Genomic DNA, 239,659 nt, shown 5'->3' on the forward strand with positions numbered 1-239,659 from the left:
GCTCAGAGCCTGGAGCCTGCTTCTGATACAGTGTGTCCCTCTCTCTCTGCCCCTCCCAGGCTCACGCTCTCTGTCTCACTCTTTCGAAAATAAACATTAAAAAATTTTTTTTCAAGGAATTTCATAAAGGAAAAATAATGATGCAGAGAGATTTAGGACGTAGATTAGATGCAACGGTAATCAGGCTTTTTTTGCAAAGGCAAAGGTGTAGGTGAATTTATAGTAAAGGTAGGTGAAAAGGGAATACTGAGAGCATTAGAAACCAGGGCCAAGCTCAAAGCCTGCTAATCCAGCCTGCCTGATGACTTCCACCCACTCCAAACCAGTTGAGATGACCACCCATCACCTTGTCAAGCTACCCTGATCAAATGGATAGGGCTTACTGGAACTGACTACTCCTAACCTTTAAACCAAGAGGATTTGTACAAGTCACCCTTGCCACCAATGCAGGGCTTGAACTGTGCGATCGTGACCTGAGCCAAAGTCTGACACTTAACGAAACGAACACACCCCAATAAATGAAAATCTTAATGATAATCATTTCTAATAATTATTGTGTTCAAATAATAGCAAGATAAATATTACAAAATAAATACATAATGGTATATGAATTACATATGTTTTAATTTTACCCGTCATCCAAATATCATTAGATCATCAGTCAAAAATATTTAAATTGTCATGTTTAATGTTTATTTATTCTTGAGAGAGAGTGTGTGTGTGAGCAGGGGAAGGGCAGAGAGAGAGAGAGAGAGAGAGACCGTCTCTCTCTCTCTCTCTCTCTCACACACACACACACACACACACACACACTCCAAAGCAGGCTCCAAGCTCTGAGCTGTCAGCACAGAGACTGACGTGGGCTCAAACTCAAGAACTGCAAGATCATGACCCGAGCAGAAGTCAGACGCTTAACCAACTGAGCCACCCAGGCACCTCTTAAATTGTCATTTTTAACCTTTCATTTCATTATAAAAACAATAGTATTGCAGGTATTTTCCCGTTTGATTCTTATAAATGTTTATTTATTGAAATTGGAGGATATATTTTATTTGATAGTCTGTGTAAACTTGATTTATAACTTTTATTTTATTTTTCTTTAAGATTTTATTTTTAACTAATCTCTATACCCATCATGGAGCTCTAACTCACAACCTCCAGATCAAGAGTCACATGCTTTACGGACTAAGCCAGTCAAGTGCCCCTGATTTATAACTTTTAAAGGATTAAACTGAAGGCATGTGGCTTCAATTTGCTCTTTGGTCCTCAATCCCATAAATGCTACCAGTGGTCCTATATACAGCATATGTCTTCTGCCTTGTTTACAGTTATCTGTATACTTCTTAGCTACCTTCTCCAGCTTCCCACATATACTGCACACACACACACACACACACACACACACACACACATGCTTCTGAAGAACAGAGATGGTTTTACTGATTCTTGATTCCCCTATATAGAGTCCATCACAGTGATTGTAAGCACGAATAAATAGGTTTTGAATTTAATTGAGTCACATGTATAGGAAGCAGGAGATATACTTCAAGCGGTTTCTCTAGATACAGTGGATTTAAGAAATCCAAAAGCAGGCAGCAGTGATAGTCATGAAGAGTCAAGTCTTGTCCCCACGACATGCAAAGCATAAGCAATAGAGAACAAGTTTACCCAATCTGCATCACTAATATGCATCCTTTGTCACAATGAATAACTTCTATAGGTGAAAGTTTCATTGACTCAGAGTTGGGCTGGCCAGTGAGTGGTAATGAGACATATGTCTTCTTGGTATGTTACTTAGAAAGAGGGGCAGGAAAACGTTAAGCCTCGTGCTCAGGGATAAAACAACTCTCTAAAACTATTTAAGATCCTCTACATAATATTCTAACTGTCCAGCTTTTATTTTCCTGGGGAATCTAACTCTATAGAAATTACCAGTAAAAATTCAAGTAGTCATTGTGGTGGTTTTAGCCATCTACTAGGAGTTTGACTATGATTTCCTAATAGGTTCTTAGGGCTGAATTAATTTAAAAAATTATGACACAACAATAAACTTCATTTTTCAGCTATCTGTTCATGCTGTTACAGGATCAATAGGAAACAATGGGCACAGGTCTTTAAATTTCAGGTCAGAAGGCAGACTTGCACAAACAGAGGATTATTTCCCTCCTATGGGAACAGAGAATGTAAATTAACATTGTGCTGGGTCTGGGCAAGAACAAATTGGCTTGTCACCTCCTCTATCTTACCAAGTCAATTTTTTGACTTGAAAGGTTTATATTGGAGCTAATGGTAAGAGCAAAAGCACAGAATTCCAAAAACACAGTATGTGTTGAAATAATGGGTAACCAAGTAGTGAGTAATCAAGATTCAGGGCTTCTCAAATTTTTCTGCCAAAAAATCATTTTACAGAGAAGGAATAAACTTACATGTCCCACTCGCCAAGAAATCTAGGCGTTTGTCCCCATATCCTCACCCAATGTCTTTGATGTTTCAAGTGTTATCTTTAAAATTAATGTAAATTTTGCGTACCAGTCTATCATACCGGTGGTATTCTATAAAATAATGTTTTAAAGATCTACTGTCAGAGGAGAAAACAGGTTTCCTATTTCTGTCTTTGGCTAATAGAGTTTCTTGGAAAAACAGGTTCCAACTGGTTTTACTCTGTCTTACATAATGACAAAACCTTTTATATAAATGCATATTTTCCTATTTTTGTGAGAATTATAATTATTAAAATATATTCAATATATACATGTGTTTTAAAGTTTAATAATAAACCACGGCACAAAAACAGACACTCAGATTGATGGAACAGAATAGAGAACATAGAAATGGACCCACAAATGTATGGTCAACTAATCTTTGACAAAGCAGGAAAGAGTATCCAATAGAATAATGACAGTCTCTTCAGCAAGTGGTGCTGGGAAAACTGGACAGCGACATGCAGAAAAATGAACCTGGACCATTTTCTTACACCATACACAAAGATAAACTCATAGTGATTAAAGACCTAAATGTAAGGCAGGAAGTCATCAAAATCCTCAAGGAGAAAGTGGGCAAACACCTCTTTGGCCTTTCCTACAGCAACTTCTTACTCAGCACGTCTCCAGAGGCAAGGGAAACAAAAGCCAAAATGAACTATTGGTACTTCATCAAAATAAAAAGCTTCTGCACAGTAAAGGAAACAATCAGCAAAACTAAAAGGCAACCAAAGGAATGGGAGAAGATATTTGCAAACAGCATATCAGATAAAGGGTTAGTATCCAAAATCTATAAAGTACTTATCAAACTCAATACCCAAAAAACAAATAATCCAATTAAAAATGGGCAGAAGACATGAACAGACATTGCTCCAAAGAAGATGTGTAGATGGCCAGCAGACACAAGAAATGATGCTCAATATCACTCATCATCAGAGAAATGCAAATCAAAACCACAATGAGGTATCACCTCAAACCTGTCAGAATGACCAAAATCAAAAATACAAGCAATGACAAATATTGGTGAGGATGTGGAGAAAAAGGAACCCTTGTGCACTGTTGGTGGCAATGCAAATTAGTGCAATCGCTACGTAACAGTGTGGGAGTTCCTCAAAAAGTTAGAAATAAAACTACCCTAACATCCAGTAATTGCACTACTGGGTATTTACTCCCAAAATACAAAACACTAATTCAAAGGGATACATGCACCCCTATGTTTACTGCAGCAATATTTACAATTACCAAATATAGAAGCAGCCCAAGTATCCATCAACTGAAGAAAGGATAAAGATGTTGTGTGTGTACACACACACACACACACACACACACACACACACACACTGGAATATTATTCAGCCATAAAAAAGAATCAAATCTTGCCATTTGCAATGAAATGGATGGAGCTGGAGATTATAATGCTAAGTGAAATAACTCAGAGATTTCACTCACGGATGGAATTTAAGAAACAAAACATTCAAACAAAGGAAAAAAAAGAGAGAGAGAGAGATTGGCAAACCAAGGAAAAGACTCTTAACTATAGAGAACAAACTGGTGGTTACCAGAGAGGAAGTAGGTGGAGCGATGGGTGAAATAGGTGAGCACTGAGTAATGTATAGATTTGCTGAATCACTAAATTATACATTTGAAACTAATGTGACACTGTATGTTAACTATATTAGAATTAAAATAAAAAACTTAATAAAAAAATATTATGAGGGGTGCCTGGCTCAGTCGGTTGACCATTTGACAATGGCTCAGGTCATGATCTCATGGTTCATCGGTTTGAGCCCGGCGTCGGTCTCACTGCTGTCAGGGCAGAGCCCACTTTGAATCCTCTGTCATTCTCTCCCTCTGCCCCTTCCCTGCTTATGTTCTCTCTGTCTCAAACATAAATAAACATTTAAAAAATATATTAATTACGAGTACTAATACTTTGTCAGTTACATACATCACAAATATCACTTCCAGTTGTTTCTTGCCTTTTGCACTCCTCTTATAGTGTATTTTGATGGACAGAAGCGAGTAACGTTTTCCTTAATGGTTTGAGCATTTTGTCTTAAATTCTTCCCTCACGACATCACAGAGAAGTTCTCACAAGTACCCTCCATTATGTTTGTCTCGCATTTTGTCCATCCCCCTACAAACCTCTCCTCCAGCAAACCTAAGTTTGTCCTCTGTATTTAAGAGACTCTTATGGTTTGCCTCCCTCTCTGTTTTTATCATATTTTTCCTTCCCTTCCCTTTCCTTCCCCTATGTTCCTCTGTTGTGTTTCTTAAATTTCACATATGAGTGAAATCATATGATATTTGTCTTTCTCTGACTGACTTATTTTGCTTAGCATAATACATTCTAGTTCCATCCACCTTGTTGCAAATGGCAACAATTCATTCTTTTTGATTGCTGAGTAATAGTCCATTATATACATATACCACATCTTCTTTATCCATTCATCCATCGATGGACATTTGGGCTCTTTCCATACTTTGGCTATTATTGATAGCACTGCTATAAACTTTGTGGTGCATGTGTCCTTTCAAAACACCATTTTTATATTGTTTGGCTAAATATCTAGTAATACAGTTGCTGAGTTTTAGGGTAGTTCTATTTTTAATTTTTTAAGGAACCTCCATACTGTTTTCCAGAGTGACTACACCAGTTTGCATTCCCACCAGCAGTGCAAATGTGTTCCTCACCAACATCTGAATCCTCACCAACATCTGAATCCTCACCAATAATTGTTGTTTCCTGAGATATTAATTTTAGACATTCTGACAAGTGTGAGGTAGCATCTCATTGTAGTTTCGATTTGTATTTCTGTGATGATGAGTGATGTTGAACATCTTTTCATGTGTCTGTTGGCCATCTGGATGTCTTCTTTGGAAAAGTGTCTGTTCACATCTTGCCCAATTTTTCACTGGATTGTTTGTTTTTCTAGGTGTTGAGTGTGAAATTCTTGATAGAGTTAGGATATTTACCCTTTATCTGATGTGTCATTTGCAAATATCTTCTCCCGTTCAGTCCGTTGCTTTTTACTTTTGTTGATGTTTCCTTTGCTGTGCATAAGCCTTTTATCTTGATGAGGTCCCAATAGTTCATTTTTGCTTTGGATTCCCTTGCCTCTAGAGACATGCTTGGTAAGAAGCTGCTGTGGCCGAGGTCAAAGAGGTTGCCTGTTTTTGCTTGTAGGATGTTGATGGTTTCATGTCTCACATTTAGGTCTTTCAACCATTTTGAATTTATTATTATGTATGGTGTGAGAAAGTGGTCCAGTTTCATTCTCGTGCATGTTGCAGTTCTTCCAGCACTATTGTTAAAGAGACTGTCTCTTTTCCATTGGATACTTTTCCTCCTCCTTTGTCAAAGATCAGTTGGTCATACATTGGTGGGTCCATTGCTGGGTTCTCTATTCTGTTCCATTGATCTATGTGTTTGTTTTTGTGCCAATACCATACTGTCTTGATGATTACAGCTTCGTAATGTAGGTTGAAGTCTGGGATTGTGATGCCTCCAGCTTTGATTTTCTTGTTGAACATTATGTTGGCTATTCGGAGTCTTTTCTGGTTCCATACAAATTTTAAAATTCTTTGTTCTAGCTCTTTGAAGAATGCTGGTGTTATTCGGATAGGCATTGCATCGGAATGTATAGATTACTTTAGTCATATGCACATTTTAACAATATTTGTTCTCCCAATCCATGAGAATGAAATGTTTTTCTCTTTCATTGTGTCTTCTTCAATTACTTTCATAAGCTTTCTATATTTTTAAGATTTTACAGATCTTTTACCTCTTTGGTTAGGCTTATTCCTAGGTATCTTATGGGTTTTGGTGCAATTATAAATGGATCAATTCCTTGACTTCTCTTTATGCTGCTTCATTATTGGTGTATAGAAATGCAATAGATTTCTGTACATTGATTTTATTTTTTTTAATTTTTTAAATTTATTTCTGAGAGAGAGAGAGAGACAGCGTGAGTAGGGGAGGGTCAGAGAGAAAGGGAGGTACAGAATCCGAAACAGGCTCCAGGCTCTGAGCTGGCAGTCAGCACAGAGCCTGATGCGGGGCTCAAACCCACGAACTGTGAGATCATGACCTGAGCCGAAGTCAGACGCTTAACCGACTGGGCCACCCAGGTGCCCCTGTACATTGATTTTATATCCTGTGTCTTTGCTGAATTCATGTACTAGTTCTAGAAGTTTTTTGGTGGAGTCTTTCAGGTTTTCCACATAGAGTATCATGTTGTCTGTGAAGAGTGAAAGTTTTACTTCCTCCACACCAATTTGTATGTTCTCTCTCTCTCTCTCTCTCTCTCTGCCTTTTGTCTCTTTTTGTTGCCTAATTGCTTAAGCTAGGAGTCCAGTACTCTGTTGAACAACTGTGGTGAGAGTGGACATCTCTGTCAGTTCCTGAACTTAGGGGGGAAGCTCTCAGTTTTTCCCCACTGAGGATATTATTAGCGGTGGATCTTTTTTATATGGCCTTTATGATGTTGAGGTATGTTCCTTCTATCCCCACTGTCATGAGGATTTGTATCAAGTAAGGATGCTGTATTTTGCCAAATGCTTTTCCTGCATCTACGGAGAGGATCATAGGGTTCTTGTTCTTCTATTAATGTGGTGTATCACACTGATTGATTTGAGAATATTGAACTAGTCTTGCAGCCCAGGAATAAATTCCACTTGATTGTGGTGAATATTTTTTTTATTAAGGTTATTTATTTATTTTCAGAGAGAGAGAGCATGAGTAGGGGAAGAGCAGAAAGAGAGGGTGAGAGGGGCGCCTGGGTGGCTTAGTCGGTTAAGCGTCCGACTTTCGCTTAGGTCATAATCTCGCGGTTCGTGGGTTCGAGCCCCGCGTCGGGCTCTGTGCTGACTGCCAGCTCAGAGCCTGGAGCTGTTTTAGTCTGTGACTCCCTCTCTCTCTGACCCTCCCCTGCTCACGCTGTCTCTCTCTCTCTCCTAGATATAAATAAAACATTTAAAAGAAAGAAAGAAAGAAAGAAAGAAAGAAAGAAAGAAAGAAAGAAAGAAAGAAAGAAAGAAAGGGTGAGAGAGAGGGGACTCACGAACTGTGAGATCATGACTGAGCTGAAAGCTAGAGTTGAATGCTTAACCAACTGAGCCACCTAGGCGATGCGTGACTAATTCTTTTAATATACTGTTGAGTTCGATTTGCTAGTATCTTGTTGAGAATTTTTGCATCCGGTTTCATCAGGGACGTTGGCCTGTAATTCTCCTTTTTAGTGGAGTCTCTGTCTGGTTTTGAAATCAAAGTAATGCTGGACTCATAGCATGAGTTTGGAAGCTTTCCTTCCATTTCTATTTTTTGGAACAGTTTGAGAAGAATAGGTATTAACTCTTCTTTAAATGTCTAGTTTAATGGCTTCTTCCCCTGGGAAGCCATCTGGGCTAGGACTCTTGTTTGTTGGGAGATTTTTGATAAGTAATTCAATTCCTTTGCTGGTTATGGGCCTGCTCAAACTTTCTATTTCTTCCTGTTTCAGTTTTGGTAGTGTGTGAGTTTGTAGGAATTTGTCCATTTCTTCCAGATTGCCTAGTGTGCTGGTGTATAATTTTTCACAGGATTCTCTTATAATTGTCTGTACTTTTGTCCTGTTGGTTGTGACTTTCCTCTTTCATTTGTGATTTCATCTATTTGGGTCCTTTCTCTTTTCTTTTTGATAAGTCTGGCTCAGGGTTTATCAATTTTGTTTATTCTTTCAAAGAACCAGCATTTAATTTCGTTGATCTGTTCTTTTTGTTTGTTTCTATATAATTTATTTCTGCTCTAACATTCATTATTTCCCTTCTTCTGCTGGCTTTAGTCTATTTGCTGTCTGCTTTTCTAGTTCCTTTAGGTGTAAGGTTAGGTTGTGTATTTGTGACCTTTATTGCTTCTTGAGATGGGCCTGAATTGCCATTTTCCTCTTAGGACTGCCTTTGCTGCAACCCAAAGGGTTTGGACTGTCATATTTTCATTTTCATTTGCTTCCATGTATTTTTTTAATTTCTTCTGTAATTTCCTGGTTACTCCATTCAATTTTAAGTAGGATGTTCTTTAACTGCCATGTATTTGAGGGCTTTCCAAATTTTTTCTTGTAGTTGACTTCAAGTTTCATTGCATTGTGGTCTGAAAATATGCATGGTATGACCTCAATCTTTTTGTATCTGTAGAGGGCTGATTTGCAATGTAGTGTGTGATCTATTCTGGAGAATGTTCCATGTGCACTTGAAAAGAACGTATATTCTGCTGCTTTAGGATGAAATGTTCTGAATATATCTGTTAAGTCCATCCAGTCCAGTGTGTCTTTCAGAGCATTGTTTCCTTGTTGATTTTCTATTTCTAAAATGTCTGTCCATAGCTCTAAGTGGGGTATTAAAGTCCACCTGCTATTATGATATTATTATCAATGAGTTTACTTATATTTGTTATTAATTGATTTATATATTTGGGTGTCACATTGGGGGGCATAAATATTTACAACTGTTAGAGTTTCTTAACGGAGACACCCCTTAATTATAATATAATGCCCCTCTTCATCTCTTGTTACAGACTATGTTTTAAAATCTAGTTCATCTGAGGCGCCTGGGTGGCTCAATCAGTTAAGCATCCAACTCTTGATTTTGGCTCAAGTCATAATCTTGCTGTCGGTGGGTTTGAGCCCTGCATCAGGCTCTCGCTGATGGTGCAGAGTATTCTTGGGATCTTCTCGCTTCCTCTGTCTCTGTCCCTCCCCCTGCTCACTCGGGCTATCCCTCTCTCTCTTTCTCTTTCTCTCTCAAAAATAAATAAACTTTAAAAACATAAATATTTTTTTAGTGTTTTATTTATTTCTAGGAGAGAGAGAGAGAGACAGTGCGAGCAGGGGAGGGCCAGAGAGAGAGGGAGTCACAGACTGAAACAGGCTCCAGGCTCTGAGCTGGCAGTCAGCACAGAGCCCGACGCAGGGCTAGAACCCACGAACTGCGAGATCATGACCTGAGCGAAAGTTGGACGCTTAACCGACTAAGCCACCCAGGCGCACCAAAACATAAATTTTTTTTAATAAAAAAATAAAATCTAGTTGGTTGGACATAAGTACAGCTATTCTAGTTTTCTTTTGACCTCCATCAGCATGAGAAATAAGTCTCCACCCCTTCATTTGCAATCAATCCACAGGTGCCTTTAGGTCTAAAATGAGTCTCTTGTAGGCAACATATAGATGAATCTGGTCTTTTTTATGCATCCAGATAACCTGTCTTTCAATTGGAGCATTTAGTTCATTTACATTCAGAGTGATTATTGAAAAATATGAATTTAGTGCCATTGTGCGTAGACTTGGTGATGTTTTTGGTCCGTTGTAGTCTTTGTTGCTTCAGTCTTTTTTGTTTGTTTGTTTCCTCCAATTAGAGAATCCCCCTTAAAATTTCTTGCTGGGCTGGTTTAGTGGTCATGAACTCCTTTAGTTTTCATTTGTCCAGGTAATGCTTTATCTCTCCTTCTATTCTGAATGACAGCCTTGCTGGAAAAGGAATTCTTGGCCGTGTATTTTTCCCATTCAGCACATTGAATATTTTCTGCCACTCTCTTCTGGCCTGCCAAGTTTCAGTAGACAGGTCTGCTGCTAACCTTATGTGTCTACCCTTAAGGTTAAGGGCATTTTGTCCCTAGCTGCCTTCAGAATTCTCTCTTTATCTTTGTATTTTGCCAGTTTCACTATAGTATGTCGTGGTCTTGACCTGTTTTTGTTGATTTTGATGGGAGTTCTCTGTGCCTCTTGGACTTAGACGCCAGTTTCCTTTCCCATATTAGGGAAGTTCTTCACTATCATTTGTTCTAATAAACCTTCTCCTCCTTTTTTCTGCTCTTCTTCTTCTTGGACTCCTATGATATGGATATTATTTCATTTTATGGAATTACTAAGCTAAGTCTCCCCTCATGATCTAATACTTTCCTTTCCTTCTTCTTTTCAGCTTCATTATTTTCCATAATTTTATCTTCTATATCATCTATTATCTCTTATGCTTCTTTGATCCTCATTGTGACTGTATCCAGTCAGTTTTGCATTTCAATTGTAGCATTTTTTATTTAAGCCTGATTCATCTTTAGGTCTTTGATTTCTGCATCAAAGGTGTCTCTGGTGTCTTCTAGGCTTTTTTTTCAAGCCCAGCTAGTAGTCTTATGACTGTTGTTTTAAATTCTTGTTCAGAAATATTGCTTATATCTGCTTTGAGCAAGCCCCTGGTTGTGATTTCTTCTTGACTCTTCTTTTGGGGAAAATTCCTCTGTCTTGTCATTTTGGTTAAGTTTCTGTCTTTTGCATGTTTGAAAAGCTTGTTACATTTCTTGCACCTGAGAGTAATGCTATATTAAAAAGGGGTTATACACTGTCCAGGGCCTGGCACTTGAGGAAGTGTTTGTTCCGTATGCTGTGTACACTCTGCTGTTGCCTTTTGGTTGCTCTTTCCCACTGGTAAGCCCTCTGCAGAGCCCCTCCTTGCCTGCAGAGGGAGAATGTTTGGACCTTTAACTAGATGTGCTTTGATTTGTGATTGAAGTTAACTTCATACCTTACACACAATCTCTCTCCAACTGTGGAGACCCTTCTCCCACTCTGCAGATGGACTTTTGGGTGTTCCAAGTGACCTGACCTCAGTAAGGCTGTGTAGGAACAAGGAAATCCCAGGGTCCCCCTACTTCTCTGTTATCTTAACTCCTCCCCTCTGAGAGTGAGAGAATCCTAAGCAGGCTCCACACTCGGTAGAGAGCGCAACACAGGCTTGATCCCACAACCCCGGGATCAGGACCTGAGCCCAAATCAAGAGTTGGATGCTCAACCGACAGAGCCACCCAAGTGGCCCAGCCATGCATTATAAAGATACACACACACACACACGTGTGTGTGTAAATATCCATACATTTATGCACATATGTCTCTGTGTATGTATGTGTACATGTGTGTATTTTAGCGTTTTAAGGTATTCTATACCAAGAGGATTTCTCTAGACACTTAATCAGCCATAACACACAACATGAAAAATCTGACAAAACCTATTTGGGCACAAGTTCACACTCCCCATTCCACCCCCATTAACAAAAAGAAAAAAAAAAAACCCTTTAAATAAACACTAGTCTCTGAGAAAATGTACCATAGTCATTCTGTGATTTCATTTACTCCTGGACATTCTTGCATCAGTCATGAATGAAAGAACATGGAGATGTGAAAGATAAGATTAAAAAAATAAGCTGAAGTCACATTTAAAGCAGTTGCAAGGATATTTGTCTTCCTAGACTGTCACTTTTGTGATTCCATAGATTGAAATTCAATGGTAACTATACTTCCAAGTGACAATAGTTGTTGATATTATTGTTGTTTCAAATAGTTTCTTTCACTCAAAATGCTAAGCAGTACCTGTGTATCTGACACCAGATTCATGCTGTGAGTAGAGTGAAAGAAATGATAAAAGACAAGTTTTGCCCTTAGGTAATTTATGAGGAGCTCTGGGAAACATTTCTTGTACACAGAAAATTAACCATGCAAAGCAAACCGTGGCAAGGGCCAAATAAATGGTGAGAGTTGAGCAAGCTAAAGAAGTTCAAAGCAGGGAACAAAGGAGCTAGCTTGGAGTGAGGGTGGGGTGAGCAACGGTCCTGGTGTGCTGGAAACAGAGGGGCTTCCTGGGTTGCAGAACCCTCAGAGAGAAAACAGAATAGTGCTGGGCAAACAGGATGCTTGGTCACCTTAACAAAGGCAATGTTGTAGGAAGAGTCAGAGAAGGCCTTGTAGAGAACAGGAGATGAAAGTTGGAAAGGACCCTGTGAAGTTAGTACTCATAAATGAATACCTATAACACAAATAAGAGCTAACCCGCTTCTCCACTCGAGCCTATAGTAGTTCCAGCAATTGTGTAGTGATTGTTTTCTTGTGAGTGTTTTGCTTTGATTGTCGCAGGGATCAAAACCTTTCAGTCAACCATCGGCCTCCATATTTGCTACTCCAACTTAAGTATCCTGCATGGTTTCCTAATTTCTGATTGCTATACTTCCCTCCAACACTGTATTAAATGAAAGCTTTCTGTAATGCCTATTCCTCTCCACATGTATTAAATCACGGTGGAAACTTTATTTGTGGCAGGAATGTCCTTGGGTCAACAATCAGAAGGAAGGCTGCTTAGAAGCATAAAATGGATTCTCCACTGGAATACAGATTCTCATAAACAACACTTGGCTGACTTTAAGGGGAGAAGGTATTCACCTATGTGGAATACTGTAAACGAGTGTCTCTCAAACTATACTATGCATATGAACTACTACCGCCTCCCTTCTCTTGTTAAAAATGCAGATTCTGACTAGTAGGGCTGAGAGGGTCTGAGATTCTGCAAACCCTCTAACAAACTCCCAGCGGACTCTATTACTACTGGTACTAGGACCATACTTCAAGTAAGAAGGTCCTTTCTGCCATTTGTACTTTCCGAAATTTCCCTCCAGTCCCTAAAATTCCTTTACTTTGCTGCTGAATCTGAAATTCCGCCAACTATTTTTTTCTGAAACAGGTTGCAGATTTATTTATTACTTAATATTGACCTTTCAATCCGATGGTTTTCCTCGATGAATCCGTGTTAGGCACTTTAAGAAGAGACATTGGTTTTTGTGGGGAAGTATGACAGAATTTTAATAACGAGGTACCATGTTAAAGGATGAACACGGGGTGGGGGGCATGAGGAGGTGAGGAAGAGGAGATGATGTAGGCGCTGGGCAGCTGTGGGGCATTGAGAAAGCAGGGACAGCTGGGATCAGGCCAAAGGCAACCTTAGATGTAGGAGGAGGTGAAGAAACAAAGGTGAGAGGCTACCTGTAACAAACCTCAAGGTTTTAAAAGCCCCACCCGCCTCAGGCCAAGCTGAGGAAAACTTGATCCCAATAGAGTCTGTAAACCTAACCCTTACTCTTCATAGAAAGACAATGTGGCACCCATATAGGTCAGTGTGATTCACGGTTACTTCTTAATTTGTGTATGCGGTGACATGCGAGGAGTCATTTTGGCCAATGCCCATGCTGGCTGAGGCTGTAGGAAATGCCTTTAATCAATATCAAAGATTCAGAGATAGAATTTAGAGTGAAAGGTATGACCCATGGCTGACAACCCCGGAGAATAGTGCTTACATGAGTTAAAGATCACTCCGTCCTCTTATTCTATCAGGAAACTGAGAACAAGCAGGTTTAATTCGATTGCTCAGTTTCATTCAGGTTGTGAATGAAAGAGCCTGGTTTTGAATACCAGGACTCTTGCTTCTCAATCAAATGCTTTCTATAATACTCTATATACTAGATGAAAACACAGGCGAACATTTCCCTGAAGGCTTCACATGTTTTTTTTAATGGTTATCTATTTTTGAGAGAGAAAGAGACAGAGCACAAGCAGGGGAGGGGCAGAGAGAGAGGGAGACAGAGGATCCGAAGCAGGCTCCAGGCTCTGAGCTGTCGGCACAGAGCCCAGTGAGGGGCCCGAACCCGTGAAGCACAAGATTCAGAAGCCGAATTCAGCCAATTAACTGAGCCACCTGGATGCCCCTAACGCCTTCACATTTTAATTTCAGTAAGTTCTTTTCTTTAAATGTCAAGATGCAATTTTGTGCTTAATGACCCTGTATTTAACACTTCAACTAATTCTGACTAACTTCCTCCTTTATTTTTTCATTTGTCCTTTATTTTTTCTCTTCCTTTCTTTCTTGTGTCTTGACACAAATCCTTGTATCAAGGGCTCCATTTTTTTTTAATGGGGTCTGTTTTCATTTCTGGGAGACACACACAATTTATTCTTTATAAAGTTCTCCAACTGAGATAAACCTGTTTATTTTCTGAACATATTCCAAGTGGTGCCAAGAGCCCTCCTTCTGATAAAACAATAAAACCTACTTTCCTATCCTGAACATAAACCTGGTTTTCTGCTGAAGTTTCCCTACCTGCTGTACGCATACTCCGTATCTGGATTTGGATAGCCAAAGGTAGACGTGAAACTGAAGTCAGGGCCAATTGAGATAACTCATGAGTCCTGACCTCTGACACTACTCCGCCTACCAGTTTGGCTTACCCAGCCAGCAACATTCACACCTTAAAATATTTGAAAGGTAAACATTAAACAAATGAAAGTAATACCACTTTACCATGAAGGTTGTAAAACAGTGAAATTTGCTACCAGAAATGACACAGACTAATGTTATCTTCCATATTCCCTCTTAACAAAAAGACATTATGACAATCAGACTCTTACATTCCCATGTGAATTTTAACTCAAATGACTGCATTTTCTAAAACAATTTGGATCTCATTCCTCAGTGCTGCTCTAAGTAAGAGTGACAAAAAGGTGAGGTCTCCAGTCTTTTTTTTTATATACTTATTTATTTTTGGGGAGAGCACAAGTGGGGGAGAGATAGACAGAGAAGGGGACAGAGGATCTGAAGCAGGCTCTTGTGCTGACAGGCTGAAGCAGTGAGCCCGATGTGGGGCTCGAATTCACAAACCGTGAGATCATGCCCTGAGCCAAAATCTGTCGCTCAACTGACTGAGCTACCCAGGTGCCCTTCCAGGCTTATCTGTTGCTGTCGTTGGTCAAGGGCAAGAAAGCATTGGTTTAATAAAAAAAAAAACTTTCCAGAACCTCTGAAATCACATTGAGTAGAGAACAGAATACTTAGGTATTACAATTCTAGGGTCATAGGAAGATTTGTCATTTAATAGATTTGTCACTTTCTGTCACTTTAGGAAAATTTCCTATCTGTCACAAATAGAAAATTTGTCACTTCTTTTCTCTCTTTGATTAGCTTTCTCCTTTTAATTAGCTTTCAACTAGTGCTTATAGTCCAGAAAGTCTAATCCCCAGGAATCCTCTACTTCAGACACAGAGTTCAAATGGAAAAGGAAAATGCAGAATTCTTGCCAATTTCTAGGTATACTTTCAGTTTTGTGTTCTAGGTTCAAGGGAAAGAGTTCAAGTTGGCTCAGGGATATGTTTTATGTTGGTTAAAGAAGTTGGATTTATTATAAAGAATTTTCTGGAATAATTTAAAAGAAAATTTACTTCGTGACACTTTAAAGATTTGTTGAGAGAAGTAGAATCTCATAATTAGAATCTCATCACCTTCTTGTGGTTGAAGTTAGGAAAGAAATCTGCTCATAAAACGTCCTTTGGTGTCAATATTAGAATCAAAGCCAGCTTAAATGAGTCACAAATATTTCCCATGATGGCAAAGAAAATCATAGACTCATGGAGATTGCCTAGTATAAACTTCTATTTCGTAGATGATAAAATTAATCCTTATGTTCTTGTGTACTTAATGTCCTACTATTAATGAAATAAAGGGGGGAAAAATTAAATCTACGCAAACCATGAGAGAGAAAAAGAAGAACCCAGAGAAATACTCATTATTATATTCCACATTTATTATATCTCTATAATCCTTTTCACCCTATAAATTTCCAGATAATTTTATAACCATTTAATTGCAAAGACCATTTGCAGTCTTTTTTGGAATTTAGCTTTGAGTTCATATACCTTAAAACTGAATTTGCTACACAGGACTCAATAGTGTCTTACTGTAGCTTAAGGAGAATATAAATAAAGAAAATAATTGGGGTACCTAGGTGGCTCAGTCAGTTAAGCATCTGACTTTGGCCCAGGTCATGATCTCACACTTCATGGTTCGAGCCCCACACAGGGCTCTGTGCTGACAGTGCAGAGCCTGGAGTCTGCTTTGGATTCTGTGTCTTCCTCTCTCTGCCCCTCCCCCACTTGCACTCTGTCTCTGCCTCTCAAATATGAAGAAACATTAAAAAAATAAATAAAAAGAAGAAAATCATATTCATCTGCAGATGCTGGGACAAGTAAGGAGAAGCAATAAATATTATTTACAATGAAATCCATCAGCACCTCAATACAGTCACATATATTGTTTCCTGAGAAATCACAAAGCCAAAGTGTTCGATAAGAAGTGAAGAAGAACAGATCTGAGGAAAACCCACCATGTTTAAAAATCCACACTCTTTTTTGCCCCAGATAGGATAAAAATCACTTCTTCCCTCTCATTGATAAGTGCTCCCTTTAATTAGTGTGTAAACAGTGCTTATAGTTCAGAGAGTTCGATCCCCAGGAATCCTAGACTTCAGGTGGAGTTCAAATGGATTAAAAAAATGCTGGATTTTGGGCAATTTCTAGGTGAACTTTCAGTTTTGCTTTCTAGGTACAATGAAAAATAGTTCAGGTTGGCTCAGGGATATATTTTATGTAGATTGAAGAAAAGGGATTTTTTATAAAATTTTCCTGAATAATTCAAAAGGAGAAAAAAAGAGTTGCTGATTTCTGAAGATTATTTTCTCTTTATTTCATCAAATCTCTACATAGCAAAATAATTTGCACTCCTCAACCATCTAGATAGAGCATTATAATCATGACTACCAGAGTATCAGGAGTCCCTGTTTTCATATTTGTAATGTGTTGTGGGCTCTCCTTCCATCAAAACACTAAGTCCATCATTCTACTCTTTGAATCAGAATAGGCCTTGTGACTTGCTCTGACCAAGAGAATACGCTGGAAGTGACATGTGAGTTCTGAAGCTTCTGCCCTTATTATTATTATTTTAATGTTTATTTTTGAGAGAGAGAAAGAGAGCAGGGGAGGGTCAGAGAGAGAGGGAGACACGGGATCCAAAGCAGGCTCCAGGCTCTGAGCTGTCAGCACAGCCCCCCAGGCGCCCCTGATGCCTCTGCCTTTAGATGCTTGCTGCTTCTGCCTTCATTCTTCTGGATCAAGGCTGCGATGGCAAGAAACTTAAGCTGGCTGCTGAATGATGAGAAACGATGGGAAGAGAAATGTTCCCGCCTTCCTGCTACCCCATCAAGGTCAAGGAACAAATCCTATAATGAGCCGTGATCATGCATGATCTTTATGTTACATTTCTTGCTAACTGTGAAGTATATTATGGGATACATATATAAATAGGGAATAGATTTTTTTTTCCATTCTCTTCTAAAGAATATCCACAGAACGTTAATAAGCCTGAGGATTTTACCAGAAAATGGACTAAGAGTAAAGGTCAATATTGTAACACCATCACTTAAAACTGGCTAATTTAGGGGCGCCTGGGTGCCTCAGTCAGTTAGGTGTCTGACTTCGGCTCAGGTTTTGATCTCATGGTTCTTGGCATTGAGCCCCGCATCAAGCTCGGTGCTGACAGCTCAGAGTCTGGAGCCTGCTTCAGATTCTGTGTCTCCCTCTCTCTCTCTGCCCCTTCCTCTGCTTGTGCTCCGTCTGTCTCTCTCTCTCTCAAAAATAAATAACCATGAAAAAATAACTGGTTAATGTAATACAGATATGGTATAGCCATGCATTAAAGAACTACTGACCTTTGACAACTCCAAAAAGAGACCAGAAAAGCCAGTTAGTGAGCAGGGGTTATAATCGTGCATGTAAGTGATGTAAGAAGCTAGTTTGGAAATAACATCTAAACTGAAGAGTCCCAGTGAAGAGACTGGTATTTGTTTTCTGGCTAGATTAAAGTATTTTGTTTATGACATCAATGTTTATGAGAATAAAATACTGGGAAATCAGGTCATATGGATATAGCCATGCCAAAGTGAAAATTAAAAAATACAGCCACTTGATGTTGGTGACATTCTCATGTACCTATTTCTTGCAAGGTTTGGATATAAACCAAGTACCTGTACCCGAAGGTTAGTTCTTGGGTAATAATCATGCACAGAGTTCACTACAGTTTACCTATAAGGTGAATGCGAAATATTCAGTGTTATTTTCTAAAGACAAGAACATATCTTTTTACAGGAATTCCTCAAATATAATAGCGAGGTTTATGCTATACCAAGAGGACCTTCTTTTCAGTATCTTATTCAATGGAATTTTATTTGGAAAATTTCTGGATGGTAATTTATAGTGCCTTTACATTTGAACTGCATATTTTTTAATAGATTACCTTGGAGGCTGATGTGTCAGAATAATAGAAATGCGTGTACATTCTTTTTTTTTTTCAGAGGAAAGGCATTCCTCTGAAAAACCCAGAGTAATGCTCTTGTTGTTTTATTAAGCTTGCTTTTTCTTTTCCTAGCCTAAGAATATATATTTTGGGGCACCTGGGTGGCTCAGTCCAACTTCGGCTCAGGTCATGATCTCAGGGTTCATGGGTTCAAGCCCCACGTCAAGCTCTGTGCTGACAGCCATCTCAGAGCCTGGAGCCTGTTTCGGATTGTGTCTCCCTCTCTCTCTGACCATCCCCCTGCCCCCCGCTCACGCTCGCTCTCTCCCTCTCAGAAATAAATAAAACATTTTTTTAAAAATTTAAAGAAAATATATTTTATATATTTTCTGAATTTCTCTATATTGAAATTTTAAGTCACTTTTATTGAGATGCAATCTATGTACAGCAAAACTTACCCTTTTGGGGTGTAGAGCTTGGTGAGCTGTAATAAATACAAAGGATAATCGCCACCACAATAGAAATATAAAACAGAGCACGTGGGTGGCTCAATCTGTTAAGTTCCAACTCTTGATTTCAACTCAGGTCATGATCTCATTGTTCGTGAGATCGACCCCACATCAGGCTCTGTGTTGGCAGTGCAGAGCCTACTTGGGATTCTCTCTCTCCTTAGTTTTCTGCCCCTTCCCTGCTTGTGCTCTCTCTTTCTCTCAAAAATAAAATAAAACTTAAAAAAAATTTTGAAAACAGCTCTACAACTTCAAAAAGTCCCTCATTCCCTTTTGCAGTCAATCTCCTACCCCAAGCCCTTGCAACTGCTAGTCTGATGTCTTTATCTACAGTTTCCCTTTTTCTTAGAATGCCTTCTAAATGACGTGGCTTTTTTTTTAATGTTGTAAAACACTCTTGAGATTAATTTATAGTGTTCCATACATCATTTCCTTCCATTTTATTGCCCAGTATATATTTTTTGTACAAATATGTCCCACTTTGTTTAATCATTCACAAGGTGACAGATGCCTCTTTTTTTTTTATTATTGTGGCAAATATACGTAACACAAAATTTTGACCATTTTTTTTTTTAATGTTTTTAAAATTTATTGTGAGAGAAAGAGAGAGTGTGCACGAGCAAGAACGTGAGCAGGGGAGGAGGAGAGAGAGAATCTCAAGCAGATTCTGCGATGTTAGCACTGAGCCCAATACATGGGCTCAAACCCACAAACTGTGAGATCATGACCTGAGCCAAAATTAGGAGTTGAATGCTTAATTGACTGAGCCACCCAGGCACCCCTTAAACATTTTTATTTATTTATATTTTTAATTTTTTTAATGTTTATTTATTTTTGAGAGACACAGAATGAGAGCAGGGGAGGGGCAGAGAGAGAAGGAGACACAGAATCTGAAGCAGGCTCCAGGTTCCGAACTATCAGCACAGAGTCCTACATGGGGCTTGAACTCAAGAATCGTGAGCTCATGACCTGAGCCAAAGTCAAACAAGTGACCGACTGAGCCACCCAGGTGCCCCTTAACCATTTTAAAGTGTACAATTCAAGAGCCCTGGGTGGCTCAGTTGGTTATATGTCTGACTTTGGCTCAGGTCATGATCTAGCTGTGATTTGTGAGTTTAACCCCCACATCAGGCTCTCTGGGGTCAGCACAGAACCTACTTTGGATCCTCTGTTTCCCCTTTCTCTCAGCTTCTCCCTTGCATATACTCTCTCTCTCTGTCTCTCAAAAATAAACATTTTCTAAAAACAAAGTAAAGTGTGCAATTTAGTGCCATTTAATGCATTTACAATGCTGTGCAACAGTCTCTACTCTCTAATTCCAGAATATTTTCATCACTACAGAAAGAAACCCCCTACCATTAAGCAATCACTCCCCATTCCTTGCTCTCCTCAGCCCCTCATAATCACTAATCTGCCTTGTGTTTCCATGAATTTGCCTGTTTTTGGTATTTTACTCAAGTGAAATCAATCTGTGGCTTTTTGTGTGTGGCTTATTTCACTTAGTATAATGTCTTCAAGGTCTGTCTATGCTGTAGCATGTGTCAGTACTTCATTCCTTTTTTATGGCTAAATAATATTCCATTACATGGAGATATCATGTGTAGTTTATCTATTCATCAGTGGGTGGACACTTGATTACTTCCACCTTTTGACTGCTGTGAATGGTACTACCATGAACGTTCTTATGTAAGCTTTTGTTTGAACACCTGTTTTCAATTCTTTTGGGTAAATTACTGGGATGGAATTGGCATGTCATGTGTAATTCATTGTTAACTCATCAAGGAATTGCCAAACTGTTTTCCACAGAAGTTGCATCATTTTATTTTTTATTATTTTTTTAAATGTTTTATTTATTTCTAGGAGAGAGAGAGAAGACAGCATGAGCAGGGGAGGGTCAGAGAGAGAGGGAGTCACAGACTGAAACAGACTCCAGGCTCCGAGCTGGCCATCAGCACAGAGCCCGATGCGGGGTTCGAACCCACTAACCGCGAGATCATGACCTAAGCGAAAGTCGGACGCTTAACCGACTAAGCCACCCAGGCGCCCCAAGTTGCATCATTTTATATTCCTACCAGGAATGTATGAAGATTTCTCCACAACCTCACCAACACTTCTTGTTTTCCCTTGTTTTCTTGTTGTCGTTATTGTTACCTTTAAGCAATCCTAGTGGTCTGAAGTAATCTGTCAATGTGGTTGTTTGTATTTTCCTAATGACATTGAGAATCTTTCCACGTGCTTATTAGCCATTTGTATATTTCTTTAGAGAAATGTGTATTCAAGTCCTTTGTTCAGTTTTAAGTTGCGTTGTTTCTCTTTGTTTTGGAGTTGTAAGTGTTCTTCATGTATTCTGAATACAAATTCTTTATAAGGTATATGATTTGAGACTGTTACTTTGGGGCACTGGGCTGGCTCAGTGGGTAGAGCATTCAACTCTTGATCCCAGGGTTGTGAGTTTGAGCCCCATGTTGGGTGCAGAGATTACTTAAAAATAAAATCTTTAAGGGTGCCTGGGTGGCTCAGTCAGTTAAGTGTTCAACTTTGGCTCAGATCATGATCCCAGAGTTCGTAGGTTCAAGCCCTATGTCGGGCTCTGCGCTGATAGCTTAGAGCCTGGAGCCTACTTCAGATTCTGTGTCTCTCTCTTTCTCTCCCCATCCCTTACTCATGCTCTGTCTCTTGCCTTCAAAAATAAACATTAAGAAATTGTTTTAATTTAAAAAATAAATAAAATCTTAAAAAAAAAAAAAAAGAGAGGGCACCAGGGTGGCTCAGTTGGTTAAACATCTAACTCCTGATTCCAGCTCAGGTCATGACCTTATGTTTGGGCTCTGTGCTGACAGCACAGAGCCTACTTGGCATTCTCTCTCACCTCTTTCTCTGCCCCTACCCCTGCTTGCTCTTGTCCTCTCTCTTTCTCTCTCTCTCTCAAAAATAAATAAATAAACATTAAAGAAAATATTTTCTCCCTTTTTCTGGATTGTCTTTTCGCTCCTTTTGATAATATCCTCTGATACACAAAAGTTTCTAATTTTGATGAAATCCAATTTATCTATTTCTTTTCTTTTGCTGCATGTGTTTTTGGTGTCAGATCTAGGAAGCCATTGCCAAATGCATGGTCATGAAGGTATACTTCCATGTTTTTTCTAAGAGTTTTATAGTTTTAGCTGGTATATTTAGGACTTTGATCCATTTTGAGTTCATTTTTTTCTACGGTGTGAGGTAAAGGGTCCAACTTCATGTCTTTGCTTCTGTCCATTCAGTTGTCCCAGCAAACACAGAGCAATGTTTTGTTTGTGTACATATTTATTCTTATTCATTCATTCGTGTTAAGTGAAGCATTTATAGTAACTTTATATCAAAAACATATTAACAGTAATAATACCTACAAACGGAAGTAGAAAGTCAAGACCAAAAAAAATGAATACATATACATTGTAGTAGCCAGCATAGTTATTATCCCTGAAAATGATATTTGTCTTCAAAGTCTTGGACAGTCAAGTAGACAAGAAAAAGTAGCTTTTTAATGTCATTAACTCACTTAAACTACATTTTAACCCATCTGTTCATTCAGAGCTTAAAATGTCTTTTGGCTATAGTTATTTAGAAAAAAGAATTAAGAGAGAAAGATATATTTTTTTCATTCACTCAAATTCCTTACAGACCAGAAAAAAAATCAACCCAAGTTTAAAATACTCCTTCATTGCAAGAAAGAGCACTTAAGGAACCAACTTTGTATAAGGAACTAACTTTTTATAAGGTTTACATAGTATATTTGCTTCCTCAGTAATGGAACATTCCCAAACCAAACCATGAAGTAGATGTGATTTGTCTTTAGAATCTCCTCTCCCCTGTCTGGGTTCCTCCTCCTAAGAAGCAAAAGCTTCCCCAAGAGTCCCTCATTTCCCTAACCCAGCATTTCAGAGATATTTAATTGTCTTGCAAATTGACCTGATAAGCCAATCATTGCTAATGTTTTAACAAGTCTGGATTTATCAATATGTTCTCTAGTAGAATTTTGCTCTGGGAACTTTTTTTTTTTTTTAATGTTTTATTTATTTCTGAGAGAAAAAGAGAGACAGTGTGAGCAGGGGAGGGTCAGAGAGAGAGGGAGACACAGATCTGAAGCAGGCTCCAGGCTCTGAGCTAACCGTCAGCACAGAGCCCGACACGGGGCTCGAACCCACAAACCATGTGATCATGACCTGAGCTGAAGTCAGATGCTCAACCGACTGAGCCACCCAGGTGCCCCACTCTGGGAACTTTTTGAAACACCAACTCATCCAAAGTGAAGATTCTACTAGAAATGACTCCAAGGACGTTGGCAGATCTGTGACCAGGCTATTTTGGAACAGACAGTTCTCAAAGAACTCTTACCACACAGACACTTAATTGCCCCTATAAAAATTGCCCCCATCATTACAGAGGTAAGTGAGAATTTCCCGTGCTGATAACAGATGACCTTTTTACAGGTCAAGAATGAAATGGCATAAAATAAATCCCTTCAGTGTGAGAGCCGGACCATAGCAAGTTGAAATCTGCGGGGTTTTCCTTTTACAAAATAACCTGCATATGTTTTTATCAGACTATCTTCAAATACAATCATTTGGTAAATGCATGAATATTTACTGAGTACTTACTCTGTCAAACACTGTGCTATGTGCATGAGCATATTTCCTTATTCTTGCTATACTCATTTCTCTTTCTTATAAAGCCAATCCAGTGTTTCCAAGATTCATAATCAAAACTCTAAATTTCATATATGTAAATATAGATAAAATGGTTGTATGGTATATATCCATTAGATTGTATTCCTTGAGGTAAAAGACTACTTGTTCATTAAATGCCTAGCATTTAGTACTTAGGATCTTGTTAAATCTTTTTGAATAATTTTTTAAAGTTTTATTTAGTTAAATAATCTCTACACTCAACATGAGGCTTGAACTCATGACCCCGAGATTAAGAGCCACATGCTCTTCTGACTGAGCCAGCCAGGTGTCCCATCTTTCTTGAATGATTCTTAAATTATGGAATGGTTATTTGGACAGATCATTGTGATTAGGACTCAATAAGTGTCTCTACTAATAGCATCAGTGTTCTGAGTTACTAGGGCAAAGGGAGTTCATATGTGAACTTGACCTCCCCCGACAGTGCTTTATACATAGCAGGCATTCAGTAAAGATTTAATTAAATGAAAAAATTTAAAAAGCATTGTGAGGGAGACAGAGCTATATATGACAAACTTTTATGAAAGTATATGTAACCAGAGGCTTCACTCACCTAGTCTCTAAAATTGTGGTTTACTCATGCCTTAGTTTTCCCTTAGATTGTACACACTGGATCCCTGGAGTCTAGGACTCTTGGAGAATCCAGGGAAGTCAATACACAGAATTTATTGCTGCTGTCATGAAGTAGAATACCGACAACCAAAAGGCAGCTGGCCAGGGCACCTGGATGGCTCAGTCGGTTAAGCATCTGACTCTTGATTTCAGCTCGGGTCATGATCTTGTGGTTCACGAGATGGAGCCCCGCATCAGACTCTACACTGACAGTGTGAATCCTGCTTGGGGTTCTCTCTCTCTCTCTCTCTCTCTGTCTCTCTCAAAATATGTAACCTTTAAACACACACACACACACACACACACACACACACACACACACACACAGAGGCAGCTGGCCTGTACAGAGCGCTGGGCTTTGTTCCAGCTTCCACCAAGGCGCTGGTAGGATGCTTGTTTATAAAAATCTCCTCCCACCATATGCACTGCTGCCTTAGGGACCATAACCTGGCGCTGGACCCAGAATCAGGATGTGTTTGGGTATTTGCCACCTCATGGACCCAAGGCTCTGGCTAATTTCTCTCTTTTCCTCCTTGGGGGCCTAGCACCTTACTTTCAAGTTCAGCTCTAAACAGAAAGACATGTTGATTTTCTAGCCTGAATATCCAGCCAAGCCTTCTTCATCCCCGGTTATGATGATCCCTAAGTCTCTGAGTTCCACGGAAGAGAAGGAACAGCTCCTTATTTATATTTATGGGCCCTCCAGCCATAATTTCCTTCGTTCCTGTCATGGAATTCAAAGAATGGACAAGAACTACCATTCTGGTAGCCAGATGGGAGGGGGTCTAGCTTGAATGTGGACACTCCCTATATTTTCTGTTATTTTGTAAACATTCCAGCTTCTGTCTTCCCTCAGTCTTAGAGCCTTTGCTACCCCTGAAGGGAGAGAGAGCTGGTATCAGCCTTGGGATCCTCTTTTCTCTGGGTTCAGCCTTGTTTTCTGAAAACTCCATAAGGTACCTTAGCTTCCATGTTTCTCCTTCGCATAGCCCTCTGTAAAGACCTGTCTTACCACAGGGAATAAACACATGCACATAGCTGGAAAGTCCCTTCTAGCCTTGAGAGTCTTTGATGATTACTCCCAAACTTCTGAGCTATACTTAACTGTTCCTAATTGGTTGCTAACACCCGCAGTGGGCCTTGAAGTCTCTTCCAAAAGGATTAGCTCTTTTTTCCTCTTTTATTATTATTTTAAAAAAATTTTAATGTTTATTTATTGTTGAGAGAGAGAGAGAGACAGCATGAGTGAGGAAGGAGCAGAGAGGGAGAGAGAGAGAGAGAGAGAGAGAGAGAGAGAACATGAAGCAGGCTCCAGCCTCTGAGCTGTCAGCACCTCGATGCAGGGCTCAAACTCATGGATCATGAGATCATGACCTGAGCTGAAGTCGGATGCTCAACCGACTGAGCCACCCAGGCACCCCTTCTTTTCCTATTTTATTTTATTTTTATAATTTTTAAAATGTCTTTATTTTATTTTTGAGAGACAGAGACAGAGAGCAAGCAGGGGAGGGGCAGAGAGAGAGGGAGACACAGAATCCATAGTAGGCTCCAGGCTCTGAGTTGTCAGCATAGAGCCCGATGCGGGGCTCGAACTCAGGGACCGTGAGATCATGACCTGAGCCTAAGTCAGATGCTTAACCGACTGAGCCACGCAGGCGCCCCATCCTGTTTTAGAATTAGACTACTTAATTCCAGAAATCTTAGAGGCAGTTTTTATAGCTTTAGGCTTCATGTCTGTCCTTCATTGACAGCAGTGTCTGTAATGATTTTTCCATGACATCCATTGAGGATAAGTTTTTGCAGCAAAGCCTCTTAATTTGTATAATGTCTTAACATGTTTTCATTTGGGAATTCTCCTTTCTCTGGAGTATAGTCTTAAATTTTTTTATTGTTTATTTATTTTGAGAGAGAGAGACAGAACACAAGCAGGGGAGAGGCAGAGAGAGAGAGGGAGACACAGAATCTGAAGCAGGCTCCAGGCTCTGAGCTGCTAGCGCAGAGCCTGACATAGGACTCAAACTCATGAACGGTGAAATCATGACCTGAGCCGAAGTCAGATGTTTAATCAACTGAGCCACCCAGGCGCCCCTTAAAATTTTTGACTAGAGGCTTGATGATTCTCTACACTCTCAAAAATAAATAAGTTTTAAGGACCCACATCCTAATACATGCAACAACGTAAAAAAATCTCAAAAGCATTCTCCTAAGTGAAACAAGTCACCCTCAGAACATTACATACTATATGATTCCATCGATGTGACATTTTGAAAAAGGCAAAGCCAGAGGGACTGAAAACAGATCAGTGGATACCAGAGACTGGGTTTGGAGGGAAGGGATGATTACAAAGGGACAGGGTAGTTTTGGGGGGAGATGGAATTGTTTCATATCTTGATTTTGATTTTTAAATGACTCAAAACTCAAAGAACTGTATTTAATGTACAATTTTAGTAAAGGAGGAGTTTTACTATACATAATCATAGTTTTTAAAAATGGAAAAAATGGGGCACCTGGGTGGCTCAGTCAGTTAAACATCTGACTCTTGATCTCAGCTCAGGTCTTGATCTCAAGGTCATGAGTTCAAGCGCCGCCTTGGGCTCCATACTGGGTGTGAAGCCTACTTAAAAAAAAAAAAGGAAAAAGACTATTTTGCCCCAATACTTTTAAGGACATACAAACACCTCATAAAGGTATTTTCTTTCAAAGAGTCGTTGATAACCTTTAGGGCATCACCATTAGAGCACCATGTTTGTATCTGCCTCTTGCAGGACTTCCGTGATTTGTCCAAACTTCTATTATCTTCTACTCTCTGCCTCTTTTATAGGACTTCAACAATATATCCTAGTTAAAATGCTATTTGTTTCCTTCCTAGGGATGGGAAGGTCATTCTGGATAACACCCTCAGGTTCTGGAAAACATTATTTCTGTCAGAGGCTGAATGGCCTTTCCCACAGACTCTTGCAATATTACATGTTGGGCATATCTCTGATGGGCTTGTCCAGGCTTGAGGTAATTGGGATTTTCTCATATACCAAGACTTGCCACAGTTCATGCTTTAAGAGTTGCTAGTGTTTTTAGAAACTTCTGGAGTCTGAGTTAGGAATTTTGGAAACTATCTTTTCTATATCTACCTTACACAAAATTCTCCCAGAATAGGGATTACAAAAAAGAAGTTAATATTGTCATGTCTTCTCTCCTGCATATTCTTTCAACCAATCTCTATCTATCTGGTTTTAAAGCATATGGAGAATCCTTCAAACTCAAGCTCACCAGAGACCACTAGTGTCTATCCCCTGCATTAGCTGACTTTTGAGTATCTACAACCACCCAGGTGTTCTAGCCTGTCTACAGCATCATAGCCATTGTCTAAAAAAATATCAAATACTTTCCATCTGGGGAGTTTCATTAGACCATAAGACAAGTATGTGCTGGATGGAAATTTATGCACATCCCAGCATAAGACCCCATGAATACATGATATAGATATTGTCCTCTTTATCTTCCCGAATAAATTGTTCTAGTCCCAATCCCACTTATCAGGAAGTCTAGAATATCCTCCTACAGGCTTCCTTCTCTCCCTAAATTTGCAATTAATTCAAAGCCTTAAGCAGCTCAAAAGGGTCAGTCTGTAACAAAGGCTTTTAGCTGATCAACAAAGTAGGATTTCTAGATTTAGTATATAAAAACACAGGGTGCCCAAATGTTATACGGGACATACTTATACTACAGGATTCATTGTTGTTTATCTGAAATTTAAATTTCACTGGAGTCTTATATTTTATCCGGCAGCTCCTACATCAAACTCCTTTCTTCTCTCTGGGCATACAGCTGGTCCTATATTTCCCAGCTCCTCTTACTATTGGGTGGGATCACGTGATTGAATTCCAGCCAGAAAACTCTCTCCAGCACATTCTTCCTTGCTCCTTTTCTTTCTAGCTGGCTAGGGAATCCATGTGCTAAGGATGATAGAGTCACAAGATGGAAGGAACCTGGATACCTCGATCACCACCTGAGGGGGAACTGCTCAGGAGATAACCCATGACAGCCATGTACCGCAGACCCTGCATGAATTGTTATTTGACTAAGAAATGAGATTTCTTTCAGGTTAGGGGTTTATTTATTCTGGCAGGTAGCTTTACCTTAACCAATATAGAACATTAATATCTTGAAGTAGAGTGCTACTACTGCCTTAGTCCGTTTGGGCTGCTATAACACAGTTATAGCCTGGGTGGATTATAAACAGCAAAGACTTATTTCTCACAATTCTAGAGGCTGGGAAGTTCAAGATCAAGTCTCTGGAAGATACAATGTCTGGTGAGGGCATGCTTCCAGGTCTAGAGATGGCCATCTTTTTTCTGTGTTTTCAAATAGCAGAAGGGATACCCTTGTCCCTTCCATGAGGGCTCCGCTCTTATGACTTAATCACTTTTCAAGGGCCTGATTTCCAAATACCATCACACTGGAGATTAGATTTCAACATGTGATTTGTGAGAGGGACACATATATTCAGTGGCTAGCAGCTGCCTAACAAAAACCTAAAATTTGTGATATCAGCTTAGTGGATCAGCAAAGAGAGGTAAGGAAACAGATCTCCAAACTTGGAGAAACGGAGACACATGTTATGCACTGAGAAAACAGTTGATAAGATGTCACTTGAAGTAACTTAAAACGATGATGATGTGCCAAATGAATTTATATTTCTAAAGCAGACAGGTTAAAACTTTTCTTCCTTCCTTCCTTTCTTTTTTTCTTTTTGGTGCCATGTACTCCTTTGGCTATTTTGATGAGGTGTATGGACTCCATTTCAGAGTAATGTGCTTAAATGTATAAAACAAAATATATAAGACGGCAAGGGAAATCACTGTATCGACAAACACTTAGCAATATACTTTTAAAAAGCAAATGTATGATACAGGAATATATTTGCATCTTTAATTCATTAAAGAATCTAGGAGTGTGTGTTAGTTAATTTTATGTGTTAACTTGATCAGGTAACGAGTTGCCCAGATGTTTGGTTAAACCATATTCTTGGTGTGTCTGCTAGGGTGTTTCTGGATGAGAATAGCATTTGAATTGGTAGACTAAGTGACACAGATTGCCTTCCCCAGTGTGGATGGGCCTTATCCAATCTATTGAAGCCCGAACAGAACGAAACTGATGAGAATTTATAGGGTGCCTGGGTGGATCAGTGGGTTAAGAATTCGACTCATGATTTCAGCTCAGGTGCGTCGGGCTCTGTGTTGACAGACTGGAGCCTGCTTAAGACTCTGTGTCTCTCTCTGCCCCTCCCCTGCTCATGCTCTCTCTCTCTCTTTCTGTCTCTCTCTTAAAAATAAATAAACATTTAAAAATTTTTTAATGATGAGAATTTCTACCTGTCTTCAAGCTGGAATGTTGGATCTTCTGATCTGGGACTCAGATCAAGGCTGGAACTTTAGGTCATTGCCTCTCTTGAGTCTCAGGCCATCAGACTGAGACTAGAACTATACCATCAGCTCTCCCTGGTCTTCAGTTTGCTGACTACAGTCCTTGGGACTATCATAATTTCAAAGCAGTGATGGGGGTATGAGGGTAAATAATATCTTGAGGTAAGTTGCAATATATATGCAACTATAATATCATATGAAAATATCTGTGACTTATAATTCACAAGAGCTGCTCATACTACTGTGGTTTGCTGCCTACATTCAAAACTAAATGAAGTAAATGCTAAATTTCAGCTGGGGGTTAGTAAAAATAAAGATGTAATGTATCCCCCATATTGGTGAACGCAGTTGGTAGTCTGCCTGATACCCCCAGATCCTTTCTAGGGGTTCATGTGCCAATCCTATGGCTTCTATTACCTTTTATTTACCAGCTCTCACCTGAGACTTACTTCAGAGGCCTACCCTTGGGCTATTGTAGCTCTTTGTCTATGATAAGAAAGCTGGAAAAGCATGGGTGTTTATGCCCTCAGAGGGCAGCCCATAGCCAATGACTGACTGGTGAGCATATGTGAAAACCCAGCTTCTTTGCCCTGGGATGAGGCTGAGCTTAGGAATTTGCCTAAAATCGCCTCCTGTCATTATTCTGCTTTTCTGTCATTCTTGGTTACTCCTCAATAAATCACTTGCACATGAATCTTCATTTCAGGGTCTTCTTCCAGAAAACTTGACTTAATCCACCCTCCAAGTCATAGAACCTTTCATCAAAAATCCCTGTGCTAAGGGTGCCCTGGTGGCTTAGTTGGTTGAGTATCTCACTCTTGATTTCCACTCAGGCCATGGGATTGAGCTGACCTCTATGCTAAGTGTGGAACATGCTTAGCATTCTGTTTCTCTCTAAAATAAAAAAATAAAAACTAGAAAGAACTCCTGTTTTAGGGGAAGTAGTTGGAAAGAGTTTGAGTGCTAGTGTGCTTGAGGTTTAACTTTCTGCTTTCAGCAAGTTATTATTAAGAGAAAGAGAAAGGTAGACTACAATTGAGCTGGATTCAGTTTAAGCAGAGATTAGAGGGGCTGAAGAAAACCCAGAGATCATGAGCTTTATAGGGCTGGAAAGTCCTACTCCTTCTAGACTCCAAAATTAAGCAATTAGACAGAAAAAGCTGTGAGTGACAAAGGCTCATTAAGACTACTAAGTAAACAAAATCACAGCTGTGTGGCAATTAGATTAAGGATATTCTCTTCTCTGCCAAGACTTTAGGTAACCGTCTTCCAGGTGAAAGAGTAAATCTTGGGGTCAAGAAGCAAATAACTAAGACAGTCTTGAGAACCAGAACTAGATATGATTGTCAAATTTAGCAAATAAAAATATGGAACACCCAATATTTTATCTGGTAATCCTAGGTCTAGAAAATTTTGGGCAGCGCAGGGGGTGGGGGAACGCTTAGGTGACTCAAGCTGGTTAAGCATCTTGACTCTTGATTTCAGCTCAAGTCCTGATCTCATGGTTCATAAGTTCGAGCCCCTGCATATGACTCTGAGCTAACGATGCAGAGCTTGCTTGGGATTCTCTCCCTCCCTCTCTCTGTGCCCCTCCCATGATTGCATTATTGCTCTCTCTCTCTCTCTCTCTTTCTCTCTCTCAAAATAAATTTAAAAATACATACATTTTTGGCAGTAGTAACCGGCATTTGAATCTTTCAGAAAAAACAAATAGGTGAGAGGCATCCAAGTTTTTCTGAGGGAATGGCATTGACAAAGAAACCACAAGCCTAGTCTACGCAAACTTTTGCATATCCAGGAAACTTCAAGAACCCACCGTCAAGCTGTGAAGCTGTGATGAGCACTGGGTGTTTTATAGAAGGGTTGAGTCACTATATTATGTACCTAAAACTAATATTACACTATATGTTAACTAACTGGAATTTAAATAAAACTGTAGTTGATTTTATTTTCTAGTGTTAATTTGTGAGAGAGAGAGAGTGCAAGTGACGGAGGGCCACAGAGAGAGAGGGACAGAGGATCTGAAGCAGGCTCTGTGCTGGCAGCAGAAAGCCGGATGTGAGGCTCAAACCCACTAACCATGAGATCATGACTTAAGCCAAAGTCAGATGCTTAACCCACTGAGCCACGCAGGTGCCCCTTAAATGAAAATTAAAAAACAAAACAAAACCCTCAATTCTCCAAATTTGCATGGGCAGGAAGCACCCTAGGGAAGGCGCCAAAGGAGACACGCTCTACAATGCCGACTTCAGAGGTGGACATGAACGATAATGAAAAAGGAAGAGCCTCTGAGAAGTCGGAGCCAGGGTCCCCAGAGAAAAATGGTAACAGGAATTCTTCCCCAAGGACGGGACAGAATCTAATGAAAGAGGTTCTCCCATCCAAAGACAGAGGTCTTCACAATGCCTGCACAGCTGTTTTCTTTTTTTTTTTTAATTTTTTTTTAATGTTTTATTTATTTCTAGGAGAGAGAGAGAGAGAGCAGGGGAGGGTCAGAGAGAGAGGGAGTCACAGACTGAAACAGGCTCCAGGCTCCGAGCCGGCAGTCAGCACAGAGCCCGACGCGGGGCTCGAACCCACGAACCGCGAGATCATGACCCAAGCGAAAGCCGGACGCTCAACCGACTAAGCCACCCAGGCGTCCCTGCACAGCTGTTTTCCACAGTCGCCAAGAACTAGCAACTGCGTATACCTCCTGTTCTTCCTTTTGCTAACAGGGAGTTTTGTTTCATTGTCGATCATATGTCCTAGCTCTACATTGTATGTGTAAGAGGGCAGATGGACCATTTACAGGAAACATTTTTTCCTAATTCAAAAATGAACAGAACATGAGGAGCTATATCCAGCCCCAGTGGAGAAGACTATGTCTCCCAGAGATCCTAGATCTTGAGCTTGGTGTGACGACTAAAAAAGACTTCAGGTTGTTTCTTTTGGTAGAGAAAGAATACTGTGTTCTATGTATGGTAAAAAGGATGAAATGAGTATCTGATGACCAGAAGAGTGGACTCCGGCAGAGACCAAACCCATGTTCTCTTCTTCCCGGGCACATGGCTGAACAGCATTTCCTAGCCTCCTTTGTCTAAGTAATATAGTGACTTCTAGAGCTGGTCCATAAAAACTTCCCAGGAGTGAGCCTTTATGCTTCTCCCCCTTTTGAATGACTAGCCGATGACGATCCCCATAGCCACCTTGGGGACACACATTGAAGATGGCAGAATCATCGTGATGGAAGCTGGGTGCTTGAACCACCATTCAGAGAAGAGCTGCCGAAGAGAAGCACTAGCCACACACACACACACTTTGGACAACTGAGTGAATGACAATTATGTCAAACCTTGGAGGTACTGAGGACTCATATAAGATAGTGGTTCTCAAAGTGTGGCCCCAGAGCGGCAGCCTCACCCAGCAACTTCTTAGAAATCCAAATATGGGGGGCACCTGGGTGGCTCAGTCTGTTGAGTGAACCACTTTGGCTCAGGTCATGATCTTAAGGTTCGTGGGTTCGAGCCTGGCGTCGGGCTCTGTGCTGCCAGCTCGGAGCCTGGAGCCTGCTTCAGATTCTGTGTTTCTCTCTTTCTCTGCCCCTCCCCTGCTCATGCTCTGTCTCTCTCTGTCTCTCAAACATAAATAAACATTAAAATTAAAAAAAAAAATCCAGGGGCGCCTGGGTGGCTTAGTCGGTTGAGCGTCCGACTTTCACTTAGGTCATGATTTCACAGTTAGTGGGTTCGAGCCCCGCGTCGGGCTCTGTGCTGACTGCCAGCTCGGAGCCTGGAGCCTATTTCAGAGTCTGTGTCTCCCTCTCTCTCTGACCCTCCCCTGCTCATGCTGTCTCTCTCTCTCTCTCTCTCTCTCCTAGAAATGAATACAAATATTTAAAAAAAAATTAAAAAAAAAAATCCAAACTTTCAGTCTCCATCCCAGATCGGAACTCTGGAGGTGGGGGCCCGGCAAGCCCTCCGGTTGATCCTGATACCCAGTGAAGTTTGAGAACCACTGATCTAAGGAAACAGCTAGAGTTAACTAAACTAATAAAACAGGTGAGTGGAGAGCCCCTAAAGTGGACTAGTTTACTGTTCCTATTGTTTTCTCACTGATACAAGGTGATGCTGTTGACCTCTGGTCTAACTCCACCAACAGAAGATGCCAGTAGATTCCCGACCCTGATCTCCACACAAGCCATGGTAGAACCTTGAGGGTGGATGATCCTTCCACTTAGAGATAAGCTCACATGAGGTTGCTTTTCGAAGGGGGTTCTATTGGTGCCTGGTTTTATCAGATCCATGATCTCAGAGGTCAGACACCCCAGAAGCACTGTGTTAGTTGAGATCATCAGCTTGTCTCGGTCTGTCTGGGACTTTCCTACCTTTAGCACTAAAAGTCCCTCTTTCTAGCCCCAAGCCAGTCAGAGATGTTTGGTCAACTTAGTCAGTGTGGGTTGAAATGTTCATCACTTGTGACCTTTTCTCTCACAAGGGTAAGCCACAGCTCAACAGGTCAGGCAACTTTGTATTTTCAACTCCCAACCACCCAAGTCCTGATTACACTATCTTTCCCAGATAATTGACCTACTCGCCTTTGAAGCCAGATGCCCCAATTGCCTTCTGGTGTCTTCTCCTTTATGGACGTATGACAGAGGGTCACTTTCCGGATCAGTGGATAAAAGTGACCAAGGTAATTTTCTAGCACTTTCTTCAGTAAAGGAAGGAAAAAGGGTCAGAGGCCCACATTTTCTGGTTAAACATCTACATATTTAAGGCCAGGTAAACTATTACAAACAGTTCAGGAAAAGGAAAGAGAAGGATTTCTTCTTTCCTTAATTTCCTTAGGACCCATTCAGAGCACTGATTTTCAAAGGTGGGCCTGGGGTGCCTGTCTAAAGTGGGCAAAAGTTTTGTTTTCTGAAGTAGAAATCTCCCATTGATATATCCTGGGTGGAAGAGGGGTGGTGATGTATATTTTGGAAAAACCTCTCAGGTGATACTGAGCCTTTTCTTTGGGAAACCATCATTTTAGAGCAGGGTTTCTCAACCTTAGCACTGTTGACATTTTGGACCCAATAATTCTGTTGTGGGGGCTCATCTGTGTGTTGTAGGATGTTTAGCAGCATCCCTGATCTCTTCCCATGGATGCCAATAGCACCACACCCCCGGTGATGACAGCCAAAAATGCCTCCGGGCATTGTAAAATGTGGAGGTAGGGTTGCCAGGAAAACTACAACATGCAGGATGTAAGCAATATGTAGGACATATTTCCACTAAAAAAAAAAATCATTGTTTATCTGAAATCAAATTGAGCTGGACATCCTGTATTTTTGTTTGCTAAATCTGGCAACCCTACCTGGAAAGCCATATTGGTCCTAGCAAAGGACTACTGCATTAGAACAGAGGCTGGAAATGGATATGAAAGCCACAAGTAAAAATAAAACCAAGTACAATGTCATATCACCTCACTAAAGATACATTTTTAGACACACGCTTTAAGAAAGACACATTTTCCTTGGGGCACCTGGATGGCATAGTCGGTTAAGCATAGGATTCTTGATTTGGGCTCAGGTCATGATCTTATAGTTCGTGGGGTTGAGCCCCATCTTGGGCTCTGTCCTGACTGCCTGAGCCTGTTTGGGATTCTCTCTCTCCCTCTCTCTCTGCCTCTCCCTTTTTTGTGCATGCACTCTTTCTCTCTCTCTCTCAAAATAAATACACTTTATTTTTTTATGTTTGTTTACTTTTGAGAGAGAGAGAGATAAATAGAGCAACACACACACATAAGCAGAGAAGGGGCAGAGAGAAAGGGAGACAGAGGATCTGAAGCAGGTTCTATGTTGACAGCCGTGAGGCCGATGCAGAGTCAAACTCAAAAATGGCAAGTTCATGACGTGAGCCAAAGACAGACACTTAACTGACTAACCGACCCAGGTGCCCCAATAAATACACTTAAAAAAGAAAGAAAGAAACAAACAAAGACACATTTTCCATATGCCTTCTAAATAAGCAACCAGAGAAAAATTGAATGTTAGAGACTCAGGAATGTAACGAGAACCCGTGAAACAACATATACGTTCTGTGAAGGCGGAGTCTTTGTTATCTTTACTGTTACATCCCAGTTACCTTGAACAGTGCCTGGCATGTAGTAATCAAACAATAAATATTTTTTGAATGAATGAAAGCATTGGTAGTGTTAGGTGTGTGATGAAAATGTCCATATGACTTTAGACTTCCTTGTAAATAATGGATAGAGGGATCCTTTCCCTCAAGAAGATGATTTTGTGTCATGTTCAGATGTTCTAGAAACAAACCAAAAGGACCATCATCTATTAGAACTGATCGCCCTGGAGAGCACCAATCCTCTTTTTCTCTAAAACACAAACAGAGATCAAAGTAATTTATTTTTCTGTGATTTTAAGGAAAATAAATGTAACTTTTACTTTGGGACTTTAGAATATTTTCATCAGCAAGGGAAAGAATTCAGGCAGGTAATTGACAGTTCAACCAACCCTGCCTCATTGCAAGCCCCTTCCTTCCTTCTTCTCTGGAGTCCTTCCCCTTACTGAGCTGGTAGAGAGACCTGGCTAGGCCTTAGATTCCGTCTGCTTCAAACTTGTTAAAAAGCTAGGGCTGCTTCTCAAATGAGCTTCAGATGTGGGGATCAGCTATACTTCAAATAAGAATCTTAATGTTCAGGTTTATATACAGGGACATGACATTTTACCAATTTAAGAAAGGAAATTCTAAAAGGCTCTCAAGGGGCACATGGGTGGTTCAGTTGGTTAAGTGTCTGACTCTTGATGTTAGCTCAGGTCTTGAGCTCAGGGTTGTGAGTCAAGCCCCATGTTGGGCTATGTGCTGGACATGAAACCTACTTAAACAAAAAAAGGCGCTCAAATGGATTGGATTTATCCAGCACTTGAAGACTTAGTGACCTCCCACACCATTTTATTCCTATATTATGACTTTGTTATTCTAAGCATCCCTTTGCAGGAAAAAAAAAATGATGCCATTTGAAGATGAGCTCCTCACTTTGTAATGGCCTGGTAAACATCATTACAAACTGGTCAAGTCCATGGACTCTAAAGCCAAAGTAGCCACGTTCAAATCTCAGCTCTGCTACTTACTAGGTATATGACCTTTGAGCAAGTAATTTAATCTCTCTGTTCCTCCATTTCCTTATCTGTAAAATAGGGATTAATAATAGTACTGCCCTGCAGGTTTATTACAAAGATTAAATAAACTGATGTTTGTAAAAGACTTTCAACACTGCCTGGATGCTAGGAAGCCCTATATAAGTGCTCATTAAATTACAAAGCTAAAAATTAAATTCACCAAAGTGGATTAAATACTATTTTGCAAGTATTTTTAGAAGCAGGATAGAAAACTCTAAGTTCCTAATAATTTAGATGAGAGAGAGCATGGAGGAGGGGATTGGTACAGGAAGATCAGAAGTCACTCTATTACCTCAGGAGTTCTCTTACGACTTGTAATTCTGTTCCATGACCATTCCACACTCGTAAAGGCATTTATAGCTAAAGAACTCAAAACATTGTTGGGGGTGCCTGGGTGGATCAGTCAGTTGAGCATCCATCTCTTGATTTGGCTCAGGTCATGATCTCACAGGTTGAGAGTATGAACTCCACATCATGCTTTGCACTTCCAGTGTAGGGCCTGCTTGGGATTCTCTCTCCCTCTCTCTCTGCTCCTCTGCTCATTCTCTCTCTCTCTTTCTCTCTCTCTCTCTCTCTCAATAAATCAAAATAAATAAGTAAAATCTTAAAAGAAAAAGAAATCAAAATATTTTTTATGTATAACCATTAAGTAGAGGGAGATTGTCAATAAAAATCATTCTTAAAAATGTATAATACTTTTGGGACATGTGAGTGGCTCAGTCAGTTAAGTGTGTGACTCTAGATTTCAGCTCAGGTCATGATCTCATGGTTCCTGAGATCAAGCCCTGCATCGAGCTCCATGCTCCCAGCGTGGAGTCTGCTTGGGGTTCTCTCTCTCCCTCTCTCTCTGCCCCTTCCTACTCACTCTCTATCTCTCTAAAATAAATACAACTTAAAAAAATCATAATACTTCCAATTACTGACTACTGGCATACAATTAACATAAAAGAAAAACGTGTGCTTCTTCAGACAATAGAAATGAGGTAAACAAGTAGTGACACTATGTGCCGTGTGGACCTCTCCTTGTCCAAAGTCTCCTCCTTTCCCCAAGGACTAGGGAGCCTTGAATAGAAGTAACAGAGCAGATAGAATTCAAGGATGCTGAGAGCAACCCAAAAAGAAAAAGTGATGCTTAAGGATGCTTTTTCAAGAGAGATGGGGTAGCACAAAACAGTCATTTCTAAGGTGTCCAGAGCCAGACCTCAGCTCACACCTCAGCGCCGCCACTGCCCAGTGATCTCATCTTGGCCCTAGTTACCTGCTGTGTCTCTGTAGTAAGTGGTAGCCGGCATGTAATTCATTCTTTCACGTCTCCTCACCATTTCACCTTCTCTTCTTCTCTCCTTGGCTGCCCTCGTTTTCCTTCTCCCAGGGAGAGCACGGGCCCTTGACCCTTCTCTGTGACTACTTTCCAGGGATCCTAGGGTAAAATTAGTGCAATGGAGAGAAATAAAGCAGGTGTGCGGGGATACAGAGAGCTTGATCTCTCTGTGCTTCAATATTCTCAACTGTTGTGGGAATTACATGATGTAACGGGCACAACCTCTTAAAATGGTGTCCGGCACGGGGTAGGAGCAGGATGCATTTTTATCGGGGCGCCTGGGTGGCTTAGTCGGTGAAGCGTCTGACTTTCGCTTGGGTCATGATCTCACGGTTCGTGGGTTCGGGCCCCACGTCGGGCTCTGTGCTGACTGCCAGCTCAGAGCCTGGAGCCTGTTTCGGTCTGTGACTCCCTCTCTCTCTGGCCCTCCCCTACTCACGCTGTCTCTCTCTCTCTCTCTCCCCTAGAAATAAATAAAACATTAAAAAAAAAAAGGATGCATTTTTATCCTCATTAAACATCTGGGAGGCTCTTACTGTGTTTGTAGACAAGCTGGTCTACTTGAGTGAGGACTCTGCCCTCAGTCAGGCGGGGCTTGACCTAGGTTTGCAACAGCAAGGAGTCAGCTTTGCTCTAGATTTGTCCATGGGTCTGTCTGGAGGATTTCATGCGACCCTACACTAAGCCTATTAGTTTCCTGTTGCTGCCAAAACAGATTTTAGAGGCTCTGGGGGGCGAATCCGTTCTACCCTTTTCCATCTTCTAGAGGCTTCCTGAATTCTTTGGCTTACATCTCTGCATTTTTCCAACCTCTGTTTCCATCACCACATCTCTGACTCTCCTGCCGCTCCCTTATAAGACCTTTGTGATTATTTTGGCCCCTTTTGGATAATCTAGGAAAATTGCCCCATCTCAGTACCCTTAATTTAATCACATCTGCAAAATCCTTTTTGCCACGTGAGGTAACATATTCACAGGTTTGAGACTATGACACAGCCATCTTTGGGGAGGGGTGAGGATTATTTGCTTACCATGCTGAGCAAGGAGTTTATTCCATTTGTGGTGAACACATTTCTCTGAATCATACAAGGAAATGTAGGCCATTTTCTCACTGATGCTTTTTTTTTCCAAAGAAACAATGATGGGCAATCTAAAGTGCATTGCTTTTGAGAGACAGAGGGTGGGGAGGAGAGGGAGGGAGGAAGGTGAAGGAGGGAGAGAGACTGCTGGGGGTAGAATACGGTCTGTATTATATGAATGAAGAAGCAGTGATAGGAATGGCCACCTTCCAAGAACATGTAAGGACTTCCTAAAATCCCACAAATGCTAAGGACTTGATGGCATGGAAGTCAAAGTGGCAACTCCTGAGATAAATGGAACTCTGGCAAGTGGGAACCCAGATCCTAGAAGCAGGCTTCATTGCTACTTTACACTTTTCTACGTGCATATGCACACAGCAGTGACAAATGACCCATGTTGCAGCAGAACACAGAAGAACACGGGTTCTAGAGTTAGAAAATCCCAGAATCCTGGCTCTGCTGGCTCTGCCATTAACTAACTACATGAACTTGGATGACTTGCTTAACTTCCTTAAGCGTCAGTGTTCTTACCTGTAAATTGAGAGAATAATAGTTCACAAGTTTGTTAGTAGGATTATGAGGTAATGTGTCACAAATGGTTAGCCCATGCCTGACACACATTAGTTTTCATTAAGTAACTCTTATTATTTATTTTCATTAAGTAACTGCAGTATATCTGAGGCAAGATGTTGAAGTAGAATCGCACCACCCGGCACTTAACAAAGCACCTTACAATACCATACAAATTTCTCCCCAAAGCCTTACTCATCATAGTGGCCACCACTCAAGTTACCCTTTTCCACCTCTTTAGAAACTCCCACTTTTTCTTGGTCCTTTCTCCTCTCCTTCATCACTCCTGACTGTCATCTCCCCTGAGGCTCTTTTTTTTTAATATTTTATTTTTTTATTTTTATTTTTTTCCATTTGGTTATAATTTTCTTCTTCTTCTTTTTTTAACAAATAGTTTATTGTCAAGTTGGTTTCCATATAACACCCAGTTAAGATTTTAGTTTTAAGTAATCTCTACACCCAACGTGAGACTTGAACTCATGACCCACAGACCAAGAGTTGCAAGCTTTTCTGACTGAGCCAGCCGGGAGTCCCTCTCCGGTGGGCTTCTTATTTAGGCTCATTCTATTCTATTTCTCTACCCATGTAACTGAGGAGTATAGCAAAGGCACAATACTGAGCAATAAAAAGGTCCTTTTAAAAAGGCGTGGGGGCACCTGGGTGGCTCAGTCGGATAGACATCCGACTTCAGCTCAGGTCATGATTTGTCAGCTTGTAGGTTCAGGCCCTGTCAGGGTCTATGCTGACAGCTCAGAACCCAGAGCCTGCTTTGGATTCTGTGTCTCCTCTCTCTCTGCCCTTCCCCTGCTCACACAGAGTGTGTGTGTCTCTCTCTTTCTCTCAAAAAAAAACACTAAAAAAAAAATTAAGAGGTCATGGAAGTAGGGAAAACCTCTCTGTCACTACTTCACCCGGTTTAGTTTTGCTCTGTCACGTTAATAGCCTCCGTCTCCCAGTTTGCTGCCCAGTTCAAGTGGGCCAAACGTTCGGAGAACCAGATGAAGTGAGTTCATGTACGTGCTGTTTAGAATTCTGAGACATTTTTTTTTTTTTATGTTTTTGTTTTTTTTAATTTCTAGGAGAGAGAGAGACAGCGTGAGCAGGGGAGGGTCAGAGAGAGAGGGAGTCACAGACTGAAACAGGCTCCAGGCTCTGAGCTGGCAGCCAGCACAGAGCCCAACGCGGGGCTCGAACCCACGAACCGCGAGATCATGACCTAAGCGAAAGTCGGACCCTTAACCGACTAAGCCACCCAGGCGCCCCTAGAATTCTGAGACATTTATGAGACTCGTTGATCTACGTTGACTAGAGACCGAGAGGTCTCTTCAAAGAGCGGCTGCTCCAGGAAAGCCATCTGTAGCGACCAGCTACAGGTTTCCTCTGTCCAACGCGGACACCTAGAGGCTACTTGTGATATGACAGCCTACCCTCACCTGCCTTGCAAACTGTTTTCTTCACAGGCCCTATGGTAAATTTCAGACCCCTCAGTGCAGGTAGAATAAAGGTTAATGTAGAGCTAATTGCTAAGGACTGGAAGCAGACCTACAGAATCTGTTATATTCATTTTCTAGGCACAGGAGTACATCATCAGTACAGGAGAACTTAAAACAATTTTTTTTTTAATGTTTATTCATTGTTGAGAGACAGAGAGCATCAGCAGGGGAGGGACAGAGAGAGGGAGACACAGAATCCGAAGCAGGCTCCAGGCTCCAAGCCGTCAGCACAGAGGCCGATTAGGGGCTCGAACCCACGCACCGTGAGATAGTGACCTGAGCCGAAGTCGGACACCCAACCAACTGAGCCCCCCAGGTGCCCCGGGAACAGAACTTTTAAATGTGATAGGTGGGTGGAACACTTAGGAAGGACATTTTGGGGACATTTGGGGACTTCTGAGTGTTGACCAAATGTTGTTTGCTGTGATTGAGTTCATGTTGATTTTCTTAGGTGTTAAGACATCGTGCTGGTGTCAGAGACTACTTCTGTTTCTAGGAGGTTCAGGCTAACACATCTCAGGGGGGCATGCACCGGAGGGGGTTTTGGCAAAAGGAAAGGGTGTGTACACAGGGAGGGAGACAAAGCAGATGTAGTAAGAAGTCTAGGTGGGGAGGCATTTTTTTTTTTCCAAATAAACAAATCAGAATGTGAGAACATTAAACTAAGTCATGTATAACGTTAACTGAATTCGCGTCTCCACCGCTGTGACGTCTCTTGTGCTGTAACGTTGTTACGCGGACCTGTGACTTTTTATAACTTACGTTTCCGCCACATTGTAGTCACTCCCACGGGTACTTGCTGCTCTTTGTACTTCTCATAGGGCACACAGCGAACACAAATATTGGCTGATGCTGGGTTTTAAAAAAAAAATGACAGAAAGCTTCGTAGCTCCCCGCTACGTGCCATGATCTCACTGGCCTTACTCAGGGCCTGAAGGAAGTTTCCTTGTGCCCTTTCCCCAACCCCCGGCTTCCCCTGACTGATTCATATTCATCCTCCAGCTTCCCATCCTAGGAGAGGCCTTCCTTGACCTGCCTCTGGGCTCTGAGATCATTTCCCCTGCCTTAACGCTTACCGTACAGCATATTATGTCTGTTATCTCGACTCAGTACCCCATGGGCCCATATAGTTTTCTTGAGAAGGGATTTTTCTTTGCCTTTTTATAGCTCTAAACTTAGTCCTTGATACAGGTTCTGGCACAGATAAGAACTTAACAAATATTTAGTGAAGGAATGCCCAGTACTAGGGTGACCAGCTTTTTTTTTTTTTTAACGTTTATTTATTTTTGAGAGAGAAAAAGAGCACAAGCAGGGGAGGAGCAGAGAGAGAGGCAAACACAATATGAAGCAGAGTCCAGGCTCTGAACTGTCAGCACAGAGCCTGATGCAGGGCTCAAACTCACGAACCATGAAATCATGACCTGAGGCAAAGTCAGTTGCTTAACAAACTGGGTCACCCAAGTACCCCAAAGGTGACCAAATTTTTAGAAAGCCAAATTGGAATGTACCCATACCAGACTTGCCCTGTCCCCAGATATATGTATATAAATAACACATACTTAAAATTATACCTACACATGCTATTTGTTAGACATAAAATATGAAAAACAGGTGTTTATTTTCTATCAAAGGATTTTTGTTAGAATTGTGGTAAACCGATTTCTTAGAAAGAAGTTATAATTTTGTAATACTCTTTTTCCCCAGGAAGAATTCTCTACATATTAATCTTTTTTTATAATTAATCTTTTTATATAATTAATCTTTTTATATTAATGTATTATAAAGAATCTTTTATTCTTTATAATCTGTATATTCTTTTCATTTTTTTAAATTAAAGAAAAAAATTTAAGTAATTCTATGCCCAATGTGGGGCTTGAACTCATGACCCCAAGATCAAGAGTCACATGCTCTACCAACTGAAACACCAGACACCCCTTTATATCCTTAATTATAGTTTTCCACTTATTTCCCACTTCACACATTTTTAATCAACTTATTTCATATGCATGTATGTGTGTGTGTCTGTATATATTTTTCTACTTATCTGCAGTTCTATTTTGAACATGTTATTACTCCTGTAAAGGCAAGTTGCTAAGTTTGCACACCCTTAATTATATGTAGCCATTTTAACTTGCTGCATCAGTTCTAAAACTCTTTCATGGAACACCTTAGATTTTCTAAGTTTATAATCATAGGTACAAATAATCAGTTTCCCAATATTTATGCCTTTCCGTTTTCCTATTACATTATCAGATGAATGGTCTTCAAATTGGCATACACAAACCTCAAGCATACATGAAGACTTTGCCAGTGGTATACAGGCTGGGCGCTTTATCAGTCTCTAAATCCCCGGCTTTTGTCGTACTTTTTCCTAAAGTTGATGATCCTGTATTTCCTTTTCTCATACTTGGAAAGGTACTTCTTGGTATTGATGGTCAGGATTGTAGTTAAACTTTCCAATCGTATGCACATTCTAACTCTCTGACTCATCTCTTTATAGTTCAAGAAACTGAGTCCCAGTGAGGCTGAAATCTAAAGGGTCATACAATTCCACATCATCTTCCTTTTATTTGATGGAAGAATTTATGTATAATTTTTCCAGCTTTACTGAGCTATATAATTAACAAATAAAAATTATATATATTTAAGGTGTACAATATAATGTTTTGACATATGTATGCATTACAAAATAGTTCCCACAGTCAAGTTAATTAACATGTCAGAAAACCTTTAAATCACTCTAGTTTTAAATCTGTAATTGTATCAAGGAAATAAAATGAATTCTTAGCATTCAGTAATCCCTTTTCCTTTGCTGTCTAATTTACCTAACTTTCTAGGATTATGGCACTTATTTTCTTATCACTGTCTTCATTCTAGCTTATATTTCAATCTGAGATTTCCATATATTAACCGAGGTTATTATGCTAATTGTAGTAAGTACTCAGGGAAATAATTGTGAAACGGATGACCAATTTTCCCTTCCTAAGTTTTGCAGTTGACATTTTCCGGCTTGAACATCTTGCAGCTGCATTCCAGGAGGGATCACTCCAGGTGTTGAGGGCACACGAATGAGGTCCCTGATGCAAGATGACTGATGGCCTCGCCTCAGAAAATCAGAGTCCACATTCATTGGTCAAAGTGAACCACAGAATGAGATTCAAGGAGAAGGGAAGTGGACTGCACACTCTGAGTACACTGGATATCATCATAAGCTACACCTCTCTTTCTTAGGGAAAATGGTTTTAAAGTACAGAGATAATTATTTTTAATGCTTATTTATTTATTGTTGAGCAAGAGTGCATGCAGGGGAGGGGCAGAGAGAGAGGGAGACAGAGAATCTGAAGCAGGCTCTGAACTGTCAGCACAGAGCCTGTTGTGGAGCTTAAACTCACAAACCGTGAGATCATGACCTGAGCCCAAGTCAAACGCATAACCAGCTGAGCCACCCAGGCGCCCCAAGTACAGAGGTAATTTGAACTTGTGAAATCAAAGTTGGATTCCAAATGGGCTACAGTTTTAGTAGTGAAGCTGACAGTCTTGTTTAACTTGGCTATCTTTTTCTGACTTTCATCCTTGTTGTTCTGAAGCAATCTTATTTCCAAAAATGAGTTTTTTGGTTATTGTTGTTGCCACTTACACATTAACAGTGAACAACTCAGGGTAGTCCGTTTATTATCTTTTTTTCTTAAGGCTCCTTATGGCTTCTTTCAAAATCATCAAAGAGGGGCGCCTGGATGGCTTAGTTGGTTAAGCGTCCGACTTTCGCTTAGGTCATGATCTCGCAGTTCGTGGGTTCGAGCCCCGCGTCGGGCTCTGTGCTGACTGCCAGCTCAGAGCCTGGAGCCTGTTTCAGTCTGTGACTCCCTCTCTCTCTGACCCTCCCCTGCTCACGCTGTCTCTCTCTCTCTCTCCTAGAAATAAATAAAGCATTAAAAAAATTTTTTTTAAATCATCAAAGAGGGTTGCTTGGGTGGCTCAGTCAGTCGAGCGACTGACTCTTGACTTCAGCTCAGGTCATGATCTCGCAGTTTGTGGGATCAAGCCCCACACTGAGCTCCCACAGTGACATCATGGAGCCTGCTTGGGATTCTCTCTCCCTCTCTTTCTCTGCCCCTCCCCTGCTCCAGCTGTCTGTCTCTCTCAAAACAAATAAACATTAAAAAAAATCATCAGAGAGAGGTGCCTGGGTGGTTTAGTTGGTTAAGCTCCACTCTTGGCTTTGGTTCAGGTCATGACTTCATGGTTGTGAGACTGACCACTGTGTTGGGGTCCATGCTGAGCATAGAACCTGCTTAAGATTCTCCCTTTCTCTCTTGATGTTTCTCTCTCTCTCTCTCTCAAAACAAATCCTCAAACAGTTATGGTGAAACAGCATAGAAACTCCATTTTACTGTAATCCCTTTCTCCATTCTCATCCTTAATGTATTTGCAAATTACAAGAGGACATTCCTCTTGTCCCACATTTTGAAAATATGTTATAACAAGTCAACATCTTTTCTATGGCAGGCTACAATGAGAGTCATCTTTTTTGTTTTGTTTTGTTTTGGAGAGAGAACAGGTGCAAGTGAGGGAGGGGCAGAGAGTGAGAAAGAGAGAAGCGGGGCTCACCCAAAGCAGGGCTCAAGCTTATGAACCACAAGGTCATGACCCGAGTCTGAAGCGTAACCAACTGAGCCACTCAGGTGCCCCGTAATGATAGTCATCTTGAAGACATTTGTTCAAGGACACTATCTCTTTACATTTCTATAAAGCAAATATCTCATTAAGTGCTTCTGCATGTTGTAAAGAAATTTAAAAGTCACCAAACATTTTTACAATAAAAGCCTCAATAACTCAGATAAACAAATCACTTTTTTGTGTGTGTTGGGTACAAGGTATGCAGTGAGGACATTTAAGCAGGTGAACTTCTCTTCATTTTCTTTGGTAACTTTCTTTTGGTACGTTTATAAATAAGTTATGCAGTGAGGATATTTAGCAGGTGAACTTCTCTCTTCATTTTCTTTGGTAAGACGTTTATAAGCTGGGGCGCCTGGATGGCTCAGTCTTTGAGTATCTGACTTCAACTCTGGTCAGGATCTCAGTTTGTGAGTTTGAGTCCCACATCTGGTGAGCACAAGCCACGCTTCAGGTGAGCATGAGCCCCATAACTGGGTAAAAAATGAGTCCTGGGTGAGCCCTGCTCCTCTTTCTCTGCCCCTGACTCATTTATGTCTTCTCTCTCTCTCTCTGTCTGTCTCTGTCTCTCAAAAAAATTATAAACTAAATAGAATTTGCCAACATTTACATTTAGAGTGTCTGCTGAATATGCAGATACATGACCAAAGTGTAGTTTGAATCTAGACGAGTTATAACAATCTTCTATTTTCTGTCTTATGCTGCTTCATTAAAATCTTAATCCAAATCCGGATAATCTTTTTAAACTTCTTTTTTTTTAAATTTATTTCTAGGAGAGAGAGAGAGACAGATAGCATGAGCAGGGGAGGGTCAGAGAGAGAGGGAGATACAGACTCTGAAATAGGCTCCAGGCTCTGAGCTGGCAGTCAGCACAGAGCCCGACGCGGGGCCCGAACCCACGAACCGCGAGATCATGACCTAAGCGAAAGTCGGACGCTTAACCGACTAAGCCACCCAGGCGCCCCTTTAAACTCCTTTTTTAAAAATCAAAATGCCTAGGGGCACCTGGCTGGCTCAGTCGGAAGAGCATGGGACTCTTGATCTCCGGGTCATCAGTTCAAGCCCCACATGGGGGTAGCGATGACTTACGTAAATAAATATTTTTAAAAATCGAAATGCCTAACCGCTAGGGAGAACATTTTTGTTGTTGCTGTGATTCGAGGCATCACTTGATACAGGGAGAAAGCATGACTTTTGGGAGGACCTGTCAGAGTCAGCTCTACACTGAAAGACGCCAACGTATCTGTCATCAAAATCTCCCCTTTGGTTTGCCAACAAGACATTTTAGTTTCAGCCTCTGAATAGGAAACGTAACTTTCTTCAGTTTCATAAAACAATCAAAGAAAGATACAATAATGCATGCTAACCCAAGTTTGTTCGGTGCACGGAAGGTAATTAAACAGCAACTATTTTATACTGAATAATGGTGTCTTTTGAGGGCATGAAAAACTTTTATTGATTTAGAGATATTTGCCTCCTGGATTTGTGAGATTCTCAGAGTCAGAACTTTCACTTGCTCTTTGCCAGATTCAATCGCAAATTCTTTTCTGCAAATTGTGCGGTACGCCCTGATTTGGTTCTTGACCTCCTTAATCCTATTATATGGGTCCTCCTATCTGCTTCTCCTTAAAATAGCACAGGTGGTGAGTTTTCTTTTTCGGTGATGTGTCGGTCTAGGTGTAGGTACTACAACTGTTCTTTTTCACTATCTGAATTCTTAGAAAATACGGTCACAATGTTCACAATGTTAAGAATCGAACTAGTGCTATATTGATACAAAGCACACTCGTTAGTCCATAGGCGAAACCAAAACCAGATTGTTATAGACTTTTAAATTTCCTATTTAAGTTGAATCATTAGGAGTAAGGCAACAATGGATGATCTGTCACTGTGAACAGCTACTCAACGTTGCCAACACCAACCTCAGGGTAAAAACGCTCCAGAAAGCGGATAACTTGTGTCCGAGCCCTTAGACGCTAAAAACACTGTTGCTTTTAGCCTCTGTGTCTGTGGGCTGCCTCATGGCTTTTTGCACGTTTCCCCAAACCCCCTGCAAGAGTGGGGAACAACTGGACTTTTCATGTCCCTGTGAGGGGGTTCTCATGAAGTGGAATTTTCAGTGCTAGAATCAGGACATTCCCCAGCAAACTGGGAAGGTTGATCACTGTAGCATGGGCACCAATCCCTGAAATATCAGAGACATGACTAGAGACTGGCAATGATACATTTTTAGAAATATGTCCCCTGGAGACTGTCATCTCAATGCCTGACCAAAAGCTAATTAATAAATTGTTAATATACATATGTGTGTTTATATATACGGTATATATATAGTCTTTAGTAACCACTAAAGTCATGATGAGAGATAGAAGCTGAAAAATGTTCACCTTTAGCCCAAAAGGCTGAACTATAGCCTGAGCAGTTTTGATAAGGATCAAATACATGCTGGTTGCTACATTCTTAAAGGGTCTCATGACTGGCTGTATGTCTCACATGTAGTTAATATAAAGCTGAATGATAAGCACCAGAGAAATCTTGCAAAAGTAGTATTTTTGTTTGTATATTTATACAGGTTTTTTTGTTTGTTTGTTTGTTTAGAGAGAGAAAGAGAGAGAGCACCAGCAGAGGAGAGGGGCAGGAGGGAGAGAGAATGCTAAGAGGCTCCACACTTAGCATGGAGCCCTATGCATGGCTCAATGGGGGAGAGGGGTTCGAACCTACTGAGCCACCCAGTCACCCCTCCCAGCAGACATAGTTTTATTTTTGTTAATTTATTTATTTTAAGGGGTCTCTGCCCCCCACGTGGGACTAGAACTCATGACCCCAAGACCAAGAGTCACATGGTCTACTACTGAGCCCGTTGGGCCCACTGCAGAAGTAGTTTTATGAGTAGAAATTTGAAGGGACATTTATGACCACGTCATAAATGCACATCCTCCCCCCGGGAGCGCTAAGCATATAACCACCAGCTTCATGCAGCAAAAGTGCAGTCCTTTCTACCCATGGGCCCTGTCTCTGTGCTACTTAAGTAAACTTACTAAGTTGCACCATACGTCTCAAGAATTCTTTCTTGACCATTGCATTCAACAACCCCAAAACATTTTTGGTGACGCCAAGGGGGATTACAGAATGAATCCAAGAGCCTTGGTGTGACTTGGTAAGTCTCTTTTATTTCCTCAGCCTCTATTTCGTACCTGTTCTTCTCTGGAGATGTCCTGAATAGTATGATCCTTCAGGTGTGTCTTGCCTGAGTGCTCAGGAGAGAACTTCTTGCCCATAGCTACACTATGGGGAGGAAAGGGTTTCTGCTGCCTGGTTAGACCTCTAGTACCTTGGCCTTAATGGCACTGGGCTCAGAAATCAGATTCTCCTTAGTTTTCCTGTTCTTTTAACATGTATATTCTTGTCAGGCACAGGATGGCCACATACGTCATTAGGACAGCCACCAATCTTAAGGCTCCAGTGTAAGGTTTTCTTCTAAAGAACCCACTGTGATCCCTCGATGAACATAGAATCTAAGATAGGTCTGACCACGTGCTTCCTGAAAGGGATTGGCGGCGGCGGTGAGGGGAGGGGGCTATTCTCTGTGTGAGCACTCACCCAATGGGGGACTAATCCCTTGGGACAGGATCATGGATAAAGCTCGGAGAAAGTTGCCTGGATTAGATAGGAGCTCCATATTTCATTTTTCACGTCTCTCATCTGTCCTTACCCATGTGGGCTATTTGGCATTCCTGGTCCTGCTCTCAGATAGAAAGCACTTCTAGTTTAGCTATATGACATGTAATATGATATAAAATAGCTGCCCCATCTTAATGAAGGCCAGGACCTCTGCCCCACCCATTAATATTAGGTACGAAGGCTTACAAAGGGTTTTATTGTCGGTCGTCAAATATGTACTCCTCAAGATGTAAAGAGGCAGCTCCAATCTCTGCGGCGATTCAGTCCATTCACCAGCGCCTATGGTAGTCTGGAATGCACGAGGGAAGCCAAGGGAGGTCGATGTCCCTGCCCAGGTAGTAGCAAGGTGTCAGAGCAGTTGAGAAGAGGGATGCCTCCCGCTACTCTGAGCCCCAGGAAGCTTTGGCAATATTCCTGATGGGGCGCCATTCAGAAGCTGAAGGGGATTTGCGTAATGGGCTCCCAGTTAGTTAATGGACTCTCCTCATTTTGTGGGAATTAACTATAGAGTCAGCTTCCTCAATCCCAGAGGATTCCTTCTTGGGCTATCTCCTAATACACCGGATTAAATTTGGATTTAAAGAAAAAGCACCAAACCCCACATCCCAACCCAAATAATAAATATTCTGCCCCCTAGTTAACAACTGTCAATAGAAGGATGTGCAGCTCTTTCCCTCTTACTTGAGCTCACCCACTCTCAGATCTTGAGGGTATCGTTTTTGCTTTAATCAACTTTCTCGCTTGTTACTCTTCTACTGTGCTCCCTATCTTTCCCTGAATTTCCTCTTGGGACAAAAACAAGAACCTTTGGTGACTCCCTGGGGTCTGGCTGGGTTGAGGCCCCAGGGCCCAGGATCTTCCTGGTTCACTTAGCAACATCTTTTTGGCAATCACGAAGGAACAAGGTAAATAGGTTGAGCAACCCTCTTCATCGGTGAGTCTCCAACTCTTGCTTTCCAAGAGTTGGATGCTCAACCAACTGGACCACGCAGGCGCCCCACCCCTAAACTTTTTAAATTGATTGCATTGCATTAGTTTCAGATGTACAACATACTGATTCAACAACTCTACATTATGCTGTGCTCACCACAAGTGTGGCTGCCATCTGTCACCATACAAACGTTATTACAATAGCACTGACTTAGTCCCTGTACCTTTCATCCCTGTGACTCATTCGTTCCATAACTGGAAGCCTGTGCCTCCCACTCCCCTTCATCCATTGTGTCCATTCCTTTATTCCCTTCCCCTCTGGCAACCGTAAGTTTGTTCTCGGTATATAAGGGTCTGTTTCTGCTTTTTCTGCTTGTTTGTTTGCTCAGTTGTTTTGTTTTTTAGAGTCCACAGATAAGTGAAATCATAAGGTATTTGTCTTTGTCTGACTTATTTCATTTAGCATTGTACCCTCCATATTGTGTGTGTGTGTGTGTGTGTGTGTGTGTATACACATATATACTGCCACTTTTTTATCCATTCATCTATCAGTGGACACTTAGGTGGCTTCCATATCTTGGTTATTATAAATAATGCTAAAATAAACACAGGGGTGCCTATGTCTCTTTGAATTAGTGTTTTCACTTTCTGTGAGTAAATACCCAGCAGTAGAATTACTGCATTGTCTGGTATTTCTTTTTTTTTTTTTTTTAAAGAGAGAGAGCGCACAAGCAGAGAAGAGGGGCAGAGGGAGAGAGAGAGAATCCCAAGCAGTCTTCATACTCAGCACGGAGCCTGACCTGAGGCTTGATCCCACGACACTGGGATCACGACCTAAGCTGAAAACAACAGTCAGATGCTTAATCGACTGAGCCACCCAGGTGCCCCTCTATTTTTAATCTTTTGAGGAAACTCCATACATACTGTTTTTCACAGTGGCTGCACCAATTTACATTCCCACCAATGGGCATGAAGGCTCCCTTTTCTCCACATCCTCACCAACGTTTGTCATTTCTTATCCTTTTGATTCTGACAGGTGTGAAGTGACACCTCATTGGGTGGTTTTGATTTGCATTTCACCGATGATTAGTAATGATGAGCATCTTTTCATGTGTCTGTTGGCCATCTGTATGCCTTCTTTGGAAAAATGTTTATGCAGGTTCTCTGCCCATTTTAAACCAGAGGATGATGATGATGATTCTTATTTTGGGGTTGAGTTGTATAAGTTCCTTATACATTTTGGATATTAACCCCATATCAGATATACTATTTGCAATATACTCTGCCATTCAGTAAGTTACCTTTTAGTTTCGTGGGTGATTTCTTTCACCTAGCAAAAACTTCTTATTTTGGTATAGTTGATGTAGTCTCAATACTTTAGGCTTGCTTTTGTTTCCTTTGCCTGGGGAGGCATATCCACACCTATCTTGCTAAGGATGACCATCTTGAAATTCTTTATTTTTTAAACATTTTTATTCATTTTTGAGAGACAGAGTGCTAGTGGGGGAGGGGCAGAAAGTGGGGGAGACACACAGAATCTGAAGCAGGTTCCAGGCTCTGAACTGTGAGCACAGAGCCCGAACGGGCTCAAACCCATGAACTGTGAGATCATTCATGACCTGAGCCAAAGTTGAGCGCTTAACCGACTGAGCCACCCAGACACCCCAACCGTCTTGAAATTCTTTTTTTTTATTTTTAAAATTATTATTAATATTTTTAACTTTGAGAGAGAGAGACAGAGTGTGAGCAGGGAAGGGGCGGAGAGAGAGAGGGAGGGGGGAGACACAGAATATGAAGCAGGCTCCAGGCTCTGAGCTGTCAGCACAGAGCCTGACACAGGGCCTGGACCCACAAGAGCCATGAGATCATGACCTGAGCTGAAGTCGGATGCTTAACCGACTGAGCCATCCAGGTATCCCATTGAAATTCTTAATTTTTTTGGAAATTCTTAATTTTTAACAAGGGACCCCACATTTCCATTTTGTACAGGGCCTTATAAATGAAGTAGTCAGTTCTGAATATACTAAAACCTTCAGTTACAATGCAATACCATAGGATTCCTTTTAGTTTCTTCTTCTTCTGTATCTGTAAAACCTGGCTGAGATTCAGAGTAGATGTACTTATGTGATCATGCCCCTTGTCCATAATACCTCCCTCATGAGAGCTGCTGCTCCCTCCCTTATGCGGATACTCTCCTCATGACATTTAGGCTCTGTTACCTCCAACCAGGCCACCCTTCCACATGGCTGCTCTTCTCATGCTATTTGGTTCTGACAGGTCTTGCAAGACTATTGCTTGACAGAGGGGCGCCTGGGGGGCTCAGTTGGTTAAGCGTCCAACTTCCATTCAGGTCATGATCTCACAGTTCATGGGTTTGAGCCCCAGGTGCTGTGAGCACAGAGCCTGGAGCCTGTTTCGGATTATGTGTCTCCCTCTCTCGCTGCCCTTCCCCCGCTCATGCTGTCTCTCTCTCTCTCTCTCTCTCTCAAAAATAAATAAACCTTAAAAAAAAAAAAAGACTGTTGCTTGACAGAGATGCTGTCTTCACTCTGCTTGAGCTCTGACACTCCCCCTCCCCACTGGCTGGCCGCCCTTCCAACATGGCTTCTCCTTTGCCCCGCCTGGGCTCTGACAACCAATTCTGAACTGGCCCTCTACAGGTGTAGTGCTTAAACAAACAAACAAATGGATGTAAACTAGGCTAGAATAGAAAATATAAGTATGTTACAAGAGTAAGAATTGTTTCCTGAAATTTTTAAAAATTTTAGTCGTATGTCAATGTACGTGTATAGCACATGTGTGCATGTACGTGTGTATGTAACTGGATTGTAATATATAATATATACTTTTTACTGTGGAGCAAAGTAAAGCAAAATTCAAAAACTATGTATACACAGTATGACCTCAATGTTGCTTTTAGTTTTTTTTATTTTTTTTAATTTTATTTATTTATTTATTTTTAATGTTTTTTATTTCTTTCTAGGAGAGAGAGAGAGAGAGACAGCGTGAGCAGGGGAGGGTCAGAGAGAGAGGGACTCACAGACTCTGAAACAGGCTCCAGGCTCTGAGCTGGCAGTCAGCACAGAGCCCGACACGGGGCCTGAACCCACGAACCGCGAGATCATGACCTAAGCGAAAGTCGGACGCTTAACCGACTAAACCACCCAGGCGCCCCAGTTTTTTTAAATTTTTTTAAGTGTTTTATTTGGGGGGGGGTGGCAGAGAGAGAGGGAGACACAGAATCCAAAGCAGATTCCAGGCTCTGAGCTGTCAGCACAGAGCCCGATGCAGGGCTCGAACCCACGAACCACAAAATCATGACCTGAGCCAAAGTTGGATGCTTAACTGACTGGGCCACCCATGTGCCCTTCAATGTTGCTTTTAAAAAAGGAACACACACACATACACACACACACAAAAGGACCTATGTGAGGTGATGGATGTGTTAACTAACCTTATTGTGACAATCATTTCACAATATATACATACATCAAATCATCATCTCTAATAATTGGGAGGAGAGTGAAAGAACAACTTTCACTTTCTAATCTATGTCCTATATTACTTAAATTCTTAGGACAGAGTAAGTTGTATATTATGTTTTTTTAGATAACAAAAACTTACATACTTGTATATATACACACAAAAGAAAAAAACAGAAAGGCAAACCACCAAAAATATTTATGGCTGCATGGTGAGATTATAGACAACATTGTCATTTTCTGGGTAATTTTCTTCATTTTCTAAAGCTCCTACAATGAGAACTTATTACTGTGATCGCTTTCCACTTAAATTTTCAAAGGAAATATATTTGAAAAAGTATTTGAAGAAAAGATAGAAAACAGAGATTCCTAACGTTCTCTTTCATTTAATAAACGTTTCATGAGCTCTTCGCACACGCCAGGCACCGTACTAGGTGCTGGTGACACGCCAGTGAATGAGACAGACCCTCACCCTGCTCTCATTGAGCTTAGAATCTCGTGAGGAAGACAGATATTCAACAAGTAATTACAATAATTTGGGATAGTGGCAAGGGATAACGAGTTGCTATGGAAGCACACAGCACCGCGAAGATGAGGTGATCTAACCTAGACTAGTGGTCAGCAAGTCCTCCCAGGAAAGGACTATGAGCTAAGGAGGAATTAGCCAGGCAATCTGAAAAGGGAAATAGGTTTTAAGCAGGGGGAACGCTGAGCAATAAATACAGCCTTCTTCTTCTGCAGAGAGCAGAGTCTGGAGAGAAAGAGATAAAGCTAGAGAGGAAGCAAGGCAGTTGAGGAAGGTCTGGCAAACCGTCTTAAGGAAAACATGTGAAAATGCCTTTGCTGCCCCTTCATCAGCTCTTGCAGCTTTTCTAGAGAGCTCGGTGGAAAATGTAGCAGTTCCTGAAGCCTCTAGTCACTTGCTCACTAAAGGAAAGCATTTACAAAGGAAGGTACTTATATTTACAGTAAAAGACTGGGAAATTTTCAGCTTTTTTTTTTTTTAAGTCATCATTTATTGGTAAAGCTTTCTCTTTAACTGTGAGGAAGGCTATCAGTCATCACTTCAAAACATTAACATGCTGGGAAAGGTCCGAATGAAGTTGCACAACTTATTTGCTATAGCGATAACCTTCTCCAATTTACCAGTTGTGTATGAGTAATTTGCATTAAGTAAACGTGGTCATAGCAGAGCATTTACATTGACTGTATTGATCATATCAATTAGGATTATGAAAATCAGCTCAAGCTAGCTGAGGTAAAAATTAGATCATAAAAATAAATGCTTGGTCTTCTCTCTGCATACCAGTTCCCTCTTTTTGTCTACTCCAAATGAGGGGAAACACGGCTGCCAAAAGATTTTGTTCTTTACATCTCATGGCCCAGGTTCTTGAAAAGGGACTGGCCTGTCTCGACTTCAATGCCCAAATTTTTAGGGAGGAAAGGAGACAGTAATTTGCCAAGCTTGGGTCATCTGACCATTCCTAGACCAATCTCTTGTGGCTTCACATATATTAACTCTTCATACAACCCTTAATTATTATTAATTATTAATAATTATTATTATTAACCCTTGGTTATTATTAACCTCATATCATCAATAAAGAAACTGAGAGAGAAGTTTTCAGAAGGAGCCATAAACACAGCGGCAAATGCTGAAGTTTGTCCAAACAAGATGGTAGTGTGACTGGTAGCCCAGAGGGGAGCGCTACCCTCCTTCTTCTGGGAAGTCTTCCCAATTTCCCAATATTGTCCGGTGACTTGTTGGTTTCTTTCAGTATACTTTGGGTCTTCCTAAGCCCATACACATATACCTATTTCAATCTCTTTTTTAAACACCAGTGCTTAGCTTAAATTATTTCTACATTGGTGTGAAGTTAGTTTGTTTTCAGTTTTTCACTATTAAAAATACTGTGACCATACTTGAACATGTATCTTTGTGTACATATAAAAGCAATTTGTAGGAATTACTAGGCAAAAGAATGTATGAATCGATATACCATGTATATCTATTGAATATATGTAATAATAGATTCTGCTCAATTGCCCAGCCAAGATGTGTCCCAGTTTACACATAGAGCCAGTTGTTTTTCACACTAACCTCAACAACTCTAAACAGAAAGCTTCTAAAAACGGGTACAGGGGCACCTAGGTGGTTCAGTTGGTTAAGCATCCAACCCTTGATTTCGACTCAGGTTGTGATCTCACGGTTTGTGGGTTCAAGCCCCGTGTCAGGTTCTGTGCTGGCAGCATGGAGGCTGCTTTGGATTCTCTCTCTTCCTCTCTCTGCCCTTCCCTTACTCAGTCATTCTCTCTCTGAAAATAAATAAGTAAATAAACATTAAAAATAAGTATAGTTACCTATTTAAAAACAACAACAACAAAAACCACCCTGGGGTACAGATAAGGGTGCTTTCCAGCCCAGAGAAGGACACCTAATCCAGTACAACAGGCTTATTGGAGGAGGTGACTCCTAAGCTGAGTCTTAAAAAAACAAATAGGAGTTAGGCGGCAAAAGAAGTGTGAAATGGATTAAAATTTTAAAGGATGGAGGTTAGTGATGATCTGGAGCAACTAAAACTGTTCCACACTACTTGTGGGAGTATAAACTGGTAAAGCACTTTAGAATATTAGATAGTATCTAGTAAAGCCAAATGTCACATACTCTAAATTCTAGATAATTATTTAACAAAATGCTTATCTATGGTCACCAGAAGATACATACTAGGATATTAATAACAGCAGTATTTGTAATAGCCCCAAATAAAAACTACTCTAATGTTCATCAGCAGTAGAATGGATAAATAAAGTATAACATATTCTCATACAATGGACTACCATATGACAATGAAAAATAATCTACAAGTTGGGCCGCCTAGTTGGCTCAGTTGGAAAAGCGTGTGACTCTTAATCTTGGGGTCATAAGTTCAAGCACTATGTTAGGCCTAGAGCTTACTTAAGAAAAAGAACTTACAAGTATAAACAAAAATGTAAATGAATCACACACACATTATTTTGAGTGAAAGATATAAGACACAAAAGATTACATGTTGTATGATTCCATTATGTAAAGGACAAAAACATGCAAATACTATCTAACATATGCTGTTAAAAGTTGGAATAGTTGTTTCCTTTGTGGAGGGGGGAGGTCACAGGTAGAGACTGGGAGAGAGCATGCAAGTGCTTCTGGGGTGCTGTTAATATTATACTTTTGGACTTGGATGCTGATGACATGGATGTGTTTTGTTTGTGAAATTCATCAAGCAGTACACACACACACACACACACACACACACACACACACACGCTTTGCTATGTGAAGATTATTCTTCAATAAAAAGATGGGAATAAAAGAAGGGGTAACTGGCTTTCAAGGCAGAGGTAAGAGCATAAGCACAGACACAGAGGCTTGATGAGTTCATGCAGGAACAAACCATAGAGTGGACAGAGAAGGGGAGCCTGGGAATAATATAGGGGCAGGGGGAACATATGCAGTAGTGGGAATAAGACTGGCTTCAGTGCCTTCTGAATTCTAAGAATCTATGCTTTTATGATTAGCCCAAGGCCATGTAGTTAATTGTAAAACAGGATAAGACCCTGTGAAAGATTGAAAACATTGGCTATAATATTTTTTAAGTTCTATTTTTTCAAAAGAGAGAGAGAGTGGGGGGAACAGGGGAGAGGCAGAGAGATTGGGAGAGAAAGAATCCCACACAGGCTCCACTCTCAGTGTAGAGTTCAACATGGGGCTTGAACCCATGAACCATGAGATCATGACCTGATGTCTATAATATCTTGCTAATCTTCTTATTAAGGCATGGGATCTCTTTCCCCATTCTTTAAGCCTGGGCTGGCTTTGTGACTTTGATTAATGGGATGTGGTGGAAATGATGCTGTGAGTCTTGGAGCCTAGGCCTCAAGAGATCTTGCCCCTTCTATTCTTGCTGTCTTAAAATCTTGAGACCACTGTGCTGTGAGGAAGTGCAACATTACAGGTTGAATTTGCTTCCCACGGTCCTTATGCTGAAGTCTTAACTCCCAGTACCTCAGAATATGAATTTATTTGGAAAGAGGGTCTTTAGGGAGGTAATCAGCTTAAAATCAGGTCACTAGGATAGGCACTAACCTAATATGACTCACCTCCTTAAAAGGGGGGGAAATGTAGATGTAGACACACAGAAAGATCACCACGTGAAGATGCAGGCAGAACTGGGATGATGCTTCTATGTACCAAGAAACAGCAAACCACCAGAAGCTAGGAGAGAGACAGAGAACAGAGTCTTCCTCATAGCCTTCAGAAAGATTCAACCCTGCTGACACTGTGACCTTGCAGTTCTATCCTCAAGAATTGTGAGCAAATGAATTTCTGTTGTGTAAGTCACCTGGCTGTGTATGTTGTTATGGTAGATCTAGCAAAGGAATACACCTCTTATTCTCCAATAGGTTAGATTGTTTGTATTAGTTTGCTAGTGTTGCCATCACAAAGTATGGAAGATTGGGTGAATTAAACAACAGATGTTAATTTCCATAAAGTTTGGGAGGCTGGAAATATGAGATCAAGGTATCAGCAAGTTTGGTTCCTTCCAAGACCTCTCCTTGGTTTGTAGATGGCTGTCTTCTCCCTATGTCTTCACATGATCTTCCCCTGTGTGGTTTGGGTCCAAACTTTCTCTTCTTATAAGGACACTGGTCACCCTAATAACCTCATTTTAACCTAATCACTTCATTGAAGATCATACCTTTGAATACAGTCATGAGCTTCAACATATGAAGTTGGGGAAGGACATAGTTCAGCCTACAAGAGGTCATACCAAGGAGAACAGAGACCCTGACAGACGACAGCACCAACTGCCAGATGCGTGAATGAGGCCATTGTGAACCTTCCAGTTCAGCTGCCCCTCCGTCACATGAGTGAGCCTAGGTGTCATCAGCAGCAGAACCATCTAGCAATGCATAGACTTGCAAGACATAGTAAATGACTGTTGTTTTAAGTAGTAGGTTTGGAGGTGATATGTCATGCAATTGAAACAACCCCACTACACATGAATTCTAAACCAGGCTCAATTCCTCTACACTATAGTTACTGACAGGCTACACCTTAAGTGGATTGTTTAGTCAGTGATTTCATTATTACCATAGAAAAGGAGTAAGTATTAATATGTTAATTTACAATGAATAGGTGTTATTATTGCTTCTCATAACATTTATATAGCACTTTGCTAATTGTTTGAAATAGTCTCTTAATAATTTATAGAGTTTTTTAATCAAAGAAATACTGAATCATAGACCCTTGGGGCTAAAAAAACTAAGAGGTCATTTAATCCAACTCTTTATCTTCAAAGAGAATGACTTACTCTATCCCATCTAGATAAGAATCCTCCTCCTCTTCACTGTCATCCAAAAAAAACTTGTTTAAAGTGTGGATCTATAAATGGAACTGTATTTGGCACTCTATAGGCCTTTAAAAATTTAATACAAGAATGAGGCAGAGACAAACCACACATAAACAAATCCAAAGGACTGCATGCACATACAGCTTAAAAAGAATGGGTAAAAAAAGATGTCTCTCTCTCTCTCTCTCACACACACACACACACACACACACACACGACTATTATTCAACCGTGTGAAAGAATAAAATCCTGCCATTTGCAACAACATAAATTGACCTTGAGGCATTATTATTTTTTTTCTTGAGGGCATTGTTAAAGTGAAATGAATCAGCCAGCGAAAGACAAATACCGTATGCCACTTAAATGTGAAATCTAAAAAAGCCAAACTCCTAGAAATAGAGATGAGAGGGGCGCCTGGGTGGCTCAGTCAGTTAAGTGCCCCACACTTGGTTTTGGCTCAGATCATGATCTCATGGATTGTGAGCTTGAGTCTTACATCAGGCCCTCTGCTGACAGCATAGAACCTGCTTGGGATTGTCTCTTCTCTTCCCTTCTCTCTCTGTCCCTTCCCTGCTTGCTCTCTGTTTCTCTCAAAATAAATAAATAAACTTAAAAAAAAAAAAGAGAGAAACAGTCTAGAATGATGGTTAGCAGGTGCTGGGGTGGGGGAAATGGAGAGATGTTGGCCCAAGGGTAGAAATATCTAGTTTGGGGATAAGCTCTGGTAATCTAAAGCACAGCATGGTGATTATACAAATAATACTGTGCTATATACTTGAAAGTTGCTAAAAGAGTAGATCTTAAATGTTCTCACCACAAAAAAGAAATGGTTATTGTGTGACTTGATGGAAGTGTTAACTAAATCTATGTTGGTAATCATTTTGCAATATATATGTGCAATATATGTGTATATCAACACCTTGTACAACTTAAATATGTTGTATGTTAAGCGTATCTTATTAAAGCTGGGGGAGAAAAGGAAAAATTGCTACATATAAAATGACATTTTTTTCCTTCCAATTTATCTGTGTAAACATTTTCAGCCCAGGTAGATAATATCAACAGAAATAAACATAACTATACAAGCATACACATGTATACAGGTAGTAAAAGAAAAGATTTGAGGAAACGTGACAGGTCTTAAATATTTGAAGGGCGGTTGTGTAGAAGAAAGATTTATTCTGTTCACCTACTGTGTAGAACTAGGACTGGGGTGAAGCAGGTAGAAGTTCAAGGAGGCATGGGTCAGTTTAACTTTCAGATGAACTTTTCAACAATTAGAACTCCTCAAAATAAATGAGTTCCCTCACTGGAGGGAACTGTAGAGGGAATTTCAGATTAGCCTAGGTGACTTCTAAGGTTCTTTCCAAACCTTTGTGATGTTGAACCACATGTCAAAATTAAACACACTTATCAGCCTGGAAACACACTCTGGTAAAGACAGGGATCAGTGGAGCATTGCAACCCCCTACCCCGTCTGATTACCTTAGAGGAAGGTAATTGAAAGTCATAGGCAAATAATTGTTACCAGCTGTGGTAGTTTTAGGTAGGGAGAGAGGAGAGTTCCGGGAAACTGTTAAGTCTCTGTGGATGAGTGTGAGATTCTCTTATGAAGGAGGATCTGAGTAGACTCCTGAGTACTGTAAGAGAAGTCACTTGGGAGCCATATTGGGGGGAATATGATTACTGCAAAAGTCATAGCTAAGAAAGAAGACATTGTGACAAGACTAATTGGATAAAACATATATGCTTGCCATAGGAGAGGTGGGGGTTTGAGGGATAACAGATGATACACATTAAGCAATTATAATCCAGGGTGTCCTGGAAAAAGAATGTTGAAACATTAAGCGAAAATTTTTAACATTGTACATAATGAAGGGGGGTGGTGGTGAGAAGCACAGTCGGCAAAGTGATTAGAGGAAGAAATGTTTTTGTTTTAGTGAGTTGCTTGGTGCTGATGTTGAGGAAGCTAGGGAGGATAGGCTAATAGCAGGAGTATCCAGCAGAGATGACCTGAGTCTAAATGAACACTGTGTTCATACAGTTGTAGAGAAAGAAGTACATAGGAAAGACAATGTGAGAATATGACAGTAGTCTGGCAATGCAGACTGGTAAAGACAGGGTTCAGTGAAACCTTGCTCACGTGTCCCTTGCTTCTGGAAATAGTGGCATCGCTCCTATTACAGGGAAGGTAAAGATGATAAGCATCTGTCCTGTGTGCCTTGGTGATATGTCTGTCTGATCTTTCATGCCAGCCCCTGGCTATTGGCTGGTTGAGGTTCTCCTTGTGTTACTATGTACCATCCCTGCTGCTTTTTTACCTGGTTTTGCCCCTCCCCCCAGCCCCCCTCCCCCAGCCCCCCTCCCCCAGCCCCTCCCTCCCCCCAGCTCCCCCCAGCCCCCCCCTCCCCAGCTCCCAGCTGCCCTTGGTTCAGTTTGAGATGGTAGGTACTACAGTACTACTTGGGATTGTTTTAAATGTTTAAAAAAGTTTTTTAAAAATGTTTATTTATTTTTGAGAAAGAGCGTGAGTGGGGGAGGCACAGAGAGAGAGGGACACACAAAATCCAAAGCAGGCTCCAGGCTCTGAGCTGTCAGCACAGAGCCCGATGCAGGGCTTGAACCCACAAACAGTGAGATCATGACCTGAGCCGAAGTCAGACGCTCAACCGGTTTAATCACCCAGGTGCCCCATAAATGTTTTAAATGTTTAAATGTAATTGTCAGGCAAGTCACTTTGCTTTTGCTATATTGAGATGAAATAATTTCCCACACCTAATGAACTATGTTTCTCCGTAGTCCATCACCATCCCGCATTCTTAAAGTTCTCATTTCACTTTGAAAATGAAAGAAAGGCAAATATGTACAAAATAAATACACATATCCTAAGTCTCCACTTACAGGATATTTGCCTTAGTTTAGGTAGGATCTTAAGAATCAACAGTAGAGGAATCTTCATATGCAAAACAAAGGTGTTATATAACAGTGTACATGTGCAAGACCATGTAGGAATGACTAATACAGTGATATAGGATTCCACAAGCTTTAATTGGTTGATTTGTGTTTTTGTTTTTAGCTGGCAGCAAGTGTGGGGGTCATCTGAATAAATACTGTAGAATGTGTTTCATAACCTAAGTTATACCACTTAAAAAAGTTCGGTTGGAAAATCTGATGGACTTCTGAAAACATTCATTTTTTTGGTACTAACAGTAATGCTTATATGACACTTAATAAATGCCAAATGCTGTTTTAAGTGCTTTATGTCAACCAATTTAGTTCTACTGACATCCCTAAAAGATAGGTATTATTATCACTTCACCGATGAAGAACTGGTGCACAAAAGGTTAAGTATTTGCCGAAGATCCAATAACTAATAAGTATTGGAGCCCAGTTTTGAACTCAGTCTGGCTTCAGAGACCCTGCCTTTAACCACTGTACTACACTATACTCATCTATAACGTACCGTGCACGAATTAGCAGAGAAGCCAGACCTTTATCCTCAAATTAAAATCCTCTGAGGTAGCAGAAACCAAACAAACCAAATTCTGGCTCTCTCTATGATAACCTTTATCCCGTGTCAATGATTTCCCCCCCAGTAGTTGCAAACAAAAGGGGAAAATAAAGTATTTTAAACCAAGGAAAACTTTGATCCAAATGGAAAATTCATATTTTATCCAGTGCTAGAGCATAGTGTTTCCATTCCCATTTTGGGGAGCAGTTTCAGTTATTTCTGGTTACACCCTGGATGGCGATGGAATTATCCATAGTGCTCTTACAGTAGTGTCAGTGTCAGTGGATGGTTCATCTAAGGTCCTCCTGGTTCTCCAAAAGAACCTCCTGGTTCCTCCAATAAGGAAAGCTGCACCCACCTTTCCCTCCAAACCTATCTTCCCAGTGGTTGTTTTATCGCTTCTTTGCAATGCCTCCCACCTGGTCTGCTTTAATTTTATGCAAATTTTCAGGATGGTACCTGCCATAACAGATACTTTTTATCAAGGAAATAAGGAAGTAAAGTAAAAGGAATGGTAAGAGGATAGTTATCAAGTTCTTTGAGAATTTAAGGAACTGGATCAATATTAAGATGCAAGAATGTGCAGTGGGGGAATGATTAGGGGATATTTTATACATACGTATGTGTGTGCATGTATAAAAAAACACTGCTGTTTTGCGTCACCTTCTTTAGTTAATGGTGGGTAAGTTCTGATTCAGATACAGGGTCAAAGAGAAACATTTTTCCTCCCTTTGTCATCAAAAGAAGACCTGACCACGTGCACGGTATATAAAGCATGCCAGTGGGTAGATTAGCCTTACTGTCAAGCATTGTAAGGGTAACAGAAACACACATGTGGTTAGACGGTAAAGGAGTTCAAGAGGAATTCACGGTAATATGAGGAGCGGGGCCACACTGCCTCTCTAGTGAGACTGCAAAGTGCAGACAACGGAGGCAAGTAAAATTTAACATCATGAAATAATCAAAAATCTACTACAAAATAATGTTCGTTTTTAGTACCTTCATGTAAATTTTGTATAACCTTAGACTCCAGGCCTGCTACTGGCAATGGTGTTAAAAAGGAGTCTCCTGGGCGTTTTAGGGATTTTTCACCCGGATAGCAAGCAGCAAATGCCTGTGTTTTCTGTCCCAGCTGTGCCTGCTCAAGAGCCATGCACCTGGGGCGCTCAGGGCCACTGATCGATTTGACAGGTGGAGGTGAGACAGGGATGGCTTTAGACCAGACCGTCCATCCCCAAAAGGCGGTAGTTTGTGGAGCCGAACCTGGGAGGGTTCGGCTAAGGCGGATTCAGACCTGGGAGGCCCAGGTGGCGCGAAGGCACGTACGGCCCAAAAGACCTGAGGGAACTGTGGACGTGCCAACGAGGTGGGCTCTGGGGCGACCCACCCCGCGAGGAGGCGGGGGCGGCGGGGGCGGGGGCGGGGCCGGGGCGGGGCCGCCGGGAAGCCCTCCCTCCGAGTAGCGGAGGTGACTGGTCGGGTGGGGGGCGGGAGACGCTCTGTCCCACGCTCTCCCAGTGCTCGGTGGTTTAAAGATGGCGGCGGCGGCAGCGGCGGCGTTGGGGGCGCGGAGCCGCGGGAGGAGGAGGGAGAAGGAGAGTCTGTGAGTCGCCGAGAGGCAGCGCAGCGGCTGCTGTGAGGAGTCCGCGTGCGGAGCCGCCGGCGGCCCGACAGCTCGGGGCCGGGGCCTGGACTGGGACCCGGAGAGGCCGGAGCAGCGCCGGGAGCCTGAGGCCGGAGCCGAGGAGGAATGTGACCTGGGGTCGGCGGGGGCGCGGGAGTACGCGAGCGCAGGGATGGGGCAGCAGGTGGGCCGCGTCGGGGAGGCTCCGGGGCTCCAGCAGCCGCAACCTCGCGGGATCCGGGGCAGCAGTGCAGCCAGGCCCTCCGGCCGCAGGCGGGACCTGGCGGGGCGCACCACAGAGGCCGGCTTCAATATCTTCACCCAGCATGGTGAGTGTGTCTGGGAGCCGGCGTTGGGGAGCCCGGGGGTGGGGTTGGGGCGGGGTGGGAGGCAGACAGGCAGCTCTAGGGGGTCGAGGGGTGGCCGGGTGCCCGAGAGTGGGGGCGGAATCCGCTGCCATCTGGGCCAGTCACGGGAGGCGAGTCACACCCCTCCCCCCCGCCGTCTCCAGCCTGGCTGGCAGCTCCTGGGGGCGGAGAAGGAAAGAGAAGTGGTCTTAGGGACCGTGGATGGACTGTCCTCTATCTTGGGACACTGTGTGGCTCGGTGAAGACGGTGGATAGTGTCCCCAGGGGAGGGAACGATGCTGGGAGGTGTGAGCTCAACCCAGTAGGTGTTAGTGTAAATCGGTCGTTAGCGAAGGGAACGGGTTGTGCCTCAAGGGATTTGGAAATAGGAACTGAATCTCAGGAGACAGTGGCGTATAAAGTATATGTACGTGTAAGTCACACCAAGAGCAGTGTCAGAATAGTGAGCAGTGACCTGAAATACTCTACCGTGGCAAAGATAAGGGTAGTATCTCAGGACTTTTGAATTCCCCACCTTCCCCACCCTCCCCACCCCCCGCCGCAAACTGGAAACGAAGGGCTTTGCTAGACCGTCCTATGTTCTTTCTGCTCTCTTGAGTAGGATACATTTCTGAAAAGCTGGCAGGGATTAGAGGTTGGTGGTCATGGTTAGGACTTTGGATGGGAACAAGAATTTTCTTCTTTGTTCATATGTACATGCATACATATATCCCGTGCCTAGTCTAGAACCTATTACTTTGGCCTCTTTATCCAGGTATTTTTAGAATGGTTGTCTCCCAACTTTTGATCATACCCTCACGTCAGTAAAAGAGCATATCCTCCAGGAACTTATGTATCTATTAATTCTATACGGACTTGTTCTGCTGTACCAGTGTGTTACGTAACTCACAAATGCACGCAGAAATAGAATTTAAGAAAGGATGAGGTGAAAAAGCAAGTATAATGAGAATTATAATATTTTTTTTCCCCTGCAGCCCAGTGGATCCTTTTGCACTTCCTCTGAGCTGCACCCACACCAGTTTGAGACCACTTTTCTAGAGGAAGGAAGAGTAGCGAAGGGGGGAAAGCAAAATTGAGCTTCGTGGGGTTACCATGAGCTACCACAAGGCCTTAGACTGAAGAGATAGATGTGAACTGGATAGATGTGACAAGGAATGCATAGTTGAGGTTGGATGAGAGGTTGGAGTTTCACTAAGGAAGCATATAGAAAAGAATAAAGGGTAAAAGAGGGAAGAGGAGGAAGAAAAAGAAATGTGACTGTTGGTTAGAAATGGAGTTTTGGAGGAAATAATGATCGCATGCATAGCAATATGCAAAGAAGGGATGAACCCGGGGAGCTGTGGCTGCTAGCTGAGCTGTATCACAGAGCTCGGGGCTTGGACTTTCTGAGTACGCTGAGTTGTTTCTCAGCGGAGGAGATAGAAATGATTTGGGGCCATTCAGATGTTACATATCTACTATTAAAAAGGTGAGTCAGCTTCTCTTCCAGGTATATGAACATTTTTATGAAGGCGCTGTATATGAGTTAGTCTTTATTCAAATCACTTTCTGAAACAGGAGGAAAAAATGAATAGTTTTCAGGGAAGATCATCCAAGCAGCCTCGCTTTGTGGGAAGTGTTAGTAGGCATTACTACTCACATTAAACCTGGCCCAGTAGGCAGCAGTGATTCTCTTCCTCCAGCACCTTACTGAGGACAGACTTTTCAGAGAAGGAGGAATGTCATGAAGAGTGGAACGGAAAGAGATTTTGAAGGATGGATAGGACTTGCATCTGTGGATCAAGAAAAAGAGGACAAGCTGGGAGGAGAAAAGACTTGAGCATGAACAATGGGAATTAACATGATTTGTTGATGGGATAGTGAGCAGACATCCATTTGGAGTGAAGCAAGTCCTCCAGGAGTGACTCTTGTAGCAAAAATTGCAAGAATCAGGTTCTGGTCCTGGCTCCACCTGGCTGTGTGACTTAGTCACTTACCCTCTTTGGGTTTCTTTATCTGCAAAATGTTGGACTGGATGATTGCTAAGCTATCTTCTGACTCTTTTAAGATTTTATGATTCTCATTGAAGCAATGTGAAGAAAGCTTTGAGTAGGTTTGATTGGGCCTGGGTAATGGAAAATGTGGCAGAGGAGTTGATACCAGTTTACCTGATTGGCTAATTCATAGAATGTATCAACAAGCCCGAATGTGAAATGTTGAATGACTGGCCTTAAGTGGAGGCAGTGGAAATGGGGTGAGGGTGTAAGTTTGAGGGATATTCATTCAATAAACAAACGTTTTTTGAGTACCTATTATGTGACTGGGTTCTGGGGATGTTTCTGTGAGCATAACAAGAGTCCCTGTCCTTGTAGAACTTAAAGGATTTCATGATTCAATATGGAGGATGAAAGATCACTTTGGAATATTTATTTATTTATTTATTTTTAAATATTTTTATTTATTTCTAGGAGAGAGAGAGACAGCATGAGCAGGGGAGGGTCAGAGAGAGAGGGAGACACAGACTCAGAAACAGCCTCCAGGCTCTGAGCTGGCAGTCAGCACAGAGCCCGACGCGGGACTTGAACCCACGATCCGCGAGATCATGACCTAAGCAAAAGTCGGACGCTTAACCGACTAAGCCACCCAGGCGCCCCCACTTTGGAATGTTTATAAAGGGCATGAACTCTGGTACCATTCTGCCTGGATTTGAAATCTGGCTCAGCTGCTGCTTATGTGTGACCCTGGGGAGGCTATTTAATGTTTTTGTGCCTTGGATTCTCCATTTGTAAAATGGGGATAAGAGCACCTAATAATAATAGTATCTAGATTAAATTGGTTAATATAAGTACTGCATGATACGTGGTAAGAACTACATATGTGTTAGCTGCTGCCATTACTGCTGTTATTGTAAAAATAGGGGTGAGTCATAGACTATAAGGTTTTGAAATTGGCTGAGATGATGATAATTGACAAGTTTGGAAGTTAGAAGCTAATTGAAAGGATGGGAATTGGATAGGTTTGTTGCCAAAATCTAGTAGGAAAAGAATGTCATTAGCAAATAATATAGGAAACAAGGGTGAAGTGAGTACTGTTTCTAGACAGATCAGTGTTTATAAACTTTTCTGTAGATCAGAGTTTCTCAGCCTTGGCAGTGTCTACATTTTGGGATAGATGGTTCTTTGTCCTGGGGGGCTCTCATGTGCTTTGTTAAGACATTTGACAGCATCCTGGCCACTACTCACTAGATACCAGTAGCAACCTTGACCCCCAGTTGGGACAACCAGAAATGTTTCCAGACATTCCTAAATGCCCCCTGGGGCAGGGCAGAATTGCTCTTAGTTGAGAACTGCTCAGAAACACATGACACATTCTGAACTGAATGAATAAGTGAATCAGATTCAAAAGCTCCTCAATCTATCATTTGACATTTACACAAAAAATTTGGATCCTGAAACTAGTGTACAAATAGCTATCTTGAGTTTCAGCATTGAGATATTAGCACATAATTTCATATATGAAGTTTAGGTCTGGCAGGCTATTGAGTTTACATGTTGGTTTAAAGGTAGATCAAATATTGTTTGTAGTTAATCAGTAAAAATATACAGACATTATAGAAATGGCTTATCAGAGCCCATGATTTTTCTTTTTTGGAAAGAAATGATATTTTTTCGTTTAAAATGAAAATGGTATTTTTATTGTTTTTTCATATGTTAATGTATGCGTAAGTTGTTACAATAATTTACCTTGCCAAAAGTGATTTTTATGAAAATAATTGAGAAGGAATAAAAATAATAGGGCCATTTTTGATGTGAAAAGGGTGAGTGATATATGACTTTTCTGAACTCTGCTCTTGGACCTTTTTGGTGAGCTGATGTTTTGTGACTAGTAATGTGGAGTTGGATACTTATCTTTTTAATATTTGACACACTTTGCAACAGTTTAGTGATTTCACTTCAGCTTTACTTTTCTCGTTTGCTGAAAATACTATTAAAAATTATCTGTAAATTGTGAAGTTTTGAATAATACAATTTTTTTCTTAAATCAAACATTATTTTAAGTGAATTGTTTATTTATTTTGGATCTGTACTTTATGTTTTAATCTTTGCAGAATGAAAGATGTAGGCACCCCAGGTTGAAAATGATACTGTAGAAAGAATAGGAAAGCTGTTGCAAAGGAATTGTAATTACGGTGGCCTAGTCATTGATTTCTTGTGAGTGTGTGTGTGTGTGTGTGTGTGTGTATGTGTGTGTATGTGGTGGGGGGCACTGGTGCTTTTTTTTCTTTTTTAAAGTAAGCTCTATACCCTTCTTGGGGTTCAAAGTCATGACCCTCAGATAAAAAGAGTTACATGCTCTAGGTGCCTGGTTGGCTGTTGGTTAAGCATCGGACACTTGATTTTCGCTCTGGTCATGATTTCACGGTTCCTGAGATTGAACCTAGTCTTGGGCTCTCCACTTGGGGATTCTTTTTCTGCCTCACCCTGACTTGTACTCTCTCAAAATAAGTAAATAAATTAAAAAACAAACAAACAAACAAAAAGTTACATGCTCTTCTGACCGAGCCAGCCAGGTGCCCACTATGGTCACTGATTCTTAAGGGAACTAAACTTTTCAAAAGAAATAAACTGTTAAATTTTTATTAACCTCCAAATCTACAGAAGTTACAGATCCATAACTGTGACTGTGCTTATAACAAAGTGACAAAACAAGTTGTGGTACAGATTTTGTTCTCACAGCCCAATTGACAGTAAGGTCCCAGATAAATTATGAAGTCTGAAGTTTCTTCTTATTTTAAGTTTATTTTTGAAAGAGAGAGGACACAAGCAGAGCTGGTGTAGAGAGACACACACACAGAATCTGAAGCAGGCTCCAGGCTCTGAGCTGTCAGCACAGCTCTAACTCAAAAACTGCGAGATCATGACTGAGCCTAAGTCAGACACTTAACTGAGTGAGCCAGCTACCAGGCACCCCAGTCTGAAGTTCTTTCTTAAACGTCTTCAGCATGCTTAAAAGGAAAGCAAAAGCCAAACAACTTGTCCCCTCCAGCCTCCTTTCAATGTTTTTTTTCCCCTTCTGTTCATTCTTTATCTAATCGGGAATGATGATAATGATCTTTGCGTAGTTTTAGACTTTATGAAGACATCTTTATCTCATTTGATCTTTACAGCTACTCTGAAATAGGTGGGAGCAGGTATTGATCTTCCCATTTTACAGATGATGGGATACAAGAATTAAATGACTTCCTAAGGTCACGTAGCTGTGAAGTTATGGGACTGAAACTCAAGCCTTTGCCTCCAAATCTTCGTTCTAGTGTACAGACTTAGAGAACGTGGGTTTTAGAATTTGAGTTGGATTCAAGTCTTCTCTTATGTCTGACATTGTTAGTGAAGTGTTTACGGCTCCTAATCTTATAAAATTATGTGCTAAGTACTCAGTAAGTAATGGTGTTGTTATTTACCTCCGGATGGTTGTGGAGAATATATGAGTTGTAGGTGAAAATGTTTTGTAAACTATGGAAAACACTGCTCTTGTCATCTTGTCATCTTGAGTAAAGTGTAGAATTGTCTTACCATTTACATTTTAAGTCTCTGTTTTCTCAGTGTAAGTTCTTTTTTATTTTTTCTCTCTCAGGTGACTCTTGATTATTAAAGAACTTTAAAAAAGCATCAGAAAGATAGAGAAATTTTGGGAACCGGAAATCACATTAGGCCTTCATTTCTCTGAAAGTAAATGTTATTCTCTTCCCTTCCACCCCCTCTCATTTGAATATAGTTCACACACAACTTTGCTAATTTTGAAAACTAATTTTCAGGTGTACAACATAGTGATTCAACAATTTCAAACATTATGCTATGCTCACCACAAGTGAAGCTACCATCTGTCACCATACAGTACTATTAGAATACCAGCGAATATATTCCCTATGCTATGGTGTTTATTCCTGTGACTTACACCATAACTGGAAGCCTGGATCTCCCACCGTCCTTCACCAGGATGTCCCTCCCCCTGATTCCCTCTATCTGGCAACCATCAGTTCTCTGTTCATACTTGTGATTCTACTTTTTGTTTGTTCATTGGTTTTTTAGATTCCACATATAAGTGAAATCATATGGTATTTGTTTTTCTTTGACTTCTTTCATTTAATGTAATACCCACTAGGTCTGTCCATGTTGTCACAAATGACAAGATCTCATCTTTTTTATATGGGTGAATCTGTTGCGTGTGTATGTGTGTAATGTATATATGTGTATAGATGTATATACAGCCCTCACATATTTATCTGTTCATCTATTGATGGACACTTAAGTTGCTTCTGTTTCTTGGCTATTATAAGTAGTGCTGCAATAAACATCGGGGTGCACATATATTTTTGAATTAGTGTTTTAAATGTTATCCTCTTAGAATGATTTGTCTTAGGGGCTTGTTCTCCATCCGAGGAGGCACAGTCCATGGTTCTTTTTCACTCACTATTTTCATAGGGATGTTTTTTCTTCAGAGAAATTGAACCAGAGACTCTGGCCAATGCAAATGTAATGTTTAGGTAGACATCTCCTAAGCTGGCACATTTGTTTGCTGGTTAATATTTAATGACTTATCATAATGTAATCTCCTTCACCTGATATCCTTTGAGACTTTTTTGTGCCTCCCTGTATTATTTTTACCTCTGGTTATAAAGTTTCTTATTAAAAGCATGTTTCAGTAGGACTTTTATATTGATTCTGTGAGTCAGATTGGCTTTTTGTCATATACTATACATGAAGTTTCAAAATAGTTAAGAATGTAAACCTTATTAACAGATTTCTTCTGGAATAGGTAAATTTGGAGTTGCATTGTAGATTCTCCACCAAATTATATAGAACAGGTGTTCGCAAACTTTAGTTTGTGGAGTTTGTTAAGACACAGGTTGCTGGGTCCCATCCCCAGTGGTTCTGATTCAGGTCTGAGGTGGGGTTTAAGAATTTGCATTTCTGACAAATTTCTAGGTGTTGCTGATGTCGCTGGTTGAGGGCCACACTTAAAGAACTGTGAGAACACTGGGTCATGTGAGATTAAGAATAGTAATGGATCAAAGTTATTCAAGGATTGTCGGTTGAGTCAGAAAACATCGTGTATTGACTCTGTTTTACTTAAAACTGTTTCAAAAGTCCATTTGTTCCAAGTCGAGTGTCCACATGCAAGTGTCCATTGTCTTTTGCCGTCTTTTGGTGACAGGAAGAGAGGTCTTTCTGCTTTGGCCTCAACTTCTTTAAATCTGAGAGCTCATAGGTTAGAGGTCTGTTAAGAGATGCACATTTGAAAGAACCTTCAGTATGAGGGAACAGAGAGGTAGGGCACAGGGTTCTGCTGACAGATTTAGGGCAGGCCTCACTGGAAGAAGTGGTAAAGAGACTGCCACCTGTTGAGTGTGGTGTGCCAGGCAGGTTCTAAGTACTTAATATCTGTTTTTTCATTTAAACCCATAAAACCCCACTTGCCCAATTGAAAAAGATTAGAGACCAAAGAAATTGTGTGTGTGTGTGTGTGTGTGTGTGTATGCATGCAGAGATTTTTAGGCTTTTTAAATCTGTCTCTCTTGAGACCAGTGACAAGGTTTTCAGAATGGTAGGCCAGAGTTAGCTCTGTATACTCTGGCTATGGATTGAGACTTGGATATTGTGGTCTAACAAAGGGAGCAGTAGGCACTCATGCTCTTTAGAATCTCATGGTAATGTTAAACTATGGTCCTAACTTCTAGACTTAGTGTTATTAATATTAAATTATATAAAATATAAAAATTAATAAATACATGTCATATATATTTGTATAATTTTACACTTTCCCCCTCTGATAGATTACAGCTCTCTTCTCCTGGCTTTTTAGAACTTAAGAAGATTTAACAGGTATCAGTGATAGCATATTAGAGGAAAAATGCACTAAGCCATGTTTCTTTATGAATGTGGAAAAGAGTATAAAATATTAGTCATATATAACCTCTAATATTTATAGTGGATTTATTAAACCATACTAGTAGAAGTTCTTTAAAAAACTACTGTCTGACAATATTGTGTACCAGTTGCATAAATATTTGTGTAAATGACTCTTAAGTTCTAAGATACTAGGTTGTGAGAATTAATTCTTTGTATACTGTACACACAGTACCTGCCACATAGTAGATGTTCTTAAGTAATTGTGGAACAATTTTTCTTTACTTATTCTGCATTCTTTTATAGTAGTCATTGTCAATGAAAAAAACATTTTAAATGACAGTATGTCTAATTAGTAATGATTTTACTGATAATATTATATAGGTAACTATTTTTTCTCTGTATCCACATATCCCTAGATATATGGAATATCCATATGTAAGAGCTAATATGCTAGGGTGTTTGAGTCTGAACAAATAATTTTAGGGGTGTATTATCTTACAGAATGTTACTGTTATAAATGAAGTACTCCAGTGTTCTGGTATTGGACTCTCTCTAGCCATTTAAAGTCATATATTTAAAAAAAATTTTTTAATGTTTGTTTATTTTTGAGAGAGAGAGAGATGGAGCATGAGCAGGGAAGGGGCAAAGAGAGAGGGAGATGCAGAATCTGAAGCAGCTCCAGCTCCGAACTTGTCAGCACAGAGCCTGACGCAGGGCTCAAACTCCTGGACTACGAGACCATGGCCTGAGCCTAAGTTGGATGCTCAACCGACTGAGCCACTCAGGCACCCCTAAAGTCGTATATTTAGTTTATAGTTGGAATATGCAATTTATAAGGATACCTTTTTTTTTTTTTAACCTTTGTAGGTATTATGGCAGAATTAAGAAAATAGTTTAATCCTCCAGAGTAGTTTCTGTGTTTCTTTATTCAGTTCATGGTTATTACACTAATAAGAACAATTTCTCAGTATTGTTTGTGCTTGAATTTCCATTCACATACATAGGTTGATATACATTAAATGTAATACTATGCCAACTTTAATATTGGTTGCTAAAAACCGAGGAATCTATATTAAGCGCTCCTCCACCCCTTTGCTTCATGTTGTCATTGTGCTGAGTCTGTGGTGGGGGGACTATTGGCTTCTCCACAGTGAACTCTGCCAGGATTGGTTTTTGATCCAGCAGAACACAAAGCTCAGCAGACCCAGGCGATTTATATTCCCTGCTTTGCTTTCCAAAGAGAGGGAGGGTTTAGAAACCTTTCGCTTGAGGTGGTCAAGGTCAAAGAAAATAATCTGTGGCTTAATATATTATACAGTATGTATGCATACAATTTGTTAACATGTTCCTCTCCCCTTGCTAATTCCAGCAAATTAAAATAACAATATTGAGTTAGGACTAAAGATTGCTACTTAGCATTTTGTGGTTCTAGATAATTACTAAGGAAACATTTTGCTAAAACTAGCAATACTAACAGGCACAGTTAGTATCACCCATCTGTTTCTTACAGGAAAGAAAGGATACATGAAGGCTTTTGTTACAGTAGCTTTCTTTTATTAATTTTGAAATTTGTATTTTTTTAATAAAAATTTATGAAGAGATAGCTCCATTAAAAAAAAAAAAAAAAAAAAACCCCAAGGGCCGCCTGGGTGGCTTAGTCGGTTAAGCTTCCGACTTTTGCTTAGGTCATGATCTTGCGGTTCGTGGGTTCGAGCCCCGCGTCGGGCTCTGTGCTGACTGCCAGCTCAGAGCCTGGAGCCTGTTTCAGTCTGTGACTCCCTCTCTCTGACCCTCTCCTGCTCACGCGCTCTCTCTCTCTCTCTCTCTCCTAGAAATAAATAAAAAACATTAAAAAAATTAAAAAAAAAAAACCCAAAATCAAATCAGTATAGAAGCACATAGACAAGACATAAAAGTCCCCTTTGATATTCCTGCCCATGATCCTATATCCCCTTGTTGGATGTCACTAATGTGTATGGTTTGATGTGTATTTTCCCAGAACTTTCTATATATTTACATATATATGGGTATATGTATTAATCGTTCACTTGCCATTTCATAATAGCATTATACTGGGTGAATATTTTTCTCCCAAATTTGTTTTTTGTATTTAGTGTATCTGGAAGACTCTTCTATACCAAATATGTAGATTTTTTTCATGCTTTCCTGTTTTGTAAATGCTTTTTGAAAAAAATTTTTAAAGTTTATTTATTTTTAGAGAGTGAGCAGAGGAGGGGCAGAGAGAGAGGGATAGAGAATCCCAAGCAGGCTCCGTGCTGTTGGCACAGAATCTGATGTGGAGCTCGAACTCATGAACTTTGAGATCATGGCCTGAGCTGAAATCAAGAGTTGGGCACTTAACCTACTGAACCACCCAGGCACCACTTCCTCATTCTTTTCAACAGCTCTGTAGTGTTCCATGCTTTAGATACATCTATTAAGCATTTCATTTGGATATTAACCATTTTTGTTAATTGGAGAATATTTGTTGACAAGATTATTAAAAATTCCCTTTTTTTTTTTTTGGTAATTTTTTTCCCTTCTATTACCAACTTGAAATATCCATTCATTCATTGATGGTTGATTGGAACCAACTTAATATTTTTTCATTGTGCTCATACTAAAAAGTGAATAGTTCATCTATACCCACTTATTTGAAGAGCCATATTTCTCATATTTTAAATTCACAAATGTACACAGATCTTTGAAAAATTCTCTCCATGGTTCCATTCATCTTCCTGCCCCTTATTTTATATATTATTTTAATTATAATTTGATTTTAAACTTAAAGTATATATGTTTATCTGGGCAGCTCCGCATTATTGTCTTCTTTTTCACAACCTATTTGGATGTTATTGCATATTATATGTCCTTCAAAGATCATTAGGATTGGATTGCTAAGATTTAGAGATCTCAGTGGGATTTTGATAAGGATTGTATTTGCAGGCAAACTGACATTGTTACATACTTAATTCCAAGAACATGGTGTCCCTTTGCCTTTAAGTAAAAAAGTCTTTAAAAATTTTTTTATTTTCTTACTGTTTTTGGACATTCCTTGTTAGGCTTATTTGTGGGCATTTTATAATTTTTGTTGTAAGTGTAATTTTTCTGCATCACATTTTTAAATTGTTTATTACTAGTCACTAGGAAGACTAGTGATTTTTGTATGTTTATCTTGGGTCTGGTTGCCTTACTATACTTATAGTACATTTAATAACTTTTCCTTTTTTAAGTCTTGTTTTAGAGAGCATGGGAGGTGGACTGGGGGTCTGTGGGGGGAGAGAGAGGGAGAGAGAGAGAGAGAATGAGAATGAATGTCTTAAGCAGGCTCCACACACAGTGTGGAACCCAACATGGGGCTAGTTCTCACCACCCTGGGATTATGACTTGAGCCAAAATTAAGAGTTAGATGCTCAACCGACTTAGCCACCCAGGCACCCCAGTAATCTATCCTGTAATTCTCTTCTAGGTAGGCAGTTATAATTTCTGCATTAGTATCTTTCTACCAACATTTTAATTCTCTTTAAAATTTTTTTTAAAGTTTGTTTTGTTTATTATTTAGAGACCGTGTGAGCAGGGGAAGGGCAGAGAGAGAGAAGGGGAGAGGGAGAGAGAGAATCCCAAGCAGGCTCTGCGCTGTTGTGCAGAGCCTGAAGCACAGGCACCCCTTAAAGTTTATTTATTTAAAGTTTAATGTATATTTATTTTTGAGAGAGAGACAGAGGGAAAGAATGAGCAGGGGAGGGGCAGGAGAGAGAGAGGGAGACACAGAATCTGAAGCAGGCTCCAGGCTCTGAGCTATCAGCACAGGGCCCGACCTGGGGCTCAAACTCATGGACTGTGAGATCATGACCTGAGCTGAAGTCGGATGCTTAACCGACTGAGCCACCCAGGTGCCCCAGAGTTTATTTTGAGTGTGGGTTACAGAGAAAGGGAGAGACAGAATCCCAAGCAGGCTTCATGCTGTCAGTGCAGAGCCCAACATGGGACTCAACTCCACAACCATGAGATCATGACCCATCTAATCAGGAGTCAGATGCTTAACTGTCCCAGCCACGCAGGTGTCCCCTGCCCATTTTTTAATAGAATTTTTTGTGCCTTTGGGTTGTATAAAATTGTTCCTCTTAAAGCTAAAGAGCTTGATAGGCAGATCTTTGAGAAGTCTGTCTTAAAGCGTTATTTCTGAATTTTTACATAATTTCTGAATTTTATATCTTTGGATTTTGGTTTTCTTGTTGGTTTAGGAAGTTTTGACTGTTTTTCTGGTTTTCACATTATATGTCTTCTCTGTTTCCTCTGAGGTCCTAATATTTATATATTAGTATTCATTAATCTTTTTTCTGTATTGGTTTTTATTATTATAGCATTTCACTGAATTTCTAATTTACTTATTTACTGATTTATTTCTGGTTTAATAGTGTTGAACTATTACATACTGTCGTGTAGTTGAGTCATTTACATTAGTAGTTTTCTGTGAGTGATACGTGTGAGTAGGACTCTGGGTTAAAAGTAATTAGAGCCTCCAGATTATGTAATCTATAGAAAATTTATATGGGGATAGTGGAGGCTCAAGGACAGGAATGCAGCTAGGCTGGCCTAGACAAAGGACATGGAAGGTTGCTAGAAACTCAGGAAATATTTATTTTTTGTCTTTTGCTTTGGCTACTTGCTCACTTGATTCTTTCTCTCTTAGACATTCATTTCATATCACACTTGCCATTATTTTTTAATGTCTTTTCTGATCAAGAGGATGGTTTATAGTGAACTTTCATTTTTTAGTGTCAGTTCCAAATTCTCAGGTCAGTCATTGTGATTGGTGCTCAGATCGCCTCTAACAGGAGTTCTCAGACTCCATAATACTGACATTTCAGGCTGGCTGTTTTTTGTTGTGGGGCTGGCTTATGCTTTGTAGAATGTTTAACAGCATCTCTGGCTCCTGCTAACTAAATGTCAGGAGCACTCCCCTTCTAATTTTGAAGACCAAAAAATGTCTATAGATATTGCCAGTATCCTCTTGGGGGTAGAATTACCCCTGGTTGAGAACCACTGACCTAGAATGTGTTTGGCTATTGTGGGCATACCATTGTGTGAGGACGTTTCAGGAGAGGCATTGTGAGCTGGATAGGTACTCAAGACGCCTGATAAATACTTTCAGTTTTTTTTTTTGTAGCAACTATAAATTTAGTGCTGTTTTCCATTATTGTTAGGCATTCCTTTTTAAAATATTTTAAAAGTATTTAGCATTAACATGTTTCTTATTAAAATCTTCAACTGGGGAACACCTGGATGGCTCAGTGGGTTAAGTGTCTGACTCTTGGTTTTGGCTCAGGTCATGATTTCACAGTTTGTGAGTTCCACCCTTGAGACAGTCTCTGTGCTGACAATGCAGAGCCTGTTTCGGATTCTGTCTCTGCCGCTCTCTTTGTGCCCCTGCCTTGCTCATGATCTTTCTCTTTCTCTCCCTGTCTCTTGGAAAATAAATGAAAAAGTAAATCTTCAACTGGAGTTGTAGAGCTTGCCATTTTTGGCTATTTCTCTGACTCTCAATTTCTCAATCTCCTGCTGATTTTTTCTTTTCTCTGAGAGTGTGTGTATATGTATGAGAGTATTGGTTGTTCTATGATAAAATTTATGATTTTGGTAGCCAGACAGTCCTAGGTATGAACATTTAGAACTGGAAGAGACCTTAGAAATCCTGTATTCCAGGGGCGCCTGAGTGGCTCATTCGGTTGAGCGTCCGACTTCGGCTCAGGTCACAATCTCACAGTTCGTGGGTTTGAGCCCCGCGTCGGGCTCTGTGCTGACTGCCAGTTCAGAGCCTGGAGCCTGCTTTCGATTCTGTGTCTCCCTCTCTCTCTGACCCTCCCCTGCTCACACTGTCTCTCTCTCACTCAGAAATAAATAAAACATTTAAAAAAATTTAAAAAATCCTGTATTCTAATACACTTGATTTACAGATGGGTAAACTGTGCTTTGAGAGATGAAGCAAATTGATTGTGGACAGATAGCTTAGCAGTAGAGCACAGAAAGATTTAAGTCTAACTTATTTTTCTAGGTTTAGTTTCTAGTTATTTTTTGTTGGCACTTATCTTTTGCTTTTGGTATTATTATTTGTATAATATTTAGCATTGATTTTTGTTTTTTCTTTTAGATTTATTTTTAGAGAGAGATAGAGACAGCATGAGCAGGGGAGGGTCAGAGAGAGAGAGGGAGACACAGAATCTGAAGACAGGCTCCAGGCTCTGAGCCAGCTGTCAGTACAGAGCCCGACGTGGGACTCGAACCCACGAACCGTGAGATCATGACCTGAGCCGAAGTCAGACGCTTAACCGACTGAGCCACCCAGGTGCCCCAATATTTAGCACTTGTATGCCAAACTCTGCTGCAAGAATCTCATTTAATCTTAATCCAGTAAATGATGAAAATAGGTCTCAAAATAAATGGCATGTCTAACCTAAAAATTATGCTCTTAACCATTTTGCTTTAATAGCAGCATAATAGCATTGGGAGACAATTGGGTGCTTGTGTGCCAGGTACTTGATTCTCTTATCTCACTCAGTCCTTAAAACAACCCTGAGAAAAAATAAATAAGCCAGTTAAAAATGGGCAGAAGACATGAACAGAAATTTCTCTAAAGAGGACAGACACGTGAAAAGATGCTCAGCATCACTTATCACCAGGGAAATGCAAATCAAGACCACAATGTGGTATCACCTCACACCTGTCAGAATGGCTAAAATCAAAAACACAAGAAACAAGTGTTGGTGCAGATTTGGAGAAAAAAATCCTCCTGCACTATTGGTGGGAATACAAACTGGTGCAGCTACTGTGGAAAACCGTATGGAAGTTCCTCTGAAAGGTAAAAACAGAACTACCCAATGATCCAGTAATTGCACTGCTGGGTATTTACCCAAAGAATACAAAAACACTAATTCAAAGGAATGCATACATCCCTATACTTATTGAAGCATTATTTACACTAGCCAAATTATGGAAGCCACCCAAGTGTCCATTGATAGATGAATGGATAAAGAAGGTTTGGGGTGCGTTTACGCACGCGCGCACACACACACACACACACACACACACACACAGAATGGAATATTATTCAGCCATAAAAAAGAATGAAGTCTTGCCATTTGCAACCACATGGATAGAGCTAGGGAGTATTATGCTAAGTGAAATAAGTCAGAGAAAGATGAATAACATATGATTTCACATATAAGTGGACTTTAAAAAACAACAAATGAACTGAGGGGAGAAAAAAGACAAATTAAGAAACAGACTCTTTAACTATAGACAACAAACTGATTGTTACGGGGGGTGGGGGGGGGATGGTTACCGGAGGGGGGGATGGTGAAATGAGTGATGGGATTAAAGAGTACACTTACGTGATGGGCCCTGAGTAATGTTTAGAATTGTGGAATCACTATAGTGTACATCTGAAGCTAATATAACCAACACTGTATGTTAGCTGTAATTATGTATACTGGAATTGAAAAACAAAGAATAAGTATATAATGCATGAAGAAAAAAACCCTGAGAGCTATACATACTTAATAGTTTTAGCTATGATGAAGATGATAATTAGTTGAGTTAAAGAGATTAAGTCACCTTTAAGTTCACAGAACTCGTAGGAAGCTGAGCTTGGGTTAAGTTTTGTGGTTTTCCCAATTCTCTGTTGCACCTCTCAGGAGATATCCTGTACTCGTGTTCCACTGTTTTCCTAAAGCCCTCATGATAATGTAATAAAAGGAAAAAAAATATAATATGTATAATTCACTTTAATAAAGATTAATATTACCATTTTGTTCATTTTGAGACTAACCTTTATGTACTGTTTTTATTTCTCAGGTATTTTTTAGAATTGAATTTGAAAGAAATATTAACAAAAGGAAGCTAGATAATTACTATTAGCAGGAAAATATTTCCTTAAAAAATTTATATTTAGTCCTTTCCGTGCCAATAGCCTTCTCGCAGTCATGGTGAACATTCCTAAAACCTGCTGGACTTTCTGCAAGAAGTGTGGCAAGCACCAACCCCACAAAGTGACACAGTACAAGAAAGGCAAAGATTGTCTTTATACTCAGGGAAAGCGGCGTTATGACAGGAAGAGTGGCTATGGTGGGCAGACTAAGCCAATTTTTTGGAAAAAGGCTAAAACTACAAAGAAGATTGTGCTGAGGCTTGAATATGTTGAGCCCAACTGCAGATCTGAGAGAATGCTGGCTATTAAGAGATGCAAACATTTTGAACTGGGAGGAGATAAGAAAAGAAAGGGCCAAGTGATTCAGTTCTGAGCTTCATATTTTGTTACATTATGAAGACAATAAAATCTTGAGGTTGTGTTCACTTCATTTGGTTACAGTTGGTCTTTTGAGTGTGAAATAAACTGGTGCCCTCAGTGAAAGTCCCTTTTTGGGGAAATTTATGCTTAAAAAAAATAAAAAATTTGTATCAGTTGGAAGAGCAGGTGACTCTTGGTCTCAGGGTAATGAATTCAAGCCCCACATTGGGTGTAGAGATTACTTAAAATGAATAAAGTTTAATATATACTTTATGAGATTACTGATATATATAGATACATATACTTGTATATAGCATATCTATATATACATATACTCTGATCTCTTGCTCTCTGATCTTGATTTAAACAGCTTTTTTTTTACACTTGGCGTTCGGTTTTTTTTGAATATAATTTACTATCAAATTGGTTTCCATATAACACCCAGTGCTCATCCCAACATGTGCCCTCCTCAATGCCCATCACTCACTATCCCCTCTCCCCCACCCCCATCAACCGTCAGTTCTCATTAGAGGGTCTCTTATGGTTTGCCTCCCTCCCTTTCTAACTTTTTCCCCCTTTGCCTCCCCCATGGTCTTCTGTTAAGTTTCTCAAGATCCACATATAAGTGAAAACATGGTATCTGTCTTTCTCTGACTTATTTCACTTAGCTTAATTCCCTCCAGTTCCATCCACGTTGCTGCAGATGGCCAGATGTCATTCTTTCTCATTGTCATGTAGTATTCCCTTGTATATATAAACCACATCTTCTTGACCCATTCGTCCGTTGATGGATATTTAGGCTCTTTTCTGATTTGGCTATTGTTGAAAGTGCTATTATGAACATTGGGGTACATGTGCCCCTATGCATCAGCACTCCTGTATCCCTTGGCTAAATTCCTAGCAGTGCTATTGCTGGGTCATAGGGGAGTTCTATTTTAAATTTTTTGAGGAACCTCCACATTGTTTTCCAGAACGGCTACACCAGTTTGCATTTCCACCAACATACACTTGGAATGCTTGATGCATTTGGGTTTTCTAGTTGAGTGCTTTCATTTTTAAACATCTGTCAGAGCTGCAACCATTTATAAGTATGCAGTTAATAGCATAGGATTCTGGTGTTAAACTATGTGGGTTTAGAGCCTAGATTAAATTTGTGATTTTGGTATCTTGACATAGATATGAAAAATTTAGAACTGTAAGAGACCTTAGAAATTAAGTATTTCTGGGCAAGTTACTTCTTTTGTGTGTGTTTCTTCATCTGTGAGATAGTCATGCTAATAACAGTACATACCTTACAGAGTTGTTGTGAAAATGATTACATGTAAAATTTCCAGAGAGTGCATAGTGGATGATAAAAGTGCTCAAAGAGTGATTGAAAAGCAACAAAGTGATAGAAAAGCAACTTAAAAATGGATAATTTTTATTTGTTAATAGATTTGAGTTTCAAACATTCTAAATATATTTAGTGTTTAAACACATTGTATTTAGGCTTGTTCTGTGCCTGGCTTTAATTACCAGATTTCAGTGCTTCTGGATATATAGATAAGCATAATGTGTAGTTTTAGTCTGTTTTGATTCAATTATTACACTCTAATTGAGCATTTTTTTTTCTGATTGGATATTTCTAGCACTTAGGTAAATCATAATCTTTCCTCTTTCACAAAGGGCACTTGGAAATCACCCTAAAGTACTTTTTTTATATAATATAGATAGAAAAGCTAGCCAAAGGTGCCATAAGAAAACAGGAATGGTGAACCGATGGCGCTAACTCCATAAGGTGGTGGAAGGGAATGGTGTGTGTGCACGCTGGCGACCATGACACTCCATGGACAGGATTCATAGTACAGCTGGGCCTTATGGAAACTGGAGCTGGTAAGCAATTAGAAATTAAGACTGCCTGCTTCATCTTTCTCCTTCAGAAGCTGCACGGTTTGGGCATCTTTTTTTTGCTGTGTACATCTGTTCGGGTTTCCTTTCTTCCAGCTGGCGTTCTCAGGTTTAGCTTGTATATGGAGTGTAATGGCTGTTCAGCTTCTCTTTATTGTGAAAAGTCTCAATATATTCTTCTGGCATATATCCCTGCTGCTAAATGACTCAGTCTTTGTCTTTTAAAATTTAAATCATTTGTCTGTTTATTGAATGGTCAATACCTTTACATCGTTTAAAATTCATATGGTACAGAAGTGTTTCTGCCACTTCCTTTCCCATAACCACCCAGATTTTGGCAGTCATTTCACCAGTTTCTTGCGTATACTTCCAAGTATACGCACACCCACTCACCCACCCACCCACACACACAAGCCTGTATGTCTCCCCAGTCCTTTTTTTTTTTTTTTTTATAAGACCTGTCGAAGCATATTAAATGCACTGTTTTGCACCTTTCCTTTTTCACTTAATGTATCTTGGAAATTTCTCATGTTAGTAAATAAAGAATTTGCTTTTTTTTTTTTAAGCGCATAGCATTTCATTGTAGGAATGAATTCTATAATTAGGTTGTTTTCAAATAGTGAAAAACCTTATATGTTTCATTTTAAACATTAGTATAGGATAAATGGCTTGAATTGGACTCGCTGACAAAGGATATGGGGATTTCAAAATATTTATTGCATAAACTATCTTTTATGCACCTTTTTGTATGCTAAAATCCTGTGTATGTTTGATTCTATTTCTGAATTTTCTGTTCTGCTGATTTGCCTAAGTATGTCCCTCTATCACATTGTTTTAATTTCGGTACTTTTTATAATGTGCAGGATAACATGGTGGTTAAGAATATGGACTTGTGCTAAACTGCCTTGCTTTGAAATCTTGTCTTTACCACTTCCTCAGCTGTATGACCTTTGCCAAGTTACTTAAAATCTCTGTAATTTAGTGTCCTTATCTGTAAATTGGAGATGATGATAATACCTATCAAATAAGTTTATGAAGATTAAGAGTGTTTATTTATATAAAGTGCTTAGAACAGTGTTTGACATGTAATTAGCGTTATAGTTGTTGTATTGGTTTATTGTTGCGCCTATCCAGTAGGGCTAGTTCTTCATTGTTCTTTATTTTCAGAATATTCCTGGGTATTCTTGCTTGCCTGTTTTTTCACATTAGCTTTACAGTCAGACTAGGTTATGGGTTGGTAACAATGGGTTGGTAACAATAGCCCCCTCCTCATGTCAGTGGAATAACATATTAAAGGTCTGTCACTCACACTACATGCTCAGAGTGGATCATTTGTGTGTGTTGGATGGGCTTGGCAGGAGGTGTGAGAGGGGCTATGCCCATCTTTTGTCATCATGAACCCAGACTGATAGGCTTCCACTATCATTCTGGAATGCTGGCAGATGCCATTTCAGGGGGAAAGGAATGAGAAATCAAGTACTAGTGGAAACTTTAAAAGTTAGAAGAGACCTACATCACTTACGCTTGTGTTTTATTAGCCAAAGCAACTTGTATGGCCTTAAGTCATGTTAAGGGGATGGGAACAGTGCAGTTTTGCCATGCGCCTAGAAAGGCAGCTAGAAATACTTGATGGAGAGCAGTAATGACTACCATAATTTGCTCTATGGTTTGATATACGTGTATATATATTTTTTTAACTCTGTGAAATACACTAATACCCCCGTGCCCGCCCTTAGCCCAAATTCCTATATAGTAACTGTGTTGAGTTCAAATTCTAGAATCTCTGAGTGATGTTCAGAGTCTGTTAGATTCAGAGGAGATTCATCTTAGTCCAGACAGCTGTGAGTGAAACAGGTCAATTAACTGGACTATGAAAAAAGCATTCTATTAGTATTTTCTCAGGCTCCTTGGTGGTTGGTAGGAGTGAAAATGTAAAGGGAACTTCTACTTTTAACTCCACCTACTGTCTACATTATTTAAATTCCTTTTTCACAATGAGCATGTATTTTGTAAAGAGAGATGTTAACACAACCTACCATAAAAGGATCCTCTTGTTTCCTATTCATAATAAGTAAATCATGTATAATAAGTAGTGTGACCAGAGCTGGAATGTAACATAAGACTCTAACCCACTGTGCTTTCTAGTATACCAAGATGCTGCTGTTGCTGCTTTTTCTTTCTTTCTTTCTTTTCTTTTCTTTTTTTTTAGTATTTTTTTTAATATAATTTATTGTCAAATTGGTTCCCATACAACAACCACTGCTCATTCCAACCAAGATGCTTCTTTTAATGCATGGGTTTCTGTGTATAGCTTTCTAAAAACAGTGTAAGTATATTTTTTTGTTATTTGCAATGAACATTGAAAAAAAGCTGTTTACTTTGAAGAGTATGATTTTTGGAAAAATAACCGAAGTGAAGAATGATCTAAGAAACTTACCTTGAGGACCTCAGAGAGTGTGCAGTCTCTACTAATAGGATAATAGTGGGAGAAAACTGGTTTCTCACTTGAAGATCGGAGTATTTAGCTTTATTTATTTTTGACTGAGTTTTATGGAACAGCTTACAAAGCCACCAGAAGACTGATCAAGTGTAATATGTTTGTATCTTATTATTTGTCCAAATATAGCATGTTTATTAAATATAAATTCCTTCTTTCATCTTTTAAACTAGAAAAAAAGCCATTTATTTACTACTCATTCCTTTATTTCTTTAAAGGGGAAGGAAAAATAATTTTTTGTTGTTACAAAAGCATGTATTTCATTACAGGGAAAAAAAAAAACATAAAAAAGTAAAAACAAAACAAACCCCAAAAGCCATCTTCCTGTTTAGAGATAACAGTCATTAAAGTTTTGGTATGTATCCTTTTAAACCCTCTTTTATGCATATAATTTGTATTCTTAAAATTTTCTTAATGTTTACTTATTCTTGAGAGAGAGAGAGAATGAGAGAATGAGCAGGGGAGGGGCAGAGAGAGATAGGGAGACAGAATCAGAAGCAGGCTCCAGGCAGTCAGCACAGAGCCTGATACAGGGCTTGAACTCACGAACCATGAGATCATGACCCAAGCTGAAGTCAGACGCTTAACTGAGCCACCCAGGTTCCCCATATAATTTGTATTCTTAACCAAAATGTATACAAAGCATACATGCAATTTTTGTTACTTTTTTCACTTTATACTTGACCTTTGAACAATGTGGGGGTTAGGGGTACTAATTGTCCTGCAGTTGAAAATCCATGTGTAACTTTGACTTCCCCAAAACTTAATTACTAATAGCTTACTGTTGATCAGAAGCCTTACTGATTTGAGATAACATTGATGGACCTAGAGGGTGTTATACTAAGTGAAATAAGTCAGACTGAGAAAGATAAGTCATATTTCACTCAATGTGGAATCTAAAAACCAAAAGAAATGAACAAACAAGAAGGAGAATCAGACTTATAAATACAGAGAACAATCTGATGGTTGCCAGAGCAGAGGGGAGATGGGCGGATGGTCACAATGGGTGAAGGGGAGCGGAAAGTACTGCTCCCAGCTATGGAATGAATAATTACTGGAATAAAAGACATAGCATAGAGAATATAGTCAATGATATTGTAATAGCGTTACATGGTGACAAGTAGTAGCTACTTTGTGAGCACAGCATAATGTATAGACTTGTAAAATCACTGTGTTGTGCACCTGAGACTAACATTGTGTTCCAACTATACTAAAAAAATTAAAATAATAAGGACCATATATTTATAGTACTGTGCTGTATTTATTGAAAAGAATCCACATATAAGTGGATCTATCCAGTTCAGGGCCATCTGGCTTAAGGGTCAACAGTATATATTTTGAAACTTATAAATCTTAAAGGAGAAAGGGTTTTTGGGGGGCCTCTTTAGTACTTTTGTATTTACTTCTCACACTATTTAACATCCACACTTTTGTCTTACAATTTTTATTGTTGTTCCTATTTCCTCAGTTAAGTTCCTTGGAGACTTCTGTATCCCTTATTCTGCTGAGCTCATATTTTTATTTAAGGACAGGACGTATATTAATGGAAGAGATTGTAGGGAAACCAGGAGACATTTCAGCAATTATTGCAGGGTACAGATCAATCACTAATTCACTTATAGTCTAGCATTGTTCAGTTTGCTGACATTACCAAATAAGTACAGATTTGTCTACATATATTTAAAATCCTTTCCTTTTTTAAAGCCAGAGTAGAATGTTCCTGTGATTATAATTTTTTACATGACCCTTTGAACCGAACATACTTAGTCTGAGACATTAACTCTTTTGAAAATGAAATGTGGAGGAGGACAGCAAGGTTATATTCCATTCCTTTTAAATGTCATGAGTTGTTTAATTTCTTTTAAGAAGAAGGAAGAGTGGGTTTACTGTCTAGTTTTTAGGTGGTGATTTATAAGAGAATATCACTCCCACAATGTTAACAGCTAATTTGTAAATGTGCATATTAACTGGTAATATGTAGAAATCTTAAGGGACTAAGGTCTACTTAAAAAGTTTTTAAAGGTATTAACAGTTATTGATTTGTTACAGTATAGATGATCAATAATATGTATTAAATTGCACCAAATGATGTATATCCCAGTGTGCTTAAAAGGATTCACCCCCCCCACCCTCCACAGGTATTCTCCTTAAGGATAGATACGGAATTTAAGCATACCATAGTGTGTGGCTTTTAAAACTTGGGCATAAGTAGCTGATAAGTTAGAAAAAAACATAGTGTCTCAGAAAAGGAAATCTTGGTTAAAATGATGAGAAATGGGGACCCTATTTGTATAGCAAATACAGATTGCCAAGAGCAAAACAAACCCCAAATTGTTCTGTCTCTAAAGGGAGCATCTCAGTTGTGCAATAGAGAGTTACCTAGCGGACTTGAGACTGCTACCCTTAGAAAACTGCCTGCTTACAAGGTTAACTCTCGGCTGATGTTTGGGAAGTTGGATTTTAGGAGGGTTCCCACCATTCCCAGAACAGTGGCTCACTGTGCCTAAACTGATTGCATAACGTGGTTTATGTCAAACACCTGCTTTCCATCTAGGCATCTGGAATTTTGGTACATGGTAGGCAAAGGGTGCCTACCTGACCAGCCCCCAAGAAGAACCTTGCCAACTCTCGAATGAGCTTAGCTTGTACACAACATTTTACACATGTTGTTTTAATTCATTGCTTGAGGAGTTAATGTGTCTTGTGTGACTACCTTGGGATAAGACTTTCGGAAGCTTGTGTCTGATTTCCTCCAGACTTTACCCCATCTGCCTTTTCTTTAGCTGCTTTTGCTTTGTATCATTTTGCTTTAATAATGAATATGACTATGTAGCGAGTCCTCTGAATCTGCCTAGTGAATCATCGAAGCTGGGGGTGGAATGGGACCATCCCTCTTCCACATAACCGTGGATTGGGTAAATTTATACCTGGAGTCACTGTGCTTGTATAAAGCCGGTAGACACAGAAGTGTTTTGGTTTAAGGTGTGTTTAAAATGGATAGTAGATTGAACAGGTGAAACTAAAAGTAAGTTTGGGGTCTGTAGGAAAGGGAAAAAATGTCTTAATTTGTGACTGAGAAACTTCTCTCTAAGGTTCTGTTTTTGTGAAACTGGATCTTGGTATCGGGCTGTCTCCTAAGGTTTTGTTCTGTATGGAACTACGTTACTCCGAATGGAGAACTGAAAATGGCAGAGATGGGACTCCAGAACGCACTGTGATGGAGAAGGACACGGTTTTGGAATGAGTCAGATTTGGGTTAGAATTCCAGTTTAGGGGCGCTTGGGTGACTCAGTCGGTTAAGCGTCCGACTTCAGCTCAGGTCATGATCTCGCGGTTTGTGGATTCGAGTCCTGCGTCGGGGTCTGTGACAGCCAGCTCAGAGCCTGGAGCCTGTTTCAGATTCTGTGTCTCCCTCTCTCTCTAACCCTCCCCTGCTCACTCTGTCTGTCTGTCTGTTTCTCTCTCTGAAATAAATAAAACAGTTTTAAAAAATTAGAAGTTTAAAGCTTAGAGCATTAAGTTTTAGAAAATGGAACTTTAAGTTTATTTCTAAAAGTGTCCAGTGGAACTTTTCCTGATTTATTTTAAGAGCTATGAATATTTTAAGAACTAAGAATATTGGGTGATGAGCGCCAGGTGGTGTATCGAACTTTTAAATTACTGTATTAGAGGGGTGCCTGGGTGGCACAGTCTGTTAAGCATCCGATTTCGGCTTAGGTCATGATCTCACAGTTTGTGGGTTCGAGCCCCGCATTGGGCTCTGTGCTGACAGCTAGCTCAGAGCCTGGGGACTGTTTCAGATTCTGTGTCACACTCTCTCTCTGACCCTCCCCTGCTCATGCTGTCTCTCTCTCAGAAATAAAACCTTAAACAAAAATAAATTACTGTATTATACACATGAAACTATAATACAACACTGTATGTTAACTAAGCAGAATTAAAATAAAAACTTAAAAAACCCTAAGAATATTGTAAGAACAAAATCAAGAAGGGGATGGGAGGCATAAAAAGTTTATGAATGTTTTCCATACCTTCTGGTGAGGTTGTCATGAATTAGCTGACGGTTTTGTGTTAGTATGTTTTAGTAACTGACTGAACACATCTAACATCTATTCTCTTATGAATACTTCCAGGTAATGGACAACTTGAATTAATTTATGGGCATATTATCTTAGAATTTTTAGAATCAGTGTTTAGAAAGATAGTGGATTTTATTTTTATTTTTTTATTTTATTTTATTTTTTTTAATGTTTTTTTAATGTTTTATTTATTTCTAGGAGAGAGAGAGAGAGACAGCGCGAGCAGGGGAGGGTCAGAGAGAGAGGGATTCACAGACTGAAACAGGCTCCAGGCTCTGAGCTGGCAGACAGCACAGAGCCCGACGCGGGGCTCGAACCCACGAACCGCGAGATCATGACCTAAGCGAAAGTCAGACGCTCAACCGACTAAGCCACCCAGGCGCCCCTGGATTTTATTTTTAATGTGTACTTATTTTGAGAGAGAATATCTCTCACATTCTGTCTCACATTCTCTCTCTCATTCTCTCTCACATTCTCTCTCTCTCTCTCTCTCTCTCTCTCTCTCTCACACACACACACACACACACACACACACACACACACACACACGAGGGAGGGGCAGAGAGAGAATCTCAAGCAAGAATCTGATAGCGCAGAACCCAACACAGGGCTTAATCCCATGAACCTTGAGATCATGACCTGAGTCGAAATCAGGTGCTTAACTGAGCCATCCAGGCACCTCAAGGTAATGGCATTTTAAAACAGAATTGTGTGATTCTGTTGTGTGTATGTGTTTTTTTTTTTTTTTTAAATAACTTTTAGAGGTGTCTGGCTGGCTCAGTTGGTATAACATGTGACTCTTGATATTAGGGTCATGAGTTCAAGTTCCACATTGGTGGATGTAGAGTTTACTATAAAAGTAATTAAAAAATAGAGGCACCTGGGTGGCTTAGTCAGTTAAGTGTCTGGCTCTTTGTTTGGCTCTTTGTTTTGGCTCAGGTCTTGATCTCACGGTTTCGTGAGTTGAGTCCCATGTTGGGCTCTGTTATGACATCGCAGTGTGGACTTGGGATGCACCTCCCTTGCTTACACTGTCTCTGTTTCTCTCAAAATAAATAAATAAACTTAAAAATATCTTTTATTTTGAAAGTTTCAAGATTATAGAAGAGTTGTAAGAAAACATTTAGAATTCTCATTTACTCTTTTCCCAAGTTCCCCATTGTTAATATTTTGCCTCATTTGTGTTCTTATATTTCCTTCCTCTCTTTTTCTTCCTCCACCTCTCCTTAACCAGGAGTGTGTGTCAAGATCGTCTCTAGAACATTAAGAAAAAAAAAAAAAAAAGTTTCTACTGAACCAAGCAGGTGTATTCTGAAGAAAAAACACTTCCCTTGTGATTTGGATATATACATCAGGTGAAGAATTACAGATGGTCCCTGACTTAATGATGGTTGACTTACAATATTTCAACTTCACCATGGTGCAAAAGTGACACCATTCAATAGAAACCATACTGTGAATTTTGAATTCGCAACATAACACTCTTGTCATAGTGGGCAGTGGCGGTGAGCCACAGAGACCTATCAGCGACGTGCTCACAAGGGTAAGCAGTTGATACACAACCATTCTGTACCCATAAAGTCAGTCTGTTTTTCACTTTCAGTATGTTATTCAATGAATTACATGAGTTATTCAACACTTTATTATAAAATAGGCTTTGTGTTTGATGAGTTTTTCTAACTGTAAGCTAAAGTAAATGTTCTGAGTATGTTTAAGGTAGGCTAGGCTAAGCTATGATGGTCAGTAGGTTAAGTGCATTAAGTGCATTTTCATTTGACAATATTTCTACTTAATGATGGATTTATTGGGACTTAGCCCAATTGAAATTGAGGAAGAGCTGTAGTTCATTAGAATATGATGAGAGTTTATTCTCTCTTTGTGGGAGCATAGGGGCCCTCAGAGTCATCGTAGGCTAAATTGCACAGCTGTGAAGTCTGTCTGATTTAGTGTTCAGCCTTTTCAATACATTTATTATCCTCTGGGTTCCATTATCCCTATTGAGAAGTTAGTTGTCAGTATAATTATCCTTCCTGGAGACTGTCTGTCATTTCTATGTAGTGATTTTACCAATCTTTTTGTCTTTAGTATTCTGCATTCTCAGTACAAAGTAACTAGGTATAGATTTCTTACTATTTATCCAGTAGTGATTATTTGTGCTTCCTGAAACTTCAGTTGTGGAAAAGTCTCAGCAGTTACATCTTCAATTATTGCCTCTTTCCCATTTTCTCTACTCTTTTCTTGAATATTTAGACATATGTTGGACCTTTTGTTCTGTCCTCATGTTGCTTAGCTGCTGTCCCGTGTTTTCATTTGTTGTAGGACTGTGCTACATTTTGTGTGTTTCTTTAGTGTGGTCTTTAGCTGGTCTAATCTGCTATTTAGTCTATCAGTTTAACTTCTAATTTCAGTTACTGTATTTTTCATTTCTACAAGTTCTTTTTTTTTTTTTTTAAATGTTTTTATTTATTTCTAGGAGAGAGAGACAGTGTGAGCAGGGGAAGGTCAGAGAGAGAGGGAGTCACAGCCTGAAACAGGCTTCAGGCTCTGAGCTGGCAGTCAGCACAGAGCCTGACGCAGGGCTCGAACCTACGAACCGCGAGATCATGACCTAAGCGAAAGTTGGACGCTTAACCGACTAAGCCACCCAGGCGCCCCTCATTTCTACAAGTTCTGTTTGATTCTCTTTAAAAGATCTGGTCTTTTTAAAAAAAATTGTGGTCAAATACACAGAATATAAAATTTACCATTTTAACCATTTAAAAATATACAGTTGAGGGGCCTCTGATGGCTCAGTCAGCTAAGTGTCTGATTTTGGCTCAGGTCATGATCTCTTGGTTTATGAGTTCAAGCCCTGCATCAGGCTCTGTGATGAAAGCTCAGAGCATGAAGCCTGTTTTGGATTCTGTGTGTCTCTCTTTCTCTCTATCCCTACCCCGCTTGTACTCTGTCTCTCTCTTTTTCTCAAAAATAAATAAACATTAAAAAAATAAAAGTATATAGTTGAGTGGCATTAGCGTATTCACATTGTATAACCATCACCACCATCCTTCCCCAGAACTCTGCTCATCTTGTAAAACTGAAACCTTGTACCTATTAAACAAAATAGCTTCCCATTTCCCCTTCCCCTGGCAACCACTGTTCTACTTTCTGTGTCTATGAATGTGACTGCGCTAAGTACCTCATATAAGTGGAATTGTACAATATTTGTCCATTTGTGATTGGCTTATTTAACATGATGGCCTCAGGGTTCATCCATGTTGTAGCGTATGACAGAAGTTCCTTCCTTTTTAAGACTGAATGATAATTCATTGTATGTGTGTACCACAGTTTATTTACTCCTCTGTCAGTGGACATTTGGGTTACTTCCACATTTTGACTATTATGAATAATGTTGCTATGAATTTAAGGTATACAGATATCTCTTTGAGCCCTGCTTTAATTTCTTTGGGGTATATATCCAGAAGTGGAATTGTTGGGTCATAAGGTAATTCTATTTTAATTTTTCAAGGAACTGCCAATTTTTTTTCTATAGTGGCTGCACCATTTTACATTCCTACCGGTCGTGCACAAGGATTCCGATTTTACCACATCCTCATTATCACTTATTTTTTGTTTATTTGATGGTAGCCTGGTGGGTGGGATCTGGTGTCTCGTTGTGGCATTGATGTGCATTTCCCTGATGACTGGTGATGTTGAGCATCTCTGCATGTGCTTGTTGGCCTGGCTGTTTGTACCTCCAGTTTGAAGAAATTTCTATTCAAATCCCTTGCCCATTCTTGAATTGGATTTATTTTTTTGTTGGTGGTGGTCTCTGTTAGTAGTGTCTGTTTCATTTACTATCATTATTCCCCTTTTTTCTTTTTTTTAGAGTTTATTTATTTTGAGAAAGAGAGTGAGAGAGAAAGAGCAGGGGAGGGGCAGAGAGAGGGAATCCCAGACAGACTCTGCACTGTCAGTGGGGTTCAATCCCACAGACTATGAGACTATAACCTGAGCCAAAATTCAGAGTCAGGTGCTAACCCACTGAGCCACCCAAGTGCTGCCCCTCTCTTTTTTCTTTGAACATATTAAACACAATACATTTATTACTGAGTAACCAGTTACCTGGAAGTTTAACAGCTTAAAACAACTGGTATTCACAGTCTCACATGATTTCTAGAAAGTTTCGGGGTGCCTGGGTGGCTCAGTAGGTTAAGCGTTTGACTGATTTCAGCTAGGTCATGATCTCATGGTCTGTGAGTTCGAGCTCTGCATTGGGCAGAGTATGTCAGTATGGAGTCTGCTTGAGATTTGTGCTCGCTCCCTCGCTCGCGCTCTCTCTCTCTCTCTCTCCCTTTCTCTCTCTCAAATAAACATTTAAAAAAATGAAATCCAGAAGTTTCTTATCTCCATGATTGTGGCTCAGGGTGTCTTGGGAGGTCCCATTAAACCTGCCAGCTGGAGCTGTGGTCATCTGAAGGCTTGTCTGGGGATGGAAGATCTGTTTTCAGGATGGCTTCACTCCCATGGTTGCCAGTGGGAGGCCTCAGTTCCTTGTCACATGGACCCCTCTGATAGGACTGTTTGAGTACTCTCACAATATGGCAACTGGCTTTCCCTCAAAGCAAGTAATTCTAGAGAGTGAACCAGTACCTTTTAGGACCTAATCCCTAAGGCACACAAGCTTTCTTCCATCTTTTTTTTGTTGGAAGCAAGTCCCTAATTCTACTCAAAGGGTAGGGAATCAAGCTCTGCTTCATGAAGGGAGGGATATCAAACAATTTGACAAGGAATAGACTAGAGCTACTCTAGTACTGTGTTAATGCTCATAATAAAGTGATTTTTAACAAACAAAACTCTAAAGAAAAGTCTTAGATGACAGAAGCACATTTTATCTTGGACCAGTTTAATGGGGCCAGTACTAATAGTATTTACATAGTGGATGGCATTGTTAAAAGGCAGTTTATACAGATATCACTTATTTGCCACAACAACCCTGTAAGATAATAGAACTCTCTAAATAACCCGGTAATAAAATGAGCAGACATTTCTTAAATAAATCAGTAAAAGTTGAGGTACATAATGCCATTAGAAGCACTAAGAATAGAATTGTAGCTAGTCAAGGAATTTAGTGTTGATTTAGTTGAAATTTGAAGGATGGGTAGGAGTTAAATGGTCAGTGGATAGGAGTGGGAAGATTGTTTTAGGTAAGGGGTAACAGAAGGTGTTCTGTTCATATGGGGTGGATGGAAGAAACAGGGTAACATTGCTTTCAGTTTGTTCAAGTATGACTGAAAAGATCTTTATACTTTGTATTCTTCAATAGATTTTGCCTGATTGCTTGCAAAACATGAAATAGTCATTATTTTGTTTTTATTTGTGTATAGGATGTTGATGCCTTAAAAATAGTTTTTTAGTCCTTCTTCATATTCCAAATGTTATCAGAAATTATATGGTATGTTGGGGCACCTGAGTGGCTCAGTTCAGTGTCCAACTCCTAGTTTCGGCTCAGATCATGATCTCACAGTTCATAATTTTCAGGCCCTTTTCATAGTTTTTAAAATTCTTTTTTGGTAACTGTTGGCTCTTCAGGAGCACACTACTTAATATTCCTAATTTATTGTTGACATTTAGATCAGTGAGGTAGTTTGAGTAATTTCCATAATAACTTCCTTTATTTTAAATTATATTATCAGGATATTATTAAAGAAGATTGGAAAAATACATACTTTTCTGGTTAGTATTGTTAGTGAATCTGTTAAGATCAGAGACTTACAAAGTTCAGCTTAATAAGCCAAAAAACCTGTTCCTTACCAGTCCACTAGGGGATACTCCAGTACTTAGAAAATCCACGTGCCACTGTACATAGTTTTAAAATTATCTCCTACTTAATAAAATCATTACTTCTACTTGCTTACATGAAGAAAAGACTTTTAGGTGTGGTTTGGTCTATTAATCTGACAATAATAGTCACGTGTGGAAGAATTGACAGCATATTTTTTAGCTTTTTAAAGGTATAGTTGGCAAATTGGAATTGTATCCATTTGATTAGAACATCAGGTTGTATATTTTGAGGTATGCTGATGGATACCTGATGGTTTGATATATATGTGTATATATATATATATGTGCAAACTAATGTTTTGATATATGTACACATTGTGAAGTGAATACACTCAGACTAATCAGCATTTTCCTTCTTTTTGGTATGGAAAGAACTCTTAAGATCTACTCTCAGCAGATTTCAAGTACACAACACATTTATTATTAACTGTAGTTACCATGCTGTTCATTAGATCTCCAGAATTAATTCATCTTGCATAACTGAAACTGTACTATTTGTCCTGCATCTCTTCGTTCCCTCTCCCTCCCCAGCACAACCATCATTCTACTTTCTCTGAATTTGACTATTTTAGACTCCACAAATAAAGGAGGTCATGGGATTTGGTGCATTTTTAAAGTGTGGAAATTCACAGTATGATTAGTTTTTCTGATGGTAATGCCTTAAGCTTATTTCTTTGAGCATGTTAGAAAAACTGGTTACTTTTGTTTCTTAGTACGGGAAAGTAAGGATTCTCACTTATTTTCTCAGTTGTGTTTTTGCTCAGGAAGTCAGAGAAGCTGGTACTTGGTTTGAGTTGGTTAAAATTTTCTCCATTGTATCATGTGCATTCTTTTAAACGTTTAATTTAGAAATATGAACTGCGACCTTAGGTACACATAACAGGATCATCCATGGTGCTACTAAAGGTAGTTTAGTTTAATATTATCTTGACTTCTTCCTGGTAATTTAAATAGACAAAGTGCCATTAAATAATGCTTTAAAGAAAAATGTATAAAAAAATTGAGTTCTATTTTTAAAATAGCCAAGTTTCAAGAAACTTCATGTCAAGAAAAAATTAGTCTCTTATATTAGGAAAAGGTTATCAGACTTAATGTCTCAGAAAATACTTTGGTTGACCAAGAATTTATTCTAGAGAAATTTATTCCTCATTAAAAAGTTTTTGTATGAATGTATGTGTTCTGCATAGCATATATTTAATTTTTCTCTGTATATAGGTACTTATAGATTAAGTGATTTATCAGATTTAACTCCTCAGTTCATCTGATCTCTGCTATTTATACGTAAAACAAATGGCTGAAATCATGTGCCATTGTGACAACATAATTTGGAAAATGGAAAGTCAGGCAGTCTGGGATAAGAATGTTTTTATTGTCCACTGAAAATAAAGGTGACATGGGAGTTATTCAGAATTGGTTTTACTTAGCGTTTAGGTGATAATTTTACAGGATATTATAGAGATAACTGTGTTGGGTAGAGGGATTCCATTGACATTCTGATACTACATTTTTTTGTTTTATCTCTGTCTCCCTAGCAAAATGGGGAAAGCATAGAGAGTGTGTTGTGATAATTAGCTTTTTGGTTGTGCATCTGGATTGATCGACTGGCATGACCAGGATGCTAGCTGTACGTACCTGTGCTATAGTGAGAGCCAGAAGAGTCCTCTCAGCCGTTTTCCATAACTAGTTCTATAACTACTGAGTCTGGGTAAGTTCCCTTCTGTATACAATACAATGACTAAATCAATAAATGAATGATGACTGGTTTGTGTTTTGTTGTTATATTTTGACTATAGAGGAAAGGCAGAATGTCCACAAAGCTATCACAGTTGCTCTTTTTACACTTTTTTGTTTGTAATTATTTTTTCTTTTAAAGAAAGGAAACGACCATTTATGGTGCTTTTGTTTAGGCCCAAACTTAATTAAATTTACTTATTTAAAGTATATAGTTGAGCTTAGTTTTTATACGACGGAATTCAGTTGATTGTCAATTTTTTTCTTCTAATTTCAGTTTAGGGAGTAATTAATTGTAATTTCAGGGGAGAAGGGGTGTGTGTGTGTGTGTGTGTTTGTGTGTGTGTTTTCATGTGTTTTCAGTAGGCTCCGCACCTGGTATGGGGCTCTAACTCATGACCCTGAGATTAAGAGTTGCATGCTCAACTGACAGAGCCAGGCAGGTGCCCCGTGTTTTTTTAATCTCAGTAGTAGTAGAGATGATTTAAATGATGGGGGATTATGTGTATATGGTTAGAGTGATTTCATACAGAAAGATTAAGCTTGTCTAATATTAATATATATGAGTTGGAAAAATATGCAGCGTTACCTGAATTTGAAAAGAAGTACAGTAGTCTATTACCTTATAGCTGGCAGAAATCAGTTCTTAGTCTTTCAAGTTGGTTTTATAATTGTCATCCTTTGTGATATAATACTAGTATAAAATACTAGGAAGGCTTTTAAGTCTAGTATTGGTTCATGAAGGAGTTCATTACTATCATGCTGGTTCCCCTTCCCCCCTTTTTAAGTAGGCTCTATGCCCAGTGTGGGGCTTGAACCCTGACCCTGACATTTATAGGAATCACATGCTATACAGACTGAGCCAGCCAGGCGCCCCTGGGTTTCCTCTTTTGAAAAGTGACCTTTTTCATGCGTCCTTCATACCCTGTTGAGAGGACCCTGTTTTCCAGAGAACTGGGAGTGACTTCCTGGCCAAATAAGGGATCACCTGTGATGATAAGGGATAATGGGAAGTGACTGAATAGCTACTTCCAGTCTTCCTTTTCCAGTGCTCTTCCCACCCATTCCCATTACCAGGGCTAGGACCGTAAGTTCTGAATGTACTGGAGCCTGTCCTGGAATATTCTTTGTTAGTGCTGTAATCTTTAGTGACAAAGATTCTGATAACTGTGTCTTTGGCACACAACTCTGTAATTAGTTAAAGGCATTATCATACTTACTGTTTGGCTCTTTTATATGAATGGACTAATGAATATAGCTAACAACTTCCTAGTGACAAGATGATTTCTATTTAATATAAGACTAAGGGAGCATTAAAGAAGGAACATATAACTTCTGCTCTGAGAAATTCCTGAAGAATCTTACTGAAACATCCCAGAACAACATAAAGAATATCATATTTTTGCTATTAGTGTTCTGTGTCTTGAAAATGCAGAATTGAACTGGAACATTTATGTAAGTCCAGCAACAATATTCCTATTAAAATTCCTATTCCTATTAAAATTTTATTAAAATTAAAAAGACCACATTAGTACAGTTTTAAGATTTAAGTTAGCACATTAACACAATTAATGAAGTTAGCACATTAATATAGTGTTAACACATTAATATCAGTCAAGATTTAAGAGGTATGTATTTAAGTGCCCTATACCTCTCCCCCTTCAGCCACCCACTTCTCTTCCTTAGAGGCAAGCAATATTCCCAGTTTAAAGGAGACTTTTAACATGAATTATTTAAAGGATTTCTTTAGTATGCATGAATAGCTAAAGTTGACAGTGTGGCTTCTAGAGTCGTACATTTTGAATTTTCATTTACTTGACCTTTAATGAGCACCTACCAGACACTTTCTTGGCACTGGGAATATGTTGGTGAACAAATGAAACTCCCTGCCTTCGTGGAGATTATATTGTAGTGGGTGGAGACAGGCGCTCAATATTTATTTACTACATCATGTGGTGAGGACTTTTTTTAATTAATAAATTTAATTATTTTTGCTTTCCTTCCCTTATGTTCATCTGTTTTGTATCTTAAATTCCTCATATGAGTGAAGTCATATGATTTTGTCTTTTTCTGACTAATTTGCTTAGCATAATACCCTCTAGTTTTATCCACTTAGTTGCAAATGGTGATGACTCCTAGGAGAAAAATAAAGCTGGGTAAAAGTACAGACCAATATGGGAAGTGCTGTTCTAGATAGAATGGTCAAAGAAATCCTCTGTAGGGTGGCATTTCAGCAGAGAGTTAAATGATCTGAAGTAATGAAACTTAGGGCTTTCAGAACAGCATTCTAGGGGCAGGATCATCAAGGACAAAGTTTCAGAGAACATTTTCAAGGCAGAGGTATCCTTCTGGAGTGGCAGAGGCGGTTAGACTGGCTAGAGGACTGACCTGGTGGGAGGATGTTGGGGGATAATATATAGAAGTCCAAAGAAGGTAAAAGTTGCATGGAAGACGAGGGAGACTGCTGAGGGCTTTTTTGTGGAAGACTTGCATACCATCATAAGGAATTAGGACTTTATTCTGAGGAGGATAGGAATCTTGGACTGGGGGGGGTATATTTAAAAGGTCCAATCTGACTGCTTTGTGGAGAATAAACTCTTGAGGACAAGGATGAAAGCAGAGAGACAAGTTATGAGTCTAAAATAGCCATAGAATATGTAGTACTGTACTAGATACAGTGAGCTTTTATCAAGTCTAGTTAGGAATCATTTCTTTCTGGGATTTGACTCCTACCATTGAAGAGAGGAGTAAAATTAAAAGTGAATTAGTAGAGGATATTTATATTTACGATTTTTTTAAGATCTTATTTTTTTAATTAATCTCTGTACTCAACATGGGGCTCAAATTCATGACCCTGAGAGAAAGAATCCCACATGCTCTTCCTACTTAGCCAGGCACCCCAAGTATTTATATTTTTAAGTGGTAACTTTAGGGGAACACTTGGATGGCTCATTCAAGTTAAGTGTCCCACTCCTGACTTTAGTTCAGGTCATGATCTCATGGTTTGTGGGTTCAAGCCCTGCATCAGGCTTTGTGCTAACAGCACAGAAGTCTGCTTGGGGTTAATATTCATTCTCTGTCTCTGTCTCTTTCTACCCCTCATTTGCCCCACCCCTGCATGCGTGTGAGCGTGCACGCTCTCTCAAAATAAATAAACTTTAAAAACTAAAAACTAAAAAAAGTGGTAACTTTAAGAATTATAGTTAAACTCTGTAATCATTTAAATTTGTATAGATCCCATGTCACTTGCATCTTAAAGAAATCTTAAAGAAAAAAAATTCTTAAAAAAACTTCAATACCTTTTGTAGTTATAGCATGCAATAATTTTTTTTTTCCTTAGGCCTACCAAAAAAGACTGAGTGGCAGAGTTTTGACAAATTAAATATTGGGTGCTATTTTCTCCTTTCCACTTTTATTTTGAATTTGAAACTGCTTTGGTTTCTCCAGCATGTATCAGTATGCTAAAAAGTATTTGAAAGTAAAAATTCTTAGACTTTAAGCAAGCAAGGTGGTTGAAAACACATGGAATGTAAAAATGTCAACATGTAAAATTTAAACTTTTGAACGATTGAATAATATGTCTGAATTTGCTAGTAAACCTCTTATGTCTCTGATAGTGTGGAAACGAGTTGCATCAGAGGAAATCTGAAATTTGAGGATCCTAGAGCTTTTAATATCTAGGTGAATAGAGGCACTTTTTAATTTTTTTTGATTAAAGGCACTTTGAATCAAAAATGAAATCATGGATAGGGAAGGCATAAAAACCAGGCATAGTAAAGGTGTAGGAAATAGATAAGCAAAGTGATCACTGTGAAAGCATACTAAAATATAAATAGTGTTGGAAGGAGAAGAGGAATAGAAAATGAAAGATAAAAGGAAAGCCTAGCACATTGCTGGATCCAGTCAAGTTTAGGGAGTGCGTTAAAATGACTAACATACACCCTTGAAAAGAACTCTGAAAATTAGTTCCTAAAACTACATTAGTTAGTTATATAGTAGAAGGGCAGAGATAATTTACTCTTAATTTTGATTAATTTGATCTGCTTGTCTGGAGTTCCTAAAATATGAAAACAAAGTATGATATACCTCAGTTATGATTCATGGAGTCATAAGATTTTTGAGCTGAAAATAACCTTAGAGCAATCTCTTCCCCTGCCCATTAATTTTACAGGTTGGACAAATGGGAGCACAGTTGTAAATTCTCATATCCAATTATGATGGAAGAAAGATGAGAATTTAGGTCTTCTGACTTCCAGTTCACTGCTCTTTCACAGTGTTTTTGCCTTGTTTGTTTTGTGTTGTAGTTTTTTGACTATTTCAGTTGTATGTTAACAAAGACAGAAGTTTTTTGTTGAATTGCCGTTTTGTGATTAAGCAACTTGAGTGAGTGCTTTACACATTCCTATAAAGGTGCTCTTCTCTTTATATTGAGAAGGTAACAGCCTTGTGATTATCTTCTAATTGAAAGTTGACCTGTAAAGGAATGCATTATCTAAACTTTTCAAACTTAATTACCAGCCTTATGGTTGTGTTTATTGCTTATTTATTTTGTTTTGAACTAATATTTTGCATAGTTAAATTTATTTAGAAGTGAAGTATGCAAGTGTAGGTGGAAATTTTTCTGTTAAAAGTTTATAGAACCCGGGCGCCTGGATGGCAGTGTCAGTTAAGCTTCTAGGCTCTAGATTTCACCTCAGGTCATGTTCTCACCGTAGATAAGATTGTTATTGGGCTGTGCACTGACAGTGAGGAGTTTGCTTGGGATTCTCTCTCTCCTCTCTCTGCTCCAAACCTGCGTGCATGTGCTCTCACTCTCTCTCGCTCGCTCAAAAACAAAACACAAAAAAAGTATAAATGTAATATATGTCCTGTGTATCTTTTTGTTTTGTTAAGTTTTACCTCAATTCTGGACTTAGTGTAGTTGTTTAAAAAATACATTTTTGGGGACACCTGGTTGGCTTAGTCGGTTGAGTGTCCCACTCATAATTTTTACTCCGGTCATGATCTCACAGTTCGTGAGATCGAGCTCTCAGTTGGGCTCTGTGCTGACAATGAGGAGCCTGCTTGGGATTCTCACCCTCTCTCTCTGTCACCCCCCCCCAATATATATTTTTGTGTGTGGATGTGTTTTAAATCACTGAATCTATCAGTTTCCTCATTTGTAAGTTGGCAATAATAGTAGCACTTAAGTCACAGCATTGTAAAGATATAACAAGATAAAATGTGTAAAGTGCTTGGCACATGGTAGATACTGGTTAAGAATGTAGATTTTCTCTTCTAGAAAACACCACATGGTGGATGACACTGGTGCTGCAGGAGGGCCCTGAGGCCCAGGTCCCTGCAGTGGGAGGCCAGGACAGGGCATCTGGGGCAGAGGCGGGGGCACGGAGCTCATACAGGCAAGACCAATGACAAGGAGTCAAGGATAAGAAGATAAAGTCCCTGGAAGAAATCTCTTCTCTCTGCCCATCAGGGAATCTGAGACCATTGACTTTTTCCTGGAGACACCCGAGGTTTGAAGATCGTGCCTATGCAGAAGCAGACCCTGCTGGCTTTAGGGCATTTGTTGCCATCGGAGATTATGTTGAATGTGTTGGTCCGGGTGTTAAGTGCTCCAAGGAGGTAGCCACTGCCATCCATGAGGCCATCATCCTGGCTAAGCATTCCATCATACCAGTACAGCTAGGCTACCAGAAGAGCAAAATTGGCAGGGCCCACACTGTCCCGTGTGAGGCGACCAGCTGCTGTGGCTCTGTGCTGGTGTGCCTCATTCCTGCCCCCAGAGGTACTGGCATTGTCTCAGCCTCTGTGCTCAAGAAGCTATTGCTGATGGCCAGTATGGATGACTGCTATACCTCAGGCAGGGGTGACAGCCACCCTGGGCAACTTTGCCAAGGCCTGCTTTTTTTTTTTTTTTTTTTTTTTCTCTTTTTGCCAAGGCCACTTTTGATGCCATTTCCAAGACCTACAGCTATCTCACCCTGGACCTCTGGAAAGAAGCTGTGTTCACCAAGTCTCCCTGTTGGGGATTTACTGTCTTGTAGAGACCCACCCACACCAGCGTCTCTGTGCAGATGACTCAGGCTGCAGCTGTGGCCAATAAGAAAAGTGAATTGTGAATTAAAGCCTGGGGGGGGGGGGACAAAACAAAACGAGAATGTAGACTTTCTGAGTTAATATCTGAATTCTGCCACTTATTTAATTGTATGTCCTTGTAAAAGTTATGTAACCTTTGTTAGCTTCCTTTGTTTGGTCTTCTTGAGTCTTCCATAAAGGAAGCCTGTGTGTAGTGGAATCATTTTTTTTTTTTTTTTTTAGCCTGTTTCCAGCTCAGAGATGTGGGGATCCAAAGGGCAGTTTTCATTTTGTTTGTATCTGTCTTTTTAGTTCAGCCTGGCAGTATTTCTGCTAGTACAGTTTTTGTGATAGGGGTCACAGCATTTTCATATGTATTCCATATGCTCAGGAAGTGATGTAACAGAGATGGGGAGAAGGGAAGGAAAGACGCTGATGATGTGGTGGAGAGGAGAACTGCTGGGGCTCATGTCATTGAGTTGGTGGTAGGGCCTGGAGCTTGTGCACGAGGGAAGGGATTGGGTAGAGAGAAGGAAAGATAGTTCATTTATTATAACAAAAAGGAAGGCAGAGGACATAGGTGCAGATAGATTCTGATACTGTTGGTGGATGTGATGATAGTTCCTGGAAATCCTCTTCTGATGGCTTTAAGTTCCTAAGCAAGTCATCAGCTGAGAGTGAGAAAGGGCATGGAAGAAGGCATTAGAAGTTTGAGAGGAGAGGAGAGAATTGGCATTTTTAAGAGAATTGGGAGAGTGAATGGGCTTGGGAAATAGAATATGATTACCCTGCCAAATTCAGGGCTCATTTGAGGTTAGGGGTTGTGAGTTAAAAGTGAGGCCAGTCAGCTTGGTTGTGTGCTTTTTTACTCGGCCTTCTCCTTTAGTTGTAGGAGAATAGACAAAGAATTAAGCAGGATTGTGATTTTGCAAAGTGAGTATATCCCAAGTGAGAGAGAAGAGCAAGGGATCATAATGATGGATCATGGAACTTAAACTGGGTAAGGAGAGAAGAGAGGACTTCCAGGGGTGAGGGAGAGTGAAAAGAGTGTTAGGTTAGTAGATTTAAGGTTCTGGTGCGATCAACTGTGATGGCGGGAGTTCACGTATGAGAAGGAATGAGCTTGTAGGATAGAACATGAATTCAAAAGTGGTTGCATAAAATTGAGATTATTGAGAATGGTGCATTGTAGTGTGTGGCTGAAGTAGGGTTACATTTAGTTTTTTGATCTTCACAGCAGCTGAATGATGTAAATAGCGTAAGCATCATTATTCATGTTTTATGGGTGGAAAAACTGAGCTCAGAGAGGTTGGACAGTTGTCCCAAGGTCACAGAGCTAGGACTCTATTATTCTAATTCTCAATATTCACTCCTATACCATACTATATCAATTTTCTGAAAGTTGGTGACTTGTTACCCTCTCTATGAAACTAAAGAGCAGCCTCAAATCAAGGCTTTTTAAGAAATGTACATGAACAAAACTGTTTTGCTCTTCAGTAATCTACAGAGACTTTGGCATAAGGGTGATGATGAGGAGTTCATTGCTTCTATTATTATCTAACTGAGCTTAGTAAACACACACGAGTGTGCGCGTGCACACACACACACACACACACACGAGGCTTAAATATGACCATTTTGTTTAAAATCTCTTTTGTAAGGACACTTAAGGTGGGTGGGGGACAGGACAAGCAGAAATGTACTGTTCTTTCAGCAGCGCGCCTGGACAGACAGCTGTGCTGTCCAGTGTATCTGCTCAAACCCATGTACATTCTTTAAGGGGGCAGTTTGCACCATTGCAGGTCCTAGGAGAGCATAGTTGCCTATTGGATAATGTCCGTTTGGGATATGATTTGTCTTTTCTCCCCCCAGTAAGTAGTAATTATGGCTTTTCTTTGTGTTCTTACACATTTGGGTTTGTATTTGGGGGTAGACTTTGAAGAGTTCTTCAAATGTGAGGGAAGAATGAAAGATATATATCAAATATAATATATATCAAATATAATATGAACTTATATTTACCATTTTAAATGTTTGCCAGAGTAAAAAAATAGGATGTCTAAATTTCAGATTTTCTTCTCTTTTTTTATTTTTATTTAAGTTTACATCCAATTTAGTTAGCATACAGTGCAACAATGATGTCAGGAGTAGATTCCAGTGATTCATCCCCTATGTATAATACCCAGTTCTCATCCCAACAAGTGTTCTCCTTAATGTCCCTCACCCATTTAGCCCATCTCCCCTCCCACAACCTCTCCAGCAACCCTCTGTTTGTTCTCTGTATTTATGAGTCCCCCTCCCTGTTTTTATATTATTTTTGCTTCCGTTTCCTTATGTTCATCTGTTTTGTATCTTGAAGTCCTCATATGAGTGAAGCCATATGATATTTGTCTTTCTCTGACTAATTTTGCTTGGCATAATGCCCTCTAGTTCCGTCCACGTAGTTGCAAATGGCAAGATTTTTTTTTTTATTGCTGAGTAATATTCCATTGTAAATATATACCACATTTTCTTTATCCATTCATCTGTTGATGGACATTTGGGCTCTCTCCACACTTTTGCTTTTGTCGATAGTGCTGTTATAAACATTGGGGTGCATGTGCCTCTTTGAATCAGCACTTTTGTATCCCTTGGATAAATAACCAATAGAACAATTTCTGGGTTGTAGGGTAATTCTGTTTTTTAATTTTTTGAGGAACCTCCATACTGTTTCCCAGAGTGGCTGCCCCAGTTTGATTCCTAGATTAATGTTGCTTTCATGCTCTTTCTGTTCCTAATTTTTCTTTCTTTTTCTTTTTTAAAAGTTGTTTTTAACTGTGGTAAAATATACACCGCATTAAACTCCTCGTCTTCTCAGGTAATGTTTTAATACACTCAGATATATTTTGTTCATATGATATTCTGTTTAAAGTAGAGCAGTGCCCTGTAGATGACCCTTAGGCGCTCTGACTGGTGGAGCTTCCCTTTCCTGTCACTACTCTTCGGTCTCCTACCTGTTACTGGTACTGAAATCTTTTACCCCAGTAGAATGGAGTTTCATGACCGAACAGGAGGGTAGAGACGTGGTAGACCTGGCAGCTGATGCTCCCTCCTACAGCATCTGTGACATGTGGGTCGTATCTGCTCCAGAGCGTTCATGCCAGCTCCTCAGATGTGTAGGGAAGCCTCAGCCTGAGTGCTACAGCTCTGACTTTGTCACTTCCTTTGTTTCTTACCATCTTCAGGGTGAGGTCTAAACTCATTAGAGCGTCATCCAAGGCTTTCATGATCTGGTGCCTGCCTAGCTTCATACATGTTCTCTAGGTTCCAGCCATACTAAATAAAACATGCAGTTCCCTAAGTATGCGTTGTCCCTGGCACATAGTATATTGTCCAGAAATATTTCTGGAGAGAGAGAGACAGACAGAGAGACAGAGAGAGAGAGAGAGAGAGAGTGTGTGTGTGTGTGTGTGTGTGTGTGTGTGTATCAAATTGTACTCTTTTACAGTATGCTAACTTTATTCCACAGCTACCTCTTTAAGACTCAGGCCAAGAATCCTATATCAAGAGCCCTCTGCTTTTGTCTATACTAAGCACTCTTGCTCTCTGATATCAAAACATTCAGGCCACATCTCTGTATATGAAAGCCGATTCACTTCTTGGGTGTCTCTTGTTGGCATGTGAAATGCTTGAGGGCCAGGGACCATGTGTTATTTACCTTAGTACCCTGTAACTCTTCTATTTTTCATAGAATTTTATATTCATATTCTTCATCTTCTATCACTAAAAGCCTTTTAGGTCAGCTGTTGCTCTTGTTTTCTGATGTTTACATTATATAATGTTATATATTCAATATTCCTGCCTTTTTAATTTCATTTCTTTGCCTTCCCCAGTGAAAATTACATGGACACTTGTGAAATAATCAGTATTTTACTTTTTTTAATAATCAATATTTTAATGAGTATATATCATACATCATAATTAGCATAATATTGCTTATTATGAGATTGGGATGTTGGGTAGGAAAATTAGAATTGCACACTTCATTTCCTGCAGAGGAATTATCTGAGCCCTCTAAATAGTTGGATAAGATTATATAAGCCTTACCCTTCTAGATCAGTACATTTGAATTTGCACATTTTAAATTGGTGACTTATTAATTTGTTGTTACTTAAAATGTAACTTAAAATTGTTAATACATTCGTGTTTCCTAATTTCCACTCTTATATCAGTGTTGCTTTTCTTAATCTTGACGTCAGAAGTTGTGTCATTTCGGTGTTCCTTAGATTTAATGACTTAGTGGGTGACACATTATTTGTTTATAGGAGAAGGCTTTATTTTAGATGGTCTTCCTTTTTAGAGTCCAGAATCTTAATCATTTTACCAGAAGGTTTATTCTCTCTGTTCCTAATTTTAGTGTGAAATCATTTGGGTGAAATAGTAGTTAAGGAGACTATAAGCATACAAAACATGGGTTGGATTTTTTTTGTTTTTTTTCTTTTTGGCGTGAACCTAACTACAATAAAGATTTATCACATAGGGGCACCTGGGTGGCTCAGTCAGTTAAGCATCTGAGTCTTGATTTTGGTTCAGGTCATGTTCTCACAGTTTGTGAGATCGAGCCCCATCTCAGGTTCTTTGCTGACATCATGGAGCCTGCTTGGGATTCTCTTCTCTCGCTCGCTCTCTCTCAAAATAATTAAATAAACTTTAAAAATTATTATATAAACACTGATTGTGTGAAACCCCAAATTTATTAAAAATATTTTTTTAAGTAGGCCCCATGCCCATTGTGGGGCTTGAACTTACAGCCCTGAAATCAAGACCTGAGCTGAGATCAAGAGTTGGACATTTAACCAACTGAGTCACCCAGGGCCCCCATTTTATTTAGTTGTATTTAAATAATTTCTTAAATGAGTTTTTTTAAAGTTTACTTTTGAGAGATTGAGCGTGTGCATGCGTGTGCAAGGGAGAGGCAGAGAGCGAGGCAGACATGGAATCTGAAGTAGGCTCCAGGCTTGAAACTGTCAGTGCAGAGCCCCTGTGCAGAGCTAGAACTCATCATGGGATCATGACCTGAGCTAAAGTCAGATGCTCAGCTGACTGAGCCCCCCAGGTACCTCTTAAATAATTTTTTTAAATTAAAATTAGGGGGGGTACCTGGGGGGCTCAGTCGGTTAGGTGTCTGACTTCAACCTAGGTCATGGTCTCACGGTTTGTAGGTTTGAGCCCTGTGTGGGGTTCGGTACTGACAGTGTCAAGCCTGCTTGGAATCTTCTGTCTCCCACACTCTCTTCCCCTCCCCCACTTGCACTGTCTCTGTCTCTCTCAAAAATAAATAACTAAACTTAAAAAATAAAATAAAATTAGTATGTGGTATTGAAGACCTTTTTTTTTTTTTTTTTTTTTTTTTTTATGTTTATTTTTGAGTGAGTGACACGCAGAGCAAGAGTGAGGAACGGGCAGAGAGAGGGAGACACAGAATCTGAAGCAAGGTCCAGGCTCTGAGCTATCAGCACAGAGCCCAACACGGGACTCGAACTCACAAACTATGAGATAATGACCTGAGCTGAAGGCAGACGCTTAACCACCTTAGCCACCCAGGCACCCCAAGACCTTTCTAATAATTTTTTTTCCTGTTGTAGGCTGACTTTTCCATGGCAGATCTACCAACCTGCCTACCGCAGATAAGCTTTTATGGGATCACGTTTTTAAAACATTTTGTATTGTTTTAACATATATGTAACATAAAATTTGCCATTTTAATCATTCTTGAGTGTACAATTCAATGGAGTTAAGTACATTTACAATATAATGCTACTATCACCACTATCTGTTTGCAAACCTTTTTTAACAACCCAAACAGAAAATGTGTCCCCATTCCTCTCTCCTCACAGTTGCTGGTTACCTCTTATCTACTTTCCTTCTCTAAGAATTTGCCTCTTTAGATATTTCACATAAGTGTACTTAGTTTATTCCACTAACAGAATGTTTTCATATATATCAGACCTTCATTCCTTTGTTTTAATTTAAAGTTTTATTTATTTAAGTAATCTCTGCATTCAACAAGGGGCTTAAACTCATGACCCCAAGATGAAGTCAGCATGCTCTCCTGACTGGGCCAGGCAGGCGCCCCAGAACTTTATTCTTTTTTAAGGCTGAATAGTATTGTGTGTATATACAACCATTTGTTTATTCATTTCTTGGTGGAATATACACACACACACATATATATACACACACATATATATATGGTTGTTTCCACCTTTTATCTATTGGGAATAGTGCTGCAGTGAACATTAGCATGCAAGTTTCTGTTTGAATTCTTGTTCTCTGTTCTTTTGAGTATATACCTGGGAGTGGAATTGCTGGGTCAAATGATAACTCTTTGTTTAGTGTTTTGAGAAACTACCCAATAGTTTTCCATAGGGGCTGTACTATTTTACATACCCACCTTCAGTGTCCTGGGATTCATTCTTAGGAGATAATTCTACCTACATTGTCTTCAGCTAGTTATGTATTACCTTGTGGAAGTTTCTTAACCTCTCTTTGTATTTCAGTTACTTCATTTTTAAAACTGGAGCTTGAATTAGGTAATCAAAAATCGTCTCCTGGGCACCTGGGTGGGTGAGCCAGTTAAACATCCGACTCTTGATTTTGGCTCTGGTCATGACTGCAGGATTTATGGGTTTGAGCCTTGCGTCGGGCTCTGTGCTGCCAGCACAGAGCCTGCTTAGGATTCTCTGTCTCCCTCTCTCTCAAAAATAAGTATAGTTTTTTAAAAAAGTGTCTTCCATCTCTAAAATTGTATGACTAACATTACAGTGCATTGCCATGATTTGCAGTTCTTTAGCCTTCCCTCTCTCTCTTTTTTTTTTTTCTTAATGAACAATTTGACTGCATAAAGGGAGGCAGAACCATTATATGCCTGGTGATAGGAGTGCACTCAAGTCTCCAAATACTTTCTAATTTTTATTAATTGCTTTAAATATGAGCTACTTTACAAAAGTTAGGTTGTTGAAGACTTTTTCAGGTACATCTGCATTGAAATATAATAAACTTTTATTTGTACTCCATGGATCTAAAAACCATGACTTAGGCAAAGATTTATTTTTTCCGCAATTTATGTCACAAAAAGTTTTGCCATACACTGTTCTACATTAGGATATATAAAAAATGTGTATTGTATTTATAATTATATATGATATAATTTATTTTTATGTGTAATTATATATAGTTTGTATATGCAAATACATATACTATTGATGTTATGTTTAGAATAGTATAATAAAATAATAAAAAAGGTTATTTTATTTATTTTTTAAATATTTTTATTTATTTCTAGGAGAGAGACAGCATGAGCAGGGGAGGGTCAGAGAGAGAGGGAGACACAGACTCTGAAATAGGCTCCAGGCTCTGAGCTGGCAGTCAGCACAGAACCTGACGCGGGGCTCGAACCCACGAACCGCGAGATCATGACCCAAGCAAGTCGGACGCTTAACCGACTAAGCCACCCAGGCGCCCCAAGAAAGGTTAAAGAGTGTATCATTTGCATAAAGATAATTATCTCTAGATGCTTAATGAAAGTTTGAAGTAAATGGGAGAGAGGAATCAAGGATAACTGCAAATTTAAAACTGAAAGAAAAGTAGTTCTCATTTAAAAAAAATGGAAATTTTGAAATAGAAGTATATATTTAGTTGACATATGAGCAAAAACTTAAGTCTGTATAAGCTTGTTAATACAGTTGTTGCTTTCAGTACAATTTTGGCATGTTGGAACTTGAAACTTTTATTGCTAAAATTTTATTCCATTCTGTGTAATTCTATGATGATGATGTACACACACAAGTAAGTACATTGGCATAGCACCTGAATTACATAACAATATATTATAGGTACAATGAGTAGGGAGGCCAGAAGTGTAGGATCTTGTGTTATAGGCATCCACTTTGAAGGCTGTGATATGCCAGTAGGTCTTAATGGGTTATGGAAAAGAAGCTTTAGTAGAAATTTTTCCCTTGAACAGGGAGAACACTACGAGTAGTCCTTCTTCCCTGACTAAAAGCCACTTTTAAACTGGTTGTGTAAACCTGTTAATTTATAACCATCTGCCCCAACTTTGCAGTGACGGGGCCACCTTTAAATATAAGTATTTTAAAAGTTGATTTTAAACTTTTTTTTTTTTTTTTAAACAGTCCAGATAGCCCCTGAAAATAAGATTTGTCAAAGAGGTAACAGTTTTAGTTTATTCTCACCATCGCCATGAGTTACATGAAGTAATTGCTATTAAATAAAATGAATTAGGGGCGCCTGGGTGGCTTAGTCGGTTAAGCGTCCGACTTTCGCTCAGGCCATGATCTCGCGGTTCGTGGGTTCGAGCCCCGCGTCGGGCTCTGTGCTGACTGCCAGCTCAGAGCCTGGAGCCTGTTTCAGAGTCTGTGTCTCCCTCTCTCTCTGACCCTCCCCTGCTCACACTGTCTCTCTCTCTCTCTCTCCTAGAAATAAATAAAAATATATAAAAAAAATATTTAAAAAAAATAAAAATAAAAAAAATAAATAAAATGAATTAATTGCTATTAAATTTAAGCTTCCTTTATTCTGTTTATTTGGGTTTCAGTGGATTGTGCTTTTAGTCCCAAGACGATATACCTCCCAAGACCGACAGTCTCCCTGAGGATAACTGTAGTTGGAAGGGGATGGTATGTCCTGACTATTCTTGGAACTTGACTTGGCTGTTAACTGTGCTTTTCTGGCAGAAGCCAGAAGGGTTGGGTTGGATCTCAGGGCATCTTTGGAATAATCAAGATGCTTAGTGTAGCAGCCCGGCTTACAGCCAGGGTTCAGTCCTCTTACAGTGGTTTTGTTTGATTGATTTTTAATCTCTTCCAGTGTTTTTAATCCTTTTCTTGTTGTCAGGAATAGAAATCTCATGCTAGTCTCTCTCTTCTCCTGGGCTAGGCTAGGGTGTGAAATTAAAGCTTATTTTTTCTGTTGGCATACTGACTCCTAAGATGGGCTTATCAGAATCAAAGTTTTACTTCTAAAAAATGCTCATCTGCTTGTATTTTTCTTAGGACAGGAAAATGTAACAACACTAAAAATTAAAATGGGCTGATGTTAATAACAGCCTTGTTACTTTTGTTTTCTCAAATAGTGAATAGCACTTGACTCTCCCAGATACTTTCCCTGAACTCCTAAGTGGAATACCCTCAGAACTTTAAAAACTCTTTTATGCACATAATTTAAAAAGAGTGATAATTGACCTTGATTAATTTGTTATAACTTCTTTTGATTGTCGAGACTGTGGTAGGAATTCATGTAGCCTGGGATCTCCTTTATTAATTTGCTTCATCATTCCCTTTCATCAGTATGTATGTGTTACTACTGCCTGGGGCATGAGCTCACATTCCCATTTACTGGACTTACAAGACGGTGGCATGCCAGACAGTAGTAAAACTTCCTAGGATATCTGTCTGCTAAGAGACTAAAATTAAGAGCTAGATGTTTATTCCTTTAGGACATCCATTTAAGGAGAATAGTTCCTCCCCTTCTAGCCCACTCCTCAAATAGCTAATTCATTTCTTTTAGGTAGCTTCACACTTGTCTGTTCTAATATTCTAAATACGCCACCAAATATTTATTAAGCTTCTCCTGTTATGAAGCAGTCTTAGCAGTGGAGGTCTGGTTTCTACCAGCTTCAAGTGACTGGTGATGGCTTTTCTTTTTCTGAGTTGGACAGGGGACAGAAGACCAATTCAGGGGGTCCAGGGAATAGGGTCAAGGAGCTAGCTGAACATCTTAACAGACGGACTAACATTGAGTCCCCCTTTATTTTCTCTCTCTGGCTTTGACATCCTTCCCTTTCTTGCTGCTGTGGCCACATAGGTTTTTGACTTTGCCAATCTGTGCCAAATACAAACAAACCAACACAAATCCATCTCCTATCTTTTTTCCTACTCCTGAGATAAAAAGTCTCTAAGAAATTTCACAGGAAATAACAAAAGGTACAGGCACTAAGATGACAGGGGATCATCTAAGAAGGTTCTAAGCCTTCTTTCTCCTTTTTGCTTAGATAACCAGTAGAAGAGTTGAGGGGTATGAAGTTGTAGAGGGTTTTAAGACTACATTGTGGACTGAAATGAAATGGTATTCATATATGAAAGTATTTCAGACTAATTTTCAAGTGAACATGTCAATGTGGAAATTTTAGTAGACAGTATCGAAGAGGAACTATAGTATTAGAAAGGCTTTGCATTCCATCTGTCTGTAAATACAGTGGTAGGGCCAACTGTGTCCTGATCCAAGGGGAGGTGGGGGGAGGAGGGGGGGGTCCTGTGTTGCCAGGGCATGCAGGGGATGGAGAGGGAGAGTCGGAGGGAAACAGAGGAAGAGAAACCGTTAGGGGTGAAGGGAGGCTCTGCGGCTGCTTTTACGGCGTATACATAGGTCAGCCTAGAAAATATGTGAATTTTTTTCTTCACATAAAATTTGAACACACACAATACACACAGTAAGGGAAACTGTAATAAAAATGCTTGTTTGCCAGTATGTTTTTTTCTCACAGGTAACAATATCATGCTTCATGGGGTTTTTTGGTCATTGTAATTTATACTTCAAAAAACCCATTTCTTTGTTTTGCTTTTATGTAGTCACATATTCACTTAGTGTTCAAAGGTCATTCTTTTTCAGTTGATTTGGATTAATATCCAAATACGACCTATTTGTCACAGTGATATATTTAATAATTACTTAATGATAAACTATCTAATAGAACTTATATGTATCTCAAATCTCTGATCTGTAGGTTCTCTGCCTTCATTCTTTGTTTTGCACAAATGACAGGGTTATTATTTCTAAAAATCCATTAAAGCCTTTTATAGCTTTAAAATGTGTTACTCTAATTAATTATATCAGCTATTTCCTAGAACATCCTTTCAAAGTGTTTCCTAATGGTTTTGGAAGAATGCACATGGAAATTTTTCTTACATTCAAACTTTTTGTTATAATTTATGATTTTTAACATTTTCTAAATGTCCAGATGGGGCTTGTTATATCCATATTTTACATTACAAATTTCCTCATAATATTCTGGGTAGACATTTGTCTTTAGTATCTTCAGTGGAGATTTGCTTGCTATATGCCAGAGCTAAAACAGAGCTAGCGTGGTGCCTGGATGACTCAGTCGGTGAAATGTCGGCTTTAGCTCAGGTCATGATCTCCATGGTTTGTGAGTTTGAGGCCCACGTTGGACTCTTTGCTGACAGCTGAGTCTGGAGCCTGCTTTGAATTCTGTGTTTCCCTCTCTCTCTCCCTCCCTCCCTCCCTCCCCCATTTGTTTTGTCTCTCTCCGGCTCCCTCCCTCTCTCTCTTTCTCAAAGATAAAGAAACATGAAATAAATAAAGCAGAGGTAGCCTATATGTCTGATAGGAATAGAATAAGCTCTATGGCATGATTAGAAGAAAACCAGCAATTCCTCCTAATCCTCCATACGTGCACGTATAGGAGGATTAGGAGGAACTTGATGGAGGAACAAGGGGGAGAAGAACGGCGGAAATGGTGGGGGAAAGGGAGAGAGGCAAGCCATGAGAGACTCTTGAATGCTGACAAAAACTGAGGACTGATGGATGGGGGGGGGGGATGGGCATGGAGGAGGACACTTGTGGGCCATGAGCACTGAGTGTTATGTGGAAACTAATTTAAAAAAAACTATTTGTAAAAAAAAAAAAAAAAAAAAACCTGCAGTGTCTCTTTGCCTACTTGTTAACAGTCAAAATCTGTTCATTGGGGAAATTTATTTTATTTTTAACTCTGTAACCTATTAAAACGTAAATATTACTATAGTGGCTTTGCAGGGTGGGATTCGGTGCCATTATTCTTTGTAAATGTTATTTATCAGGTTATCTTTAAATTTCATAGATTGTCTTTAAATTTTAAGGCTCTAGAGCACAATTGTTCAGCATACCTAGCTTAGGGGAGTAAACACCTGTAGCTTTTTATTTATTAAAATAAGTGGAATCTAGTCTCTTCCTCCTATTACTGCCTTCCAATCAAAGATAAACTAACTTCAGCTCTTTAGAGAGAAAAAGACTGACTTGGGACAGTCTGTATGTACAGTCATGTATATGTGGATACAGAGTAGTTACATCATGAGGGGTTAAAGTCCTTGGCAGATGGGAAGAGAGGTCAGGAAAGGAGGGTACCTGCCTTTCAAGGCCTACTTCACCATCTTCTCTAGAATAAGAACTTTAAGGAGTTCACCTTATTTTGAAGTCTAGCATGTACCAGCTTTTAATTCTAATCTGCTCTTTGAAAATGCTGATTACTTATGAATTATTTTTTAAGTTGAATTAGTTTTTTGCTTTGCCATGAAATACTTTTTTTTTTAATGTTTATTTATTTCTGAGAGAGAGAGAGAGACAGACGGGCAGACAGCATGAACAGAGGAGGGTCAGAGAGAGAAGGAGATACAGAATCTGAAACAGGCTCCAGGCTCTGAGCTAGCTGTCAGCACAGAGCCCTACGTGGGGCTCGAACCCACGAACCGTGAGATCATGACCTGAGCTGAAGTCGGATGCTTAACCAACTGAGCCACCCCGGAGCCCCTGCCATGACATACTTTTAAAACAGTTTGAACTGTGTGATCAGTTTTAGTGAGGAGAAAAGTATCTCTGGTCTCTGTTGGGATTTTTTTCTTGGGGAGATAACATAGCAATCAATAAGGGGCCTTGTGACAATGGTACTTAACGTTTGATGATTTTATTGTTCCTTTTTTAGAAATGAGAAAATAAAGTATGCAGGTTTTCTGGGCACATGAAAACATGAACATGAAAACTCATTCTTTGAAGTTTCACAGAGTTCCTTCCAGAATTTTATTTGTGTTTCACTGTAGTCAGGTGTAGCATAATTAAGTACATGTACTTTAGTTCATAACAGTGAAATGAACTTAGTCTGTATCATCCTCTGTGAGTGTTGTGGAGAAACTTTAGTCTTGATTGCAGTGGACTCTGAGTCAGTGAGTTTATTAACCAACTCAAGACTGATGGACTTGAATAGTAAATTTTACTATTGCTTGTTGGGTATTTTGGGCATTATTAGTATTACTAAATGAATGTGAATTTGGCTAAAAATTTGAAGCCTCCACAACTGGGGCAGTAAGTCATCCTAGTTGTGTCATAGTGGTTTTCTTCAAACTTTTTTGTCACATATTTCCTAAAGGACTTATGAAAGATCTAGGTGACAAGAGGATGTGACCATGAAGGGATAGCATGAGGGGGCTCACTGTTCTGTATCGTGTGTGTGTGTGTGTGTGTGTGTGTGTGTGTTCTGTATGTTATACAAACAGGTGTTGATTACATGAATTTGTACATGTATTAAGATTCACAGGGCTATAGACCGAGAGAAAGAAAGTAGCTGTCTGCTCTCTTGCACATTTTGGGTCATATCAGAAACCATTTTCAGGGTGCCTGGGTGGCTCAGTCGGTTATGTGGCTGACTTCAGCTCAGGTCATGATCTCGTGGTTTGTAAGTTTGAGCCCTGCGTCGGGATCTGGGCTGACAGCTTGGAGCCTGGAGCCTGCTTCAGATTCTGTGTCTCCCTCTCTCTCTGCCCCTGCCCTGCTCCTGCTCTGTCTCTCAAAAATAAATAAGTGTTAAAAAAAAAAAAAACAAACCATTTTCATCATCAGTTTAAGTAATTGCAAATTATATAATTTTGGGTATTTTACAAATAGTGACATTTTAAAATAAAACATCATTCTTATTTACTTACGCTTCAGAGAGAGAGAGAGAGATTGAGCACGTGCATGGGAGAGGGGTAGAGGGAGGGAGAGAGAGAATCCCAAACAGGTTCCATGCTCAGAGCAGAGTTTGATGGGGAGCTTGATCTCACAACCCTGGGATTATGATCTGAGCCAAAACTAAGAGTCACATCAACCAGCTGAGCCACCTAGGTGCCCCTAAAGTAAAACATCATTAAAAAAAAGTGTATCTAGGAATCTAAATACTGTAGTGATTTATCATTACCATTATCCATTGTCACCATTATTTTACAAAGGACATAGCCTCTTTTTTAACAGCTGAAAGTTGTAAATTATTCCTGTTTTTTTCCGATTCGTGTTTCTATTCTGCTTCCCTCATAGAAGTTTATCCTAATGTATTTCGACTACCCAAATACCATGTCATAGTTCTCTGTACCTAAGCCATTCAATACATAAATTGAAATTATTTTCTTTTTAGTTTCTCTGTTTAAAACTTTATGCTTGATTTAGGATTTTAACCTACTAATATATGACCAAAACACAATGTAAGTATATATTTTGATAATTAAAAGTAAAATTTTGTTGGAAACACATTATATCAGCTATTGCTGCAAAAATGTTAAATAATAAATAATATGAATCTCAGTAGCTTAAAATGTCATTTCCCCCCCCTTCTTATCAATCTCTGGGCAAGCTGGGGTTTGGCTGATCCCAGCTGAGCTTGCCTAGGTTCAGCTAGATTTGGCTCCATGCCCGCAGGTATGCTCTGCATGTCTCACAGTCATCTAGTTCAGATAGCAGAAACCCAAGAGGGGTGAGAAATAAACACACATGAAGGCTATTAAAGTCCCAGCTCAAAATTGGCATACTGCCTACACTGTTGGTCACATGAACAAGCCCAACCTCAGCGAGGAAGGGAAGTCTACTTTGCCTATTCCAGTGGTAGGGAACCACAAAGTCTTTTGGCCAAGGATATGCATTATAATTCCATAATAGTGAGGAACTGAAAAAAATTTGGAACAATAATCCAACTTCTTTTCTTTTAATGGGATCTTTTTTCTTGTATCTGTGGATATTATTTACTGGAATGAGACACTTGATTGAGATCTGAAGCAGTTGGAGGTAGCCAGGCAAAGTGGGAGTGGGGACAATGGGTAGAAAATACTTGGGGCCAAGGGAATAGTATTTGCCAAAGTAAGAGAGAATTTGTGAAACTGGAGTTGAGTATGTCCAAAGCATAGTGTGAGAGGCCAGGTATTTATCAAAAAGAGAATGGGCCAGCCACTGTGAAAGATGCCTTTTATGCCATGTGAGAGAAATGAGGCTTTAACTTGAATGCAGTGGAGAAATCATTGGAATGTTTTAAACAAAGTATGTTGTGATCAGATTTTCTTGTGTTCAAGAAAAAAAAATCATCCTGGCTGTTTATGCATATTAAAATAATGTTAAAGAAGTCCAAAGGCTGGGAGACCCGTGAGGAAACCATTGTAGAAACCTAGGTGAAAAATGAAAATGGCCTAAATGAAAGGAGTGGAGTTAGTGCTGGAAAGATGTTAAGTCATAGAAAACTAATTTGAAGTATTTTCAGCCAGTGAGTACATTGGTCACATTCTCTCATTTATGTATTTATAAATTTATGTATAATTTGTATTTATATATAATTTATATATTTACATATAACTTGAACATTCTAACATATATGTTAGAACAAGAGCAGTTTTTCAATTAACATGTCATCAGTCTTTATTTTATGAAACAGTGAATGTTGGCAATTTATGTTTAAAATAATGTGTAGGGGCGCCTGGTAGCTCAGTCACTGAAGTGTCTGATTCTTGATTTCTGTTCAGATAATGATCTCACAGTTGTGAGATCGAGTCTCATATCAGTCTTCAAGTTGAGCATAGAGCTCCAGATTGGGTGTCAGGCTTAGCCTGGGCATGGAGCCTACTTAAGATACTCTCTCCTTTTTCCTCTGCCCCTCCCCTGCTCTCTCTCTCTCTCTCAAAAGAATAATAAAATTTTAAATGATTTGTAAATAGTAAAGTTACAGATCCCAATTATTAATATTATTCAGGATGTTCTTTGAATTCCTTGGGAAGAGAGTTAATAAGTCAGTATGTTGGGTTTTTTTTTAGGTCTGTTTGTTTTGGTGGGGGGAGGGGTAGAGAGAAGGAGAGAAGGAGAATCCCAAGCAGGCTCCGCATGGACAGCATGGAGCCCCACGGGGGCTTGAACCCATGAACCATGAGATCATGACCTGAGCTGAAACCAAGAGTTGAATGCTTAACCAACAGAGCCACTTAGGTGCCCCGATAAATTGTTTTACTGAGGCTAGAGAACACTATTTATTATCTCTGATCTAGTGTATATTGTGTTTTTTAAATTTCCTTGGTTTAATTATTTTCCCTCTCCTCCCCATAGTACAGAAAACTCAAACCACCTATTTGTCCTGAAAGAAAAACTCTGGAAATTGTTACTGTTCTTCACCGGCTTCTAATTGCTGGCAAGATAAATCTGAATTTTTTGGTGTGGCATTCAAGCCTCTCCAAGATCTTGTCCTTGCTTACCTCTCCCACGTTAATTTTCTTAGTACTTCATTTCTTGCACATGCCCCCTCTATCTAAAAAAACAAACCCTTGTGCCATACTCCTTTTTTTTCAGTTTGTAGAATATACTTGCAGCTTATTATCATTAATCACACTTTACTTGGAATGTCTTCACCGTATTCACTTTATCTGCTTCAGATAGATGGTTGATATAAAAATGGCTTGCCTTTAAGCTAGAGGTGATCGGGAGCACCACATTTCATCTTTCCACTTTATTGATCTGTTCCTGGTACTTGTTACTAGTACTTGGTACAAAGTGGATGTTCAATAAATATTTTAATAGTTATTCATTAGTGTATTAACTATTCAGAGTTAGGCATTTCAGAATTTCCTGTGGATTGTGTTATTTTGTTCCTTTCTGGGTACACAGACACATTCACAAACATTCCATGCACAGAAAAGTGTGTGTGTGTGTAAGCAGTTGTTGCATACTTCCATAGTCTCAAACAGCTGACTGCTTGGATTACAGAGGATTGTATTGTAGATCTTTAGGAATGATCTGGGTTTATTTGTGAGTCCCTCCCTAGGAATGTCAGCTCCGAGCTTGCATTGAAGTCATTGTACCAGGTGCCAGCTACATTGACTTTGGGAATTCCACCAGGGAAAGAGGATTGGCACATTCCTTTCATCCCTTAGATATTTCATTATATTTTGCCTTAAACATAGGCAATGATGTGTTTCTGTTAAGATGCAAAGATCTTGAAATTCTAAATTCCACAAATTTTATGTGTTTAGGAAGGCTCTTTCCTCTAAACTTCTGTCACAATTCTCAACAAAGGGGTCTTTATATCTAAAAATAAGTGTGGAAATTTTATTTTATTTTATTTTTTTAATATTTTTATTTATTTCTAGGAGAGAGATAGAGAGACAGCGTGAGCAGGGGAGGGTCAGAGAGAGAGGGAGACGCAGACTCTGAAATAGGCTCCAGGCTCTGAGCTGGCAGTCAGCACAGAGCCCGACGCGGGGCTTGAACCCATGAACCGCGAGATCATGACCTAAGCGAAAGTCGGACGCTTAACCGACTAAGCCACCCAGGCGCCCCAGGTGTGGAAATTTTAAATTCTCAAGTTAAGCTGCAAATTCTCATCTGTAGGTATTGCTAAATTTTAGTGTTCTGTGCATGTGATATATATGGCATGGTTTTGATTATTTTTGTTTAACTGGTGAGAAATGTGCATCAACCTATGTTTTGCCTTTTTTCTTTTTCTTTTTAAAATTACCATACAGTAAAATTGGCTTTGTTTGTACAGTTCTATGGATTTTAACTCCTGTGGATTTGTGTAACAAATCAGCAGAGCAATTACATTATCCCAACAAACTTTGTTGTCCATTCCCTCTGTATTCTCATCTTCTCCTCACCTTTTTAAAACTAATTTATTTAGGGGCACCTGGGTGGCTCAGTCAGGTAAGCGTCTGACTTCAGCTCAGGTCATGATTTCATGGTTCGTGAGTTCAGGTCCCGCGTTGGGCACTGACAGCTCAGAGCCTGGAGCCTGCTTCAGATTCTGTGTCTCCCTCTCTCTCTGTCCCCACCCACTCACACTCTGTGTGTGTGTGTGTGTGTGCGCGTGTGTGTGTGTGTGTCTAAAAAATAAAACATTAAAAAAATTTTTAATTATTTATTTTGAGAGAGAATGTGTGCGTGCACCTGCATAAGCGGTGGGGTAGGGAGGCAGTGGGGGACAGAGAGAGAGGAAGAGAATCCCAAGCAGGCTCCATGCTCAGCACAGAGCCTGACGCGAGGCTCAATCCCATGATCCTGGGGTCATGACTTGAGCCAAAACTGGCTCCCTCAACCAACTGAACTACTCAGGTGCCCCTGAGGTATGTAACTTCTTGAGACTGGCTACTATTGGAAATGAAGCATATAATATCTTTGAGACTTATCCAAATTGTTGTGTATATTAATAGTTCATTCCTTTTTTTTTTTTTGCTACTTGTGTTCCATTGTGTAGATGTACTATAGTTTGTTTAGCCACTCATCTATTGAAGGACATTTAGGTTGTTTGCAGTTTGGGTCAGTTATAAATAGACCTGCCATAAACATTTCTGTGCAGGTTTTTGTGACTATAAGTTTTCGTTTCTCCAGGATAAATACCCACTATTGCTGGGTCACATGATAAGTGTATGTTTTATTTTATAAGAAACTGCCAAACTGTTTTCTGGAGTGGCTGTATCATTTTGTGGTCTGCCTAGCAAAGTATGGGAATTCCAGTTGGTCATCTTCCTTGTCAGCATTTTTTATACTAGCCATTCTAATAGGCATGTAGTGGTATCTCATGGTTTTAATTTGTATTCCTTAATGGTTGCTGTCATTGAGCTTCTTCTCATGTGCCTGGGCTAGAACCTGCGAATCGCAAGATCATGGCCTGAGCTAAAGTTGGATGTTCAACCAACTAAGCCACCCTGGCGCTCTTCCTTATCCCCATTTCTAAGAAAATTCTGGGAAATAGTTTGAAAGTTTGATTCATAGACCATTAGCATCAATATCACTTCTGGGTGATATTGGAAATGCATATTCTTGGGTCCCACCCTAGGCCAACTGAATCAAACACTCAAGAGTTATGCCCTATAATCTGTATTTTCCAGGGGCACCTGGGTGGCTCAGTCGGTTAAGCGTCTGACTTCAGCTCAGGTCATGGTCTCACGTTTGTGAGTTCAAGTCCCGCACTGGGCTTTGGGCTGACAACTCAGAGCCTGAAGCCTGCTTCAGATTCTGTGCCTCATTCTCTCTCTGCCCCTCCCCCACTTGTGTTCTGTCTCTCTCTGTCTCTCAAAAATAAATAAATGTAAAAAAAATTTATAATCTGTGTTTTCCAGCAGGTCTTTCAGGTGATTCTTGTGTATGCTTCAGTTGTAGCACCCATTCTAGGGAATCATTCAGGTTTGGTTTTTGTTGGCAGAGGAACAAAATCTGAGAAGAAAAGATGCAGATCATCTAGATGGGACTTGGATTAACTAGAGCACCTTATTGTACTATCTCTAATGTTGAAAAATTTATAAAACAGATTAGAACACTAATATAACAGATTGGCTCATTTTATTGCCTGGGATAGTTTTCTAGTTGTAGATGGTGAAATCACTTCACTGGGAAGCCACCAGCAGTTGAGAAGGTAGACAGGGAAGGGAAACCGAATATAAAAATATTTAATGACTATTTCACTTGTACATGTTTGTACGCAAGGTCACACTATCATGTATTTTCTTAAATGTGCATTATTGGTGGGTAGATTTCTTTACTGTGGAAGGGTAAGCAGATGTGGTATAGAGGAAGGTGCACTGGCTTCCAAGTCTGAAAACTTGGGTTTGTATACCACTCAGTTACTACTTTTGTCAAAGTTTTGTGTGTGATAACAAACTTTTGTGTAAAGATAAAATCAGTGGTTCTCAACTTGCCTTTCATGAGACTTTTGATAACCTGATAACAAAAACATTTTTGGTTGTCACAGTCTTCAGTGCATAGGACAGCTCCCTAATACAGAGAATTAGCCAACCCAGATGTCAGTAGTGTTGTGGTTGAGAAACCCTGGATTAAATGATTACATTATAAAATTGTAAATAGTCATATAAGGTACCTAATACTTTTTATTAAGAAAACATTTAAGTATTTATAAAGACCTGTATCTCAGTATTATCTTTCAAAGATGAAGTTTTATAATGAAATATAGCATTTGGGAAGGTGAAGGTTATTGGAGCAAATCTGTGTAATCTTGGTGCTTTACCCGATAGGAATATTATGAGATTTGATAATTAGTATTTGTCAATTAGGTACTACATATTAATATGATAATTAGGTATATACAGATACATGTTTCAAAGCCTCATAATTGATTTTTTAAAATTTAATTTAATTTTTCATATTTGACTTAAGTAATGTTTAGATATATAGGAGTAGTGCAGAAGGTAGAGAGTATTTGTATAAGAAATGATTTTGTATCAATACAAGCAGCTTCATTCAGAGAAGCCTGCATTTAAGCATATTACATCAATTCAATCTAGATAATTTGAGAGATTAATATAACTCTGTGTTATTTTATGTTAGCCAAGTATTAAAAAGTGTAACTGATAATGCTACAAAAACAATCAAAACCAGCAAATTTTGAAGGGATAGACATCGTTCCTGCTGTATTTTCTAGCACTTTCTAAAACGGATTAGTCTCTTAAATTCATGGTCAGAAAATCAAGATACCACCTGAACCAGAAATTTCATTGTAAACAGTTGTTGCTAATAATTTATGAAATGTCTGCCAGCATATTTGAACCACTGTCTTTCTAGGACTACTTAGTACTCTTTCACCAGCAAGATGTGATCATCTTCATGTGCTCTGTCACTATTTTACCATTCAGGAAAGGATTAGTATAGACCCTCTCTATGAATTGGAAAATTAATTGATTTTGGAAATGAGGTTCTAAGGATTGCAGATTGAAGAGACTGTACTTAGAGTATGCATATTATATGCATTAAGTTGAAACAAGGTTTCATCCAAGTATCCCATGAAGTCTGTTAGAAAAGACAGAAACTTCATTGTTAAGGTTTGACAGTAGGACTTGGTGTACATTCTTTCTGTTTAGTCTTTTTGCCTTCATCAACTAAATAACGAGTATTTTATATAGCTCGTTATATTAGACACTGTTTTAAGGTCTTTACATACAGTCAACATTCAATTCTTATTTCTAGAGGAGTAGGTACTATTATACTCTTTTCGGATTAAGAAACTGAAGCACAGATAGGTTAAGTTGATGAAGGTCACACAGTAAGTGGTAGAACTAGGGTTCAAACCTAGGAAATCTGGCTCCGTCTGTGCTATTAACTACCATGTCCTGTGTGTATATACTCCTGTAACAACTACCTGGCAGGGTGGTTGTAATTAAATTAGATTTCATGTACTGAACACTTGACTTGTGTTAGGTACTCAGTAATTGAGAGATGATATTATTATATTTTCCTGTTAAACACAGCTAGGAAGAGTATTGCAAAGCATCACTTTTAAACATCTCGTTAAAAAAGCCCCCCACAAATTATATATCTAAATCAGGAATGCATGCTTAAAAATATTTTTCCACATAATGAGTTATATTGAGATGATCATATGCTTTTTTCTCCTTTATTTTATTAACTTGGTATATTACATTGATTTTTGTATGTTGAACCAAGGTTGCATACCTGGGATATATCTCACATGGTATGGTGAGTAGTCTTTTTTTTTTTTTTTTTTAAATTATTTCTGAGAGAGAGAGATGAGTGGGAGAGGGGAGAGAGAGAGGGAGACAAAGAATCCAAGAAGCAAGCTCCAGGCTCCAAGCTATTCAGCCCAGAGCCCTACACGGGGCTCAGACTCACGAACTGTGAGATCATGACCTGAGCTGAAGTCCGAGGCTTAATAACTGACTAAGCCACCCAGGTACCCTGAATAGTCCTTTGAATATACTCCTGGATTTGGTTTGCTAGTAATTTATTGAAGTTTTCCATCAATTTTCATAAGAGATACTGGTCTGTATTTTTCTTTTCTTGTGATATCTTTGTCTGGCTTTATTTCTTAAAGTCATTCTCCACCCTCTGTGCCCTCATCACCGAAGAGGCCTTACTTTACTTATCCATTTCTAGCCTTAGGTCAGAGATCAATTTCACTACATAAGTGCAGAAAGCCAACTAATCAAGGAAATTATGGGGGTCCCTAAAACATTCTGGCTATCGTGGCCTAGGGCAAGTGGTCCCTGGCATAGGAGAGTATTTAGTAAGGCACGTATGATTTTACAAGATTCTTATGGTTCCGTTGTGCCTTGCTGATGATAGGATGGCTTTGTTTTTAGGGTTATTAATTACCCACAGTTTCAAGGCTTAAAAGTACCAGAGGCAGAATTTCAAATCTTACTCCAAAATTGTTAGTTTGCATTATAGTACATGCTGTTGATCTGAGAAATGGGATAATAGTTTCTTGTTTCTTTTTCTTAAAATTTTTAAATGTTTATTTTTGAGAGAGAGAGCGAGCAAGTGGGGCAGGAGCAGAGAGAGAAGGAGACACAAAGCCTGAAGCAGGCTTCAGGCTCTGAGCTGTTAGCACAGAGCCCGATGCAGGGCTCAAACCCATGAACCGGGAGATCGTGACCTGAGCCGAAGTTGGACTCTTAACCGACTGAGCCACCAGGTGGCCCAATAATAGTTTCCTTCTATCATTGTTAAGATGAGAATTAGTGATGATATATGTAAATTCCCTGGCTTATAGAGAAGCAAGTACTCAACAATTGTTAGATATTAACTTTCTATCTCTGCCTTTTATTCTCTACTAGATGATATGGTGCTCAGAAGTCCAGACTTTTAAGTTTTGCTCCTATGGGGTTAGTATAACATTGCTTTTCCCCACGTGACTCTTATTTATTCATTTCTGTCCCTTACTACTTTTCCTCACAGTCTCACTCACCATTCAGGAAGAGTTTTGATGCCTGATTTCTGTTCTTTCTTCGTCTGTCCTCTGAATGTTGTTAGTGGACACAGTAGTTTGCCTTTCTGCATAAAGACAGAATCAGTGAAAATCTAGCAAAACTAAAAAAAAAATTGAAATTAGTCTTACTTTTGGGAGAGTTTAAATACACAAAGCCACTCCTTTCTTGACCTGAGCCCAGCTATCTTGATGCAGAAACTTTGCTGCCTCCTATTCTTACGGATTTTGTATTTTGGGGGGCACCTGGGTGGCTCAGTCGGTTAAGCCTCCAACTCTTGATTTTGGCTCAGGTCATGACCTCATGGCTTGTGAGATTGATCCCCATGTCTGTCAGCACAGAGCCTGCTTGGGATTCTCTGTCCTCTCTCTGCCCCTCTTCCACTCATGATCGATCCATCTCTCTTTCTCTGTCTCAAAATATATAAACTTAAAAAAGGATTCTGTATTTTTATCTTTAGATAACTCTAAAGTATTCATTTTCATTTTTAAAAAATCCTCTACAGTTCTCATCTAATATTTGGACTAGTGGTCTGGAAAAACATTATTGGTAGTTTTGGTGGTATTAATGCTTTTTACCCCACATCATAAATTAAGCCAGTAGCTGATAATAGTGAACTTTACTACGAATCATAGTACACAGTCACATGAATATATAATATAATTATGTGAATACTGTATATTCATAGTACTAGGGATTCACAGCTTGATACTGACAGATGTCCAAATAAAAATCACTTTAATAGAGAGCTTTATCAACAAAGATATTTCATTAAAATTTTTCAGTAATTTTGTAATTTCAGTGATAGTCTTGTTTTAAGCTGGGGATATAGAGTTTTGCAATGAAATCACGAGATTAAATCCTGAGCATGTATTTTATAGAATAGTTCAACAAAAAGTATATATTAATATGAGCATTGAGCCAAAAGAATTTCATAATTTGATCTATGACTTTATCTTTTTACCTCTTAACACTCATCCTGTAAGGAGGATTCTATTTCAGCTAGTAGCTGCCAAAATAAGGGTAATGAATAAAGTTCTGTTTCTCTCATTTAAGGCAATTGGAAATATCTGAGTTCAGCAGGAAATAGCTTGTAGCCAGGACCCAAGCATAGGGAGTGTATCTACGTAGTGCATGCATATAAATGCCTCCTCATAAATATTAGAAAACTAACTCCATGCATCTGAAACAGAAAAAAAACAGCTCTTTTTTTTTTTTAAATCATTACATGAAAGGATCATTACTGAATTATCTGCAGGCCAGTGACAGGTGTCCTAAAGGGTCAAGTTGGAAAACTTTAAGATCTGTAAGAATTCTTTCCTAATGAATACCCACATGTACATTGCTTTTTGTGTGTGATGTTTGTGAGATGAGACATGGGGTAAGGGAAGACTTTTGTTCAGCTCCTCTTTTCTTCGAGGACATTTCAAAAGAAAAGACACCATCCATTCCATTTTGGTCTAAATAGAATTGTTCAAAGAGGAGGTGAAAATTGCCCAGTTAATTAGAGCAGAGGTTGTATTCTTGCATGCATTCTAGATTCTTGCATGATCTATACAAATATTTAGAATTCTTCCCTGAGTCATCATGCATTAATTCTGGAAAAACCTGTGATTATTCTACTGGGAATAAATGGCAAAAATTTCCATTTTCTGTGATGGAATGGACTAGGTTGGTAAGTACTTGTACATTGCATTCTAATTAGTCTCTCAGGTTTGACCCTTACATGTCATGTTATATAGGACAAAAGGATCAAAATCCTTTCACTTGGGGAGTCTGACTGTTTTGAAATTCATTCCAGAAGGTAAAAGGACCAGTTTTTCTATCACTTTGTACTGAATGAATGAGTCATCCTGAAATTGTGAAAAGAACATGGACTTTGAAGTTAGATGAGAGCTAGAGGTTTGTATACTGGCTTCACCAGCTCTGAAACTTAGATAAGTTAACTGACATTTCTGAGCATTTGGTGGTGATGATAATGCCTGTCTTTCAGAGCTGTAGGTAATGATGTTACAAATTATAATACATCAGAGTCTGTAAAGTGCCTAGTACATGTGTGTTCCATAAATGGTAACTTCATTGCAGCCCTGTAGAGAGGGCTAGGATTGCTTTGAGTCATTTTTAGTTTGCCTGAAAACTTCATGCTGGTAGAGATTTGTGCACATTAATTTAAAAATAATTGAGGGCCTACTGTGTACAAGATAACAGGGATTAATACAGAGGAAAATTAGTGATCATATTGTTGAATGCAAAGAGCTGTCTGTTTACAGAGTCTGATCTGACGATGGCCAGGTGACTCTTCCCCATATGAATGTATCTTAATATTATCTCAAGACAACTGTACCTTCAGGGGTGCCTGAGTGGCTTAGTAAAGTGTCAGACTCCTGGTTTGCGCTCAGGTCATGATCTCACGGTATGTGGGATTGAGCCCCACAGTGGGCTCTGCACTGACGGTGTGGAGCCTGCTTGGGATTCTCTCTCCCTCTCGCACTTCTGCTCTCCCTCCTCCTCAGCTTGTGCTCTCTCTTTCTCTCTCTCAAAGTAAATAAATACATTTAAAAAAAAAAAAAAAAGGACACCTGTACCTTCAAAAAGAAGGTAAATGACAATGTAAAAATAATGAGAAGTGGGTGCTATTCGGGGGATGATACTAATGAGGTGCTCTTGGAACATAAGAATTCCTGAGTCCCACATTACATCCCTCCCTTCATACAAGATCCTCCTTCAAGAAGGACATCTGCACACGCAACTAAGCAAGGCAGGACACTTTCTGTTAGCAAGAGTTTGGGCTTTTGGGTTTCAGACCCCATTGAAGAAATACAATTATCTAGGACCACATTATAGATCTTAACCTCTAGTTGCATGAAAAGACCATACCTTCTAATAAGAAACAGGAAAATACAGAAGATAAGGGAAAAATGGGTCTCCTTTGTGTCTCTGAATATAATAAATAACAAGTCCTCCATTTCCTTGAGGGTGGAGTTGAAGGCCCAACTTCTATTTCAACTTTGTGAGGAAATGAAGCCCTGGGAAGGGAGTGGGGAGATTTCAATTTCTGTTTTATAAAGACCAGCTCATGATTAAGCCTGCCATTTAAAAATAAAATTATAAGCTCATTAGAATAAATTTCTGAAACACTTTGAAAATCTTTGCCGTTTGATTTTGGCAACATGTGAGAACTGTCTATAATTTTGGGCAGTTGAGAATTTTGGCCATAAAATGGCTAAAATACTTCAGGAATGGATCACAATGTGTGCTTTAACTTTTACTCATCCTTGAAAATTAAAATTGTTTGCTTTATAAATGTGTTAAAACTGATTACCTGGGGATGAAGTTTGTTTTGAAATTTCTTAAAAACATACCACTTATGCAGATCTTATCTTAGAGATCTGAGTGTCTAGAACAGAAATCTAAGTGAAATCAAATTTGCACATTTCCCAAACAAGTCTGTGGACTAAATTCCTTCTGTTGCCAAATTCCAAATTTTAAATTAAACGAATTGGTAGGTTATATTTTAATTTAACGTCAAGGCTAAAAATTGCTCTGAAAGTATGTCTGAAAGAACATCTTTTTTCTTTTTAAGATGTTTTAAAAAAGTTTATTTATTTTGAAGGAGCGAGAGTGTGCATGAGGGAGGGGCAGGGGAGCGGATGGGTAGAGAGAATCTCACGCTGACAGTGCAGAGCCTGATGTGGGGCTCAAACTCACAAACTGTGAGATCACGACCTGAGCTGAAATCAAGAGTCTGATGCTTAACTGACTGAGCCATTTAGGCACTCCAGTATTAGAGAACATCTTTTAGAACAAGATAAGAAAAAGACTTGATAAAAATTTTTGAAAAATATGTCAGTTGTTATTTCAGGATCATGGGATCATAACTGCTTTTAATTACTGTGTTTTTTAGTTTCTAGAAAAATGAGCAAGTATTGTTTCTGTCATTAAGAAAAAATGTGTCAACAAATACTTATTGAATACATGTTCTAGGAAAATGGATATGAATAAGACATAATCCCTGCCCGTAAGTGGGGTGAGGCTGGAGTCACGTATTGTAAGTAATAGTACTTTGTATTTTTCTGTATTATGCAGTATTTCTCCCCCACAAGTAACTACTAATAACAAAAATCTGTGTGATTATAACTTAGTATAGATTTATAAGCTTTATTTTAGGTGAGAGAGAAAATACTTTTGAGAACATTGAACAGAAGAGATGTGAATTGTGTTAATTGAGCCCAATAGGTACCTGGCAGGGAAGAATATTGTAGGAGGAGAGAATTGGCACGGACACAGACTGCATAAAGTAAAGTGTTCAGAGAACTACTGGCAGAGCTGTCATAGATGGAGTGTAAGATACAGGGAAGATGGGGAGAAGAGAGGCTGGAGAGGCTGACAGGTGCCAGATCCTGGCAGATCTTCCTCATACCATGCTGAGGAATTTGGAATTTAACTGTGCAGTAGAGAGCCCAGACCCGCATAGGTTTTAAGAAGGAACATAACTTGAGGTGGTCTTGCCCCTTCAGAATACCAGTTTAGAGGCAGTGTGGATATTAGATTGGAGCAGAGAGAAACTGATGTCTAGAAGATCAGATAGATAACTGTTGTAGCAGCTCAGGGAAGGAAAGGAAGAGGGCATACCGGACAGTGGTAAGGGAGTGGAACGCATGGGTTTGAGAGAGATTTGGGAGCTGGAATGTGTAGGACAATAGTGATAGAGGGAATCAGGAAAGAAAGAGGCTTCTAGAGTGAGGATGAGGTTTCTTTGTTGGCTGCCTGGGTGAATGAGTATGCCATAACAGCAATAAGAGTGCACGCATGTGTGTGTGTGTGTACGTGCACACGAAACTGAAAAATAAATGAAAGCAGAAGTAGGAACAGAGCAGGTTTTTGGTTCTTTCAGGATGTATAAGAGTCAGCTGTTCAGGAGAGTGATTAGAGGCTGGTAGGATTTGGGAGCTTATGGTAGGCTGAAAAGTGCCCCTTCAGACAATACCCATGCCCTAATCTCCAGAAACCATAACTGTTTCATGGGAAAAAAGCAGGGAGGGGAGATGACTTAATAGATGTGATGGGCCGATTATCTTGGATCGTCATTGTCCATTCCATGCCCATGCCCTTAACATGCTTTGCAGACTTTTAGTTATTCTCTTTAACGGCAGGAGGGTCCATCAGGAGCATTGGAGACCAGTCCTTAAATACCGCAGTCAACGTGTTACTACTTCTCACAGATCTAGAATGATTACTTATTGTATCCCAGTACAGTCTGAATTCTTTTGTCTGGATGTCAAGGTTGTCTGTCATTGGGTCCACAAATATCTCACATTACTTGACTAAGACACACATATATTTCCAGGCTTCTCTTCTCCTAATCAGGCCACGTTTCTCATGCATCAAAATCACTGAGCTGGGTTAAGGAATGGGCCAGCTGGGCTCCTCTCCAGAGTGTCTATTTCTTAAGGTTCACTGGAAATGTAACAGGCTGAAGAACTTTTCTAAATATCCTCTTATAAAGAGTATTGTCTGTGGTGTTGGGGAATATTTTTAGAAGATGTCTAGGCTAAAGCCCGAGACCACCAAAGGGCATGGGAAAGTGCCTGCTGAGGTGGGTAATTCCGGTTCGCTGCGGGGCCTTTTGCTGAGGCAGGACTTGAATTCTTCAGAACCGCTTCTAAAGGCTTTCCCTTCTCCCTCAGGGCAAACTTCAGGCTTCTTGCTGAGTAAATGTCGAACACGTATTTGAGGAGTGTGTTTTTGAAGATGTATTAATGATTAGCCTACCCAGGTTCCCACATGTCTTGGTTGGTCTTACAAGACACAATATTCAATCCTTTTTTCTTCTCTGTCTTTGTTTAGTGCGTGCGTGTGTGTGTATGTGTGTGTGTGTGTTCCCTGTCTGCTTAGAAAATGTTCTCTTCCTTTCTCTCTAATAGAAAATTTTGAATCCATAGTATGTTGACATCTATGATTTTGTAATTAGAAAAAGCTCTTACTCTAACAGGAACAGATGAGTCCTCTTTGGACCTTCAAGTGTTTGAAAGATTTGGGGAAGTATAGAGCATGCATTCTCATCAGGGGTGATAATAATATAGGTATTTACATTGGTTTGCAACCCTCTGAAGCTCAATGCTACCCTACAAAATCTTACCTTTTAGTTTTTAATTTCTCTTGTTAGGGAGAAATTGAATTAAGTTATTTAGATTAGTTAATTTAAATTTTAATTTTAATCCTTGAAGTGGTGATGATGAAAAAAAGTTTGAGAAACGCTGGTGTAGAGAAAGGGAGATGTTGTTATAATAAGTTTTATCTTTGTAACAAGTCTCACAAATTTTGAGTTATTAACTCTTATTGATCACCCTGTTATTAACCCTTGCCCCTTACCTTTCCTTTTGTGAACTCAAGGCTTTAGTGTTAATCCTTTTTACCAGTTGTTATTTTTTAGTAAAGCAATTTGCTCGGTTTCATTGGACAGAGAAATATAATGGTTCTGTACCTGTAGAAACTTAGTCTTATTGGAGGAAAAAAGACACACACAAAAGGAATGAATATAGTAAATATACTATAGAAGATGTCCCAATATAGTATGACAGTTGCTGTTTAAGGCAAGGGAAGAGATTACTTAATCAGAAATGGCCAGAGAGGTTGGGTCCAGGGAGAATCTAGGAACTTGAACTACATTTTGAAAGATAATACAGGATTTGAATAGACAAAGGAAGAGCTTAAGCACAGTCCTGATTAAAATACCATTTTGATTTTTGTGACTTTTTGTGATATATTCACATGTGAGCTATATGAGAGCTAGGAAGATAATCTATACCTACTATTACTAACTGACCTAAAGAGAATTACTCTTGGAAAAGTTTAGAGACTCTTCAGTTTCTTACTTTTATTTCTGTACCTTTAACTTCTTGTTAGCCCTACAGATCTTCCAGCTCAAGCCTAACACATTTACTCTTACCTTTTAATAGATTTATTTTCCAAGCAGGAAGGTGCCCCCTTTAGACTATAGAAAGAACTAAAGTTTTAAACTATGGTGTCAGATTCTCCCCTGAGCACTCTACATGTGTTTAATCTCATTAAGAACTCCATAAAAGTACTTACCCATTTCCCCCTGTTTTATAAATGAAAATTGTACACAGATATTTAAATAACTTAACCAGTGACCCCACATTTCTTGAATGGCAGAGACCAGCACTACTTAATATAGAGCCTGAGCTCTTGGATTAAAAAAAATACAAAAAACTTCATATTAGGGATTGATTTTTGTAATGAGAGGCCAAATTTTGTTTCTAAAGTCTTGAGTTCACAGAAAGAAAGGTAAAGAGATGAATGCCAAGAGTAAAGTAGCACAGCTTGGAGTTGGTGCTCTGCTGTCTTAGAATTCTAGTCAGCTGCTGTGTTGGTGGGTTGAGGGGTTAGTAACAGGCAGGGCTATGGCAGCTGCCATCCTAGAGATCATCTGGTTCTGACACCAACTTTGTTTCTTCACCTCAATAATAATGGAATTGAACATATTTAAAGGTCTACCATTAGATCCTGAAATACTAATTGAGAGATTCCTTTCTTAGAAGTACTTTTCTGTGTATAGGACTCTGTGATGCTGTTTCATGGTGATGGGAAAAAGGGATGGGTGGCCTGTTTGGGGATAGTTCATCTGGTGTGGCTCTCTACTCAGAGAAATACATGCTGTTATAAAAATGACAGCTCCAGGGGCACATCGGCTCAGAAGGTTAAGTGACCGACTCTTGATTTCAGCTCAGGTCATGATCTCACATTTCTGAGGTTGAGCCCTGCATTCCATCGGGCTCTGTACTGGGCATGGAGTCTGCTTGAGACTCTCCCTCACCATTTGCACCCCCAGCCCTGCACCCGTGCATGCGCTCTCTTACACACACACACACACACACACACACACACACACACACAATGTTAAAAAATAAAAAGGGCACCTCCAATTGTGAGATATTTGAAATTGGCATACATAGGGAAGAATCAGAAATTTTCTTTGTCATATCTAGAGGTACGAGTGCAACTAGAAATTATATTTTGTATATTTCCTGTTGATTTTGATTTCCTGCCTTTGCCTCTAACAGCTTGCAAAATGGGAAACATAAACAGCAAAAGAAATGTGAAAATGTTTTATGTCAGAGTAAATTGCTATCATTAGCAAAGGAAGTGGGAAGTGAATTGTGAATTTAAACAAGTTACTGTTGTTTGTCTTTAAAATTAAAATAATTATGGGGCGCCTGGGTGGCTTAGTCGGTTAAGCGTCCGACTTTCGCTTAGGTCATGATCTCGCGGTTCGTGGGTTCGAGCCCCGCGTCGGGCTCTGTGCTGACTGCCAGCTCAGAGCCTGGAGCCTGTTTCAGTCTGTGACTCCCTCTCTCTCTGATCCTCCCCTGCTCATACTGTCTCTCTCTCTCTGTCCTAGAAATAAATAAAACATTAAAAAAAAATTATATATAGAGGCAGCTGGGTGGCTCAGCCGGTTGTGTGCCCCAACTTCAGCTCAAGTCATGACCTTGCAGTTCACGAGTTCGAGCCCCATGTTGGGCTCTGTGCTGACAGCTCAGAGCCTGGAGCCTGCTTTGGAATCTGTGTGTGTGTCTCTCTCTCCCTCTCTGCCCCTCCCCCACTCATGCTCTGTCTCTTTCTCTCAAAATTAAATAAAATTAAAAAATTTTTTAAATAAAAAGAAATTTAAAAATATATGGGGTGAAGTGAACATTTATACATCACTGAGGAGTATAAAGTAAAATTTTTTGGAAAGTGGTTTGAAGATATGTATCATGAGTCTTGAAAATGTCCTTTGACTTGAAAATCTGTCCTAATGAGGTAATATTAATTAGAGAAAAATTGGGAGGTACAAAGTACATACAAGTGTTATTTGGTGACTTGTAACTTGGTACATAATAAGTGTTATTGGAAATGGTGGTACCTCTGCAAGATGGAATATATATATAACCATTAAAAAGAAGGCACTTGAAGATTTTTAAGAATATGGTGAATTTTTAATGTATAGTTTATAAAAGCAGTGAATACTCATACTGATTTAATAACATGTCAACAGTAGTTAACTCTCTTGATCGTTCCCTCCTTCCTCAGAGGTCACCCTTCTCAGCCTTTGGTAGTCTTCCTTCCTCGCTGATTGTTCTTAGTCTCCTTTGCTGACTTCTTTCCTTTCTATTTACTCTCTAAATGTGGGTGTTCTTCAGGGCTTAGTACTGGATCCTGAACTTTAAAATTTTTTATTTTTTAAACTAACATACAGTAAAATTAACTCTTTTGGGGGAATGTTCTCTGAATTTTAGCCCATGCATAGATTTGTGTAACCACCACCACAGTCAGGATACAGAATAGTCACATCATCTCCCCTAGATGTCCATTATGCACACTTTGTAGTTACACCTTCCCTACCTCTGACCCCTGGCAACCACAGTGGTTTTGTCTTTTGGAGAATGTATACTCTTTATACCTGCTTCTTTGGGAAACTCAGCATAATGCCTTTGAGATCCATTCAGGTTCTTGTATGGATCAGTAGTTCATTCCTTATTTGCTGAGTAGTATTCCATTGTATGGATGTGTTAGAGTTTATTTATCCATCCATCCATTGAAGGACATTTAGATTAATTTCCAGTTTGGAGCAGTTAGGAATAGAGCTGCCATAAACATTCATATTACAGGTGTTGATAGGAATAGAAGTTTTCATTTCTCCAGGGCAGATACTTAGGAGTGGTATTGCTGGGTCATATGATAAGTGATATTTTACAAGAATTTGCCAAATTGCTTTCTAGAATGGCTGTACCATTTTGCATTCCACTCAGCATTTGATGAGAGTCCCAGTTGGTTTGCATCCATAGTTAGTATTTGGAATTCTTAGTATTTTTAGGTTGATCGCTCCTAGTACATGGTTAGTGGTATCTCGTTGTGGTTTTAATTTGCATTTCTGTAATGGTTGCTGATGTTGTACATCTTATTTGTCATTCCTGTATTATCTTTGGTGAGGAGCATTTTTATCCATTTTTTAATTGAGTGATTTGTTTTCATACTTTGAAAAGTTAGAGAGTTCTTGATGTATTCTGGCCATGTATCCTTTGTCAGAAATATAATTTGCAGGGGCACCTGGGTGGCTCAATCAATTAAGTGTCTGACTCTTGATTTCGGTTCAGGTCACGATCTCACAGTTTGTGAGTTCAAGCCTCACATTGGGCTCTGCCCTAACAGCGTGGTTGGTGTCTGCTTGGGATTCTCCCTCTCTCTCTGCCTCTCTCCTACTTGCACACATTTAGTTGCATGTGCATGCTTTCTCTAAAAAAAATAAACTTAAAAAAAAGAAATGTAATTTGTAGATATTTTCTCCTGTGTATGACGTATCTTTTGATTCTCTTAACAATAGCTTTCAGATGAAAGTCTGATTTTGCTTTTTGTTTTCTTTCCTTTTGTGCTTTCAGCAGCTTTATTGAGCTATGATTTTACATTTCATAAAATTTAAGTTTTAAAAGATTCAGTGATTTTTAAAAAATGTACATGGTTGTGTGACACTCACCACAATCCAGTTTGAGAGCATTTCCATCACCCAAAAGGTTCCTTGTACTATTTTATAGTCAGTCAACATTGCTACCCCAGGCCCAGGTAACCACTAATTTGCTTTCTGTCTCTATGTATATGCTCTTTGGGGTATTTCGTATGAATGGAATCATGCAATATGTAGACTTTAAATCTGGCCCTTTTCACATAGCATAATGTTTTTTATGCTTTCATAGAGATATAAATCCACATATAAAATTCACCCATTTAAAGTATATGATCCACTGGTTTTAGTGTATTCAGAGTTCTTCAACCATCAGTACAACCTAATCTTAGAATACTTTCATCACCTCAAAAAGAAACCACATAGCCATTAGCAATCTTTCCATATTCCTCCCCACATCCTGACCCTAGGCTACCACTAATCTGCTTTCTGTCTCTGTGGTTTTACCAATTCTAGATGTTTCATGTAAATGGAATCACAACATGTGTTCATTTTGATTGGCTTCTTTCACTTGGCATGTTTTTAAGGTTCATCTGTGTATTAGTACTTCCTTTTTATTGCTGAACAATTTTTATTTATGCATTAATTAACTGATGGACTTTTCAATTAAATGTTTTCACTTTTGGGGGGCACCTGGGTGGCTCAGTCAGTTAAGCGTCCGACTTCAGCTCAGGTCATGATCTCACAGTTCGTGGGTTCGAGCCCCACGTCGGGCTCTGTGCTGACAGCTAGCTCAGAGCCTGGAGCCTGTTTCAGATTCTGTGTCTCTCTCTCTCTCTCTCTCTGACCCTCCCCTGCTCATGCTCTCTCTCTCTCTCTCAGAAATAAAATAAAAAGCTTTTGTTTTAAATAATTTAAAAATATAATTTTTTTAATTTTTTATAAATTTTTTAAATTTAAATAATTTAAATATTTATTAAATAAATAAATAGCTTTTGCTATTATGAATATTGCTATCAATGTTCATTTACAGGTTTTTGTTTAAGCATATATTTTCATCCTTTTATTTTTAACCTACTTCTGTGGTTTTATTTGAAATGGGTTTCTTTTAGATAGCCTGTAGTTGGATCATGCATTATCTGTTTTGACAAACTGTCTTCTAATTGAATTTAGACCCATTTTTATTTAATGTTAATCATTGATGTATTTGGAATTAGGTCTATTATTTATTTTTTTCTGCTCTTCTATTTTCCCTTTCCTGTTTCTCTTGGATGATCAACATGTTTCACTTATCTGTTGTTTTTGGTTGTATCTCTTTGTATCGGTTTTCTGGTGGTTGCTGTATGGATTTCAGTATTCATATTGAACTTTTCACATTCTACGTAGATTCAGTACTTTGCCACCTCAAGTGAAATATGAAACTTTCCCATCATAAGAATTTTCTTTTCCCTGTGTTGTAGTTATCATATATTACATCTGCATGCATTGAAAAGTCCCTGTAGATGGCGTTACACTGTTTGCTTCCAACCGTCATATATTAAGAACTCAAGAGAAGAGTGTTCTATTACCATCTTTATTTCTTTATTCCTAATATTCCAAAATTTCCTTTTTTTTTTTTTTTTTTACAAAGTTTATTGTCAAATTAGTTTCCACATAACACCCAGTGCTCATCCCCACGAGTGCCCTCCTCCATGCCCATCTCCCCCCCCCCCACACACCCCCATCAATCCTGTTTGTTCTCAGCATTCAAGAGTCTCTCATGGTTTGCCTCTCTCCCTCTCCCCCACCATTTCCCCCCTTCTTCTCCCCCTTGTTCCTCAGTTAAGTTCCTCCTAATCCTCCTATATGTGCAAACATATGATATTTGTCCTTTTCTGCCTGACTTATTTCGCTCAGCATAACACCCTCAAGGTCCATCCATGTTGCTACACATGGCCAAAATTTCCTTCTGATATAATTTCCATTATGTCTGAATTGAATTCGTTGAATGTGTATCTACTAGCAACAAGTTCTTCCCTTTAGCTGAGGATGTCTTTATTTTACTTTGCTTTCTGAAGGATATTTTCTGTGGACAGAGAAGTTGGGTTGACAGTTTTTTCTTTAAGCACTTAAGGTAATGTTTTTTCACTTCTTTCTAGCCTCCATGGTTTCAAATAAGAAATATGCAGTATTGAAATCATCGTTCCTCCTCTAAGCATGATCCTGCACTTTCATCTAACTCTTGGCTCCCTAAGTGATCTCATCCTGATATCATGGTTTTAGATATCATCTATATGCTGATGTCTGATGTCCAGGATCTTCTGTGAGCCTCAGATTTTTGTATCAAGGTGTTTAATTATAGCCTTCAAATTTATTTGTCTATAGTGGAACTTTTCATTTATAGTGCTATTGGTTTGAGTGAATTACATGGCCAGCTACCCATTTACTCAAGCCTGCACCCTGTCTCTTCCTACCCAATATCCAAGTCCTCTGCAGGCTCGATCAGTTCCATCTCTAAACTGGATTTTTAAATTCCTCCACCTTTCTTTGTCTTCATGACACCATTCTTTTCCAAGCCAATGTGAGACCCTTCCTGAACTGCTGCATATTTACCTATTTCTAATATTATTTCTTATTCATTTTTTTTTCCCACACAAGTGTTTGTTTTTTACAAAATGGAAGTCAGATCATACAACTTCCTTGCATGAAACTAAATCAGTGGATTTCCATTGTACTTGGAAAAGAATCCTAAACCCTTATGGGCTTGATCTTGCTGTCCAGCCAGTCTACCTTATTAACTCCTTTTCATGCTTCTGTTCTGACTTTCTCATTTACAGCCACACTTCTCATTTCCTACAGGTTCTTTCCCACTTTTAGGTTTTTGCACTTGCTATATTCTCTCTGCTTAGATTCTTCTTTTGCTTTTGGCATTTACTTGAATGTCACCTTCTTTAAAGTAGTGAAATTACTCCCCTCCCCAGCCTGTTATCTTCATCTCTTATGGACTTTATTTCTTTCCTAGCACCTGATAGATATTTCCTATCCAATAAAGTGCTTTGCACATAGTAGCCACTCAGTAAATATTGGCTGAATGAATGAAACACTATGCAGATTCAAAGAGCCAAATGCAAAGGTATCAATATTATTTTAATAATTTAACAAATGAGAATGTAGAAGTGGGTGATGTGTTGTTGTATATATAGTTCTCAAATCTTCTATAATGAGCTTATATCACTGTTATAAACTGAAAAAGAATTTTAAAAATGAGAATGTGTCTTGGGGAGCCTGAGTGGCTCAGTCAGTTAAGCATCCGACTTCGGCTCAGGTCTTGATCTCACGGTACGTGAGTTTGAGCCCCACATCAGCTCTGTGCTGATAGCTCAGAGCCTGGAGCCTGCTTCAGATTCTCTCTCTCTCTCTCTCTCTCTCTCTCTCTCTGCCCCTCCCTGCCCCCCCCCATTTCTATCCTACCCTCCCTCTCAAAAATAAATACATATTAAAAAATTTTTTTAAAGTGAGAACTTGTCTTAACTAATATTTTTGTTGAGTTTAATTTTCTTAGGCTTTCATGTATTATCTTTTGGTGATTAGTTTTGCATGCAGTGTTTTTCATTTTATTCTTTAAAATGTTTAAAAGCTGGGTTAGATGGAAGCAGCATAGAATCACAAAAGTATTCATTTTCTTTATATTCTGCTTTTGTAGTGTCTTAACTTTTCTAGTTTCCTAAGTTGTAACTGTTAATTATTGGTAATTTGAAGAGTGGATTTACTAACTAAATAGTAAATTATATGGTATGGAATATAGATATGTGTAGAAAATGGATTATGGAGCTCCTTTCTCTTACATTTTTTATAATCTAGGGAAGGAGAAATTCAATCTGGTATTTGAAACACTGAGTCATTGATTGAGGTAACCATTAGTCATTTAACTCTTGCTTTTTCCATGATGTTAACAATACTGGCTTTATATAAGGTAATTTCATTGTAAGTATAAGCTTTGGTTTTTTTTAAGCTTTTAATAATTACCTACGTCAGAGACATTCTTTCTCTGAGGCAACATTACAATTTTGTTTCGACTTTATGGAGAGCTATTTCAGTCCTGGTTTCTTACAGTTTTACCCTGTTTCTTTTATTGGCCTGAAACCTAGCGCAGTGGCCGGTACATAGTACATACTTAGTAAATGTTGATCAGTGAGTGTTCTTAACTGTACAGTTACAAAAATTCTTGTTATTTTTGTAGATTACACCAGTAAATAATTTAGTGTATCATTTACAGGTTTTACTAGCTTAATTCTCAACAAGTTACTCACGTTTTCAGATTTTTACATTTTATTTAACTTTGTTCCTATATATTAATAAAGGCTGGGCTTTTACTTTTACAACTTTTAACAGTTTTGGGGCACCTGGGTGGCTCAGTCGGTTGAGCATCCGACTTCAGCTCAGGTCATTGATGAGTTCGAGCCTTGTGTCAGGCTCAGTGCTGACGGCTTGGAGCCTGGAGCCTGCTTCAGATTCTGTGTCTCCCTCTCTTGCTGTGCCTCCTCTGCTCATGCTCTGTCACTTTCTCTCAAAAATAAACATTTTAAAAAATTAAAAAAAACTTTTATAAGTTTTAACAGTCAGAAGTTTTTAACACTATCATGTCAGTTTTTATTTTTTTAAATGTTACTTATTTTTAAATTGAAGGATACTTAGCACAATGGTGCATTAGTTTCACGTGTACAAACAGTGATTTGACAGTGCTCCCCATTAAGTGTGGTTACCATCTGTCACCACACAGTGCTGTCACAGTACCATTGAGTGTATCCCCATGCTGTGTCTTTCATCCTCGTGACTTATTTATTCCATCACTGGAAGCCTGTGTTTCCTACTCCCCTTCATACATTTTGTCCATCTCCCCAACCCCCTTCTTCCTGACAACCATTGGTTCTCTGTCTTTATGGGTCTGTTTTGCTTTTTGTTTACTCGCTTGTTTCTTTAGGTTTCCCCATATAAGTGAAATCATATGGTATTTGTCTTTCTCAGCCTGACTTGTTGCACTTACCCTAACACCATCTAGGTCCATTCATGTTACAGTCATGCCGTATTTTTTTTCATGCCATATTTTTAGCCGTATTAAGCTGTAGAGCTGAAATGTTAGTGAAGGCAGACATTTCCTGGCTTCTTTGCTCATGAATCAGATTGTAACTATTTCTTTGACTTTGGATTTGTGGTTACTTGAGCTAATTTAAGTGATGCAAAAGATGAGTCTCCTTAGGGCGTTTCCTCTTTTAAAAGTGTAGTGGTGCTTTACTGTAAACAGGTTTTCTCTGAGGAAATTTTTCTCTACAGAACTTACTTCATCATCCATTTAGGAATGAAATCTACCTATGTATATACTGTTTCCTACATATTTTATTATTCATTACTCTTTTATGTGTTTTTTACTTTATTTTTTTCAAAACCTTTCTAGAGCTGCTTCTGAAGTAACTTTGATCTGACACCATCTTTGCTGATTACTAGACACTTTCCTTGGGGTTACTCTCCGCCCACTTTGGAACTTGTAAATGCTTACCCTTCCTTCTGTTGGTTCCCGCTGGCCACTGAGAACATGAGTAAATGTCACATGCATGTGGTATTGCTTGTCAGGGAGTGGAATTCTAAGACTTCCTCTACACAGAACAGTTTAACTTTGGTGCTTCTGGCCAGAGGAATGGTCCTTGGGACAGTCCTGCTTCCACGCGGTAGTTATGGCAGAGATCAGGACACGCCGCCTCGCTGCCTGTGCAGCAGTGAGGCCTCAGAAACGGCTCTGCCCAATGTGACAGGTATGGTTCAAAGGTGATAGTTGGGGAGGGTTGATAATCACAGTAATCAAACATGAATGGAGATTTCAAAAAATTTTCCCTACTGCTATTACTGTCTTCGTTTTTGGCCAGTGAAGTTAATTTAAGTGATGTAAAAGATGAATCTCCTTAGGGCGTTTCCTCTTTTAAAAGTGTAGTGGTGTTTTATGGTAAACAGATTTTCTCTGAGGAAACGTTTCTCTACAGGCTTACTTCATCATCCATTTAGGAGTGGTTTGCTTTAAGAAAAAAATTAAAAAAAAAAAAAAAAGAGCACCTGGGTGGCTCAGTCATTTAAGCGTCCGACTTCGGCTCAGGTCGTGGTCTCACTGTGGGTTCGAGCCCCGTGTCGGGCTCTGTGCTGACAGCTAGCTCAGAGCCTGGAGCCTGCTTCAGATTCTGTGTCTCCCCTCTCTCAGACCCTCCCCTGCTCATGCTGTCTCTCTCTCTTAGAAATAAATAAAACATTTAAAAAAAATTTTTAAAAAGGGATGATTTGCTTTTTTTCTGGTATTTCATAGTAGGATCTCAGTAAGCACTTACTGAAGGAAAGAATAAATGAGTGATAGGTAGTATTTTGTGGTGTTAAGATATATATGACTTGAGATGAAGAACTTAAGTTACATTGAGAACTGTGGAATGACTTATCCAGCCACATTACATAAGCAGTACTCAAAAGTATTAGCTTTGGGGGCACCTGGGTGGCTCAGTTCAGTGATTATCTACTCTTGATTTCGGCTCAGGTCATGATCCCAGGATCCCTTAAGAGTGTCTCTGTCTCTCTCTCTCCCTCCCTCCCTCTCTCTCTACCTCCCCCACCGCCCTTCTCCCCCACTCGTGTGCTCTCTCTCTCTCTAAAATAAAAAAGTAAAAAAAAAGGTATTAGCTTCTTAGAGAATATGCAGTCAGATAAGGTAGAATTCCGGCAAGATAACGGTTTGCAAAATCCTGGGAAATGCCTCAACTTAAAATTTTGTATATTTATTTCTCCAGTTAGTACCTGACAAGTTTCTTAAATTTTTAAAAATGTTTTATTTATTCATTCATTTATTTATTTTAAATATTTTTATTTATTTCTAGGAGAGAGAGAGAGAGCGTGCGCAGGGGAGGGTCAGAGAGAGAGGGAGATACAGACTCTGAAATAGGCTCCAGGCTCTGAGCTGGCAGTCAGCACAGAGCCCGACGTGGGGCTCGAACCCACGAACTGCGAGATCATGACCTAAGCAAAAGTCAGACACTTAACCGACTAAGCCACGCAGGCGCCCCTGTTTTATTTATTTTTAAGAGAGAGAGAGTGCAAGCAGGGGAGGGGCAGAGAGAGAGGGAGACACAGAATCTGAAGCAGCTCCAGACTCTGAGCTGTCAGCACAGAACCAGGCTTTGGGGGCTAGAATGCACAAACTGTGAGATCATGACCTGAGCCAAAGTCAGATGCTTAACTAACTGAGTCACCCAGGTGCCCCCACTACCTGAGAAATTTCTAATTAAACTGATAAAAGTTACTGAATGACTCATTGTTGAAAAGTGTTTTTTAATAAAATTAAATTTAGGAATTATTTCTGAATTTGAGTCTGAATTTTATTCTGGATTTTAACTTGTTTAGTCCTGATAATTTACTTTGTACAAACTTCTGTTTCTATGTTTTGCCTTATTTTTATTGTCTTCTGCCAATCTGTCAGTAGAAAAAAGTAATAAAATCAGCCTTTACTTAATGGTCCTATTTCTGCTCCTTGGGTCCTATATTGTTGTCTCATTTTAAGTCCATGATCTACTTCAATAACAGCGATTAATGAAAAATTAACCTGTTATGTAATATACATACCTAATATAGAGTGGTCATTTCACACTGTTCAAAAATAAAACATTCCCAGCCTGCACACTTGCATTTGTGCAGCCTCAGTACATCTGAATCATCCAGATGTGTCTGTTTTAAGCTGACGAGGAGAGTGGCATAGACTGTGGCCCACTGGATAACACTGTGTCATTTACTTGCTCTTCCTAGAGGCTCCCCCACCCTGTCATTCCTTGGCTTGTTCTCCTGCATTTAATTCTTTAATTCTTTATGATATAATACATGTTCATTCTTGGCCTCAGGAAAATGTTAAGATGTTTTTTGTCTTTGAAATATTTTCCCTTTTGTTTGATGCTAGCGGATAGGATGGCGTTTAAGTGGATATCCTGTGCAGACGGATTGTACAGGAAATTGACCTTTATTAGCTCTATGAGAACAAAAGAGTGAGGGGGAAGAAAGAAGAAAGGAAGGAAATAAGATCTTTGACTTGACCAAAAAGATCATAAAAGCAGAGATGGGAAGAAGGGGAGTGGGGAACAAAAAGGAAGGATTGTTTTCCAAGTCATGGTTCTTTTAGTACTTTGGCCTCAAACATGACTTTTATCCTGTATTTGTTACTTTGAATTTTTGAGAAATGTACAGTATTGTTTGGTCTCTATACATCTTTTTAAGTTTCCATCAAATTGTGCTCTTTGCCATTTTTCAAATAGTGTGGTTTTTAAAAAGCTGAACTTCATGCCTTTCACAAACCTTTTAAGCTTGATGGAGCTTCTCTTCAGTACAGATAACGTGCATGTCATAGACATGTCCTTGCACACTGACAGCCTATCACTCTGTCATCAGTGCACAGTTCCTTTTCGTCTAATTTAAATGCTTTCTCTTCTCTGAAACCTTTTCTGATCCAGAGTTTGGTGTTCTGTCCTTTCGTGGTGGTACAGTAGTGAGTTAACAGTACACATAATTCACTTATTCAACAAATGTTTTTTTGAGAGACTCATATGTGCACTATTCTGGGTGCTTGGAATTTATCAGTGGACAAAGCATATAAAAATTGTCCTCATAAAATTGGTACTCTGGGGACGGTTAAATAATATACATGAATATAATAATTAATGTGTGGTAATGAGAGCTCAGGGAGAAATCGGGAAGGAGACATGGGGAGGGGAGGACGTGGGAGTCTTGTCAGGAATAGCTGCGTTTTAAAATAGAACAGTCAGAGAATGCTGTACCAAGAGAGTTACATTTGAGTTAAGTGTCATGTGAATGTCTTGGGGAGGAAGGTTTTAGAAGAAACAGCCAGGACAGACGTCCCGAGGTAGGAGTATGGCTGCCTTGTTCAATAATAGCAAGGAGGCCGGTACCAGAATGAGGTAAACTAGGGGAGGAGTACAGGCAGATGAATTGGGCAAGGCAATTTGTGAAGGGCCTGGCAGGCTCTCCTACGGACTTTCACATTTTACTCTAAGGTAGGGAGCTCTCCAAGAATTTGGAGCAGAGGAATAACATCATCTGACTTACACTTTAAAAACTGGTTGGTGTGTTGAGAATAGACAGTAGAGAATAAGGATAGAGGCATGGAACTCAGGAGTGTGGTGATGAGATGATGGGTGACAGATGATGGTGGTGGTAACAAGGTGGTAGTAGTGGAGGGGGTGAGAAATAGACAGATTCTGGGTATGTTTTTGAAGGCACTACCAATAGGGTTTCCTTAGGGACTGGATGTACTGTGTGAGAGCAAAAAGGAGTCCTTAGTGCTTCCAAAGGTTCCCCCCCCACACACACTTTATTGATATAATTGACATTTAATATTGTGTAAGTGTACAAGGTGTTGACTTGATACTTACATATTGCATAATGATTACCCCCATAGCATTAGCTATACCTGCATCACATCACATGATTATCATTCCTTATGTTGTGGTGAGAACATATACTGTCTACTCGCTTAGCAACTTTCAAGTATATGACACAGTATTATTATGTATAATCATATGTTAGATGCCAGAACTTGTTCATGTTATAGCTGGAAGTTTGTACTCAAACTTCAAGGCTTTCGGCCTGAGCAGTTGAAAAGAGGGAATTGCTATTAACTGAGACGGGGAATTCTGTGGGAGAAGCAGATTTGGGGAAAGAACAGAGAGTATTTTATAGTAAGTCCAAATAGTGTTATTAGTGATTTATTATCTTGATATTCTGAAGCTTAGCATGGTGTATAATAGATGTTCACTAAAATTATTAGTTTTGTAAACTTTAAGTGTTCACATATTGGGTTTTACAAAGTAAATATAATTGTATTACGGTTTTTGCTAGTTTTGGCCTGCTAGGATTTAAGAGTTGGCTTCAGTGTCTGCTTAATTATTATTTCTAAGTTGGTCGTTGATAGTACACAGTTCTTGTTACCCTTGATTTTTGTTCCTCTTACAATCTCAAACAAGGGGACCTCTATCCAACAAGAAGAAAATGTACTTGAACTATGTGATAATAATTAAACAGAAAAATAGAGTAAGAATCACAAAACATGCTAATGTTACCACCATCACTGGCAAGAAACATTTATCAGTGTGGATCATGTGATACTCGCTATAGAACCTAATAAATATTACAAATATTCTCTATACTTTTTGGCATTCTTTTCATTTTAATAAAGGATTGGCATTTTGTAGCCCAATGGAAATTCTGCTAGAGTGGATAATTTATTAGAATAAAGAAAAACAAGTACATGTGACCAGTTTGAAGGATGTTTCATAGAATATGGTGTTTTGTTTGTTTGGTAATCCTAATTGGTTATCTTAGTACAGCTGTTTCCATTCCTTGTAACTGCGTTTAAACAAGGAGCAATAATAACACATCTGATTCACATTAACTTTTCAGGACATCTGGACATAACTTCAGATTTGTCATAATCTTAATGTGGGCCATATTTAATTAGCTCTGAAATTTTAAAGATACATTCCTCTTAGGAAGGAATGTGATGAAGTGAAGTAAACTCTGAAGCTATCAGGAAAATTACAGATCCAGCCTAATACAGGAATTTCTGTAGACAGTTATGAAGCCATTTTTAAAACATTGGTGAATGCTATTCTAAGATTAAAATACACCTCACTGTTTCCTGTCACTTATATTTTTGTATAATTTGGTCATTCAGTTATCAGTTACTGAACACATACTGTGTAACTCATGCTAGAAAAAAGTTTTAATGTCAAGGAGTACATTGTAAAGTTTGGGAAATAAACATCAATTGAGGATATAAAGATAGAAGGTACAAATGTAGCAAGTGTAATGCTTTTGAGAATACTTTTGAGGGGGAGCATATGAGGCTTCCTAGGGGAGCTTACACTAGACCTGAATGTTATAAAATGAGTAGAAATAAGGCAGAGGAAGGGTGGGAGAAGATCACATTCCAGGTAGCCAGGACTCTGAATAAAGGCACAAAAAAGCAGGACGCATCATGGTATGTGTTCATGTTTAGAATTTGAGGTGTGGAGTGGGGAGAGGTACAGCTGGAGAAGTAGGTAGAGACCTGAACATAAAAGACCTTGAAGGCCATTGAAAAGATTTTAGCTTGATGGTGAACTATTAAAGAAGCTTAAGAAGAGTGACATGGTCAAATTTTTGTTTTAAATAGATCACTTTGCCAGCTGTGTGGAGGATGGCTTTGAGGGAGACAAGACTGGAGGCAGTAGTCCAGGTGAGAGATGATGGGGATCTGACCTAAGGCATTGGCAGGAGAGATGGAGAGGAGGGAGTGGATTTGAAAAGAAATAAAACCACAGACTCAAATGGATTTTTCTTCTTTAAATAAGAAAGTCAATTTTAAATGAAAAATGGTAGAAGGAGAGAGAGACCTAATAGAAAAGTGTTGTTCTATCACAATAGGTAGTTGGATAGTGGCAGACAGCCCCTTAAAAACCGTTTCCGTGAGCGAGAAAATCACCATTGAAGGCATAGTGTATTTTTTTATGTCAATGACCTGGGTTGTGAGAAGCAGGTCACCTTTGTAGGGATCACCTGGTTGTGTGGTGTGACTCAGTTTAGGAACCATAAAGCCTGCAGAAGAATCCAGGTCTTACAAGGCTTCAACCATTACGCATGGTAGAAACTCAAATGTCCATTGTTGGTGATGTTTTCTAGAGCCTTCAATTAAGTTCTCAATTACAGAAATATACCATCTAGTAAAAGAAAATAAGGTAAAAACTTTTTCATTAAAGCAGTAATTGTTTGCTATTATATTATAGACAGTGCATAGTAAAACAAAGGTTATTTTGGAATGCCAAGAATATTTTCTATGAAATCAAAACATTTTTCTGTTGTTGAACAGATAATGTTAGTAATTTTTCTTTCTGGCAGCACTGTTTCTACAATTTTTTATATGTAAATGGAAGATCTGGTTTTATGCAATATGTACATATTTCTTAAAGTCTCTGTTATCATTTCCACAATTTGTTTTATGTGGAGAGAGTAAGGGAAGAGGAAAGGTAGTTTGGGAGGACTTATAAAACATAACTGTACTTTCTTGAAACCACCACCACCACAAAATATCCAATATGTTTTATGAAATGAATGGCCGTTTCTTTCTGAGATTTCTTTTTTTCATTTTAAGAAAACTGCTTTTTCTATTTCTGATTTTGGTAAATACGTATAAATCACAGCTAAATGCTCATTTTGTGATCTTTTGTTATATTTTCAACAAATAGACTTCTCTCATGCTTAGGAGACTGTACCATTTGCTCGTTCTTCATGAGTCCATATTATACAGTTCTTTTCTGCCTGGGAGCTTTCAGTATACATGCATGCCAGCAGCTAAAATATTATGTATGTATTGAATTCAAATGAGTTTTTAATAGTTGAACTTAGTGTGAATTCTTTTCTCTTTCTATGTCTTTCAGAAGCCTTGCACCGCCCCTATGGTTGTGATGTTGAACCCCAGGCGCTGAACGAAGCCATCAGGTGGAGCTCCAAGGAGAACTTACTTGGAGCCACCGAGAGTGACCCTAATCTCTTTGTTGCACTTTATGATTTTGTAGCAAGTGGTGATAATACACTCAGCATCACTAAAGGTGAGCTTCTGTATAACATCTCCTCACTTTTCCATCTTCATTAGTGCTTAAGAACTAAAGGGGTCTGTTCTAGCTTCTGCCTCTGACTAAAATTAGGTGATTTAGGCCCAGATACTTTTGGTTCATTGGCTTGTTTGTTTGGTTCATTGGCCTCTGTATGGGATACTGTCACTTTGTCTACTTTATAGGGTTTATTAAGGATAAGTGGAGATAAAGTATTTTAGAAAAAGCACCATGTGGTATATACATAAACTGTTCTCATTCTCAGAATTTGGTTCTGTATGTAATATGCCACATTCATCTTCTGTAGTGGTAGGTTTACTATACACCTCTTCTAACTGAACTGTGGCTAAGATGAGTCATGTTGCCAGAGCCTGGTGCTACTCAGAGTGTTGTCTGTGGGCTGACTGCTTATCTGAGCTGACTGCTTATCTGAGAACAGTTCATTACCAGTCCACATTGTTAAGATTAACAACTTGCTCTTGATAATATAAACCAACTATGTCACTAAGTATACTATTTATTATTTAGTTCAGCTGACATTTTCCTTTTTTGGAGCAAGACTTTTCCTTTTCCTTTTCCTTTCTACTTAATGTTTTAGTTTTGAGAGAGAGACAGAGAGAGTGCAGGCAGGAGAGGGGCAAAGAGAGAGGGAGATACAGAATCTGAAACAGTCTCCAGGCTCAGAGCTGTTAGCACAGATCCCGACGTGGGGCTTGAAACCACGAACTGTGAAATCATGTCCTGAGCCCAAGTTGGACGCTTAACTGACTGAGCCACCCAGGAGCCCCTGGAGCAAGACTTTGAACAAGAAGGAAGTAGCCCAGTGATTCACATTCCAGCACAAGTGTCATGTCTTATTATGGACCTGCTTTGAGTAGCACTGGCCTAGACAAATCTCTCATTTGTGTTTATATGTGCTAGTGAAAAGAATAGTAGGAAGGATTTCTATTGTAGTAATACTCTCAAGAGAATAGTCATTTATTTTAGTAGAAAATTTATAAAAGGGAGCACTGAGAGAACATGACCAAGTAAAATCATCCATTATTAGTTTTTTGAACAAGGACAAAAAATGTGGACCTTTGATGAGAAAGGGTGCCTGGCTGGCTCAGTGGGTAGAGCATGCGACTCTTAATCTTGGAGTTGTGAGTTTGAGCCCCACGTTGGGTGTAGAGATTACTGTAAAAAATAAAAAATAATAAACATACAAAAAAGTAGAAAAAAAGTAAAAGAAAGTGTGGGACATTCTTATTGTATATATGAATTAGATCGCTAACCTGCCTAAGCTTGTTCTTTTGAATTTATGAAAGTCTCTTACTGGGGAAAAAATATATTTCTGGAAAATTAATTTTAAATGTTTAATGCTTATTTATTATTGAGAAAGACTGACAGCGCGTGAGCAGGGGAGGGTCAGAGAGAGGGGGATACACAGAATCCAAAGCAGGCTCCAGGCTCTGAGCTGTTAGCCCATAGCTGGACACTGGGCTGAAATCCACGAACCATGAGATCATGATATGAGCCAAAGTCAGAGGCTTAATTGACTGAGCCACCCAGGTGCCCCAAGGATAATTTTTTTTTTTTTAACAAATAGTTTATTGTCAAATTAGTTTCCACATAACACTCAGTGCTCGCCCCAAGGATAATTTTTAACTTAAATGAAACTGAAATTTAAATGATAATTTGCCACACATACACTTTTTATTTGTAAGGTTCATAATGAGGTATTAAATGGAAGTGAGTAGGGGCACGTGGGTGGCTCTGTGAGTTAAGCATCTGATTCTTGATTTTGGCTCAGGTCATGATCTCCTGGCTTGTTAGATCAAGCCCTGTCTTGGGCTCTGCGCAAGAGCCTGCTTGGGATTCTCACTCTGTCTCTCTCTGTGCCCCTCTCTCTCTCTCTCTTTCTCTCTCCCTCAAAATAAACAGGCTTTAAATGAGAGTGGATATATCAGATTAAGACAGACCTCCACTCAGGGAATGTTACCCTTTTATAAACTTTTTACATGTATCAGTTTTTTAAATCCAGCCAGATTAATCAAAAGCAGAAGAAACCCTTAACTCAGACCTGGGGTATAGATGTGTCCCAGAGTAGGTGTAAGGGCACATATATCTGTGCCAGGAGGTTTTAAAGGCATAGAAAAAGTAAAGCGGGTGACCTCCTCTTGAAGACTTTGGATAATTTTGGGGGAGGGATGGTGATAGTATTTCTGTGCGTATGAGGTTTATGCATGGGGGGAGATTTTACACAGGATAAAACAAAGGACTTCAAAGAATTTTATACAGTGCAGTATACATACTTTTTTTGGACCTCCACACACTTTTTTACCCTTATTGATACTTCAGTAGGGAAGTTTGTAAAGCAGTGACTCAGAACATTCTTTCTAGATAGACTTTGCATGTGAGATTTTTCCAAGATAGCTCAGTCACCAAGGAAACATCGGTGGAGAACGTCTGTTGATTCCTTGGTTATAGCAGTTGCCTGAGTGCAGGCCGGGGTGGGGTTCTTGTTATCTCATGGCACACGGTGATTCCTCTTGAAACCCATGAGATGCCAGATTTTTCTATCAGGTTCTTATTAGTATAAAATGATGTCATGCTAAAGCTATTTTATTAAAGGACAAGAAAATATATTTTTAAAAAATAATCGCATTTATTTTAGTTCCTCCTTTGAATATTGTTTTTTGTTTGAAATAAAAATCAGAGTTCTCCCAGCATTCTTCTGTCAGCAGAACTAATGTTTACATCCCCATTAGTCATATCGTCGTCGATTTCCATGGTACTCAAAACTTCCAGGGTAGAAAATTCTCCTCCTAACTTCTAAAAGAGAGGGAAATAAACAAAAGCTTAGGGTTTCTGACTGTATCCTGTTTATGATGATGTGCCGTTAGCAGTTAATTGTAAGGAAGCAACAATAATATACTAATTCTTCACTTTTTCTGGCTCTTGTGGTACAGTAGATAAAAGCTAGAGAGGAACAGGTTTTATTTAGCTTTTCTAGGAGCACTGGGGTTTTTGACCTGCAGATATGGCTGGTGAGTATTTATCTGTGCACTGGTGCGTTTCCACAGCCACACCACACACACTCTCATCTCCCCATCTGGATGTATGTATATTTTATGAGCACATACCCCTGTGTTTTGGTCATTGAATGTCTCACATCCAGGTCAAAGGTGAGATCGTAGGAGCTAATAAAGAAAGTGACCCCATGGTAAACATTTCTGTGGGCAGCTGAAAAAGTTCAATGGCTACCAGAATAATGATTTTGAATGTTTCCTCTGTGGCCTTTGCCTGAAAACTAGTGGGCCACATGCATGATCTCTCTTTCACCTTTACTGTTTTGTCTGAGCTGCAAGTTTAGGAGCAAAATGTATATTAGGGAGTTTAAAGTTGAGGTTCACCACTTTAATAGAGAAATTAAGGACATTGACGTTGACAGCAAAGACATTCTGAGTAACTTGTCTTGGGTTCCGGCCTCAGCATCAGCTTCTCTTCCCACACGCTAATTTTAGAGGAATGAGTAGGACTGACTCATCTTCTGGGGGAACAGGAGGGAAGTTGGGAAACTATAACTGTTAAAATTTGAGTCCTGGAAAAGGTTGTGCTTTGGGACTCCTAACCGCCTGCCCCCCAAACAGTTTTCTTTCTGCAAACACTGCTGAGAGCTCTGCGGTTTGTGCTTCTGTTTTGTTTTGTTGTTTTTTGTTTCTTACGTAGATTGCCTTGCTGCTTTGGTGCCAGCTGAAATTTCAAAGTAACTTTGTGTTCCGCATTTCTTATCCCTGATCTTTGATTGTTGTTAGCATTGAACCATATGTAAGATACATTCCTTGACAAACTGTTTTGAGAAAAATGAACTTTTTTTTTTGAAGGGTGAGACTATGTCATTTTTCAGAGTAAGCTGTCTTTTTTAAATTCAAGTATAGTTGACACACGATACTGCATTACTTCAGGTGTATGACATTGGGATTTACTCTATTTGTCGTGCTGTGCTCACCACAAGTGTAGCTACCATCTGTCACCACACAGCTCTGTTACGATACCACTGACTGTATTCCCTGTGACTTGTTCATTCTCTGAACTGTATCTCCCACTCCCCTTCCCCCATTCTGTGCATTGCCCCACCTTCTCCCCTCTGGCAGCCATCAGCGTGTCCTCTGTGTTTATGGATCAGGAGCCTTTCTGTCTTTATATGCTGCCGTACTATACCACACATGGGGTTTCCTAGTGCCATTCTTTTTAGTTGGTGTAAAAACCTTTAGTAAATACCAGAAGGTTATTTCTAACTGTGCTACTTGTGTTTAAGCTACAAGCTAAAGAGATCGATCAGGATATGGTGAGCAGCCAAGTTTGTTTTTGTTATTTTTTTTAAATGTTGGCATAAAATTTCCTGATTTTTTTCAGAGTTTAGGGTTTGACAGTAGACTGCTGCTGTTTGAGACAAGTCCTCATCTCTCTTCTCCTCTCTTCTCCTCTCCTCTCTTCTCCTCTTTTCTCTCTTCTTATGATGTCATGGCTAGGTGAAAAGCTACGAGTCCTTGGTTACAACCAGAATGGTGAGTGGAGTGAAGTTCGCTCTAAGAATGGCCAAGGTTGGGTGCCAAGCAACTATATCACCCCAGTGAACAGCTTGGAAAAACATTCCTGGTACCATGGGCCTGTGTCACGCAGCGCAGCGGAATACCTCCTCAGCAGTCTAATCAACGGCAGCTTCCTGGTGCGAGAGAGTGAGAGCAGCCCCGGGCAGCTGTCCATCTCGCTCAGGTATGAGGGGCGCGTCTATCACTACAGGATCAACACCACCACAGACGGCAAGGTGAGACTGGCCGGTGCCACCTGGGGTGCGGATGGGCTCTTCTTTAGGAAAAAATGCTCAGAATGACCAAAAAAACCCAAAGTTTTTATGTCTGACATGAAATAATCACTGATGTGAATTTGGGCTGTTCGGCACGTTAGAGCTTTCTGAAAACAGCATTATATTAACAGTTTAACGATGAGGTAGATTTGAAGGTGAATGAAGGAAACTATTATTTAAGTTCGCTGTTGTAATCACCATCAGTGTACAGATCTGTACTCTACATCCATTGTGTTGTACAGAACTGATCACTTAATCCTTATGTGTTTGAAAACTATAACAGTCTCTGCCACAAAGTTCACAAATGAGAATTTGGGCCTCTGAGACTGAGACTGATCATGTGTATGTTACTATAAATAGGTGAGTCATTTAGCAGTGTACATGTTGGGAAGACCAGCCGTTTCAAAGTGGTGTCTTAGAGTGGAACTGTTTCACTTTATAGAGTGTGAGGCCTGCCTGAATGTCAGTTCTGCGGAACAGTAAATGTACACAGAATCCTCTGTTCCGTTCTTGCCCTCCGTGTGATCCGCACAGCAGGGAAAGCCCCGGCTTTGGAGCAGGCAGACCCAGTTTAGTGTGGGACTCCGTCGTGCATATTTATTAACTTTGTGACTGTACATAAGCCTATTTCTCATCTCACTTTATTGGATCGCTCTGAGGATTAAACGAAGTAATTTCCTGAAAACATAATGGCTCTTACAGAGTAGGAAGTAATTATTAATTCTCTTTTTTGTATCACCCCACAGACCTACTGTCTCTTGATGAAACCAGATAGAATCAGATGAGTGATCATGTAGGGGAGACCTAGCAGCTTCGTGTCTGGTTTACAGAAATGAGTGCATGTGTTGTACAGAAGACATAGACATGAACAAAACGTTCGCGGCTGCATCATTTGTAATAGCCCCAAACTAGAAACGCTTAATTGTCTTAACGACAGAATGAATTACAAAATTGTGGTATATTCACAAAATAGAATCTCATACAACAACAAAAAATGTACCACTGCTGTACATACTCTCAAGAAAATCTGTGGGCCCACCAGTTGCCTGTTTTTGTCAATAAAAGCTTATTGAAGTACAGCCACACCCATTTGTTTATATATTGTCTGTGGCTGCTTTCTCATTGTTATAGCAGCTTTTGATAGTTGTGACAGAGGCATTATGGCTACAAGCCTGAAATATTTACTCTCTGACCTGCAGAAAAACTTGTTGACCTATGTCATAGGAGTGCCACATACAGAAAACTGAGTGAAAGGGATTAGTGACTGTTGTGGGGTGGGGCGGGGGCGTGAGGGGCTGGGACTGTTGCTGATGGGCAAGGGGTTGGAGACTGTTCATCTTTTATGCTTTTATTGTTACAGATTACTGTTTTGTTAACAATTCTGAAATAAAATTATGGCCCTTTGTTTTTAATGGCCTAGCTACTCAAAAACCTATCCTTATTAAGTAAAAATGATAAGATACTTAAATACGCTCTACCTACCAAAAAAATTGAAATCCATGGTTCTCAAGTTAGGTTCTGTGCAGGATTCTGACATGGTATTTCATAACCTTTTACAGGAGGCTGTGTTTCCTTTTCCTTCCTTTAATCAGAACACCTTCGCTGCTGACACATTTGGGTTTCACAGTCTTGTTGCTTAAAACTACTTGAAGACCAATGATCTTGATTATCCAGAGAGATATCTTGGAAGTTTTTCCCCTAAAACTAGAGCTTATTTAGGAAGCCTAGGAAGAATGGTTTAAGGAGGATTTTAATTGAAGTTCTGTATTTCCTCTTACCATCATCGTTTAATTCTTTTCATTTACCTCAATAAGATAACCACCTATCTTTGTATCTTCAGACCAGTGAAATAATGGGCTTCGAAAAAAATGATCCTGACCCTTTCCAAGTTGATGGAGCTTTTCACCTGCCTTTCTCCTCAGGTGTACGTAACTGCTGAGAGCCGTTTTAGCACCCTTGCGGAGCTGGTCCACCATCACTCCACGGTGGCGGATGGGCTGGTGACAACATTACACTACCCAGCGCCCAAGTGTAATAAGCCAACGGTTTATGGCGTGTCCCCCATCCATGACAAATGGGAAATGGAACGAACGGATATTACCATGAAGCACAAACTTGGGGGTGGACAGTATGGAGAAGTTTATGTTGGCGTCTGGAAGAAATATAGCCTTACGGTTGCTGTGAAAACATTGAAGGTGGGTTGCTAAGAATTACAGTTTCCAGACATTTTTTTCTTTTGTGCTGAATCACTTGGAAATATGAGCGTGCCCTTCTTCAACTCGGGAGCGCTTTTCACCCACCGATGCCAAGCACATCAGCAAAGTGATGATTAACCTTACTGCCATTGCTGACAACGCAGGGGCAGATTATTCACTGCAACACAGCGAAACCCACATGTGGGGAAGGTTTGTCTCTGGAGGCTGTTGATGTAGGTCTTAGTGAGAGGTTAGGAGCAAATTCTGAGTTATAATAGCAAAACAAGCCGTTTTGCTTCCTGAGAAGGACCCCTGCTGGACGGAATTGTTCATGCGGTGTTCGGCACTCACAGGCTCGCGGGCTCGCTCGTCTGTCCTTCTGCTTTTTGCCTCGTGCTCCCCCCATCTCTGTGAAGTTAGATCTCTTCTTGCTCCTAATGGTCACAGAGAGCTTCCTCATGCCGCTGTCTTCGTTAAACATCCTAGTATCCAGTGACACAGTCACTCATTCCATTCTCTGACGGTTCTCCTGGTTGCCTCGGTAGCCCTGGCATATCACTTGTGAGGGCTGCGCGGGCTGTGAGTCGTAGTCCGTTCTGGTGAGCAAGCATGTATTAAGCCTACCCTGAGCGTGAGACAGTATGCATGGCTTTGCACATGTGCATTGCTCCTTAAGGAATTTGTCAGGAAGACAAATGTGTAAACAGCTAACTCTTCTGTCTCCTGTTTCAAAGGCTGAGATGTGTAAGGAAGTAAACTGAGAAAGGAGTTACCATCCAGGTCTCCCATGTTTCCTTTGTGTTGCGATATGATGGCTGAATATTGCTTGCCCTGCTTTTCACTTTGGTTTTAAATACTGGATACATTTAGGGACATTTTTCTTTCTTAATTTGATGTATCTGGAGCATATTATTCGGTTCTGATAAAATTTCTTTAAGTAATAGGCTAAAATATTCAAAAGTATTTTTGAAAAAAATTTTTTAAAGCTGTAGGTTTAGGACTGAGTTGACTCAAATGATTAAAATGGGGGTTCATCCCTCTTCTGTTTTTTTGTTTTGTTTTGTTTTCTCTTTTCCCCCCATTTCCAGGAAGATACCATGGAGGTGGAGGAGTTCCTAAAAGAAGCCGCAGTGATGAAGGAGATCAAGCACCCTAATTTGGTGCAGCTCTTAGGTGAGGGCGCTTGCTGAGCCCTGGGTTTCCTCAGTGATGTGTGTCTCCGATCCCATTGACTCCACATGCTCCTTTTTAGTCATCATGGTAGAAGCTCCAAGGGCAAATCTACTTCAGTAAATGGTTTTCATTTTACCCAGCAGGTTGTGTGTTTAAAAATTGCCCTGGGGGGTGACTGAGTGGCTCAGTTGGTTAAGCATCCAACTTTGGAACAGGTCATGATCTCGAGGTTTGTGAGTTCAAGCCCCACTTCGGGCTCTGTGCTGACAGCTTGGAGCCTTTGGATTTGGTGTCCCTGGATTCAGTATCTCCATCTCTCACTGCCCCTCGCCCACTCACACTCTGCCCTTCTCTCTCTCTCAAAAATAAACAAACATTAAAAAACAAGAAATTCCCCTGGAACGGGGTGCCTAGCCAGCTTAGTCAGTACAGCATGTGACTCTTGATCTTGGGGTTGTGAGTTTGAGGCCCCTGTTTGGTATAGAGATTACATACATACGTACATACATTAATTTGAAAACAGTTTTTTCTAAAAATTGCCCAGGAAAGAGTGGATTGGATTGATTACAATATATAAAACTACCCAGCGTGTGGTAATTGCCTCAGATTCAAGTTCAGAACCACTGAAAATGATACCAAACCAAACTTTGTCACAAAGTATTTTTACAAACTAAAGAGACATTAAACAAAAAACTTTTGAAGCAAATTAAAAATTGTGAGCACACCCATCAGTTTACCTTGCTGAGCAGAAGGTGCTATGCTGTGATAGAATGGCTGTTCAGGTCACAAGGAAATTGTTGCCTGAATTCTTTGCCCTTTTTAAAGGAGGGCCAGTTTCTTTGGGTGTTCACATTAAGACAAACTATCCCAAAGGAAATAGCTTCTTGTTGATTCTTTTTTTAAAAAAATACATTTTTAAAAAATGTTTATTTTGAGAGAAAGAGGAGAGAGAATCCCAAGCAGGCTCTGTGCTGTCAGCCCAGAACCTGATGTGGGGATTGAACTCACGAAACTGTGAGATCATGACCTGAGCCAAAAGAGTTAGACACTTAACCAACTGAGCCATGCAGGCGCCCCAGCTTCTTGTTATTCTTTATAAGGAATCTGCCCTGTGTCAGTGAAATCCTCGACGATGGAAACAGTCTTTTTACAAAGCATTATACAGGTTGAGCTCACACAGTCTTCAACATCTATATGATTGCTATTACTTTTAGATAAATAGATAAACATTGTTAGTGTGCAGGTGAGGATCTGAGTCTGGGGCATATACAGAACTCCAGAAATTTTGGTCTTCCAGAGGCCTTATGGAACTAAACCTGGTAACTCTGCCTTTGCCCAAAGAGGCAAATACTTAAATGCATGTGGATTTCCAGAGAATGATGTAATGGGGGCTGAGACCCCCTTATCAACCAGCAACCTAGCTTTGCTATGTTATTTTCACAGAATGTGATGGCAAGAAGGGAAAAGATTACTGCTGAACTAGACTTTAAAATTTGTCAATTATTCTTGACGAAGTTGCTTGGAATTTTTAAGTATATACTGATAAAACAAGCTCCATTCTTGAACTACCAGGTGTGTGTACTTTGGAGCCACCATTTTACATCGTGACTGAGTACATGCCCTATGGCAACTTGCTTGATTATCTCCGAGAGTGCAACCGAGAAGAAGTGACTGCGGTCGTGCTGCTGTACATGGCCACCCAGATCTCTTCCGCAATGGAGTATTTGGAGAAGAAGAATTTCATCCATAGGTATGTGAAGCCCGATCACTGCCTGTTACTCACCGTGAAGCTACCTTGTTTGATGTGCAAATAAAGAATGTGAGAACATTCCTGGAAATTTCCAGATGACCCAGGAAAGCAGTTTTCTCTTTGACAGGGCCTGCCCACTATAATCTCATTTCCAGCTTATAAACCTGCTGCATTCTGGTTAAAGTATTAATAAGGAGCCTTTGCTGTTCTCAGAACATAATGCTCTTTATTTTGCCCAGGATTATATTCAAGAGCCTTTTGCTGCGTCTAATGGTTTAATTTTAAAAATAGCTTTCTGTCTTAGTTAAGAACTTAAAGTAAAGCCTTGCAGCAAAGCATCTTTTGCTCACCTCTGAAACCTAGCCCAGTGTGCTTATAAATAGGAAGCCATTTTCTGAAGTCTGCTTTTTCTAGTATCACATAACTGCCTCTTGATGACTACTCTCCAAGTGGTGGGTATTAGTGGCTTTCCACCAGGTTAGCCGTCATCATAAGATACTACCGTATCTGTCAGCACAGACTTATCAACTCTGCTTGTAGCACAAAGAACTAAGAACAGAGCATTTGTTCATGGCCATTTTCCTCACCATCTGAGTGGAATCACATTAGGGTTCTCTTTCCCACAGAGATCTCGCAGCCCGTAACTGCCTAGTGGGAGAAAACCATGTGGTAAAAGTGGCTGACTTTGGCTTGAGTAGATTGATGACTGGAGACACCTATACTGCTCATGCTGGAGCCAAATTTCCTATTAAATGGACAGCACCAGAGAGTCTTGCCTACAATACCTTCTCAATTAAATCTGACGTTTGGGGTAAGGTTTGGAAGGGATTTTTTCGTATCATTTTTTTTCTTTAAGTTTATTTATTTTGAGAGACAGTGCCTGTGGGGGTGGGGCAGAAAGAGAAGGAGAGAGAGAGAATACAAAGCAGGCTCCACACTGACAGCGCAGAGCCTGATACAGGACTTGAACTCCCGAGCCAGGAGATCATGCATGACCTGAGCCAGAATCAAGAGCCCAGAAGCTTAACTGATTGAGCCAGCCAAGCACCCCTGTCATTTTATTAGAGCTTCTCTTTATGTGACCAGTAAACTCTGCCTTACCCCCATCCTTCATCGGTCATTCAAAAAGCTTTAATTAAATACCTACTGTCTGCCAGGCATTGTGCTAGGCACTTAGCATAGAAAGAAGTGTAAACTAGGGGTGCCTTGTTGGTTCATTCGTAGAGCCTGCAACTCTTGATCTCAGAGTCAGGAGTTCAAGCCCCACATTGGGTGTGGAGTCAACTTAAATAAATTTTTTGAAAAGTGTAAACAAGAAAGTGGGAAAGGGGCACCTGGGTGGCTTAGTCGGTTAAGCGTCTGACTTCGGCTCAGGGCATGATCTCATGGTTCATGGGTTCAAGCCCCGCGTCAGGCTCTGTGCTGACTGCCAGCTCAGAGCCCGGAGCCTGTTTCAGATTCTGTGTCTCCCTGTCTCTCTGACCCTCCCCTGCTCATGCTGTCTCTTTCTCTCTCAGAAATAAATAAAATATTTTTTTAAAAATTATATAAAGAAGAAAATGGGGGGAAAAAAGTCCCTGCTTTCAAAGAGCTCACAGTCTAGATCTTGGACTGCATTGGAATTTTACTTATCCTTTCTCTGTAAAGTTTCCTGTTTTCCGTATTAGGTTTTATTGCTTATTTCCAGAGCACTGTGATGCAGAGTAGCCTCCTGTTTTCAAGGAAGCATGATGGAATTGCATCTAGAATTTGCCGTTGTAACTCATCTTGTTTCTGTTGCACTGAAAAGCATTCTGATTTAGTGGCAGCTCAATGGACTGAACAAGTCTAGAAATTCAGGTTATAGGCCAGCAAAAAAAGTTGTAGGATGCTGTGTTGCTTTCTGTCAGGAATCTCAAACTGAGAAATAACCTGTGACAAAGTCCAGCAATTTTTTTCTAACATAATTTTTTTCTGATTTTAAATGAGTCCATTTTTATCTTACTCCTTTAATATTAGCTGATCTAAAAACTGAAACTCATTAAATACATTATAGATTGTTCTGAGAGTAGTTTGGTTATGTCCTAGACTTTTAATGATCGTAATTTATTTTCCCTCACTGCAGTAAAGGAAATCTAAATGAAAGTCTTGAGGTTATACCTGAAGCATTCTTGTGGCAAATATCTTAAAAGGACAAGTTCAGCTGTAAGAATCAGCTAGAAGAATTAGAGTATATTAACATAACAGTGTGAATGTTTTCCAGAATTTGAAAGAGAAGTTAACCTAATAGTACACAATAAATAAAAAATCAGTGAAGAACATTCAACTTTTTTTTTCCTCCCTTACGCAGCTTTCGGGGTCCTGCTGTGGGAAATCGCTACATATGGAATGTCACCATATCCAGGTATTGACCTGTCTCAGGTCTACGATCTACTGGAAAAAGGGTATCGAATGGAACAACCTGAAGGATGCCCCCCTAAGGTTTATGAACTTATGAGAGCATGTGAGTGGGGTTTTTTTTTATATTTTAATTTTAAAAGGTTAAATCAGTGATTCAGGATGATTAATGAAATAAATATTTTTCCTCTCAGTATTGTTAGATCGACTAATCTCATGACATATAAAGAGTTGGACATTTATCAGATAGGTGGCATATATGACAAACCATTGAGGTTTTTTGGTGTTTTTTTTGTTGTTGTTGTTGTTTTTAGGAATTTATTTATTTTAGAGAGAGAGGATGGGAGGAGGGGCAGAGGAGAGAGAGAGAGAGAGAGAGAGAATGAGAATCCCAAGCAGGCTCCAGGCTCAGTGCAGAGCTCAATGCACGGCTTGATCCCTGAGATCGTGACCTGGGCTGAAATCAAGACTCAGATGCTTAACTGACTGAGCCACCCAGATGGCCCAACCATTGTGTCTTAATTGGAATCCTAAGACTAGTTTCCATGGCCCACTTGCATATTTAATAGGATAATAAGAAACTGGGTTTGGAGACTAGATAGGGGAAGGTTGCTTTTATCCAGATGAAAATGAATCCTAAAGACGAGAACACCTGAAAGTAACCTCTGATGGATAAAGAGAAGCGTCTGACTTCTTACAGATGAGAAAGCTGGAAGATGAGTAGTGAATTAAATTGTATTTGTATTTAAGCATAAGTCTTGTTATTTTCCCTACTGCCCTGTTTTTGTCAGAGGGAACTCTGAGTTCCTCCTATATGGATAGCTGATTATAAGGTTAAAATGAGTTTGAAGACAGGTTTTACTTCTTTCATTCTTCCAGTGGAAGAAAACTTTCTGTTTTATAAACCATCTCCCCGCCACTCTTTATCCATATAGTAGGAAGGACAGAAGCTAAGGCTGCATAGAAGGACCAGCCCTACCTAGGAAGTGGACTTAGTACACCTGTGAGTCTGGAACTGGAAAGCAGCAGCCTCACTGTCACTGTGAACATGCTGTGCTCCTGCTTCAATATCGCACGCACGTCACGATGCACGGAACTCCCTCTCAGGGGGGCCACCAGATGGGTAATTTAGAGAAGCTTTCAGTAGTTCCTTCTTGTGTTACACAGGCTGGAAGTGGAGCCCTGCCGACAGGCCCTCTTTTGCTGAAACACATCAGGCTTTTGAAACCATGTTCCATGACTCCAGCATTTCTGAAGGTGAGAACCTGGGGATGTACTGTTGGTCGCCAGTCCTGGGTGGTGGCAAGGGTGGTGATAACATTAACAAATTACAGACTCCTACAGTTTGGGACTCCATTTCAGGGTACTGAATTAATTCTTGGCCTTTGTTCTTGTTTTACTTTTTTAAAATGTGTCTCTGTTGTCTCTAGCTGATTTTTAATATTGAGATTTTAGGGCATCTGAGTGGCTCAGTCAGTTAAGCGTCCAGCTCTTGATTTAGACTCAGGTAGGTCATGAACTTGTGGTTCGTGAGGTCAAGACTTGCATTAGGCTCTGCACTGACAGCACGGAGCCTGCTTGGGATTCTTTCTCTCTCCCTCTCTCCCTCCCCCTACCCCGCTTGCACTTTCTCCCTCTCTTAAAAAAACAACAACAAAAAAAAAACCCAACATCCCGAAAGTTGTTTTCTGGGAGTAGATCTTAAGGAAATAATTAAGAGGATGAATAATGGTTTAGCTGCAAGGATGTGTAGTTTATAATATTGAAAAATTAAGAACAATTTAAAAATGCAGTGGGCTGTTAATTACTATATGCATATAATTGAATATTTAAAATGCCATTCTTAAATATGTTGTCATGGAAAATACTTTAAAATGCACATGTTAAGCTATGAACAGTGAGAAACCTTTCCTTATCTGAAAAACAAGGGTATGGGCACATACATAGAGGCAGCTTCCTACTTCAGTATTACAGTGCCTCTAAGGTTGTATGCAAGAGTCAGACAGTCAATACTTGTTAGATAGTGAGAGCTAAAAACATAGAATTCTTAGTTAAGTGTTCTTACTAGATTCTTCAGTATAGCTCCAGAATTTCGTACATGTTTTTCAGATTTTTCCTTTGCGTCATAATTGAACATAGAACTTACTACTTAAGTTCAGCCTTCAAAATATTAGAAGAGGAAATCAGGCAAGTTGAATCCTGTCTTTTTCCATTAGCGATTTATCATTTCAGATAAAATGAAAGGGAAAAAGTACAATACCGAAGTTGAATGAAAAGTATTTTCATCGTAGTCCTTTGCAACCTGAAACTTGAGCACATCGCGGGAGGTACAGTCGGCCCAATTGAGCACCTCCTGCCCCAGCTCTTTTCTTCCTCCGTGTGCTTTATTTCATGTGGAGTCAAAGTGGTAGAAGCCATAGGTTTCATTTTTTTTGGTGCTTACTATGTGTTAACTTTTAACTTCTGTTAAATCATTCGTTCAATATTTGTTTCCCTTGAACATGTTCTATCCTTGTAGAGAATCAACTATTATCAGTTTTCAAAGTTAACTGCAATTCTTGCTAAACAAGAAATTTAAGATACTTTAAGCCATGTTTTATTCATCATAGCATTTAATCTGTGACAAGCATATACCGAAGACACAGAGATAAGACACAGTTTCTACCCTAAAAAGATGTATTTATTAGTTGTGAGTGGAAGAAATCTAACTCAAACTTTAAGCAATGAAGGGAGGATTTATTGGCTCATAACCAAACCATGGAAAGTAGCTTCAGGGCATCCTCCTTCTAACAGCCACTCCCACCTGGGATCACTTTACTTTTGCTTCTAGGTTAATCTCATCCTCAGAATCTTCCAGTAGGCATGGGACACAATTGCTAGCCTCCTTGAGGTATATCTTCACAGCTAACCTCTGCCTCCCAGCTGCTATAGATAGCAGCGTAAGAAAGGAATCTCACTGGCATGACTTGGGTTGTATGCTGTGAACCCATTCTTGTAGAGGAGTTGATTTTTTATTTTTTTATTTTTTTAATGTTTTTTATTTATTTCTAGGAGAGAGAGAGAGAGAGAGAGACAGCGCGAGCAGGGGAGGGCCAGAGAGAGAGGGAGACACAGACTGAAACAGGCTCCAGGCTCTGAGCTGGCAGTCAGCACAGAGCCCGACGCGGGGCTCGAACCCACGAACCGCTAGATCATGACCCAAGCGAAAGTCGGACGCTTAACCGACTAAGCCACCCAGGCGCCCCAAGGAGTTGATTTTTTAAATAGTTACACCAGAATGGTGTAAAATAATCACAGTATTTCACAGAAGTCCTGCTTGCTTCATTTTTAAGGAGTGAATAGCAAAGTATGTCTTTGCCCCAGCAGAAGCCACAAAAGTGCATAGCCATGTTGAGTCAGATGAGGCTTACTGATAGGGTGAGTGCTTTTCAGGAGCCTCATTTGCTTTATGTGCTTGAAATGAAACGTATCCGCCCTCCTTCTTGGTGCAAGGTGCAACCTAAAAATAAAAATAACTGCAGAAATCTGTCTGCTTTATGAAACCTCTGAACAAGCACTCAGTGAGCAGGGATACCTAAATGATAGGAAAGCACATGAAACTGTGCTTACCGTGACTCGTCATCAGAGAAGTCCGGAATAGAACAGTGAGATGCCACTACATACCTACACTAGCATGGCTAAAATTAAAAACAGAAAGCCTGATACTGTCAGACGTTGGCAGGCATGCACAGTAATCAGAACTTTTACACAAGGTGAGTGGGAGTATAGGTTGCTACAGCCACTTTGCGGGAGAGTTTGAGAGGATCCAGCAAATTCAGCAAAGCTGAATTTGTGTGCAGCCTGTAACCCACAGTCCTGCTCCTAGGTATACACCCGGCAGACGTACGTAAAGTTCCGAAGCAGGAGACACGTAGCAGGGTGTTCCTCGCAGCATATTCATAATGGCTCCAAACTGGAAGCGACCTAAATATCTGCCAGAAGAGGAGTGGGTTGACTGTGGTATTCCCTTGCTCTGGGGAGGGGGCCCCTGCTACATGCGAAGCACGGAGGAACCGACGGTCACAGTGCCGAGTGAAAAGAGGCAGACGTACAAAAGTACAGACTCCGTGATTCCATTTATATGTTTTAGTGCCCTTTTCTTCAGCCTTTTCCTCCAGCCTTTCAGAAAAGTATACACTTTTCTGAAAAGAAAACCTCCTTTTCTGTGTCATGAAATTGTTTTTGCTCAGTCCCCTTGTCTCCCTCACAGAGGTGGCTGAGGAGCTCGGGAGGGCTGCCTCCTCCTCATCTGTTGTTCCCTACCTGCCCCGACTGCCTGTACTTCCTTCCAAGACCCGGACACTGAAGAAACAGGTGGAAAACAAGGAGAATATCGAAGGGCCACAGGACGCCACAGAAAATTCTGCGTCCAGTTCAGCACCAGGTACGGATCCCTGGGCAGGTAGAATTAAACTGCCTTGTTTCCGGAACTGTGGGCTGTGCTGCTTTGTTTCCCTTCTCCTGCCCGTCCTCCCTGAGGAGAGAATGGCTGGCATCTGCTTTAGCCCCTGCCTTCGTCCTCGGCCCTCAGTGCCGCCGTTGTTAGTCCTCATCTCTCCGTCCGCCATACAGCTCTGCCTCCCACTCCGCTTTCTCAGCCCCCCAATCCCTGACCATTACCGTCTGCACAGTTCTGGCAAAAACTGCTTCCCTGAGCCTGATGGATGAGGCCAGGGTGTGCTGTAGTGTTGAGAGAAAAGACGAATGCCGAGGTAAAAACCAGTAGGTTACTTCCTCCTATTTATCTCCCACGTTGCAGTTGGAACACTCATCGGTGTGAAATGATTAACGTATTTATTAGTTTCCTCTGAGTCCTGCTAATGCCTGACATCTCATAGATGCCGACAAAACTCTTGCAGTTAAGCCTTAGTAATTCAAGAGTCACTTTTTGTCTTTCACATTAGTGATTGGCCATTTCTCTTCAGGGTTCGCTAGAGGTGCACAGGCCCCCAGTGGGTCCCCAGCGCTGCCTCGAAAACAAAGAGACAAGTCACCCAGCAGCCTCTTGGAAGACGCCAAAGAGACTTGCTTCACCAGGGATAGGAAGGGAGGCTTCTTCAGCTCCTTCATGAAAAAGAGAAATGCTCCCACACCCCCTAAACGCAGCAGCTCCTTCCGAGAAATGGAGAATCAACCCCACAAGAAATATGAACTCACGGGTAACTTCTCATCTGTTGCTTCTCTACAGCATGCTGATGGGTTCTCTTTCACTCCTGCCCAGCAAGAGGCGAATCTGGTGCCACCCAAGTGCTATGGGGGGAGCTTTGCACAGAGGAACCTCTGTAATGACGATGGTGGCGGGGGCGGGGGCAGCGGCACTGCTGGGGGCGGGTGGTCTGGCATCACAGGCTTCTTTACACCACGCTTAATCAAAAAGACACTGGGCTTACGAGCGGGTAAACCCACAGCCAGTGATGACACTTCCAAGCCTTTTCCAAGGTCAAACTCTACATCTTCCATGTCCTCAGGGCTTCCAGAGCAGGATAGGATGGCAATGACCCTTCCCAGGAACTGCCAGAGGTCCAAACTCCAGCTGGAAAGGACAGTGTCCACCTCTTCTCAGCCAGAAGAGAATGTGGACAGGGCCAATGACATGCTTCCAAAAAAATCAGAGGAAGGTGCTGCTCCAAGCAGGGAGAGACCAAAAGCCAAACTTCTGCCTAGAGGAGCCACAGCTCTTCCTCTCAGAACCCCCTCTGGGGATCCAGCCATTACAGAGGAGTCTCCGGGGGCGGGGGTGGCTGGAGTGGCAGCTGCCCCAAAGAGCAAGGAGAGGAATGGCGGAGCACGACTTGGCATGGCTGGGGTCCCAGAGGATGGCGAGCAGACGGGCTGGTCTTCTCCCGCCAAGGCTGCCGCAGCCCCCCCAACCACTCACAACCACAAAGTGCCGGTCCTCATATCACCCACTCTGAAGCACACTCCAGCCGACGTGCAGCTCATTGGCACAGACTCTCAGGGCAATAAATTCAAACTCTTATCTGAGCATCAGGTCACATCCTCTGGAGACAAGGACCGACCCCGACGGGTAAAACCAAAGTGTGCCCCACCCCCACCGCCAGTGATGAGACTACTGCAGCATCCGTCCGTGTGCTCAGACCCCACGGAAGAGCTGACCGCCCCCGCTGCGGGACAGCCCACGTCAGAGACACAGGAAGGAGGGAAAAAGGCAGCGCCGGGGGCAGGGCCCGGCAGTGGGAAAGCTGGGAGGCCAGCGGTGCCTCCGCCTCAAGTGCCTCTGCCCACATCTTCTGTCTCGCCGGCCAAGATGGCTAACGGCACAGCAGGTACTAAAGTGGCTCTGAGAAAAACCAAACAGGCGTCTGAGAAAATCTCCGCAGACAAAATCAGCAAGGAGGCCCTGCTGGAATGTGCTGACCTACTGTCCAGTGCAATCTCGGAACCTGTGCCCAACAGCCAGCTGGTGGACACCGGACACCAGCTGCTCGACTACTGCTCAGGCTATGTGGACTGCATCCCCCAAACCCGCAACAAGTTTGCCTTCCGAGAGGCTGTGAGCAAACTGGAACTCAGCCTGCAGGAGCTGCAGGTGTCCTCAGCAGCTGCTGGCGTGCCCGGGGCGAACCCTGTCCTTAATAACTTACTGTCATGTGTACAGGAGATCAGCGATGTGGTTCAGAGGTAGCCACTGTCAGCCTAGTGGGAAGGTGCTCGCGTTGCTGAGGGGAGAGGGAGAGGGGCTTGTTTTCCTGTGTTCTTGTTTTCAAAAAATGAAAGACTGATACTTGAGTGTGTTTATGTGAAGTACCTCAGTTCTCTGAGTTCTCACGTTTACAGGTTCATCTCAAAAATAACGAAAAGCAAAACACATAGGACAGGGAAGCTGGGTGGGGGCAGAGCAGCAGTGGACGGGAGCGGAAGCTGCACTGGATGGAACGTCAGGGAACGTGTGTGTGTCCCACCACGGAGGAGCGGGTGGCGCGAGGTGGCCGCGCGGGGCTGCTCCCGACAAGACCGCGGGACCGCGCCTGCCCAGCGGATTGGCGGTGGCTCATTCTGCACCGCACAGAAGGGAAGGGACTCGGGGCTGCGGGGGTACTAATGGGGATGACCATGCTCCAGCTCCCCTAACGAAGCAGGTGGGACAGAAGGAAAAGCTGACAATGTACCGTGAGAAGTTTGGCCGAGGCTGTTGGAAGCAGCTGTTTCCACAAGGTCCCTGCTGCAGGAAGAGCACAGAGCTGGGCGCGGGAGTGTGTCCCGGTCCTGTTTTCCACGGAGGCATTAGTCGGTGCAGGGGCAATGAAGGCTGGGAAGCAGTCCGAGTGAGACCACCTCCTCACGGCTTCGTACCACTGAGCGGAAGTCCCTTCTCCCAGTCTAATGCGTTACTTCCTAGTGGACCACGATTGGCTTTCTGCTTGTTGGTGTCTGTCTGTAAACAGCAGGCACGGGGGGCTCCTCAGTGGTTCTTCTCTGCTCGGCGGGCCTTCTTCCTTTATCTCTGGCAGCATTCAGGGCATTAACCAGCATTGATTTTGAAAACAGCAGTCACATACAGGTTCTCTTGGGAACCCTTTTCGGATCCAGTGTCCCTGCACACCGACACCCCCACCACAGGATTGAGCAGCTCCGTATTCCTTCATCGGCTAAAATGCTGGGAGAGAGGTTTCTTGGAATTTAACGGCCAGGGCCAGAGGTCTGACTGAGAGGAGAGGCTGGCTTGGTCCCGGTAGTTGTTTCTCTGTACCTTTCTCCTCCCTATCTCACCTCAGAGCCAGGCCAGGGAGAGAGCGGGGAGAAACATTCTCTCACTCTCTGTGGACTTCAAGTGAATTACCCCACATTACTCTCACATGCTTTTCTCCTTTCACATGCCCCCTCCCCGTCACTGTTGTGCTTGTTTATAAATATCATATTGGGAATATTCTTTGATACTTATTTTGTCATTTCTCCTCTATTTGAAGAATGCATAATTGAAGGGGCAGGTCATTCCCAGGAAACACTGATTAAATCCTAAAGATCTAATGACTTCACCCTCCAATACGTTTTGCCCTTAAAATAGGCCTTTTCCTTTCCTTTTCAGTTATAATCATGGAAGCTAATTAGGACCATATGGAACTGAACCTGATTGGTTAGAGGTTAATACTCTTGATATCAGGTCTAATTAACATTTCATTCTCTTTTTAGAGCCTTATGACCACCACCTGCCACCCACCCAAGGAGAATACAATTTTTTTCCTCCCAAAAGGAGTATTATTAATCTAGGAAGATAGGAATTGAACACTGATGAACTGTGAGTTCTCTTCTTGGCTGTGTGATCTGTCCACTCTCGGGCCACAGCCCCATCTCTTAATCTGTTGAATGAAGGTAATGATATGTCTTCTCAGGGGTGTTTTGCAAATAAGTATGTAGCGGTCCCCTGAGAGCCGCTTCAGTGCAGTGTTGTTACGGCGGACGGTCTTCCGTGCTCTCTGCTCAGTAGCAGATAACGGAAAGTTAGAACTGCTGAGACCATGCCGACTGCGCTAGAATACTAAGGAGGAAAACCTGTGTTTGGGGCAGAGTTTGTCATCTTTGACCGGGGAGGAAGTTTAGTTTTCATTAGAAAGAAGGACAGCTTTGATTTTTACTGTGGCCTCTCCCAAGAAGGCCCAGGCGGTGAGAAGGGCAAGGAGGGAGGAGGCGGTCCCGGGCCTCCCTGGCTGGGCTTGGGCGAGCCCCTTCGGTGTGTCACCTGCAGGTGTGGCCACAGGCAACTGGTGACGAGAAGACAGGGTTCCCCGTGGCCAGGATGGAAGCCCACGGTCCCCCCACCTTCTTCGTCTCCGCTCCCCTTCATCAGTCTTTTCCACAGACTTGAAATTGTTTTAGCAGTTAGCCTTTTAAAAAAGGGTGGGGCAGGGAAAGCTAAAACTTTAGAATATTATGCTGCTTTTTAAGTTTATCCGTCATCGTGGGATGCAAGTTGAAGGATTAATTATGTAAGTGTATTTTCAGAGGATTTTTATTTTTATTTTTATTTTCTTTTAAAGCAGGGGATCTTTCCTTGAGAGCTCTGGAAATCAGCCTTGGAGGAACACTACTGAGTGTGTGTAAGCTCCCTGGTTTTCTCACCGCAGAACAGTCTTGGGGCTGGGGACTGTGTCTTACTCAGGGGCAGCACCTGGCTCTGTCTTGCCTGCAGTCGGTGCTCAACAAGTTCATGAAACGGAATGCTCTTTCCCAGCACGGTCAGGAGTAGCATTAACTATCATAGCACACGCCATCCACACGGTGTTCGCACTGTGTGACTTCAGGAGTTGTGGGCTCAGGGCTCAGGTTAAAGAGGCACTGTCAACTTACTGTAAAAGTATAATTTAGATTTTTTTTTCTCTTTCTCATTGAAAAGGACCAGATTTTAAAAATAACCTTATATAAGCTTAAAAGTTTCAATTCACAGCAGAGAAAACTGCTTCTAGAAACTAAAAACATAGTCTGTCTAGTTTAGAAGCAAAGAAGGAGCAAGAGCCCTTCTACAAGGTGTTGGAAACTTTCTAAAGTGGTTTATATATATATATATATATATATATATGCGCGCATACCTTTGGGCTATCATAGCTTGGGTCCTTTCATGTATAGAGAATATGGTTTCAGCTTAGGTTTCTTACATTAAAATGCAGTGTTTTGTGTAGAATACATCTTGATTGTGCTTTACATGAAGTATTTTCTTAAAAGACTTTGTGTAAAATTAAAGTGTGTATATTTTCCTACAGACTTGCATTGTGAATTTCAGAGATCTAGCCTTAAAAATGATTGGCCCTAAGAAATCCATCCAGTGTTTTTTCCAGATGACCACTATACATTGACATCATTATAGGAGAGACCCTTTCCCAGCTCTGATTTTGGGTTTTGAATTCGATTTTTCTTACAATTCAATTGTAATTTGCCTAGTAAAATAGTGCCCAGTTAATAAAACATGCTGACTTTGCTAAGGCACAGTCTGTATTTATTTGACTAAAGTCATGGAGCTTTTGAGTTTTAAAGGTTACAGTATAGGTAGTGATTAAGAGTTGAGACTCTAAGCCAGTCTAGAAGGCAAGTCATTTAACCTTCCTGAGCCTTAGTTTCCACATTGGAAAACAGGGATAATAATAGTAACTACCTCAGGGTTGTTTGTAAGGATTAAATGAGATAATGTGTGTAAGATACTTAGCTTGAGTGCCTGGCACGTAATGAGCACTCCATAAATGTTAACTGCTTTTACTGTTAACACTTAGTCCAGTCGAGTCTTAGCCAGGGATGTGCGGCAGAATCCCTGGGATTTAAGAAACAGTCTGATGGCTCACCCCAGATCGGAATTCCCAGTGGGGTGAGGTCTCAGCAAATGTGCGTTCTAAGAATCCCTCCATGTCTTTCAGATACCCAACATTGCCTGAACACTATCGGTACCCCAACCCCTTATAGCTTAAGAAATTGGAAGAGAGGATGGTTCGGTTATTTGCCCATTTCCTCAATTAATTAGTGGTGGAGCCTAGGCGAGGGTTCAGGTCTCTTGGCTTTCTGGTTGTGGGGGCCTCCCCCCATTCCTGCTGCCTTGTGAGACACTGCAGAGAAAGTGGCTCAGCTAGACAATCAGTCTGCACGGTGCTGCACATGCTCTAAAGCACACGCCCGGCACTCTCTGACCTTCAGGGGCTGGAATGTTTAGTAACGGCACCGCTAACAGAGCAGGCCTTCAGCGGAGCTCAGTAATTTAAACAATTATATAGGGTCGTTCTTTTGGACAGACCTCAGCAATACAGCAGTCGTCTGCACTTTGTAATAAATACCTACTTAAGTTTTAAAAAAAGCTAGTCCCCACATTCCTTTTTCTTAAAAACAAAACAACTTTATTCCGTATCATTTTAATGACTATGAGATAATGTATATGAAAGCACTTTGAGAAAGTATCAAGTGTAATTTAACTGTAAGGTTGTATTATTAATGCCTGTTTGGAGGATCAAACAGTCTATTAGATGCTGATTGACTTAATAGGCTTTTACCTGTGGGGGACCTGAAAATGCAAATATATAAATAATCACCCCTATAACCACGCATTTGTAAATATGAAATTGCTAAATGAATTATGTGCAGGTATAGTGAGTGTTTTTGCTAAAATTGTAGCTCAGTGCCGAATAATTTCAGAAAACTGCGGACCAACTTTCTGGTTTAATTATAATCATTAAAAAGTAGTAATGTATACTCACTCCAGAACAAGGAAGCTCTTCTAGGGACCTTGAATCGGACAGAATTGAGGCCCTCTTATCTTGGAACATTTGTCCACTACATGTTCAGTCATTTTGCATCCTACATGTGGTGGGAGCGGACTTGTTCCCTGTTGTTGACAGTGTCTTTTTTAACCCATGTCCTGCGTGGTTTTGTTGTTGGGGGTGGGGGGGGCAGGGTGGGGTCAGATGGCCGTAGAACCGGTGCACTTTGGGAATTAGTTTTCTAGGATTTCCTGCCAGTTAGAAATGAGCTTGATATTCATCATCTGTGTGTGGTTTTTCTTTTTCTTTTTTTTTCCTAAAATGAGTAGCTAAACACTACTCTCCTGCTAAATCATAAACTACCCAAGAGGAAATTGCATTGGTGGCCACTTGGGAGTTACAGGCACACTGCGTTCTGACCTCTCCTGCTCCCTTCCAATGCTTGCTACTGACATCATTGTTACTGTCAGGCTAAGCGTCGACTGGTGGTTACATGGGGAGTTCACGTTGGGTTGACAGTGTTGTCTACATTTTTATTCATAAATTTTGGGTTTCATCATCTTGTTTGGCATTAACCTGTTTTACCTGGATTTAGGGTCCATCTCTGTCCCCTAAGCATTTGTTTTCTTAAGTAGATGAGTCTCTGGATGTAAGTTTCTTATGAATTAATAGAGCCCAGCTGTCTGTGTCTCCGTCTCCGCTTCTTTCAAGCCAGTAGCTCAGTTCTTCTGCAAGTGTCTGCTTCGGTTTGGAACGTGTGGGAACAGGAAAGCGCCAAGGGAGCTGACACACCCTTCTGACAAAGGCAGGCAGAGGCGGCCCCACAGATGCCCATACCTTCCGCGTGACCACCCAGGAGACTGCTGCCTGCCTCAGCCTCACTGGACAGACAGGAGAGGCCTTGGGCTGGTTCTGAAACCTGTCCTGCTCTCAACAGTCAGGATGCTTACGTCCTTTGGATAGAGTGCCAGTTTTCCAACTCCCAGAGTTTAAGAAAACACATGCAAGGTTTGCTTTTGGCAAGTGCCCGGAGTAACCATTATCGTTACACCTGCTCTGTTAAAGCCGGAATGTCCCTGTCCTTCGCTGCCGTCCTGTAGTACCGGGAAGTGTGGGTGGATTTCAGGGCTGTGGAACGGGCCACCTGTGCAGAGCATCTGCCCGGGTGCCTGTCTTCGCTCCAGTCCCTCTTGTGTGAAGGAGTTTCTGCTCTGGAGCTGCTGTTTTTCATGCCATACCTGAGGTGTGGGTTTCATCTTGAGATAACACGTGCAAGATGCTATTGCCTTCTTTCCTGACTCAGCGCCCTAGATCCAAAGGACAGGAAATTGGGGAGAGCTCCACCCTGGGATAATCAGGGTGGGAAGATGGCATGCTTCTCCCTAGGTGAGAAGCCCAGGCAGGTCACCGTGATTCTAGGCTGGCTTGGAGTGCTAGAGGTCACTCTGAGGATTGTGCCTTCAAAGATGGGTTGTGTGCGTTTTGTGGAGGAAAGACTTGTATGCTGGGTTGATGTTTGCACATTAGTGAGCTAGAACAGGTAGGTGGGTGGCAGTGGCTCAAAGCCCCAGTCAGCAAGAGTCTCTGCTTGAGATGTTCTCTCCACACAGGGTGCTGAAGTGGCAGGCTGCACTTTCTCCGGCCCGCTTGGTCAGCTGGGGGAAGGGTGCTCTAACTGGACCCTTCCTGCCCCCAGGTGCACTTCTTTGCTCCTGTGTATAACTATAAATTTGAAATTGTTTACCTCTCTTGGAAAAATTATGTCCTATAAGTCTCCCATTGCTGAGTAATCTGAACACATTAGCAAGGCCATGGTTAACAGCTCAAGGTCATGGATGGCGTGTGAGCAGATCTAACTTGCTGACCATCTACGGGGAAAAAGGGTGTCTCCTTTAAGTCACAAGTTCAGGCTCAACTTTGTTCTCAGACCACACCCCATATATCCTTCTGTGTCTGTTCTGTGAAATTCTTTGTTCATCATGTTACTCATAGGATCAAATTTCTGGGTCCTGCGTGTTACTCCAAGCTACTGAGCTGTACATACAGGCCTCGAGGTCTTGGGAGCATTCCAGTTAGTTCTTTAGGACAGGGTGGAGGTGAGGTGTCCAGTGCTAGCAGGTTTTCAGAAGGGAAATAGACGGTATCGTTGGAGCTTGCTTAGATTTGCTTCTGAGCCTCCGGATAAGAGTTCGAAACATCTAATTAGGCCATTAAGTTCAACCATGAACTTCAGTTGGAGAATGGGACTTCTGATTAATTTTCACATTTAAGGATGGTTTTCATCGGTTGTAACATAACAGTAACACAGGGTGCCAGATGAATTTATTCTCGGTTAAGAAGTTTCTGTAGGATCGGCAGTGCTTTAGTGCCATCCCTGGGGAATCCCAGATACTGCTCTGCACAGTTCAGAAGTACCATTCCAAGCGCTGAGAGTGGCAAGGATGCCAAGAGACCAAGATGTTTCTGGTAGATGAATGAAGGCCAGGTAAGCCAGCCTTCCTCTGTTTTGACCAGCCGTTTTTCACTGTGGCCACTCTTCTTGGGATTCCATTATGAGAGAAGTTTTCTGAGATCTTGAGAAATCCCCTTGATTAAGGTGATTGTCTTTCAGAGAAATTAGTATTCAGAAACTAGAAAGGACAATGAGGTTCTCATCTTAGGGTCCTTTAGGGTGTATGTTTGAAAACCCTCATATCTCGGATCCATACAGAGGGTATGTGTGACGTCCACACCCCATTACTGTGCTAAGGAAGGAGGGGCGTAGGTGCAAGAGGAGTTACATCTTTCCCTGTGGTGAACAGAAACAGTGCCCTGCTCTGGTGAACAGGCCGACTGCGCTGTTCACGCATGCTCAGAACTCCCCCCGCCCCCGCCCCGCCATCTCCTGGGTAAGCCCCACACTCTTTTTGCAGTCTGATTCTTTAATGACTATCGGTGGAGAAACCCAGTTTTATACTCCAGTTTGAACATTTCACGGTCGTTGACAGAACTTTGTCCTAAAATATGTGATTCAGAGTCTTTAAAACTTGTTTAACGTTTATACCAAAGGTCACGCCCTACAGTTGTATGCATGGTGGGTGCACAGAAGGTGAGGTCCGGAGGGCCTGACACTGTGTGTGTTACTAAGGGGACACAGTGAGACAATATGGGATTTAATTGAAAACACATCAATCATGGGTCACACTACCAGTGTTGTTGGGTATTTGTTCTTGTAGTGTATGTTCAGGTGTTTTGTTTTTCTAATTTAATTATCTCACCCTGTTGTCTGACTGTGAACTGCTAACAGTGTTAAACTTGATGTAAATAAATGAGGCCCTTGAAAGGGGAGTGCTGTCTGCCTGTTGTCTCACAAGGCTTGCCAACTTGTGTTTTATTTTAAATAAAGGTTGCAATATTTTATTGGCAATGTACGCTTGTGATCGGAGTGTTTCTCTCATAATTTTACCTGAGAGCAAATCTGCGCAGAATTTATCTTTCTCTGCAATGAAATTGATGTCTGTAAGGGAAAGAAGCCGATTTTAGCGACCTCCCTCTGGCACAGTCACCCTCTCTGGGAGTGAATACTCATTCTCTGATGGGTTACGCTCCTTGGAAATGGCCAGAGACATCATCCGGAGCCCGGCAGCTTCATAAGGTGGGTAACGTGTGTGCGTACGTGTATCTAACGTGGGCTGTGAAGTGAGCTGAGCCTTCGTTCTGTCAAAGTCCATTTTGAGGCCAACTCCAGATAAATTCTAAAACTGTTTTTGCAGGTCATGTGGAATGTCACAGGTCTTCAGTTTTTTTAAAAACACGAGTCCCCGTTGGGATTAGGTAGGGGCAAGCTGTGTTCAGGGGGTGCCCGTGCGGGGCCGGGTGCGGAGGCTGTCGAGCCTCTGCTTACGCGCCCTCACGCTCCAGCTTCAGTCCTCCTCTCGTGCCCGGTTTTGGCCACGGTGGGAAATCTCGTTTTAGAGAATCCCGAGGAGAACCTTCCATTGGGATTTTTCCCTCCTGGAGAAGCGGTCATATTTTGTGGAGCCGATGCTGGGGCAGCGGCTGAGGAAAGCCGCGTTGGGGAGGAGTCCTGAAAGCGCAGGAGCGGGGGTGGGGCCCCCCGGGCCGCACCCCTCCAGCACACCCCTCAGGGCCTGCAGTCCGTGTCTAGCGAACGAAGACCGAGCTCACCAGGTCGAAGCCACAGTGTTAGAGTCGAGCTGAAGATGGCCCGAGGGAACGGCTTCGAAGGGCTCAGCACAGGGCACCGCCCGTGGGCCCTTCCCAGGTGGTAGTTTCCTACTGCCTCAGGGGCGACGACTAGGACGGGGGTGGGGGAAGGCCCAGCCGGGGCTCTGCGTGTGGTGCCAGCCGATGGCCGTTTTACTAGATTTTACCTTATTCTTAAACACGCAAGCACTGTGTCCTGAGCACTTTGTAGGGATTAACTCGTTTTATCCTGACAGTGACCCTGTGAGGTAAGTGCAGTGATGCTCACTTCCGCACAAGTAGAAACCAGAGTCTGACTGCAGTTCTCAGCTTTCTGTGGTCTCTGCGGTGTCACGGTGGTGAGTGGCTGAGCCACGGCACTCGGGCCTGGCTGGCTGCAGAGAAGCGGTCAGAACCACAACGTTCTGCCGCCTGTCGTGGGCCCCGAGCTGAGGGAGGGTCAGAGCCTGTATGTATCTATGACATCGCACACGGCTAGTCGCCGTGGCAGCCGTCCTGTGGCTCTAAAACAAGAGTGTACCTTGTAGAGTGTGCACTGCCAGGGCGTAGAGCTGGGGTCGCAGCGGGATCAGGTGGCCTGCATCTTCCTCCCGAGATGCTCCAGACTGAGCCAAGGAGCCGGGGGCTAAAACTGACCCCCTCCCCCCTTTTACTGTGCAGTGAGGCCGAGCTCATTTCGGTCCCATAGGTGGTGAGAGAATGTTGCTTTACTCACGTATTTGAGTGCTGAGATTGGGATGTGGCTCAGGCTGGGTACCCCCGAACCTTGAGAGCCTTGAGTAAATGAGTGCAGTAAAGCGTTAAATGGGAGAGAGACAGAGTGTCTGTTTTTCCAGGGCTAAAGGGAAGAGGGTTGGGGAGGGCTTTAAATAAGAAGGGATGCTTGAGGTGATGACAGATGTAAGGAGCAGAGACCCGTGTGCAATTCCAGAAAAGTGAAGGAACCAAGAGAAAGGAAGAGACCCAAAACTCACACCCCATGGGCCAGAAGCAGTGTACGCATTTATATGTAACCATTCAGACCTCAAAAATGACTTTCTTTTTATAGCTGGGAGCCCGGGACTGACGTATTCATACCCAAGAGCAAGACGCTGTGAGAGCCTCTTCAGCAAGAGGTTGAAATGACCCAGTTCAGCCGGCCAGGCAGTCGCCTGTGAGCGCCGGCACGCACTCCCTCTCAGCCCACCTGGCAGTAGGACCTCCTTTTGGAATGTTGCTGGGTGAGCATGATTACTAGGTCTCAGTAAGAAAGCAGGCTGCGGGTTCTAGGAAAATACAGTGTTTTAATTTTTACATATGACACAGGCGTGTCAGAGCCCCTAACTTAAATTTTTCTTTTAGATTTACAAGAGAATTAGTCATAACCTATGCTGACATTTATATACATGAAAATTCTTCCTCTGTGTACTACTTCTTTCAGTCTGAGGCTCTTTGCTCATTTGCTCACAGAAGCTGCCCAGCTTCCCTCTGGGAACAACTCTAAAACTAAGCCACCCGTCCCGCAAACCTGAGCAGCTGAATTGTCCCCTTCCCTGTCACCATGGCTCCCACAGGCGTCTGCAGGCAAAAGCTGAGATGTTCGTGTGCGCTTGGCATTTATCATGCACGTGGCTTTCTCCGGCCACCTGGCCCACGTTTTAGGATGCGGCTTTTTAAGGCACCAAGGGACTGAAAGAACTGGCTTTGCTTCTGTTTTAAGGCTTTCCTTCTTTACCTCATGTGGGTGAGTGACCTCTGGAGGCCAGCCTGCCCGACAGGCCCCAGGGCCCTGTTAGTGGGGGGCAGGCAGCTTCTGGAAGTCTTCCTCTTCCTCTAGCCATCAAGGCAGGAAGTAGTTAATTCTGTGGGAAACAGACTTGCAGCCCTGCGCAGAGAAGAGTTGCTCTTCCTTAGGGACATACACCATCATCTTGGCAACTTGGTCCAGCGCTGCCTCTGTGTAGACGAGCTCCTGGCTCAGGAAGGCGTCGCGTGCACACAGCCTCACGTGGCGGTACTCCAGCGGCAGGAAGGGGACGAAGAAGTCAATCAGATTTTCTTTGACAAGATGGCTGTGGCCAAAGCCACTGTCTGAAATCAAGACCAGAGTTACATGGCGTCTGCCCTGGGGCCGACCCCACCTGCAGTTGTAAAGTGTCCCCAGGCGTAAAGCGTGTGTCAGGATCCACACAGCTGTGTAGGAGTTTTAGGGACCGTGTGCCACAGGTGAGGGGGGGCAGCACTGCAGGCTTACAGTTTCGTCAGGCAGCAGAAAGGGGGGGGCTGGGGGTGTGAACCTCTGAGCTCACAGACTCTTGCTCAGGCTCCACAGGCTTCTCCGACCCCCGCCTGGATTCCCAGGGCCGGGCAACTACTCTCCGAGCATTTTCAGACAAGGAGTTCAGCTTTTTTGGACTCTTCTTGTGCCTAGTTGGAGTGGCCAACGAGATGATGACCGTGTGTCCTCTGTGCCTTGTCAACCCCAGAAGCCACATCCCCATACCTACGGCTTCTGTGAGGCCGGGAGCCCGTTACCTGTGGACGTGGCAATCTCGGCCTGGAGCTGGGGCCCCAAGTGTTCCAGCTTAATGTCCTCCCGGGACCACCCGGCCTTCAGCAGATTCAGGACAGCCTCATTGATGACGCTGCCTCCCAGGTTACTGGAAGAAATAAGGACTTGTTGACAAATACTATTATGAGAACTTGATCTCGCTAAAGCCACTGCCCCGGTGACTGGAAGAATGGAGGTCAAGGGGCCTCTCCCTCTCCAGGGGATCTTGTCACCACCCACAGTCTGCACAGAAGACCTTGTCCTTCAGGGGGAGCAGGAGGCTTCTGAGCCCAAGCAGAGGCATGAAGGTAGGCGAGGCCAGCGTGGGGAGGCCTGTCTGCCACACCCACACCCTTAGCTTAGCTCTAAGCCGAGGGGAACGGCTGAAGGGGGGTAGGCGGGTGCACTGACCTGCTCTGCTTTCCTTCATAATAAGATCATTCTAGGGCCACAGAGGGTGGACTGAAGACCTGCGATGGCTGCAGAAGGCAGGTCCGGGAGTTGTTTAGAGGTAGAAGGGTTTAAGAGTTAGCTTAGGAGGCCCAACTGTCGAGCCCCTGTGACGGATGTGAGGGAAAGGAGGCCATCAAAGAACACAAGCACGTGCCGTGAGCTGCTTGCTTCCCCGGCCGCTGACAAGTGGAGTGAATATAGAAGGGTGGTGACGAAAACTCGGATCTGCGCCCACGAGTGTTTTAAATTTGCCCTTGATCTCTCCAGGGTTTGGGATCTCACTAGGCAACTGGAATTATGGGTCTGAAGCAGGCTGGGTTAGAGAGATGCCGGAGGAAGAGGAGAGGATATCAGAGCCACTGCCCGGGAGCTGGGAGCACTTTCTCCGAGACCCCCAGCCTCACCTCCCTCCCCACGTGCTTCTCCCTTCGCTAGGCCCAGGCCCACAGCTTCCCAGGCCTTCCAGAGGGAGGGGGAAGCTCGACGCTCTCCTCATGAAGCTGACTCGGTCACTCACAGCCACATTAACCCATTTGCTTGCGTGTTTAGCATCGGAGTGGCTCCTGTGCCAGGCTCCGTGTGACACTCCGGGATACAGAGGGGGCGCCGAGTGCATCTCTCCCTCCCTGCCCGCCTCCGCCCATGGGTAAGCCAGGACTGCCCAGTGACCCCCCGTGCCTCCTTCCTCGGAGGGGCCAGCGTGCCCCTCACAGCCAGGCTTTTTCCCAGGCCGGAGTCCTAGCTGCAGGGCCCCGCCCCCACACCCCACACCCACCAGGCAGCTCGTCTACACCTGCAAGTGGTCGCGATTGCATCAGCGAAAGCAAGAGCCTTCCCCTGCCAAGGGACTGCCCCATCCTGCACCCCCAACCCCTGCAAGGAGAGGCAGGTGCACATGTGCACGGGTGCAGGGCAGATAGCGGGAGAGGAGGGGGAGTCCCTCGTGGAGCCCCAGCACAGTGCATATCAGGTGCTCAATAAACGTTTATGAAATAAATGAACGTTTGTGCATGTTTGTCTATACTGTTTCCATCTCCCTTCCGAAATTCTCTTGTTCCATAGCCAGTGTCGTCGTCCTCTGCGAGGGGCATTTCTCTGTGACATGGGCCCCTTCTCTCTGCACCACGCCCACCCCTTCAGCTCCTCATTAGGTGCTGCTGCCTGCCCAGAGCGCCCCGGGCCCCTCCACACCATTCCAATTGCTAATAGGTCTTTCCTAAGAAGAGAGAGAAACTCCACTCAGTTATTAACCTGTCAGAGCCTTAGTTTCCTCGGTTGTAAAATAAGAGAGCTGGACCAACTTAAGATCCCCCCGAGGTCACCCTAGGTTCAACAGTCCATGAATAAACATTTCTATACGTGTCCTCTGCGCCCTGGGGTGCGAGGCCCTCGATTCCATGAGCGACTTACATTCTTTTAAGTCTTTAAAAGGCCCTCTCTGTTGTTTCCCTGACCACAGCCACGAACTCCCCTTTCAGCTCACGTCATCACCCAGGAGAGGACACGCACCCCCGCGAGAGCGCCATGGCCCCGCTCCGGCCCGTGCTCCGCCTGGTGGAAGCAGGAAGCGGGAGCGAGCCAGCCATCCGCCCTGCTCCCGCCTGCCACCCAGGACACCCCGCCGCAGATGCCCCCCCGGGGGCGGGCCTGCAGAGCCACCAGCGCCTTACTTCAAACAGCAGGCGTAGGGTTTTCTTCAGGATTCAGCTACCGGCCTTAAACAGTGGAACTTGTCCCCAGCCGCAGCTTGAATCAGCTGTGCCTTTCTTCTGAGCCCAAGGGCCCTCCGCACCGGGGTGAGGCCACCACAGACACCGGGTCCAGACTCCGATGCTGTCCTCCCCCTCCCATCCCTGGGACACAGACGGTCCCGACTTCCAACTTCTCCACTTCACCACGGTGCAAACGCAGCAAGCATTCGGAAGACATTACTTTGAATCTTGACCTTTCCCTCGGCTGGGGACGCGGGCAGATCCCTACCCGTGACGCTGGGCCGCGGCTCGCAGCGAGCCACCTGGTCACTAGGGCCCACAACCGATACCCTCCCAGCCATTCTGCGCCCCTACGAGCCCGCCGTTTCCGCCCGTGCGGTGCTCATCAGGTACCCGGGACGGGCAGCACTTTATTGTTGGACGGCGTTGCCCCGCGATGGGCTAACGTGTGCTGCGAGCAAGGTCAGTGCGGGCTGGGCTAAGCCACAGTGTCTGGTGGGTTCGGCGTGTCGAATACGTTTTCAATTTACGATGAGCTTATTGGGACAGAATCCCATCGTGGGCTGAGGAAGAGCTGCACCTGAAAGCGGAGGGGGTTTAGAAGCACTGCTTCCTGGACCCCCAGAGGCAGGAGTGGGGAGGGCGCTGAGCTGCACGGTCAGCCAGGCTCCGGGCAGTGGGCGGCCAGGCCTGTCCAGGACCGCTGACGCTCCGAGGCTGGGCACAGGCCTGCAGCAGAGCCACCGGCGCTGGAGACCACGCCCTTGTCACAGGTGTGCACCCTCCTCCCCAGAGGGGTCCCTGACAACCGGCATGGCCTCTCCATCCGCCAGCAATGGGGGCCCACGCGCTTTTCCCTGGTGACTCTCTCGTCAGGCCCCGCTGCCACCCCAACCTTATCTCCACTCACTGGTGACCGCGTGGCCTCGGACGGTGCACAAAGGCCAGGTCATTAGGGGAGAGGGCAGGGCTAGGGGGGACTGGGGGCACCGCAGGCAGGTCGATGACCAAAATACTCTAAAGACAAATGTTTGCCTAGAGACTGCAAGGTCACCTGGGTCAGGAAAATCAGGAAAGCCTGGCAAGGGTTTTCCAGGCTGAGAACTGAGTGGGAAAGTCAGTGCCCTGGCACTGGGGCTCAGGTCAGAAAAATGTCCACTTTTCTCTTTTTAAAATCCTCTTGGGACACCCTCCCCCCCCCCCCCGCCCCGGGCACCGTAGTGTCCTGTAAGCCTGAATTCCAGAGCCGGAAGGGCTTTCCAGCCACACACCGAACTCCCGCCCTGGCCGCAGTCTCGCCTGGCTCCGTGGTGCCCCGTGGGACCACAGTGAGACAAGAACTGCCTTCCACGCCCCGCCCCCTGACACACTCCAGGCTGGGTGAGAAACCAGACTCCCTACCTCTCACTTTCACACGGTGCACCCAACACTGAAGAAGATCCCCTAGCAAGCGTGTACTGGCCTGCCCAAGGTGCGGAGAACCGTGTACCTTGTAGTGGCTGCTTGTGAAGCCTTTCAGGTTGGGCCAGCAGGGACCCAAACTTGAGTGCTAACAGACCTTGGGCGGGACTTTCCCAGCTGGAGCCACCATAAAGAGAGAGGATTGAACAAGCTGATTTCTCAATTCACTTTTTACAAAGCCATTTCCAGAGCATACAGGCAAACCACACAGGAAGTACAATATAAAGGTCAAGTTCAGGGTCCTACCTGTCCAGGCTGCAAATCTCAACACAGGTATGAGAGCATGAGCTTTTCATTCAACACATCATACCCTGAATTTCAGGCCAGTGACTTCCCCTCATGATCCCAGAAGAAACAGACCTTCCAAGGCTGGAGAAAGATCGATGTGGCCATGCTGGACTTAGTGGCAAACCACCCTCCACCTGAGTCTCCCTTGAGGTTTCTCAAGGGTAGTTTGTACCTAATTTTCAACAAATGTGCTGATTTGAGAACGCAATGCCCTTTTAAGAAGGGACTCACAAGGGGCGCCCGGGTGGCTTAGTCGGTTAAGCGTCCGACTTTTGCTCAGGTCATGATCTCGTGGTGCGTGGGTTCGAGCCCCGCGTCGGGCTCTGTGCTGACTGCCAGCTCAGAGCCTGGAGCCTGTTTCAGTCTGTGACTCTCTCTCTCTCTCTCTGACCCTCCCCTGCTCACGCTGTCTCTCTCTCTCTCCTAGAAATAAATTAAAAAAAAAAAATTTTTAAATATTAAAAAAAAAAAGGGACTCACAATATGTGAATTATATTCCAAGTTTCATTACAAAGCCATAATAATCAAAACAGTATGGTATTAGCATAAAAACAGACACATAGATCAGTGGAACAAAAGAGCCCAGAACTAAAACCCAAGCATATATGGTCAATTAACTTTTGACAAAGGAGGCAAGAGTAACAATGGAGAAAGGACAGGCTCTTCAATAAATGGTGTTGGGAAAACTGAACAGCCACATACACAAGAATGAAAACCCAGTTGTCCATTTTCATACCTTGCACCATACCCCCAAAATTAACTCAAAATGGATTAGATACAATGTGAGACCTGAAACCATAAAACTCTTAGAAGAAAACAGGTAGTAAGCTCTCGAACATCAGTCTTGGCAATGATTTTTTTGGATGTGACACCAAAAGCAAAAATAAGTGGGACTACATCGAACAAAAAAATTCTGCATAGATAGCAAAGGAAACCAACAAAAGGAAACGGCAACCTACTAAATGGGAGAAAACATTGGAAAGTCATTACCTGGTAAGGGTTAATATCCAAAAAATACAAAGAGTCATAACAGAGGCACCTGGATGGCTCAGTCAGTTAAGTGTCCAACCCTTGAGTTTGGCTCAGGTCATGATCTCATGGTTCTTAAAATCGAGCCCCATGTCAAGCTATACACTGTCAGCATGGAGCCTTGTTGGGATTCTCTCCCTTTCTGTCTCAAAATAAGCAAACATACATTAAAAAAAAAAAAAAAAAAGCTCATATGACTCAATAGCAAAAAGAATCTGATTAAAAATTCTGAAAGATCTGAAAGAACATCTTTCGAAGGAAGACATACAGGTGGCCAACAGGTACGTGAAAAGGTGAACACCGCTCATCATCAGGAGAAAGCTACTCAAGGGGCGCCTGGGTGGCTCAGTCGGTTAAGTGTCCGACTTCGGCTCAGGTCATGATCTCATGGTTCGTGGATTTGAGCCCTGCGTCGGGCTCTGTGCTGACTGCCAGTCCAGAGCCTGGAGCCTATTTCAGATTCTGTGTCTCCCTCTCTCTCTCTGACCCTCCCCTGCTCACACTGTCTCTCTCTAAAAAAAAAAAAAAAAAAAAGAGAAAGCTACTCAAAACCACAATGAGATGTCACTTCACATCTGTTAGAACGACTATAACCAAAAAAAGACAGGCAATAACAAGCATAACTGTGGATGTGGAGAAAAGGGACCCCTTGTGCACTGCTGGTGGGATGCAGATTGACACAGACGCTACAGGAAACACTACGGAGGCTCCTCAAAAAGCTAAAGGTAGAATTATATATGATCCAGCAATTCCACTTCTGAGTATTTATTCCAAGATAACGAACATATTTAAAAAGATATACCTGCCCCCATGTTCACGGCAGCATTATTTACAACAGCCACAATATGGAAACCTAAATGTCCATTGGTGGATGGATGACAAAAATGGGCCCCCCCCATACACAATGGAATATTATTCATAAAATTCCATAGATTTCCTAATGAAATCTTGCCCCTCTGAACAACATGGACGGACCTTGAGGGCATCATGCTAGATGAAGTAAGTCAGAGAAAGACAAATATCGTATGATCTCACTCCTATGTGAAATCTTCAAACAACAGCAAGAACAACAACAAACCAAGCTCACGGATACCAAGAACAGATGGGAGATTGCCAGAGGTCAAGGCCAATAAACAATGAATCAGTCGCGGGACGTAGAGAACTGCCTGACAACCATAGTTAACAGTGCGGCCCTGCATATGATAGGTGCTGACGTTAGATCTTGAAAGTTCTCGTCACAGGAAAAAAGCGGAATTGTGCATGGTGACGGGGTTAACTAGACTTACTGCAACCATTTCGCAACACAGGTATATACAAACAGCGAATCCCCCTGTGCTCCTGAAACTAATGCTATATACCAATCATTCGTCAAAAACAAATCCCCTAAATGCCCTTCTAAGGGGATCCCCCGTGTGAGTGGTCCCTCCCTGAGGAGGCCATGGACCAACCGGGGGGTTCCGAGGGCAGCCTCCCCACCCTCACACAGCCATGGGAGAGGACAGATGAGTGAACGGTGGCCGCTGCCAACAGTGGGGGGTGAGGGGTGGGAGTCAGAGTCCTTCCTCGGCGGCAGGATCGGCCCCTGGCGCCCCCAGCCCACCCCGGCTCCGGCCCAAGCAGCTGGGCGTCTGTCCGCTCCACGGAAGCGTGTGCTCGTTTCCCTTGCGGATAAGGGGTCTGGAGCCTCAGGGGGCGCGGAGGCTGCCCCCCCAGCCAGCGAACGTGCCAGGTAACCTCTCGCAAGCCCGGCAGGTGCAGCCCCGGGGCCGAGGGCTCTCCCTCCCCTTACCCAGCCCTCCTGTTCCTCACACCTCACCTGAGAAAGAGAAAGATGGTTCTCCGGGACTCGCCCCTGGGGTTCTCGGGGGCCTGGCCTTCCAGGTGTGGCCGGAGGGCCTCCAGCAGTGCCGGGTGCAGCTTCTCGGCCTCGTCGAAAATGAACAGGGTCTGGGGGCAGCGCTCCTGAGTCTTCCCCACCTGACTTGTCAGCTGCCCCTGCACGGAATACAGGGGGCCGCTGGGAGCCGGGGAGCGGCGGGAAGCGGGCCCCAGCCGCCAGCGCCCTAGTGAGGCCCACCCCGCACTGCCCCAAGCGCCCACCCCAGCCCCGCACTGCCAATCCCATCCGGGGGCGCCGGCTTCCCAGGTCCTGCTCATGCCCCCGGGGGTCTGTGGCGAGGAACCGGGCCCCAGCCCGGCTCCCTGTGCCCCAGGACGAGGTCCCGTCCCAGCACGTCCAGTCGCCCTCCCTGCGGGTGGGAGGCAGGCTCTCCCGCAGGGGAGAGGGGCAGAGCAGGCTCACGCGCCCAGGGGCGGCCACAGCCCCACCCCCCACCCCTGCCACGCCGGCTGAAGTCCCCGGAGCGCGGCGCTCACGAGTGCGCAGGCTAGGCTCGGGCAAGCCGGCCGCGGGGCTCGCCAGGAGAGCAAGGCCGGCGCCTGCCCCGGGACGGCTGTCGGCGGAGCCGCACTCACGGTGCGCCTCTAACCTCCCTGCATTCAGACTTCAGGCCCCGTCACCCGTGCGGGGGTGCGAAGATGTGCAGGGTGTGCGGGCGAGTGCGCACGTGTCAGTGTGCACAGCGGGAAGCTGAGATCCACAGCCGGGATCTGCTCTTTCTGGGAAGACCTGGCCGACCAGCCACCAGCCCTTGGGACGCTTCTCGCTACCTCTGCCCTCCGCCGGGGCTGCCAGGCTGCTCGGCCGCCTCTGTCCGCAGAGGCTTACGTCGGCTTCCCGGGCCAACACCTCGCAAATATTGGAGCTAAAGGCCGAAGACAGACGTAGTGATTTGTAATCTCTGCTGTGCTGCAATGGGGTTTGCATCACCGTCTGGCTTATCTGAAATCCTACATGTCTGAATGGAAGAAACCCCAAACGGCAGAGCGGCCCGGACAATTTTTGGCCATCTGCTTGTTGCCATGTGCTGAGCAATTTGAGGAAGACGGGGGGGGAAATCTTATGTGCCTCTTAAAAAAAAAAAAAAGCAGGATATGTAACTTTCTGTCCAGTATTAATTACAGTGACATAAAACACTACAGAGGAAAGGCTTCAAGGGGGTAAACCAAAATGCTAACTGTGGTGGTGTCTGTGTGTGGAGATCATGATAAAGTGCTTTTCTCTGCTCCACATCTCCTACATTACCACTGTTTCTAGAACAGACCATTAACGCGTGGATTCTCTGTGCAAGCTTAGTGTGGCCTCTCACGTATGGCTGAGGAGACAGAGCTCAAGCGGGCGGTGTTTGGAACAGAAGTCTTCCGTCCGTGTGTCCAGGGCCTCAGGTGTGCGGAGTGGATGTGTGTGTGGCTTACAGCTTCTGTCCCAGCGGCCACCTGTTCCCCCCCCAACCCCCCCCCCCGCCCCCGGCTTCTTTGAGGCCTGCCTCCCGCCAGGGAACAGCTGGCTTCAGGACCTCCCTGCCATCACGGAGGCCTGCTGCCTCCCGCCGGCTGGCGAGGCTCCCCGGCCCTGCCCGGCCTCACCTGGTACAGGTCCACGTACTTCGGGTGAGGAAAGTGGAAGGTGGCGATGAACACCTTGACACAGTCGCTCCTCAGCCCGTCCCGGAAGAGGTTCTCCGCCAGCAGCCGCGCCACGAAGTTCTTGCCTGTGCCAGACCAGCCGTGGAACGACAGGGCCAGGGCCTTGCGTGGCCGCGGCAGCTCCAGGTAGCCCCTCACCGCGGTCAGGACCAGCTCCCCGGCCAGATGCTGGCCGTGTAGTCGGCGGCTCAGGTCCGATGCCAGGCCTGGGGGCCGGACAGAGGGAGCCACGGTCAGGGTCTCTCTGGACATCTCGAAGCGGGGTCGCATGCCCAGACTGCCTGGCCACAGTGAGAAGCCACTGCACAGACCCTGCAGCCCGAAGGGATTCAAGGGCTTTTCTGAAGAGCTTGAGAAGTCAAGATTGAATTTAGGGAGAGAACGAATCGCTCTTTCTAAAGGCCCTGAAGACACCCCAGAGTGGCGGGCAGAGTCCTGTCCGGCGGCGGGAACCCAGCCCCCAGGCCCAGGGGCTGCTCCTGCCCGGAAGTTTCAGGATCCCCCTCCCCCGGAATACTTTATGGAGACACCCTCAGATGAATAGATTCGATTCACCGAACACCTGCTGAGGGCAGGGAGCGCTCAGAGTCCTCCGCTAGGCCGTACTTCCTACCGGCCATGAGGTTACAGGTTTGGGGACAGGGGCTCCCGGAAGCCAGGGCAGAGACAGGGAGGATGATGAAAGGTCCCCTGCGCCCTTGCGGGCGCCCCCTGAGTCGCCTCTCCTCCCCACAGATCCCGAGCCCCCTCGCCCGCGAGGTGCCACCTGGGAGGTTGTTGGAGACCCTGCAGTCGCCGCTGCCGCAGCAGTCCTGGAAGCTGCAGTACCACGCGGTCAGGATGTCCAGGTACTGCTGGCCCAGCAGGGGGAGGCTCCAGCCTGGAAAGGGCGGGGGGGGGGGGGTGTGTGCTGTGAGACGGGCACGGGGCTGCGGCCTAGGGGAAGGCGGACACCGCCTGCCTGCAAGCAAGCAGAGCGGTTCTTCCGGTCCTCGGTCCCCCTGCGAGCCACCCCTCACTCCTTGCCAGGGCACGGCCGGAGGGGGCGCCCCATCCATCCAGTCGCGGACACCGGCTCCAGCAAAGGCTCAATTTACTCAACGGATAGGCCTTAGCGCTGGGTGCCGCACCTGCCCACAAGGAGCTTGCAGTCTCTAGGGAGTCAAACAGTGGCTGCTGATCATCATTCCTCCTACTTGCTCCGGGATCGGAAATCATGCGACCCGCAAGGGCCTCGCCGTTCCATTGCCAAATGTCAACTTGAATACACCCAGCACGAGCAAAACCCAAACAGTATTGGGGGACCCAGGATGATCTGCATGGGCTGCAAGGAGCCTCGGAGGTCATCTGGTCCGTGACAGTGAAGTGACAGCCCTGCCGCACGACTTGTCGGGGACGAAGCTGGGCCGGGAACACAGGTCCAGGACTCCCGGCCCAGCCCCGGCCCTGTCGGCAGCAGAGGAGAGAAGATGCTGGGGCCGTGGCCATCGGGGGCTTTCCGTGAGGCCAGGGAGGCGGCGGGAAAGAGCAGCTCCCGGGAATGAGCCAGGGCGGGCTGAGGGGACTCAAGGAAGTGGGAGGTGTCTGGAGGGGTCACGGACGGGCGACGCGGGCAGGGCAGCCAGGCCCATTCGGGGGTCTCAGGGGGCCGCGCCGGAGACGGGGGGTGGGGACGGGCTGCCCGGCCCCCAGCGGTGCCCAGCTTCCCCGGCGGCCGCTCTTACCCAGGGGCCGCGCGCGAGCCTCCTCGGCGCCCTCGCAGTGCTCGGGCCACACGCGGCAGCGCAGGAGCGCCCAGTAGCGCCGGGACAGGGCGGCGGCCTCCCTCAGCCGCTCCCGCAGGCCCTGGAGGGGCTCCTGGGCCCCGTCCGGCGGGCTGGCGTGGCCCGCGCCCGGGCGCGGCGGCAGCAGCAGCAGCAGCAGCAGCAGCAGCAGCAGCAGCAGGCGGAGGCGCAGGCGAGGCATGGCCTCGCGGACTGGCGCCGGCGCGGGAACCGAGGCCCAGCCCCGGCGCCCGGAGGGCACCCCGAGGCCGCCGGCAGGCGCCGCCCACCGCGGGGCTCGCTTCCGGCCGCCCGCCGTTCCGGGGAGCCTGCGGTCGCGGAGCCGGTGCCGTCAAGCCCCGGAGAGGTCGCTGCCGGCCACCCCGCCGGTACCTGCGGCCGCTCTGGGGGCCCCTCCGAGGCTTAGCAAATAAGGGCACCCGTGTCCCCGGGGGGGGCTGGCGGCGGCCGGGTCCGTGAGCGGAGAGAGGCCCCGGGGCGCGGGGCGCACGCCGGGAAGCGAAACCGGCGGGAGCGGCAGGTTTCCGCGGGCGGGAGCACGCCCACAGCAAGAGGAAGCCCAGGGCTCGGGGCCGGGGACGCTGGGCTTCTGGAAACTCCCAGTAGGGGGGGAAATCAAGTCTCATTACGAGGAAGTTAGGCTGAGGCCTGCGGGCTCGCTCTTGGCTACGTTTGCAACTTTCCAGTGCTTGATCGCAGCTTTCAAGTGCTTGTGCCACCCAGCCGCTTCTCAAACGCCACTGGCAAGACCTGAGGGCCCCTTTCCGTTGGGCGCCCTTCCACACGACGTGAGCATGCAGCAAGCTTGTTAGATTTCCGAAAAGCGTTAATGCATTTTCCAAAATCACTGGGGTGACCGAAGCCACTGGCCTAATGGGAGCCATCTTGTCCCTGGAAGAAAGTGCTGAATCCGGGGACTTGACTAAGGGCACAGGCTCAGTGGCCTTGAGGGGGAGTTCTGCAGACCGTACTCGGGAGTCCTAGGTCTCACAGAGCCGCAGTCGCTTACGTCACACCCAGCGCCACGTCTGCTCCTCCCTCCACTGCGCGCCAAAGCTGCAGAAACCAGCAAGCACCTTCATCGGGGCGCCACCACAGTCAAGTTGAAAAGCGGTTATGCATATGCCTATTGTAGTTCTTAGCCACATGAGGTCGACGCTGAACCCAAACCTCCCACAGAGCAGGGCCAGGACACCGGTACTGCCCGATGTGCAGACTCGGGGAACCTTCCAAGGACAGTTAACAAGGGACACGCCTGTTAGGAAATTGAAAACATGAACTCATTCAGTAAATGGGCATGAATGGCAACCCAGTATAGTGATTAACTGAATGGCCCCCTACCATTTTCTATGTGTGACCTTAGGGATTAGCTGCCCTATGCCTCAGTTTCTCTACCTATAGAATGGCATAATAGAAGTCACTTGACAGGGGTGCTATGAGTGTTAATGAGCTCATTCAGTTTCATGTTAACTGAATATGTCAGTTATACATACATATGTCCCACCCCTGAATGAAGCGTTGAGTGGTTTCCACAGGAGGCTTGGGTGGTTTTATTTATACTAGTGATGTTTATAAGTGAATTTATGGTGATAAAATTACTAATAGTAACCCTAGTTTCTTTTAAAAACCCAGGTTTTAAGGCAAAATAACTCTGTCTCTACTTGTAACTTTCATGTAAGACTAATTTCTGCAGTGTTTTGATCTGAATTTAGCATTTAGTGGTAAATAAAGTAGGTAGCTGGAAAGTTCCTGGGCAAACATCTTAATTTTAAGAAGACATTTTTTTCCTAAAAGGTAAACATTTTTTCCCCGTCTTTGTCAGCTCCACATAGAAACAACGGATCCAAACACTGGTTTTTAGACTAGTTTCCAGCCTAAATAAATTGCTAACATTTCATTCTCAGGGGGGGGGGGGGGGGGGGGGGGGGGGGGGGGGGGGGGGAGTCTAGGAGCACAAGAGCTCATGGTTGACGGCGACATCTAGAGGCTGCTGTGAAAACTACAGGCAGCCATGATTCCTTAGGAAGCGGACTCCTATTTGTGCTACTCAAGTGTGGCCCTGGGACCCGCAGCGCTGGTATCGTCCAGGGGCTTGTCAGAAATGCAGACTCAAACCTACTCAATTAAAATCTGCATTTTAACAAAGTCTAAGAGAAAATGGGCACACAACACCTATACCGAGGTCACTGAAATGGGATCAAGCTTTGCCACAGACATCTTCCCGACCCTGCTGGAGACAGAACACGATCTGTCCTGAAACAATCTTTGAGTAAAAATCAAGCCTTATAATTAAACTTGGCACGTAAAAAGCCAACACGGAAACCATAAAATTGTTTCAGAGCTTACCTCTGCACCAGTGGCTCCTCTGTGAAGAGCACGTGACAACACAGTGGATGGACTTGGAGTGTTCTCTCCAGATGGAGCGCACCTGACGAAAACCACAGGACACCTCTCTCCGCCCCCCCCCCCCCCCCCCGCCAAGGGCTAGAACAGTACAGGCCCAGGAGGCTGTGCACTTCGGAAGTTGGGGTTCTACGCACACGTCAAGCCTGGATCAGTCTCCCCTTCCTCGGTGTAGGTTCTGCCTACCTCTCACCCCCTGACCCTCTGGGATGCGTTCCTGCTCCTGTCTCTCCTGTCTCTCCTGTCCTTCATTTCCATCAGTGCTGACACACTCGGTGCTTCAGTTCTCTTGCTGGGACTGCGCGTGCTCTGAGGGGACACCCAATTCCCAAATGGCTACCAGAGACCGAATAAACCCTCCCTACTCCCAGTTGTCTTTTTCAAGCTTTAACACCAGTCTTTCTGATATGCTTGAGAACAAAGTCTGACTCTCACCAGGAAAAGGATCCTATGTGGGGAGTCAGTGACTGGGCCTCCCACTGCTATCCAAGCGCACATGACAAAAGCTGGTGCAAAAATGTGGCAAACCAAGTAAAAAAATCCTTAAGGAGTCTGCTCAGTCAGCTAGCTGAGGTTTATGATGCTGGATTTCTGTTTCCAAAGTTAAAAACCTGGGTGTCCTAAGAATACAAATAAAATCAGGGGCCCTGGGTCTTCTCCCTGCCTCTAGAGAATTGTGCTGACAAGTCTTCAGGATTTGTGATTCTTTACCTCTAAAGAAGCTGCAAGAATGGACTGAACTACTAAGTATACAAAAAGCACCTAAGAATGCTTAAGTTCTCTCCAAAAGGGAAACTTGTGGAAGAGTCACAACCTGATAGGGTCCTTTGGAAGACTCGTGAGGAAGTGCAAAGGTCTTCCTCATCAGACGCCGTGCAATGTCCCCGTGGAAGTTTACGTGGGAGGTCGAGGATGTAATCTTTTTCTGTCCCCTAACAAAACAGATTAGGAACTTGGAAGCAGAAAACACTGAAAATATCCTGAAAGGGGAAAAAGGAGTAAGAGGAAGAGATGATACATCAATACTTAATAAAATCTTTATTTATTTTCTTTCAGAATCGAAACCCATAGAACACATTAGAAATTTAGGTGCGTGTATCTGTCCTGTCTGGGGTCTTCCCAATCCCGACCACCACCTGTGCACCAGCTCTGAGAGGAGCCCCTTGGCAGATCAAAACGGAGGGTACCGGTTCCTACACCACCCTTTTAAGCAAATAAATTAGCTTCCCAGTAAGTTATTCCCAGTTCCCCGCCCCCCACCTCAATCATTTTGTACTTAGAACACCTTTGTTCCTTAGAAACCTGTGGCAGTAGAGTCCTCAGCCCCTGCCTTTGCAAGTCAGACTTGAGGGATCGACGGGAGAAAACCTGGCCTTCCCCGGACAACAGGCCTCACGAAGTCAGGTGTGCGTGGCGCACTCGTGCACCCACCACGGCTGGCTCACCGGAGCGGCTCGGCGGCACCTGCTCAGGGGATGGTCTGGGTCACCCAGGGTCCACTCTCAGACACGGGGAAGAGAGCCTGTCACTAGCTTCAAGTTCCTCAGCAACATAAGTCAGTGTTTCCCTGTGTCAAAATAAATACATTTGTTTTCTTGCTACAATATGACTATATACATACATATGCCTTTACTCATGTTTCTGAAGCTCGAGCCCACAAGGTAACTCTTACAAGACAGATGCTGTTTTACTGTCCCTGGTCAAACAAGAATACAGGGACCACTGAGAACGGAGCGGAAGGAATGTGGTGGATGGGAAGGGAAAGGCAAGTCTTTTGTTTCCTTTTCTTTAAGAGAAGGAAAAGATGAATTTCCATGGGAAAATCTGTTGTTCAGGGGACACTGGAAAATTGCCACGTACACAGGTTTCATCTTTCCTAAAATAATACGCAACGGATGTACCTGAATTCTTCCATTTCCTCCTTAAATCTTAAATTTGACACATTAGTCCTGAGCGCAACAGGGAGAAATGCCGTATCAATATATTATTGAAGCTCTGAGCAAATCAGATCCTACGAATTTGTTTTGCACAGACAATTATTTACACCCGAACCCACAACTTAACCTCATATTAAATAATTTAGAATGAAACTTCTTTACCCATATTTCCCCAAATTCTGGAATAAACGTATTTAGGAAGTGGGAGGAGGTAAGAAAATAGCAGTCACTTCCGATTTTCCTCATCTGACAATATTAAAACGCACCCACATCTACCTTCAGACGCTCCCTTAGGCACCCCCACCCAGGGCTGACCAAGTCACGTCCAGTGACTTGTCTGAGTGTAACAGTGCTAAATAAACCACAGAGGACAGGGTTACAAAACTTAACAAAAGGACACCTGTCTGTTTTCAAGGAGAACTTACTTTTTGTGAATTTTAGGGCTATAAGCCTATGCTTGGCTTCTTCCAAGATGTGCCTACACATGCCCTCCTGGCGTAATCCAATCCTGATCAGATATAAATCCGTTCTAAGAGCCCTGTCACGGCCACGCTGTTAACACAGAACTTTCACCACGATACGGCTGAACACCTCTTAAGACCATGAATTTTAAAACAGTAGGAAAGGGAATGAAATGAAACATTTCTGCGATGTTTTGGAAAAAAGGATGCAACATTTTCAAAGCCGCTCCCCGTCCTGCTTCCTTCCTTAGCAGTGTTTTCTGCCTTCAACATCATGAATGAAGTTCCCAGGCTGAGAACAATTCTTGCCCCCCGCCCCCTCCAGCAACATACACCCAGTGCCCCGTGTCTGCAGGAACACCGACCCTTTGTTCAGTGTGACTAACCTGTGCCCAGGTGGGCGGCGCGGGCCTCCCTCCGGCCGGCCCCCTGACGCTAAGGGGGAGGCTACCCAAGGCATTCTCAGGCTCAGCTGTGAACGTCACTTGATACACACCGCAAATGGCCTTAAAACTGGAACCTGAGGCCTCCTTCGGTTGACCCGACTTCAGTGTTTTGTGCTAATACCTGTTTTCTTAAATTCAATACCTTTTTTAAGGACTTTAACCCATTCTCGCGTATTGACTCGAAATGTACAGACAAAGCACAGAAGCATCCTAACTTCATGCTGTTAAGTAGCTACAGGTTACTTAGCTGTCTTTCGATGCGAGAAAACGAGGGCATACATTCTACGCGGTTTAGGAGAGGGAGGCTGCCTGGCACTGCTCTCCGACGGCTGCCATTAACCTGCTCACCCACACTCTTTAAATACCAGTGTCTGCTCCACAGGAGCGCAAGGCTGGCCCGGCACCTGGACAAGATGCAGGAGGGACGGGTGCGCAGGGAGCGAGCACACCGGGCCGGTCCCCCTCGGGTGCCGCGCTTCACCGCAGCTGCTCCCGGCTCCAAGTCGCTCTGCGGGAACACAGAGGGCACTGAGCCGGGGCGTCGGCCGCCTGACACTTGCACGCAGCGGGAGGACACACGAAAACGATACCACGCCATCGTTCAGAACGCCCGATGGAACTCAACGAGGACATTAGGGCTTGATGTAAATCAAAATTTTAAGGCCCTTCCTGGTAATCTCCTTAATTTTAAGGCTCAGAAAGCTGAAAATTTTTGCTCCCCATCTTCTGCAAGGCCTAAGTCACAGGACAGGTCCAGCCGCCAGCAGGACGCGCACTCAGGGAGTGAGCTGGCTGTTCCCACGAGAAGGGCACGAACAGGACGGCCATTCTCTCAGCAACAGAGGCTTCGGGGATCAAATGCCTTAAAGGCTGAGGTGGAAATTCGTTTCCAAAGCGAACTCAGGATGGCAGAGATCACAGGCAACTCCACTCTTATTCAGCGTATCATCCCAATTCGCTTTGTTAATTTAGAAAAGAACCTGCCAGCTTTGGGCCAAAGGGAAAAAAAGTCTCCGCGAGAGAATCACGCTGGACAGCTTCCGGGTGCGCTGGGACACCACGGGGGGAACGCGGGGCTCACTGAGGTTCAAGTCCTGTCTGCGTTTACGCGCCTGCCAGGAGCTTCTCCGATTCTGGTCCTGCCTCTCCTTCCTGCCTCTAAACGACCGGGAAGAGCAAGCCCTCCCACCCAATCGCTTAAGAGCCCGAGCATCTTTCCTGCCTTTGTCTTTCCCACTAATTCTATCCTAAAAACAGACCCCTTCGCCGTCTGGGCTCAACAGAACGCCAGGTTGTACTTGCTGCCACTCCTCAGGAGGCGGTCAAACTCCCGACTGGACTAGACCTGGTTACAGAAGGACTCAAGCCATTAAAGTGTTTTCAGAAAACCCACAGGTGTGGAGGAAGGACTGGAAGATGAACCCAAACTACATGCTGTGGAACCAACCCCAGCATTAACCTATCCAAACGTCACACCTCCGTCCGCCCTTTGGCACGCGCGTGACGATGGGCCCAGCAGGAGGCCCGCCGCGGGGGTGCGCCGATGCCGAGGGGTCCGGTGGTCGGGCAGGCACGCTCCTGGGGTCTGCACCCCGTAGTCTCTGCCTCAGCTTCTCCTCCTACGGAAATCGCCAAAGGAATCCAAGGCCACCCCGTCCCCCACCACCCAGAGCTCGCTGCCGGCCATTTCCGATCCATCTCACACCATTTGGAAGTGATTGTGCTGTTTCTCTAGCTTTGTAAAAAGTAGTTTCACTTATTTTCTGTTGCGAATTACAGGTGGGAGAGAGGCATCCTGTCTTCCACCAGCACAGCGTCCGCCCCAAACTGGTCAGTGCACTGCTTCACGGTGGCCAGGGTGCTCAGGAGCCGCTGGTCCACGGCGTCCAGATGAGGCTCAGACAGCACGGGAGAGATGGGGTCATGGGCCATGGCGGCTTTTAAGGCAGACTTCAGCACACCATTCTTCAGATAGTTCAGTCTGTTCCAGGTGGACACCCGAATGCTGCAAGACAGTGTGAGAAGGCAGATTACATAAAACCTCTTACGAGCAAAAGGGGTTCAAAGCCAGCTTGGTAGGCAGAAGTCAGGAAACAACTGGGGCGGCGCCTGGGTGGCTCAGTCGGTTGAGAGTCCAACTCTTGGTTTCAGCTCAGGCCATGATCTCACTGTTGGTAGGACTGAGCCCAGCACCAGGCTCTGCGCCGACAGCGTGGAACCTGCTTGGGATTCTCCCACCCTCTCTCTGTTCCTCCCCTGCTTGTTGTGCTCTCTCAAAATAAATAAATACAGAGGCGGTGTATTTATGGGTGGCTTAGTTGGTTAAGCGTCCGACTTTCGCTTAGGTCATGATCTCGCGGTTCGTGGGTTCGAGCCCCACGTCGGGCTCTGTGCTGACTGCCAGCTCAGAGCCTGGAGGCTGTTTCAGAGTCTGTGTCTCCCTCTCTCTCTGACCCTCCCCTGCTCACGCTGTCTCTCTCTCTCTCTCCTAGAAATAAATAAAAATATTTAAAAAAATAAATAAATAAATAAATACACTTAAAAAACTAAAATCAAGTAATACCGGCAATAATGATCTGAAAAGGAGCTCCTGAGAGCCTGGTTCTTTCATTTTGATTTACCTTTTAATTTCTTTGTTTCCTATTACAGACTTTAAAAAAATAAGTTATGCCTACAAAAAAGTTACTTCTGGTTTACACAACTTCAAATTGAGATACGCGAACTTCAGGGTGGTCTGTGGTGAGGACGGAGAGGACTTCAAACCCCAAGGTAAACAGTAAGGTAGCCAGGGGCACAGACTCTTCTAGATTTTTGGTGGGCAGAGGACTATATTCTGATAGTAAAACAAATATATACATTACTGAATAGACTGAAATTTCTATACATACAACATTTGCAATGACTTTTGAGTTCCAGGCGTTCTGGGTTGGAAAAGCATAAAAAGCACTTGCTCGGGTATTAGGAAGCCTTACGGCCAATGACGCTCGCGTACCGTTACCCGAGCCTGGAAGGGCAGGCAACACTGGCAGATGTATGTGACGTGTGTAACTTACATGCAACACTGATAGAGGGGGGCGAGGATGCTTCTCTCATCCAGCGACGGGTTCCCAAAGCTGAGAATTAAATTAAAACTTAGTGCATTAGTTACTGGCACCAGTTCCCTGCTTAGCAGCAGAACAAGAGCAAATTCTCTAAGAAAACCCAAACGTGATCCTAGATAATTTCATGCTCCCACAGCTCAAATCACTTAAATTAAAAATAAACAGGGCGTGACCAATTAGACACGGGTTGCCTAACAGCCTGTCCTGTGGCATGGCACAAAACGACAAACGCCCTCACTTACAAGGCACCCCTCTGCTGCCACTAGGGTGAGGTGCTGACACACTGCCACAAATGCAGGGTGGAGCCTATGGACCAAAGGGAGGGCCTGAGGACCCCGAAACCTGACAAGGCTTTATGGGTGGGGAGAGAAATTAAGTCTATTCACATGATTCCCACTTGCTCTACTTGAGAATCACCGATCAGCACAAGCTGGATCCTCCTAGTGCTACAAGGCGGCAGCTGGCCAGACTCAGACAGGAGCAAGTGCTCCAGACGCTGAGAGCACAGGGCTTCCGGGCAGATGGACACACGGTCTTCGCAGTAACGCAGAATTCGATGAGAACTGGTTCTGGGAAACCCTACTCTTGTCCCGGAAGCTCACCCTAACAGCATGGAAGGTCTGGCAGCGCCTAGCACAGCGCAGGCCCTCAGATGACAGACGGCAGGGACAGAGCCGCCTGGGGGCTCTATCGGTTAAGCGGCTGACTCTTGATTCTGGCTCAGGTCCATGATCTCGAGGTTCCTGAGACTGAGCCCCACGTCCGGCTCCGCGTGGACAATGCAGAGCCTGCTTGGGATGCTCTCTCTCTCTGGCCCTCTGCTGGGAGCCACACCGCCTCGCTGGATGACAGTCACAGCGAGGAAATGGCAGTGTTTGCACAGCTCCTGCCATGAGAATCGAAACTGGTATCTCCTTCTGCCACTACTGGCTCGTGTTGGAAATAAGCCTGCGGGTATTGACCAGGCCTCACAATATTCCAAATCAGACCGATATTCCCCACACAGATTCCTCATAAGGCAAAGCATACTCCTGCCTCTTCTACTGAGATTTTAGATGAAAGCTCTGTGGATGACTGTCGAAAGGCTCTTCCTAAGGGCCTTGCAGATCCAAGACTTAGATAATAAAGGGGGTTAAGAACACAAGAGTTACAACTGAGCCTGGCCCGGAGACAAAGAGCCAATTTGAGAGTTAAGGAACTTAAGTTAATACTTATACCTTTTCTAACTGGTGATGTATGGGAATCCCTTCCCTAAGGCCTACTTTCCACAAACACCCTCCCTTACACTGGCAGCTGGGATGAGGATCGATAAGAGTAGCTAAAACATAAACCCCAAAACAAAGGCTGACACATTTAGGGCCTCCATGGTGTTTACACATTCAGCATCAGGTCAAAAAGGTTTCCACAAACAACTTATTAACCTGCTCAAAAACATTCATCCTCTTGAGAGCCAGACAGAATGCCTCCTAGCCTATCTGTACACAACTTAACCTATGTCCTAATGTTAGCGTTATTAACTTAGAACAAATAATGTATGTCATCCTGTTTTTCACTAAGAACATCCTGTTGTTTCCTTAGTCATAAGATTTACTCAACCTCACTATGATTGGGGTAATTCTGCAAGACTACTTCCGAAAAACCTGTTTCTGTACCCGTTTCAAAGCATCTTATCACGAAGAGTTTTCCATTGTGAAAATTCCTTTTCCAGATCTCATGTTATCGCTTGACACGTTATCACGTTCCGGGCGTTTTCCGGTGCCTCCCGCCCCCGGAGAACACACCCCTGGATGCGCTGAATCCCCGCACGGACGAGGACCGCCGTGTGGCCATACCTTTTGGCATTATCGAGGAGGAGGAGCATGCTAGCGCCCTCGTCGTCTTGGAAACTCTCATAGTGGTGGCGGTCAGCATTGCCGATCAGGTAATCAAAGACCGCGGTGTCAATGATGTCCAGGAGGCGCGGGCCGGAGTCGTAAGGGGACGTTTTCTTCACGGCGTCGCAGTAGCTCTCATCATACTCCCATCTGGAGGCGAGGGGCACCGCCAGGGGTACTGACCGCGTGCCCGCACTCTACCCGGCCCCATTTAAAACATCCCCGCCTGGCGGGCTGCCCCCAACCCTCACCTCCCAGCCCTGTTTGGTCTGGGACGGAAGTCCTGGCCCCTGGAGGGCGTGGCCGGCCGGGCAAAGGACAGGACGAAGTGGCGGCCCACACGAGCACGCACCTGGCCAGCTTGCCTTCCCGGTAAGTCCTGCCCCACGGGTGTCGGTGTTTCTGCAGAGGCCACACATCCGGAAGCCACAGTGTGACAGACCCCTCCATTGTGTCTCCGTCAGCACAGGCCGGCTCTGTCTCTCGGCAGTAGTAACACTTCCCGTAGAAACAAGTATTATTTCCTAAAGGAGAGAAAGGGGCCAAGTACACTTACAAAAGGAAGATTCCAAACTCTCCCCAATGATGTCAAAGGGAGCAGCGAGGTGAACAAATACTGTGAAAACAATGATCTGTGTATTTTCTGTACAGGAGATGGTGAAGAAACAATGTCAGAAGGCACAAGAAGGTGTATGTGAAGCAGCCCCTTGTCCTCTGTGTCCCTGCTGGCCAGTCCCTCTCTCGGGGGTCAAGTGCGGTCACAGGTATCTTTCCGAACTCACTGTAGGAAAAGTCACGCCCTCTTCTCTTCTGTCAGGGCAGACACTGCGGCCGGGGGCCCGGGGAGGCCCGCTCAGGGTCAGGCTGTGGGCTGGGCATCTGGGTACGTGCGGGTGGGAGTGGCGTGCAGCACAAACAAATACACTGAGGGTGGTGGGCACCAGGTTTCTCAGACAGAGAAGGGAGAGGAACACACAGAAAGGGCAGAAACCAGAATAAATCTTGTGGTGCTGACTTAGAACTGGAGCTACTGGCTTGAGAGTTTTCATACAGAGGTATAGAAAAAGACACAGATGTTTGTGTGTGTATGCGTGCATATTTACACGCATGTGTGTGTGTGTGTGTGTGTGTACACACAGCTTTCCAACCTTTGTCCCTCAAGAGAAAGCCTGCAATGGATGACAAGAAAGCAGTAAGGAGCACACCCAGCACTCACACATTAGTTTCTAAATCCCATTTTACTACTATCTTAAAAGGACCAGGGGCTCCTTGGAGATACAGGTGGCTCTAGTGCGGGGGCAGGGAAAGTCCAGAATGAGTCCGGGTGGTGCTGCTGCGCCAGGTGTTAGGGAAGCGCTCGGAGAATGATGGAGACACACTCAAACCCACTGGTCAAAATCTGGCACAGTTTGAGCATCAAAAAAATAACAACGAATCAAAGCTCTGAGTAAATTAGGAGTCTGAGAGTTCGCCGCAATACCAATAAATAACTGACTCAATGTTGGTCACAGGGGGAGAGTTCTGCCCTTTAACAGACTGGAGACTGTTAAGTCTAGAAAGAATGATAAAATCAGCAAATAACTATTTGACGACTATCACAGTAGTGACTGACTCAGGCAAGGGTTATCAATGAGTGCCAAACAAAGTGGTGAGTAAAAGTTCGGAGAGGATAGAGTAGTTACATAGTTCTGCAGTATCTCACAATAAAGTACTCAGTAACTACTAATCGGTGTAAAATACTTACTAACTTTACACTGGAGGAAGCTTACAGATAACTACCATCGAGTGATAAAAGTTAACGTCACCGGGATGTCTGCGCGGCTCAGTCGGTTAAGTGTCCGACTTCAGCTTAGGTCATGGCCTCACGGGTCTTGAGTTCAAGCCTTACATCTGGCTCTCTGGTGTCAGCGCAGAGCCTGCTTGGGATAGTCTATCCCCCTCTCTCTGCCCCTGCCCCACTCGCACGTGTTTTCTCTTTCTCTCTCTCTCAAAAATAAACATTAAAACAGTTAACCTCATCAGTAATGGGGCACAGCAACAAGTCGCCATCATGTGCCTCCTGATCTGACGTACTGGGAAGAGCCCAATAGCACCTCTCTGGTATTCCCACCAAAACTCTTAAATCATGAGGAAATATCAAAGTCAAATTAAGAGATACTCTATAGGAGTGCCTAGGTGGCTCAGTCAGTTAAATGTCTGACTCTTGATCTTGGCTCAGGTCATGATCTCACACTTTAACAAGTATGAGCCCCGCATCGGGCTCTGTGCTGACAGCTCAGAGCCTGGAGCCTGTTTCAGATTCTGTGTCTCCCTCTCTCTGCCCCTCCCCAGCTCGCACACTGTCTCTCTCTCTCAAAAATAAACAAACATTTGAAATCCCCTTTTAAAAAAAGTTTAAAGGGGGGCCTGGGTGGCTCAGTCAGTTAAGCATCTGACTTCGGCTCAGGTCATGACCTCACAGTTCTTGGATTCGAGCCCCGTGTCAGGCTCTGTGCTGACAGCTCAGAGCCTGGAGCCTGCTGCAGATTCTGTGTCTCCCTCTCTCTCTGCCCCTTCCCTGCTGGTTCTCTCTCTCTTTCTCTTTCTCCCCCTCTCTTTCAAAAATAAACATTAAAAAATTATTTTAAAAAAAGTTTAAAAAACAAAACCTAAAGGTAAGGAATATTTTCTCAGCCCTCCGTCCCTATTAAATACAGCCATCAAATGAGCGAATTTCCTACACATAACCCCTCACACACTCCTTCCGTGACTGCTCATGTTCTCATGCATGTGTGTCCCTAAAGAGACAGGCAGCAACCAGACCTTCTGGGATTCCCAGACTCTAGCACGGCAGAAATAAATCCACTCCACGTCCACCCACAGAGCTGATTATATCACTCTTCTACCTTAAAAATGTTTCTAGGTAAAGAATATTTGAATTGAACAGTATACCAGATATATAATGTTTCTAATTATAAAAATATAAACATAAATTTAACTTGACCCCATCAGAAATAGGAGCAGATCAGGGCACCAGGGTGGCTCAGCTGGTTAACTGACTCTTGATTTTGGCTCAGGCCATGATCTCATGGCTCATAAGATCAAGCCCCATGTCGCGATCAGCACTAACAGCCTGGAGCCTGCATGGGGTTCTCTCCCTTCCTCTCCCGGCCCCTCCCCCACTTGCTCACTTGCATGCTCTTCTCTCTTTCCCCCAAAATAATAAACTTAAAAGAAATACCGACAGATCTTTTAGAGGGTAATTGGATAAGACGATTTTTACGGTAATAAGGAAGAAGAACTACTAGTAGAATCTTAAAATAAATCTCAAAGAGAGGGACTAACACTCTCCAAACATACCATGATTAAAACACAGATCAACTCATGAACAGACAGGAGCAGAACAGACAGTCCAGAAACTGAAGCACATACAAACAACAATTTACTTCGGTGGGAAAAAGGACCTCTGTAGTAAGCTCAGATAACTACTGGGACAAGTGACAGCCATCTGGAATAATGACACAAACAGCTGGGGCCACACTTCGTCCACTCACCAGGGTAAATTCTAACTATGTCAAAAACTTAAATGTGAAAAATAAAACTATAAAAGTGTTTAAAATAAAAAAGGCAGAATTCTTCCATAATCTTTGAGCGAGCAAGGCTAACTATGACTCAAAGTCAGAAAATCTGTAAGGGAAGATGGATCAATTACATTAAAAACAAAAATTTCTATAATGCAAAATGATACCATAAGCAAAGTCAAAAGTAAGAACTGGGAAAAATATTTGTATCTCGTGTCACAAAGGGCTGTGTTCCCTACGTACGAGCTCCGATAAATTGGTAAGACGGTGGCAGAGCTGAAAAAGTGCAAGGGATACACACACGCAGGTAAAAGAAAATACAAATGGTTCTTAAACAAATGAAAAGATGACACATGTGAAATACACAAAAGCCAAAGCTGGGTAACATGCTGTTGGTGGCGCTAACGGAAAAGACGCATGCTCACACATAGCTACAGGGAATGTATGCCGGGGAAACATCTCTGTAAAAGTACATGTGCCCTTGGCCCCAGCGCTTTCACTTCTGGATATATTTGATCATGTATGAAGCTATACATATGTACACAGTAAATCTGGACAACACTGGTTCTAAGAAAAATATTGGAACTTGTATGTCCAATAAAGGTCTGGTTAAATGAATTATGATAGATGCATACAACAGAGCACGTTGCAGCTGGTAAAACAGCAAAAGAATGAAGAAGCTCTTTATGTGATAATAGATTTCCAAGATATATGCGGTAAAAGAAGACGCAGAAGTATGTGCAGTGTGATATACGTATTATAAAGCGGTAGACTTAAATAAAAATACACATCTGTATTTGATACAAAAAAGGACATAAAGAAATTACTAACAGAGATAACCACTGGGAGGAAGGGAAGGAATGGAGAGATGAAGGGAAAACTTTTCATTGTAATCTTTCTAATACTTTTTAAAACTTCTGAGTTGCATGAATGTCTTACTGATTCAAAAAAAAATTTAAAAACAAAGCCAAACACTGTAGTCTCCATGACAAAACCCAAACTCCTGAGTTCGCTAAGACTCTCCATAACTGAATGGGGTATGGCATACTGGCTGAGTCGGAAGCAGGGTCAGGTTTCTGGGGTTAAAATACAGACCACAAACAGTCATTAGACATGAGACTTCGGGCATGTAATCTCACCTCTCTACGGTTCCTCTGTAAAATGCAGAGAGCAGCCCTTTCCCCCTGGGTTGTAAAGAGTAAATAGGATAACTCACTGTAATGCTAACCACAGAGCCTGACACAGTGTCAGAGACCAATCAATGCCACCTATTTATTATTAATAATTTGCCTCCAATCTACCTTCCCAGACTTTGATATCCCTGTTCACTGCCATGAACCTAGGCTCTGAATGTTTTACTACTTCCTGGATGCGTCAAACTTTAACAACTGGATTTCTGGTCTCCATGCCCTCCTTGAATAAACCTGTAATAATTAAATCTATACTTCTTGCCCACACTTCTCTTCTAGGCTGTACACTTTAGCACTTAAATGACTGGTCAACATCTATCCCTGAATGTTCCAGTCAAGGTCAGATTTTGTACCAAATTCCACTGTGTAGAATTGCAATTCTCGAACACCAGCTGGGTAGCCAGCCTACAATCCAACTCAATTCTGACACTATTTACCCAGAGACAGCACCAGACTCCACAGATTAAAGTCTCAGTCCCAAAAGACTGTGCTCTAATTCACATCCCGGTTGTAAGTCTGGGTCGTCACCTGTGCTTCTGATGCACTGGCTTAAAAATCAGAGGTTTCCATGAGCCCCTCCTGGGGCTGGAATGATTTGCTAGGGCAGCAGAACACACCCTGGGGAAAAGGACAGTCTTCAATAAACGCTGTTGGGAGAACTGGACAACCACATGCAGAAGAATGAAACTGGACCACTTTCTTACAGCACACACAAAAGTAACTCAAAATGGATGAAGGACCTGAATGTAAGACAGGAAACCATAAAACTCCTAGAACATATAGGCAGTAAGCTCCTTGACATCGGTCTGGGTGATGATTTTTTGGATCTGACACCAAAAGCAAAAAGCAATAGCAAAAAAGAATAGGACTACATCAAAGTAAAAGCTGCACAGCAAAAGAAACCACCAAAAAATGAAAAGGGGCTAATATCCAACATATATAAAGAACTCCTTACAGCTCGAAAGCAAAAAGCAACCTGATTAAAAAGTGAGATCTGAATCACCAGCTTTCCAAAGACATACAAGTGGCCAACAGGTACATGAAAGGTATTTCACCAGTCAACAAAACTTAAAAGGCCAAGAGAATGGGAGAAGACATTTGCCAATGGCATCTCTGATAAAGGGTTAATACCTTTATTATCGATAAAGAACTTATCAAACTCAATACTCAAAAAACAATCCAGTAAAGAAATGGGCAGATGACACGAATAGACATTTTTCCAAAGAGGGCATCCAGATGGCTAAGAGACAAATGAAAAGATGCACAATATCACTTATCATCAGAGAAACACAAATCAAAACCATGATAAGATACCATCTCACACCTGTCAGAATGTCTAAAATTAACAACTCAGGAAACAACAGATGTTGGCGAGGATGCAGAGAAAGGGGAACCCTTCTGCACTGCTGGTGGGAATGCAACCTGGTGCAGCCACTCTAGAAAACAGTATGGAGGTTCCTCAAAAAGTTAAAAATAGAACTACCCTATGACACAGCAACCGCACTGCTAGGTATTTACCCAGAGGAGACAAAAATACAGATTTGAAGGGGTACATGCACCCCACTGTTGATAGCAGCATTATCAACAACAGCCAAACTGCCCAAGTGCCCATCAGCTGATGAATGGGTAAAGAAGACGTGTATAAAACAGTGGATTATCAACCATCAAAGAGAATGAAATCTTGTCATTTGCAACAACATGGGTGGAGCTAGGACAAAATAAGTCAGTCAGAGAAAAACTGTATCATTTCACTCACATGTGGAATTTAAGAAACAAAACACAAGAACACATGGGAGGGGGGAAAAGAGAGAAACAAACAAAATAAGAGACTCTTAAAGACAGAGAACAAACAGGGTTGATGGAGGGAGGAGTGAGGGGGATGGGCTAGATGGGCGATGGGTACTAAGGAAGGTACTTATTGGGATGAGCACTGGGTGTTGTATGTACGTGATGAATCAGTCAATTATACTACTGAAACCAATATTGCACTCTATGTTAACAAACTAAAATTCAAATAAAAATCTGAAAAAGGGCGCCTGGGTTGGTTAAGCATCCGACTCTTGATTTCAGCTCAAGTTTCAGTTGTGAGACTGAGCCTCCGGTTATGAGACTGAGCCTGGCACTGGGCTCCATGCTGGGTGTGGAGCCTGCTTAATATTCTCTCTCCCTCACCCTCTGCCCTTCCCCTGCTCATGTTCTCTCCCTCTCTCAATAAATTTTTTTGAAAAGAAAGGTGTTTTACATCACTCATCATCAGAGAAATGCAAACCAAAAGCACAATGAGCTATCATCTCACACCTGTGAGCACAGATGTCATCAAAGGACAAATAACAAGTGCTGTGAGGACATGGAGAAAAGGGACCCTCGTGTACTGCTGTTGGGAATGTGAACTGATGTAGCCACAATGGTAAACACTGTGGAGGCTTCTCCAAAAATTAAAAAATGGAACTACCATATGAGCTCACAAGTCTACTTCCGAGTACTTGGGAAAAAAAGCCACCAACTTGAGGGGTTGGTGCCTCCAGGTTTACCGCGGTGTAATTTACAATAGCCAAGATATGGAAACAACCCAAGTGTCCACTGATGCATGAATAGTGCCACCCCCCCCACACACACAATGGAGTATTATTTACCCATAAAAAAAAAAAAAGAATGAAATCCTGCCATTTGCATCAACATGGACGGACTTTCAGGGAATTATGCTAAATGAAATAAGCCAGACAGAGAAAGACAAATACCGTATGATCTTGTTTACATGTAAAATCTAAAACAAAACCAAAAAAACAATTCAAAACCAAGTTTACAGTTACAGAGAATATAATGGTAGTTGCCAGAGGTGGGGGGCGGGGGGCAGGGTATGGTGGGTCAAAAAGTGAACTTCCAGTTATAAAATAAGTTGGTCTTGGAGATGGAAAGTGCAGCACGGCACTATAGTAATAATGCTGTAATGAAACTTGCTAAGTGAATGGATATTAAAAGTTCTTCTCACAAGAAAAAATTCTGTAACTATGTACAGCAATGGATGTTAACTAGACATTGTGGTGATCAGCTCACAATATATAAAATTTGAAGTCATCGTGATATATACCTGAAACAAACATAAATGTTGTGTGCCAATTATACCTCAATACAAAACATTGCTGGGGAGGCTCACAGGACTCGGGAAACCAGTTTACTCACTAGATTACTGGTTTAATGCAAAGGATACAAATCAAAAACCCGATGGAGATAAAGAGGGCAAGGTCCCCAACAAAGGGGCTTCTGTCCTCAGGGGGCCCGGCCAGGGGCACAAGGAATCATTCTGGTTCGCCAGTCTGGAAGCCCCCAAACCCCAGACTACCGGGACGTCTATGGAGGGCCTTCTCAGGTAGGGATGTTCGACTCGCCTCGCCTCTCCTCTCTGGAGAATGGGAGGCAGAGGGTGGGGTGGTGGTGAAAATTCTACCCTGCCGATTATGGCTTGTCTTTCTGGTGACCAGCTCCCGTCCGGGAGGCCTCCAGAGGCCCCCGTGGAGTCACCTCCAGAGAACAAGAGATACGCCTTGTGCTCTCACTGCTCAGGAATTCACCCGGGCTTTAGGAGCTCCGTGTCAGGCACTGGGGGGAGAGCCAAATACACCTAGTTCTGATTATTTCACACAAGGCAACAAAACATCCAAGATTTGATTCGTTATCTTCCTCCCCTCCACCTCCCCAGGTCTGCTCCTGTCCCTACATTCCTAAGGCAGCTAACAGCTTTGTTATACACTGAGTCATCCAACCCCGGAACTTGAGAGTCATTCTTAATTTTTTTCTCTCTCTCAATTGTCCCACTCAGCCCAAATGTTCACCAAATCCGTTCCATTTTAATTCTCGAGTGTCTCTTAACTCTTCCTCTCTGCCATCCTTGCTCTAGTACCGCAGCCTCTCCAGCCTCTCCAAGCTCTCGTCTCTCATCTCATCCCCTTCCCGGCCTCCCCGCCCCCTCGCCCCTCCACGATGCCACCACAGCTGGCTTTCCAGTATTCCTCTCTCCGCCTCCCATGCTGCCTCCCACTGCCTACGCAAAGTCTCCACTCCTCAGCGGGATGCCAAGGCCCTTCAGTGACACCCCTCTGATCACCTGCCTTCCCCGCGCCGGGACCGGGACCACACCCCCCTTCGCTTCAGCCAGAGTACGGTCCCCTGAGCTTGCCACAGGCGTCTCTCACTCTCATCCCCTTGTCCATGCACCATCCCCCACCTGCAACAGGCCTAACTCAGGGAGCCTGTGCATCGGAGGGGAGCACAATTATTCTTTTCATTAGCTTCTATCTGACACTCAGCATTTCCTTCAATTATGACAGTAGGGAGCAAACCAGAGGTACTTGCATCACCTGTGACTTTTTCACCAGGAGAAATCTGACTTATCCGCTAATCTGCTAGTATCGCATTAGCATTGTTGCAGACATTGCAAAGAATCATTTATACACGGTCTGAGATTATGATCTTGTTATTTCGTGTGTTAAATAATAACAAAGCACATGCTAGTATATCACAAACTTGCTTTTTCTAATTTTTGATAACAAAACTATATTTCAACATTATTGGTTTCGTTTAGAAGTCTATATGTTCTAATTTACATATTGAAAAACGTTATTTTGAGAAAAGATTCTCAAAATTCTCAAGATTCTCTTGGTGCGCTCCTCTAGCGCACCAAGAGCCTACAGTACAAAAAAGGTTAGAGTCTAAACTCCCAGGATGTGCCTTCCCCCTCTACCTGCCTAGAGGACTGCTATTCTCCCTTTTAGACTTGGATGAAATACCACCTTCACTAATGAACTGTCACCTTGACCCTCACATCTGCCCTCCTTCCCTTCCGCATGCTCACGGGCCCTCTGTATGTGTCTGGCTTCCCTGTTAGATGAAGCTCCTTGAAGACAGGAAGGTGTCATTCATTTTTGTATATTCAGCACCTAGTTCCTACCACACAGAAGTAAAACAGAACTTTGTTTAAAGAATATAATTTTTTAAATATTTGTTTATTTTTGAGAGAGAGAGAGAGAGAAAGAGGGTGAGTGCAGGGGAGGGGCAGAGAGACAGGGAGACACAGTCTGAAGCAGGCTCCAGGCTCTGAGCTGTCAGCACAAAGCCTGATATGGGGCTCAAACTTATAAGCTGTGAGATCATGACCTGAGCCGAAGTCGTAAGCTTAACCAACTGAGCCACCCACGCGCCACTGAAAGAATATAAAGCAGATGAAATATTTTAGAGTCTGAAATCCAGGTCTGAGTCCTGGCTAACAAGTAGTAGCTATGTGACTTTGGGGAAGTCCTCTAACTCCTTCAAGCCTCTTCCTCAGGTACAAAATATAGGTAAGTCTCCCTTACTTACTGCATTCTTTTGTCAACGGGATCAAAATAAGGTAACTGTGTGAAAGTGCTTTGTCAAGCTGCAAGGGTCACACAGAATTTAGCTGTTACTGTATATCAAGTTATCTAATAACATCTCTTTTAAAATTGTGCTAAGGGTAGCTCATTATTTAAAATCTAGCCCCCCCAGGGGTGCCTGGGTGGCTCAGTTGGTTAAGCGTCCAACTCTTGGTTTTGGCTCGGGTCATGGCCTCATGGTTCATGAGGTTGTGCCCCACATCTGGCTCCCCTAAACCCCCATGTGGTGGCATTTGGAGGCAGGACTTCTGGGAGGAGTTTCGTGACGGGGTTCGCGCCCCTATAAGGAGAGACAGGAGAGGATTCCTCTCTTGCTCTCTCTGGTGTATGAGGACATGGCAAGGTGGTGGCTGACTGTACACCAGGAAGAGGGCCCTCACTGGAACCCAACTGCGCGGGCACCCTCATCTCAGACTTCCAGCCCCCAAAACTGGGAGAAATAAGTCTCCACTGTCCATGAGCCACGCGGTCCATGACTACTTCCGGCAGCGCCCACTGAGACACTGCCCTGTGCTGAGGGTGCATCCTGAAGCTCATTCCCCACGTGTGCCAACCCTACATACTGTCAGGTCTCGATGCCCGCGCTCCGTTCTTCCTTCCTGCTACTCTGCCTAATGCCCTTTGCTCCTCGCTGCCTGGGCAGCTCCTACTCATGCTTCAGGACTCAGCCTCAGTGACAATAACCTCCTCTACAAACCTTCTGGCCTCTCTCTCCCTCACCCCTGGCACCATGTCTGACAGTTAACCTATGAGTCTCCAGGGAGCAGAGACTCTGGCCTATTCTTCTTGACTTCCTCTCATCCAGCAGAATTCGTGTTTGCCTGAGCATAAAATTGGACAGGCAAAAGTGATCAGAAAATACACGAAACAAATCAGTGGTACTGTGTGTTTTTGGTTCTTTCTAAGAACAGCGTAGCCTTAGCCTTCTACATTTAAATTCTGAATGATGAATCTGTCCCAAGCCCTTTAAATATTCAATTTCACTTGACTGGAAATATAAATCCATTCATTCTAGCCAAGCAAGCTGAAATTCATCTTGCGGTGTCTGTTTCGATAGTTGTATCATAATGCAGAGCGCCGTGTCACTGAAAATGTCACCACGATGAGGCTGAAACCAGAGCCCAGAGCACCTCTGAATCCCTCCCGTTCTCACTGTGCCCACAAGAACAGGAATGAGACTTTAGCTCAGATTCCTTACCTTGGAGGGAGAGCCCAGAGCCCAGCGCCGGGCCTGTGCACAGTGAGTTACGGGCTAGCCCTTGCAGAGTAGAAGGCAGGGGTGATCTTTCAGGCCCAAACACAACTCTACAAGGGCATTTCTGACCCTCTTACAGACTTGCCTTAAGGGTTGCTCAGTTCTAGGGAGACAGTTCCCAAGAAAGGACAGGAACAGGAAGAACACCACCAAGTTACTAATACACACACAGTAACAGATTTAGGCTAAAATTTAAGTTTGAGATTTACTTTAAGACCAAGCAGATCGAAATAAGGTTGTTACCTACTTACACTATCAGTAAATTATCTTTTCCTACTCCACAGACACAACAAAGCACACATCAGGGAAAACTTTCGTTTTCTGGCCACCTACCGTCAGATCCATTTCCCCCAATAACCTGAGAACAAGTTGCCTGATTTGTGTACTCCCTTGAGTTCTTCAGTTCCTGAAAGTCACAAACCAGCTTGCTCAATGACATCCCACTTAACTTATTAACTACTCCTCTATTTAAATGTCCTCTATAATCTTCTTACCTACGGTTAGGAAGGTGCTCAACAGCTGCTCCGTGGCAACGGGCTTGATCTCTGTCCGTAGATTAACAAATCTGCCAACCACCAAGGGGGCTCGGCGGAAACCCAGAATCCTGGTTTGGGAGGTTGAAGAACAGAAGAGAAAAATCTTTGGGGGTATATTTTGTAACGTAGTCTTTAAAAGATATTGTTGGTTCATAGGTAAATATATATATTTTGAAGTTTTTATTTTTAAGTAATCTCTAGCCTCAACGCGGGGATTGAACTCATGACCCCAAGATTGAGGGTTGCATGCTCCACTGACTGAGCCAGTCCAGTGCCCCGTAGGTAAATATATTTTAAAGGTACATATATTTAGGAGTTTAATATCAAGATGTAGGTAATTTATGTTAATAGATACTTCAGCAAAAAGGACAAGACAAATCTGGCAAAATGTGAATTGCTAAATCGGGGAAACAGATACACTGGTTCATTATACTGTTCTAATTTGTTACAAATTTTTCCTAACAAAAATTTTAAATACACTTTAACAAAGCATTAAAAAATGGACTTAAATCCATACATGGGTACAAAGCTTTGGGTAAACCAGCACTCTGGCAGGCAACTATCAGATTGGTCTGAAAGGATTAACCCACAGGACTACTTAAATACAGATACATGCGACGATACTTCTCTCTAATGGTTGAAAGTATAACCTTATGGTTGAACACCATCATTTTTTAAAAACTAAAATTTACTGGCAAAAAAATACACACTCAGTGAAGGGGCAGGATTTGGAACGCGCAGTCATGTTATAATGAAGAAAATAAAGACCATCCATAATTCCACAGCCTAGAAACAACTACTGACATTATGGCATATGCGCATTTTTCCCTTTACGTGTACGTATAAAACATACATGCTCTTGTGTATATACGTACAATGAGTTTCTGCTATACCCAATGTGTATCCTGCTTTCCACTCATCAGTAGATCATGAGCCTTTTCTCATGTCATTATGAAACCTTTAAAAATAGCTGCGAGAATAAATAATTCACTGTTTACGGTTGCCAACTGACTCTGTCTTAAACTTAATCTTAGAAAAGCCACAAATGCAAGTGAATCAACAGAAATGGCAAAATAACATAAACATGGAGAGAACCTCCCAAGGCCAGAGAAGGTGGTTAAATACTAACGTAATGGAGAAATAGCATCCCAGAGCAGAGAAGTGTCAGGAGCCATGGACGGGAAGTACTTTTCCTCCTTAATGACCCCCACAGGGCCGAAGAACAGCAGCCAGTGAGCGCCGAGGGGCCCATCAGAGCGGCAGTTAACACAACGGGTGGAGGTACAACTAGAGAACAGCTTCAGACTTTGAGGTAGGGAAGGACTTTTAAATACAAGATCCCCAAAGCCAAGTCATGAACTGAACCATTACTATATGTAATTCACATCAAAGGCAGTGATTTCTGCACAAAGACCACTTCACTTGAAGTTAACAAATAGGTGGCTGTGCTATGAAAAGATAAGGAGACGTTCAATTTTGCTAATTTTGTTTCCTAGGGAAACAAAAATAAGTAACAATGACGGACCACTTTACTTGATTGGATTAACACAAAGTAGTGCGTTGGATGCTATGAAGGACAGGTATAGATATGGGAAAATGACCTTCAGGCACTGCTCGTGTCCATCAGAAGGGAAACAGGAAGGGGTTCGGGAATGAAGAAAATGGAAACAAATGAGGTCTTGGAAAGACGAATTCTAGCATGTCATTTAGTGAGAAGCAGGATCTACCTAACTCTCTACCGCTAGGTCTTAAAAGAGGCAGTGAAAATTCATAGTGCTGTGAACAAACATTTATTTAACCTTTTCCATATCCCTGGATGTTTAGACTGCTACTAGTTTTTCACTACTGAAAATGCTACAGCTAAGATAGTGGGTATATATATATCTTTGAATTTCATGCTTTCTCCATGGTACTTCCTAGAAATACCTTCCTAGAAATATCTTAGATAACTGTGTAAAAAGGTAGTTACATTACTCATCCAAAGCATAGGAACATTAAGGTTCCTGGTACATGCCAGAGTTCTTAAAAAGAAAGACTGAACCAATTAACAATGCCACAGGCTGCATATGAATCTCAGTGCACTCCTGCCAATAAAGTACTATCGTTTTTAAAAAATCCTGCCATTTTCAGCAGAAGAAAGTAGTATCCCATGGTTTCAACTAGATTTTTTCTTTTTTGGGTTTTTAAGAAAATTTTTTGTTAAGTGTTTATTTTTGAGAGAGAGACAGAGCATGAGCAGGGGAGGGACAGAGAGAGAGGGAGACACAGAATCTGAAGCAGGCGCCAGGCTCTGAGCTGTTAGCACAGAGCCTGACGTGGGCTTGAACTGACAAACTGTGAGATCATGACCTGAGCCAAAGTCGGATGCTTAACTGACTGAGCCACCCAGGCATCCCAGGTATTTTTTATTTATTTATTTATTTTGAGAGAGACAGAGATAGTACAAGGTGGGGAGGGACAGAGAAAGTGGGGGGGTGTGGGGGAGAGAGAGACAGAGAGACAGAGAGAGAGACAGAGAGAGAGAGAGAGAGAGAGAGAGAGAGAGAGAATATCCCAAGCAGGCTCTGTGCTGCCAGGATAGAGCTCAATGCGGGGCTCAAACCCATGAAGCCACAAGATCATGACCTGAGCTGAAATTGAGTAGGACACTTAACTGACTGAGCCACTCAGGCGCCCCTCAACTGGATTTGTTGTTGTTACTGGTGAGGATGAACCCCCTGCCATATTTAGTAGCAAATCATTTCTATTCCGTCAACTGTGTCCTTAGACCATTTTCTGTTAGAGTTTTAGCACATATTTGGATTTGTATAAATATTTATAATATTTAAGAATATACAATTAATAAAATATATAAATAAATTTTTAATTAAAAATTTTAATAAAAATATATTTTAAAAATAATATATAAATATATAAAATATTTATAATATGAATGCTTGGATTACATTAGGTTCAAGTATTTTCTCCTAGTTTGATTTTAAATTTTGTTTGATATGAGTTAACTTTAACTTTAGCTGAGGCCACCGAATAGTTTTCCTTTGGGATTTTTCTTTTCTTTTTTTGGGGGGGGGAGGGAGATTTTTCAATTATTGCTTTTGTGCCTAGAAAATCCTCATAATCCAGAAAAAGACAAAAGTCCATCTTTGATTTCTTCTCATTTCCTTTACACATTCATTTTAAAAATACTGTGAACATTTCTTTTAAAGTCTGTCAATATGCCCTGAAGCAGGGCGCCTGGGTGGCTCAGTCAGTTAAGCGTCTGGCTCTCAGTTTTAGCTCAGGTCATGATCTCATGGTTAGTGGGTTCAAGCCCTGTGTTGGGCTCTGTGCTGACAGCTCAGAGCCTGGAGACTGCTTCGGATTCTGTGTCTCTTTCTCTCTCTGCCCCTCCCCCTGCTCTCTCTCTCTCTCTCAAAAATACACATTAAAAAAAAAAAACGCCCTGATGAAAGAGCTGATCAGAAGAGCAAATGAGATACAGGCAGTTCAGTTATAATACTAACTAGCCACCTGCTGAAAAAATATTAATTTTCCTTAGTTATCTTATACATTTAGAATTTACATCTATTTTTCTTTTGGAATTACTCTGGTTATTGAAGCCATGCATATTTTGTATGAAAGACAATAAAATTCACTATATATGTTATGCTATGTGCTTCCAGCACATTAAGTGAGTGTTACCTACTTAAAACAAAAATAAAACAAAACAAAACAAAACAGTACTGTCAGGTCTAATTAACGCCCAATTCAACATAGGGACTGGAGTTTCAATTCTGGTTTTCATCCTGCCATCCTATTTACCAAGAACACTTTGGCTCATGACCACAGAGGGTATACCAAAATGAAATGATCTTAGCAAGCATAGAGTGAAGATATTTACTCCGGTATTCCTAGAACCACCCAGATTATGAGGGACTCACAAATTTAACGCACTCTGTTCATCGGCTATCTAAACCAGGTACCAAGTCAAAGCTATTAGCGTGGCTTCCTTTAGAAGGAGGCCACAAGCTCTCTCCAAGATATCTTTAAAAGGCAACAAAACAAACATAGCCCTCCATGATGGCACGTACCTGTCCAAATGAAAGGCTGCTACCTCTGCATTGTGTCTATCATAGCCAGCATATGGCTCCCCTTCTACCACATAGTCTCGGTTATACCTGCAGAGTGAATGGGAAGCACAGATGGAGACGTGAATTACTCGGCAGCAGAGGAGACAACATAACAGATACTTCAGCAGGCCTGATTCTGCTCTGCAGACGCCTTCTCAGTCAAAGCTGAGAATGGCTGTGGATTAGGACAAATTTCTGGTAGGTGGGGTGAAGATAAAGTGGAGAAGGAAACCAGAATTCTCTCTCTGCCTCAGCAATCATTCTATGAATAAAACACGGAAGATGTTATTTCCATCCCTCTAAAAGACTCTTGGTGTAGCTTAAGTAACACTATAAGGTCATTTTCTGGAAGGCAAGGACCATCTCTGTATCCCTAGCACAATGTTAAACCTATAGCTGGTGCTTAATAAATGTTTACTAAAATGTTTACTAAAATATTATTAGACTGAACTAAAGAAACGAAGGGAAACATACAATTAAAATGTCTCTTTACCAGCATGGCTATGGCAAGGCTTATAAGAGACGTTTAGATTTCTTAGAGGGGGAAAAACGGTATGGATATGCCTCAGCTTTTGTTAATGAGGAGGCAAAGGTGCATTTGAAAAAAGATGTCTGAATAACCATCCTCTTTTTCTTTTTCTGTTTATGATGACGTGTGGAAGGAATGCTGGACTGGCACGGTAGCTAGGTATATTGCTCTGTCATGACCTGTCTGGGTAACCTTCGACAAAACCAGTCTCTTCTCTGGGTCTTAAGATTCTTCATCTACAATATGTGAGGAGCTGGACCAGGAGGCAATTTCCAAGATCTCTTTCATCTCAAATTCCATTCTGATTATTTTGCATCACATGCATGACATAAACAAAGGCTAATAAAAACTAGAATATTTCTTTCTACTATTCATAAAAAAAGATAACCATTTAACTGTTAATTAGGAAGAAAGAGACACTAAATTCACCTATAACCTCTACTGTTTGCATACATTTCCTGAATCAAAAGGCCTATTTATTAGGCTTTACAGGCAACTGTAAAACAGAAATGAATGGAGACTGCAGCACAGTGGGGCTGCCCCACTGAGGACACTGGCATCGGGGAAGTGGGAAACGCTGCGATAAAAAGCAGCGAACTTCAACATAAATGACCTTGGAATATAAAGTGAAACCATATATCCACAAAACACATTTTCCAGGCAAAGTGATGGAACATATACGTCAGAAGACAGCTGTGCATCACCTGGTTGGAGGCCAGCTTCTTAACATGGTCAAAATGTTCACACGTAGTTTTTACATTTCTAGTGTCAAAGCAATATTCAGGCTACCTAGGATCGTATGGCTACCTCCCAAATGAGGCTCAAGTTTTAAACAGAACTGCAATAAAAGCCAACACTCCCCAAGCACTTCTCTCCCCACTACAGCTGCAGGCTGTCCGTACAGCTGGGGACAGTCCTGGGATACTTTCTTTGTCGGGGACCCCGGTGGGGCCTCCACATAAAGGGGGGTATGTGCAGGCCATTCCTTCCAGGGAAACATTAGACAGCTTTCCAATACATCAAAAGGCTGCTTTGAGTGAAATGGAAAACCCTAGAGGAATACAGAAACATCAGGGGTGGCCTGGAGAGGAAGGGAGGGAGAGAAAAGGGAAAGGAGTAAGAAGCACAGAGCTGCCGCAGAGTCAGGTCTGACTCCCTGGTTCCCACTTCGGCTGTGAGATACACAGTCAGAACTCCGCGTCTCACCCGCCCAACAGCTCATTGGCGATCTCCGAGGTCCCTTCCGGCACTTTCCTAGGACCACTCACTCACTCCTACCCATTCCTAGGCCCCTGCTCCTTGTTGCTTTCCCACAACTGCAGCCTTTGCCTGAGGAAAGCCAATTTACTTCCAGAATGGATATAGCTACACACACACAAAAAATCACATTCCTAACGTAAGGCAAAACGTGCAAGTAAAAGCATCACTGTCTTCCCATAAATGGCATGCACTGCACACGTGTCCTATCTCTGACAGGAGGACATGGCCAACCCGGCTCCAGAAGTGCGGAAACCACGAGTGGCTATTAACGGCAGGTGCATGTGTCACCTTAGCAGCAGGGGTGCAGAGCCTCCTCTCAGGCAGAGAGTGATCCATCTTAAGTCACTGACAGAGAAGCAAAATTCATAGAGTAACTGCCAATAAATCACTCCTATCCTTCTGGGGAAGGACATCAGAGTCTGACCAAGGACATTAATTTGCGCTTACACTAGGACTACGTAGCCTCTGAGGCCCCCAGGGTCAGAATAGCAATTTGCTGGGTAGCTCGGGACCAGAGTCAACGTCTACAAGCACTTGAACGTACACTCACCTTGCACAGCCTGCGACAGTGCCAGGTGTGACCAGCACAGGTGGGTGCGTGCAGTGACTAAGAGCGAGACCCCCTCCCCCCCAGGGCAGGGCCTGTGCACCTCGTGGGCGGTGGAGGATGGTCCCCGGGGGCTGCGAGTGGGCACGGGCAGTCAGGGGGTGGGGACTAGTCTGGCAGGAATGAAGAGCAGGCAGGGTGCAGAGAGGAGGGCCAGACCGCCAGGGGCTGACCATTAGGCCGTGGAGGCTGCCCTCTGCCCGGTGAGCAATGGGAGGCCCCTGAGTGCTTTCAAGCTGGGAACACAGCACTAATACGGGTGTCGGGAGGAGGAATGACAGTGGCCTTCAGGAAGGGAAGGGGAAGGCTGCAGGGGTGGTAGGGACAGGAGAGGAAGCAACTGTGACCAGGTGAGCTCGTGCGATTACCGGCTGCCACCTCCCCCAGTCACCAGCCGGGCCTCCCCTACCTCCACTTGTACCTCATCGGAGCGCCGCGGGCCTACCTGCGCCCGGGCCAACGCTAACAGTGCCACTACGGGAATACCTGTCTTCTCTCCCACTTCCTGCTGGCGCATCTCACCCCCAGCCCCCAGCGTACACACGGTGGGTACGGAGGGGCCTTCCTCTTATTTAAACATGAAATGCCCACAACTCATCTCTGCGCCAATTTCACTTGTTTTTAGCCTGCCTTCTTTCCACTACCCTGCTTACACTGCTGATCACCCAGGCCACAAACCAAGAGGTCAAGGACTACATTGCAAAGCTAAACTAGTGATTTCCGATGACAGGTGCACCTTGTCATCACATTTACTGAAGAGAATCACATGTGCGTGGCGGAACACCAGCTACTCATACAGAGATCCAAACGCCAGTCAGTGTGAGGTGACCTTGTCAGGTCCATTACTCTCTCTCAGCCTCAGTTTCTTACTCTCGAAATAAGACGTGTAGGGGCATTTGGGTGGCTCAGCCGGTTGGGTGTCTGACCCTTGGTTTCAGCTCAGGTTATGATCTCGTGGTTCATGGGTTCGAGCTCCTTAGGTTCGAGCCTGCTTAGGATCCTCTCTGTCTCTCCCTCTCTGCCCCACCCCTGCTCGCACTCTCTCAAATAAACTTAAAAAAAAAAATAATTTAGAAGTGTAACTGCCCATAGTTGTGATGAAGGCTCAAAGCACTGACAGATACAAAAGTACTTAGCGTAGAGCCTGGTGAGTGGTATGCATTCAATGGAAATTACATCACAGGGCCCACATAACCATGCGTTTTTCCACATCACCTGCCATCAGACTTTTCTATTCTCCAAAAAAAGTGTGCTGTATTTTTACTTTCCTAATTTCCATATCTTCCATACATCACACTTCCCAGTTCCAGGCAAATGCAGATTTCTTCCATTTCTGGGATCCCAATCTATTCGTCCTCTGGCAGTGTGCTATCTACTGACGGGTGGATCATGAACACAGGTGGGCCAACTACTCTTATCACAGCTGAATTTTGTACATCCACACCCCGTATTTCTTCTCCCACCAGCAAGAGACCCAAAGATAGTATCTGTTATAATTCTCTCAAAAAGCTCTATTAAGGAATGAGAAAAATGTTTAGTACACAGAAAACTTTAGACATTACAAACTTGGGAGAAAATTCACTGGTAACTAATTCCTGGCAAAAAAATGTGAATTACCATGATGTTAACCTATTTCAAATTCATATACTCACAGAAAGCTTTTGAAAACATTGATTATACTGCAGAATTGCCAAACAAATGATCTCTGTGGAGCGTTAGGGAAGTCTCCGAGGGATCACTGTCTGACAACACAGAAGTCAGCTTACTTTTTCAGAGCCTGGACTAAAGTAACTAAAATGGCCCAACTCTCTCCTTTAAAACAGGCAAAACAAAAAACAAAAACCCCAAGCCCAAAAACCAATGACGCATCATTACACACATATCAGAATGGCCAAAACCCCCAACACTGACAACCCCAAATGCTGGCGAGGCTGTGGGGTAATGGGGACGCTCCGTCCCTGCGTGCGGGAACGTAAGACAGAACAGCTACGTAGGAAGGCAGTTTGGCAGTTTCATACAAAATTAAACATCCTCTTGCCATATGATCCAGCAATCATGCTCCTCGGTATTTACCCAAATGAGCTGAAAACTTACTTCATACAAAACCTGCACACGAATGCTTGTAGCAGCTTAATTCACAATCACTAAAATGTGGAAGGAACCAAGATGTCCTCCGGTAGGTAAATGGAGAAACAAACTGTGGTACCACCAGACGATGGAATATTACTCAGTAATAAAAAGCAATGAGCTATCAAACTACAAAAAGACACGGAGAAAACTTAAACGCATTTTGCTAAGTGAGAGCATTCACTCTGCAAGGGCTACAAAGGTATAATCCCAATTAAACGGCATTCTGGAAAAGGTAAAACTATGGAGACAGTAAAAAGATCAGTGGTTACCAGGAGTTTGAGGGAGCGGGGGAGGATGAACAGGTGGAACACGGGATTTTTAGGACAGGGAAGCCATTCTCTGTGACACTGTAATGGCGGACACTTGTCATTAGAGGTTTATCAAAATCCACAGAATGTACCACACAGAGCATGAACATTACTGCGAACAGTGAACTTTAGTTAATAAATTCAGACTGGGTCTTCAATTGCAATAAATGTACTACACTAATGGAAATTAATTATAGGGGAAGTGGGGGGGTGGGACAAACTCTGTACTCTCGCCCTCGATTTTTCCATAAACCTAAAACTGCTCCAAAAACTAAAGTTTATGAATTAAAATAAAATCAAAACAAAACCCATGTGACAGAAGCAGAGCTTAAGTCCTTAGACTTTAGTCATCTGTCCAAAGCCACTCTAGCTCTGGGTAACTCCTTCATCCCTGATATGTGCTTGTTTATCCGGCCTCTAACTGCACACTTTTGGGTACAAGTCGCTTACTTTCTAACCAATTCCTTTGGTATCTCTAACATCTGGCACACAGCACATATAAATTCAGGAATCAAGGAGAGCAAGAAGTGTAAAATGTTCAGTCTTACACAGGACCAAAATATGTTCCTACAAATTTGGCCCCCCTCAGAGAATCAGAGAACACTAAGAGCTAGAAAATACTTCAGAGATCTTGTCGTCTACTCCTCTCGTGTTGCTGGAGAGAATACCAAGAGCAGGTGATGAATGGCCTCCTACAAATTCCAAGTTATGTGAACCAACTAACTAGCACGTATAACTCCTAAGGTGAAGACTTACCGCTTAGGTTTGAAGACGACTTTCTGTCCTCCTTCAAGTATCAGTAAGGCTTTCAGTTGTGTCCCTTTATAGCCCACATCAGCTTTAATGATCTTCTTGGTGGCCATGGCATGCATGATCGCGCCCAGCTCCGGTGTCTCTTCTGGGTACACTTCCCGTGGAACAACCCACTGGGCTGCGATCTCCCAGGGAGACTGCAAGGTGTGGTCCAGTTTGGGCACCAGCTCCACCCGCAAGCCGGCCATCATTCTGTGAAAAGCCCTCTGGTCCTCTCGGTTCGCAGCAGACGTGTCTAAGTTGTCAATCAGGAAAACTTTGGTGAAGATAAAGATGACAAGAAGAATCGCTAACAGCACGACTCGCTGCTTTAGCTTCATGGTGACCGCTTTTCCTTCTCCCCTGACCCACTCTCTCTCACTTCTCAAGGAGAGCAGGTTAGTGAGGAGATTCCATGATTACGCACACTGGTCCATTCTTCACGGGAGCGCCTCCCACAATTCCTGTAGGCCCAAGTATAAAGCAAAATTCAGTCAGAAACTCTGTCCTTCCGGCCCTGAATCATTTGCAAGCCTCAAATAGGTAACTCACCCTTAATCCTTGCTAATCCGATGCCTGAGAAGACCCAATGATTTCAAACTGACTAGTCTGGGGAAGGGCCTCACAGTTAAGCACCAGCTACAATGAAAATTTTAAAGCAAATCCTCCTGCTGTCATAGGGTGCAGACCCACCTAGAGGCCATTTGAATGGCTACAAATTCCAAAACCACAACAACGGGAAAGAGCACAACGAAAGGAAAACACTAAGATGTGCATAACTCCCTAGCTTTCATTCTTACCTTTCAAAATCCATAAAGGACTTCTGAACATCCAAACCCACCAGTTTCTGGTAACTTGCCAGTTCTTATTTTCTCTAAATGTAAGTTTTATGACATGTTGTAAGTCAGGAACTCCTAAACATGCCAAAGAGCAGGAACTCCTCCGAACCCAAACCCCCAGCAAGCCTGGGTGTGTCATTATCTGTAGCTCATGTAGTTAAATACGACGCCCAGGCACGTATCTCTGCTTAATCAGCCTCCCACTAATTATTTCTCAAAATTAAAATCCCTGTAAAAGAGGGAAAATGAAATCTGGACAAATTAAGTAAAGGAAAAACACATCCCTATACCATCTGGCTATTAGCAGAACATGACCAGAAAACTAATGAAACCTGGTACTATGGCAACATTACGGAGTCTGGACTGGTCAGGCATGTAACGAAGAGATGGGTGCCACAGACACGTACAAGCGCTGCGTCCGGTGTGGGGCTGACCGCGCTCTGGTCGATTCCCAGCTAACAGGTCCCACACACGACATTCCTGCAAGAGCACACGGGGCGGTCTCATTTGCATGCGGACAGGCTGCTTTCCACTCCAAGGGGCCATTTAAAAACACGCGCAAGCCTGCTAGCTGCACGCCTCCTGACAGCACAGCACCGGCTAAGACAAATGTGACAAGAAGATAGCAGGGTGTGGCTTCACCCTCCGCTTCATTGTTGGCGAAATCACGCCAATACAAAAGCCAGGGTGGAGCAGGGCTGAGACCCTCCCACCCGGACGGGACGCTCGCCAAATAGCAGCTGCAAAGCCACCCAAACACAGCGGACCAGGGCACCAGCGTGTTCAGAGGGCAGCACCTCACAGGGAGCCTGCTGCCAGGCAGTTTGCTCTTGGTGATCAACCTCCCCTTTGCTGTTCATTTTGGTGAAGAAGAGGAAAGTGAGAGTCAATTCCAATTCTAATCATCTCCGGCCACCTGTTTTGCTTCAGCTTCCTTCTCCCAGGGAGGACACAACACTGTTAGCAGAGGCAAAGGCAACTCGAGTGCATCCAAAGCGTAATGGTGATGGTATCGAGTTTGGTGGGAAACTCAGCAGGGCGGCTCTCTGGGATTACTGCCAAGGGCAAGTGCTAGCCTGAGGGCCCGTCTCCCGAGCCCCCCAGCCCGCACCACCTACAGCACACGACTCCTTCAGCGATTCTCCGCTCCTTCGGTGACCTGTTCCACGGCACCCTGGGCTGCAGTGACAAAAGGGAATGGGAACGTGGAAATCTGGCTGTGTCAGTGATCGCTTCCTCAGTCCCTCCAGCCGCAACCACCCACGAGCCTGGCACCACTGGCACAGAGGGCTGAGCGGGGCGGCTGCCCATCAGGACCAAAGTCTGGTTACCCCCCAGACCTCCAGGGCCGCTGCTCATTTCATTCGGCCTAAGTTCCTCCCTCATGCTATGTAAAGCCACCACATCTAAACACTCAGCATAAAGGCCACGGAGACTGAGCTGTGTGTGTTTAACCACGCTACATCACTAAAGCAATAGGAAGTTCCAGCAGCTCCAAAATTCAGACCAAACTAATGGTCCCATTCCGCAGGCTCTGTGCGCTTTGAAATTGGGAAATCTCATTACCTATTGAATAGGCCTCAGAAGCACCCACTCAGCAGTTCGGGCTGCAAACAATTCGCCCACTCAACTAGGAGAGGGGTTTGCGTGAAGTGAACGAAGGAAGAGCTCAACTGTTATGTCATTTCACTGTTTACCTCCGCAGATCAGGAATGAGCGCAGGCTGCAGGAAGAGGCCAAACAAGTGTCCATGTTTGTGACCAATCACCAGCCACCTCCTGGAAGGGCAAGAAGGACAGGTGCCCTTCGCTCCCACAGCCACCATCACAACCTAGAGCTCATCTCCTACTGAGTCACGGGAAGAACTGCCTTCTGGGCCTCCAGGTTCTCCGGTGCAGACCAGATGATGTGCCACAACCGCCTGCCTAATCACACACCACTTCTGATGTCCCCAAGCTCCCTAGCGAGGCATCAGAGCCGCACCCCGCATGGCTTCCGCCGGTCCGCTCTGCTAGGCAGCACCGTTCCTCAGTTTCAACTCAGATGGACCATGACCGGGCTCTGCCCTCCCCAGGGGTGTGGGGCTGACTGCCCTGTCACTCTTCACACTGGGACTCCCTCAAAACACTTCTTGCTCTTACCCTTTGTCCCCAGTGTCTCCTGTTAATCTATCTCTCGAGGGCCATCTCCAAAGCCACTTATGGCCCCTGTTCACACCCTACAGTAACCTTTCTCCTTTAGACCATGCCTTCACCACACTCTGCTTTGTCCAGCACCCTCTGGCACGTAGTTCTCAACTGCCCTCTCCGAAACTTGGCTCCTGGTGATCGTAACTGTCTTTGCGATCCTTACGGTACCTAGCAAAGTAAGGTGGATGCTTCATTCACCCACGCTGAGCAAACCGCTACGAAGATCTTGGGACTCTGGTGTTAATCTCCTTTGACACTCACATCATATTGCGTGAGTGTGCGGCACCTGAATGCTGGCTCCCCTTCCTCTGCTATCCTCTTTGTTTGGGCAGTCTACTTCTCTAGCGAGCCACCCAGGTGCCCCATGACATGACACTTTAACTACTCGGTTTAGCGGGTAGTTTCAAGGTATAGTTTCTTTTTCGGAAGAAACACGGATAGTTCAGAAAGAGGTTTTCTTTCAGCTGGAAAGTTGCTATTCCTTCAGCCCACAGGGCAAGCACAAAGATATTTAAGAAATTGACAATACAGAGATTACAGTGGAATTTCTACAAAAAATTCTCCCCTATTCCAGAAAAATGTATGAGATGCATGATGCGGTATCATACTATCCTCTAGTGATGGTATGCCTCTCTTTATGCTGATCCCCTTCGCCCCCGCCTGCTTGAGAGGGAAGACACCCAAGACAGGATTTCCATGCTCTATTCTCTTCTCTTACTGGAAACAACAGCACACTTACCACATTCTCCGCAAGCCGGGTTTCTAAGAAGACACCCCATTTCATTTTTTTTCAATATATTTTTAATGTTTTATTTATTTCTGAGAGAGAGAGACATGCGTGAGCAGGGGAGGGGCAGAGAAAAAGGGAGACACAGAATCCGAAGCAGGCTCCAGGCTCCGAGCTAGCTGCCAGAACAGAGCCCAATGTGGGGTTCGAACCCACGAATCGCGAGATCATGACCTGACGTGAAGCCGGACGCCCAACCGACTGAGCCACCCAGGCACCCCAGATACCCCATTTCAGATACTAAGGAAATTAAAGCAAGATCACAGGCTATATTCCAAATTATTCATGAAAACTTCACTTGCATTCCCAGAGGAGTCTGCCTGCTCTATTTCATGCCTTCACCTCCTCCCATAAGAGCTTCCAACAGGGTAACACTGTCCAGTTTATATTATGGTCATTTATTTTAATGGTTCTGTTGTGGAACAGAGCCTACCTCAAAGAACAAATAGACTCAAGGCAATAACATAACTCAAAAAATATTAACTATAAAAAAGGCAATGTAAATGGAAGTCTTCACACTAAAAGCTGGCATAAGCTCTTAAACTAGAGTTCTGGAAGACAGACCTTTATAAGGAATTTTCCTCCTGAACCCTGGTTTCATCCGCAGCTCCATCAGCTAAATGAAGCTTGCCATGGAGGCTCATTTACTTTCATTCTTGGCGCTCTCTCTCTCTCTCACACACACACACACACACACACACACGCACGCACGCATCACCCTATATATCTGACAAGTGTTTTATAAGGACAAACTCAGGACTACTGAGTTGCTTGGGGAGAAGAGATACAGATTCCACAAGAAAAAAATGAGGTCTCAGTATGAATCTTCCACTTGAGAATCTAGCTGATGTGTGGAGGGACACACGCAGACAAACGTGGCGGTGACAGGTCTAAATGACAGTCAATTCATGCGGTTGCTGAGGAGCCTGCGCACGCCTGGCCCCTCCCTTCCTGCCTTAGTAGGAACTCCCATGAGCCACCAGTGAGGCTCCAAGTCTCACTGGCAGCTGTGGCCCCTTGAGTCTCCCTCTGATCAGCTGCCATCCTCACACTATTTCTCCGCAGGTCAAAGAGAAGAAATCCCAACCTTTGTGCAGAGTAACTAAAGGTGAAAGTTTCAGTAACAACCTTTTCTTACGTTTTCAATTCAATGGTCAAATAACGTTCTTTCCACATAAATGGAATGTAGCATGCCTGTGAGTATCAAGTACTCACAATGTTCAGTATGAACATTTCATGCAGGAGGCTATTCACAAAGGAGATTTCAGGCAAAGCAGGTGGAATTTAACATATAACACAGAATCGTATTTACTCACATAACCTCCCCGCCCTTGATCTTGAGTAGGAATTACAAGGACCCTTTTTATGAACTTCTTCTTTAGTAACTGCAGGTTTCAGCAAAGCTCTGAAGGTCTGGTGGGGATAAGAAGAGGTAAGACCTGAATTTACTTAAGAGTTTTTGGTTGCTTATCTACAAAGACAGACACCAACAATTCCTCCCATCAAGAAGCAGAATCTATTTTTTCTACCCCGGAACCTGGGCTGGCTCTGTGACTTGCTTTGGCCAAGAGAATGCAGTGAAGTGACTGTGTGCCAGGTCTGGGCCAAGCCCTTAAAAGACCTAGCAGCTTCTAACTGGGACCCAGCCACTATGTAAAGAAGCTTGGGCTAGACTCCTAAATGAGGAGGGACAGAGGCAGAGAGGAGCCCGGCCAGGACTTAGCTATTCTGGCCACCCCAGCTCAAGTGCCCGACACAAAAGTGAAGCCACCCCGGTTCTAAGCGAGGTCCCAGTCAAATGGGGTCACACATGTGCTCTCAGTCTATAAACCATTTGGGCAGAACAACCAACCAGCTAAACCCAGCTGGCTTACATAATGGTAAGAAAGAATAAGCGACTAAATTTTGGGGTGGTTTGTAAAAGACAACATTGTTGTATATATTCTGCCCTTATCAACTATTTCGGAGACATTAAAAATATCGGGGGAGAAGACACAGGGAAACACATCATGTGACTAAAAACAATTCTCTCGGGAAGAAGGGAAACGGTAATCATTAAATATAAACACTGGATTATTCAATATTTATAAATGAATATTAATGCCTTCTACAGACCCGTAAATTCATTATGAAAGTTACACACCATTTCTATTTATCTTCATGGTAGATGCTTAAGAAGATAGAGAATTAAGGTCCCTTTAAGGGAACACAAGTCAAAAATGGAGTCTGAACTGGATCATTTACTAAAATCCATTTACATACTTTAGAACAATGGCTACTAACCTCACACCCTCACACAACTACACATGCCCAGTTTCTAAAACCTACCATTCGTACTACAGCCAAAGCATAAATAGCAAAAATCACAACCTTTTAGCACAAAAAATATTAGAAACACACCCACTTTCACCCTGGGCTAAGTCCGATATAAGGTCCTTCTGTTTTTTAATTGGCAGTGGCATCAGGGCACTGTGCTACATTATTACCACCCGCCCCCTACAAATAAGTGCAGTCTCTCCTGCTGGTTACTGGCAGCTTGGAGGAAAATCAAGAGCATTTGGAAACCGTTCCACCGCGTGCTTCTTTCTATCCAGGAAGTCAAAACCACCAATATCAAGAGCATCAAATGTTCATCTTCTGAATACATCCCGAGTGTCCCCCAGAAGACCAGCCCGTTCATGGGGTTCCTGCACTGCCACCCGCAGCCTACCGCGAGAGCACATTCTTCTCTCTCATCGTCAGATGGCAGCCTTCAGCTAAAACAAAAATACCAAGTACTATTTATCAGTATCTACCTCAAGTTTTCCTTTTCCTGCTAATTCTCTGCTTAAGAAATAGCTTCTTGAAGACAAATACCCTACGATTCTACTCGTATGTGGAATTTAAGAAACAAAACAAAACAAATGAATAGGGGCGGGGGAAGGAGGGACAAAAACCCAGACGCTTAACACTTAACAAACTGGTGTTACCAGAGGGGACATGGGGAGGCCGGAGGGGGATGGGGGACACAGGTGATGGGGGTTAGGAGTACTTCTCTTAAGGAGCACTGAGTAACGTATAGAATCGTTGAATCACTATATTGTACACCTGAAACTAATATAACACTGTACGTTAACTACATTAGAATTAAAATAAAATTTTTTTAAAAAAGGAAATAGCTGCTTATTCTAAATATAAACTGTTTTGAGGCAGAAGGGGTAAGAGCCTGTGCTCTGGATTCAGACTGCCTGCTTTACCACCTACTGTGGCTCTTAGGGAAAGTGATTTAATGCCTAACCTCTCTGGGCCTCAGTTTTTTCGTATGAAAAATGAAGTCAGAACACTAACTCACAGAGTTGCTAAAAATGAATGACATTACCACGCATACTGTGCTAAAGTCGGTGCCTGGGCAACCCGTGGTGATCGCCTATTAGTCATTACTGTAAAATCAAAAGCCCACAGGTGACCTGAAAGGAGAAAGAATGACAAAGAAAATAATCCTAATTATGTTGTCTTCTGGGTTGCAGAGTCAGGGGCTAAGTTCACAAGTCACATTACGGAGAGTTTCAGTGGTCTCACATTCCTGAACCAAACCCTTTCCTAAATGTGAAGCGTAGCTAAGACTATAAGCAAGCTGGTATCCTCAAAGTGGGTACCAAGTGAAGTAGAAGACTGGGAAGCTATGTCGCTAAAAGGACCCTCCGATTTCTCTTCTCTACAAAGTTCACATCTACCACGTTCAACGATGGGAAGCATTAAGTGATTCTATTCCACGATAAAGACTGAAATAAAATGCCTTCACTTTGGAAAATCAGCTCTTTGTTTTAAAGACAACAGCTTTGGGGGCACCTGGGTGGCTCAAGCCGGTTGAACATGTGACTCTTAATTTTGGCCATGGGATTGAGCCCTGCGTCAGGCTCAGCACTGAGCATGGAGCCTGCTTGAGATTCTTTCTTTCTTTCTCCCCCTCTACCCTTCTCTCCCACTTGTGTTCTCTCTCTAAAATACAAATTAAGGGGAGCCTAGTGGCTCAGTTGGTTAAGTGTCCGACTCTTGATTTCCGCTCAGGTCATGATCTCAGAGTTCATGAGTTCGAGTCCCATGTGGGCTCTGCACTGTGTCAGTGTGGAGACTGATAGGAATTCTCCCTCCCTCCCTCTCTCTCTCTGCCCCTACCCCACTTATGCTCTCTCTCTCTCTCTCTCAAAATAACTCAGTAAACTTAAAAAAAAAAGATCATAGTTTTGCATGTCCTAAAGCTCTTAAGATAGGCCTTAAGAGTAACTTAAAGCTATCAGGTATAGAAAATCAAATTCCCACATAGTCCAAATTACTCCGAGTATTACTTTTCCCCCGACTGTTTTCACTTCCACTTAAACATTTATTCAGATCTGTAAACTTGTAATCTCTATGTGAACTCCTCTAACAGTGTCCCATGAAGGAAGCTAACTAAAATGATCACTAGGCATGAGGGAAGCATAAAGGTTGCCTGTCTTCCTGGGTGTGAGAGCAAAATGACACAGGCAATAAAAAGTGTTTGTGCCCTCTGGAAAAAACTCAATCCCTGCAACCTGTGCCATTTAGACGTTGATTTAGGGCAACTCTATAACCCTATTCCTTGAAAAAGGAAAAGGAAAAAGCTTTAGCTCCTACTGCTAAAGTGAGGTTTGTTCTAAAAAAGCCAACATAGGGCAGTGTTCATTGATCTAGAAACTCTGGAAATAGCTAAGAATTTGCATTCTGTTTCAAATGGACCAGGCAAAACAAACCATCCCAAGTTCTAGGTATTTATCTCATGGCTCAACTGTCATTGAGTATATAACCACCACTGAAGGCTCTCTTATAGGACATAATTCCCAGATTGTGTGGAAATACGGAATTTCGAAGAATATAATGCTATCCTTCAGATTTTCCTGTTTTCTGTCTACACAGCTCCATTCACTACAGTTCTGGAAAGGTATATTAGCTTTATGCAATAATAACACCTCACGTGATTAACCTTATGTTGTGGGTGTGTCAAACTGACAGGTCACACAGATCACTCTAGAAACAGGAGAACCCCCAAGCAGGTCTGGGCTGAACTGACGCTGAGTGGCTCCAGGCACAATCCCTTTGTTAAAATATGAATATAAACACACACATTTTTTGGCATGCCTGTCTCCTCTACTATTTTGTGAGCTCCTCAAGGACAGGGGATATATTTTCCATTCTGTACTTCCCCACAAGCCGGCACAGTGCAGGTGTGGGAGGGCCACTCGGTAGATGCCCATGGAATAAAAGGAGCAAGGAGGGAAACCTGCATGGTTATAAAAGCGTCTTCAGCCTCTTGATCTAAAGATGGCCTCCTTAACAGACACAGAGAAACGAAGTCCTGTAACAAATTCAGATGCACAGCACAGTAAAAAATGCAGAAATCTCAAAACACGTACACTGGTCTTATACACCCAATTTTAAAGTGTTGCCGCCATACGGCCTGCTTCCACCCTTCAAGGCTACGGCCAAGCGTGTGCCTGCTCCTGGCTGGGGCCGGGAGCAAAGGCGAGCTGCAGACACTAAGAGGAAGACTGGAGATGGCCCAAGACACTGGCAGAGAATGACAGGAGACGGGGCTGGAGCCAGATCTTCAGGTGTCCCTGGCGATGGTTTCCGAAGTGAGAACCACCGCTAGTATTTCCCTTTCCTGCGGAAGAACTACAGAAACACAAAGGCACCCCTCCACCCCCCGGCCCCACAGGGTGCAAGTCTGTTATCTAAACCAACGATAAGAAACAAGGCGTCAACAAAATGTCTTTGGGTGGCCAAATCACTGGTCCAAAGTCCATCCACTATCTCGCGAAGCCCAGATGGCCACTTCGCGTTCCCTCAGGAAGCAGTCACCCAGGCTGCTACTTTACAGAAGACCAGAAGCTGCCCATTTATTTATTTATTTAAATGTTTTATTTATTTCTGAGAGAGAGAGAGAGAGAGAGAGAGAGAGAGAGACAGCGTGAGCAGGGGAGGGTCAGAGAGAGGGAGACACAGAATTCAAAACAGGCTCCGAAACAGGCCCGAAGCTCTGAGCTGGCGGCTGTCAGCACAGAGCCTGACGCGGGGCTCGAACCCACGAACTGTGAGATGATGACCTGAGCCGAAGTCAGACGCTTAACCAACTGAGCCACCCAGGTGCCCCAGAAGCTGCCCATTTGAAAGAGGGTGGCAGGGACACTAACAACAGCACAAGTATAACTTTCCCACCTGTGAAAGAAGAGGCAGGCTATTAAAGGCAGAATCAGGAATTCAAAAAGCAGAGGAGGGCAAACACCCTACATATTTCAATCGCTTCCAGGCCCTGCTCCATCACAGACTCACCCCTGTACTTGGTTCCATTACACACTCATAATTTCATGTTCCCTGACCTCCTTTTATCATGTACCCAAACTAACATCCCCCCTCATTGAACTGTCACCTCACCAGAAAGCACAGACCTCTGAACACACACCAAAGCGATCTCTTTCCTGCATCAGGCTCCACTTCTTATCTCGTGCGGGGGATGACACATCTACCCCCAAGGCTCATCATGGAAGGCCTCTCTTTCCTCTTTTGCTTTTGGATAGGAGACCAAATCACAAGTGAGATATCTGCGTTACATGCTCTCCTAGAGGGCTCCAGCGGCACGTTGACCTTATAAGCCACTCAGAAGCTGCTTTCAGTTGCAAAGTGAGGTCTTCCATTCCCCAGGTCTGTGCTAATGAATTCATTAGCCCTTGGGAGTCACAGAGGCAGCTCAAGGAAGGAAAAGTGGGAGAACTAATATAGGTTTGGAGTAAGGAGCTGCTGAAGAAGCACTTCCAGAGGGACAGCCCTCCTTTCTCATCACCCTCCGTAAGGGATGAGAAGATGCGACAATCAGGATCAATGATAATGGCGAGGCCATCACCAAGCGCTCCAGTTCTTCCAGTAAAGCAAAAATATTGACTACCAACCAATCCAACTGCTCGGTTAGTCTAGCCAGAGAAGGCCGCAGGAGCAAGTCTGCGAAGCTGCATCTGACCGGAGCACCACTAGCTGCCCAGAGGCTGCAGGTGGCTAGAACAGCATACAATCACAGAATCAAATCTCAAGGCCACCCTAGCAAGTAACAGCCTGTACCGTTACCCCAATCTTAACAGCAGTTTTCAACAGTAATCCGAAACACACTTTGTCTTTTCCGTAACAAAAAGAGGAACTCACCAATTCATACACTAGAGTATTTCCCCTTCCTTCATACTGTTTTCCACTCATTCGTTCAACCACCAAATATTTCTTGCACATCTACTCTGCACTGTGCCGTTAGGTGCAGAGAGCAAAGTATGCCAATTATCCTCACTATTACAACAAACTGTAGTGCCTGTTGTAACTTCCTACCTCAATCTACAAAACCACATGGCACTTAGTCTCCGGGTGACCAGACATCAGCTTCAGGCTGTCTCCTTTTTATTGTTTGCAACTGTGGCCACAGAATACAAAGGGCAGCCTCCGCGTCTATTATGAGATTGCACCAATCATCAAGAGACAAGCACTGTGGCTGCTATTTTTAAAGTTATCAGTTCGAGAGCTGCAGTATCTGGCTTCAGGGTTTACACCATTGAAAATGATGGTCACACAAAGTGTGAGAAGCTCAAGTCTGCCCTGCAAGTAAACAAACAAACAATTTCATTTAGAAATTCAAAATTCAGGAAAGATAAAAAGAAGAAACTTTAAGGGCATGTGAGAGAGCTGGAGTCTAACAAATGGAAATCAAGAGAATGGACTAAAAGTCAAAGAATTAGGAACTCAACGTGAAATAATTTGAAGACATCGAAGACTAGATGATAGAAACAGGGATTTGTTTGTTGGTTCCCTAATTCAAAGTACCCAGAAAGGAAAGTAGGGCGTGTGTTTTCAAGTTTTCACTCTTTAACCAAATCGTAGCTATTTTCCAATGAGGCTCAGAAAAACAACAAAACAAGTCAACACCACATTTTCATGAGACACGCTGAAGAGAAGTTGTGCGCCCTGAGATTCCTCGATCATCTTTTGCCACGACCATTCCATCACAGCACTTTCTTGTGACTGAGGTTGAGAATCTGAATTACTTGTTTGCGCTTTTTTATTCTCCTCTGATAAGCACTTTGAAATGTGGAAACCCCTCCTGTTGACTGATTCCATTGTAGGGTTCCAGGGACCAAAGTCCAACAACTTCGCAAGCTCCAGAAAAGTTATTAACACAGAACATTAATTTTAAATCTATCTCAGGTTGGTTCTGAGCCTAGGCAAATAATTTAGCATTTTTAACACCTGTACCGCAGTTTCCCAAAGACACGTCTTGCTGATAAATATATGTAGAGGGGCTCTAAGGCTTAGCCTTAGAGGTCCTGCATAAACTCAAGGAATAAGCACATGGAGGTCTCTAGGTCTCTAACTCAATTTGTAAAAGCGACCCCAAAGAAATTTATGCATTAATTTATAGCACGAGGATAGCAATAGTTAGCAAACATCAACCTTAATCACCAGATTCATGTATAAACCTATAAAGTCCTACAGATTAAAAGCTAAAAGATCCCACATTCCTCTTCCCTTTTCAAGGTGAGAAATCAAATCTCCAGACGGAAACTGGGTGGAGAGAATACGGATACCTGGCCCTACCTAGCCTCAAAGTCGCAGTATCAAGCATCTCTAATTTTCCTAAATTATACACTCCTCACCCATCCAAGTGATAATATAGCCATTTAAAGGATTAAAATTCCATAACGACCAATCATGCCCCGTCCTCTCCACTTTCTCTCCAACATCCTTCACCCCTTCCCTTCCTACCGGAAGACTCGCAGACAAGCCTGCTTGGAACGAAACTCTTATCAGATCCCACAATCAAGGGCGCAGCTTGACAACCGCTCCCATCCAGAAAGAATGGCAACGTTTCGGTTCGCTTTTAACTGCGGGGCCCACACACCCGGAAATGAAATCTCAAGCGCAACCCACTCCGGACTACCGTATCATTTCCTTAAGTTGTGCCCGAGTGCGAGTGCGGGGTGCACGATCCCGAGAGACCGCGGAGCCCCGGCACGGTTACCCCTCCTCCCGCCTCGGGCCTGGTGGTCACTTTCGCTTCTCGGCCACGAGGTGGGCCCGCGGGCGCGCGATCCTCCCCGGGCCGCCGCAACGGGCGCTCGGCGGGACGCGAGGGCGGCACTGGGGCCAGTTGCCTCTAGGGACCGCGCCGGGGCTCGAGGGGTGGTCATTAGAAGGACCCCGGGCGGCCCGAGGCGGCCGCAGGTAAGGCCGCGCCTCAGGCGGGCCGAGGAGGCGCCCCTCCGGCCGCACCCGCCCGCAGGAGCCCGCCTGGGGGCCAGCGAGGCGGGGCGCGCGGCCGGGGCCGGTCTCCAAGGCAGCAGTGGCGCCAGATCCGGGACCCGCCAGCGGCCGCTCGGGGACCGCTCGGGGTACCGGCGCCCGGCCCCTCAGGGAGGCGCCCCGCCCCCAAGCGGCCGCCGCCCGGTGCGCGCCACGCACCGCGCCCAGCCCGCGAGGCGGCCCGCACTTTCCCGCCCGCCGCGCCGGGGGCGGGGGTCGCGCGCCCTCCCCGCCCCCACGCCGCTCACCTGCCAGGCCCTAGGCTCGCTCCATGGCCGCCCGCGCGCTGCGGTGCGGCGCGGCCCGGCCGCCCCCGCCGCCCTCGGGGAGGGGCAGCCCCACGCCGCGCTCACCGCCCCCAGCCGCCGCCGCCACTGCGGCTCCCGCCCACCCCCGGCCCGGCCATTCCCTGGCCACTCTCCCCGCGCTAAGCCGGCGGTCCCACACCCACCCCCCCCACCCCGCCTCCGCGGCCCCCGACTGTTGGTACCGTCCTAGCGTAACGCCTTCCCCGCGACCAATCCAAGGGCTCACTCCGCGAGGCTCCGCCCCCACCCTCCGGTGGGCGGGCCTACCGGTCTTGCTCCGGACGTCCCCCCTTAACCCTTCCCTTCCCGGACCGGTCCTCTTAACTCCCTCGGTGCCGCCTCCCGTCTCTCCTCCTCCTCCTTACCGCCCGCCCCGCTTGCAGAAACGGACCTCGAACTTCTCTCTTGCCTTTTCTTTTCCTTTCCTGATTTTCACAAGCAGGTTGGAGGCCAGGCAGCGGGACTGGAGAGTTGGGGTTGTGAAAAGCAATTTCCCTACGCCTTTCGCCTATTTGATTTGCCTGGATTAATGCCTCTAAGTGTATCCCCCCTGCCCAAAAGAGGCCAACCTTCCTACAGCGAGTGCCAGTCGCTCTTCCTCGGGACCAGAGCACCCCTGCTGCTACGTTTAGTAGCATTTAGCAAAATTGTGATAAGTTTACTGTGGTACTACTTGTTTAACGTCTGTCTCTTGCAGTGGACGGTAGGCGCCTTGAGGGCAGAACAGTGGCGTCCTGTCCTGTTTTCCAATACCTGACACCCAGTAGACGCCTTGACAATGGTTTGCATGATTCTCTCTCCCCTTAAGTTGCTTCTTTTCCACTGACTGCGTGCAGATCATCCGTTGTATAATGCACCCTTTCATTTATTCAACATAGACTGAGCTTGGACTTGATTGATGTATGTCTGAAATATAATGCATGTTGCTTTGCGGGGGGTGGGGGGAATCTGTATGGGGCCGCGGCGGGGGGAGACTGAGCTGATGCCTTGTTCAGGCTGTATGGTTCATTTAAGCAGTAGGGTGCAGTGGAAAGAACTCCTTACCCACTGGGTGACATTGGGTGTGCCAATAGCTGGAAAATGTGCTTATCTGGAAAATGGGAGTTAACCATGGTACCTGCTTCACAAGGTTATTGTGAGGACCAAATTGGGAACACTGTGGGGAAAGTGCTTTCACGTTATTGTGTAATGGTAGATATTATTCATGTGTGTGTTTATTGAGCACTCGCCATCAGGAGAGCCTGGAGAAACAATTACGCCGAACACCAGCCCCAGACAATCTAGTGAGGGAGGCAGAAAACATCCACTGCAAGCAGGAACACACTGTCAAATACAGGAGGAGTTGTGTCAGCTTTATACTGGATGAAGTTGAAAGGGTTTGGGGGTCGCTTTCTGGCCGTGGGATACATCATTCTTAGGCAAATGAGCTGGATAGATGCGAGAGTCTACTTAATTTCTCCGCACGTCAGTGTGCCTGCAGTCAGCTAATCCTGAACTTTGTTTACTACATCGGGAGACCATTAAACAAAAGGGCAAAGCAACAGTTCCTCTAATATGCTTTACCCCAAAGGACTCGCCTTTCGTGCTTAGAACCCTGACAAGGAATAGTGAGGGTGGACTGTCCGTCGCTGCTCAGGAGAGCACGTCCTGTAGCTTCAGCTTCGTGCTGATCCCTTCTGTCATTAAGGACATTCACAGACGGGGGCGGTTCGGGGCCTCTCTAGGCAATCCACTCCAGTGTTTAATTTCACATCCATCAGATCCTTCCATCCATCCCATATGCTGCAGTTCGGACACACTTTCTCCTCTTCTGTCTTCGGAGATGAGAAGCCAGAGATTCAGGGCCTGAATCAGACAGCAAAACTGTTCTTCCCCGAGCCTTCTCTTCACTTGGCCACATTATTCAGGCTCTTTGTGACTGTGTGCACAGCACCAGCACAGTCCTGACGCTGCGCCATGTTAGTTTCGGCCCCCTCCTTCCTGCCGTGGGCCCTGCTTCCCAGCCAGTCAACAGTCAATATATTCTAGGTACTGTGGGGCATGCCGTCATTTAAGAAGGGGACTCTGCCTTCCAAGAGTTTACATGACTAGCACACAGGAAGCAGCTGCAAGGGATACAGGGGACTTAAATTATGCAGCACAGAGTCTGTGATCACTGACAGAATCAGGGTCCAGGAAGATAGTGTGGGCTGGTATTGCCAGCGAAGGAGGATTAAAGTGAACAAAATATGGGTGGGAGAAGAGATGGACGACATGAACCAAAGTCAGATACTGCCCTGTGCACGCAACCACAGACATCCTCAGCCAGTGACACGTGGTGGGAGAGTTCTTCCTTCTCTCCGTCCTTCAGTGAATGTCTAACACGTGCCACCCCTGAGCTAGACCCAGCCTGTGCAGAGGCCGAAGAAAGTCTGGCTCTGGGGTTTGAGAAGCTGATAGTCTAATATTGAAAAATAAAGCGGCAGAACCCCCATTAGGAAGGTCTAAGCCCCTTGCTTCCATGATGCTTCTTTCAGAACTCACGTGATATCGTGATATCGTTCTACACATCCCTATCCCCCCCCTTTGCCTCTCTCTTCCCTGTCCCCAAACCGCAAGGCTGTTAAAGACACAGACTGACGTTATTTCATCTTTCCTTCCATCTGTGTAGGGCCTCCCGGAGAGTACTTTCTCTGTATTGATGTGTTGAAGTGCATCGAATCGAAGTCAGAGAAGGAATTTGGCTGTCCCCTCCAGCCGAGGGCAGTGCCCACATATGTCCTCAGTAGAGAAATCTGTTAGTCACCCAGTGTAACGCCCTCCAGTGGCTTGTCCCCGGCATGCAGAATTCAATGGCAACTCCTTGGCTTGGCGTTTCCAGGCCCGGTCCACCTTTCTGGGCCCGCTCTCTGCCAGTGTCTTACCTTCCACCCTAAACGATTCACGTGCTCTTGAGGGCATCCCCTCTTCTGCACCCATGGTTGTGACCATACGGATTCTTCCTCCGGGACTCCCACCTCGCCCCATTCCCATCTCCACTTGTGAAAATGTTGTATGTCTCCCAAATGCCATTTGCTCCTGAAGCCTTTCCTGACCTCTGCAACTGTGCCTGGACTCCTGGGGCCTCGAAGACTCAGAACTCTCTGCCTCCTTTGCAGTATGGTTTGTATTGATAGCTTTGGGGATATGTCTGGCCCCTTCCCCTGGACTGTAAACCCTTCACGGCCAAGGACCATGTTCTATTCACATCTGTATCTTCCTTAGTACCAATGCTGTACCTGGCCCTGCAACACTTGAAAGAGAAGTTTTAGGGGCACCTGGGTGGCTTAGTCGGTTGGGCGTCCGACTTTCGCTTAGGTCATGATCTCGCGGTTCGTGGGTTCGAGCCCCGCGTCGGGCTCTGTGCTGACTGCCAGCTCAGAGCCTGGGGCCTGTTTCAGAGTCTGTGTCTCCCTCTCTCTGTGACCCTCCTCTGCTCACGCTGTCTCTCTCTCTCTCTCTCCTAGAAATAAAAATATTAAAAAAAAAAAAGAAAGAGAAGTTTTAGAACAGGTCCTGTAGGCATGAGAAATCAGAGGTCTCTTTCTTGTGTTTTCCCTTACCTGTTTCAGAATTTCCAGGTCCTTGCCAATTTGCCAAGCCCCGGGACTCAAAATAACAGGCCAGCGATCCGAAGGTATAAGGGGAGGGTTGTCTTAAGGTGCCTATGTACACCGGCACCAACAGAACACACACGCACTCTCTCTCCATCGCCTTTTAAAAAAAGTTTTTTAAGCGTTTTATTTAGGGGTGCCTGAGTGGCTCAGTTGGTTAACGTTTTATTTATTTCTGAGACAGAGAGAGACAGAACGCATGAGCAGGGGAGGGGCAGAGAGAGAGGGATACATAGACTCTGAAGCAGGCTCCAGGATCTGAGCTGGCTGTCAGCACAGAGCCTGACGCGGGGCTCGAACCCACGAACCGTGAGATCATGACCTGAGCCGAAGTCGGACGCTCAACCGACTGAGCCACCCAGGCACCCCTCCTTCTATCTCCTTTTAAGAGAGTATACCTGGGGCGCCTGGGTGGCTCAGTCGGTTGAGCGTCCGACTTCGGCTCAGGTCATGATCTCACGGTTCGTGGGTTCGAGCCCCGCGTCAGGCTCTGTGCTGACAGCCAGCTCAGATCCTGGAGCCTGCTTCAGAGTCTATGTATCCCTCTCTCTCTGCCCCTCCCCTGCTCATGCGTTCTGTCTCTCTCTGTCTCAGAAATAAATAAAACGTTAACCAACTGAGCCACTCAGGCACCCCTAAATAAAACGCTTAAAAAACTTTTTTTAAAAGGCGATGGAGAGAGAGTGCGTGTGTGTTCTGTTGGTGCCGGTGTACATAGGCACCTTAAGACAACCCTCCCCTTATACCTTCGGATCGCTGGCCTGTTATTTTGAGTCCCGGGGCTTGGCAAATTGGCAAGGACCTGGAAATTCTGAAACAGGTAAGGGAAAACACAAGAAAGAGACCTCTGATTTCTCATGCCTACAGGACCTGTTCTAAAACTTCTCTTTCTTTTTTTTTTTTAATATTTTTATTTCTAGGAGAGAGA

General features: G+C 42.5%; 4 protein-coding genes, 1 non-coding gene and 1 pseudogene across 14 annotated transcripts; 4 read left to right on the forward strand and 2 right to left on the reverse strand.

The window, feature by feature from the left end:
* Nucleotides 1-64,587: 64,587 nt before the first annotated feature.
* Nucleotides 64,588-168,568, forward strand: ABL2 (ABL proto-oncogene 2, non-receptor tyrosine kinase). Of its 7 annotated transcripts, none has more exons than XM_039255380.1 (13): nucleotides 64,588-64,957; nucleotides 147,726-147,788; nucleotides 148,987-149,157; nucleotides 153,675-153,970; nucleotides 155,932-156,204; nucleotides 157,293-157,377; nucleotides 158,950-159,127; nucleotides 159,754-159,938; nucleotides 161,457-161,609; nucleotides 162,671-162,760; nucleotides 165,753-165,926; nucleotides 166,468-166,701; nucleotides 167,011-168,568. In XM_039255380.1, exons 1-13 carry the CDS (start codon nucleotides 64,801-64,803, stop codon nucleotides 168,186-168,188), a joined length of 3,237 nt encoding a protein of 1,078 aa, XP_039111311.1. In that variant the 5' UTR covers nucleotides 64,588-64,800; the 3' UTR covers nucleotides 168,189-168,568. The 7 variants fall into 7 exon arrangements, with proteins under 7 accessions (XP_039111311.1, XP_039111308.1, XP_039111314.1 ...); XM_039255382.1 differs by lacking the exon at nucleotides 64,588-64,957 and adding an exon at nucleotides 142,176-142,290; XM_039255377.1 differs by having other exon boundaries at nucleotides 166,468-168,568.
* LOC120247463 (60S ribosomal protein L36a-like) lies at nucleotides 80,865-81,182 on the forward strand. The gene has a single exon (XM_039255385.1). The coding sequence runs from the start codon at nucleotides 80,865-80,867 to the stop codon at nucleotides 81,180-81,182; it is 318 nt and encodes a 105-aa protein (XP_039111316.1).
* LOC120247469 lies at nucleotides 102,478-103,305 on the forward strand (annotated as a pseudogene).
* A 9,398-nt stretch (nucleotides 168,569-177,966) lies between the features above and the next one.
* Nucleotides 177,967-195,004, reverse strand: TOR3A (torsin family 3 member A). The gene is made up of 9 exons (XM_039255372.1): nucleotides 194,931-195,004; nucleotides 192,961-193,126; nucleotides 190,116-190,723; nucleotides 189,684-190,051; nucleotides 188,726-188,839; nucleotides 187,900-188,165; nucleotides 186,230-186,408; nucleotides 179,455-179,579; nucleotides 177,967-179,010 (listed from the first exon to the last, which is right to left on the reverse strand). The coding sequence occupies exons 1-9, from the start codon at nucleotides 195,002-195,004 to the stop codon at nucleotides 178,760-178,762; spliced, it is 2,151 nt and encodes a 716-aa protein (XP_039111303.1). The 3' UTR covers nucleotides 177,967-178,759.
* On the forward strand, nucleotides 183,623-183,707 carry TRNAK-UUU. Its single transcript is given in 2 exon segments — nucleotides 183,623-183,659; nucleotides 183,673-183,707. It is a non-coding gene; the product is annotated as a tRNA-Lys (tRNA).
* Nucleotides 193,166-235,113, reverse strand: FAM20B (FAM20B glycosaminoglycan xylosylkinase). 4 transcript variants are annotated; one of them, XM_039255373.1, is made up of 9 exons: nucleotides 235,040-235,107; nucleotides 226,781-226,877; nucleotides 221,614-222,113; nucleotides 215,985-216,071; nucleotides 211,873-211,982; nucleotides 200,318-200,489; nucleotides 199,924-200,115; nucleotides 198,044-198,121; nucleotides 193,166-196,995 (listed from the first exon to the last, which is right to left on the reverse strand). In XM_039255373.1, exons 3-9 carry the CDS (start codon nucleotides 221,988-221,990, stop codon nucleotides 196,764-196,766), a joined length of 1,248 nt encoding a protein of 415 aa, XP_039111304.1. In that variant the 5' UTR covers nucleotides 221,991-222,113; nucleotides 226,781-226,877; nucleotides 235,040-235,107; the 3' UTR covers nucleotides 193,166-196,763. The 4 variants fall into 4 exon arrangements, with proteins under 4 accessions (XP_039111304.1, XP_039111306.1, XP_039111305.1 ...); XM_039255375.1 differs by having other exon boundaries at nucleotides 198,044-198,103; nucleotides 235,040-235,105; XM_039255374.1 differs by lacking the exon at nucleotides 226,781-226,877 and having other exon boundaries at nucleotides 235,040-235,113.
* Nucleotides 235,114-239,659: the final 4,546 nt, after the last annotated feature.

Source organism: Hyaena hyaena, unplaced genomic scaffold (genome assembly GCF_003009895.1).
Source record: "Hyaena hyaena isolate Hyena2069 unplaced genomic scaffold, ASM300989v1 scaffold_525, whole genome shotgun sequence".
Lineage (NCBI taxonomy): Eukaryota > Metazoa > Chordata > Mammalia > Carnivora > Hyaenidae > Hyaena > Hyaena hyaena.

Bases quoted from the DNA above. Each gene is read 5' to 3' on its own strand.
- LOC120247463 (XM_039255385.1), top strand. From the start codon at position 80,865: ATGGTGAACATTCCTAAAACCTGCTGGACTTTCTGCAAGAAGTGTGGC.
- FAM20B (XM_039255374.1), bottom strand. From the start codon at position 221,990: ATGAAGCTAAAGCAGCGAGTCGTGCTGTTAGCGATTCTTCTTGTCATC. The intron at 211,983-215,984 runs GTACGTGCCATC...CTCCCAAACCAG, and splicing joins GCAGCCTTTCATTTGGACAG to GATTCTGGGTTTCCGCCGAG. The intron at 200,116-200,317 runs GTGCGTGCTCGT...CCTCGCCTCCAG, and splicing joins CGGGAAGGCAAGCTGGCCAG to ATGGGAGTATGATGAGAGCT.
- ABL2 (XM_039255377.1), top strand. From the start codon at position 64,801: ATGGGGCAGCAGGTGGGCCGCGTCGGGGAGGCTCCGGGGCTCCAGCAG. The intron at 147,789-148,986 runs GTGAGAGATGAT...TATGTCTTTCAG, and splicing joins GACTGGAGGCAGTAGTCCAG to AAGCCTTGCACCGCCCCTAT. The intron at 162,761-165,752 runs GTGAGAACCTGG...TCTCCCTCACAG, and splicing joins TGACTCCAGCATTTCTGAAG to AGGTGGCTGAGGAGCTCGGG.
- TOR3A (XM_039255372.1), bottom strand. From the start codon at position 195,004: ATGCCTTGGGTAGCCTCCCCCTTAGCGTCAGGGGGCCGGCCGGAGGGA. The intron at 190,724-192,960 runs GTTGTGACTCTT...TGTGAGACCTAG, and splicing joins CTTCCAAAGGACCCTATCAG to GACTCCCGAGTACGGTCTGC. The intron at 179,580-186,229 runs GTGAGGTGTGAG...TATTTCTTCCAG, and splicing joins ACCATCTTTCTCTTTCTCAG to TAACCTGGGAGGCAGCGTCA.